This window comes from Opisthocomus hoazin, chromosome 7 (assembly GCF_030867145.1).
Source record: "Opisthocomus hoazin isolate bOpiHoa1 chromosome 7, bOpiHoa1.hap1, whole genome shotgun sequence".
Lineage (NCBI taxonomy): Eukaryota > Metazoa > Chordata > Aves > Opisthocomiformes > Opisthocomidae > Opisthocomus > Opisthocomus hoazin.
The window spans coordinates 55,153,596-55,423,863 of NC_134420.1; the positions used below are offsets into that span (position 1 = coordinate 55,153,596).

Sequence of the window (270,268 nt, forward strand, 5' to 3'; positions counted from 1 at the left end):
AGTGACGAGTACAGGGGCACGATCACCTCCCTACTCCTGCTGGCCACACTATTCCTGATACAAGCCATGATGTTGTTGGCCTTCTTGGCCACCTGGGCACACTGCTGGCTCATGTTCAGGTGGCTGTCAATCAACACCCTCAGGTCCTCTTCCACCAGGCAGCTTTCGAGCCACTCCTCCTCAAGCCTGTAGCATTGCATAGGGTTGTTGTGACCCAAGTGCAGGACCTGGCATTTAGCTGTGTTGAAACTCATACGGTTGGCCTTGGCCCATTGATCCAGTCTGTCCAGATCCCTCTGCAGAGCCTTCCTACCTTCCTGTAAGAGTGAAGATCATGTCAGAAATGAAGAGAAATCTGACTGCTTCCTAACACCACTTCTGAATCATCCATGCGGAACATCCATGTCACTACTGAATCTTCAAATTATTGCTATGAAAGCTATAGAATATAAAAAGGGAGACATAACTATGCTGCTATATAAAGCCACAGTTATTTCCACAACTTCAGTAGTGAGCACAGTTCTGGTCATCTCAAGAAGACTGTAGTCGTATTGAAAAAAACATAGCAAAAGGAGCAAGTGTCATTGAAGTTAGAATCCCTTCTATAGCATGGGACATAAGAGAAGCGAGTTGTAAACCTCTGGTTGCGAGACACCTAGAGTATGCTGAGGAAGCATCACTCTTCTACACCCCTGCTGCTGTATGGTTTATCATCACTATTGCCAACTCTCAGAGACTGGACATTGGAAGAGGTGGATCTTAGGTCAGTCCTGTACAAGAGTTACAATTTTCTGGCACGTAGCTTAAGTTTCAGGACTCTGCTTTTCATCTTTATGTGGTGAAATTCTGTCTCTGTCCCGACAGGGCTTTTGGGCTCTGTCATCTGCACTATTCTGTAATTGTCCCTGTAGGTCTGGCTTCAGGGCAGTATTAAAATCTCCAGTAAAGTGTGTTCATGTCACAAAGCTAACTATGAAAAAAACCAAACACCCCACCCCCACCCCAAAACATTTAATTAAATATATTAATTCAGATCAAGAGCCTCTCAGGAAAAAGAAAGCTTAAAACATGTTGCTAATATATCTGCTAGCTTGTCAGGTGGTGACCTGTCTTCTAAATGGGGACTTTGAAAATACTGGGGATCCTTCTTCAGAGCTGGCTCTTTGGGCATAGCATATCAGTTCTGGAATAGGGCTTCCCTCTTCTGATACAACGCTATCAAAAGTCAGAATTTCATGTAATTCCTCTTCTGAGGTCTTTTGTGACAAAGTGTCTGTGTCCAGCTTCCCCAGTGGAGTGTGTAAGTAAAACTTCAAATGAGTTGTTATTTGCACTCGTTTATGACTAGAATTTCATATTATTAGCTCTCAAGATTGCCCTTAGCCAGGAATAGGAGTACTTACAAATATATGACACTTACAAAATTAGTACAATATTTGACTATAACATGATTCCATAGCATCTGTTACATCTCAGTATGTCACTGAATATTTCACAATTATTTAACATCTATCACAGTTTCCTTCTCCAAGAAAGATGAAGTATTGTGAAGTTCTTTGCCTTCTAGCGTAAATGTTCTGCAGCTACGAGGGTTTTCTCAGTAGACCTATCTCAGGTCTTTTAACGCAGTAACTCATCTTGAGATGTGCCATTGTAGGTGTCTTGTTTATCACAGCTAGTTTGTAAGCCATCTTTATCTACATTCTTCAACACTTTCTTGCACTTCGTAAAGTCAAAGGTAAATGAAACAAAATATTCACCCTACCTATTAAATTTATTTAAATTAGAATGACTCGATCAGAATTATACATCTGAATGCAAACTTGACTGGAGTGCACACAGAAATACTCCTCCTTGGTGTCAGTGAGAGATTTCGTCTGACCAAGGCTGAGATTTTCACCATAGCACACCAAAGCAATTCTAAACACCAGACTCGCAGGCTAACTCTAAGTTAGCAAACACTTCACTGCAAAAGCAGTAGTTTAGTATTATGATGCCATTGGTGCAGAGTCACTGGGTGAAATGTTCTCATCGCACATTTTGTTCAAAGGTGCCTGAATAGAAGCTGTACCACAGACCTGTGGCTTGGTTGTCCACAGGATCCTCCACCCTCAGAAACCATGCCATCCTTTTGTCCGTCTTGTGCAGAAGACAGTAGCATGTCACTGCCCTGTCTCCTTACGGCCTCAAATTGAAAAGCAGCTTTATTTCTGTCGCTGCTCATTTCTGGCTGACACCATTGTGTGGGTTGCCAAACTCTGCCCCGACTCTAAGCTTGATCAACATCCAAAGGTCCCATTGCAGGGACTAATGAAGGCCTGGAGCCATGGAAACAAATCCAAGAGGACACTGTGGTGGCAGTGATGCTGCCTTTTCTTTCAAATGAAAAACTAGACATGGAGAATGGGATGCCTTGCTGCTGTGACTGTTTTCTGATGGTCAGCTGGACTGCTTGATATATGCCGGAGGGCTTGGAGAACTGCATGGTGGTGCAAGCTAGTCATCATTCTGACTCATGTCTCCATTAGGTATTGAAGCATGTTTCATGAGTGCCCAGAGTGGTCTTCTAGTTTACTTTCCTCCAAAACCAATCTTGGTTTGCACATATCATAACTACTCTGCAAACCGAACCAATACACAGAAAGTGGGGAAGATCAGGGGATTCACTTCAGAACCACACCGTGTTTTGAGCCAAAATGTTAATGCATGTGCAACCTCTCAACTCTTTTAAAATTCATCACTAATTTTTATTTCTTGCAAATAGGAGGCTCAGATACGGTTCCTTAAATTATGATTAAAAAACCCACTTGTTATTCCTGTTTCTTATGGACGATGGTGCAGAGTATTTTCTAAAGTTGTTATTGGCAAGCTCTACACAGTACGTTATACAAATAGGTCTGACTCCTTTTTATGTTTGGACAGCCCTCCCAAAGAAGAGTGTTATGGAATCAAAGCAGGGATACAGCGGTAACTCATCCTAATTTTAAGACTGTTTCATTGCCAGAGAAGCGTAAAGCTGGTATGTTATAGTAATGAGAGTCATGCCAAAGCTTTTCTTTGAACTGTGACATTTTGTGTGTCAGCTACTTACGGGGTTTGACTTGTCAGCCACCACCCACCCAGATGATTAAAGATAGAAGACACAGTAACACTGCCATAAACCTAATGTACTATCTTTACACTAAGCTTTATTTTGGGAACCTTGTAGGGACATACTGCATATTCTAGGTTGTACTGCATATATTTAATTTTTTGATTCTTCTGATGACTGAATAAATGGATGAAATACTCATTATGTGATACACTAGGAAAAGAAGTAAACAAAATATTTCAATTTCAATGAGGACAATTTTGATATTGAGCTTAATTGTCTCAATTCTTTTTCAGTCAAAGCTCTCCCAGATTTCAGTATACTACACTGTGCAGGCTACTAGGAATGTCATGTTGCCCAAAGACCATAGTTTAGCAACTGCTTATTCAGTCAATAAAATAACAGAATCATAGAATGGTTTGGGTTGGAAGGTATCTTTAAAGGTCGTCTGGTTCAACCCCCCTGCCATGGGCAGGGACATCTTTCACCAGATCATAGAATCATAGAATCATAGAGTGGTTTGGATTCGAAGGGACCTTAAAGATCACCTAGTTCCAACCTCCCTGCCATGGGCAGGGACACCTTCTACTATACTGGGCTGCTCAAAGCCCCATCCAGCCTGGCCTGGAATGCTGTCAAGGAGGGGCATCCACAGCTTCTTTGGGCAACTTGTCCAGTCTAAATCTGCCCTCTTCCAGTTTAAAACTGTTGCCCCTTGTCCTGTCACTAAAGACCTTGGTAAAAAGTCTAAATCATCCAAATCCTTTAAAAGGAAATTACAGATTACTAGATTTCAACACCTATAGTGAATTACAGAAGCCCAAGGAGAACATAACAAACATACTTTGATAATATTTGTGGTTATATAATCTTTGCTACAAAATGGCAGCAATAAGCTGCATACATAAAAGATCCATTTGCAAATAATTTAAACAAATGATTCCTCACCTGAAAACTTGATAAACTTAAATGCTCTTTTTATGAACATTTTTAATGAGGACATCCTGATTGTTAAGTAACTGAGGTGTCAGAAAACAACAAAAATTCTACAGAATAAGAAAGCCAATGTGCTCATTGTCCTGGTTTTCGTTATTACAGAACCGATTCTCTTTTAGTGAATCTTCCTTACAGCAAAGTTCTTCTAAGTAACTGCATTTTTCTGAAGTTGGCTGCATGTTTTACAGACACTGCCCACTCCAAGGCTGATAACACCTAATATTTATAGTTACACTGAGCTAACAGTAGGAAAAGAATGCAGGAAAAGGCCCCTGTTTATAATTATTACCATAGCAGCCAAGGTCACTGATAGACCTCTTAGGTCCCACAAGCGAGGATTCGGAAGGGGTCACACTTGCAGGGAGGGGTGGACCAAACAGGTGACCCGACATTGACCAACTAGGTATTGCATGCCATACACGTCACACTCAGTTTAAAGCTGAGGGATCATGAGAGTCTCGCTCTCTTCTTTCATGGCCGCCTTCTGAAGAGGATCCTGCTCGTTGTTCTCCCTGTGATCCTGATCCAGATTCTGATCTGTGCATTCCTGAGTCCAGTTCCAACTACTGCTGAGGCCAGCCCAGGACTTCCTGGTGCTGCCTGGCAGCTGCTGGCGGGATGTCAGTGCCCCAGTACCCAACTCCGGGAAACTCAGTATTGGCTTTGTACATTTTGCATTACTTCTCTTATTATTAATAGTATTAGTATTATTAGTGTTATTAGTAAATCTTTTTATACTAAATTTGTAAGTTTCTCTCCCTTTTCCTCCGTTTCCCTTCCTCTGGTGAGAGGACGGGGGTTAATAGAGAGTGTCTGTCACTCAGTTTATTGATGCCCTGCTTTGAACAGTGACATCAATAAACTTGGAAAAGATAGTATAACATTCTGGTAAGTAAATCCTGAATGTCCACCTCTGTGTAGTTCCACAGGGTACATGAATAATTATTTGTTAAAGCGCTATGGTTCTTTAGCTACTGCGACTCTTCTTTTCAGTGCTGGAGGTTCAGACACAGTTCAGTTCCCAGGGTTGTGCCAAACATGGTAGCCATCAAACAAAAGCAAACTTCTTATCTGGGCTCATATCATTTATACCATCGATGTCCTTCCACGCTTGGAAACGTTGCAGATAAGAATGTAACCTGCTAATGAGTGTATAGTCCCGTTTTCTGTCACTGTAGAGTTGACCTGAGTTGTCGGAGGTGCAGCTTGTAAGCTAAGGCTAATGGTAGCTCTGCTAATCCCTTCATGTTGACCTTTCACATTGAGCTGTTACATCAGCAGTAGAAAACATACATAGAGAAATTAAAAGCTGGGTAGCTATTGCTTTTATCATTTCCCAAACCATTGCTGAGAATAGGCCACCACCTAACCCACCTAATAAATGTCATTCCTAATTTTATCAATTTGTAGTGATAGCTGAACTGTTTCTGCAGTCTGCTAGCCAAAACCCAGATAAGCACTAGCTAGTAATTAATTTTTATTCAATTATTCAGAAGGAAGAGTGTCACCAGGGCCTACTCAGTTCCACTCATTGCGGTCATCTGCAGTTTCTTTCTGTCAGTCCCCATGGGAGAAGAAAGAAGAACACTTACGATCTTTTAATACAGTTCTATTGTTTTCTAAAAAAAATTCTAACGTGGTAAAATAATTTCATTGGTCTCTCCTGCAGTTTATGTTCACAGGAACTTTTCAAGTCCTTGAGAAAATGAGGATTGAGAGCATATGGAAATAAATGAGCGATAGAGCATTTTCCTCTCTAGAGTTCCTTACTATACATACAAGACATATACATTTCTTAAAATGAAAAGCATACAAAGACCCTGCTGTCCATTAGAATATTTAACAGAAGACTGTATTTGTACAATATAGCAGATGCATTGTCAGTTATTTAGACAACAAACCACAGCTGGACTAGAAATATAAACAAGAGGCCATAGACTTTTTAACTGCTCCTTATGAACTAAATAATTATTTTTTAAAGAAGTAAAATAATAATAATAAAATAATATACCACAATAAAGTAATATTGCGTGGATTCAGTGTTTAGGAAGCGTGCAGGGTCTGGGGACCATAACAACCGAAGTCTACTGACCAAAAGATACAATTTCAGTAATATCACAGCAAACCATGATACATATTTTCATTAATGTGTCTAGACCTGTAGTGACTATTCCTGTGGGATAATAACTCAGTTTCCTGCATCTCAGAAGAGGCTGTGATGATATTGCTAATTAACATCCATGGTGATGATTCTCTTATGAAAACATTCATCTATTGGGAAATGACATTTCTAAGGCAAAACCTCCGAACTATTAGTAAGTCTTGCCATCACCTTTGCAAGGTAACATCGATTTGCTCCCACTGATCAACACATAAAGCACGCTAATTGAGTTACAGCTCATTTCATCTAATGGATATGCGGTCCTTACACACGGAGTCAGATACATCTATTGACACATTCAGTGTCTCCAACTTCCTCCCATTGTTTATATACTACCTGCCCTGGAATTCAATAAAAGAAAGATTTCACTTTGCCTGTACCTAGTGAGATACATTACATGTATGTATATACATGTAATGGGAACAGAAAATATAGACACCATTTTATAGATGTTTCACCTGTAAGTTGTACTCTGGAGTGCCTCACTAAAATTTGAATGAAATCGGAGACTTTCTTGACTTAAGAGTAGAACTGATACTCCCTTCCTCTTACAGATCGTTATTATTTGTTATTTGTTATTTATTTACAGCAGTATGAAGTACTTGCTACAGTCTGTAAGCTTGAGGACGGGATTGCTTCTGGAGAGTTTGAAAAGAAATCTGTAATCCAAGCAACTTAACAACTGGCAGGGAGACAGAAACGAAGTGGTAGAGTGGACCACATGGTCAGAGACACTGCCCATAATGAAATCTCTATCATCTGTTACTATTAATAGGAGCACACAAAGGCAGTAGGAAGTAAGTGATCATAGACAAAATAAATTGAATAAGAAGGATTTATCTCACTATAGCACAGCTTGGATGGATGTATGTAAAGTTACAGCACGCAAGAACATCTCCCAGTTACTGGATAAGAGAGAGAGAGAAGGGAAGATAGCTTTGTAGACAATAACTGCCAAACATTTTCCCTCAACTCTTGGGAAATTCTCTGATCATGCTAAAATATATATATATGCAAATTCTTCCCTAAAAGTCAGCTGAAGGTTTGAATCCACAGAATTTTCAGCCTGCAAGACTGGGTCTATGATGTACACTTGAAAGATTTATTCTTATCTCCATTTCAAAAGTTGTTTTTTTTAAAAAAGCTAAGTATTTATGCCTGCTTTACTGCCCTACATACACAGTTTTTGAAAATTGTTCAGAATTAAATCATGTAGCTAAATAACCAATAAATGTTAAATTAAAAATAATGTGTAATATATAAAAAAGAACAGTATATGAAAGTGAAACAATAAAGGAAAGACAAATATAATACTGATTTTAAAAAAACAGGTATTATCTGCCATAAATTTAGTCTGTTTCTACACATGCGAGTTATTTTGGTCTGTCAAGAAAGGGCTGTTGAAAAAGTGAACAAATATATTTCACAGTAACTGTAAATCAGTGTTTCTCCTTTTTCATCTGTTAAGTCAAGAAGAAAAAGTACAAGGTTTCAGTTCCTAACTAGGGTGATTGGGAATCAATTGAGATTTAAAATATTTTAAGTATTCTACACACACGTACACATGTAAATTAATACACCCAACTTGTCAACAGCAAAGCTTCAAAGGCTGTTCTTCAGAGCTACATTTACAGTCAAAGTTCTTAAAGTGCTGGCTGAAATAAATGAAGTTTCATTGATTTTGAAATATCTTGAGATCTGAAGTTTTCACTTTGTCTTTTCAACAGAGAATATTCTTTAGGCAAAGTATGCTGATGATACTTCATCTTGTCCGTACTTTATTGCAGATTCAAACTCTTTGAAGCTGATGTGGCCATCAGAATCCTGATCAACTTCTCTGTAAGAGAAGAGATTTGGTATTTAAAACCCAACAGACATTATGTAAAACAGACATTAAACTTAGCTGTAGATATCCAACACCAGTATTGTTTTTGAAGAACTCAGGAGTCCTACCACTTGAATTCTATGCAAAGAATTAATGAGCTATAAAATGCTTTTTCTGTAGTACATCACATATGAAGATCTCAAAGCTTTTTAAAAAGAAGAACAAGTATCATTATGTCTATTCAACAGGAGATAAAAATTACAATGTGACTTGTGCAAATTTCACACTTTTAGCATACATTTAGTTCTTGCACCTCATCCCTAATTCCCCAAAGTCTATCACCTGTGGCAGAGATCTTCGAAGTTCCATAGCATGACATGCAACCCAAGACCTCTAGGTCTTAAGATATCGCAAACTTACACTTAAAATTTCCCAAATTCCCCCATGGCCTTCCACATGCTGCACACATCTTATTTTGAAACAAATATTCTGTTAACAGAAAACCTACTTCTTGTAGTTGTAAGAAAAAAAGGCTAATTTGTACATTAGTATATGCTAAAGTCGATATTCAAAATTTTTACTTCAGTCAAAAGAAGTCTCTAAGAAGTAAAAGCTGTTGATATTTATTCCCACAATATAAGCTGATAAAGTTGGCAATTCGATTAATACACAGGGCTAAGTTTTATTGAATACGCTTTGCAAAATTATTTCATGCAGTTATAAATGAGGCTGGCAAAATAATATTCTGTAAAGTATTTGTCTTAGTTGTGCCTAGCTTTCTTACTAGAAACATGACACATGCAAAAGTTAAAATTAAGTAATTAAAAACCCAGACTAATTCTTGCATCTCAGCATTCGCTCATCATCTAGGAAAGTATTCGATTGGTTTACACCAATGCACAGTCCAGAATTTTATTCATAATCTGGAATATAATTTATGATTATTAATGATAAAATTTGCAGATGACACAAAGATTGCTAGAATTGTAGTGCTGCAAACTTTGCCATCACAATTAGTGCTCAATGGTAGTATTCCTACCATCTTGCAGCATGCAAAATGCATCCTTTACATAGACAAAACTGAAAATTCCAAAATAATCCATGCTATTAGCAGAGACACATTTCATTATCCTTTGAATGCCCTGGAATTTTCAAAGAGATTCTATACTCTGAAGAAGTTGTGCAGTAATTCAGTTTTAAAAAAAGCCTTACACAAAGGGACAGGATGTCCTGTCTGACACTTACTCTGAACACTCTCTTGAGAAAAGCCTAGTAAAGGTAAGAGAAAATGATTTATTTGCAACAGCTTCAAATACAGAAACACACAGAGTTTACAGAGACTGACAAGAGAAAACAGAAAACTGCTTACATCTGCCTATCCTTACCTCAGTTGCGAGCAGCTTCTCTAGGTTATCCAGCTTTCAAGACATCAATGACTATCAAATAATTGGATTAAAGGAAAACTTCTTCTGAAAAATGTACATCTTTAAGTCTGTCTTCACAGAAGAGAATCTCGATTTGGAATATGAGCTTCCTCTTTCCCTGAAGAAGTGTTATATAGATTAAAATGTTATTATTCTCCCCTTCAATAAAAACTTATTAGTCTTGGTTGTTTTCAAGAATCCCTCAGACTGCCACCTTCCCAACTCTTTGGAACTTTTAACATCATTTGGTAAGATTCCTCTCATCTCTTGGCAATAAACAATATGTACTAGTGCTTAACTTTGCTATCAAAGAACTATTAACCTACTGGGAAGTATGCTTGGTCAAAGTTCAAGCCTCATGGTGGAATGATGAACTTTACATGGCCATAAACATATGAAATGACAGCCTGTCCTTACGGAAACATTTAAATGAAATTATTTTGTTCAGCTCATTGTTGGCTCTAGATTAAGACTAAATAAAACATGATGATATTCTATTGCTTCTCAGGTTAGGAAAAGTTTGAGATGGTGATCATCCAGTCATTTAGGGACAACAGGACAGCTGAGACCAGTCACTCAGTTTCTTGGTGAAAGGGATCCTTTCAAATACCACATTATAATACAAAGAAATGCAAAGTTATTCACCAGTGAGGATGAATGCAGGTCATAATTACAAAATGGAGATGCTGTCCTAGAAAAAAGTGACTGAAAAGGACTGAGGAGTCATAGAAAGTAATCGAATGAAGATTATCTCCTACTGCAATGCTTTACATAAGAGGGTGAATATGATCCTTGAATGTATAAGCAGGATAATATCTAAAACATATACAAGACTGATTTTATTTCAGAATACAGTTAGGAAAATTAGGAAGGAAATACTGTGTCTATTTTCTGGTGCCCACACTTCCAAAAGTATACTGAGGAACTAAAGAGAATTGAGAAAAGAACTACAGTAATTATACAAGTTATGGAAAACATGCCTTATAATGGGACGTTAAAATACTCTGTCCAAAATAAGATTGGATAACTGATCCAACCAAATCAAGACCATAAGTATCACTCTAGGAAAAATATTTTGGATACTAAATATTTTTTTTACAGCTTACAAGGAAAGACATGATGACAGGCACACATTGAAGGCAAAGCTAGAAAAATTTACAGCTTAAATAACGTGCATTTTCTTAAATGAGGCTGATGAGCTACTGAGGTAACTTGCCCAGGGATATGGGAAATGATGCTTCCTTGGTTTACCCTCCCTTGGTGTATTCTCTGTACGTTCATGAGTTTCCTAAACCACGCATGTAAGTCTGCATGTAATTATTTGTCATGTGTATTTATGGCATGGATTTGTCTAACAGCTTTTCAAACGGATGTGAAGCCCAGGACTTGAACACCTGCTCTATGACTAACTGCTGGCTCTTCTTTGTTTTGAACCTGCAAGTCATTTGATACTCCTTATAATTTAAGTGCCCTTCTCATTGAGTACATGTACCAAAGGGTGAATAAAAGGAATCTGTTTCGAAAGATAAACCACTGAAGGATTTTTAAATAAAAAGCCTACTTTAATGACAGTAATTATTATTATTATAACCTGTGCTATTCGCAAGTAAATTAGTTCATTCAAAGAAAATTTAAAGATTTAAATACCTGAAGGAATGTATAATAATCAAATAACAAAAGCTAATTTTTTTAATATTATGATGTATTCTCAGAATTTAATTCTGGAAAATCACTTCATGAATGTTTTAGAAGTTGGTGCTGAAAATCTGGCTAATCTGAAGTTAAAGGGAGTTCTCCATTCATTTTCATGGGGCAACGATTTCACCCAGAATATCTGTGTTATGGCGTAAATCACATCTTTAATTATAATCACTGCATGTGCCTGTTTGGAAGCTGCTCTTGAAAAATGGCCCTCAGCTTTATGTGGTATTTGTTCAACACCCTGAAAGCCACTGGATGACTCTTTGAATCAAGAATCACTTTCTGAGCAACCTTTCAGCAGAGATCAGCAAGATACGTTGGGTGATAAATAAACGACAAATAAACTGGTAAGTAGTTAGCTGTTGTAATCTGAAAAAACACTACATTTATTTATATGTTATGGATTTTTGAAACCTTGCCAAAAGTAATCTGAAAGCGAGAATGGCCTTGGAATGTTAAATTTTCATTTTCATCTAGCCGAAACAAATGATATATTCATCCTTGTGATTATGAAAATACTATGTCACAGCATATTGATCTTTATTTCACAGGTCACTATTCATTTAACGCTCTTAGTAAAGTATATATAGATATTTCAAGGTATGTAGTGCCTCAGGTAGATTGTCTGATCTTTCACTGAAAATTGAGTAATAATCAGCATCACAAGTTACTGACTGTGAGATAGAAGTTATTCTCTTACACAATTAGGTAATTGAAGACTCCCAAAATCACCTAAGTGTATTTTCATAGGAAACTGGATCAGATAAATGGTACTTTCCTTCTGACAGGAACATTTTAACCATAAATCTGAGTAGAGTAAATGAATAACCTAAAAGACTAATGTTTAATATAAGTTGCCTCTTGAAGTTTCATGTTTATTAATTCACTGAAATGAGTACTTATCAGAAAATCATCCACATGCAAATACAGCCTAGACTTTTATTTTATAAATAGCTGTATGTATTAATAAGTCACTTAAGCTTTTTCCCAACTAATGCCACAACAATTTACTTATGGTCAGATCTTATAGTTCCTGAGATAAAAACACAAATACAGAATTTGGCCATCGTATTTCTTCCTTTTGTATGGTAAAAGACAAGCCCTACTTTTTATAGTAGGTATACAAGCACTACCTCACATAAGCACTACCTCTTAAAGTAGCCACACAATTTGAAATATATTGTAACTATCTAATTATCATATTTTTTTTTCATTAATCCATTATATCTGTCCAAAATGTGCAAAAGTGTAGATCAAAGATTTTAAATTTACCCTGTATTTCTCTAGAGAATTCCGTATCTGTCCTAAGTGGTAAATCAGAGAATTAAGCAATCATTTATACTACTTTAGAAAAAAGAGTAGTGAATGCGCTGCAGAGCCAGCAGAGACTGCCATTGAGTTGGCTTTCAGCTGGTTAGCTTAGTAGGACAAGTCCCAAAAACCAAGTAAGAGCCAGGATAAATCAAACTCCACTCAGATCTCTGATATCACAGCCATATATCTGATCTATGCAAGTGAAGCATGTGGCTTAAAACTAGCTTAGTTTTCTCCACTATGTAAACATCCTTAGCGAACATTTATTATAGTACTAAAGACGGATGGTCCTCACTTTGACTTTGAAAGAACTGAAGCTAACCCTTGTGAAGGAAGTTTTCATTTAATCTGTTTTATGCAGACAGAAGTTTTCATAGAGGTCAGTGAGGAGAAAACACCAGATACATCACATAAATGACATACAGGAAGAGAAATACAACATATGTGATATACCACTGAGAACAAAAGCTTCAACGTTCATTCTCACAACAGTCCACATGAATAGGGGTTCACTTTGGTTACAGCTCAAAAAAAAAAAAAAAGAAAGTATTTCTTTAAAGGTGATAGAAATAGTTACTTGTCTTTCCAAGTAATTTAAAGAAGGTATTACTTTCAAAGTGGTAGAAATATTTACTTGTCTTTCCAAACAATTTATTATCTAATGTATGACTTAAAAACATTAATGATACATTTTAGTTTGGGTAAAACAGCGCTAACTGTTACCATAAATAAATACTTTCTGTTTACAAATAAACATAAAATTAGAAAGATGAAGAATTTTAATTACTTGTTTCCAAACAAATTTCCAGTTAACTGAGGTATTATGAGAAGCAACAGGTTACAGAGGCCCCTACTTTCCACACCCGGCTGCAATTTATCAAATGCCTACACATGGAGGCATAATACATGGCCTTTTATGATTGCTTTATAACAGCCATTTTCTCAGAGCAGATGAAGATGTTATGAGATATACCATATGTATAAGTAACTTTTTTCTGTAATAGTCTATGAAATAGTGTGACTTTCTTAATTGTTCACATTTTTAATTCCACACTTTAGAAACTTTTAGAAAGACTTGGGAATATTAGATATTAATCCTCCTGAATTGGAGATAAAAGCATGCCAGGCACACAAGGCTGGGTCTTCACATCATGATTTCTCTGCAATTTGCATTTCCCTTGTTCTGGGACATACCAAGAATAGCAGTGTTTTTTTCCCAATGTATTGTAGCCATACAAATGAGATTAAGCATTCATACACATTTCTATCATAACTCTCCAAAAATTGTATATATCAAGTTCCCTGCTATCTCATTATTTAGGTGTATACTGTGAATTAAAGAGAAGTTGTGCATTTTCTTTAAATTATTTCAGAGAAGCGCTAAGCAGTGCAGTTTCCTGCATTACCATGCCAGATTGTATCTGAACCATTTTTAAGTACTATGAGCCATTCAGCAGTATTGCCTTGCAACTCTCACAATACATTTCTTGTCTCATTAAATATTTCCTACATTTCAAATGCTGTACCTTACTTAGACACCAGGGGCCAGCAGGATTGCTGGCTATGAATGATTTAGGCCTGGACTCCTTTTTGCAAGTATTTCTGGACGTAGTTCTTTTATGATGAAATTCCTGGCATCATCCAGGTCTAACAACGTCTGCTTTACCTTCACTCTTCTGACATAGCTGGGACTATCCAAAGCCCATTTCCTCCTGAAATAACTTTTCTCACTGTATTATTTATGGAAATCTAATATGAATGTCATAGGGAGCCAGCCTACGCAGGAAACCCATGGTGATTTCATAAGGAGAAGTTACGTAAGAATCCCACTGCGTTTTTCACTAATACCAAATGATGTTAAATTTTGGACGAACTTGTATTTTCAACAGAGTAGAAGTACTGAAGAAACGTAACTGATCTCGTGATCCAGGGATCTTCCTTTAGTGCTCCTCCACTATTTCTAACATTATCTTTCCTCTGCCTCAGTCAGAAAATCTGGATTTGATTTCCAAGGGTACCATCTTTCCCATTAAAACCTTATCATCCGTTGTATGTGTCCCAGTGATAAATTTTTCCAGATTATGTTTGTCCACTGCCTGCAAATTCTATTTAATCCTATTACTGACATCCTCTTCTTCTTCCACGTTCCTTTGCTCTATACAGCCAATTGTTACAATGTTCTCCCGACCCTCCTTGAGGCACTGAGCTTCAAAGCGATACGGGTAAACAATGCTTGGCTCTCATCCTGTTGACCTTAATTTTGACATTCCTTTTGACTTAAACAATGTCTAAAGATTTATAGGGTAACATGTTACCTGCCTGCCATGAGTCAGACATGACTGCGTTACTGTCTTTTTCCTCAGACTAAATGTCAAGAACATGAGGCTTAGAAATTTTTTTTGTGTCTTCACTATCTGACTGAGAACTTCAATTCTGACTTCTTTCTTTGGGAATTACAACACCAACAATAATTTAAAAACCCTAAAAATAAAACCATTTACAAATACAGATCTGTTAAACATGTTTTCCTACTATTTGTTCACAGTTTTGTAAATTAATATTGGCTCCATAGGCAACTACCATAAGCTATAAAATTAAGTCATATTACCTTGAAAAATCTCTTTTTTGTTCTCCTATGCAAACTGCTTACGGAAACAGCAATGAAAAGAACAGAACATTTTCTCAGACTTTCCAAAGCATCAGCCTGTGAAACAAACAGATTCATACAAATATTCCATGTGATTGCAATATAATTCCAGAGAGTAAGCAGAAATATCACTTGAATATGCCTTAAACTATACAATGACCATACAGACCTGTGGGTCTACAACAGCTTGTATTTCACAGTTTTAATTGCTCTGAGTAACAAACTCACTACTTGACAACTATTCTGAAAAATACTACCACCAACAAATTACCTGAAAATAATTGCTAAAAACTGTAGAAATTGATCACATGTATATAATCTCAACAGTTTAAGAATAATATTTTCACATCCAGACTTTAATATTGATTGCATCTTTTACATCCAAATTTTATTGCAATTACTTTTCTTTGATATTTTTAAATAAACCATCAGTGAATAATTTAAATCAGAGCCAAGACTTTCACTGCATTTAGAACCAAAGTTGTCACACTGATTGAGCAGTGAGAGTAAAAATTATACTTCATGCAAGGAGTCCCTGCCGAGGACAAAATGACCCACCAATTGAAGATTCAATGATGACAGCTTCTTCAACAAGCTGCCTTCTCTTCTGATTAACCAGCTGGTTCTTTCTACTCATCCTGCTTGCTTCCTTGTTGATGGGATTCCTGCAGAGCCCCACAGCTGTTTTGTTACTAATGTGTATACTAATTTCACTTCTTTAAAAACCTAAGTGTTGACAAAAGCCATTCGGATCTTTAGCAAACACAGAAGAATCATGAAGATACCCCTGGTTTTGTTTCCTGAAACAGGACATGCTGTTGGAGTACTAGCAGTCAGAAGCTCCAGTTAGGTAGGAGCACTTAAGAAAGCATTTAAATTGTCATAGAATTATATTACTATTAATGTAGAAATGCACTTCACTTTACCTTCAATGCTCTTCAGTTTTCTAAAATTATTTTTAAAAGTAGAGAACAAATGAATTACTAACTGAGGGGAGAGCTGCGCCAACAATACACTACCTTGAGTTGTTTCTTCTCTAGGATAAATGCTGTGCTTTTTTTCTGAGTGTGCTGCCTGACTACTGCTCTCAATAACTGTAATACACTTCCTCCCTGATGCCCAATTTTCTACCTGCAATATTCCTTATCCATTGATGTATCCATTCCCTGATTTTCTTCTCTCTGAATAATGGGAATAGTCCTGAACACCCTAGTCCTGCCAAATTCTGACCCTTCTTACTTAACTGGTTCTGTTTTCTGAAGTCTTTGTCATTCGTGCCTTGGTTGATCCCATCAGGGTAGTAGTGGTACTCGGGCAGAGTAACTCCCCAGTTGATTTCTCTGAATGCTTCTCAGTGAGCAAACTGCCAAGACCCTCTTCCCTCAATCACTTCTGCCTTCTTTTTCTGCTGACCAGGAGAACTCCAAAGAGGAACTTCTGAGCCTCTACTTCTCTGAGTATGCTTCCTAGCTCAGCTTGAATTTTTTGGTGTACAGCTGCCCTCTGTAGCTTGTCTTCTCATGTCATCTCACTTTATTTCACTTAGGAGAAATAATTTACCCTTTGAATATAAATTACCCTTGCTTATGTCCATATTTTTAACTACTTGCTCTTAAGTTTTTGCCCCTTAGAAAACATTTACTGAAATCTACAAGAATCTCCAGGTTTTATAAGTGAATTAAGAAACACATTTCGGAGCTCAAGAAAGAACTGCCATTTGGAATCACTACCAAATGTTGTGTGTTTCTCATGGATTTATTTAATAAGCAGTTGTAGGAACAACATCATTACCAAATATTGTTATCCCTGACTTGGAATTAAGTAGAATTTATAACATATGTATGATAATAATATCTAAGAATATAATTATAGATACCACATAACATATAATATACATTATAATACTTAATAGGTAATATTTAATGTTTAATATAGAATATAGTCATTATATAATGATACTGTGTTATATAATATCATAATTATAAATAATATATAATTTATGGATTATTTAGAGAATAGTGCAACAGTATGTAATGTGGAAGACATGGTAGTTGGTTACAACAGTCTGAATTGTGCATTAAACTTGCCTGTTCAAACAAAATCTCTTTTCACAGAGTCAAAACTTGAATCCTAGCAAAAAGAAATGCGGATTATATCCCCAATGGGCGGTGTATCATAGAAAGATGATAATAAAGGGCTCTGGAACCGCAGTGGAAAAGCAACCTAGCCTGATCTTTTAAGGAGCAGTAAGACATAAAGAGTGAACCCATTTTTAGTTACACAAGTAAGAGAGAAGTGTTATTTATGCTGCAGATGCAAAATGCCATGGATAACATCAATACTGGAACACCGCATTCGACCCCGATGTCTGTTTTTTGAAAAGGATCCTTAGAACATTAGATGATGCAGAAACCTAACCTGCCAAAAAAGCTTTTGGAAACAGAAATTGACAAAAGGAATTCAGTTCCTCCGTTTCCATCAGATGCTGTTGACATGACCATAGTGTACCTCCATAGAGATGATACTTAATATCACAGGGCTAGTGAACACGAATCAGTGACAAAGGCTAAGAAGAGACAAAATGAACAATAAAAAAGAAATGTTTAGGAAACAATGAGTCAAATTATATAGCCTGTGATGTACAATTATTCAAGCTAGTATCTTTAAAAAATCTTAATCACTATACTTACATCAAAAGTTCAGATAATCCCTCATCTCTTCCTATTTTACCATGTGTAACTGCTTTAAAACTATCATCCTTGCTGAGGACTAGACACCTAATTTTATAGCTACTAATTCTGCCTTTAATTACCTGGTAAAAGTACTGAGGCTGACTCAGAGATTGACTATTTTCTCCATAGTATGAACTCATCAGATGAGGAAAAAAAAGAGTTTAAATATTAAGGTTTTATATATATCTAATGTATTTAATATTTTCATCCTTTTATCTCCTGTGAATGGATTTATTTGAAAATATGAAAAACCTTACTTCGTGATTAATATTTTAAACTATTTTTATCATTAATATTAATCTTCTGCCATTGCCTAAAAGTCCCAATTAGGCTTTAACAAGGAATATAAAACACAGAAGACAAAACCTGGAAAAAGTGAGCTTATACCCAAGAAAGAAGACATGAAAAAAACTAATCAAAGTAGACAAGTACTGATCCACCCAAGTGCTGTCTAAATTGGAACTTAGGTTAAAATGTCTTTAAAATGCAGGTGGCAAATGGCCACTCTGCCTTCCAGAGCTGCTGAATCTTTGAGATGGCTCATTAGACATCCCTGTGCTTAGCCAAGGTCCCTTGTGTGACGGTTGTTCACCCTTGCTCACCCAGGTTTGGTAGCAGCAGAGGAGAACGTGTACCCACCTAAAGCTCCAGTCTGAGCAGATGGTCACCTGCACTCTCCCCGTGATCCCAGGAGAAGTGCAAATAGTTAAATATCATTAAGCAACTGAAGTCAGTGTAACTAGACGGTGTTCAATTTTTGCCTCCTTCATATCTTAACACTTGTTATTCTAATACTGAAAAAGAAGAATACTATTACCTAGCTAACTTGTAGATTGCAGGAAAAACTGCACACACATACATATTTCATGGTTTTTCTTACTATTTAAAGCTGCACTCTCAGAGCTTGCAAGCTAGGTAGGGTCAGATCTGAAAAGTTTCAAATAAAATGCATACATTGGAAATAGAGAAATGTTAGTATTTCAATACTCATTCCTCCAAGTAATTCTTGAAACCATGTTCTAGCATGGACAAAGTAGATACTCTGTGACATAGGATGTTGTCTTTCTAAAAAGATTAGAAGTTGAGTAGTGAAGGTCATGAGCACACGAATAGGCTGAGAGGTGGCGAGCTGAGCTCGCCTGTTTGTCCAAAGCTGCAAATCCATGATGCAAACTTTGGAAGACATGGCAAATGTTCTTCTTGATGAACGATGCAATTTTCTCACACTCTTAAATGTTTATTTTTCTTGAACAGTCTGCTTGTTTCTCATGCTTTCAAATGCACATCTGCTCGCCTGTGTGCAGCTGCAATGGTGCAGTGAAGCTTATGCTTTGAGCTTCACAAGTTAAGGCAGCACCTTGATGTGGTAGCACTACATGCACACATCTGAATCCAATGTCACATTCAAAAGATATTCTTGATAGATCTTGATTATTATATTCTTGTTGCCTGCACTTTCAACTGCATACTGTCAATCACCTGTGATGATCTGGATGTATTGCAGGACATGGAACAGAAAGAGCATTACTCTCTCTGTCAGACAATCCACACTATGAACACCGTAGTCATCCTGGCCCCTTTTTTTTCAACCTCTCTACAGCATTTGACATAGCTAATGAACTCTGAACTGTATGTAAAAGAGGCTGACTGTTTTGAAACAGTTTATTTCAACAGAGCCATAACCAGAGAGGAGCAGTAGAAAAATGTACCTCTGATCTCTTTTTCTTCAACCTTATTTAAAATACAGACACAGGGACTGAAAGAACTGGAAAGGTGTCATGAACTCCAGCAAAAACCCTATCTAGGCATTGGAAAGCTCCATCCTTTTATCATCTTTTATTGCTTACAGTAACACAATGTCACCAAACTGCCTCAGTACTTGAGCTCAAGGATAAAAAGCAGAAGGTGGAAGCAGAAACTGAGAAAAAGATAAGTTATACTTAGCTGCAGAAAGAAACACTTTAAGGAGCTTGTGGCATAGTGAAGTACCTACAGGCTGATGTCACACAACCCCATTTAGGCAAGTCAATGTATAATTTAGAACTGATTCTGGACTTCTCTCTCTGACAATAACTCTGAAACAGGTACATGAATTCATCCTGTCTTTACTGTTGATGATGTGGCCTCTGTAATACATGCTTTTGTCACCTTTCAGCTGGACTACAGCAATGCGATATCCTGGGCATGAAGCCATTAGCCCTTAGGAAACTTAAAATAGTACAGAACACAGCAGCACATTTCCTCTGCAACACAGGGTACTATAAGCACATCAAATCTGCTTTCATCTTCTACACTAGCTCCTGTAAAATACTGACCTCAGTTTTATGTCTCTGTCATTATTTTTAAGGTGTCCAACAGTCTAGGAACAGAATACCTAAAGCATCAACTGAGAACCTGCAGCTCCGTCCCATTAAAGACAAAGCTTATTTTGTGCTGTAGATAGAGCTTTGACAAAGAACAGTCTAAAGCAGTTGAACAAATGCTCGAAACATCTAAAGCGTCATCACTTTCTATTGAGTACAAGATGTACTTTTTGGATCTTAATCCAAATAACTAGTTCTTTTGTAATAATAATACAGCAGTTTGAAACAAATTCACAAAAATCTAACAAGTTTTTGTTTGCTGTAATAGGAGACAATGAAGGAAAACAGAATCACACTTAAGTGCTACCCCTATTTGTTCTGGAAATTACTCAGCTACAAAGATAACAAGGTACATATACATATCTGAGTAGAACAGCATTTGCTGTTTCTTCCAAATGTAGTGGCACTGCATGTCTTACATGAACCAGGATATTCCATGCCAGTGGTGATTAATCTAATTGTCAAAAAAAATACATTGGAGCAATGTGTTTTAGAAAACCTTAGGAAAAACTCAAAATATTAAGAGGCAATGTAAGAATTTCCAAAACATTTAAAAAGTTTGAGGACTAAAGTATAATTTATTTTCAGTGAGACAGAACTGTAAATGCCTAGCAGACCCAGAAAGTAATGTGTTAGGCATTTTTAATAACTCCATTTAAATTTTATTAGACAGTAATATATTTAAGGTGATATAAAAAACTTAATTTCTCATGCCACATCTCGTGTGCAAAGATTAAATTAAAAAAAGGACTGAAAATCCAGAAACGCTCTATTCAGCAAAGGACAAACAGAAATGAAAATTTCTTCAGGGACATACTAATCTTAGTGTCTCTGTACAAATTACCAAAATGGATGCCATATAACATAGACTAAAATATTGGGTTTATCAACAAAAACTCTTCTGTAACCAATTCACTTTAGGAATACTAACAATTATATAATCATCATGTAATAAAAGCTGTTGAAAACTGATGATTATTCAAGTGAAAGGTCCTGCCTCCCATTAAGCCTTCTCTGAGGCATCAAGCTCCTATTCTCTACAACTAATTCAGGTACAGAAAAATTTCTCAATTTCTTAATTGTATTTATTAGTATTAATGTAAACAAGAGAGTTTGAAATCTTACCTCTAGCATATCAGTTCCTCTTTGACGGATTGATACTCTAAATGTTACTTCAGTCCTCAAGTAAGGGGACAGATACAAGGAACCATAACTACATTAACATTAGTGGAAAGAAATCAATCTGTCTTAAACACTGTGATACCAAAAAGGAGATAAAATAATTTCTATTCCAAATATGTAATCACTTCAACTGAGCTATCCAGTACCATCTGAAAGTTGATTATAAAATGACAGAAATGGGACAGAGATGATAATCACATAATCCTTAAATACAGCTATTCTGAAGAGCTTTTCACTTTGTGCTCAACAGTCTTCTAGCATGTTATGATCCAGCTAGAAGAGAAGTATAATGATGAGGAAAATTATGTTTCCAGTAACAGAGAATTTTCATGGTAACAGGAAGTCCTACAAAAGAGACAATCAAGGAAAACTGGCCACTTAAACAGGTGATGTCATAGATGAGTGTGTCGATGTAGTCTTTGACAGTGAGGAGGATTTGTAACTTCAGAACTCAAGTAGCAGAGTGACACTTCTTTGGCAATCCTAGATGCTGAGGATATACGCACATGGGAGTGGATGGGATGAGAGATAGCATGGTTCTGACTGTACATTCACTGATACATTCAAATGAAACCCTAGTTGTGATTCCCAAACTGCAGGTGCAGGCAGATGACATGTGAACACCCAAGCAGCTTCAATGTGGTCTTCAGGAGAAGGATGGTTGCTCAAGAGGGAGTCTCAAGGACCCCTTGGGACATTTGTTTAAGTACAACCTACCTGTCAACTTGCTGGAGTTCTTTGCTGCAAACAGACTGCAATGGAGTCCAAAATATGTCCCAAGAGCCACGTCTGGGATGTCCTGAGGTCTGCAGGAGCTGTTAGTGTTGTTCCCATGGAACATTAACACCACTTTCCTCAAGGGTGAGCAGCAGAACACCACTTCAGAAATAACTCACCCAAGAGAGTTCCCTTTCTACGATGTATTTAAAAGAGCATGAAAATGACTGTATAACTTTCCTATCAGCTGATTTTTGCTGAGATCACTTTTACACTTTCAATTTCAATTTTTAAATACTTTGGAGAAGCTTGTCTATTACTGTGAAATGTTTTAACCAGATGTTCCTTAGCGGCTGAGTAAACACAGAACATTATGTTGCGGTGTAAATCAAACTTGCACCCAGTCAAGAAAACTGGTTTGAAGGCGGAAAACAGTAAAAATACCGGTAAAGCAACTAGCAAAGCAACATTTCACTAAACTTGATTTGTAAGATCTGTTTTTAATATCTAGTCTAATTTCTTTTTATACGATTGTATGTGGTCTAGGGAGAACAGCATTTAACATGTTACACTTTTCAAACCACAACAGTTTCCTTAAAGAACAAAATAAAACAAAACCAACAGTAACAGTGAATAGGAACTAATACCAGTTATTGTGCTACATTTTATGGAGTGCTTAGTTTTAATATTCAGAGAAATTCAATAACCAGGAATGGAATCAATGTACCCTGTCAATATGTGAAACAAAATTTCTACCTTGTAATAGCTATCATATACTGAGGTAGCTAAAGTTTTCCATATTGTAAGATTTGAAAATATCACTTCAGCCATTGAAGACACAAAAAAGATACTTCAAAGTTTACTTTGTTCCATGCTGGCAAGATATTTCAGTACGTGTGAGGTCAACTTCGGTCCATTAGAAAATGTATTTGCTCAATGTTTGGGCAGCATGTAAAATTAAAATTTTAAAAAATTTATGTAAAGTCTAACTCACATAATGTTAAAGAATTTCTTCAGAAAATGATACTGAGTTTTCTTACTCACTCATTATATGCGGTCAGTTCAACTTCTTTAAAATTTCAATGCAAACCAACATTACCTCTTTCGTATCTACTTAAATATAAAACTGGTGTAATAAAAAAATAGCCTAGAAGACCTGCAGACTGTTAAAAGGACATATGTCCGGGAAAGCAGAAGATATCTGGGTAAATTTGATGTCCAGCATAAGCTGTTTAGGAAGAAAAAGAAAATACACTATTACTATAGCAAAATAACACAGTTTTACCATGCTTCCAGTAGAAAAATACAGGCACTATGGTTTCTATGACTAGCAATACATGAAAGGTAAACCCCTTATGAGATAAATAAGAATTACTGAAGCACGCAGTCAAACTTATATCTTTGATTATTACATTCTTCCTACCTAAACAACTTTCTGTAATTGCATACAGTAGGCCTTACACGTTGATTCCAATTTGATTCTTGCATTACCATACATTTCTGCCACATTTCCCCTCAGAGGTGCCTTTATTCCTGTAACGGATTAATGAGTTTGCATATACAATCGTGAAATGTGAAGTGATGCAAAAATGCAAGTTTCTAAGAGTATTTGTATTTTACTCTCTAAATCATAAATTTTCTTCCAGTAACAATGGGCCACATGATTTTATTTGTTTTGAGGCATAAATCTCAAGGAACAATGACTGGGAGGTAAATTCTGAAAATGGTATCAGGAAAGTACACGTTTCACTGATGTTATCTGCACTCTAGCAAGAGTATGTCACATGACAGACACCTTAAAATAAATACTTTGATTCAAAGATTTGATATTTTAGTGCTCTGTTTTCTCCCACATTTTTACTATGCAGCTTCATCTCAACTTGGGAACACAGCAAACAAATTTTTCTAGATATTAAGAAAGGACTTAGGAAATTGTATTAGGAAACTATTTTAAAAACAAATGAACCTGAAAAAAGTGTTTGTTACAATGAATCGGAAACCCCTTTTTGCTTCATTTTTTCTATTGACTAGGTATTACTGGGAAAAAAGCCAAGGTAAAAATAGCATTAACTCTGTGTCAAACATTTTTCACTTTGAGGTTTTCAGATATTTATGACTTCTGACTAATTCTTCTCATTTTTCTCCCTGTTTAGCAACTGGATTCACCATCTGTTTCAGTATAAAGCATCACATAAGGGTAGCATAGAGGTGGATAACATAAACTGCCTCAAAAGCTGCCTTGATAAAAACAGATGGAATCATATAAACATAATCTTTAAATGTGCAGTTGCTGAAGTTATAGCTTTTCGTTATAAAAGGGAACTTTTAGTATTTATTTAAAGAAAACAGGACCAGCACTCTAGACTACATCAGTAAAAGATATGTTACTACATACTTCAAATATTGAACTAAACTATCATTAAACCTGCATGCTTCATTAGGTGCGCTCCTATATAGCAGTACCGTATTCAACAAGAAGATCTGCATCAAAGCATAAAAATACAAACACATGCTAAAGGCAGGTTTAAGAAGAAAACAGTAGAGGTAAATATATCTCTTTTCAGATTTACAGAAATCATAAATTCAGAAGAAATCCTAGTTATTTACTAAACTTACCAAATATATATGTTTTACTGAATCCATTATTCTGCACTGGCCAAAGCATATTTTGATTAAACTGGCTTTATTTATGTTAAAAAAAGACTTTATAGATGTACTAAAGAAGAACAACCTGGTTTTAGCAATACCATATTAAAGTTCTTTCAAGATGCACAATATCAACATATGCTATGCCTCAGAAAGATAAGAAACACATTTATATTCAAAATTCTTAAAGGAAAGGAAGGCTATTTGCCAGTCTATGGAGCTAGAGTACTGTTTCTGCAATCCCCACGACTGGGAAGTGCATGCTTTCACTGTTGAAAGCAGAGGTCTGCGGACCAGGTGTATGTTACATCACAAATACAATACTCTATGCTAAGTTTCATTAAAAGCTATATTCCTTGCTGTCATAGGGGATGTCCACAGATCAACTGATTTTTAAAAAGCCCCAAAGACATGAGAAAATCAGAGAATTTACACTTAAATTCTTCCACCCACTGGTAAAATTCCTTTTTCTTTCAGGAATTGGTGCTATAGTTTTCTCTCTGCTATTGAGATATGCCTGCAATAGATAAGAATGGTAGTGGGAAAGAGTAAAAATGACAAGATTATGTTTTCTAAACAAGGATCTGATTAGACCAGAGAGTATGATTTTTCACTGGTACTTCACATTTTTTCAAAATTTATACATTCCTACAGCAGCCTATAGAAAGCTACTTCACATTTTATGGAAGAATGTTCTGGTACAACTGCACTCTCTAACACCGTAAGAGGATTTAATACAAAGCCTAATCCATTTGCACAGCATCTGAAATGAACTTTCTCTTTAACCTCATGTTTTCACATTAGAAATAAAGAATGTAAACACAAAAATTCCACACTAGATCAAATCACTGGTTTTATCTTGTACTCATCCTTTGACAGTTATCAATAGGAGATACTCCGGGAAAAAATATTAGTACTTGTCAATAGTCCTAAGTACTGAAATGGACATTCACAGAGGAATCTTCTTCCCAGTGCTTATTGATATGTAGCTGCCTTATACTCTAATTGTTCATATTTTCTCATCTAAATAAAAATCTACTTAACATAACTTTCTGTATTTTTATTCCTCATAGGAGTAAAAAAATTAAGCCTTTTCTGAATATTAGGATTTATGTAACCTGTTCTGTATTCATGCAAGCTTCATTGCATTTTTTTTTACACAGTGTTTGTACTTCTGTTACAATAGAACATAACTACTGGTTTGGAGTTCCTTGTCTTTTTTAACATCCTCTTTTTTGCTTCTTTCAATCATGCATGTTCTTACTCATCTCCTATCCAAGCTAACAGATCCCAGTCTTTCCAATTTCTTCTCACATGCAAATTTACCCTTATTTGTAATACTTCTTGCCCAGTTCTGGAATTTTTCCATTAAAAACAGAGCCCTTCTGAGTCAGGAGATAGAATTTATGTGGTCTAATTTGTCACCAAAAAGATCTGTCTAGTTGAAACTAGTTTCCTTGGTTTTGCCTAGATACAGGAGAGAGGGAGAGGCCCTTCCTGAGAGGAAGGCATCCCATCCTACCATGGGCATCTAAGACAGGTGGGATGAATCTTCCCCTGTAAATAATCCTTAAAATAAGATGAGGGATAAGATTATCAGTTTCCACTGAATCACACGGAGCAACGAAAAGAACAGAGTAACAGTAGTTTACACCAGTATATTACAAATGTTCCAATATTGCTTTGTTTCTTGTTGCTTTTACTTTCAAACACTACCCCTGTATGTTTTTGATATTACTGAATACAAGTGGAGATATTCATTGACAGGGCTATGACAGTATGCAGGTCATTTCCTTGAGTAGTTTCTGAGTTAATTTACAACTGAGAATGCATGTGACTATTTCAAACCATTCCTTTGGCTGTATATAACCCTAATTCTTAAGGTAATGGTGTTCATCTCCTCTAGGGCTACCAACTTATTCTGCATTGAAGGTTCCATTAGATATCTTCATAAACTCACACAGTATCAACCATCATAAATAATCAGACATTGTTGATTAGCCTTTATTCACCTCCTTTTAGTTAATAAATGTACAAAAAATGTGGGATTTAATCAGATGCCATCCCACCATTCAGGTCTCATGTTTGCAACTTACTCTATTTCATGCATGTACTTTTCTGGTTTTCAGACATAGACATAGTCCTAATCCTGAACGTGCCCAAATGTCTGATCAGCATGGAAGTCTGTGTGGAACAAAAAAGAAAAATGTCCACGGAGGTTCTGTAGTGTCTTTGCAGAAAGAAACATATTTTTCCCCACCCTAACCTCTTGGACAGTAAGCGTGTTTTCTCTCCTACTTCCACACCTGCCAAGGCTAGGTAAAAACCAATTTAAATTAAATACGTAAAAGCAGTGAAGTACACTACATTGCCTATACCCATAAGTCAGAAGGAAAGTAATGAGATCGCTTTATTATAGGAGTGTAGATTAAGTAAAAAGATCATGTGAAAAAGGAGACCTGCAATGGTGAATGTTTTAGGAAATTTAGTAAATCTTCCCCCACATGATGTTATTAATTTACATGTAAATTTACTTAAAATTACCTTTATTTATTAGAAATCAGTTTTCTCAATGACAAAAAAATCTCTGTGATCAGATGCAACTGTTTATTTTATGCTGAAATACTGCAGACAGACTGTCAACAGTTCTATAAACAAAACAGAAAAAACAAATGAAAGTAGAGTAGTAAGTAATGTCTATTTTTACTATTTAGATATAAATACTATATTCTTTCCCATGAAGGCTTGCAGTTGCTCTGTAAATAAGTTACATTTCTGTTTCTCAAAGGAAATCATATACAATTGAAAAGGCACTGCACAAACAGTGGAATGTGTCATTCCACTTAAAAAACTGATATATGAATTTAATAACCAGTCATAGACAGAATCATAAAAAAGAAGTATGGCTGGCAGTCAGATGGTCTAGTCTAGAACTGGAGGCCTGTGTTCAGTTACTGGTACTTCTATTTGTTCCACATGTGACACCAGCCAAGCCATTTCATCTACTGTGTGCGACAAATTTTCTGTTTACAACATGGAGAGAATGCAACCCTTCACTCCCTAAAAACCTTTCATTCTACACGGTAAAAGTGGCTGTAAGAAACTCAGATCCTAGTCTGAGGACATGAAAGTTCCTAAGAAATTTACCACACTTGTCACTAAGGTAATTTGTAGGCGTGGGTAACGGACCGTTGTAACGATGTGACCCCAATATGAGTATGATCGTACAGCTTTATTAGTCAGCAAAACAAGGTTTATATAGCAAAACTATTACAGCATCTGAATGGTTAAAACCCCAACCCATATATAGGCAAAACTACTGCAACTCGTTGTGATTGGTGCAGAGCTGCATCTCGAAGTGAAAACAGTACTGTGGCAGGAAACAGCAACGTGGCAGGAAGGAAGTGACAGTGTGGCAGGAAACGGTGACGTTCCCCCTGCTCCAGTGTCCCGAGCTCGTCGCTCTGCCTTCCCAGCAGGGTTCCGTGTCAGCCGCTCCCAAGGCTCACCTCCGGATCAGAACCTAGGTTGCTCAACGCACCAAACTATGTCCCCTCTCGTCCAGCCAGGACTCCACAGTAATTCATAGTTTTATCATGATATCCAAGACAAGAAGACCTTTTTCCCCTGTTTCCTCCAACACATAGATAAAATCACAGCTGCTCAGCAGTTTAACCACGACCCAACTACAGTTAAGGGGCTGGTTTTCCTCTTTTCATTCCCACTTGTGACTCTTTTTCTCTGTTTTCATTCTTTTTTGCTGTTTTTTCATTGCAGATACTGAAAAAAAGATTTGAAATAAGGAATCTCTATTTCGGTCCTGAAGACAACAAAACTAAGTCAACCTCCTCTCTCTTGGTAAGAGCTTTAAATCTTCTTCCCTTGTACTGAGGAAACTCAGCTTTGTAGTTCACAATGGATTTAAGTGTTGAAAAGCCATTACTGGAATTTGGGAAGCACTACCTCCAGCAGCTTTTACCAATTCTGTTAAAAGTCTTTATTTAATATGAACACTAAAACACCAAATTCAGCTACGTGTCGCAGAAAACTTTATTGCTGGATAGAAAGCATCAGACTGATCATCTTAAACCGCTTATCTGAGCACATGGATTGCTACAGCAAGGACTAACAGATGGGAATTGCAGTGAGTAACTTCATTAGTTCATGAACTAATGGCAAGCATCACTGTAGGACAAACCATGTGTTGCAAGACAGAATGCAGTCTTCTATTTATTTGCATATGTACACACACAGAAAAAGTGTGTTTTTGCATATGTCTGGCTCACCCTGTAATTCTGTGGATTCTAAAAAGATATTAATTGCAGTTTGAAGGGTGACTTGGCGCCTTGAAGAAAAAGTTCCTCTAATCCATCCCTGAAGTGGACCAAATATTACTAAGTTAATGTACTTCTTCCTACTAATACTATTTGTGTAGTCTTTTCGTTTTCAGAGGTGTTTTAGCCAGGTTTAGTCTCATTGAGGAAGATGAAGAATTGGAAAGGAGCACTATCTACAACAAGTATAAAGGAGATGTAGAGCCAGATGATGACTGCATAGAGCTGACATTAAGGACTGCCGTGTCCCATATTAGCCTAATCTTAGCACTAAAAATGAAAGAAAAACTAACTTCCTGAATTCCATAAGCAAGCTGTCTGTGATCACAGAAGAAGCTGCTCATCATTATTTTTGATGACAAAAGGAAAGATATCCAAAGAAGCAACTAAAGCAGCTTTCTTGTATTCTCATTTTTTTCCTCATTGTTAATCCATTGCTAAAAAAGTAGAAAATACAAACATGGCATAGCCAGACTGCTCATTCCTCTTACTATGGAAAGTAAGAGACATGTTATGAAGGGAATTTCATGTCTCTGAATAAAAATAGTTCCCCATGCATTTCCAAATGAGTAGATAGTTCTTTAATTTGGAATTCCAACATCCAGTTTCTGTAAAACAAAGAACCGTTTAGGCTCAGAATATCAGTTATGATAAAATCAATGTAATGATGTCACAGCTGAGATGATAGTTCAAGAACTGAAAAATTCATGGGAAAAGGTAATAACTTTCATTAGGCATCTGTATAAATCAGGCAAGATTTCAAGCATACAAATTCTTCAAATCTTGTTTCTTTTAAATGAACTGACTTTTTTAAATAGAAACTATACATTAAATTCAATATTGTAATTCAAATGGAAGAAAGATACAGGGAATTTTAACAAAACCAAGAATTTGTAAAAACAAAAATAGCATATGCTAGATTTTAGCACATTTGGAGGTCACCATTGAAAGTTCTTTTATGTATGACATCTAAACAGCTAAGGTACATATCGCTCTTAGCTACAGTGAAAAACAATGAGAAATAATGATCTGAATGTTAAAAAGATTGACTATATCTGACTTACTCAGCTCTTACAAGAGCTAGTGAAGATATTAATTCACAATTTCTATGAAGAAATTACATTTTAATTTGTCAATATCTGACAATAGTGGTGGGATTTTGAACAGGAAAGTGTTTGCTGACCATCATTCTTCAGAATCACAGAATTACAGAATCACAGAATCACAGAATCACAGAATGTTCGAGGTTGGAAGGCACCTCTGTGGGTCATCTAGTCCAACCCTCCTGCCAAAGCAGGGTCACCTACAGCAGGCTGCACAGTTTTCTGCGATACGTAGCTGAATTTGGTGTTTTAGTGTTCATATTAAATAAAGACTTTTAACAGAATTGGTAAAAGCTGCTGGAGGTAGGTCTTCAAAAGTAATTTTCTTCATTGCATGTGTCCAGCTCTATTCATTTGTGCAGAACACAGTGCATTTAGTGTTTTAGAAATTACACTTTGAATCATCACCAGTCCAATAGAAAACAATATTGAATTTAAGTGCTGAAATGTGTATAGCTGTCTATGAATTCTGGTGGATAATTATGCAAGACAAACATTACACATTTGTAGTAAGTGATATTTACCTTCCTTTCATCCAACAATTTTTGTTATAGAGGAGTGTCATGCTTTTAATTTGTAGCTCCTCACATTTTTACTATGCAAACCAATGAAGCAATAAATTTGCTTGTAATGAAGGAATATTTCTGCCTAGTGAAATTTTAATGATAGTGGCATAACAATACAGATTTAACATCATAACTGTGAAAGAGAATAAAACCAAATTCATGTACACTCTAACATATCCACAAAGAAGAAATAAGAGCTGCTTTCTATGGCATAGGTATCTATATATTCATTAAATGTTTTAATGAGCTGATTTAGATAAATGGATGAAAGGCAACGGCTTTGATCATAAAATACTGTTTTGCTCTTGGAAACCATCTCTTTCACTATAACCTTGAATTGTATAGTTAAGGAATATCACTTTATAATATTTTATACTGTTAAGTTATAACAGTATAATTTTATACTGTTTACTTCTCAAATATTTGTACAACATCAAAATATTGCATGACATAAAACATGTAAGAAACTAATTTTCAGTTTAGTAGACTTATTCATTAGAATGTTTTGTGACAAAGATTAGTTTAATTTACAAAAATCCACTCCTGGAATACATACTGTGTTGTGCAGCATTACCATTCCGTGAGAGAGCCTAAATGACATCTCTCACATCTCCTTGGATCTCAGCTGTACTAAGGTCTAATTTTTACCTCTCTGAAGAAATAAGTCTGGTTCTCTTGTCCATGAACCTCAACACTATCATTTAGGAATGCTTTAGTTTTTATGCGTATTAGGCCTGCTCAGGGCAGTGGAAAAAACTCTGATTTTTACATGAGCCTGAAGAAATAACAATAGAGAGTATATAATGTTAGTAAGGGACTTAAATATGCACTGAATTATTTCCATCACTCATAGACCTTAGCTCCTTGTATCTAAAGAATCTAAAGTTAACAGAAGGGCTAGCTACAAAAAGTAATATTTTCTTTGCACATACAGTTTTCACATTCCTTGTTCATAGATGAATAGCTGAAGATACAATTCCTATCCAAAACCTTTATGAACCTTGTAGAACCCTCCCCCCCCAGCGTTATATTTCAATCTGTCCAATGCTCAACTGCAAAACTTGCTATTTGGACAAGAGCTAGTAGGAATCACCAGACAAGATTCTGGTTGCATACAAAATGTTGCATATGAAATGAAATATTTTATCTGACGTGTCTTCTCACATGCCTATAACCATGGAGGCAAAGTCTACGATGGAAAGATGCAAATTTTATTATCTAATTCATTCAGCATGGAGTGATGCTTCTTGCATTATGTTTCTCATATGGTAAATTGAACTAAAAGTTAATTCTTTTGCCTGATGAACAAAGAAAATGGAATAAACCATAAATACAAGGAAAAGTTTAAAGTTGTAAAAAACTGTATCACTGAGATTATCAACGATTTGGCACAGTCCCAGATCATCCTAAGAATGGAACTATATGTGTACAAAGCCAACATATACAAAGCAAATGATTCCTAGAATAGCAGAAACTCACTAATCAAAAGATTTGCATAATAATCATCCATCTGTATGAAGCACCATATGGCAAACAAGTCTGTAATTTCACTAGATATGTTTTCTAGGAGAAACATGTTGCTTGTATTTTCAACTGAGTAAAAAAATCCCAAACCTAGTCATAAATAGCTGATACACCCGAGTGAGGGGAAACTTTTCATGTAAATATGAGGAAGGCATGGAAAACAGCGTGCTGCAATAATCACACATCTGAAAAATATATTTCATGTGTGTAACAGAATACGTAAAAACACAATTTCAAAAAGAAAAAAGCAGTGGCCTACTGCCAATTAGTTATGTGTTCAAATCTTTGTAAGATTTTTTAACATAAATAATTTCAAGTTACTAACACATCAAAAATTGAATTCCAGCTCTTGAGAGTTACATCTGCACAAATAAAATGAACACTAGAACTCTTGTATCTGTTTATGTAAATTTTGTGGATATTAATATTGACAACTTCTTCAGGAACAGAATCAAATTGTAGCACATCTATACAAGCCACTTACCAGTCTATCTATATTTAGATAGCTGTGCTTCACCAGAAGCATGAGTTCACTGATTTTATAGTAAAAAACAATTCTAGCAAAGCAATACCATCAATAAGGATTTTAGGAATGCTGTAGAATTGCATGTGCACTGGGAGGTTTCCTGGTTTTAACCATTGATGAGGCAACTTTTTAGGAAAATAATTTAAATAGACTACTGTAGTCATTACGATATATAAATTCATTGCTTGCCTTTTAAAAATTTGAGGCCATAGAGAAATGTCAACCCAAGGAAGAAACAGAATGCAGCAATAGCTGAATGGACCTGTTTTGTGGATATCTTGGTATCTTAAGAAAAAATGAGTAAGTCTCAGACTGCTACAAACTTTGGACAGTAATTATGTTTACTATTTACATATAATTCAAGATTTTGGATTAATGTGATAGGGTACATGAGGAAAGCATTAATCTGAAACCTACTGTGGTTTTCTGAAGCTGAAGAACTGAGCTGATTTATAGAACAACCCACCTACTATGTTGATCTTAATTTCTGCAGATGTTGCTTGGCATATGGAGGCAATTAAATATACTAAAATATTTTTAATATAATAATGGCTCAAGAAGCGTATCCATAAATATCCTTAAAAAAACAATATTTAAAATCTCCTAAGTATACGTGTGCTTAATTAAAAATGTGAACATTGTGCTACTTCAGTCATTTTCTTTAGTATTTTAATCTTATATTTGTTTGTGCTAAGGTGAAAGAGCACAAAATATAAAACACCTCAGTGCAATCACTTCTGAAAACATAATACAAGCTGAAAGAGAACATGAACACCTACCTACATTTCTTCACATGTAACAAATATTAGGTGATCATATCAAAATAGAATCTATTCCAGAAGCAAAGAATTCTCAAATTCCTGTGTACAATAATGCCATTTTTCTCAAAAACCTTAAAATATGCAACAAGGTATGGAATTTCTGTATTTTTTTCTATTCTTCATACTAGTAAGAACTTTGAATAATTGTATATTTTGGAGAACTCGTCTGACTTGGAAGAGACTTATAATTCGACAGAGGACTCCACCTTCAAATCACCAGAATGTGTCTGACAAGTTCTTTAAAATTCCTAAAATTTTTAAAACCAATGTTTAACCAGTGATAGCATTAGTCTAGTTCCCTACGAGCTAATGCCTCTGCCAAAAACCTACCACCAACCTCAATGGCAGTGTTAGCAAAGAAACTTGGAGTTGAAAGCCATGAAATCATAGGAATCAAGTGGTAAAAATGGCATGAAATGCAATGATTTTCTTACTGTTACAGTGGGCTTCTCCAGCTCACATTTGAAGCATAGGAAATGGGCAGTACAGAACAGCATACAGTGGTATATATGTACTTATAGTACATCATTCATTTAAAGCAAACATAATTTCATCTAATTTTAAATACAATCTCTGTCTGTTCATGTAAGTACGGTCTCATTGTATGTTCATGCAAAATCTTGACAATCTCAGATAAGGAAACGCCTTGGTTTGGATAATTTGAGATTATGGAATAATTCTGGAATATTTAATTTGATTGCAAAGAAACAAGAGCTGTGATTTATTTTTCCTTGATTTGTCCGACATAGTCCTACAATAAAATACTGCTCTGTTTAAACTATTATCCAGTAAGCATATGCGTATTACTAGAACCTAAGGAAAAGTATATTAGTGGCATGGTTTTCAAACACTGATGTTCTTTTGATCTTTAATAGCATGATGTTTTTAATTTTCAAAACCAGAGCACAGATTTTTAAGTTGTTATCGGGGCCTGCATACTCCATACAAGTTCTTCAGTTCTAACCATTTAAAGTGTTCAAATGCAATGTGTCTGGGGAACTTTAACATTCACAGTGTTTATTTTACAGAAAAAAAGCATAAATAGAAGATATTAATGGGCTTATGTGGACTAGAAATGTCACATACTAAAATTCAAGATCCTCGGTCATACCCAGCACATGTAAAAGAAACAGCTTCAGGCTCTATATTTTTCTTAGATATCTTGCAGCACTGTTATAACTGTTCACATATATTTTTTTGAAGAGAAGGGGTGGGTAAGATCATTAGTATTGGCTGGTAATCATAAAAAATACACATACAGGGCAGGTAGGGGCTTCTGTTTAACGAAAGTCTCTTTACTGATGGAGCCTTCCGAACTTCTACATAGTTGCACATATCTATCATGTTCATTTTAATGAGCTCTACACAAAGGTCACATTTTTGACCTCTGCAGCTCAAAGATCAAGTTATCACAGTTTTACTTCTTGTTAAAAAGCTCTGGAATCTATTCATATCATGGGATTATCTGACCAATTGTTTTAATGAAAACTGGGCAAATACTGAAGTATGAGTCAAAGTGATGTGTTGCCTACAGCCACAGTGTCCATAATTGATTCATCTTTAAATAATTACCATATCACCTATAACCCTGCCAAAGCATGTTTTAAGACTCAGGACTCCCTAGAGAGAACCGTGTTTTACTACTAATTGGTGTTGAGAAGAGAAGATGGAAGGAGAAGCAGGCTAGCTTTAACTCCACTTCTTCAGTGTTAGCATAACAAGCAGGTAATTATTTCTTTTTATGCTGGTCTTCAGTGTTTCTATGTTTGTTCAGTGCTCATCTACATGTAACTGGGTAGCAAGTCTAACTGCAGGCTAGTACCAGGTCTCCAATGACAAAACTGCAAACTTTGCCTAGTTTTAGCAGCTATGGTGCAGTAATTTCAGTTTGCACTTTGCTTTCTGAGAAGAGTTAATGAAGGTGAGGCACACACAGAACCTGAGGCAAAATACAAGAACTATGTAATTATTTCAGAAAGATGGCCATAACAATGCAGCAGCTCTGAATTTGTTTTCTTTTGCTAAAGTACATAGACCCATGCACATTCAGTAATAGAACTACGATACTGAATGTCTTCTTCAAAATATTAGAAAACGTAAGTTGAAATGGTTAGTAGAACAGTTGCAATATGAATGAGTGGGGGAAAAAAGACCTGTCCAAGGAAAGAAGAGTGACTTTGGGGTCACTGTACCTGCCTACACTCACAAACTTTGTGTTCAGTTTCTGTTTCACCTACAGATTTTGTGTTATCTTCTGTATGTCTCATTTCTGTGACTTGGTTTTTAATACATCAGATGAGAATTAAAACCCATATTTATTTCACTTCTCTTTTCCCTCAGCTCTGGCATAATTCCTTTCGAGAATATAGTAATGTGAAAAGCCTGGATGTATTGTCTGACAGTTCAGATTGTCTCTAAATGGCAGCTGTAAAAGGCACAATCTTTACAGTAACTTACAAAGCACTTTGTAACGGCTTAGAAAGCTCAGTTTTGAGCCAAACAAGACCACTAGACACTTCACAAACTCATTAACCAAACATCATTATTAAAACAGTAATTAAATTTCACTCCTTTTGTCCAAGCTAGATGAGATGTGAACTCTCAGTGGCAATTAGGCCTCCTTGTTGGTATGGGACCTTGACTTTAAAGCAGATGGTTAGTTTTGATCCAGATCTAGAAATGATGCATTCTGCATCTCACTGGACTGACTCACTAGCATCATTTACAGCGTTACTGGTAGTAGAGGTCTTGGCTATGTAAGCCTACACTGTCCTGTGAGCCTGCAACAGCAGCCTTACAAGTAGCCTGAAGACATTCGCTGAGAATGGTGAGCCATGCATATCGATGGGCTTAGTAGCTGGGTACCTTGTTACACATACCCATGCAGGCTGATTGAGGCTTATCATAGTGACTAATATGCTAATCACTATGACCACTATTGTTCCTAAAAGCAATACAAACAGAATGAGTTGTCTTCTGCTACAGGAACAGGCAATACAGCTATTGTCTATTGAGACAGTTTTCCTTAGATTAATAAAATTTAAAGTTAAAAGGAATCATTAGCAAAACTAGTGTGACTTCCAGTACTGCAATAACTCTTTTTTTTGTTGTTGTTAATTGGCTGCATTGAGTCAAATAACTTCTATGCAGTTAAAATTACCAATATTTGTTGTAAAATAACAGGTGGTTCACTATTTCTCTTCATAATTTGTTCCAATGGTCACTCTCTAACTGCCTTTTCACCATTGTTCTTTGCTATTTTGCCCATCTTAGTGTCATCAACATATTCTACCAGCACTAACAAATCACAAAAACATTTAATAAAATTAAGCCTTGTATTAATAACTGCAAAACCCATAAGGAAACACCTCAATTCAATGATAATTATCCAATGACTTTCTGAAATATATTCAGTCACTTCTTGGTCCATATAACACATGGATAACCATAGAATCATTAAGACTGGAAAAGACCCTTAAGGTCACTGAGTCCAACCATTAACCTAACACTGCCAAGTCCGCCACTAAACCATGTCCCTAAGCACCATATCTCCAGGTCGTGTAAATACCTCCAGGGATGGTGACTCCACCACTTCCCTGGGCAGCCCATTCCAATGCTTGACAACCCTTTCTTGGTGAAGAAATTTTTCCTAATACCCAATTGAAACCTCCCCTGATGCAACTGGAGGCCGTTTCCTCTTGTGCTGTCACTTGCCACTTGGGAGAAGAGCTCAACACCCACTTCATTACAATCTCCCTTCAGGTAGTTGTAGAAAGTGATAATACTATCTTTTAAATCAGAAAGTTGTGTAAATTACGTTGTACAAAATCATAAGAATGTTAAATCTACAAAATTATCTTTATCACCAAACCTTATATTTCAAAGAACGAAATCAAGCACTGTCCAAACTCTGCCTTGATGAGGGCATTCAGCAAAAACTGATAAAGAGTGTGTCACACCAATTTATTTGTACTGTTAAAGGGGACCCTACAAGGCACAGGGAACTCACATAGCTTAGAAAATCACTGCTAACAAAATTTCTCAAGCTTGTATGCATGAGCTGTATGTACATGTTGTAGTTTAACCTGGCAGCCAGCAACTAAGCACCAGAGAGTCGCTCACTCACTCCCCCCCTTGCCCCCCAGTGGGATGGGGAAGAGAAATGGATAAAAGGTAAAAATTGGATAAAGACAGTTTAATAGGACAACAAAGGAAATGCTAATACTATTACTACTACTACTACTACTAACCATAGTAATAATGATAATAATGAATATGAAAAACAAACCTATATACAATACAGTTTTTCTCACCACTTGATGACTGATTCGGAATTAGTTCCCGAGCAGTGATCGTAGAACCTGGAAATTGCGGATTTTGCAAATTTCATGAAACTCCTGAAACAAAACGAATTCCTGGAAATGTTTGAACTCCCAGACAAGTGAGGATTCAAACCCATAGAACAGCGAAAAGCTGATTCCTGCCTGCTGGCCAGTCCCCACTAATAAACTGAGCATGATGTCTATGGTATGGATTATTTCTATTGGCCGCCTTGGGCTAGCTGCCTGGCTGTGATCACTCTCAGGTCCTGCACATCTGCTCATTAGCTGAATATCAGAAACTGGAAAAGGTCCTTGAATTATAGCAACAATGGAAAACATTGGTGTTATCAACATGCTTCTCCTACTAAATCCAAAACACAGCAGCTATTGGGAGGAAAATTAACTCTATCCCAGCCAAAACCAGGACAGCACATTACAGTGAAAGCCATAGCTAACTCTCCCTAAGAAGCAGTAATTCTCAGAGACATTGGAATAAAAGACTATTTGATATAAAATCTTGAAAAATAGTAGATTCAAATATGACAGCATGACTTTCAACATAATACAATTTCCATAAAGATGATTACAGCAGACCTAGTAACTCTCTGGGACCTTAACATAATTTTAAAGTCTTTTTCAGTTGCCTGTTTTATTAGGAATGAAAACTATCAGACCATTTTGCTATTATATTTATGGAATATTACTAAACACATGCTTATAAAGACATTTTACCATTTCTACTGTACACTTGCAACTGCCAGCCTTCCACTTCTAAATAATACAGGCACAACATAATTTCAGAAAGTGGGAGAGGAAAATACTGTTTGGTGTTATGAGAAAAGCAAAAATCCTTTATTTCTTTCCAGAATCCATTCTGTGTCTAGAGGAGGCAGAAAAATACCTTTCAGTACTAATGAGAAAAGCGCAGTTGTGAGAAGAGCAACAATGTAGGCAAGAGAACAATATAAACAATAAAAAGACCAGAAATAGCACTGTAACTACATAGCATACCATTGATTTTGGGCTAACAAAGCAGATCAGTTAAAACCCGAAATAATTTGTGGCTGTGGATGACCTCTATACATGTACATAGCACAAATACATGGTAGAGTTCTTGATGATAATACTGATTAAACTGAAATCACCCTCAGGGAGTAATATAAAGTTGGGATCCCATTCAAAACCCAACACTTCACTGGCTAGTTTCCCACCCAACAGCAGAGGAATTGGTCGTCACATGGGTCCAGGAATAATTACAGCAGCAGATGCACACTCCTGAAGCGCTACAGTTCTACTTATGCTGTCTTTGCTCAGGACTTTTATTAGCTGCTATTATCACAAGATTGATTTGCACCCTCCAAGCACAGTACATGGTTGTGTCTGCTTTAACAAACACATTTTTAAGGAATCTCTTTCTTCTCAAGATAGATCTTCTATTTCTACAACAGGTAGCTTGCTACTTTAGGGAAGATTTTTACTAGGAAAAAAAAAAGATTACTAAGGAAGTAAAATGAAACAGAGTGTGAGGATTTGGAAAGTGTTTTAAGTCTACATACTTCTTATCCACTCCACAGTATTAACATCTCACAGAACTTTTATATTAAATCTAAGTCAAAGTTTCGGATATTTTATTGTGTACCTGGGAAAATGGAATCTCACATATGTTTCTTAACTCCCAGTTCACGGCAGTATTTATTAAACAACTGATTCTTGTGCGTACACTGAAGTACCAGTATAGCCGGTAAAGTCAATGGATTCCAGTCAGGTCTAAGTGTATCACTGACTTATCTACATAAAGGCCTATAACTGGAATATGTATTTGTAAAAGACTTAAAGAAAGACTGAAGAGCCAATATCAAAGGCCATATCCAACCTAGATATTCACTATGGTAGAACAGTTTTCTGCTTGCTATTTTCTCTAGCCAGCAATGTGAGAGTGAGGTGGCCAAGGCTTGGTTCCTCAGCCCAAGCAACTAGAAACCCACTTACAACTGATGAATTCTGGCACAAATCCAGATAAAGACTGAATTTATATTCAAGACTGATACAGAAAGGTTGGCTTTCTGACCTCAATAAATACTGTCACATCTGAAACCTTCTCCACTTTTTCCAACTGCACCAATTGGTCTGTACAAAATACTGCTTTACAACCCTCCCTCATCTATGCCAGTGTCGTCATTTGCCCATTCTGTTACTATATCCATGAAAGCTGAACGCCAGCTCCCAACTCAAAGACCTTTCATGGTCCTTAAACAATGTTCCTGCATAATGATTCATAAATAGAAAAATATCAATTTAACTGATGGGATAGTTACTTTGTCTTTCTTTCAGATACTAATCTAGCAGAGAAACTTTGTTTCAAGATGCAGTGTAACATTCCTATACATTCCAAAAACTGCAAACAAGCAACCAAGAGAAAAAACAAACCAAACCAAAAGAAGATATGTTTTTCATCTGAAGAACACTTAACAAATACCAGATACTTTACCATGTTTCATTTAGAGAAAATAGCATTAACAGACACTCAGAAACAAAAAAATTACATTTGTCTAATATGCCTTGACTATGCCTGTTACTCTTCATTTTCTGGTGAGTTCTGATGAAATCACCATGTTTTGCTTCTGTGAAATGGAAGAATGACACTATCTCTTCCACAAAGAGCTTTGTGATGTGCTCATGAGAAGTACTATACACGAGTTAGGTATTTATGAACTTTCCACTGCCAACACTGTCCAGAAGAACTATACCTTGTTCTGCCTTGTTTGATTAAAAAATGCTCTATCTTCAACCAATGTTTAAAGGCCTTCTGGCCAGCACAAGTGCAGCTATGACAAATATCATCTTAATTTCTATTCATACTATTTTTCTCTATGCACATCTCTATCCTTCTTTAGTTTCAGTTTTGCTGCTGGTTTTCTCAGAAAATATCCTCTCCAAAATCTGGGGGAAACAATAGCAGCAGCTTCACAGCCACCAAGTTAGAATTGGCAAAAGCAGACTGAAAAAAGCCTCTCAACTTTAAAAGAGGATTCTTTATAATTACATATACAGGATCATTTTCAGAATGAAACAGGATTTTCAGACTGACAGTATGACTTTCTCTTTACCTCAGCTTCCCGTTTGTAACGTGGTGGTTGTAAGAGTCAACTGTTTCCAAGAGATCTTGTGTGGTGTTGGTCTTGAGACACGAGAATCAACTGAAGACCTGTTTACTTCAGTTTCTGTTCCCTTCCAACAGTTATTCCTAGATCCTTCAGAGAAAGGGATTCGAAACTCTATTGTAGTAAACCATTAGACTGTTCACAGATAAATTTCCTTCTTAATCTAATCCATCTACAGCTGGTGACTGGCTGTCATGTAACTCTCAATGTAATTTAATTAAAAACTCAATGAAACTGTAATATACTGTCAATGTAACTGCAAATATCCTTATTATTCTCACAACTGTCTCAACTTCCTGAACACAGCTAAGCTTTAGCCTTAGGGTTATATTTCATGGAATATATTCTTTAGAAAACTATTCTCCGGCCTGGGCCAAAACAAATACCAGAAAACATATCCTCTCATAAAAATGAAATTCCTTCATTCAGTTCTCTTACTCCCCCTTTGCTTTACTACCCTCATCAGACGAAATACTGAAATGTAACATTTTACATCCATAATAGGAACTGGCACTATGAATCCTAATAGCTATGTGATTCCTAAACTAAAGAGTCCCCAACTTTGCAGTCGCCTCTCACGTGGAAGCCTGACCAGGTTTGTTCCTGTTTCCTTAAGTTCTTTTTAAAATGGAGAAAGCTAGGGTTCAAAGGCAGAACATACCTTTGATTCACACATTTCTATACCTGTTCATAGTATTTTTTTCTATCCCAGTCTTATTGGATATTATAATGCTCTTTGAAATTAATTTCCCGTTTCCAGTGCAGCTCAACACTAGCACTTCTCTTAATTTGATAAAAGATATCAGAAACACAGTAATTATTCATTCTAATTTGTATTAGCTTTATTGTTGAACACATCTCTTATCCATCACTGGGCAATTACCAGTCATTACTCCTAGCTTTACTGGGAGCCTCCAACTCCTCAAAACTTTCTCTATGTACTGCGGTATTTCTTACTCTTCTATTCTAATTCATCATTGTACAGAAATACATTTTAATTGATAGCTAATATCATTGAAATTTCCCCAAAAGGTTATTCTAAAAGGCCTTCAAAAATCTTGGAATCTTGACTTCAGTTAATATTTATGAAGTACTTTGGAACCATAATCTTTCTTGAGAATAGACACACCCAGCTTTCAATTCAATGTTACCACAGGTTCATTAAGGTTGGAAGTGACCTCTTCAGATCATCTAGTCCAACCCCTTTGCCAGTTAGGTTGTTGTCCTGGGTTCGGCCAGGACAGGGTTAATTTTCATCAGAATCCAGGAAGGGGCACAGCCCAGTGGGCTGACCCAAGCTCACCTGGCCAAACAGAGCCCGGTATTCCATACCATGTGCCGTCATGCTGGGTTCCGGTGGGGGGTGCGGGGCGGCGGGAACTCACTCGCGGCTCGGGAGGGCTCAGCGGCAGTGCGGTCAGGAGAGCTGTTCTGTTCTGCGGGCTCTGTTCTGCTGGTTTGTTCTGTGTATTCCCCTTTTCTGTATCATTGTTGTTGCTGTTCCCTTTGTTTGCCGTTCTGTTAAACTGCCCTTATCCCAACCCACCAGTTTCTGCCTGTTTTCTTTCTATTCTCCTCCGCACCCCGGCGGGGGGAGGGGCGGCCGCATGGTGCTTTTGTTGCCGGCTGCGGCCGAAACCAGAACAGTTGTCCAGGATCGTCTCAAGTTGGTCCTTGAATATCTCCACAGATGGAGACTCCACAGACTCTCTGGGCAACCCATTCGAGTGTTTGACCAGCCTTACAGTAAAAAAGGTGTGTTTTTGTCTTTCCACCAACATTTTAACAGCTTCTTCATTAAAGGCAAGTTGCATATTGAAAATAATTTTCTAATTAAAAAAAAAGCTCAAAAAATAAAAACTGAGATATACAAGCTAAGATCAATGTCAGCATTATCTTGGTACAGAATTCAACAGTTTTGGGATTGAAAGTATTTTGGAACTTCCTGGATCCAATTTTTCTGTTTTCTAAGCACTCTCATCCAGCTATTCCACAAGCCTGAGCCGTCTCCTCTGGGAGACTTATTGTTGCTGTGTTTGTATACGGAGTTCATTGTTTCAAGTGCTCTGCAAGTCAGATTAATTAAAGTATCCCTTTTGTTTATTTCACTGCTGCTGAATCAAGGCAGACCTACATCTTGTAAGAATATAAAAATCCTTTACACTTCTTTTAGAGCACATTCCATGCAAAGTAGTTGATTTTCCTCACAGGGACCAATTATAAAATATGAAGGAAAATGACACTTCACAGCATTGCACCTTTAAGAAGGCCAGCAGAAACAGTAACAGAGGAAAGATACTTATTACTTATTTTTGGTTTCTTGCAGAAGTTGATAATGATATACACATTCATAATATTTTTGCTAGAACACTGATACACATTGGAGAACTTCAGTAAGTTTGAAGTGTTTGTTTAAATCTGTTTCTTTTCTCTCTGTAAACTAGTTGCGAACTGTGACCAGAGAGTCTTAGATATTCTTCAGCTTGGTTTTCCATTCTCCACTCTTTTGCTTTCATGACTGAAAAAATGACCAATAGCCTTGCTGTCGCTGAACTGACAGGCATACAAACATGTGTTCCACGTGCAAAGAGGCAGCAGAGATATTTGCCGGTATTTACAAACAGGATTGCAGGAACTGCTCTTAATCACAGAATTGGAATCACCAACAGGTACACAAACAGTATCAAGACTGAAGAAGGAAAGTAAGCAGTATTACTACTAGTAAAGGATTTTCTCTTGTGTTTAGGTAATGTTGTTTTCTGGATAACAGGAATAATTTGGTTTTTTCATTGATGTTCTGGGGGCCTTCCTTTTTACACAGAGTACTTAAAGACCAGCGGGCAACTTAATTTGGCATAATATTACATAGTTTATCACTGATTTTAGTTAAAGTTGTTTTTTGTTTCGGTCTTAGTAACACAGCACGTGAAGTTATATCTAATAAAATCTAATAATAATATAACTATTCTACTTAAATAAACTTCTTCACACTTAAATCTGTGCTATCCAAACAGTCCTGAGACTTTCTTGTACATCGGTACTCTGGAAAACTGTATATATGGCTGTTCACTGTGACCCAGCCAAGTGGAAGACAGACAATGAGGCAAACACTGGAGTGAAGAAACCACTGGAACAGCCACCAGAAGCTATCAAGTAAACAAATTCCACTTGCAACCAGGGACAAAGATTTTAAAGGCCCTAGTTAACAATGGGATCGTCTTGCAAATTTAGACCTGACCATCTTTCTATTATGTACCTTCAAAGATAAACATTAACCCTCCTGTCTTTTGCTGTCACAAAGAAGCTTCTATCACCTAGCTGTTTTTTTATTTAAAGAAGGTTAGAGGACCATAGTCTATGACTCTGAAAGTGTCAATACTTACACTGGTCTTGCAATACCAGAGGATACGGTAACGTGAAAATGGCTTTACAGTTTGACTAATCACACCTGAAATAACTTTGCAGAGTTTGAATGCTATGGACTAAATTAGGCACAAGGGCATGCACTCAGCAATAACACTGAGCAGATGCTCATTAATTGAACAATTTAACTTGATGACTCTGAATGAAACAATGAAATGGGAATTCTCTCTTTAAAAAAGAAAAGAATGCAATATGTAGTCAGACAACTGAAGACCCTTACAAAATGCATAATATCCAAGTGGCTCAAATAAAACCATGCAGTAAATCCATCTTTGATTGCTTGATTCTTCAACTTTAATATTCTTTTAAAATAACCTTTGCAAGTATAAACTTTCCAGGTTTTCAAAAAAATCAAGTACAGGTATAATGGTATTCAAATAGCTTACGATTAGAGTAGGAATCTATCCTACAATCAGTTAAGCTAACAGAATATACATATATATGTGCATGTATATGTATATATATTAACTTTTATCCTTGTATGTGGAATTAGAGCACTGTAATGGTGTCACAAATTCCTGCTGAGTAAGGGAATACTGAATGTCAAGAGTCTTGGGATTCCAAATTATCCCATATCCAAATTTCCAATGTCTCCCCTGGAAACCTTCATGCTAATTCTAGATTTCAGCCCCTTGTTACAACATGTCTTTATTCAAGTCATCATTCAAATTATTATAGTCATACCAAATATAAAAAATTACATCTGAACAACAGACTAGAACTTAATTTATATTGATCTCTACTGTTCAGTAGCCTGTTTTTCAATAATTCTTACTGATAATGTACATTATGAGAATAAGTTTCATATAATAACAGTCATACATTACAATAATATTTTGCAGTCCTCCATTAAGGTATGATCACTGTATGAACAGTCAAACTTGTAAAAGCATTTACGATTATGATATTAATGTGCTCAGTGTGGCTGATGAGAAATGTCATCTTGCAATGAGTAAACTGAGGCACAAACAGCACAGCAATTTGCAGAAGAGTACGCAATGACCTTTGGCAGGTATATAAACCACAGATCCTCTCACTCCTCTTATAAGACAATAATTCTAACCACATTCATTGATCTGTGTATGTTAGACACCCTTAGCAGAACTTTCTAATTCATGGATCCAGAGAAAAAAGAAGCTTGATTTTTTTTTACAGGTTTTTATAAAAAAGTCTCCATAAATTTCAAACCGTATTTGAAGACTGTTACGTGAAAAACTGTACTATAGCAAATTTTGTCTAAGCATTAGAAGATGAAGTTTTAAAAGCAAGCACACGAACGCATTTTTTCCAGCAGTGATTCAGAGGCAGAAACGGCGGGCAAATTGGATTCTTGCTAAAAGAGAATGGTATTATTTCAAATGCTCATTTTCTAAGCAACTGAAAAATTAAAAATCTGTGTTAATTCTACTTTGCAAAATAAACTTTTATTACATTTTGCAGTGGTTGTTTACATTTTTCTTTACAGTCAATTCACATTTTTAAATTTATGTTTCCTTAGGGTAAGCTATATGATATTAAGGCATTATTACAGAGGAGGTTGCTGCCTATTTTTTTCCAGGTAGTGTTCCAGGGAAAAAGTCAGTGTACAAAGAATAAAAGCAGTTTCAATACTTATCTTAACACTCTTTAAATCTGTTTTTTCTCCATCTTTGCTTTTTTCATCTTTTTTGTATTCCTGGTTATTATACCATACCATGCTATGCACATGTCTCTTTCCTTTAATTATTTTTTGTACTTACTTGTTCATCCACACTTTTACCGCCTGTTGCTAAGCAACATGCATAACATTAGGACATACATTCATTTATCTTTGAACACATTCTAGTTCCTATTTGTTTCATTCTTCTCCAATACTTTATCCCATTCAATGTTGCTGATGATTTCCACATTTTTTCACATCTTGTTCAGAGTAACTTGCCTAAGAATATCTACAAAATTTTAAAACTAATTCCTAAACGGCCAATATAGTTTTACTACTCTATGTTGATACTCTTTTTTATTTTTATCTCTATTTAAAAAAAATGATACAGAAAATATTCTGTATGAAGAAATATATCTGTTAACTTGGCCAGAGGTATGAAGTCAAGAACAAAAGAGAGAGAAAGGCCTGCCAAAAACTGACCTGTGGGAAGGGCAAAAGGTGACATAAGTTAACATATAAGATGGACCTTGTTTCATAAATATGGCAGGGTCTTGGAGGCAGAGAAAAGTGTAAATTTGATGTAGTTAAGACACAGGAGCAAATGTAGGACTTCAGACACAGAATGTTTGGATAAATCAGCAATTAGGAAATGGAAGGCTTTGGTCCTGTATGCTTCTTGAAAGCTACACAGAATAGCAAACAGGTTAACTTCAGCAAGTTTTCTCTGAAAGATTTTTAAGACTTACTATACAGACATCACAGGTGTCTACTTTATAAGAGTTCATATTAACATTAAAAATTGAAAAAGCTTGGTTATAAACTATTATAGAACATGAAAAAAATTCAACTACTTGCCTTGCTTCAGTCTCTTGTAACTCTATTTGTTTTTGTTCTCTTACGTCCTTTCAGACCCATGGAATATTTTAATAAAATCTCTTCAAAAACCCAGACAGGCTTATGGCAGGGTAGAAAGAGGTTAATAATGTCCTAAGGAATTAGCCTTGCCAAATATCAGATACTGTCAGCATCAATCCAATTTTCACTTTTAGAAAAAAAGAATTACTTTGAGGAGCGGAAACAAGATGTTTAATGAGTAGAGAAATAATGAATCTAGCCTTCTACAGATTTGCTTCATCTACCTACCACAAAAACCTGATTCCTCCTTCTCACTTTACAACACTTCCAATTCGCTTCATGCTTCTTGCCCTTTTCCTTGTTTGCCTGAGTAAGAGGCAGCATATGCCACAACTGACTGAAGATTTATATATGTTTAGAAACTACACGTATGTAAGAAATGACTAAATATAGGCTTAGCAGATAACCTGATTCTATTTCTCAGAATGATTAAATGGTATGTTTTCTGCCTCAGCTAGAAAACAACACATGTTGCTAAAATTTTAAGTTCCAGAAATTTAGGATGGTTTAGATTTCTATTTGTCTCCAGTTTGGTTGAAACTGGCCAATATATTAAAAACAATTAAGGCAGAATAAATAGAAAGTGTGAATGCATAAGACTTACTTCCCTAGAAAACCAAAATGGTATAGGATGAAATAAAAAATAGAGGTAGTATTGATCAAAAGTCACCATACAGAATGAAAAGTCAAGGTGTCTCCATAGTCCAGGGTAGGCAGCATGTTGTAATTCAGTTCAGCTACCCATTCTGAAGTCTTTCTTCTACATATCAGCACATGTACAATGCCTTCAAAAGGCCTCTAACTTTGCACTGAACTCTACAATAAAGACTGACCTCTTAAGTCAAAACTATATTCCAGCACTGACAAAAGTATTCTGTACCCCTCTGTGAAAGGACACCAAACAGCACCATCAGCACGTGATGCACAAGACGCATGCTTCCTAGACATTATGTGATACGTCAGTCTTGAATCACTCTTTCGACACAGAAGAGAAAGCTTTATTCTTTGGCATGGAACTGTATCTTAATCTAGTTTTCCCATTAACTCCAAAAATCTTGCTCTATTTTATACATGTCTTCATCGGACTAAGAAACATTAAAAGGGATGAGGAGGAAGAGAGGAGAAATCAGCAATTCCATCAATGTAACAATTTTTACTGAGATTTTCTTTAATATATGATATCATTCATACACAAGCATCATCTAGGCTATGTCCATGTTTTACTGATTGCCCTCCTTTCCCCAAGTTTTCAAGGAACCATAATGTCAACAAACTCTAAATAAAGTATTCTACTTTCCCCATCTGACATGTTAGGCCTCTTGTACTTATTAAAAAAGCACAGATGCAAGAGGGGTTTTTTACTTAATTCTCTGCAAGCTGTTTAAATAGGAATCTCTTTGTTCACACTATTTTTCTTGCTTCACCTTAGCTTTTGCCAGCTTCTCTCTTCTGCTGTTTTTGAGGATGACATCTTGAACCAAAATAAATGTGTACTTTCCTTCATTGTTATTCCCTGCAAAGCAGGCCCTGCATATACTGGCCAACAAACTCTTCCTAGAGTATGAGGAACCATTGTCAGCCCCAGCCTCACCAAACATGCCAGCCAGATTAGAGACGCCATATCCCTCTGGTCACCAAAGATAAATTGCTGTTGTTCCTGCCTGTGGCTGGACATCTGCCACCGTGCAAGAGTTTCCTGAAATTTCAGAAGGTTAAACCAATTTAACTGGAATGGCCCTAAAGACTGTCAAGAATGCTTCACAATACAAAACTGATTCTCCATTAACACTGCAGTAGAAGGTAATTGTTCCTTTAACATGTTAAAGGCCTCCTGCTATGAAGACACCAGACTGTGAAAGAGTTCACATGAGACTACAAGACTGTATGTGGTATCTTATTCTACTGCAAGGTCATGCAGATTTTAAAATGAAACAACATTATATGCACTAAATAAGCAGTAAATATATATATGCACCTCTGTAGGCTTCATTATACACTCAATTCAGCAAGATAACATAATTTTACTTCACGACCGAAAAAATCATAATCATACTTCATAAGCAGATAAAAAAATTTTAATGAAATTTAATAGGATTGTCACCAGATTTCTTGACATTATTAATTGGGCTCTGGACTTAAATTAGCATTTGTTGCTACCAAAAACTATATTAACTGAAGAATAGAAAGAAGTTGTTTCCAACTTCCATGTAGGTACTTTGGTTCTCCATCCCTAAAAGTGAAAGTATGAAATAATATGAAAGATAAAAATGTCCAAACTTTTACAAGCCATTACTATGGAGAACAGTTAGCATGTAAGAACATTATTTTCCAAACCCATTAAATTCTAACTACTGATCTTGCTTGAAGGAAATCAATGATCTCTGAATAACAGTAATATTAGTCACTTGACTTCAGAAGATATAGTCGCTGTAATTCATACCATCCTCAGTCATCTTTAGACATATATGTGAGATATGACCACTGTTTACTTTATTCTAAATGAAGGACATCAACAAATGCAAAAGGAAATTCACCACCAAAAGGGGCTGTCTATGAAAATCTTCCAGTGTTGAAGAGTCGGAATTTTAAAAGTATGAAAAACGGAGAAATGAGTCTGTAAAACAGAATGGCTATGCTATATAGATATATGAAAATAAGCATAACACACATTTACTAAAATCAGTCTTTAGAAAGAACAACAATACTAAGATGAGGGCTGTAGAACAAATTAGTTAATTACAGTCTTTTTAATTAAATGCATCAGTGACTTCTTACTGACCTTTTTTACTAGGTGATTCCAGACAAGAATCCATTTGCAGTGTTTGTGAAGCACAATTTGTCAGCATGAAAAAGTTAGGCGGAAAAATTTATTAACCTTTCAACATAAGAAGCCAGGAGGAAAAGAGTAAATAGTTGATATAATTCTTCCAAACTAAACTTGACATGCCTTTAAAATTACACTAAAATGTTCCAATTTTTTTCAGAATTATTATTTTTCACTATATAGTTAATATAAGGAAATATTTATCAGGCCCTTAAATTGGAATAACACTCATGCTCAAAAAATCTGATCACAGCATATTACGTATATTTATGCATAAGCAGAAGACAATGCCACTATGTATTTGTATTCACTAACTTAGGTAAAGAATTCACACTACATTTGGCTTTGTAGTGCATATACCATATTAATGTTATTCACAGGAGAAAAACCCAGCAGATAAAGACCAATAGAGGGAAGAACAGAATTTGCTGCCAAGTCTGCAATTTAGATGTGTAAGACAAACAGCTTAGTATTTATTAGATGAAGCACGACACTGTCAGGTACAGCAGAAAAGACAAATCAAAACGATCTGTCAAGAAAACAAGGGTTGTTCATTTGCTTATTTCCTAAAATTATTTGATTCGAAAAGAGATTAACAGCACTAGAATTTTATAATCAGAGGACAAAGACACACACATAAAACACAGCAGACAGGCTGACAAGGAATATACTACAAAAAAAAAATCCTTAATACAAAAGTTACAAAAGGATCATTATTTTTGCTTTGCTAAAGGTACTTACCAGTGAAATTACAGAGATCATTGATCAATTTCTCAACAGTAAAACTGCATTCTAAGCATGGAATTCGGCTTACCTTCAGCAAAGGCTCATAACTAGCTTGGAAAACAAGACTTCAAGTCATGAGGGACTTGAAATAATTTCTTTACTGGTTTCTGCTGGCTATTTGGCAATATGGAGTGATTAGCTACCCTGATAGGAAGATCCGAATTTATTTCCCTGTGCTTTTTTGCGTGTAAGAAATATGACCTCTGCATGTGTCTGAGCAACCCCAGGAATGTACTCTACTGCTTGCAAAGTGAACACATATTCTGATGTCTTCTACTTCTGACAACAGGCTTTCAACAGGAAGTCAATCAAGTAATTGATTGAAACAGCATAACCCAGCAAACCAATTCTATCATAATTCCTATAAGATTCAAACGTTTAATCAAACTCTGTAAAGAAAGCACTTTAATTGGGATAAGAGACTCCACAGTGGGTAAAACCCACAATCCTATCTAGCTATGAAGTCTTGGTGATTTCTAGACTGTTAGCAGAAATTTGGAATTGGGGAAGGAAATGTGGGGGGGAATCTCTGCTTCAGAGCTAACCAACAGTCTGGACTCCAGCAATGTGCTTTAAAGCTCTTAAGCCTCTCGCTACTTCATTATTAACTTGGAGGAAAACATCCTGCAAGAGAAACAACCATGATCCAGACTGTTGAACAAATTTCTCAGACATTTAGTGTGTGTTAAACACATGTAAGGATTGGGAGTAGATTGAATACGCCTGCAATACTCATCCAGTATATACATGGCATGTCCCATGTCGAAATATAGGATTATGTCATGCCACGTAGTCGTAACAGAGGACATAGAGCATTGGTGGTAGACCAGATTTTGACAAAAGGCTCTTTTGCCCATCTTGTCTTGCTAATATATTTCTGGATCCATATATATGTAATAATGAAAAGAGGTCACATCAGGTTACTCAGATGTCATATCGCATGATGTTAGAATTGGAAACTTTAACCTTCAACAGCCTTGGCTAGGCTGTGAAAATACGTAAATAAAAATAATTTATTTAGAAGAGTCTATGTTCAATGCAGAGAATGCAATTACAGCTGTTATACAATTCTAGGATACAGAAGCTAAACAGGGACAGTTCCTGGTTGAAATGGAAATATGAGATTCATACAGGAAACTAATAGTTTGGATTATTGAAAAGTTTCTGGGCTCCCCAGTTCAAGAAGGATGAAGAGCTACTGGAGAGAGTCCAGCGGAGGGCTACAAGGATGGTGAGGGGACTGGAGCATCTCCACTACGAGGAGAGGTTGAGGGAACTGGGCTTGTTCAGCCTGAAGAAGAGAAGGCTGCGAGGGGACCTTATAAATGCTTCTAAATATCTGAAGGGTGGGTGTCAGGAGGATGGGGCCAAGCTCTTTTCAGTGGTGCCCAGTGACAGGACAAGGGGCAATGGGCACAAACTGAGGCACAGGAAGTTCCGTCTGAACATGAGGAAGAACTTCTTCCCTCTGAGGGTGACGGAGCACTGGAACAGGCTGCCCAGGGAGGTTGTGGAGTCTCCTTCTCTGGAGGTATTCAAGACCCACCTGGACAAGGTCCTGTGCAGCCTGCTGTAGGTGACCCTGCTTCGGCAGGAGGGTTGGACTAGATGACCCACAGAGGTCCCTTCCAACCCCTACCATTCTGTGATTCTGTGATTCTGTGATTCTGTGATTCTGTGATTCTTAAAAGTATGACATGGTTCCTAGGAAAAATCCAGGTGGGTCTTGAATATCTCCAGAGAAGGAGACTCCACAACCTCCCTGGGCAGCCTGTTCCAGTGCTCCGTCACCCTCAGAGGGAAGAAGTTCTTCCTCATGTTCAGACGGAACTTCCTGTGCCTCAGTTTGTGCCCATTGCCCCTTGTCCTGTCACTGGGCACCACTGAAAAGAGCTTGGCCCCATCCTCCTGACACCCACCCTTCAGATATTTGTAGGCATTTATAAGGTCCCCTCGCAGCCTTCTCTTCTTCAGGCTGAACAAGCCCAGCTCCCTCAACCTTTCCTCGTAGAAGAGATGCTCCAGTCCCCTCATCATCCTCGTAGCCCTCCGTTGGACTCTCTCCAGTAGCTCCTCATCTTTCTTGAAGTGGGGAACCCAGAACTGGACACAGTACTCCAGATGGGGCCTCAACAGGGCAGTGTAGAGGGGAAGGAGAACCTCCCTTGACCTACTGGCCACACTCCTCCTAATGCATCCCAGAATCCCATTAGCTTTCTTGGCAGCCAGGGCACACTGCAGGCTTTTCTACGGAAATATGGGAATAACAACAGCATATCTGACAAACAAACACTTTCCTCCCCCACTACCTGCCTATCGCAGTGGGCATCATCAGATGTTCCAAATCAAGAATAATTATGGAGCACTTTACTTACTAACAAGTTTTTTTCCTATTCCTATTTAATAACCAACATAGACAAAGAAAGAAAAGTAGGAAAAAATAGCTGTGAATTCAAAGGGATGGAGTGAAAGAATTAGAAATGATAGGACTTTAACAGTTTAGAAACCAAAGATCAATTGGGTGAGAAATTGCCATGAAACATCTTTTTTGCAAAGGAAAAGAGAATTTTGTGTGAATCGATCACTCTTCCTACAACTGCTACAGTACACAAACACAGGGTGAAGAAATCTGAAGCCAAAATTTCTGGTCACATCTGAGAGAAGGAAGTCTAGAGTGGGACAATTAAGGTGTTTTCACAGAAAGCTCTTTTCAAACAAAATAATAACACAAGGGGGTATGTTTCTCCAGAATATGTGGCAGGTAAGTACTGTGAGCACTCAAGGATGATATTAACAAAGGATCTGAAACGGCCAGCATTTTATTTGGAATATCTAAAAATTGTTCACAATGACAGGAAATGGAATCCTCTTGACTCCACTGAATCAGTGGATTGAATAGAGCTTTCTCTGTACCAGCTCCCTGGGAATTACACTGAAGTTCTGTGAGAAAGCCACGCATGCTCTTTTTCACATTTAAAATCACTGTATTTGTAAGAGGAAAAGCAAGGAAAGGCATATAGACCACAAATCCACAGAAAGAGTTCGTTAAAAGAACTGGTTAAGAAGTTAACAAAATCTGTTGATTCAAATTACCAACAATTCAACACTTTGAAATATTATCCAGAGCACATCAGTGAAGCACTCTCAATCACTCTTTTAGCTATATGCTTCCATCACCAAATAGCCACACTAGACAATCTTTGTTGAGAGAAAAAATCACCATTTACTGCTATCTTTTTGGCATGACACTTCTTACCTAGCACAGCCTCAGGCCTGATGCAGACTACTGACCCACAGAATGGTAGTAATCCAACTCTAACTGATGCAGATGAACCTTTTATTTTGGCATGCTGACTTCTTTTTTACCACTCCAGTTTGTGTTCTATGACAGGTGCATACATTCCTGAGTCTGAAGATCATTTTCCAAAAACATTAAGGATAGTCAGTTCCATATCTCTGTCTAACTGAGACATATGCCACAGAAACATAGCTCATTTACCCAAGATGAAAAGAAGAACTCAGGTTCTGGAATCTACTGCCTCTCATATGTATTATTATTTGTTCAGTTGTAACTCACGAGATCTTTGGGAAAGAAACACTATTTTGCTAAGTATTGAATATCGCCTAGTGCAATGTGTGACCCTCGTCCTTAGTTAAGTCTCTCAAGTGCTACTGAATATCCTGCAACTTCTGAGGTTCTGGTGCTGTAACAGAAGCATAGAATCATACAAAACTCTGGGTTGGAAGGGACCTCTGGAGATCACCTGGTCATGTCAAAAGTGGGGCCTTAGATTAGGTTACCCAGGACCTCGTCAACCCGAGCATTGAATATTTCCAGAAAGGGAGATCCCACCACTTCCATGGGTAACATATTCCAGAGTTAATTATGCTCAACAATAAAGATTTTTTTTCCTATATTCAGACAGAATTTTCCCAACAGAGCCTGTATACGTTGCCTCTTGTCATGGTACCTCCTTGTGCTGTGCTGGGGCCTTTCTTCTGATCATATGGACTTGTGTACTGAAGACTCATCTTCCACAGTAGATGTACCACAACACAAGGAGTGGTACATGCTCAAGGGTCTCTGTAATCTTATTTTTTCTAGGATTCCATGGTTAAAAGGGAATCTTCTCTTGTCATCAAACTTATTTTAAGAGAATTGGCACAATGAACAAAAAATTTGGAGGAAAAATTCAGTAGATAAATTTTGAAAATCCAGAAATCATCTTAGATTATTGAATCTTTCAGGATTTATTGCATTATGCTTTTCAAACTTCTGAGGGAAATATTACAACAAAAGAATACAATAGTTATAAATTGTATCAAATAAATAATTCTGTGAATAGTTGAGCTAACAATGTCTGATTTCCTGTAGATTTGCATTTTACTATTGACTGACTTCAGAGTTTATAATGAAATCTTTGTCTGAAGCTTCTCAGCAGTTGGGCCTTTATAAGGTCTTGCTTCCATGTAGACTCTGTGATGCCTGTTAAGATTCATTAACTCACATAACAGCCCCTTCCTCTGTTGGAGGCACTTACAGCATCTCTCTCTTCTTCTTTGTTCACTTACATTTATGAAATTTGCAGAAATTCAATTATTTATTTGATCTCAGCTCTTTGTGATATTTTGCTGGAACCAGTCTGTAAGTTCCAAAGGTATCAGTGAGAAGACACCGATTATCCTACAAGCCTTATAAGAATTCAGCTAAAAAAATCACAGAAATTCTTATAAAGCTAAAACATGAACACTTTTATAAACTTTGTCCAATTCAGGAAGATAAGAATTGCTGAGAGCACATATATCATTTAAATGATATTAATAATATTTTCATAGAATCATCGAATGGTTTGGGTTGGAAGGCACCTTACAGACCATTTAGTTCCAGCCCCCGTGCCATGGGCAGGAACACCTTTCGCTAGACCAGGTTGCTCAAAGCCCCATCCAGCCTGGCCTTGAATGCTGCCAGAGAGGGGCATCCACAGCTTCTCTGGGCAACCTGTGCCAGTGCCTCACCACCCTCATCGTAAAGAATTTCTTTCTTCTATCTAATCTAAACCTACCCTCTTTCAGTTTAAAGCCATTCCCCCTTGTCCTATCACTCCATGCCCTTGTAAATAGCCCCTCTCCAGCTTTCTTGTACGCCCATTTCAGGTACTGGAAGGCTGCTCTAAGGTCTGCCTGGAGCCTTCTCTTCTGCAGGCTGAACAGCCCCAATTCTCTCAGCCTTTCCTCACAGGAGAGGTGTTCCATCCCTCTGATCATCTTTGTGGCCTCCTCTGGACGCGCTCCAACAGGTCCATGCCTTTCCGGTGCTGAGGGCTCCAGAGCTGGACACAGGACTTCAGGTGGGTTCTCACCAGAGCAGAGCAGAAGGGCAGAATCCCCTCCCTTGACCTGCTGGCCACGCTGCTTTTGATGCAGCCCGGGATATGGTTTAATAACAAAAAATAAGGATTTCATCCCTAATTCAAACAAAATACTAAAGATGAAGTAAAGGGACACTGTGCAGCTATGTCATAAACAGTACATGCTGCCAATTAACTTGAAAGCATTTATTAAATCAAATAATAACTTCATTTGTCATGTTAAAAACAAGCGCTGTCATCAGGCATTTCTTTGAACCAGCTAGTAATTTAAGTTTTGTTAGGATGTAACATTACAATGCTCTCTTTTCAATTGTGTTGCAGTTCTGATGCTGATTAGTTTTCTCAAAATGCAGCAGGGATTTTACGAACAAAAAGAACAAAATCTAAAAAAATCTAAAACCAAAGAAAAATGGCTCACAATTTGACAGAAGATTGTTCTTTTATTATGCCATAGACTGGCTCATTTTTATTTTTGTCATTTTGTTACTCATAGTTTTTTCTGTTATAAAGGGACCCTAGACTCTGCAAACACTTCTTTGCTACTGCAAAGAGTTGTTGCTATTTATATTACCTACTATTCATGCTATTCAAACTGTATTATTCTCCTATATTCAATGTGTTTCTTGCATCAGTCTTTAATAATACTGATAGACCTTGGGTTGCTTGGTCTCCTGTGTCAGAGGACCACAAGTGTGGGAACAGCGACTTTCCATTTGTGGACACTTAAATTGTAATGGACCGGCTGTATCAGCTGAATGTTCACAAGTCCAAAGCACCTCATGGGTTTCATGCCAGAGTTCCAAAGGAGCTAGCGGATGTTGTGGCAGGACCCCTTTCTATCATCTACCAAAGGTCTTGGGAGTCTGGGGAGGTCTCTGCTGACTGGGAGCGTTATTCCAATCCTCAAAAAGGGCACGAGGGAAGATCCAGGGAACTATAGACCTGCTAGTCTAACCTCATTTCCTGTAAAAATTATGGAGAAGATTATACTGGGTACTAGTGAAAGGCATGTAAAGAATAATGCAATCATCAGTCAACACGGGTTCATAAAGGGAAAGTCCTGTTTAACTAATTTGATATCCTTCTACGATAAGGTCACCTGCCTAGTGAACGAAGGAAAGGCAGTGGATGTAGTTTCTCTGGATTTTAGAAAGGCTTTTGATACTGCCCCTCACAGCATCCTTCTGGACAAGTTGTCCAACTGTGGGATGAGCAAGTTTACAGTGAGCTGGGTGAAGAACGGGCTGAAAGTAAGAGCTCAAAGGATTGTAGTGAATTGGGCTACATCTGGCTGGCAACTGGTTACCAGAGGTGTTCCTCAGGGTTCAATTCTAGGGCCAGTTCTGTTCAATATATTTATCAACAATCTGGATGCAGGAGTTGAATGCATCATTAGCAAATTTGCTGATGATACCAAGCTGTTGACTCCCTTGAGGGACAGGAGGCCTTGCAGAGGGATATAGACAGAATAGAGCATTGGGCTATGATTAATGGGATGAAGTTTAACAAGTCCAAATACTGGATTCCACACCTAGTACGGAGTAAAGCCACACAGAAGTATAAATTGGGTGAGGAGTGGCTGGAGTGCTGCCCTGCAGAAAGAGAGCTGGGGATGCTGGCTGACAGCAGGCTCAGCAGGAGTCAGGAGGATGCCCTGGCAGCCAAGAGGGCAAATCCCATCCTGGGGTGCATCAAACACAGCATAACTGCCTGGCCAAAAGAGGTGATTGTCCTGCTGTATTCAGTGTTGGTGTGGCCTCACCTTGAGCACTGTGTGCAGTTCTGGGCCCCACAATTTAAGAATGATGTGAAGGTCCTTGAACGCATCCAGAGGAGGGCAATAAAGCTGGTACAAGCGCTGGAAGGAATGTCCTACGAGGAGCAGCTAAGGACTTTGGGCTTGTCTAGTTTGGAGAAAAGGACTCTGAGGGGCAACCTCACTGATCTCTACAGGTCCCTGAGGAGGGGATGTGGAGAGGGAGGTGCCGAGTTCTTCTCCCTGGTATCCAGTGATAGGACACACGGGAATGGTTCAAAGCTGCACCAGGGGAGGTTTAGCATGGACATTAGGAAGCATTTCTTTACCGAGAGCGTGGTCAAATCCTGGAATAGGCCTCCTGGAGAGGTGGTTGATGCCGCAAGCCTGTCAGTGTTTAAGAGGCATTTGAACAATGCCCTTAACAACATGCTTTAACTTTTGGTCAGCCTTGAACTGGTCAAGCGGCTGGACTAGATGCTTGTTGTAGGTCCCTTCCAATGGAAACAGTTTATACTGTTCTATTGATTAAAGTAAAAAATATAAAAAAATATCTGGTTTTCAGTTTATCAGCATACACTACAGATTACACTACAAATAAAAAATGCAGTTTATTTTGCTAAAAAACTTTTATTCTGAACACTGGAGAAATATCTACATTTAATAAAAAGTATGCTCTGAAAAAGCTTGAGGAACATTTGCTCCTTGAGGGCAGAGGTTCAGCTTTGGATGAAAATGAACAAGAATTGTTGTAATCTGATGGCTGTTTAATAGTTTATTTAAAATTAGTTTAGTGGGGTCAGTCTTTTTCCCCGTTTCCATCAGCCAATGCCATTAAAAATTAATCAGCATCTGTGTAGGTATTCTATGTAAAGAGATCACCACACTGAATAAATTTAAGCTACCGCCAAAAGAACTGATTCACATTTGAGGCATGTTGGCAGTTGAGGAGGAAAAAAAAAACCCCAAAAAACACCCCAAAAAAACACCCACTATCTGGGCTGTTATTGTTCCAGATGTTATTCACAATAAAAAGAATTTAATCTTTGATATTGTGAATTTTGTCTATTTTACAGCTGCCACATTCTAATATTTTTTATTGTATGTCACAGTTTTATCCTATCTGAAAGAAACTACCTTTAAAAGAGAGCCCTGTAGATATGACCAGCTATGCACTTGTTGTGACATTAACACATTTTAATAAGTTATAATACCATGGATGTATTCTGGTAACTGTTCACATGCATATCCCTACTCCACAGCTATGCAAAATAAATTGGATTCATGTGAACTAAGAATGGTTTATGTTAAAACAAGTTTACACTTCAAGGACCAATGAAAGAAGGCCAGCATGAACAGCGGGAATGATAACTAAAAGGCATGAACCAGTGACTTAAATTTGTTAACCTAAGTGCAAACAGTTGTTTGTACATATCCTCAAAAATACAAAATCAAAAATTTTTAATGCAAATATGAACTTAATTTAAATTACTAACTTTAAAAAATATTGTAAGGTTTATTACATGTAATATTTTTTCCCAAATTAGACAAACTCAGAAGGAATGAGCGTGTAAATGTGTGGCATACTGTATAACACCCGCGTGCTAGATTTTGTTCTCAAACCTGAAAAAATTCATATGTGTGTTTATGTCAATTGTTTTAGCAGTTCCTTTCTCTTTAAAGTGATACACTAAAAAGTTCAAAATTATAAACCAATTTTCTGGAGGATTGGGAAAATAGATAGACCTGTGTCGTAACTGCTAGAAAATATATGTAAAATTTTTTTTAGGATTATTTGGTTTCAGATTTATTTATAGTGAAAGCTCCATGCTATCACTAGATGTGAAATAGATGTAGAATGGCTCACTGCTCCATAGGAAGAGTATGCCCAGTTCCTGCAGGATTTAGCTAGTGATGTTTTTATCAGACAAGTGTTAGAATGAAATAATAATTTGAATTTACAAATCGGCTAGAATGGAATTAATTTTCTCCACAGTAGCACAAATGGTGTTGTGTTTTGGATCTGTGACTAGAACAGTGTTGATAACATACCAGTGTTTTGGCTACTGCTGAGCATTGTTTGCACAGCCTTCAGGCTTTCTTTTTCCCACTTTGCTCCCCTACTGAGTAGGCTGGAGGTGGGCAAGAAGTTACAAGGGGACGCAGATGGGACAGCTTACCCAATTCGACCAAAGGGACATTCCATACCATATGAAATTTGTTGTTCATGCTGTAAGAGACTTGTGATATCACCTATTGTTGCCATAAAAGAAAGGCTGAGAGAGTTGAGGCCATTCAGCCTAGAGAAGAGAAGGCTCCAGGGAGACCTTTTTGCAGCCTTGCGACATAGAAAGGGGGCTATAAGACAGATGCAGAGAGAATTTGCACCAAGGGGCAACAGTTTTAAAATGAAAGAGAGTAGATTTAGATTAAGACCATAGATTTAGATTGGCTATAAGGAAGACATTCTTTACTATGAGGGTGGTGAGGTACAGGAACAGGTTGCCCAGAGAAGCTGTAGCTGCCCCCTCCATGTAAGCGTTCAAGGCCAGGCTGGATGGGGCTTTGAGCAACCTGGTCTAGTGGAAGGTGTCCCTGCCCATGGCAGGGGGATTGGAACTGGGTGATCTTTAAAGGTCCCTTCCAACCCAAACCATTCTATGCCACCATGCTCAGCAACAAAAGCTTGGGGAAAGGACAAGAAAAGTGGGGATGTTTGTGGTTATGGTGTTTATATTCTTAAGTAACCGTTAGGTCTGTTGCTTTCCAGGAAGAAGCTAAACATCTGCCTGCGGATGAGAAGTAGTGAACAAATTCCATATTCTGCTTTGCTGCATGTGCAGCTTTGCTTCACTCATTGAAGCGTCCTTATCTCAACCCACGAGTTTTCTTGCTCTTGTTCTTCTGATTCTCTCTGCCATCCCACGGTAGGGGCAGTTAGTGAGTTACTGGGTGGCTGCTTAATTGCTGGCCAGGGTCAACCCACTACAAGTAGCAAATCATGTTATTAAGTAACTGGTTTACAAAATTGGTAACAGAGTTATAGATAGGAAGAACAACCCAAAACCCATTATTAATATTACCCAGAAGATACATCTATCATTAGGTACTAGCTCAGGATTCTCTACAAAACGTTGTCAACCATACTTGTTTTTTCACAGTGTCACCCCACTTAGGCAGAACACATAAAGGCTTAACTGCACAACACTTCCCTGTGTAATGCATCATCAAATAGGTACTGCCTTGAAAAAGAAGAACTTGCATTACCGTACAGCTTCTAAATATAAAAAAATCACTCGATTTGACTCTTGTCCCCCTGAACATCCTTAGTACATTTTTAGATTAATTTCGAGAATCTCTTTTTTTCCCCAGTTCCTCTCATTTCTTATTTCACAAGAGTGAAACACAGTGTGTATTATAAGATTGCTGTTGGATTTTTGTCCACCTCACAAATGCCAGCTAAAGACAGGTCAGAGAATCTGTTGGATTATTTTTACTTTTTGGGTTCCTGGAGTGAAATACTGGTTACAGAAAAACTGTCTTAATTCCAGTCCCTGATAGGAGATAGTAAATAAAGATTCTGAGCCAGGTCCTTCACACTTTGATGTTCAGTCTGGTTTACCATGTTATTTCACCAGTTTCAGGGCAATGGTATATTATTTGTGGGCATAGGACAAGGTTTTAACCGATAATATGAAAAAAAAGTACATACACTGATATGCATGGGTAGACAAAAAATGAATCTTTTCTATTAGAGATGGTTCTCAAGAGATAAGGAAAAAGACTTGTATAGGTGATGAAGTGTGCTAATATGAAAGGCTACGAGTCAGTTGCTCAAGAAACAAGAACAACAAAGGAATAAACTACTGCAGGCATCACCAGAGCTGGAATGACATTGTACTGTGTACTATGTTTCCATGGCAACTAGCCATAGGAAGATGAATGTCTCATATTCACTGTGCTCTGCAGTACATGTCTATAAATCAAACTTGCATAAAAGAGCATAAGATTTCTTCCACAGGGTGGCTCTGAAAACCAGGTTATTTTCTCATTACTAGATAATTACATGAAAGAAATACGAGACAATTAGGTCATTTTTTGTATGGAAAGTACCAATACATACAGAAGTACTAATATACCTCTAGTGTGTGATCCTATCAATCTAAAGGCACAGCAGCATAAAACACAGACCATGAATGCCCTCTTTTCTGCCTTAAGATCTAATTTATGCTTGCTAGCTTTTAAAAACTGTATGAGACTTTTCTGTCCACTTTTGGTTTGTAAGACATTTTTCATCATTTATAGGGTTCACTCACAGTCGCATGTGATTGGTTTTTAGCTTACTTACATTACTACTTCCATTATCATGGTCTAAGGATTTAGCATACAAATAACCTATTTTTTCTAAACAAATGGCACAGCTAAGACAAATATTTTCTCAGCAGCAGTAATTAATATTGTATAATTCAAATATGACATATTCACCGCAGAAAAGGAAAACAGTACTTGAAATATTTTTTAAGAATTTGAATCCCACTTTAAAAGACAACTTGTCCACCTACAGACAGCCATTTATCACAAATTATTATTGTAAAGGACTTGTCACATTTCATATCATGTCGCTACATGCAGAACAGCAGCACTATTATAATGAAATCCTTGAGTGTGCTACCCATGAGAAAGAGCCCCATCATGCAAGAACATATGATCACACCATTTACCTTAGCAGGTACTTTTGCTACTCCTATGTCAAGAATGTTCAGGTTTTATGGTATGATGACATTTTAATCAAGTGCACAGCAGGTGCATGATAAGCACTTGAGCATTTTGTACAATATAACTGCAATATTAGCTCAGAAACAATGAATGTTACACTACTGGCAAGAGTGTGGTCAGTTAATACAACCAAATACAAACTGAAAACTCACATTTTGCAAACTTTAGAAACAGCTAAATACAGTATGTTTGTAAGAAAATAATACCTCAGGAGAAAGAATGTCTACATTAAATATTAGTTTATCAGTATGAGATGAAATATATTTATGTTTGGTCCTATTCCCATGGAATTAAGAAAAAATCCCAACCAAACCACCAACATAATATACTTAGAAACACTGCTGAATTGTCTTCTTTCTTTCATAAAATACAGCGTTTAACACCACTCCGTCCTGAAGCTTTACTAACAACTTAAATAAATTCACTACACCTTTATCCATTTACAAAAGAATATAGAATGTTAAAGTAAAGCAGGGATATTAACTGTATGTTTCATAGCCCTGTATTCCAGTAAACACAGTACAGCCATGTCTAGTAATGGGCCACAAACTCTGCTGAGTTCGCAAGGTTTGAGGACTGAGGCTTGTCAGCCTTTGTCTGAATTTGCTTGACCTGCCTGCAGCTTTTGCTCCCTTTATCTGTAACAGCAGTTCTTTTAAGGACCAGGTGGTTATAGAATCATAGAATCATAGAATCATAGAAAGTTTTGGGTTGGAAGGGACCCCTAGAGGTCATCTAGTCCAACCCCCCCGCATTGAGTATGGATACCACTAACTAGATCAGGTTGCTCAGAGCCCTGTCCAACCTGGTCTTGAATGTTTCCAGGGATGGGGCCTCCACTACCTCTCTGGGCAACCCGTTCCAGTGTTTCACAACCCTCATTGTAAAGAATTTCTTCCTTATATCCAGCCTAAACCTACCCTGTTTTAGTTTAAAACCATTACCCCTCGTCCTGTCACTGCTGTCTCTACTAAAAAGATTGTCCCCATCTTTCCTATAGGCTCCCTTTAAGTACTGAAAGGCTGCAATCAGGTCTCCCCACAGCCTTCTCTTCTCCAGGCTAAACAAGCCCAACTCTCTCAGCCTGTCCTCATAGGAGAGGTGCTCCAGCCCTCGGATCATTTTTGTAGCCCTCCTTTGGACCCGCTCCAACAGTTCCATGTCCTTCTTGTGCTGAGGGCTCCAGAGCTGAACGCAGTACTCCAGGTGAGGTCTCACCAGAGCAGAGTAGAGGGGCAGAATCACCTCTCTCGACCTGCTGGCCACGCTTCTCTTGATGCAGCCCAGGACACGGTTGGCCCACATTGCCGGCTCATGTCCAGCCTTTCGTCTATCAGTACCCCCAAGTCCCTCTCAGCAGAGCTACTCTCGATCCTTTCATCTCCCAGCCTGTTCTGATACCAGGGATTACCCCGACCCAAGTGTAGGACCTTGCACTTGGCCTTGTTGAACCTCATGAGGTTCACACAGGCCCACCTCTCCAGCTTGTCCAGGTCCCTCTGGATGGCATCCCATCCTTCTGGTGTCTCGACCGTACCACTCAGCTTGGTGTCATCTGCAAACTTGCTGAGGGTACACTCGATGTCGCTGTCCATGTCATTGATGAATATATTGAACAGCACCGGTCCCAGTACGGACCCCTGAGGGACTCCACTCGTCACTGGTCTCCATCTGGACATTGAGCCGTTGACCACTACCCTTTGGCTGCGACCATCCAACCAATTCCTTATCCACCGAAGGGTCCACCCATCAAATCCATGGCTCTCCAATTTAGAGAGAAGGATGTTGTGGGGGACCGTGTCAAAGGCTTTACAAAAATCCAGATAGATGACAACCATAGGTTTTCCCTTGTCCACCCTTGTTGTTACACCATCATAGAAAGCCACTAGGTTGGTGAGGCAGGACTTGCCCTTGGTGAAGCCATGCTGGCTGTCTCAAATCACCTCCCGGGCCTCCATGTGCCTTAGCATATCTTCTAGGAGGATCTGTTCCATGATCTTCCCAGGCACAGAGGTGAGGCTGACACGTCGGTAGTTCCCAGGGTCTTCCTTTCTACCCTTTTTGAAAAGGGGCACAATGTTTCCCTCTTTCCAGTCACTGGGAACTTCCCCTGACTGCCATGACTTTTTAAATATCATGGAGAGTGGCTTGGCAACTACGTCAGCCAGTTCCCTCAGGACTCTGGGATGCATCTCATCATTATGCCTAGTTCCTTCTTATCTTTATACAGTATAAATATAGCTTTATATAGACAGTAGTAACAATAATTTCTTCTAGGTAAAATGAAATATTTATGACTTTAAGATAATTATGTAGAGAAATACAGACATGGCATGACAGCAGAGGCCTTCAGATGTAAAGACACAGCCTATAGAACAGAGGAGGCCAGGCATGGGATGTTAACATACAGGCCACAGCCTAATACTGAAGAACCAAGACTAAACAACTCACCAATGGTCGGTTAAAGAAATGTAGACACAGGAGCTGGACAAAGATGGTCTTATGGATGACAAAGCAATGAAGAAATATCTAAAACATGCAATATGTGCTATATATAGTAAATTTGGATGCATCGTGGGCTTGCAGATGAATGAAGGAAGAGGAAGGTGTAAACTGTGTTGGAAAACATGTAAAAATTACCCAAAGTGGATGCTAGAGTGAGAGAGAAGAAAACATCAATATGAATGTCATACTCTTCCTGGTGAAGAAATCAGGATAATGGCTATTCACCTTACCATGCCTCCCTTGAACCTGCCAACCTCAGGACCAAGAAGGACAGTGGAAGACTGACAATAACAAGAGAAATAGAGGTAGTTGTTAGCAGGTGTATAACATATTTAACTACATTGGGACCTTTTATAGCATAGTATCCTTTATTTCATTCTTCTTTTAACTATTAAACCTGTACTGATAATAATTCTTTGACTAGACTGCTAAAGTAGGCGTGGTGGTGGTGGGTTGACGGTTGGGCTTGATGATCTTCGAGGTCTTTTCCAAACATAATGACTCTATGATTCTATGATTCTACAAGATTTCCATATAGTAACAATAAATTTTGGCTTTATGTATCAGGTGTGTCTCCTTTCTAGCCGTAAAAAGATTTGAAGCATAACAGTTGTTGTACAGGTAGGTTAGAAAAATAATCCATTATTCTTTAGATTCTTACTATATTATATTAAACATTTTTGTACTATTTTAATATTAATAAAATACATGAATTCCAAATATAATAATTCCATTTTCAAGCCTGAAGTTTTTTAAAATCAATTCAATATGCATGGATGCCGCATTATGAGCATTTTGCAGACCTACAGATCAAGTCTACCTGGTCTGAAAGTTAAATTACTTCAGTGGGATCCTTCATTCTTAATGCAAATCAATTACTGACATTTTTCCGTCCTTGTGTTCTTCACCCGCCTGGACAAGGTCCTGTGCAGCCTGCTGTAGGTGATCCTGCTTCAGCAGGGGGGTTGGACTAGATGACCCACAGAGGTCCCTTCCAACCCCTACCATTCTGTGATTCTGTGATAGCTACAATACCCTTGCTTTCATTTTTATGTCTTAAGAATATGTTGAGAATTATACTCTATAGCAGAAAACAATTCCCTGCTCTGTACGGTAAGTAGAGAAGCTAAGTATTATTTATGTGCCTTTAGCTTTTTTTCCTACTTCACTTCCCTTTCCTTTTAGCCCTTGAGACACTAACCACAGACTTAGCTTATTCTGTAACATTTTACTTCCTTTAAAGTATAAGAAAATAATACACACAACCTCCCAAAGTAAAGGAACCCACCAGTACCTGACATGGTTTGGAGACAGCATTTCCACCAAAGTGAAAATTTTATAAATAAACATTAAAAACCCTTTTCATGTAACAATCTCACAGCACTCTGAAACATACCAATTAAGGGGTTTTTTTCCCTTGTCTCAATATGTCACTATGCTTTACTTTAGATTTGGAATGCTCTTTTGAGTTGTATCTTCTAGTCTTCCCCACTGATCGTATTGTGGTTAACACCACAGAGTGATCACAGTGTACAAACAGCATTCCTTCCAGATGAAATCAAACCGAAAGACGTACTCCAGGCACGCACCCAAAGCACTCCAACTTCCAATGATCATTCAGTCTGTTGACCAGACTAGAATTATAGAATTAGCCCACGTTAACTCCCTCAATGAATGCTATACAGACACTGGGTCCCCAGCATAGACTTCTTGCGCTACAGACCTAATCCCTATGTGCTGTTTTAATTGCTAATATAGATATAGTTTTAGAACTCACACTTGGTCAGAGTCATCCCAGCTGCAGATGCTAAACATCTTACACGTATATGAATTGTCAATTATTTTACTTAACACAAAAGTCATTTAAAAACTATGTTTAGTCTCAAAACTTAATTCTGATCTCTGTACTAAAAAGAGGGAAGAACAAGAAACATATTTACAAAGATGAAAATATATATGCTGTGTTTGTTTTAGCAACCCATTGTAATACAGATTTTGTGCCACAAATACTTTGAAGCTTCTGAAAAATATCTATGTCCAAAATATTTCCTCTGGTTTTCTTTTCATACAGTTTTAATCCAATTGTACAGCTCAGTTTAGGACAAAAGATTTAGCTCTGTTTCCCTACATGAAGTTCAACATACAAATCAGGAGTTAAAAGAAATATCCAAAGAAGGTGTGTACCTAAAAGAGGATTCAGAAGGACTCTAATTTCAAATTACAATTCTGCAGAATTCTTTGCAGATTTGGCCTGTTCAGTCCAAACAAAATCTGTATTACTTATTACTCTTGTGCAATTTCTTTCAAGAGTAGCCAAAGAAACATGTAAACTTGTTGAAAAAGTAATCTTTCTATGTTTCTCTTCAGGTTCCACAGCTCATTCATAAATATGCAACCACAAGTTTCAGTTGCTGGACTGTGGTAATGCTAGCATTAGAGCTACTCTTGATTGTAACCTGTCTTCTTTATCAGACACAGAATATACCATAACTTTTGGCTGAACTTCCCTTCATTTATAAACTCACCATGATTATAATTTAAATTCAAAATTGGGGAGTTTCATTGACTGAAAGATGGGCCAAAAATTTTCAGAACTATTTTACAATACGAAGCTAAGTCTGAATTTATTTGACAATTTTTCAAATGAAAAAGATAATGAAAAAACATATGTAAAAATGCAAAAGAAAACACGATGAACAGCAACTACATAGGCTTTTCTGACTGAAAAAGCACTAATATTCAACAAAAATGTTTTAATCACTGAACAGAAATATTGGACGTTAGACCCTTCACAGAAATCCTTAAAATAAAATATTTAAAAAGAATAATACCTCAAGCTATTCTACTTACATTTTCCTAGTAATTTCTCGACAATATGCCAAAAAGTAATAGCAAAATCATTTGGACATCAAGAAAAATATACCACTTAACTTTTCAAACCCTCTTAAAATAATTACTCTCCTCAAAATATATTCCATCTTTAGTATAAAACCACAAGAGCATCATCTAAGACATTAGACACTCTACACTTCTTTTGTTATTGTATGCCAGTGGCTTGAAAGATGTAAATACCAATACCTGTTCTGCTGTAATGCCTTGTACCATGACTTCAGACAACTGCAAAAAAAGAAAAGCAACCCAAAATCCAACACCACTTCTTAAAGATGGTGGTCAGCAAGCTATCTGATGCCATGTTTTCAAAAGTGAAGGACTTCTCTCAATGACTGAATTACTTCCAAACAAATCATTCACATCACAAAAAGGAAGTTTTAGACTCTGCAATGCAAACGTTATGGGTTTGCATGGCAAGGTTTTGGTAGCAGGGGGGCTATAGGGGTGGCTTCTGTGAGAAGCTACGAGAAGCTTCCCCCACATCTGACAAAGCCAGTGCCAGCTGGCTCTAAGACAGACCTGCCACTGGCCAAGGCCAAGCCAATCAGCAACGGTGGTAGTGCCTCTGTGACAACATACTTAAGAAAGGCGAGGAAAAAACTCTGGGGTGAAACGGCAAGGTAGAGAGAGGAGTGAGACTGTGCGAGAGAAACAACTCTGCAGACACCAAGGTCAGTGAAGCAGGAGGAGGGACAGTGATAGAGTAGATTTGGTGGGCACCTGGCATTTATCCAGGTCAAACAAAAACAGCTATGTTTTCCAAAGCAACTTTTTAAATAATGTTTACTGGCAACTGCAGAGGTAAGACAATTTTTTTATGATCTGCAAATTACTCTCAAAACTTTATCCTTTCACTTCTGAGCCAATCTTACCTTGCAAGAAATCTCATCACTACTGCCTCGCAATATGCTCTACAGTTTAACTGAATTTTTCAAGAGACAGCTCTTGAATGCACATTTCTTGATTACAGGAGGAAAATGTAAAACTAAATTATTTTAGACTTCCTAAGAAACAGTACAGGCAACAAACTACTTTCTGTATCTGGTAATATTTGTTTTAATTATAGTAATTATTTTTATTATTTCTATTTATAAAATTTATAGTAATTATTACATTATTTAAACATATTCTTCTATTTATATTTATTATTACAGGCACTGAAACAGTAATGTGCTGAAGCTTATATATTCAGCTGCATAAAGCTTATATATTCAGTTGCCTGATAGACTGTAATCATTTCAATTAACTGAAATATATACAACAAAAAGCCTGCTATCCAGGAATAAGGATTTCTCTGTTGATCCTACCTGAAGGCTTCAACTATGAATCTTTCAGATAACTCAGAATAAACAGAATTGAATGCTTTCTTGAAGTCTTCCAACGTAAAAAATCCTCTACCTTCTAAATGAAAATTAGGCAAGAGAAAAATAATACAAATGAAGGGTTTTTTTAAACTACTCAATACAATTATGTTTGCATGTGAGCTAATCAATTCACATTTCTGAAACTATTACACACTCTTTAAGCTACTGTATTTGCAAAATATTTTAGGATGGCTACATTCCGTAGATGAACCATCCAAGAAAGATTTTATACTGACAATTCTTTTTTTGCCACCGTGAACCCTGTTTCAAAGTACTGTGCCTACAACATCTACAACTCTCTTATTTAAGTTTTAATTTTAAAAGCAGACATTTTGCATTTAAAATTTCAGATTTGTAAAACTTTGAAAATATAAACTCTAAAATATGCAAAATTACATTTTAAATCTATCATTTTCATTGACATCTTAGTTGCTCTGAGCATTGTTTCAAAAGTTTTCTGTCATAAAAAATTTCTCCTTCAGTTTAATCCTGCTGCAGACTTCAGATCCTCAATACATTATATCAAAGTAATATCAACTGATCAGTCACTTAGGTTATGAATTCACTTCCAGTTCCAACTGGAAAATACAGCATCTCAAACAGGGCTATTGCAGATTGCGTGCAGCAGATAGCAAGACAAACAAAAGCACGGTGCTTAAACCAGTTAAGTCCTTTGAAATAACTCACTAAAAATAACACTTCAAAAGCTACTTCTAGTTCATGGCAAAAAGCTGAGTGGATGCTTATCTGATCATTCCAACAACTGACCTGCCATATGTTTCACTTGACCTCTTTTCAAGGACCGTAGTCCTATCTTAGGTCAGGAAGAAAAAGGCAAAGGATCTTCTGAATGTTCATTAGCTCAGAGGCCCCTCATGAAGTTTTCCTTTTTTCAGTTTGGTGATGCGAGCTCCCCTGCTGTCTAGGAGGAACGAAAAAGAATCACCACATCTACTTCTCAGTAAGAGTGAGAAAAAATCCTTGTTGCTTTGGTTTCCCTTCCTTGGTCTATCATGAGAAGTAAGAGAGATCTATAGCCATCACCAGAGACAGAAATCCATAAAATCTGTGGCATAAATAAGCGAGTGGAGATATATGAGTATGAGTAACAGAGAAATAATGAGAGGCAGTAACAGCAAGTAGGTAGGGTGAATGACTAGAGATTTCTTTTAACAGCTGAAGGAGCTCATAGTACAACAGACAATCCAGTGCTACCGTGTAGAATGCCACAGCCTACTGACCCTGACTTACTTATAGTAATATCATCATGATCGTTGTTACTCTAGTACTGTTTTACTTAACTTTGCAGCATCCAGGTCATCTCGCCTTGACTTCTTTTTATTTTCTTCAGATGTTCTGTTCTGCTTAATTGTTCTAGAATTACATTAATACTCCAAATATTTAGGAGAAAAAACTTAGCTTGCACATCAAGAGCTATAAATATTTGCCTTGTTTCATTTGTGTATAATCGTGCAGCACTTCTGAGATTTGAAAACTTTTCAAATAACAGACCTAGAAAAATGCAAAATATAAATAAATCTCCATGCAAAAAAAGTCAGTTTTATTTTTCTCCTTAAAAATATGAATGACTATGGTCTGAAAACTATGCATAATTTCAATCATATAAATAAACACAAAAAACCCTGAAATAATAGTCTTCAAAGTTAGATCATGATCATGCAAACATTTCAATATCATTTTTCTCACATTTTTTTCCATATTTGAGTACAACACTTCTATTTACTTCTAGTTTTTTCTTCTTGTTACCTGCCATCTTATGTTTCTTTGCACTGGAAAGAAAGGTGGACTTTTCTAAGTCAATAGCACTTGCATGCCACAGATAAAGATCCATGCTGCATAAACAATCTATCTGGCATCATTCCCAGCAGTGAGTGAACTCCGAAATTGTCTAGAACCTCAGATATACATTCCTATGAAATTCATAATAAAATTGAACATAAAACCGGATTGGTTATTCATCCTCTATACTACATGAAAGTCTTTACTTGTACATTTCTCTTGTCCTTCTAATGAACTGAAAGAAATCTAAATGCAAACCTAGCTTGTAAGTACTTAATTGACTATTTCTTCTAAAATCAAAGTAAAGGATAAAAATTAAGAAGCAAAAATCTGCCCCTCAAAACTTCCGGCCTCCCCACAAAACATGCAAAAATCTTCATATAAAAATTCTGCAGACACGTTTTTTTTTAAAAAAATCCCACTTCAGCTCAACATTTAAAGACACCCATATTCTTTTCTCACAATTTTCTAATACATGCTTTATGCTCAATTTAAACAATTTGATTTTCTTCAGAAGGCAACATGACTGCATCCTGTAGGAATTTATCAAATAGCATAACAAAAGCTCTACACTTCTCTTTCTTTTGATTCATTCATATCTTTTTCTTTCTGCAGCAGTTCAAAAGCACAGCTCCTTCAGCTCCACCTGCTGTCTCATTTCAAATCTTAAACTCCAAGCCTACGGATTTCCAGTGTTTCTTTACTTATTTCTTCTTGAAAAATCATATATTAAGAACTGTTACAGTCTCATTTTCCAGGATTACAAAGACTTTCTGCTTTCAACTGCTAGGTTCTGTACATGCACAATTTCTTTAATAACAGAGGTTGCCTAAACATAGTGAACTTGCCTGCGTGAACAGCTTTCCTTTCAATTGGATAACTATGGAAGTGAAATCATAAAAAGCAGTATTAGCTTTCCATCCATTCATTTTTCTCTTTCAGAGTAACATACGAGCCCAGAAAATTATAGTACACCATTTTCCTTTTATAGAATGACTCCTATAATAGAGTGCCGCCTATTCATTGATCTTGAAACTTGGCAATTTATGTGCTACTAGAACAGGCTGTAAAGCTATCTCAGCACACAAAATAGTCATCTTAAAAAATACATCCAAGCCAATTAGGTATTAACAAATCTATGATCTACCTTTATATGGCAGTTCACTATTTTTGGTTCAGGCATTCATATGTTGTTGTTCTCTTGAAAAAAATCTGAGTAAAATCTTTAATCTGTATTTGTGGCCTAACATGAAGATTTACAAGTAAGGGTGTGGTTTAATGAGCATGGGTTTTGGCATCAATGCTAGAATAAACAGAACCAGCCTCCGCAATGTCCTTCAAACGTATTGATACAAATACTTGTGGGGCCGTGCGGCGAAAGGGAGGAGGGAACTTATAGACAAAATCAACTACTTTTTTTGCCACTTCGTTTTTTATATGAATCATTTCTCCAATAAGACTTGCCACACGACCCCACAAACAGATGTATGGGCATAATTGATAAGGTCAAGGACAAGAAAAAAACAAACAGGACTATATAAATGGAAGGGTTGTTACAGAAAGAGATATTTATGGAACTGTGATGTCAGACTCCAGTATTTGCCCAAGTAAACAGTGGAACAGTATCAAAAACCTGACAGAACCTTTTCCACCACTTAACAAGTAGAACACTTAAAATTACTAATTATTTTTCTCTATCACTAATCTACACAATATTGCTATTAAGAAATGCCACTTTGAAAAACAAGAATACGTTCAAGCTAAATGTAACTTACAAGCACTAAAAATACTACAAAACTAAACGAAATCATACTATCCTCTGTAAGAGCCATAGTCAGCTCATTTATAGAATCATAGAATAGAATCATAGAACGATTTAGGTTAGAAAAGACTCTTAAGATCATTGAGTTCAACCTTTACCCTAACACTGCCAACCAAGTCCACCACTAAACCACGTCCCTAAGCACCACATCTCCAGGTCTTGTGAAAACCTCCAGGGATGGTGACTCAACCACTTCCCTGGGCAGCCTGTTCCAATGCTGCACAACCCTTTCAGTGAAGAAATCTTTCCTAATGTCCAATCTAAACCTTCCCTGATGCAACTTCAGGCCATTGCCTCTCATTAGTTGCTACTTGGAAGAATACACCAACACTCACCTCACTACAACCTCCTTTCAGGTAGTTGTAGAGAGCAGTAAGATCCCCCCTCAGCCTCCTTTTCTCCAGACTAAACAATCCCAGCTCCCTCAGCCACTCCTCGTAAAGACTTGTGCTCTAGACCCCTCACCAGTCTCGTTGCCCTTCTCTGGACACGCTCCAGCCCCTCAACGTCCTTCTTGTAGTGAGGGGCCCAAAACTGAACACAGTACTGGAGGTGTGGCCTCACCAGTGTACCAGATCGTACAGGGGCACATTCACCTCCCTACTCCTGCTGGCCACACTGTTCCTGATACAAGCCAGGATGCCGTTGGCCTTCTTGGCCACTTGGGCACACTGCTGGCTCAGGTTCAGTTGGCTGTCAACCAGCACCTCAAGATCCTTTTCCACGAGGCAGCTTTCCAGCCACTCCTCCCCAAGCCTGTAGCGTTGCATGGGGTTGCTGTGATCGAAGAGCAAGACCTGGCACTTGGCCTTGTTGAATCTCATAGAATTATGTACATTATCATTCATCTATATTGCGTTCTTGAAAACTTCCGAGAGTCTAAGCTTCAGATTTTTTAAATTTATAAAAAGGAGTAGAAATCATTAACAGACAGGTGTTTGCATATTACCTGAATTTCGTGGTCTCACAGAAGACATTACTGAATCCACCTCCAACTGGTATACAGAAGATATGCCACAGTGGTTTTCTACAGAAGTAATAAATCTGAACTCCTGTATGATTTCCATTTTCTGTCAATACTACGTGATTTCACTAAATACTGATCTCATAATAATACATACTACGCAACAGTATCATCTATGATACAACAGTATATCTATGGCATTTAAGTAAGAAAATATTATACTCTAATTAAAACAAAACCACCTCTTTTTCATCCTGTAAACTAAGCATATATGTTGTCCCAATAGAAGCGTAAACAATATCCAAATCTTAAACTCCTCATGCTTCAACAAACATGCTGAACTTTATACATATTGGAGTTCAACTACACACAAAGGAACCATAATATTCAAAATTAGCTTTTGCATCATCAGCTCCCAAATTTCTTGTTTCCTTTAAACAATGAAAGAACTTCCATTTCAATATTCAGATTGAAGACCATCTGTTTCTTGAAACCTAGTTTGATCAAAACTCATTTGGTAAATCCATCTAAAACAAAAACTTTTTATAATAAAAAGATAGAGAACAAAAAAATGATAAGAAAATGAAAAAAAAAAAAGAACTGTTTGCATCATCCAGCTTCTACAACAATCCTGAAACCAACCCACTAATCTTTTATGTACTATATCTCTCCTTTACTGTCTTTCAATAGGATCTTACCTCACAATTTTATCTGAGAGGAACACAGGACTGACACTTGCATGTTGATTAGCGTGTTACTAAGATTAACTAACACTCACTAATATTAGTGTGTTACCAAAATTCATTATACTACAGAAGCAAAAAGCTAAACGACATGACGAAAACAAACAAAAAAAAAACTTTTCAGAACTGAATTAGGAGGTGACCAAAAGAACACTGGAAAAGATCTTTGAACATTGTGAATAACAGAAAGGGAGTGTATATCCAAGAAAGCACAGAGGTCCACTTTGGGCTACATTTATACTGTTTTTTAGCATAACAAAGTGCTCATGAATCCAAACTCTCACATTTATGTTATTAGAACACAAGACTGCACATAGATACAGCAGCTGAGACAACTCACATGGGAGGAGACAACATGTCAGCAGTTTCTAGCGCATCCTAAGCATTCCCCATTCTGGAGAACAGACAAGCCAAACATGCCGTGACCAGTTAACCTAAAACTATATTTGGTCTACAACACTTTTCCAATAATACATATAGACCAGGGAGTCCTTCTGAGAAAGCTTTGAGAAGATGTGCCAGAAGAGCAGCTGGAAGTTGTAAGCAGCCCTGAGCTCAGACCGCCCTTCTGCACTCTGGATGTCAGGGTCCCCGGCTGCTGGCATCTTGTTCAGCAGCAGATGCCAACCTACCGGTGTCATGATATGAAGGTATGGGGTTGGGTCAGGGAAAACACTGGACATTTTGTGGGGCCTGGCCTTCTAGGCACAGTATAGAGAGTGTTTTTACTTGGACCTAAATGTAGCAGTACAAGGAATGAAATTTCAGCTGGGGAAACAACATATTTTCATGACTGCTATTCCTGCAGTACCCTTTTCATTCGAAACACTTAACACCTGAATGTGCAGTTAGCCAGCTGAATGGTTGTTGAAATATGAGAGCATTTTAGATCAGTTGAAATAATTTTGGGGAAAAGAGGACCACTGAACCAAAGTTTCAGAGAAAAAAAAAGTATAAGCCCCACAAACATGATTCCCACAATGCTACTAGTTCCCAGAAACGATGATTTTTATATGCTGCTATATCAAATATACATACAGTATCAGTGCAACAATTAGGATAATCTCTATTTTCATGTTTTCTCTAGTTACTTGTCTCAGAAGGCTTCATTTTAAACAGTAGCAAGTTCAGAATCTCTATGAATAACCACACAAAAATATATTTTATAACGTATGATATAGAATTGTTACGACAAATTATTTCAAAAAAGCAAGTGGAGTAGGAATGTGATTCAAATTCTTAGGGTCCACCTTCTCCGGTAAAGAGTTCGTCAATGACATCTAGTGGGTACAGCTGGAATTACTTTTAATTTGTAGAATAAATGAAAACATGACCAAAAAAAAAAAAAGATGCAGCAACAATTTACCAAAAATGCAGTTGCTTGTTTGCAGTCGATAATGCTAAGTAATTGCCATTAATACTGAAAAAATTTATTGTAGTAGGTAGTGTAGTTGAGGAAACAGTTTCACCTTAACTTAAGTAATGCATGTATACCATTCCCTATTTCTTGGGAAAGCTCTTGCAAGTGCTCTCCTTGCCAGGACTGTTCCTAGTGACTTCCAAAGACATACAAGGGCTGTTACGATAGTCTCTGATTTTAATCATTTTGACAACAAAGTAAAATGCATAATAACATGCTCAAGAACTGGATCCTAACAATCAACTTATAGGATTGAAAGTTCTGCTTATGGTTCCTACCTGGTGCACAGAGAAAGGTGTGTTTCTCAGAACTTGATTAATAACTACCCAGATGTTGAAAGGAACACTTACAAGGCCTAGTCATCAGCAAAAGCAAAAGGTGTGGCTGTGCCATAAACCATAGTTAATGCATGTTAGCTAAAGCCATAAAGTATCTGTCGGGTCTTTTAGTACTTCACAATGAGCAATCATTGGGTAAAGAGCAACAGTTGCTGGAATTGGCCCCATTAAAGGAACTAGCAAAACCACTACATGACAGAATCACTCCTGCAACAAACGTTTTAAATTAAGTCCTGTGCAGCTGCACAGACAAAATGGTCTACAACCAGGTGGTCACGGCACTGCCTAGAGACACAGCAAGTGTGACTTGGAACGTTATCAGGAAGAAATAACTAAACCTGCACCTCCTGTCTTCCCAGGAGTCCTCCACTTCTATTCTCTTTCCAAGAAGGAGCTATCAGTGACTTAGGCACAGAACCTGCTTGTTTGCATGCCTTAAGCATGTTTTGAGTACTCCTACTGGAAGAAACATTCAGGGAATCTAGAAGAACATTCAATTTTTACAGGAAGGTAAAAACAGCTAGAAGATAGATAAAAGGTATTTGAGCATTTTCAGACTCTGATTCAGCAGTTAAGACTCACTTTAGAAATCTAAATTATTTTTACATCTGAGTCTAACTCATTGACAATATGTTTACCCACAGATGAAATGTATCAGAGATGACTGTTAAGCCATAATTTCTATGCCAAATATACTTTATAGTATAGCTTGTATAGTATAGTCAAGCTTGTATCGACAGGCCATGAGAGACAAACTCAGACACCCATGTATTTATTTTGAAATCTTGCATGTGTGCTCTTCTTTTGAGATCACTTGTAGTACTAGAATAGAAACATAACTTCCAGAACTACATTAAGTCACATAATTTATCTTGTGTCTTCCTGTGAGTACGCAACACATAATTTCTCTTAATAAATCTTTCTTTTGTTAAGAGTTTTGTACAGCTACAGCTTTGTATCAGAGAACTCAAGACTAAAAAGTCCAACTGTTACTCGAAACCAAAAATAGCTATATTTCTGAGAATACATGTTTATTATTAGGACATGCAGTGTTTCACATGTACTGAAACCACTGAGTAAAGAAATGGAGTGTACCACTAATAAAAACAAAAAATTGATCAATAGAAAGCTAAGTCTCTTATTTCATACATCTTATACACATATGAAATACAATGCATTCTTCTGATCCTCACAGTCTACAGCAGAAAAGGTAGAGGCTTGATTATTTTCTTTTGAAATAAATATGTCCAGATAATTACTTTTAGAATCTATAGGTATTTGTTTACCAAATCAACAGTAATCCACTCCAATTAATGCAGACCAGTAAGTACAAAGAGTTCTCAATAGTGAGACATCTATACAAGCTGCATCTTCAAAATACAAATGAAAAAATACATGCCTTTGAGGGTTTATAACCAACTGACATTACTACAGCAACTTTAAAGTCCTCTCTGCTTAAATAGCCTTTGTTATCTTCATCAGATGCTTCAAAAATCTAGCAAAAGTGATTCGCATTAAAAAACAATACAACTGACCTAGTATTTTTTACTTTGAATAGCTGTTATGGGAAGAATTAAAATGGCACTTGCTGAATAAACCATGCTATTTAAAAAAAACTATTGAAGATTAGTTGCATCTCTGGCAGAGATGTTCATCTACTCTGTTACAGTAGCTGAAAATGTACTGGATCCATTTAATTTTAAATATTTCTCAAGTTAAAATAAAGTTTTCCTACTTCTAGATTTTATCTGCTCATTATGAAAAGGCTTTTCGCAAACTTAGAATATATGGTACAGACTTCTAGAAACAAAATTACATTAAATTTGCTTCTGCAAGATCTTGATTTTTTTTCTTGAAAAATGCCAGGCATCTTTAATTCTCAGCTAAGTCACTATATAGACAGGAGCTATGAGGAGACACTGGAATGCAAGCATAGTCAGAAGCCATCAAATTTTCTGAAGTACTTTTTGAAAACAAACACTGTTTCCAGAGTCTATACTTAGTCGAGAGATTATGCCCTTAACATACAAAACCGTTCAACTTTCCTAAGAGCTTTTCCCACAGCAGACCTTCAGCAAGGGTTGACAATAAACCGTTTAATCTCATAGTACCAAAGAGCGTACCCACAGGTTGCTTTGGGAAGAAGCATGACATGCAACTCTGCAGAAAAGTACGAATAAAATTGTACAAACAAGTTGAAATTTGACTCCTGTTTTTCTAGGTGTAGCTTGCTGGCTTTATCGCATGCTGATAGAAGACGCATACATTGCCCGTTAACTGCAGTCACAAGCTTGTAATAAATTCGAGTAATGAGAAAGAAACGCTGAGACAGTTCATGTTGGTAGGCAGAGCAAGCTTTGATGTAGTCCACGCTCTTACTTTAATTAATTTCACACCTGTTTTCCTCCCGCTCCCTTCTTGAAGTCATCATGCAGTTATCTCATTAGTGGGGCCCTTCAGACACAGTAATTAACACCGAGCTGAATGAATGATTATGCAAATACTGCACCTGCCCTAAACTAACGTTAAGGTCAAATAAAGCCTTATTAGATTAATTCAGGACACCAGGACGTGACTGTTTCGCCGCTTTTAGCGGCTTTGAGAGAGGCCAGAGCTGCCGCAGGACCTCCCGCCCCCGGCGGACCCCTCCAGCCGCCCCCGGACACTGAGGGGACAGACCCGCCGCCCCTCCAGCTCCCGGCCCGGCCCGCTGAGGCGCGGGAGGCCCCACGGCCCGCCCCGCGCTGCCTAGCAACCCGCGCGCCGCCACGCGCCGGGCCAGCGCAGCGCCGGCGTCGATTGGCTAAAGTCAGACGCGCGCCATTGGCTCGGGAGGCGGGGAGGGGCGGGGCTGCGCTGGGGGAACGCGGGCCTCGGCCTTCTCTTCATCTGGGGCTTCGGGCGCGCCGCCGGGGCGTTTGGGCCTGGAGGTAAGGCGCCATCCTCGCGAGGCGGGGCGGGCGCTGGCGGCTAGGGTAGCGGCGGGGCTTGCGAGGTCCCGGGGCGGGTGGTAAGCGGCCGCCCGGCTGCGGGGCGGGAGCGGCCGTTGGGGCCCTCAGCCTGCGGCGGCTGCGGGCATGGTGGCGGGTGCCGCGCGCTGCCGTTGGCCCCACCCCGCGGCAGTGGCTCCGCGGCCGCAGGCTCCGCCCTCCCGGCGGGGCGGTCCCGAAGCCGGCGGCGGCGCCCGGCGCTGCTGCCGCCCGCGACCGACGAGGGCGAAGGCGCGCCCGAGGGCCTCGCCGGGGCGCGGGGGGTGGCGGAGGGGGGCTGCGGTCCCTCAGAAGAGCGCGCGGAGCCCCCCGGGCGTTAGGGTCGGCACGAGAGCCGTCTGCGTGACGCCCGTTACCCGGCTCCTCTCACAGCATCGCAGAATGGTAGCGCCTCTGGGGATCATCCAGTCCAACCCCCCTGCCGAAGCAGGGTCACCTGCAGCAGGCTGCACAGGACCTTGTCCAGGCGGGTCTTGAACATCTCCAGAGAAGGAGACTCCACAACCTCCCTGGGCAGCCTGTTCCAGTGCTCCGTCACCCTCAGAGGGAAGAAGTTCTTCCTCATGTTCAGACGGAACTTCCTATGTTTCAGTTTGTGAAGCTCCCCTAGCCCCTGTTCCACGCCGGCGGCTTCCCATTTGGTGGTCGCTGCCATCCCGTGTGTTGCTTTGTTCCCCGGGCACAGAAACAGACCGTAAGCCTGCTGTGCTGTGGGATCTGCCCGAGTCAGAAGCTGCACGGACAGTCTGCCAAATATAAAAAGCAGAGCTCCTGTGTAGTAAGCTAATGGAAACTAGGAAGGAAAACAGACTTGAGCGTAGCAAAAATACACTTTTTTATTTTTGGTGTTTTGTTTTTTGATCCCTAGTACCATGCTTCAGGAAGGTGCACACGGAAAATGGACAGTATCTAGCAGTGATGAAAGCACTGAGGAGAATTCTGACAGTGAAAAACCATCTACATCTTCACTGTCGGATGCTGCACATGGCAGAACAAGTGGGCCACAATACCCATGCTCTGAAGCTAGGAAAGCTGCTCATAAGAGAAAAGCTTCTCCCCTGAAGCTCAGTGATAAAAAATTTTCTACAGAAATACCTCCAACAGAAAAACAGAGAACTAGCCAAGAAGGCTTAGGCTGGTGTCTTTCTAGTAGTGATGAAGAGGTTGAAGATCAGGAAAAGCATGACCAGGAAGAAACAGTGAAAGAAGAAAAATGTGATGCGGCCAAAGAACATCCTCCGAATCTTTGCAAAGATGAAGAACTCTCGGAGAATCAGAAGGCAGAGGAGTATAATGATGCACCCGGTGAAGCTCAGGATACCTGGGATTTGTTGAACGGAGGGAATCCTTTCAGGTTTTTTCTCACTAAAGTCAGAGGAATTGAAAAGAGCTATAATTCTGGAGCACTGCACATAAAAGGTGAATAAGTGGCTTCTACAGAAGTGGGCTTTTGAGAGACTTGTTTGCAAGAGAATGCTTGTTTTTAGATGCAGTTATTCCTTGGTGTAACTGAGGCTTCGTATTCTAAATGTGCAACTTGTAGGAATTGGTTCTGTTGTCTTTGCCTTCTTCTAGAAGTATAGTGTATAAAGTATGAATTTGCTGATACCGATTCTGTTGTAAGTTCTGAGTTACGCTGCACAAATCTAATGTTAGTTTAGCCAAGGCAAATCACATGGTGCTGCTTATTGGTGCTTTTTTGAGTTAATCTGGGGAAAACCACTTGCCTTTGTGGCTCGTAAAGGGATACTTTTCCTGGGTGTCTAACCATGCTCTGTGAGTATTTGTTTGCACCTGTCTTCATGCTGCTGAGTGGTTTGGACCTAGTAATCCACTATGAATTGATGCAGTACAGGTTAGTACTTCTGAAGTTCTGAGGCTGGGATTCATGGGCCCTTTTCAATTGGATTGAAAGTCAGTATAAGTCAAGATGAAGTTTTCAGTGTACAATACTGATGCTTCAGGAGTGCTGTATAGCTGTGGTTTGATGTGAGAGGGAACAGCTCTGTGCACCTGTAAACATCCCCTCATTCAGAAATGAAGTCTCATGCATCACAAGACAGAATCAGAAACTAGTATTAATAAGAGATTTAAGCACAGAAATACAGTAAAATGGGGCAAAAATATTTTGTAGGTCTTTGAAGGAGAACAAATGACTGAAGACCTATACAGTTAGGTTGTGACTCTTCCTCAACCTCATGTGCTCCCTATAAGTGTTGATTACTGATGGCAGCCTGGTGTCAGAGACCTCACTTGCTTTATTACTGTCTGTCTTTATCTGCTTTGTGAATTCGTTGTGGCTTTTGGCCTGTCCTCACTTATGACTAGTTGTCCTGCTAGGTGATTAGCAGAGCTAGTGGAGGGGCTGAGGTTTTTTCGTTTGTTTAACCTGCAAAACCAGATTTCTGTAGAGATAGGATATGAAATATTTAGTCCATCCTAGAGGGTATTTGTAGGATATAGTTTCAAGTTGCTGCTGTACTTCAGTTATTGAGGTTATAAATCCTCAGCTGAATTAGCTTTCTATGTCATCATGAATTAACTAAGGATATGTATATAATACAATCAGGCTGCAACAGTTGAGTCTTTAAGCATTAACTAAGCCCTTACTGCTTCTACCCTGCCGCAGTTCTTCAAGCTCTACAGATGAGAGAGCAGTTTGATGTCCCTTTCTCCTTATGATCTTGGTCTTTCTCTTGATGAGTTTTTAAAATTTGTTTTCTACTTGGAGAGGGTTAAAGTAACGGTTTCACAGGAGATGGGTGACTTGTATATTCAGAATAGTAAGCTTAATTGTGAATGTCTCTGTTACACCAAGTCTGTGAACAATCTGGCACTTGTGGTAGTTATCAAACTGTTCAAGATGTGAAATGTTTAACTGAACATTTTTTTTTTTACTCAATTATGCTTTAATGTTTTTAATAGATATTTTGTCTCCTCTTTTTGGGACTCTCGTGTCTTCTGCCCAGGTGAGTTTCCTATTTGCCGAATTGATTGCACTTGCTTATTTCACTTTAACCGTAAACTTGATAATCCATGTTTGTGCTGTGTAGCTGATATTACTAGGGAACTTTGTTGAAGCACAGAGGGAACTCTAAATGTTTCTAACACTCTAAATGTGTGACAATTTATTGAAATATAAAACTCATTCCATGTTCTGCTTAGCATTCGGGCAATTATAAGACTACTTTCTCTCTCCTGTTTTGGGGAAATGTGCAACTGAAAAACATATATTTATGTACATGTAAATGATTTTTTGAAAGAAAAAGCCTTGCAATCTACAGGTGATATTTTTGTTACTATGTAGAAGCTTTTGCTGTCATTTGTGGTACAAGCACATGGCAAAGAGGTGGCTCTTGAACCAAAGCTTTTACATTATGCGTATGCGTTTCTCTTTTTTCTGGATGTTAAATATTATGAACACAAATACATGCTTTTGAACAATTCAGGAATGAATTTAAACTATTAAGAGATGTGAAAGAAAGCACGTGAAATTCAGAAATACACCTGTCTTTAAAATGTGCTGTGTATGACGTAAGTGGTGTTGAGCAATGACTTTACATAGAAAGCTCTTTTTTGTAGTTGATTGTTCTGACAAACTCTTTTTCTTTTTAATGAATCTGTTTTCTTTTTCTTATCTACAAGTTTAACTACTGTATAGATGTGGGCTGGCTTGTGAGGCAGTATCCGCAGGAATTCAGGTATGTTTCATTTACAAAGATGAAATGATACAGTTTCCAAATCATTCTGTTCATGCAAGTTGTTGTTACAACTGAATGACAAACACTTGTTTGCAGTTGCTAATTATTGTTACCAATTGTGTATGTGTAGGCTCTTGGTTTTCCTTGTACACTTATGCTACGGTTGTAGATCTCTATTGATTTCTTGCCTCTTTTCAAGACTGTTAAATGGTTGGAGTTCAGTATGTCTGGTTTCTGATTTTTATTAACACTTAGGAGGTCCTGTTGTGGGCCACAATGACAATGCAGTAGATGAGCTATAAAGATGGAACAAGGAGCTTTTTGCTGTACAGTTTACTGAGCCAACAGCAAGGTAACATAAGAGAAAGGAGGGAATGTAGGAAGGGTGCAAGAAAACTATCCAAAAATGATCAGGATATTTGAAGTTGCTAGATATTGTCATGAAAGCAGTTCTTACGTTTGCTTGAAATTCCATTCTGATAATTGCAGCCTACTGCAGGTGAAGTGAGTGTATGACATAGTTTTTTCTCCCTTTTTTTGTGTTTTACTGGAAATGCAGTAAAACAGAGTGTTAGAAAATGAACGTGAAACTACTGCCAGCATAGACCTAGTCCTCTGCTTTTCCCTCTCATTCTTCCCATCTTCTCCATGAGGTAAAAATGATTAAATTGTCTTTGATCTGCATTGTGTATATCAATACTCTGGAGAGCTTATATCTGTCTGTTTCTAGCTATACAGAGAAGAGTTCCTTATAAGATCTTGTATTATTTGTTTCTATTTTGGTGTCTCATTTATTCCATGCTTCCAGTTGTCCTGTGTCCCGTTTCCACACACACCCCACACCCCCCCCCCCCTTAAAGTTTTATAGTGTCTTTCTCTTAGAAGTTATATTGTAGTTACTGTTTTTTTAGTTAGGTAGTAAGGCATATAGATTTTAGTGCCATTTTCCTGCTGGGCTATTAGGTTTAGGGATCAGAAGTCATAGCCACATGAAGGAGTGGTTTAGACTGATTACTGCTTCACTTGGTGTTTTAATAGCAATCTCCTTTTATTTAAGGAAGAAGCCGTTGTTGATAGTTCATGGTGAAAAGAGAGAATCCAAAGCTGAACTACTTGCACAAGCACGCCCTTATGAGAACATTAGCTTTTGTCAGGTAATTAACATTTGTATTGTGGTAACATGGTATCTATTTTGGTAGAAATTAACCTGTCTGTTGCACTCAAAAATCTTGTTATAGATGGAGATACACACCTTTTATGGAAAGTCAAGAATTTATTGTTAAGCTTTAAGGAATATACTTACCAGGACCATTGGAACATGGTAACTATGTTCCTGGTCTTCTGTGATTAACCCCCTCTCAAAGGGTTTGCCCAGAACAGCTGCCCTCAAAAATGTCGTGAGGCTCACAGAAGAGCTGCATGGCTTCTCTACTAGCATGTTACACTCAAATTCTTGTAATGGCTGAAAAGGAAGCACTTCTTGTTTGAAGTGCAGAACTTGAGTAGTGTCACTGTAGTCTGAAGTGTCGTGAAAGAGTTGTTGTTTGTCCAAGTATGTTTTACACAAGAAAATGCAGTTACAAATAGTCTCCATATACTGTTTAAGTTGCTATGAGCATGCTTCCTGGCATATGCCGTTTTCTCGCTGATGTTATGCTCGCTCTTTTGCTGTCCCTGAGTCATAAAGTTACTGGCTTCAGCCTGGGGGAGGGATGTGGTTATAGCAACTTGCCTTGCTCGGTGGACTATGTTATTGATCATGGGGATATCTTGCTCTTTGTTAGGAAGACGATGATCCTGGATTTTTCTTCCTTCTCAAGCAGTCCGGTAACTCTGAGCTTTCTAGAGACTGCTGCATTGATGCCAAACATAGTGAGTTCTCAAGGCCAGGATTTCTGGGCTGCTGTGTGTTATACTAATCAGGTGTTTGCACTGAGTTGTGGAGTGGCAGCAATTTTAGATGAAGATTTCAAATATGCTAATAATAAATTTATGCTTTTGCATGTAACGTTTCCTTTTCACGCACAACAAGAATTTGAATGTAACACATCCCATATGATAAACTTGTCGTTGTAGTCAATAGTCAGTAGCAGGGGAAAATGGCATGTTTGATGTTTTTCCTGCTTGGGTATACTGCTTCAGATTCTTCTGGTAGTCTACGTGCATTTGATTATGTTAGTACCCCAAAGTGAAATGTAACTATTTTAATCTTCTCCTCCACGCCTGTATTAACTAGACACAGTGTTGGAGCCATCACTGGCTTGAAGTATTTTCTTAACATATTGTAACTCATGTTTCATTCTCCCCCTCGAAATTCTGCTGTAAATACTCTTTAATAAGAGCAGAGCACTGATAAAAAGGCATTTCTGTCTGGCTTCTTTTCTTTGCAATGTTAGTCATTAAGCTGATTGTAGTAGTGATGGTATACTTCAGAATCACAGAGTGGTTGAGGTTGGACGGGACCTCTGGAAGTCCAACTCTCCTGCTCAAGCAGGGTCACTTAGAGCTGGTTGTCCATGACAATGTCTGGATAGCTTTTAAATATCTCCAAAGAGGGAGACTCCACAACCTCTCTGAGCAACCCATGCCAGTGCTCAGTCACCCTCACAGTAAAAAAAGTGTTTCCTGATATTTGGAGGGAACCTCCTGTGTTTCAGTTTGTGCCCATTGCCTCTGGTCCTGTCACTGGGCACCACTGAATGGAGCCTGGCTCCTTCTTGTTTGCAGCCTCCCTTCAGGTGTTTGTACACAGTGATCGGATCCTCTCTGAGCCTTCTCTTCTCTAGGCTGAACAGTCCCAGCTCTCTCAGCCTTTTGTCATAGTCCAGATGCTCCAGCCCCTTAATCATCTTAGTGGCCCTTCATTGGACTCTCCCCAGTACGTCTGTATCTCTCCTGTATGGGGGAGCTCAGAACTGGATCCAGTACTGCAGGTGTGGCCTCACCAGTGCTGAGTAGAGGGGAAGGATCACCTCCTTCAGCCTGCTGGGAACACTCCTGCCAACGCAGCCCAGGACACTGTTAGGCATTTTTGCTGCAAGGGCAATTGCTGGCTCCTGTTCAGCTCTGACTGTTTCTGAAAATACAGCTGATAAGACAGCAGCAATTCTGCTGGAGTGGTTCCAGCAAAGAGTTGCATTGCTGTTTGAAGTCTAACTTCAAGAAACTAGAGATTACATTTAAAGATGCTGAGGGGAACAGTAGTGTATTTTGTGATCTCTCCACCAGAGAGCAGTGAAATGAAACAAAATGAAGCAGCACCTCTCCTTCTTTAACATTCTTGCATCTATCAATGCGAAGTAGGAACTTTTAATGATCAACTCTTTAATTTTTATAGGCGAAACTGGATATTGCGTTTGGAACTCACCATACGTAAGTAACGGCTATGAAGCAGAAAGCTCTACTTCTAAAGGGACCACAGAGTTGGTACATGCAGTTAGCGTAATTGGACTAGTAACTAGTGTCTTAAAGTATTTATGGGATAGGAAGACAGATTATTACTGTTTGTAGAAACAATTCTGAAGGTCTAATGTATATTGATGAAATTTAAAAGTGGTATGTTTCATGTTCTATGTGCATGTTTAATTTATCTGCAAGTTATTTTAAAGCCGTAAACCTGTGTTTCATAGAAATCGTTGAGTCTTAAAGAAAAATTTCCTTAACTGTTTTGTGTTTATAGATGGTAGGATTGTTCTAGTTTAGGGAAACAAATAAGCTATTAGGTAGATATGACATGTGCAAGTTAGACAATTGAAGTCAGTGAACTGCAGGTCTTGGCTTTTAACTCATGCCCTAATAACAAAACTGTAGTGCAGACTTGATCAATCATTAGCAGATCAGACACAACACTGATTTACTGCTCAGTTTTTGCAGTTAATGTGGATGATCTGGAAATAATTACTGAATTTGGGGATCTTTTCAAAGAAAAACTTTAATTTGATATTATAGAAGTGTCGCAAGGGACATTTTGTAGATTGCAAGCTACAGATAAGAACAGACTTTCTCATGTCTCGTAGTGAAGATCTTTGGTTTCAGGGCACTGCAATATTTTTTTAATCAGTTAATCCTTTTGTATAAATTGTTTTATAAAACATGACATTACATTAAAATGGTGATCTGAAATGCCTACTTAAGGTACATCGGTGTTTCTGATAGAAAGCATACTGACCTCCTCATGGCCTGTTTGCAGAAAATATGCAAATAAAGGAAAGAAATCAGCATTTTAGAAATGCATCTTGCTTCTCTCTCAGATTTAGTGAGGGACATAGAAGGAATTGAGGTGGTTTTTTCAAATTATTAATTTTTAAAGCTTTAGCTTCTTTTCACTTATGCAGTTTAAGCAGCAGTTCTCATTCTCTGTATGCTCAGCTTTACTCTTTTTTCTTCCACCACACTTTGGGATAAGTAAGTGATAGCGATGTTTAATGCTGTACTTCTTACTTAACCCTGTGTTTTAAAGGGTTGTTCGGTGTAGTGTATCTCTGAATGCATGTTCCACTGCAAATGGAACACCAGTGGGTAGCAGACCAGTAAATTGGACCTTGGTGGATAATGAAACAGTTTTGTTCCAAGAGAAACTTGATAGATTTCACCTAATCAAATACAAAGAGTTAAATTCATGTCATTCCTGTTGTATGATGTAAACCTTAAATTATATGCCAGTGATTTTTTTTTGAGGTAGTAGTGTTTTTGTCAGTTATCTCTTATATATGCCTTAATCTTGCACTTTATTTTGCTGTAAAATACTTATTTTACTGTCAACTCAATTTGTGCTTAGATCAAGGCATAACAGAGATGTGGGGTACTATTTATAGTTGGGGGTCTTGCATTTGCATAAACTATGCAGTAAGCACAGGAAAACATGCACAGGTACTTGAACGTTAGTTTGCTGAACTCTTGATGTTAAAAGCAGAAATTACTGAATAAATCATTGTCTAAATCTGAGCTTGATATGATTTGCATAGCATTATATTGCTATGGGACAGCAATGAAAATAAACGTGGCTTTCCTTTCATTGTTGAGCATTGGTTTCTATGGAAACCATATCATCCTTCATGGTCACATGGATATGCTGTCTTTACACAGCTGTTGAAAACTTGTATATGAAAATTTGAGCACTTCTGTTACGAAAAATCAGACGTTTACTTTTTAACTCAGTTACTAGTTCTAAAACTAATTTACGCTGTAGCTTGAGTTTAGATTTAAGGTAGATAAATAGCTTTTTTGCCATCCCAATTAGTTGCCTGCATATCTTCTTGTCAATTTAAGAGAAAATAACTAGGTTTTAATAAATTCAGCTACAAGCAAAGGCCTTCTAGTGTTCCTTAATTCTTTTTTTAACTATCTGCAAAGGAGCAAGTTTTTCTGAAGAACATAGCAAATTTAGAAAGTGTTCTGCAAGTATTTATTTCTGCTTTGGGAAATCAGTTGCCTGAGATGTTACGCTGTACTCTGCAGTTTTTCATATGATGCTGCTGACAGAATATGTGGGGATAGTCTAATGAATGCCATGCAAATTTGGCATGCACACGGATTGAAGTCTGAAGTATACTGAAGTATGCAGTATAAATCTTTTAAAAATAATTGTCTTAGTAGCATTTTAATAAATTGTTAATTTATCTCCCACTCTCAGTGTAATTCAAACAGATGTGTTATGCTTTTTTTTTTTAAAGGAAAATGATGTTGTTGTTATATGAAGAAGGTCTACGAGTTGTGATACATACATCCAATCTCATTGCTGAAGATTGGCATCAGAAAACTCAGGGGTAAGCAACAATCTCTAGCAGGTGTATGTTTACTTTAATACTTTCTGTAGGTATCTGCTGCTGTTGGAGACAGGATACTCTAGGTCAGATGATCCAGTGCTACAAATCTTACGCTCCCAAGATAGAGCTATCCTGGAAAAAAATCAAACCTAGAATGATGGTAGCTGTCTAACCCTGAACTCTACTTGCTTTCTACTGTAAATGAGATTGTCCTGAGCTGGCTGTTACTTTAAACTCAGTGTAACTGATTTAAGGTAATTTATTTTGCCATGCTGTTTCTTTATGAAAAAACTACCTAGCTACAAAGTACTTTATACAAATCTGAAGCAGCTATTTTAAATTTATCTTAATGCTGCAATAATAATGTGAATGTGCAGATGTTCTGTTTCTGCTGTGACTGTATGTAGAATGTAACCTGATAAGTGCTGGATACCATTGGTTCCTTAATACAGTATGTGACCCAGTATCTACCCAGTATCCTTTTATTTGAAGCATTTCTCTTCCTGTTTGTGTGGGGTTTTTTTTTTTTTGATAGAAGTTTTTAAACTTAACCGCCAGCTTGGGACATAGTTTTGTTTAGAGCACAGAAAATAGGACTAAGTGACATGTTAATATAAGGCCCCTCAACCTCTTGTTTTCTTGGCTATTTTTATGGGAGCATTTTTTAGTTAGTTCTCTACAATAACTGAGTATAATATTTCTTCATCAAACTAATTAGAAATGGCTTTTCAGAAGTTACTGTCACCTTGACATCCATTTTGCTGCCATTAAATAAGGCAGTGTTTTGAGGCTTTTCACTTGTCTGAGGCAAGCTCTCAAACGGTTTTTGACGGACAGAAATTTAAATTTTCTACTTAGGGACAGCTTTAGTATCTTTTGGCAGTTAGCTTTTCAGAAAGCCAAAAAGGCATGAGAATATCCATTTGGGATACTTAGTAAGTTGTTGTACCTGTCAAACATGAAAAACATTTTTCTTTTTAGATTTTGCACACTGTAGTAATATGCAGTATCACCAATGTGATGGTTCACTGGCATGTCTGTTTCATAGGCTTCTGAGTTTACAAAGGATAATATCAACGTGTTGTAAAGTTAATAATGCAGAACCTTTGGTTTCCATGGCTACAATAATGTGTGATTAGAAAGAAATGCTAGATAAGTCTGAGCCTGGCCTGTTTAACAGATGAAAGCTGTAAATGTATGCATGGATAAGTGTGTTGAGACTGCTGTTCTAATTTGAAAGTATTAGTTTCATGGTATTGAGTAGAAGACTTGACAATGCTGCAATTATAAAGACAAGTCATTTTATAGTTAGTATCACAATAAATCTGTCTAGTATTCATTTAGGACCTTCGGATGTGCTTTAATCACTTACTACAACCATGTGTTGATGTGTGGTGTCCTTGTTCTTCTGGCTTTCTTTTTAGAATATGGTTAAGCCCTTTATATCCGAGGCTACCTCAGGGCACAACTGGTTCTGCTGGTGAATCTGAAACTAATTTTAAATCTGACCTAGTAAGTTACTTGATGGCTTACAATTCTCCTGCACTCAAGGAATGGATAGATCTGATTCAAGAACATGATTTGTCAGAGACAAGGTATTAGTTATCTTGTGTTTATAGTAATTTGCATGCTTTATTGAAAAAGAATTATATGTCTCTGTTAGGATCTGTTAGACCATGGATTTGTTTTGTAAGCTTACCTTGTTTCAGACTTAAGTATTCTAATGTGAGTCTGACTTAAGGCAGTTTTTTTTAATCTATCATATGCAAGATTATGTTGAGTTGACCAACTTTTAGTTTTATAAACGTATATTTTTAAGGAATGATAAAGGTGCATCAGCAGTAACTTGACAGAAGGTAGCCATAAGTAATACGGACTCAGAATTTCACTGAAGTCAGTCTGGCTTAAATATGTGCTCCAATAAAATTACCAGTGGAAAAAAAATGAGTTGTACTTGGTTTTTCATGTAAGAGGGATCATATAAGCAAAGGTTATTGTAATGGGGCTTTTATTAAGAATAGGCTTCTGTACTTTAGGGAAAAGTTCAATCCATATACGTAGAATTTTGCCCATTACAGGCATGTATCATGTCTGGTGGGCGATGTTATGTTAAGCAATAATATACTTTGTCCTGGAAAAGTCTTCTCTAATATCACGTTGCTCGTAGTACTTTAAATAGTTCAGGATACTTAATTCTGATAGATACATCCTGCTTTCCACTGAAATACAGTATTTATATCAGAAAGTGTAAATCTCCTTGGCTGCTTAATAGCAGTTTTATAAGCTGGCAAAAATTTGTTGAAAGAAAAACTGAAAAAGGTCATAAACTGTCGTGGAAATAGAGACTGAAGCCTTGTCTAGTTTAATGTATAAAAAAAGTACTTTTTTCTTTACATGGAGTCTTAAAAGATTGTGGGGGGGGTGGAGTATGTACCTTGAAGTCAGATAAAAACAGCAGCTCAGGCTGTTATTTCATTCACTTGATCATCTGCATGAGCTTGGACAGGTTGGCTGAGCCCTAGGCTGATGCGATTTTACACGTGGGTAGGGAAGAGTCAATTGTTATGATAAAGATCAGTTCGTATGTAGGAGACATTCATTCTTGGATAAAGCTAGGCAGGAGATGCAGTAAGGAACAGCTTCTTAAGTCATCTGTTTGTTGTGACTCTGGGCAGGTCTTGTCTCTGTTTTCAGGGCAAAGTCAAATAGGTTACTAAACAATTATTAGGAAGACAGTTAAAAAAAAAAAAACAACTACTTTGCATCTGAGCTATTAGGTGCCCAAGTGAGATCTCGTACCTGAATCTGCTGATTATCGTGTAGTAATACATTGACTTTACTCAAAATTACATGCCCAATTCTGTGCCAAACAAGCTATTTGCATTTATTGCTAACATCATTTATCTTCTGTATTTTTGTAGGCAGAAACAGAAGCAGTTCCTGTCTAGGCTATAGAACAGCCTGGTGGTGCATGACAGCCGTATAGGATACTAATAATAAATCATACAGCTGAAAATCCTCTTTTCTTTTTATTGTAAATCTTAGTGAAAGTTTGACTGTTTCTAGTTGCACTTCTATGTTCAACTTTGCAAATAGATTTTACTTAAATACCTTAATACTTTACAAACTGAAACATTCCAGAGCTGCAAATGACCTGGTGTTGTTTTTTTATTTCTGTAGAGTGTATCTGCTCGGTTCTACCCCTGGAAGATATCAAGGTAGTGATAAAGAAAAGTGGGGTCATCTTAGGCTCAGAAAGGTACTAAAACTACAACCTTTTTTGTTAACAATCTGGTTAATATAATCTGTAAATATAATTTTGGAGACCATTCTTTAGTTAAATTTTTCCAGCTACGATCAGCAATCTTTTAGTACATTGTTACACTTTAAGTTAGCAATAGCATAAGCTTGCAATTTAGGACAGCATAGACTTTGCACATAATATTCCTGGGCATTATTACCATGGTCAGCTTGTGGTCTGAATTGTCATGTACTTAGATATCTGAGGAGGCACCATTGCTCGGTGATTTCCTGTATGCTGTTGGTGTTTCTAACAAGTGTGACACTATCAAAATCCAGTCTTCTGTGGCTGGGAACCAAATACAGCCTTTTTCAAGGGCACTCCCTGAGGAAAGATGTGATGATACAGACTTTCCTGCACATAGTGAACAAGCTTTATTTTATTTACTTAAATGTTAAGGGCTATTACAGTTTCTTTTCCCTAATGACCTGACAAAAACCCACCAAATTAAAAACCAGTTTGCACATAGCTGATGTCATCAATTCAGCCAGGTTTTTAGTTTTGGTCTACTATATTTCTAAGATCTTGATTTTTTTTTTATGATTATTATTTTTTTAATCAACTGAATAAATAGTAACATGGGATGTGTTTTTTTTTTTTTAACCCCACACTCTTGCATTATTGTAGATAAGATGGTAAATCTACATACAAGATTGCGTAGCTCAAGTTTGTAGGGCCCCTTCTTTTTCGGTATTTATTTAAAATCAAGTAAGATATTTCATGTCATCAGTTAAATGCCTCATTACTGGGGAATTTTCAACCTGCATCTTCTGCCAAGGTGGCATTATTTCAAACTCCATCGTGAATTTCACATGGAATTCTAATGCTGTCCGTGGCAAACTTCAGTGATGTACAAAATATCTATCACATTGCTTTTCAGCACTTTTCAAAGGTTAATCTTTTAGACCTCCCCTTGCTCATAAAGAGCTTACCTTTTCTGATACATGTTGTCTGCATGCTGTTTTGCGTAGTAAGACCCTGAATGAAAACCAAATACAACAAAAAAAGCCTGTAAAGTATAAAGATGGTTAAAAAGTGATTAAAAAGATTAATTTTTTAGTGACAATGCAGGTAGACCTGGTGACACTACACTGATGACTCAGACCATTTAGTTGTGTGTCTTTTCTAGAGCGGAAGAAAGGTTGCCACTACGTACAATTTAATATGTGCCTGTATCTGTTTTTAATGTGACTTTAAATTCCATTCACAGCTAAAGAATTCCTCTAAAAGGATTATTTCAGTTATTTCAATTTTCTTTTCAATTGTTCTTTTTTCGTCTCTCGTTCTGCACTTCTATTGTAGCTGGGGCTTTAGGATACGAGAGGAATTTTATGGCCAACAACCACCAAATATAAAAAGATCTAGAGGATATGAGAGGAATTTTATGGCCAACAACCACCAAATATAAAAAGATCTAGAGGATATGAGAGGAATTTTATGGCCAACAACCACCAAATATAAAAAGATTTAGTTGTTTCATTTATTATGACTTCTGAAGTTAATGTTTCTTGTTTTTAGGAAGAGCTGCTAATGTTCTTTTTACCATTATTTAATGGTTGGCTTTGTTGCTTTTGGATAAAATTTGTGAGATTTGATCTTCTCTTGAAGGAACAGTGGGTTTATTTGGAGAGCCCAATGACTTTTTTATTGCAAAGTTAAATAGATACTATGAATGTTCAATCTCTTTTGTTGTCAGAAGTGAGTTATAGAGGGTTTATTATATCAGAAGCAGTATCAAACCCCTAATTATGGTTTCCTTTGCCTGTTTAAATAGAACCATGTTTTAATTTCCTTCACTAGCTTTTGAAAGAGCATGCTTCATCAATATCATCACGGGAATGCTGGCCTGTTGTTGGGCAGTTCTCAAGCATTGGCTCAATGGGAGCTGATGGGTCCAAATGGCTGTGCTCAGAGTTCCAGGAGAGCCTGGTGGCTGCAGGCAGTAGTGTGACAACTCTCCTTAAATGTGATGTTCCAATTCATTTGGTATGTCTTCTAGATGCTGGTGACCTTTATTTAACACTTATTTGTTGTTTAAATCTTACTCATTGGTTTGTTTTTAACTTTTGGAAGACTTTAATGTAGTTTTCATCCTGAAATCATCAGGATGCTACTTAGTGGCACTTACTTGTGTATGGTGTACCATAAAAATGTACTATAATTTCCATCTGCATGACACTGGAGTATATATAATCTAATCAAAATCATATTCTATAGCTTGCCTTCCATCAGGTTTTGTAGATGCATCTGTTTCTGCTACTGAGATATAACTGAACCCTGAGTGATTAATATCTAAAACAAATTGTTTTCTAACCTGGATATTTTGTTCAGGTTATTAGCACAGTTAAGAGGAGGGGCAGAAACAAGGTTGTGGCAGGAACTTCTTAAATCAAGAACAAAATGTTGTCAAACTGTGCACTTACTGTGTGCTAATTGGCCCTGCATACTCATTTGAGAGAAGAGTCTAAAATCTCAAAGTAATTTTAAGAGTGAGCTTTGACCACTGTGGAAATGTTTGAGTCTTGCTAGTAAATTTTGGTAAGCTCTGCAAGACAGGTAAAAACATCTTTGTTACTGGCACACAATTAGTTTTAAGGTGCAGTGTAATTTTAATCATTCTGAAAAATGAGGCTTTTAATGTTTTTGTTAAAGTAGTTTTCTACAAGGTGACTTTTGTTTGAAAATTGACAGCTTTTATGTATTTAGAGTTGCACTACTAAAGTTACTTTTTTCTTCCCCCTCCATGAAGGTTTATCCTACTGTGAACAACGTGAGGCAAAGTCTGGAAGGCTATCCTGGTAAGCAGATGACCCCCCCTATTTATTAGCTTTTTGTGGCCATAATGTCCTGCAAAATCACTTCAGTGGTGGGTGTTGAATGAACCTGAAGTTGTCATCTTGCTGAGAACTTCGTAGAATAGATGGCAGTAGAATATTTTTATGACTGTTACTGGAGCTCTGACTCCAGCTCTCCCATAGTAATTGAGTAGAAAAAAGGTTTGTGTGCATTGGTATATAATGTTTAAGTCTGTATAGCCATGTTCATGCACCACTATGTAAGAAAAAACAGCTCTTGCCCACTGTTCTAACTCCAGTCATACTTTGATTTTCGCAGAAAATTCAGGTTTGAGTATGCCAAGTTTTCCTTGTGCATTCTTTGCAGTGTCAACTTGCACATCAGATACAATGGAGAATAAGATATTTCGCTACTCATTAGTCATTTTTTTAATATTGCAATATGTGATTGTTCTGTTCAGTCTTCCCATGTTTGTGTTCTTGAAGTCAGTATATTTGTATAAGAAGCATAGCCCCAGCCAGCCTGAAAGAGGAAGAGGTGCTGTAGTGTTCTGATGCAGTGAAGCTCATGTTTCCCAAAAGCAAGCACTTAAGTGGGTTACACCCATGCATGCTAAGGGAGCTGGCTGATGTCAATGCGAGACTGTTGTTGATTAGTCTTCAAAAGGTCAAGGCAGTTGGAAGAGGTTCATGAGGACTGAGAGAATTCTCTTCTGCCTTCAGGAAGGGTAATAAAGAGGATCTGGGGATCTATAGGCCTGTCAGCCTCACCTTGATCCCTGGGAAGGTGATGGAAGAAAGAATCCTGGAAACCATTTCCAAAACTATCATACAGTGCTTTGGGTTTGAAGGGACCTTGAGAGGTCATCTAGCCCAACGCCCCTGCAGTGAGCAGGAGTATCTTCAACTAGACCAGGTTGCTCAGAGCCCCATCCAACCTGGCCTTGAATGTTTCCAGGGGTGGGGCCTCCACTGCCTCTCTGGGCAATCTGTGCCAGCGTTTCACCACCCGTATGGTAAAAAAGTTCTTCCTTACATCTACTCTAAATCTACCCTCCCTTAGTTTAAAGCCATTACTCCTTGTCGTATCACAACAAGCCCTGCTGAAAATATTTTCCCCATCTTTGCTGTAGGCCCCCTTCAGGTACTGCAAGTCTGCTCTAAAGTCTCCCTGCAGCCTTCTCCAGGCTGAACAGTCCCAACTCTCTCAGCCTCTCCTCAAAGGAGAGGTGTTCCATCCCTCTGATCATTTTTGTGGCCGCCTCTGGACCCGCTCCAACAGGTCCATGTCTCTCCTGTGCTGAGGGCTCCGGAGCTGGACACAGGACTCCATGTGGGCTCTCACCAGCGCAGAGTAGAGGGGCAGAATCATCTCCCTCAATCTGCTGGCTATGCTTCTCTTCATGGAGCTCAGGACATGGATTGCCTTCTGGCCTGCAAGTGCACGTTGTTTGTTCATGTCTAGCTTTTCATCCATCAGTACCCCCAAGTCCTTCTCGGCAGGGCTGCTCTCAATCCCCTCATCCCCAAGCCTGTATTGATGGTGGGGGTTGCCCCAACCCAGATGCAGGACCTTGCACTTGGCCTTGTTGAACCTCATGAGGTTTGCACAGGCCCACTTCTTGAGCTTGTCCAGGTCCCTCTGGATGGCATCCCATCCTTCTGGTGTATCAACTGTACCACTCAGCTTGGTGTTGTCTGCAAACCTGCTGAGGGTGTACTTGGTATTGCTAAGTCATTGATGAAAATGTTAAACAGCACTGGGTCCAGTACTGGTCCCAGAACAGATCCCTGACAAACACCACTTCTCACCATTTGAATGACATTGAGCCATTGACAACTACCCTCTGGCTGTGACCTTCCAACCAATTCCTTAGCCACCAAACAGTCCACCCATCAAATCCATACTTCTGACAACATCCTTCTCTCTAAATTTAAGATGTTATGATAGACAAGAAGATGATCTGGAGTAGTCAGCATGGATTTATAAAGGAGAAATTATGCTTAATTAATCTGATATCCTTCTACAGTGAGATGACTGGCTTGATGAATGAGAGGAGTGTGCTGGATGTTGCTTATCTTAATTTTAATAAGGCTTTTGATGCTATCTCCTAAATCATCATTACAGACAATGTGATTAAGTACGGGCTGGATGAGTTGACAGTGAGGCGGATTGGAAACCAGCTGAACTGCCAGACCTCAATGGGTGTGATCAGTGGCATGAAGGCTAGCTGGAGGTCAGCCACTAGTGGTGGTGTGTGCCAAGCATTGATACTGGTGCCATATGTCTAATATCTTCACTAATGACCTGGATGGTGGAGCAGAGTGCAAATGTTACAAACTCAGGAGTGGCTGATGTATCGGATGATGGTGCTGCCCTTCAGAGGGACTGTACAGGCTGGAGAATGGGCTGATAAGAACCTTACAGTTCGATGGAGGGCAATGCAAAGTACTGTGCTGGGGCAAGAATAATGCCAGGTACGCACTGGGGGTTGACTTAGTGAAAGCAGCTTTGCAGAAAAAGACCTGGGAGTGCTGGTGGTCACTAAGCTGAAGGTGTGCCAGCAATGCACCCTTGTGGCAAGAAGGCCAACAGCATTGTGGGCTTCATTAGGAAGCACGTGGCCAACAGGCTGAGGGAGGTGACCTGTCCCCTCTATTTAGCACTGGTGAGACCACATCTGGTGTGCTGTGTCCTGTTCTTGGCTTCTCGGTACAAGACAGACATGGACATGCTAAACCAAGTCCAGCAAAAGGCCATGAAGACAAATAAGGGATTGGAGCATCTGTCCTATGAGGAGAGGCCGAGAAAGCTGGATAATTCTTCAACCTGGAGAAAACTTTCCTGGGAGATATTACCAATGTGTAGAAATACCTGATAGGAGAATGCAAAGTAGAGGCAGATTCTTCACATGGTGACCAGTGAAAGAACAAGAGGCAATGGGTATAAACTGAGATATAGGACATTCTAGCATCCCCTTACAGCAAAAATGTTTTCTGATGTTTAAGTGGAACAGGTTGCTCGGAGAGGTTGTAGAGTCTCTGTTCTTGGAAATACTCAAAACGTGACAGGGCACTGTACTGAACAACATGCTCTGTTCAGCCCTACTTTGGGCAGGAAGTTATGCCAGATCTCCAGAGGGTGCTTCCAACTTTGATTCGGTGATTCCTTGACATAGCTGAATTTGTAAGTGTGGTCCTCTTCCAAGCCTGCTCCTGTGTAGCATGGAGTAGCTGTTGAGCTCTTCTAACAATTGGTGGAATTTGAACACAGGGCTAGCAGGAATGCTTTCAGCTCTGTATCCTTCCTCTGAATTGGGGTAGTGTATGGACATATGTAGAAACTGCAGCCAGTGAGTTCTCACAAGTAAATTAGGGTGTTTTGAAATACATCTGGTTGTCTACAGCATCTGTTTAACAAAGTTGATACTCTTGAAAGTCAGAGATGTAATCTACACAATGACTCCTTCCTGCCATTTTTTTTCATATGGTGAAATAACTTGGTGAATTACATAATTCCATGCAAACGTACAGCTCTGTGGACTCCTGCAGTCAGCGCATCCCTGAGAGTAGTAAAGCTTTGGTAACGGGTCATTATGGTGTCTTCTAGGACAGGTTGAATGCAGTAGGTTTTGTATCGTGTTTTTAATACACAACACTAATATAACTCAGTATGCCATGACTAATTCTTCTTTCTTAAATTCATTTCAAGAAGTCACAATGTGCATTAGCCAAAGATCAAATCAATACAAATACAGTTTCATCAGAGGAGTTCTTGCTCTTTAAAATAATGTTGTTTGGTTGTTTGTTTTTTCTTTTTTTTTTCTGAAAGCTGCTTGTTTTATTCCTTCTAGCTTGTATGGGTTATGATTCTAATCTGTTGATATCAAGTGGTATCATAACAAAAATTTAGCCATAAACTTCTGTCTTCTAAGAGGACTTCATTCTATAGCCTGTGTACCATTTCTCTTCTTCCTGGTGTAAATCTGTTACATACTGTTTAGGAACTTGCTAAATTTTAAGAAGAAAAAGAAAACCTAAAACCCAATGTACCATTTTATACTACCAAAGCATTTACACATTTTCTAAAAATCGGTCACGAGGATAGTGCAGACAACTTATTCCCCAAGATGCTTGCTGCTTTTAGAATGTCTTTCAAAATACAAATGTACATGTTCTATTTTTTTCATTAAGCTGGTGGCTCGCTTCCGTATAGTATACAGACAGCACAGAAACAGCTGTGGTTGCATTCCTATTTTCAGTAAGTAGAACTCAATTCTTTGGCTTTTTTTTGTCTTAGATTGTATGTTTAAACTTACGGTGCTGTAATGTTTGAGTGTTAAAAGCAAATTAAGGTGGTCAGAAGCATGATATTCTTGAACTTCTTAAAATAAAAGCCTCTAGTTCCTTATCTGCTGGTCTTATCTCCAAAACACAGTCAAAAAGTGCTATTTACCTCTAAAAATGATATAGGATATTGTTGTTAATGGAGGACCCTACCAGATTTTGGATTCTGTAAATGTCTACTTAAGCTTTCCTTCTCTGAACTGGAATAATGTTACTCTGCTTTCTTCCTTTCTTTTATGGTTGTATTTCACTTTCCCGCTTGTGCCTTGCTATTAATGGGATTTCAACTGAGCCACAGCGGGGTTAGGAAGGTTTTTTTTGAGTGCAGCAGTCCTACTGCAAAAATTCTCAATCCTTGATGGTAATATCATCTTTTGTTAAAGGTGTCTGACATTTTCCATTAAGAACTTCTATTTTCACTTGCTACTAATGTTGCCAGATTGTGACAGTCTAACGCATTCCATGCCAGATGTCTCCCTCAGGCTGAATCCTTAAAAACTTAAGCATGTCTTGAGAACAATGGGAAAAGTTGTTTTGCATGGGGCGGGGGGAGGGAATCTGGTAACCTCTTACAAGACCACAGCTCCCTGTCCCTTTCACCAGAAATTTTTAACTCTTCCGGGTGGAAGTTGCACTGGTAAGAGACTTTATCCATATCTAAGTAAGAGTTTGTAAAGTTGTGTATATACTCAGAGGGCTGAGAATATAATTGGTAGTTGCGTCCTCCTTTCTGGAGTGAACGTGATTGCTGCTGTGAGCCTTGCTGATCACTGTCTGAGGAATGGCACTGGAACAGAAAGCATGTGAGGCTTTGTCTTTCCTGCCTTTGAAATGGGCCCTCTGAGCACATTCAGCAAAGGAAGAAAGCTACAAACACCTTCAAGACTTCGAGATTGTTCAGTCATGATTCAAAAAGTGAGGACATAAAACTGGAGGTGTTTGTGCAGCCTTAATTCAGATTTCCATGAGCATATACCTCATGAGAAACTTATAGGAAGAAAAATGTAATTACTTTTTTGGTTAGTCTCTTATTTAGTGCACATAGCGTTACCTGATAATGAGACCATTCATTATTTTATTCCTGTTTAATGAGAAAGCACTCACGTACCTGTCTCATTGGGCATATTAGGGTCCTGCTCTGGCAACAAAAGGGCTGTTTTAAATTCATCTGTCGAATTGGTTGCAGATGACAAGTGGCCCTGCATAATTGCTGTGTAGTGACTACCCAGGTGCAAATTTTTACCCTGCAGTAATACAAGGTGCTAACCCTTGAGGAGAGCCTGCATGTAAGCTGTTACCATAGAGCAGATGACATACAGCAGCTTCCTATCTGTGGTAACCTGAGACACAGAAAACAGTAGGTCCTGTGTCAATAAAGTTTAATATGAGCTATTTTCAAGACTTGCCATAATGCAAAGCTTTCGGCAGTAGAAGGTTTAGAGCAATTTGTCTTTACCTCACTGGAAAATAATACGAAACTAGCAAGAAACTAGGGATCCCACCAGAGTTAAAAGAAGCTAAATACTTTATACTTAGGGTAAAGGAGAAGGAGTAGCTTGTTTTTACAAGTAGGGAGAGATTAATGGAGTTGGAAAACGGTGTCCTATAATCTCACCCAGAGAGTCAGAACCTCTGCCCCAGACATACAACTTTTGTAAAGTCTGTGGGCTGCTTTTCTATCTCTTCTGCTAGTTGAGTGTATTTAACTAACCTGTAATGCAGATCTGAATTTTAATTTCTCAAGTTTCCTGAAGTAATTTCTCAAAAGAATAAGATGATTAAAATTAATATTGATTTCACTCTTCTGATCATAGCAAGTGATTACTAGACTGCTTGGTTAGATTAGCTACTGTGTAAATGGTGCAATTTGCTCAATTTTCTCTCTGGTAGGGTTGCTGTTTTTTCCTTTCAGTATTGCTCATTGATAAGGAGAGATTTGCAATGCTTAATGATTTCTGTTAATTGCTGCTTTTGAAACAATTGGTCATCTTTAGCAATACATTAAAATACAAAGTTTTATGCTTATTTTAGTAGATTGACTTTTAATACCATGTGCCTTATGTTTGTGAAGTTACCTTGTCAAATGTTTCTTTTCAAAGCATTGAAGAAATCGGTTTGACAAGAGCTTGTTTGACTTGCTGTTGACAAGTCTATAATCATAGCTGTATTAGAGCTTTATGTGTGCTTTAAGCCTGTAGAGTTTTGAAGAATAACCATCTTTCTTCTCAGTTCAAAGAACTGCAGTGTTGTTTCCCAAAATTCATAAAAGATGAGAGATATGGAGCATTTACACAGAGGACGTACTATTCTCTTATGGTTGAGACTAATGGTGTGAGTTGTTTTAACTATGCTCGAGCCTTGTTGGCAGTATCTTGAGATGGAAAGCCCATGCGCTACTTGAAGTAAGAACTAAATGATGAAAGACGTGATGGTGTAGAAAATGAGTTATTCCTGGCTCAATGCAGACATAGTTAACTGTTAAGTAGATTAATTTTCAGGATGTTACAATTATCTGACTTCCCGGTCTTAGGAGCTCCACCTGTAAAGGGGCCTGTGTTTGCTTCTTTACCTCATTTGTGCCAGAATTATCGGGCATTGGTGGCGATTGATACTTGTTCTGTGTCTTCCAGCTAAATGCACTGTGGTTGCAGTGTAGTCTCCTTTTCAAACTCAAAAAATTCATTGCAGAGTAAAACAAATACTTATCAAACATTAAAAAAATAGTTTTGAAATTTTGCAAGTGGTTAAGTACATGTAAAAGCAACAACTTATAAGCATTCAGATCCGTAGTGCAGTGCAAGTGAGTGCAAAGTATTTTCTATATTGCAAAAGATACATTGTTCACGGGAGAGAACATTTTTGCATTCTCCTTTCCCAAAAAGACAAATTACATGAAGCTCAAAAATAGCTATTGGAAAAATGGAGGGGTAGGAGAGGCAAAAGCTGTTGTGTTTTAAGATTTGGAAAATAGATTACATCTTTAATTCAGTGCATCTAATCATCCCGTTGGAGGCTGTGTAATTAAAAAGAAAAAAGAAAAGCTGCTGACTGAAATGCCACAGAAGACTGAGGGAGGGAAGAAGTAGCTGCAAGTTACTAGTAAAAATATGAGGATTAGTGGTCTATGGTCAGTTAAGATGTATTAGTGATGAAGAGTTCAAGTCCTAGGAGTGTAAAATAATAAAAAAAGACTAGCAAAAAGGCTTTCATGTTTTACTGTTCAAATTCTGATAATACCTACTCATATAACTCCTTTTTCTCACCCCACACCTGAGTTTTTAGTTTACATGGTACTATGACCTCTAACTGTCAAAAAAATTACTTCAAGCTGTGGTTTTGCTCCATGAAATTTCTCAAAGCTGGTTTCATTTAACATACCATATTTCTCTTCAAGGAGATAGTCAGAAGGACTCCCTGGGAAATGGTCCTCAGGGACAGGGGAACAGAACAGAGCTGGCAGGTCTTTAAGGTTGTATTCCAGAGAGCACAAGAGCTCTCAATCCCCAAGTGTAAGAAGTCGGGCAGAGAGGGGAAGAGACCGGCAAGGCTGAGACAAGAGATGCTGGTCGAACTAAGAAAGAAGAGGGAACTGCACAGGCAGTGGAAGCAGGGACTGGCTTCCTGGGAAGAGTACAGGGAAGCTGCCCGGTTGTGTAGGGATGGGGTCAGGAAGGCCGAGGCACAGCTGGAGCTGAACTTGGCAAGGAATGCCAAAAATAACAAGAAGGGCTTCTACAGGTATGTCAGCCGGAAAAAGATGGTCAAAGAAAGCGTACCCTCGCTCATGAGCGAGACCGGCAAACTGGTAACAGCAGATGAGGAGAAAGCTGAGGTACTCAACTTTTTTGCCTCAGTCTTCACTGGCAACCTCTCTCCTCGCCCCTCCCGAGTCGATGAATGGCATGAAGGAGACCAGGAGGGTAAAATCCCTCCAGCTGTAAGTGAAGACCAGGTTCGGGACCTCCTGAAGAACCTAAACGTATGCAAGTCCATGGGACCTGATGAGATGCATCCCAGAGTCCTGAGGGAACTGGCTGACGTAGTTGCCAAGCCACTCTCCATGATATTTAAAAAGTCATGGCAGTCAGGGGAAGTTCCCAGTGACTGGAAAGAGGGAAACATCATGCCCCTTTTCAAAAAGGGTAGAAAGGAAGACCCTGGGAACTACCGACGTGTGAGCGTCAGCTCTGTGCCTGGGAAGATCATGGAACAGATCCTCCTAGAAGATATGCTAAGGCACATGGAGGCCAGGGAGGTGATTCGAGACAGCCAGCATGGCTTCACCAAGGGCAAGTCCTGCCTCACCAACCTAGTGGCTTTCTATGATGGTGTAACAACAAGGGTGGACAAGGGAAAACCTATGGACGTCATCTATCTGGATTTTTGTAAAGCCTTTGACACGGTCCCCCACAACATCCTTCTCTCTAAATTGGAGAGCCATGGATTTGATGGGTGGACCCTTCGGTGGATAAGGAATTGGTTGGATGGTCGCAGCCAAAGGGTAGTGGTCAACGGCTCAATGTCCAGATGGAGACCAATGACGAGTGGAGTCCCTCAGGGGTCCGTACTGGGACCGGTGCTGTTCAATATATTCATCAATGACATGGACAGCGACATCGAGTGTACCCTCAGCAAGTTTGCAGATGACACCAAGCTGAGTGGTACGGTCGAGACACCAGAAGGATGGGATGCCATCCAGAGGGACCTGGACAAGCTGGAGAGGTGGGCCTGTGTGAACCTCATGAGGTTCAACAAGGCCAAGTGCAAGGTCCTACACCTGGGTCGGGGTAATCCCTGGTATCAATACAGGCTGGGGGATGAAAGGATCGAGAGCAGCCCTGCTGAGAGGGACTTGGGGGTACTGATAGACGAAAGGCTGGACATGAGCCGGCAATGTGCACTGGCAGCCCAGAAGGCCAACCGTGTCCTGGGCTGCATCAAGAGAAGCGTGGCCAGCAGGTCGAGAGAGGTGATTCTGCCCCTCTACTCTGCTCTGGTGAGACCTCACCTGGAGTACTGCGTTCAGCTCTGGAGCCCTCAGCACAAGAAGGACATGGAACTGTTGGAGCGGGTCCAAAGGAGGGCTACAAAAATGATCCGAGGGCTGGAGCACCTCTCCTATGAGGACAGGCTGAGAGAGTTGGGCTTGTTTAGCCTGGAGAAGAGAAGGCTGTGGGGAGACCTGATTGCAGCCTTTCAGTACTTAAAGGGAGCCTATAGGAAAGATGGGGACAATCTTTTTAGTAGAGACAGCAGTGACAGGACGAGGGGTAATGGTTTTAAACTAAAACAGGGTAGGTTTAGGCTGGATATAAGGAAGAAATTCTTTACAATGAGGGTTGTGAAACACTGGAACGGGTTGCCCAGAGAGGTAGTGGAGGCCCCATCCCTGGAAACATTCAAGACCAGGTTGGACAGGGCTCTGAGCAACCTGATCTAGTTAGTTGTGTCCCTGCTCGCTGTGGGGGGGTTGGACTAGATGACCTCTGGAGGTCCTTTCTGACCCAAAGCTTTCTATGATTCTATGATTCTATGATTTACCTCTGATGAGACTGAATATACCTGAAGTCAACTGCAACATGAAATCAGTCCTGTGTACGTCCTCTGCCAGCTGCATTCTGATGAAAAGTTTACAGCTTAAAATGTGTTGAGCCAACTTGACTAGAAGTAGCCTGAAATTGTTATAATGATATATGGTCTCATCCTTGCTGTGCAAAGCAACTACACTTGGTTTTTTACTTTAGGCTTTTTGTGATCTGTTTTGGCTTTTTCTAAAATATGTCAGGTGAAGTTGAATTCTAGCTGTATTAAGAATAGATTAAATGAGGTACTGTACCTATCTGAAACCCCTTCCAGTTCTTTTGGTTTATGTTTCCATTATGCAGTCTGGAGATATGCGACTTTTAGGCTGAAGGGAAAACATCTCTTAAGTACTTCTTTGCTAATAATACTTTAATTACTTAACAAACAAACAAAAAAAAATCACAGAACAACCAAACCTGATCGAAGAACACAATCGCTTTCTTTCCCCTTTTTGTCCTTACATATTTATACTGAATTAAAGAAAATACAGCCAAAATGTATGCTCCCCTTTCTGATTTTAACTTTCTGGAATACCAGTTTCAATCACTTCTAATTGCAGATAATTTCAGTTACATTACCATATAATGTGAATGCAAGAGAAGCGGTAGTCTTGTTAAAACACAGTGCTTAATTGTGTCTGTCAAAGATGGTAAGGAAGCAAAAAAGCAGTAGGCTTAAATAGTATATTCAAATTATTGCAGTTAGTAGTGGGGGGAGAAGTTTGTTCTCAACTAAGGCAGTAAGATAAAGCTAAAAAAACCCTGTATTCAATTTCCAGTTCTGCTATTTTTCTTGGGTTTCATTTCTACAGTGTTACTGGAGTGGTCTAAAAATTTTTGTGCCTTAAATTTAATGTTTGCCCAAAATGTCAGTTACTAGATAAAAGCCTCTAACAAGAACTGTTGAGTTATGGTATAGCCTTACAGTCTGTGTGTGCATAGAGTTCTGTGGGGGAACAGAAGTTTAGTTAGCTGTGTCTGTATCCTGTATCTTTTAGTCTGTTCTTCAAAAACAGACTTCAGTGTGGCTTGCATCAAAATATAAAGATTTCTAGTTTGCTTCAAGCATGCATACAGTGTTTCAGCTCTTTCCCTTTAGGAATACAGAACCAGTTCTCAGAAATGGTTTCCTTTCATTCATGGAAGGATAGGGTTGTTGAAATAAGTAGGTCTTGACCCCTGAACTGCAAAGCCTCTTGATATAACTCTTGTGAAAGTTAGTCCTGAAAGTCAACTTAGGTAAATAATTCCAGCCCTTCCACTTCAATCTTCTTAGGCTTTGAAATGAACATAGTTCACTTAAGAGGTTTTTTGGAGCTGATCGATTCCTCTTGATTTTCCTTTTAGAAGAGAATGCTAAATTAGGGAAATAAGATTGTGGCAACTCAAACCAGAGCCTATTATATTCCAAACTGAGGAAAGAAAAGTCTCTGGGTTGAGGAAGGTGTATTTGGAAGCCTTCTTCCTGATGTTGAGTGAGGACTAGCAGCTGTGAGTGGAAAGTGCTTCTAAATACCATGATTACATACCTTCAGTTATGTGTATATATATTTACTGCTTGCTTACAGTCTAGTTATGTAACATTGATGCTGAATTACCACAGCAATGGTTTGTTGTTTTAAACTAGCTTTTATATATGTGTGTATATATACACATAGATAAGACATTTACTCTTTCAAGCCCCCAAATTTCTCAGTGGCTTAGGGGCACAGAAAAGGGAAGATGAAGGGTAGTGTCAACAGTCTGTCAGTTGCTCGCTGCCTCTACTTCATGCATAATAAATTGTAATGAGCTTGGGGAATTCTGTGAGGTTTAGTTTGGTGCCAAGCTCCTTTGCTTAAAGGCATAACCGTCAATAGTCTTCAAAGAAGAAATACTGGCTGGAAGCTTAGGCTTAGTTTCCTGAGTGCTAGCTGGAGTGGAGGGACGGAAAAAACTTGTTAGGAGAGCCTGATTCACTGAAGAGAATATCTGTCTGGTTTGTAAAGAAAAAAAAAAATCTAGTCCTTTTGGCTTCTAATAAGATTGGATGTCAGGATTAAAAATTCAGTTAAAGTTTTTTTTTTTTCTGCCTTTCTGTAGTGGGGGGGATGGGGAAGTATTAAATGTTGCAAGTGTAGGATAGTATTAGTGTAGTATAGTGAGTATGTTTTAGACCTCAAAATAAAACTGTATATGAAAAGAATTCCTTTTCTTTTTCTAGCAAATGGTCAGCAGAAGTCTCGGGTCGAAGTCATGCCATACCTCACATTAAGACATATATGAGACCCTCTCCTGACTTCCAGAAGATTGCATGGTTCTTAGTTACAAGGTAAACAACTAATATGCCTGTCACTTTAAAAAAAATAAGTCATGTATAAAGTTCTTGTCAGTTGCAGGCCCAGGTGAGGTACTGCCATAATCCTCATACTACTGTAAGTAGTGATATGAATTTTTGTCGATATTTAATGTTTCTTCTGACATTGCCCATTTAGGGGCTGCAAGTTGAAATGATTATGTTAGAAACTGTTGGCAATTGCACCAAAATCTTGTCTGAGCTGTAACTGCCGATTTCAGGGCTCAGCATCAACTGAAGTGTTAAGTATTTTTAAACCTTGGGTTGAGTTTCTTTAACACATGCTGTATGTGAATGTGCTGGTTTGTACAAAATAGATATGGGTTAAGCCAAAATTTATCCTTCCACTGCCTTACTGCAAAACATGTAGATACCTAATATTTAGAATCTCACCTTTTGTCAGATTGAGTTGTTCAGCAGTCTAGCTTGAAATCTAGCTCTGTGTTTCTATTGTTTGGTTTTTAAGGAAGCCAAAAGAAGGAGCAAGAAATTTCTTGATGTGAGGGCAGAATGTCTTATTCTGAATGAAAAATACAGATACGTTTCAGTTTTTGCCAAAACTGTTTTTTGTGCAGCCTGTATGCTATAGATCATGATCTTTCTATCCTTGCTCTTCAATACTCAGTTACTTTAATCTTTTTTCCTCTTTATATTCTGGCTTTTTAAATTTAATCACTCATACTGTTGCCTGCAATAGTAATAGTGACTAAGGTGCTTGTTAAAGGATTTAAGTCATTCAGATCTGATGCTGAGTCCATCTAATATGGAAATTCATGGTTGCTTTTGGTTTTTTCTCATGTTTATTCTATTCCACCATATGCTACTATGACAAAGCATCCAGTAGGGCTGTCAGTTAAAACATAATGTGAAGCTTTGTGTTTTGGTGTACAGGTAGATTTTGACAACAGAATTGCATTTATTTTTTGACTACGAACTTGATCTACTTCTTAGCAGATGCGTATAAAGGATCAACTACAGCATGCTGCTGAACAGCACATTAAAACAAAAATGCCTCTTCAATAAATACTTGTTTTCATAAATATATCAAAGAACAAAATGCCAGGAGCCAAAGATATTGTTTAACACTTGTAAAAATGCTCTGTAATAAACGTATTATTATGTAACTAGTCATAATTGATCTAGCCTTTAATCTTCCTAAGTCATCACGTTGAAACTATGTACCAGTACAAAGTTCCTTTCTGAAATGTGCAGAGAAGATTCAAAAGGCTGAATTTGTCTTGTAGATTTGTATGACACAAGTAGGCTTGTATAATTATCCACGTGTTGTATGAATACCCTTCTATATATTGTCTCTGCTACTCCCACTGTGCTGTAAAAATAGCAATAAAGAATAACACCCAAATCACTTCTTATGAAAAGACTGTTCTAATTGAAATAAGGTTTCCTGCTAGAAGTACGTTGCTACAGCTGGGGTACTTAAGCGTTTTCTGCTGTGAAGATTATGCCTCACTGAAATGCTTTGTTTCTCTTTGCAGTGCCAATCTATCTAAAGCAGCTTGGGGAGCTCTGGAGAAAAATGGTACTCAACTGATGATCCGTTCTTACGAACTTGGAGTCCTTTTCTTGCCTTCAGCATTTGTAAGTTCATAGTTCAAGTACAAATCCTGGCATAAACTGAGAATCCGCAAATATTCATGAATACAAATGTGAATGCATTATCTGCTTACTAGGTTCTGTGTTTCCAGCTTTCTAACCTAATAGCAAGTGGAGTTCACGCTACACTAGGTATTCTTTAAAATAGAAATGATCTGTCTTCCTACACAGCAAGTACGATTTTGATATTGATGTGACTTTTGTTGTGTTACTGAAAGACAGTAACATTTTAAAATTGTAACATACACTAAATGCTGCTGGAAAGGCTGATCAAATATCTTCTTTTGTGCTTCTTAAAACAAGGCCGTGAGTGCATATTCACACTGAAGTGATGTGTATGGGTTGCAACTTGAAAAATAATTCCTGGTGTTGCACTGATTTCTGTTCTTGCTTTCTCACTCAAATGCATTTGCTAAGCCGTGTGACTGTCTTCTCAAACTTTCTGCTTTAAGAACAAGTTCTCAAATGCAGCTTCTAAAGTCCCTGACACAAATCTAAGAACATCTTCATAAAAGCTGAAGGATTGTATCTTCTAAGCCGATGTGACAGGAGCCTCAGTATGTAGAAGACAAGCTTGACCCAGAATGACTACCGTTCTAGCTTGTGGAGTGGGGGACTGGGAGATGTAAAATGTTTTCATGGTAACTAAGGTCCATCTACCTTGTAGTCCAGTCTTGGTGCGGTTGTAGCAGATACCATGGGGATTAGCATAATAAACAGTATGTGTGTGATATCTCTTTAGTATGTGTGTGATATCTCTTTAGTATGTGTTCCCTATGCTTTATTTTAAAGGCTTTCCAGGATGAAAATTGTATCCAGACCATGACGGTTAGTAGCCAGAACTCGGCTAATTGTCTGAACACATCAAGTTCCTTATTGAACTACCCTTGCTGGTTTTTAACCTCCTACAGAATCCGGTGGTAGTGAGTTCCGTGACTTAATTGTGCATTGTATTTGAGAAAAAGCTTCCCTTTTTTTGTTTAGATTCTTTTTTGTCTTATTTAAATCTACTGCCTGATAGTGGGGAGATGGGAGTTTCATGTTCCCAGTGTTGATTCCTCCATCTCTCTAGTGAACCTGTTAATACCAAAATGTTATCAACAGCAGTTAGTCTCTGATCAGAAACTATTCAGACTCCCTGTATGAAATTTCTTTTCCAGAGAAAAAAATTCAGAGTTCCTCTGAAAAAGCATTCTTATGCTAAAAGTCTTTAGAAATATTTTTCTGGTGAAGAATACATCTCTTTCTTGGATAATGTTTACGGATATTCACATAACGTTTCATCATTTCTCTTGGTTAGTAATGTACTCCCAAATGAATATTTACTAATATTATGGCATTGTAAAAATGTTTACCTACCATAACTGTATAATTGTAGTCTTCTAAAATTGCAGTATTAAGATCGATGGTTTCTGGCTGTAGCTAAAGAACTCTTGTATCTCACTCTTGACAGTTATTAAGGAGTTTACGTAGTGGTGTGGTCTCTGATGTTGTGAACATTAGAGACAATCTCAGACATCATTTTTCAGCATGGTTTATGTGAAAGAAAGCTTTTAGAGGAAATGTGGTGATGAGAGACCAAAACAAGAAAAATACTACAACTTCCTGTAGTAGGTTTTGATATCACTGCAATCTTTAAAAAAAGTCATACATCACTTGTGTAAACAACTATTAATAATGGAACAATGAAGCACTGAGCAAAAAAATTGTACAAAAAGATTTGACTTTTAACAGCAGCTGACCTCGAGGGATAAAATAATGTTCTAAGAAGTTGGCTAGATGCTGCTAAGCAAATAATTTACATATGATATTATGGTGCTGGTATGATTGTACTTAGTGGATGAAATTTTTTGTATGAACATAACTGATCACCAGATTGTGCAGTCATTTTATGTAATTTGAATATTTCTGTTCTGACTTGTGCTTTTCCATGCATTACTAGTTTTGGAAAACATACTTAAAGTGGGTAGAAAATCAGGAATAATTGAGTTAGCCTTTTTGCAAGGAGTGACCATACCTGTTTCAGATCTGAGCAATCTGCAAAATTTTCACTTTAAAAAAAGAACAAAACAACAATAAAAACCCCACCCCCAAAAACCCTCTATGAGAACGTTTGGCTTGCATTCCATCCTGAATCTTGCATTCCACACGGGATTTCTTATATGTGGAGCAGGGGAGAGGAAGCACCAGAACATTTTTCAGAGGGCCAAAACTTATTTTAAAACATCTCAAATTTTCTTCCCCACACCTAAAATTGCAAGTCTTAATGCCTTTGACCTCTTTCTTTAAGTTTTTCTATAACTCAGTTTAATTCTAAAATTGGACTTCATTTTGATGAATGGAATTATTGGTTCAGGAGCATTTATTGGAAATACAGAAGGTTCTGAAGCACTTGAACATTAGAAAATTTCAGTGTTCTGAAGTTAAAACTTTACCTTCTTTGCAAACTAGTTAGACCTTTCTGCTATTAATGACTTTTTCATCATTCTGGATGTTTGTTTACACCAAAATTATCAATGTTTTTGTTACTTCTCACAGTCTCATCTTAACAGTTGGACTAAAATCCACTTAGCTATTTCAAAGATTGAGAATTGTTAAAAATGGAATTGTATTTTTACTCTTGTGCTATATCAAAATAACCAGAATTTAAATACAGTGTCTAAGCTAAGTTTATTGATGATTAAAAACACATTGGATACTTATTAAGCATCTGCTCCAGCCGTTAGCAGGAGCCTGCAGGCCTGTTTGCACAAGAAAACTTACAGATTCTGCTGTAAATCCAATATGAGTACTAGAAATGACAACTGTGAAGAACGGTTTTGGTAAATACTCTCGGGTAAACAGTTCTTAATGAAGCTCAAGCCTTGTGGTCATCAGGGTGAGAGGCAAAAAAGTTGTTTGTTGGCTCTGCTCTGAGAAAAAGGTTTAACAAACACTGCAAAAATTCTCTCCCTGCTTTGCCAACCCTGTTTAGGGACCAGAGATAATTCTGCTTGTGTGAGTGGGGGGGACTGCACTGCTTTGAATCTAAAGGGCTTTTCAGCAGTTTCTGCTGAATGCTACATTCATATGCACACTCTAAATTTGTTTATGAAACAAACCCCAGGAAATGGTTTTAAATGTGTAAGAGTCCTTGACTTCTGGTATTCTGTTTTTTCCTTTTGATCAGCCTATTGGAAAAGGCAGTCACAGGGTGTTCCTCTTCCAGTCCCCAAAATGTTCAGGAAAAGATCAAATTCACCTGTTGCTATATAGCTCTGTTATTTTGACATTAGTTGAAGCAGCAAGCAGTGTGAAAACTGCCTGCAGTGCAGAAGAGTCACTGCTGAAAATTTGACCATTAAGTAAGGGAATGAAGAATGTTTATTTTGTTTTTAATATTTGTAGTAGCAAAATGGAGGTAGTATTAATATACTTCATACACTGGGAGCAAGAACTGTAATCTTGTATGGTATGCCTGCAAAGTAATATCGGATTAATTAAAGAAGTAGGATTTGTCTGCTGCCAATCTACTCCACTGCTCCCTACTCTGACTGTTGTGACTGCCCCCTAGAAAAAGATTTCAGGCTTTGACTATAGTAACAGTGTTACTGTGCTGCCTTATCTAACACTTGTATAACTGTCAACTGCACAGCAATAATGAAGTTCTCGTTTTCATCTTGGGAGTGTCCACCTTCTCACTTAATAAGAAAAAATTGTAATGAACAATACAGTTTCTGTGCTGCTTTGATTTCTTAAAGTTGAAAATAAACACAACCTTATATAGCCAGTGTCAAATGCAAAAGGCTAGGGGCCAGCATTTTCAAAACTGGACTTTCATTTGTACCCCTAACATGGTTGTAGAAGTATAAGTAAGTTGCATTGCTGGGGTGGGGTGTGGAGTGGGGTTGTTTGGGAACCCAGTGGCTTTTCAGAGGATGCAGAAACATAGATATCGGGAAGATGAGTCACTGCCAGCAAGTGAATAAGTACTGCTGAAAACAAACTTAGCTGCAGTCATCAAGGATTTGAACGGCTGATGTTTTTTATTGCAGTGTAAATTTATCCTTATGATGCATACACAACACAATGTTATATCTGAAAACCAAAAATAGCTTAATGCACACAAGATGTTTCTTTCTGAGAATTGCTAGTTGATGGTTATAGCAGTAAAGTTCAGTACAAATTGTCAAAACTGTCCAAGAACTGGAGCTAATACAGAGCCATGGTGAGTGTCATGTTATGATTACTGTGCTAGCAGTGTCCGCATTAGTTTAAGGCTTCCTCGGGCATATCTGTACAACTTACCGTCATTACAGTGAACGTGCCTTTCATTAATTAAATGCACTTGTCATGTTTTAGTAGACACCAATGCTTTTGGCAAAGTTTTTTTCTTTATGCAGATTTAGGAGTCAGCATTTCAAAATAGTTCCAAATATCTTTAAATGAGATTTAATCTAGCATCCATAACTTCAGATGACTTGCTCTAAGGCTGTATTTCAGTCTAATGATACTCTGCAGTAGATTTTCTAGTGATAGGATGTGACCCTTGGGATCCAAATCTGTCAAAGATCATTCGTTTCAAAGGTGTTATTAACAGTTAGAGATGAGAATTTTATCTGTTGGGCCATCCTTTGTCATCAAAATCTATGGAAATTTTGTAACTATATTCAGTAAAAAAGGAGCCTTCAACAGGAATGGAAGTAGTTATTTACTCACTGGAGTAAATTAATTCAATTTCTTGGCATACAGCGGATCAAACCGACAAAAATTACTCATACAAACCTGGCCAAGTTCTTGATCTCACTGAGTAGCTGTAGGGCAAGTTCAGCTTTGCAGAAAGAATGCTTACAATCTTTCGTATTGTTGCAGTCATTTTTGTTTGATGTTCAAGGCCTCTCTTCCTTAAACCTACAACTGCTGCAGGATCAGGCCCTCAGCCTAGGAAGAATGACACATTGTGAAGCTTTGCTGCAACTTGAGATCACATTCTGGTGACAAGTAGGTTGCTGTGCCTGTCTGACTTGATAAATCTATTGGAGAATTAACCCCCTGAATCTGGCTTATCTCAAACATGTCAAAGCAATAGTTTACCTTAACATGTGGAACTATGTCATCAGTTGGCCCTACCATGATTGTAGCCTGTCCATGTCTGTCTTCACTCCCTTGCTTGTACTGGCACTGGTGCTCAGTGGATTCCTTGTGTTTTAAACCAACTCAGATTGGCCAAAACCAAACTGCGTGAGTTTTCAAAGTGTTGTACCATGAACCAGCTCAACATGGTCAGGTGAGTGCTAAGGCAAGGAAGAAGTAGGAAGGACAAGTTCAAGGGGACAGAGAGCAGGGAGGTGAGTGGGCCTCATTTGGCCTGGGTTTGGAACCAGAGCCTGTGGAGAAAGCTGGTCAGTGAAGTTTTGGATGAGAATAGGTGTAAATGGCTAGGACCTGGCTGAGGAAGATTCACTGTGCGCTGTGAAGGGTAGAGCCAAGCCCCCAGATATTTTGGTTACTCTGAAGTACCCACTGTTGGGGGAGTGGAAGGCTTTACTTTGGCATATCATAGGCCCATCTCAAAACTCTCAGCAGCCAAAAGCAGATGCTTATGGAAAAGTATAATGGGCAGGCTTGTGTGTTTCTCCCTGAAGATTTCTTGACTTGGAGACTATAGCCTGTTCTGTGAATGCCTCATCTTCTCTTAAATACCTATAAGCTGCTAGCATTCACAACCTGCTCTGGCTGAGTTCCACAACTTAGCAAGGCCACGTGAAGCACAGTGTTCTGAAAAAGTTTCATTTGATGGCTTTCTCTTGCACTGAAAAAGACACGATAACCATGTGATCCCTATTCACCTTGTCTGTCCCACTCTTTCTGTAGAGCTTTGTCAGTTTCTAGACTGAAGAGTCTTTAGCCTGCTCAGTTGCTTCTAGGGTGGAGATGGTTTGATCGTTCTTACTGCTTTTATCCATATTTTTTTTATTTCCTTCTGTCTCATTGGGGTTGGGAGGGAGTTTCCTCACTCATTGAGTCTCTTTGGCCTGCTGTATTATTTAGTCATATGTAATAAGTTAGCCTTGGATTATTTTTCATTCAGAATTGACAGAAAAGTGTACACATGAGAAACAGAATTCTAATATATTGCACATGATGATAAAGTTTAGTTTGATTTTGTTGAATAGCACAGTTAAAATGTATGCGATATAGACGCTTTGTGTAAGTACAATGCTTTCTCTACAGCCCTTACAACACTTTCTTGTCTTATGTAAATTATAGAAAGCCTGCAAATATGTGCTCCTATGCAGGTGGCTGTACTAGAAGAGATAGTCTTAAGTTTGAGTTTCAGACCTCTCAGAACACAGCTTAATTGAAGCACATATAAAACTTGCAAGAATATGTATGTAATATTTAATACCTATTTTGGAAGAGGATAGTTCTTTTCCTCATAGTTAATGAAGTACTGATACTTAATTGTGAAGACTGGCAACCAGAAAAAAACCAAGTCACCTGTCAGTAGTCACATGATACAGTGTATATGGGAGCGAAGTGGGTCGAGGGGCTGCAGCTGTCTACTGGGAAGTGTCTGTTGAGACACCTGATAACAAGGAGGTGGTCAGAGACACAAATATTAATACTTGTCTTATGTACAAGTTGTAATGCTTAGCTTGTGAATCTCTTACGTATATGTCCTCAAGTTAACTCTGCATAGAATAAGTGCCTCTGATAACTTAGGCTGGTGTTCAGAGCTTTTGTTGTTCAGTGTGGTTTTAACATACTAGGTGGCAGAGTAGTCTTAGATGAAGATAATGGAGAACTAAGAGCAGACTAATATTTTTAGAAACGAATTTTTTTATGTTTTTGCAATTAAAAATATACAGGATACAAACTAGATGCAGTGCTTTGAAACATGACGGAGCATTCCTAGGCCTCAAGCTACTCAGTGTAGTCTCGCTGTTGGAATGCCAATTTAATAATGCCAATTTCTAGTAGTTCTGTTTCTTCCAGTTGTTTCATGCAGTTTGAGCACCAAGTTAATGGTATTTTTTCTGGCAGAAGACTTAAAATCATAGAATCATTTAGGTTGGAAAAGGCCTTTAAGAGTCCAACTGTTAAAACATTTCTGGCAGCGGTGGGATTCAAACCCACGCCCCCAAAGAGGCTGGAGCCTTAATCCAGCACCTTAGACCGCTCGGCCACACTACCCTGGTGGATATACATGGTATGCACTTAATAGTCCTGATCTTAAAAACTCCATTACCTCTGCAGTTTCTGCCTTCTGTTTTCTGCTGAACACAGATTTGGAAGTGGGTTGTTCCCCGCTGGTCATCTGTTGACTACTAGTTTTTGTCTGGTTTGTACAATGCTTCCAGAACTTATGCTTTGAGGTTGGGTTTTGGCCTGCTGTTCTAAGGCAGACTCTCAGAAATATGTTGAATGGTTGTTGTCAACATAGCAGCAGCTGTCATCATTTACAGTTTTAATGTTCAGGGAAAAATCAGCTGATGCTGACATTAGATCATAAGCTTCTTTTGATTAAAAAATGTTATTAAAAAAGATTGTGTCCTGTGTTTGAACTGCATTTCCCTTTCTATCTCCATTTCTATTTTTCACCTCCTACATCTTCAGTCTCACTCCTGTTCAGCTTGCTCTTTCAGCTGCTGGGGATGCCTTTCCAGAGGCTGAAATAAATTACATCCTTAATGTGTAAAACATGTTGAGACAACCCTGTCTCTTAACAGTATGAAGTTCTGGAAAGCATGCTGCACAAGAATTACTTTGACAAATCCTGGAACTGTCTAATGGAAAGCTTTTTAAATAATTCTTCCTCACAGCTTCCATTTCTGATAAGGTTGTAAGTTAAACTGAGCTTAACTATAAAATGGTATAAAAGTTTGTGGAATACTGACTGGCTAGTATCATATTCTTCAACACACCTTTTAGAAGATTTGAGGAATATAGTAGCTGCTGTTAAACTAAGAACTTACTCATGGTTGCCTACCTAATGCTATCAGATGATACAATTATATCTAGATAATCACAGACAGCTAACAATAGTATTTGAGATTCTGAAATGCTGTATTTGATGGTGAATACTTACTGGTAATGAGTAAAATACTCTTTTATAGCTGGCTTTCAGGATGGGTGTATGAGCTGAGCCTAGATTAGAAAGCAGCAAGCCTGTATATGTGTGTGATCATCAGAAGTGAGCTGCTTAAATTTTTACTGAGTTCAAACAACTGAACCAAGCACCTGCGGTCACAGCTCAACTTAGACCAGAACCAAAGTAAAGTAGGTTAAGCTCTTTGTAATATTTAACTTCTAAAGTAATGTAGTACCACTTTCTTTGATTTCTTTAGTTTCAGATGAAGTCTTCATCCTGTATGAAATAGGGTGGGGATGGGGAAGTAAATACAATGTAGGTAAACCATGATTTTATATGTGAATTTTAGGCTGTTAAACCTTGCTTTTAGTGCTCACAGAACTGCTACAAGGTTTTCAAACTCCAGGGTTAAAGACATACAAAGACATGTTTTCCAAGCTAAGGAACTTTGGGTTTAGATACCTGAGTTTGTCACTGTGGGCTTCTTAAAAAGAAAAAAAAAAAAAAAAAAAAAAATCTGATACAGTTGAGTAAAGCTCTGTTTTGAAAAAATGCACTTCAGTGTTGAGGAAGGATTTCATTGTGTATCCTCCTGGCCAGAGGAGCATGGTCACTGTAAAGTTTGCGTGCATCCTGAATTTTTCATTGCCCAGACTAGTGAGTTTTTAAATAGTTTTGCTAAAGAGCAGTCTTTTTTTCTGTTTACTGGCATGGGAAAGGGTAGTCCTGTAATCATCCAGTGGAATAATCAGCTGTCTTCTGTAGGAGTTGCTTCAGTAGTATCAAAATACTGTAGTAATATCAGTGTTAATCCCCACTCAAGGAAGGACAGCAATTCTTACCTCTGTCTTGTGTGATGTTTTTTTTATAGTCTGCAGTTTGCCTTGTGTTTGGGGCAAAAAGAGGCTGGAAAGCAGAATTTTAAAAGCTGTTCTATTTTCTTTTCCCATTCGTCCTCTTACTGCCTACTTTTACAATATGATGCTAAGGCACTGACAGAACCCACAACAGCATCTAAAGTTTTGTAAGTACAAAAAAAAAATGCTTTTCCAACTGTAACCGATGGCCTTGCTGGACTTGTCAAATGCAAGACAAAAGACAAACTTGGACTGAGGCGTCTCGCGACTGAGGTGTCAAGAGCTGAAGAGCTAACAAAGGAAGTAACTAACTGTTGCTTATCTTATCAGACAGAAGTAAGGGGGGATAGCCCATCACTGTAAACCCAGTGATCTGTGGGGTGCCGCAGAGGCTGCGCAGCAAGAGATTGCTTCAGAGATTGCTTTGGACAAAGCACAGATGGCCCCCGAATGCACATACCAAGATGCCCGCTCCGAAGGCGTGTCACACTGCTGAGTCCCGCTTCTCATGACAGGACATTCCATGTCAAGAGCCAATCGATACACAATAATTGACTTGGTCCCACCTCACAAAAAGATTTCCAAATGTATAAAAATTGGCACTTGAAAACTCTCTTTGGGAGGAGGAGCCAAGCGAGAACTTCACCTGATGGATGGGTTGACGGGCCTGAACCTCTCTTCCCCCCCACCCCCCCCCCCACCCCAAGAAGGGACGCCTTTTTGGTAAGAGTTGCGCCTCTGACTGTCAGACGTATCCCCGGGAACACATTGTTAACTAAAGTGCTAAACTATTACTTTGAGCTCAATTTTTGTAGACAGTGCATTTATCAATGGCAATTCTGAATCTGTGATACCTGTTGCTTGAATAAATTACCTATTGCTTCAACTTTGCGAAACTGTTTCAGTGAAAGCCCTTGGAAGGGCTCTGGCAGGCTAGTTGAATCTGAGAAGTGGCTACGCACTTAACCCTTTAGACATAAACCATTGACCAAGTCTGGGACTAGGAGTTGATCCAGCCGCACCTAGACTCTCCTCTGAGAGAGAGTTTAGAAAGCAAGGGGGTCTGCTCTGAACCCTGTGACTCAACAGGAGGGCTCTCCTTTTGCTGCTTATCGGATTCCCCTTACCCCCCTTTTAATGTGACACCAACTGAGAAATATGTCTTGGCATTTCAAAATGTATTGCTGTGAGCAGCAGTCAAAGAACAAAATATAGCTGCAGAGGGAAAAATTCTGAAAGAAGAGAATATTGCTGAGGAAAATTTACAGGGCAGGCAGAATTTTTTTAGGCAAGATGCTGCTGGTTTTGTTTTTGGAAATATCAATGAGAATGTCAACATCTAGGAAAAGCTAAAAACAGACAAAATGTGTGACTTATTTAAATTTCTGTGTGATCTTCTGTGTGATCTTCTGTGTGAAGATAGACATATGAGAGTTATTTTTAAAAGCATGTGAATTTCCTCAGAGACCCTTGTTAAAGAATGTATTCCATAACCTAGACTCTCATTCGAGGATGTTTTGAGGAAAGCTCAGTGTCTTTTCTTAGATTAGCATTTCCCGAATAGAAGATATTTACACATTAAATTCTGACAGACAAATAAAACAATTCTGGGATCAGCTGATGGAGTCCAGCGGGGCTGGAGGACAGCATCAGAGAGGAAGTAATGCTCTCGGAGGAGAGGAAAATATAACTGATGATTACTAAGGCAAAGGAAAGCAAAGGTGTAGAACAAGAGAAGGAAGCAAAATGCCTGAAAAGAAACACACTGAAGTAATAACAGGGCACAGAGAGTAGAAGAAATGAAACAGAAACATTACTGGCATGAAAAAAAGATAACAGGAAGGAAAATGGGATTAAAAACATCCTGCAAGTGATGCTTTTTTCTTTCATGTTTTGTGAAAAGCACCCTCTGTTATGTATTTCAGAGGGGAATACATGTTGCATAGTTCTTGATACTTGAATTAAACTGAGATTACTATGTGTGTACGTAGGGACCTAAGTAGGTGGTGTTCTACCCTATGTGCTTGGATAACAATGGTTATACAAATTTCAAACTCAGATGGTGCCAGGCAACAGCTGTGTAACTCTGGTGCTCTTGATCAGGCACACATATGAAGTTCATCGTAGAAGAACAAACTCATGATATGGCAGAGAAGCCTCCTCTGCCATTCCACGTTTCTTTCGTAGCTGCGTGTAGAAGACAAGAGAAAAGCTCCCAGGTGCTCAGGGCAATCAAACCTCATACAAGCCATTTTAGTTTGCGATTTAAATGTCACCTTATGAGAAGTATGTAGGACTGCACACTACCCAGACCCTCCACCAACTGAAACCTGACGACTGTGAGTTGTGAAAAAAGCTCTTACCACCACAACTTACACAGTTTCTGTTCTTTTGTAAGCTGTGGCATCCCTGTCATATTTCATGTTCTTTCCACTACAGACAGAAGTACGGTTATTTGTGTTTTTATGTGAGATTTCTATCAATCCCTGAGTGATTCAAGTTCATTGCAAGTAAAACTGTACAACTGGATTGTTACCTTTTTTCTAAGCAATTCTGAATTTTGTATTTTACTGTTCAGTTAGTTTCAAACCCTTAGATATTTATGAGCTTTTAAAAATCATCTATCTTTGCATTGGTTTGTTTTGAAGATATTGCGTGTTACTTAAAGGCTAAGCTCTACAAAAGGCTGTAGCTTGGTTTTAATGAAGTTTTATCAAAATTCCACTGACTTTATAAGAAGGTGAAGTTTAAAATGGATTTTCATTTGCACAGTCCTTTAGCGTGGACCTTGTTTGTTTGTTTGTTTCCTCTGTTCATTCATTTAAAAGGCAGTGGCTTTTACCTAGTCTCTGAAATAATACTCTGTTTCTTGCAGCATAACTGATAGTTTCCTGTTACTTTTGGTCATGAGACAAAAGAAGCATCTGTATTCTAAAGGAGTTTCTTGAACTAACTTGATAGAACTGCTGTAATACAGCTTGACGTTCTCTTTGGCAGCTCTCCCTTTTCTCTCTTACTGTGCTGCTTGAATATCAAAGAGAAAGGTGTAAGGCTGCTTTGTATCCCATGCTTTATGTGGTCATGTGAATGTTGCTTCTTCCAACTTACAATGCTAAGATTTGATGAAGTAAAACTCCAGTAAAGAACTTGCACTATTGTAAAAGTGCTGTAAACAGGTGTCACTATCGATTCAGCCAGCACATGTGTTTGAATAAAGTGGGATTATTTAATGATAATTAAGAAGCTTGCTTGTACTATCATAAAACAGTAATGCAGTAAAACTTGGACCAGTGGGTCCTACAGCTTGGATAAAATATAAGTTAATATTAGAACATGACCCAACAATGTGCACTCACAGCCCAGAAGGCCAGCTGCATCCTGGGCTGCATCAACAGAAGCACTGGCCAGCAGGTTGAGGGAGGGGATTCTGCCCCTCTGCTCTGCTCTGGTGAGACCCCACCTGGAATCCTGTGTCCAGCTCTGGAGCCCTCAGCACAGGAAAGACATGGACCTGTTGGAGCGGATCCAGAGGATGGCCACAAAAATGGTCAGAGGGATGGAGCACCTCTCTTCTGAGGACAGGCTGAGAGGGTTGGGGCTCTTCAGCCTGCAGAAGGGAAGGCTCCGGGAAGACCTTAGAGCAGCCTTTTGGTACTCAGAGGGGGCTTGTAAGAAAGATGGGGACAAACTTTCTAGTAGGACCTGTTGCAACAGGACAAGGGGTAATGGTTTTAAACTAAAAGAGGCTAGATCTAGACTAGATAAAAGGAAGAATTTTTTTACAGTGAGGCTGGTGAAACATTGGCACGGGTTGCCCAGAGAGGTGGTAAATGCCCCATCCCTGGAAACATTCAAGGCCAGGTTGAATGGCACTCTGAGCACCCTGATCTAGTGGTAGATGAAATCCACTGTCATTCTAATGTGAGTGTAGTCTTTGAAACTTTTATGTAAGCAGTTTCAAATCTTCATTAATTTTTTTAGCAACACTATTACATGGATGGTGTTACCCAAGATACATGAAAAGCGTAGGTTTGAAGACTTGTTTCTGTATTGCAAGTGGAATTTTAATTCAGTTTGTGAGACACAGTGAACGTCTAGCTAATATGGTCAGGATGAAACTGAACAGCAAAACCAAAAATTTTAAAGCCTTTCCCTTGTAGTTAAATATTTAACACCGAAGTTGTTAATATTTTGTTTAATAATTAAAATTTTATTCTAATGTCCATAAGCATTTATGCAAAAGAAGCAATATTATGTTGTATTGAGATATGCTGCCCATATGGTACTAGCAAAGACATTAGGCAATTTGGATAGAACTGCTCACACAAGCAAGGCCACAAGCGCCTTTACTTAGTGAACACAGAAACAGATTGGTACATGTGTAAAGAACTGAGAAGGCAGAGTATATCCAGTGTGGACCCACCTGCTGGGCCAAGCCAATGAATGTAAAAGAAAGAAGAGCCTGAAATAGTAGTAAAAGAAGCTGAGTTCTTAAGACAAGAAGGTGCTTTAGGAAGTATCAAAGCTTGGTAATGGAGGCAAAACTCTTTGTTTATTAAAATAACTCTTATTGAGAAAGAATCGGTTGCCAATTAGGTTTGCCTTTTTCCTCAAAAACTAAGTCTTTCTTCTGTGTGTTTCCCTTCTTTCATAGGGATTGGACAAAGGTTACTTTCATGTGAGAGAGAAAATGCTTTCAGAAAGTAATGATTCAGCAACATATTTTCCTGTACCTTATGACCTGCCACCAGAACAGTATGGAAGCAAAGGTAAGGTGTGACTTCAGAAGAAACGCAGGTGTATTATATATGGAGCAAACTAATTTGAGCAACTCTGAGTCATTTGAACACTGTTGAGTTCCAAAGCTTTATTTTGACATTTTTGTGGCATGACAGCATTTGAGATTATCTCAGTCCCACATTCTGCTTGCAAATTCAAGGAAAGCAGCTATAGTGTCTTTTGGTTCTAATTTTTTCTTTATTGTTCTTTAAGTTTTGGATCAACAACCTAAATACTATTTTTTCATTCCTCTTCTGGGATTCTAGTATGCTTTAGGGCAATAGATACTCTTTATGGAATCAAAATGGTTTTCTGCAGAATTACTGGGGGAAGGAGTGTTGAAAGAGGAATGTCTGGAAGAGAGCAGATGTAAGGAAAAAAACAACCTCTGGAAGCGGGGTGTGAAAGAAATATCACACAGCAAATGTGAAAGAACTGCTGCAAATCAGAAGAAATAAGAGTTGCTTTTGGTCCATTCTATATTTCATAGTTTCAGCTTCCATTTTCTTGAAGATCCATGTTGGAGTCCTCCTTGGAGGGGTTGAGGGGATATATTTTGTAACACTTGAAGAGATTTACACAATCTCAACTTTCTCAGCTGCTGAGACTCTCTCTAGAACATGTAAATTAGAAGGTGATAAGTAAGTGCTGCTATGGGGTGGTGATGGCTCGAAAACCTAAAAATACATTCAGGATAATGATGTTGGTGCATAACCTGCAATGTTGTTATGCAGGGAAGAGTAAATTTTTGTTTTTATTCTTAAAACTAATGTGAAAAGATTGTAACTAACTTCTCTTTTTTTGAGAAGCCATGTAAACACCAGCCATGAAGTTTACTTTGTTGGCCTGACCTCTGATCTTTTCCCCCATAAGCTCTCAACCCGTTCATCACTGTTTTTCAAATACAGCTCTGTGCAGTCAATCACCTTTTTTATTTTTTTTTTTTTTTTTTTAGATAGAGGGCAACCCCCCCTCTTTTCTTCTTTGCCTGTCCCTTCTAAACAGTGTAGAGGCATCGATTGCAGTGCTCCAGTCATGTGATGCATTCCACCAAGTTTCAGCGATACCGATTAGATCAGCTTTCTAGCTGCACAGTGGCTTCCAGCTCCTGTTTATCCATGTTGTGTGCCTTGGTATAGAGGCACTTCAGCTGGGCTGTTGACGTGTCACCTTTTTAGAGGAACAAGCTCTAATTCCCTTGCAGCATTTCACAGGTGTGTTCCTATTGGTTCCTAATGCATCAGCAGCCCCTGGCTCTTGTCTGTTGCTTAGAACTCCATCCCCTTCCATCACTGAGTCTAGATTAAAGCCCTACTTACAATTCTGGCCAGCATGCTGGCAAAGAGGCTCTTGCCCCACTTGGTCAGGTGAATCCCATCAGCTCCCAACAAACCTGGCTTCTCACAGGTAGGTAGATCCATGATCACAGAAGCCAAAACCTTGAGCACGGCACCAGCTACACAGCCAGGCATTCATCTGTTCAGTGTGATGCATGTTACTTTTATAACTTGTAAAGATGATTTTTCTGCTTTAAGAGCTTACTACTTACCTAAAAGAATTCTTAAATGGTATTTCAGTTTTCCCAGAGAAAAAATACTGGCTCAAGGTAGAAATTATAATAAAATCTATTATATTGTTTTATTTAGTATAAAACACACTGTTCATTTAAGTGCTGTTAATGTTGTTTCAGGGAGCAGTGGTAGGGGTTGTGCCTGGGTTACTAGCTAAAGAGGAAGAGTATACTACAACTAACTGTTATGCTCTGGGACATGTATGGACTGTCTGCTTGTTGACTAATGCTCAAACTGATGTTTTTTGGAAGGTTTTTCTAAAAGGTCATACTTCAATTTTTGGAAATTTTAAAACAAAGATTAAAAATTAGAATCCATGTGTATTCTCAAATGTGTTACGTATACTATCTTCCTTGTGCAAAAATGTAGTCGTGTAATTAATATTGCTGTTGTTTTAATTGCTGCATTTAACCTACTGTGTCAGTGAGTTTTCTGTATATTTTGACTAAATGGAAATATTTTTTTCCAAACAACTTTTTTCACTCTTTGCGTGGAAAGCTTATTTCTGTAGAGAACTTGTTTGTCTGTAGTTCAGCTTTGGGGTCTCACCTTTCTCCCGTGATATGAACAAATGTCAGAATTCAAATTGTCTAGGCTTCCACAGTGGAAGCAAAGTCAACTGCCTGGGCCTTTTCACATCCCTTTCCTGAATATTCTGTTTCAGTTCCACAGCCTCTTGGTGGAAAAGATATTTAAAGAATTCCCATGTTATGGGATGGACTCATAAAATAATCTGTCCGTAACAATATGGTTATCAACTCCCAACATCTCTGGAGAGTGATATGAGTAGATTTATTTTAATGAAGTCTTGAGAAGCAGAGATGCAAGTAATTATCCTTTCCCTAAAGAAACCATATTGACTGATCCCTATAATTGACGTAGAAAAGGCTCTGGGGGATTTTCCACAAACTCAGATTCTCTAACTGTGGGAAAACAAAGTACATATCACTTCCATATAATCAGAAAAATCCTATTAGGGCAGGAGGGAGGAGAAGGGGGCAGAATAGTGGACAGATGGTCAGGAGCAGGGCAATACATTTGCCATGTAAATTCTAAGTAGAAGATAGGTATACCAAAATACATTGTTTTTTCCTGTACTTCTGCAAATTCGAATCTTGGATCAGACCTACTTAATGCTACCGAATTATATTATTGTTTAATGTAACAAAGTGGAAGAAAAACAGTTCCTTGGTTTGTGGAAATAATTTAATATCAGAGATTCTTTGTCATTCTGTCACAATGGCTTTTTGTCATATTAATTGGTGTTTATCAGATGGGACTGGACGTCCAGTGTGAAAACTGTTACAGTGAAGTAAATGCATCTTAAAAAGCAATAAAATACATCTCAGGACATACAATGATAAACTCATCAGTAAATGACGTAAATAATCTGTCTGGTTTCAGCTACAGTAACCGAAACAATCATGAGGTTGATTCAGTCTTTTACAGTCCATTAAATTCAATAATAATGAAATAATTTGGTCCCTGTCCTACTTTTGTCTCACCCCATGTAACAGGGAGGAAAAAAATAGAGAAGACTTGTCCACCTTTACCTAGTTTGCCTCGTTAGTCAGTGTGTTTCATTCTAAAACTCAAGTTTAGACATAACAGAAATAGGATCTCTTGGAGAAACAGTCATGAAGATTTTCTTCCTCCTCTTCTTCCAAAGATTTCTAAAGAGCATAAATTGAGATCATTGTGAGACAGATAACTTCTTGGGTTTGCACTGGTTGTCTTTCCCAGAGAGATGGATTAGCCTTCACTGAAAGATAATCATAGGCTAAGCTGTAGTCACTGAAGAATATATTGATGTGCTTCAAGATGTCACTGTAGGAAGATTACGATATATCACCTCTGTGACACATAATGTATTTTAAATTTTCCTATTGCTTTCATTTAGTTTTCAGCTGTATTTCAGACTTGCACAGAGACACATTTTACAATACATGGACAGGTAAACTCTGTCTGCTTGTGCCAGAGTCATTTGATCTTTCTGAAGGGAACAAAGAATAAAATTTAACTGAGTCTCAAGCCATAGCTGGTAGCAGCATAGTTACTTCAATTTGAGATGAGGAGTTTGTAAGATTTCTTCTGTGAGAGAAATTGTACCAGAAATACTTTCATGTCAAGTGGCTCATTTGAAGTACATAGGATGCTTTAAAAGAAACAAAAAACAAAACCAAAACAAAAACCCTCAAAGAAATAAAAGCCACCAACAAACCACACTATAATGCTTGAAAAAAATATTTTTGGACCTAAAAATTGTCCTAAAGTAGTGATTATGTGATTAACTAGCTCAATGAATCAGTGAATCTATGGTTTGCCTGTATTGTAAACCATATTGTTGTTGTATTATAGTAAGCTTCAGTATTTTGGGCTACTTCATCTGCTTTTTCTCCTGGTGAGTTGCACTTAACATTCTAGTTACATATAAGTGTGATTAAATTTCTACTTTATTTGCCTTGTTTTCTGCTTTTTTCGGGAGACCTCAGCAGGTGAGACATTTCTATGCATTATTATTCTGCCAGATTTCAGATTGATTAATCTCATGCACTTGTTACAAAAGCATAGCAGTATTGAAAAGGGAATGAGCTAAAAATAATATTTATCATCAGTTCTTTGAGTTGTGACTGGTTTACAAGGCAGGAATTTATATAAGCGTTTTCTGAGCTCTTAGTTCAAAATGCTCTGGAACTACTTAAACCCTCTGGAAGAGAACCCCATAAAGCAGTGGGGTAAGTAATTTCTGATAAACAAGTTATTTCTCATTCAGTTGTCTCTTTACCGTATGTATTTAAATCGAGGAAAGAAACTGGCTGTTCAGTTGACTAATAGTATACAGAAAATATATGTATATACAAGAAAATAAGACAGGTTCCAGCTCAGTTCAAATTAATCTAAAGTTAAAGTGAAACTACATATTACTCTCTCTATATATCAATTATTTGAATTACATCAGTCTTTTGTTATTTTCTTCTCTGTTGAACACTTCTTTCCTAAGCCATTATAACAACTTGGTAAAATGTATTAAAATGTATTTCATTATTTTCCAGTGGGAAAATGTATTTTACCCTTGGTAACTGGTGGCTAAAGCTGTCGAATCTCATGCTATGAAGAATGACGGGCAAATGAGATGGAAATTTGCTTTAATGCAAGTTGAAGCATTGTGGAGAAATGAACAGTCCACTTAATTCATTATTTCTCTAGCTGAAGTTTTCAAACTCTGACAGCTGTGATTTCATTTTGTTAAGGATGCACAAAAGGATCTGTAACATGTCTCATAGGAATAGCTCTTGCCCTTGTGAAGGGCCCTGCTCAATGTTCAATATTCCTTTGACACTTGCATGAAAGAGCAAATTGACCTGCTGCTTATAACTTCAGATACTCAGTGCTTGATATTTTGTCTCGTTTTCAATGAGTGGGAATTGGAATCATGGTGAAATCACATTTGGTAAATATTCGTAATGATTTCGGGAAACTAGTAACACTCCATCTCGTTTATTACATGTAAACTGCTGTTGTGTTGGATAAAACCGAGAACAACAACATGGCATATTTGCCTCCAGCTCTGGTAGGTTTAGTTATTTGTGTTTTTCCTATTATTTAAAGACTTGGGATAATTCTCGTTTATCCTGCCTTGTGCTAGTGAGAGTGTCTAAAAGAAGAGATCAGTGTTTTCAGTGTTTTGTCCAGCTGAGCTAGAGGAATCCTTCATTACTCTGAGCTCCCTTGCAGGGACCTGCTGTACCCTCAGGAGGTCAGATAAGTTTGGGGAAAATGTCACTGTGTGTGGTCTCTGCCTTTCTCCCACCTTTGTTTTTGTCCAAAGTTCTAGAATTCGTCACTTTCTCTGTCAAGTAATTAAAAGAAGACTTCTGTGGAAGTCATTGACATTTTTCAATAACCTCCTTTTTTCTAATTAATACGGTGTAGCTACATAGAACCTGTGTACTTTCTGGAGTTTGAAAGAACTCAACTGGCAGCATCCTGTGTGAATTTTTAGAGAACTTCAAGACCTCACAGAATGCTGAATACGGTACAAACTCTAAGAGAATACCCTGTCTTCTGAGAAGATGACAACTTGAAGCTACTCCTATTCCTAGTGATACTAATACATTGAATAGAAAATATTTCACTTATTTAACACTCAGCAGTGGTAAATATAAATCTGCGTACGTTTAGAAGTTTAGTTTTCAGTTTTTTCAAGCAGCAGTATACATTGTCATTGTAGTTCATATACTGGGGTTGGGTGGTGGGGAGCAGGGGTTGGAACCCATCTCAGTGTGTGTTGGCATCTATTTCCTTCCTAGGTGGAACCAAAAGCATTATTATTACACTGGTAAACCTGCAATTTGAGATTGAAGTTCTCTTAAGACAGCTTGACATCAGACGCTTCCTCAGATGGCCTCCCAGAGCCCAAGTGTAACATTTGAGTACACAGAGAAAACTGGTTGTCTTCAAGATCTTATAATAACCGTGAAGAAATTAACACTTTTTATGAGAGGAAACTTGAGTTACAGAGTCACCATTTAGTCTGACCACTTCTGTGTATTGTTTTGATAGGGTTACAGACTTGAAGACCAGAAGGAGCCACCAGGTTGTCTGATCTGATTTGCCACATGTTACTAGCCAATTTCTTTGAGCTCAAAGCTTGTGTTTGGCAAAGAGGGATCTTCCAAAATATGCTTCAGATCATTAGCTGAGAGCATCATCATGAGATGGCAAATTGATCAGATGGTCAATATTTTGCTTCAATAGTTGGTCAACCCAAGAATTTTAAAAAGCACTTTATTTTGGTTATTTTTTTTCAGGATAGAGGTATGATGCACAGTCTAGTTGTTGAACTTACATGTGATTTGATCCATTTTGTGCAGGACTTGTAGTTTAAGTCTGAGAAAATGTAGTGATATGTCATCCGAACAGATCAGAGTTAAGGCTGCACAGAGAACTTTTACTTGGGCGTTTTTCCTTTAGACTGTTTCTTCCTAGGTGCTTTAAATCATCAGTACAGAACAGTTTTATTATGCATTATATACATAACTTGCATCTTTCTCTTGCTGCAGGGAGTAACATGCACATTCTACATCTGGCAGTTTTAAAATAAAGATAATTCCTACTCAGAAGTGACAAAGGACTTTATTAATTTTTAGCAGATAACATTTGTTATGTGCAACATGTACATCATTAACTCTTTGCAAATTGCTGTTTTGAGCAATTGTGATTGTTCACCTCTAACAGTCAGCTGAGCAGCAGAAGGCTGTTTGTGGGCAGCAGATGCATCTTCAGGGCAAAACATTTAAAGAATTAAAAAAAAAAATTATCTAGTAGCTGATAGTACTACTTAATATCTTGACAGATAAACTAGATAGATACAACAATCTCCTGAACTCCTCTGTTGTTAACCGACAGATTCAGGCTGTCGTAACAAAAAAGACTATGACAAAGCTGAATGTATTGATGATATTGAGGTAAAAGAAACCTGTAGACCAGCAATATAATTTGAGAGTTTCTTGGAAGGAAAAAAGAAGATGATCCAGTCTGGGAAATATGCACACAACAGCCAATCTTACTTAGCGAGATATCTTTATAAATAAAATTTCTTTGTGCCTTTAACAATATTCAGATTTTTATTTCCCTCTAGAATCTTTCAGATGAGTACTGCTATTTTGTTGTATAAAATTATCTTCTCACTGAGCTCTGTTGTCACATCTCAGTTGCAATATTGCTATTATCTCTCTTACCAATACAAGTTGACCTGATCCTCTCATGAAAGCACAGCATTTCATTTAGAGTGCTTGAGGACTGATTCCCCTATCACTTTTGTTTCACTCTATTGAGAAGTTTCTTACAACAGACTTACATTAAACAAAAGGATACAGCTCCAGGGTTTTTTTGTACCATTGCATGGGAAGAGGTACAAGCTGCTTGCTGTAGTTGAGGAATATCACTTAATTTGTGATTTAGATATCGCACAGTTTACTGACTTGAGGAAATAATCTGCTGTATGGAAGGAACTTGAAACTTTAATATAAGTACATCAAGGGATTTTTTTTTTTAAACAACTTGGGAAAGGCCTCGGGAAAGTGCAAAGGACTTTTTTTGTTCTCATCCCATCAACACTTCGAGAAAGAGAGCAAATCTTGCTTTTAAACTGCAGTACTAGATTTTGTTTTGTTTTTCTTTTATTCCCTAATGAGTGGTCATTGTCCTGGCCTTCGGGAATTGTTACTTTGTTGCAAATACTCTTATAGATCCTATATCTGTACCTCGTCTGCCTTTCCCCCTTCTTGAAATCTTTGAGGTATGATTTTTGCTTTGAGAGGAACAAGATGAGTTCCTTTTTAAATGCCATGCTTGTCCAAAGAGAGAGGAGAAAAGAGACTGAAGTATAGGGTGCACCTTCTGCAAATGCTGAAGGGAGAACTTTACAGCCTCGTGCAGCGGGGATTAAGTTTGCCACATTAGAATGTATCTGTAGAATGACTTGAAGAACTCCGGTTATTTGTGACTAACCTTTCTAGATATGTGAGCACTTACTACTTCAAAGCAACACTTTTCAGTTGGAAGACTCATGAAATATTGTGAAAGATGATGTAAGAATCCACTCTCTGCATTTAGAAATCAACCAGGATTAGCTCTCATCCAGATCTCCACTCACAGGGCAGAAGACTTGTATTTTAAACTGCAGGAAGAGGATCACAAAGATGCTGTAATTGTATTTTATAATTTACTATTCAATTGCATGTTCCTGTAATTCACAGACTTCTCTGGTTTTGGCTGTACATACTGTACTGCCATCTGTCATACTTAGGAGAACATGAAGTTTTAAGATGGCTTGCAGGCCTGTTTCTGACCTACACAATATAGTGCATTTGTAAAATACTATTGTTAAAATTTGCGAAACAACCTTGTTGTACCATTGTCAGCTCGTGATTTAATATTCTGTAACATCATCTCAAAATGTGGGGGATTCTTTGAGTGATTAATTGGATGTACTTGAAAAAACTTGTCTTGTTCTCCAAGGCCTCTCTATCTTTCAATGAAATGTGAGAAGTCTACTCAGTTGTGCGAGAATTTTCAAAAGTCTGCCTGAGTATAACTGAAATAGCACTTTGCGATTTCAGATAATCTTAAAGTAGCAGGAGGGTAGGAATGGCCCTGTTCATTTTACAGTGTGCAAACTCTAGTGCTTGGGTTCTGCTGCTTGCAAGTGAGGCAAGAAGGAAGCGGTGGTACCGAGTCTCTAGGTAACACTAATTCCAATAAGGTGCAGTTGAGACAAAATTAGGGTATCGGAAATGAAGAACTGAACTGGAAAGGTGTGGAAGGTAGATATATTGAGCATACTTTAAAAATATGTACAGTGAAGCTATAAATAGGGAACAGTTAACCTTTTTTTTTTCCCCAGAAGACCAAAGGATTTAACTTTCAGAAGTTTGGCAATCGTTTTAGTGTGCAACAGTAAGCTGCTACAGTCATGCAGTATTTGTACACTGTCATTGTCTTGCTGCTATAGCTCCTATTAAAAGTGATAAATAATTTTAAATGGGATCTGACATTTTAAAAATAACTGAATTATAGTGTGTTTCAGCAATAGTTTTGCACGTGGCTTATTAAAATAGCATCAGGTGTTTTATAAAATCAGCAGCATCCCATTAATAGGACAAAGTTCTAAGTACATTAGTAGCTACCTTAAGAAATTTTTAATAAGATAACCACATAAAAAAAAATTCAGTATTGAAGCCTCTCAGAGTGCTTTAAGGGGTGACTGAAGATATTTCTGTAAATCTGAGTCTTCCCCTGCCTGTATGTTTTGCTGAATTAAACAGTAACTGCAGATGGTGGTGAAGATGGATAGGTCCAAGCTGCATAATATACTCCAAGTGACAGATTCCAGTGCTTGAGTGGACTGGATTTATTCTGATGTCATAGACAAGAGGTCAATGATCAAATCTGAATGAACGCTTAAAATCCTCAATGCTTTTTCCAACATTTGCTTCATTCTGTACCAATTCTTATAACCATTAAAGTTTGCTATGCAGTAAGGTATTCACCTAATATACAAAAGGTACACATAGCTCTCAAGCAGGAGACTGATAAAAGCAGCTTAGGGAAATAATGGTGCTACTTTTTCTCTTTTTAAGAGGTCACTCAAATTCTGTGTATCCTGCAGATGACCCAGAAACCTAGAGACGTTTTTTGGCAGTGCACTGTGAGTTAAGTGCTATAGTTTCTTCTGGTTTCTGATGCCTTGTATTTTTTTGTGCTTGGATGTCACCTATTCACTGTAACCAAAATCTAACCAACTACTTCTTCCACCTAGAAGCTATATCATTATTTTAAACCAGGAGAAGACATGGATGTTTGCTTTTGTTGTCCTCTTCTAATAACTTAATGTGAAAGATGGCGTTTGTTGCATGGGCTTTCTTTTTCTGGTGATCACATTCCTGTGATTGTAACATCCCTATCAGTCTTCATAACTCTAAAAGTAATCTTTTTTCAAGTCAGGCAGATTCAGTTCTGTTGTAATTTGAAGCATTTTCCTACTACCCTCTTACTACTGTAAACAGACCCTTTTGTAAACCATTTGCATAACTGGAATACGTTTCACTGCAACATACAGAACTACAGTTCTAGAATTAAATACACTCTGTAGCAAATAATAAGGAGTATTTGGTAGGAATGCTCTCCCTGCCCCATGTTTAAATGGCATGGTACAGTGTACTGTTGTGTAATTTACACATACCTTCATTACTACTTCTGTCATTTCTTACTTTCCTCTTCTTGCTGCAGTAATTCACACTTCATATATTGAGAGCTGGCATTGGATCCTGTAAACTTTAAATTAGACGACAGTAATCATAATAGCTTATCTAAAATTTCAATTGACAAGTGCATAGCAAATCTTTTAGCAAGTATACATAGTGTATCATGTAGATGAGTAGCTTGTTATTTGATAAATGAACTACTCCCATCATCCTCAGTACAATTCAGTTTAATCTATGCATTGTACAGATTAATGTAGATTGTTGTATAGATTATTTTGTAGGTGGAGAAAAGAAGCAGGCTGGAGTTACACAAGCTTCTTGTTTGAGAAAAATGCCTGAAAGGATTGAAGGAGTTTTCTCTGTATTTTAGTAGGAGTAGCCTGAGAGAAGTAGAATAATAGCTTGGCTTTGCAGGCCAGCTGCTTTTCTGCAATGTGTATCTGGTAGGAGGAAGAGCCTAGAGCATGTTGCAGAGCTAGCAACTGGCTCCTGCTGCGTTGCCTTTGCTCCTTCCCAAGAGAGGGAATGGCTTCTGCATTCTGTGAACTGGAGGGAGGGAACTGCCTGCTGCAGACCTGTTGCTCGTCTAAAGATACGATGTTTGAAGTAGTGAGGTGTGAACTTGAACATTTCAGAGGTCAAGGCAGCGTCATTCTTAGATACTGAATTCTTACTGTCTGTGTGAAAAATACTAGTATGTTACAGCACTTACTTATAATTCTGTTGGGTTAAGAGATATGCAGCACAGAACTTGCTGCCTATGGGCCAGACTGAATTTGGTTGCATTACTGTCCTTGTATACTGTCTGAAATACAATTCTTTTACAGCTGGTGGGGAGTACGTTGAGTTATAATAGTTATATTTAAAATAATATTTGGGGGGAAAGAAAGCCTTTTGAAAACTCTAAATCTTATCGTTTAAAAAAAAGCTGAATAAAAATTTCCTGTAAACTGAAATTGCACATGGGGTTATGGGAAAAACAGTGGGAATTTTGAGCTTTCTCTAAAGGGCGGAGAGGAACAGGATCAAAATTTTACATTTAATAACGGAATTTGTCATGGGCATGTTTTTGTTTTGGTTTACAGATCAACCGTGGATTTGGAATATTCCTTACACTGACGCCCCTGATACACATGGAAATATGTGGGTTCCATCATGAATGTTACCAGTATTCTGTGACATTTCACTTACTGACACTGAGCCTGCCACACTACTTGCAAGACCGCTTATTTCTGGTTTTTAAGCTATAGTGTCTGCTATAATGGCTAATTTGTAGTTAAAAGAAACATTAAAATGTTGATAATGGGGGGACTGTTGGTGCATCCATAACTGTATTATTATAAATGAACCTACATTTTTAAATAATTTTTTATATGCATTTTCTTTACTGTGGTTCCTAATATACTTTTCAAGATTAAAACAAGTGTAGACTGTTCTTGGAGATTGTTTCTTCATTTTTAGCTGTAACGAATTTAAAATCTACTGTTCTGCGAGACTGTCAGTTGGCCCCAGCAGCTGGAATAAAAATTGTGTGTGAAATTTAAATAAAAATAAAGTCAATCTTGTTTATACATCCTTTGTTCCATCTTCCTGAAGTGTGTACATTTCAAATTGGATTGAAACTTTGCTTTGCAATTATAACTTCTCATGTAAGCTCTAATATTTGCTGCTTTGTCGTCTTGAAGTATTTGACTTCCTGTCAGTTATTTCCTAATCATCTTTCTTTTCCCCCCCCTCTTGCAGACACCCAAGTACTGTCCAAAACGCTGAATTGAAGTGGATGGGCTTGGGTGCTGAAGAGTAGTCTTGAATAGTGCTGTGGGATGAATGAACAACTGGTCCTGCAGCCTGGAAATCTTGTAACACAGTGTGGTGCGTCACTCAGAATCCCTTCTGGATCCCAGATAATCTGGCTGGGTAGCTGTCCAGGTCTATGTCATTCATTTTGCAGTGTCTTTCCCCAAGATGGTTTGGAGTGTGCTGGGAGTGCAGTAGCTCCTGATGTCTATCTAATGTCTATACCCGTTTCATTCAAAAATTACCATACAAAAGGTGTGCATTTAGGAAATTGTCATGGCATCTGGTTAGCAAGGAGAAGTTTTCTTTCATTTTGCTATGCCATCACAGACCAATCCACAGAGAAACTCTATGGTTAAGTACTGCTTCTTTTCGATCTTTCATATCCTTTCCCTGTTGTTCTGCCCTCTCTAGTTACATTCAACTTCTCTGGTGCAGTTGTCAGATGGTATTTCAAATGAAAAAGGTTATGGCTTTGAGTTACTGTTTGGGAAATTACTGTACAGTCTTCTTATTCAAAGGGTAAGTGGAGCTAGCTGGTGGAATAGCTTTGCCTATAACACAGAGGAATTTTACACTCACTTTTTGCTCATTTCTTAGCTTGTGTTGGCAATTTAGAGGCCCAGTAATCATTATTATTGCTTTATCCAGTTTTGAGAACTTTGCAAATAATGTGAGCCAAGTACAGGTCGGAGTGCTGCTGGGATGTCCACAGAACAGACAGCGAGATTGTTTTCTGCTTTCACCTTCCCTCGATTCTGTATGCGGAATCTTTACTGTTTATGCTACGTGCAGAAACTGATTCTGTCCCTAATGAGTCTGAAAAGACAGGGATCTGGGAAGGTAACATGAAAATGGGGCGGTGTGCTCTGAAAACTGAGATAACAAATTCATAGCCATTGTTACACTTTCTTTTTAACAGAGTATTATCATTCTTTTCATTCTGTGAGAACTGGAGAAGTTCTGAAGATGTCTTCATATGAGGAAAGCTTTAAGAGTTCTAGAAGGCTGGCTAACAATTAATAGACATTCATCCTTAATTTATGAAGAATGTGATTTATTAATGTTACACATATGAGTATTTCTATTTTTGTCATAGAGTGGTTTGACCAGCTCTGAGGCATTCCTGGTTAAATTCTAGCTGGAATTTTTTGGTTTCCAGGAACTTGGCACGATTTAACTTCAGCTCTGCAGGGCTCAGATTAATGCAGTGTCAGGAGATCCTTCTAAAGTTCGTCGGTGGCAACAAGTAAACCAAATGATCGGTTCTGCCAGGAAAATGCAGGAACTTTTTCCGACGCGGAGCTGTGACCCAGAGCAGCTTGGGCTGTGGTACAGGCGTGCAAGCGAGGCACTGCTGTGTGGCCGAGGCGGAGGAAAGGCTGGAGGCTGGGGCTTTGGTTTGCCGGGCAGGATGGGGTGTGAGGTGAACTAATGGTTCAAATAAAGGTTGAGTTTGGTTGAAACAGGTACACGTGTAGTTCTGGTTTAACTTTTTAAACAATGCTCTTCCAGAATGGCAGAGAAAATCTGTTTTGAAGAAACTGTCCGAAGAGAACTAAAACCCCAGGGTAGCAGCAGTCTTTTGCAGTGAGTCCTATGCAACCCAAACACAGCTGGGCTGCATGGCAGGTTGGAGCTGGACGGAAGGCGCTTGACAAAACCCTTGGCCAGCAAATGCTGTTTAATTGCAATTTTCTAGATGTGCAGCCCCTCAGGTGCCAGGAGAGACTCAAGAACACTTCTTAACTGTCCAAGTAAAACTTTAAAAATTTTTTTTTGTGCAGAATATTTTGAAATTCCATTTTTTGTACCACCCTGATCACATTTTGTTCATGTCAGGGCCCTAACATTTGGAAAGTGGAGCTATGAATAAAGGTAAGGAGAAAACAGACAAATTAGTCCAACCCACAGCAGAAGTGTTTGACATATGTAACTGAATTTGACACTGGGATCTTTGGTTGAAGTGATATTTAGGTATGAGACCCATGTGCTGCTTTATTTTTAAAAGGTAGTTTGGATTTAAAAAAAAAATAAAAAGGCAATAGCATTGTCTGTAGAAGTGCATTGTCTGTAGAAGTAATTGTTATTCAGCACATCTTTTTTACTCAGCAAATTGCTGATTAATTTCTGTTGCTACTGCTGAGAATGAACCTGTTCTCATGCCCCTTCAAAATCAAGTGTTTTCTGTTACAATGGAGTAAGAATTTATTGTTAATGCATGTCAGTACACGCTGGTGCAAACAATGTGCGTATGTTTCTGCAGTGCTGCTAATTAGGTTGTAAAGAAGGACATAGTGCATCTTTCTGTGCCTAAATGGCTAAAGCAATTTGATCAAGCCCTGGCCAATTTGGTGGCTAATGCAATTGGTTATGTTTTGTAAAAGCTGAACTGACTCCTACCGCCCGGCTGAGCAAAGTCCCGTACTGCTGTTATAAACCATCCATCAGAGAGGTCGCAGCGTGGGAGGACAGCACACTCTGCAAGGCTGCCGTACACCCTGCGGAAGGAGAGATCGAGGTCGACGACTGGAAACTTGGTTTCACAGTGGCACTTCAATACTGGACTTCACTGGTGCAGCCATTAACATAATGGTATAATACCAGTTTACTCCTGCCTGGGACAAGAAAGGAAACTTAGTGGTTGCTTGTGATTCTGAAAAGGTTAAATCTGCTGTCAAGCGCAGCGTAACATGATGCAGTTTCTGACTGGCGTTCACGTAGTAAAGCAATGATCAAATTCTGGTTTGTTCCAGACTGTGATACAATGATCTATCTGGAGTCTTCACCACAGGTGAGGTTAAAGCCAGCATCACAGAAGGTGGAAAGGCGTAATAGGTGCCACACATTCTGTTCCACGCTAGGTGTGCAAACATGCAGTCATGTTATAGCTGTCTCGTTTGGTGGCTTTCCTAAATGTGCTAATGTGCTTTTTTCTGCAATTAGTGATACATTAATTCCTTGTACCTTCTTCTGCTAAGGCTCTCTATGGTTTTGATATTCCAGCCTGTCTTCCAGTAAACAAATATGAACGCAGTGACAGAAGTAACGGCACAAAAAATGCCAAGTAAATGAAAATTAATAAAGAGATATGTGATAACCAAGAACTGAATATTGAAATCAGTAAATTAATATAATATATAGATATTCACTGTGACATACTCTGGCTACCCAGTGTGTGCATTTGAAAAAGCTAGAATGGAGATGTAATGTTCTTTATGATGCTAGATGCTGCCTAATCCCACAGATATTTCTACTGATGTCAGTGAAGTTGCTGACATTTCACAGCTGTGGAATTAATCACTGTGACCCAGGATGTCAGAACGTTAGCCGAACACTGACAGTAGTCACACCATTCCCTCTCTGACATCTGGGTTTCTTTTAATCTGTGCAACAGTAACTGGCATCGTGAAGGGCAAAAGAAAGAAACACAGCAGAGTACTGGAGGCTGAAAAGAGCTGTGTAAGTTCGGAGAAAGAAGTTTCTATGTTAATCTACAGTCTTTATATCCTTGGCTTTTTTTTCTTTTTTGTAATATACTAGCTTTTCTGCTTCTCCTTTTATCAAAATTTTGTCACTACTTGCACTAATTCCCAGTTACTGCTTTCTAAATGTTGCTGCAGTGTTTTCAAGGTATTGTGACCCCGTTGTGCTAATCAGAGCAAGAAGTTCATCCTTCAGTTGAAAGTATTTTCCATTGCTTAGAATGGAGGAATGTGAGGGGGCTCCTGGATTCTCCTACTTTTTTTCTGACTCTGTTCTGACTTTACAAAGGTTCTTTCATGTGTCTCCATTTCTCCCGTAACAGGCAAATCACTGCCGTACACAGTTCTGGTACCAAGAAGCATGAACAAACAAGAAACTTTGCTCTGGGTTGTGGTTGTTTGTTATGCAGTTTGGAAAACTAAGCTATCAACCGATGGTGTTGTTCTTGTGTGTTGAAATGCTGGAAGATGAACAGCATGCAAATGTGAAGTGGCTTCCAAAAGTGGCAGTTGTTCTTGAAGACAGCTCTTGAGGGGTCCTTTGTAATGGCTTTTAAGCCCTGTCTATCTCTGCCTCCCTTTCCCAATTGTAAAATTTAATTTGCAAATATCTTTTTTAAAAAATGCCCTTATAGGGTATTCCTTAAGTATAAATGAAATACTGTCTTCCCCAAGAAGACTGGAATATGATTATCAGCCACACTTCAGTGACTGATGTGAAAGAGATGGGAAAAGTTTTCACAATTCTCATTCCTGAAAATCTCTTATACAGCCAGGTTCAGTCACCTTTACTGCTATCTGTCTTCTGCTTTGAGAGAGATGAGGACACTAGATAAAGGCCAGAAGCAACATTCTAGCTGAGCATGAGCCAGCAGTGTGCCCAGGTGGCCCAGAAGACCAACAGCATCCTGGCTTGTATCAGGAACAGTGTGGCCAGCAGGAGTAGGGAAGTGATTGTGCCCCTGTACTCGGCACTGGTGAGGCTGCACCTCCAGTACTGTGTTCAGTTTTGGGCCCCTCACTACAGGAAGGACATTGAGGTGCTGGAGGGGGCTGATGAAGGGTCTAGAGAACAAGTCTTATGAGGAGTGGCTGAGGGAGCTGGGGCTGTTTAGTCTGGAGAAAATGAGGCTGAGGGGAGACCCTCTCGCTCTCTACAGCTACCTGAAAGGAGGTTGTAGTGAGGCGGGTGTTGGTCTCTTCTCCCAGGTAACTAGCGATAGGACGAGAGGCAATGGCCTCAAGTTGCATCAGGGGAGGTTTAGATTGGATATTAGGAATAATTTCTTTTCTGAAAGAGTGGTCAGGCATTGGAACAGGCTGCCTAGGGAGGTGGTTGAGTCACCATCCCTGGAGGTGTTTAAAATACAAGTAGATGCAGAACTTAGGGACATGGTTTAGTGGTGGTCTTGGCAGTGTTAGGTTAAAGGTTGGACTCCATGATCATAAGCGCTTTTTCCAGCCTAAATGATTCTATGATTCTACGGTTCCTTACTTCACATTCAGTAGGAGTCCCTCAGAGATACAATCTCTTGAAACACTTGGCAAAGCAACAGGGACGTTGAAAAATTTAGCCCACCTCAGATGCTCCAAGTGTCATATGTTCATGAAGTTTTGGGAATTTTTTTTAAATCAGTTTGTTAACATCAAGGTAATTAAGTTCTGGAAGAAGTTTTGTTCAGCATCAAAGGTAATAGAAGGCTGGTTTCTTTGCTCCTCTAGTAAGATGTTTCATTATGTATAAAATTTGCTTGGGACTAAACTGCAGCTCTCCCCTAGCTTCTCCAGTGATAAGCAGTGCGTTTTAGTCAAGTGTACCAGCTTATTACTTCCAAAGGAGATGTTTAATTAAAAAGTACTGACACTGTCAATGAGACAGAGTAACTAAATCTCTACATGAGTCTTCCAAGTAATTTGCTGATGCATTAGTAATAGCTCTGTTCTGACTGCACATTTGTTGGCAATCATTACTACAGTGCTCAGTGACAGTAGCTTTCTTGACTACAGGGTTATTGTTTAACATTATCAACAGAACTAGTAAATACATTGATTTTTTCCTATTGTTTACAATCATGCTAAGCCTCACCACCACCAATCTTTTTGTCACTAAAAGCCCACACACATAGGCACAAGGAAGCTGCACGCTCGTGGCGCTGAGGGGCAAGGCAAACCTAGCAGGTCTCCTGATAACCATGCCACAAGTGACTGTATTGGGGTTAATGGCAAGGCATTCAGCGTTCGGCCTCACCAGACGTTGACTTCGATTTGGGGTTAATTTCAATGTCAGCAGCATGTTTAATCATTTTTTTTACCTAAAACTGACAGATAACTTTTTCTCTTTCCTTATGCCAGTGAACATGTTGCACTTCTTTATTCAGGCTTGCTTAAATGCTCTGAGCGGGTGACTGCATCATTGCACGTGTTCTCCACACGCTCAAGTTTTTCCAGCTATCTACCCAAGAGCAATGGGAATAGTGACCTTTTTTATGTGGAAGTATTCTTTAGAATAAGTACCTTAGTTAAAACAGGGGAAGTAACAGCAGAAAATGAACTTAAAACAACAAAAGGTGCCACACCTGTGAGATTTGTCAGCCATCTTCTCATTTTCTACTTCAGGACTCCAGTCAATATCAAGTCACACTTGCTCTGTCCCTTAATACGGAGCATATCCTTAAAAAGCCACTTTCTCTAAGAGGTTAAATCACTGCATGTCCTTTATAGCACTTTAGTTTGGTGAAGACTGGGTTTGATAAATTATGGGAACTTGCAATTTTTGATGTCCAGTGACAGCAGTATACTTCATTGTCTTTCAAAACCGTGCCAGATATTCTTACCTGCATTAATGTAATGATCCCTCTACACCGAAGACCAACACAAAAATAACTATTCCTCACTAACAAAATAACACGTAAATAATAGGAGGAACTCAGTAGCCTTGAATAATTTTCCTTGGATAATTCTTTGGGGAAAGTGATTGTTCTCCACATTCCTTTGGGCAATCACGTTGATGTCACAGCTGCAAGCAGCTAAAGGCTCTTATTCCTGCCGTGCTAATCCAAGCTACCCAAGAACAACTTCGATAGATGGAGACTTCGGTGCAGACTGTGGGTGCTTCTGCTGCCTCGGCTGCCTGGGAGATCACTGGTTTTGATCCATCTTCTTTCTGGCTGGCAAGGACTGGCAAAGCAGGGAAACAGCATTTTTTTTCCTCTCTAATAGGCACTATCAATAATTTCAAAGATACACCAGCATTTTTTATGGAAGCATATGGTCACCTGTAGGACTTGGCACAGAGTCTGGTTAGTTTGACTGGCAACTCCTCTTCCTCTTTTTTCTGTCTGTTTAATGTCTTCCAGCGTTGCTGCTAATTTTAATTGCCATATGTCAGTCTATGGTGAAGACTAACGAAGAGGGAATAAAATCCTGCAACACGATGTGTTCCGTATCACCTATGAATAACAGCAGGAAAAAAAAACAAGAGGAAGCACGAGTGTTTCAATGAGACTTTCAATGAGTCTCTTCAGTGGTGCCCAGCGACAGGACAAGGGGCAATGGGCACAAAATGAAGCACAGGAAGTTCCGTCTGAACATGAGGAAGAACTTCTTCCCTCTGAGGGTGATGGAGCACTGGAACAGGCTGCCCAGGGAGGTTGTGGAGTCTCCTTCTCTGCAGATATTCAAGACTCGCCTGGACAAGGTCCTGTGCAGCCTGCTGTAGGTGACCCTGCTTCGGCAGGGGGGTTGGACTAGATGACCCACAGAGGTCCCTTCCAACTCCTACCATTCTGTGATTCTGTGAGTCCCATTCATCCTTGTCTGTCAGTTTACTGTGCAAGGTGGGAAACGGACTCGGCTTCTCTCTGTGCCGTGTGGATTTTGTCGCCATGCAGCTCCTCTCTGGAACGCCGGCGCTGAACAGCCCCCAGCCCACCCCTAGGGCTCAGACCAGCACCCCGGACACAAACACGCACCCCTCGGGCGCTCTTACCCGAAGCACAGGATTATCTGCTGCTGAGGGAGATTTGTAATTACGGAGATCTTGCTGTTAGCCCCCATCTCATTTTAACTGCCACATAATTAATAGAAAATGGGGGGGGGGGGGAACAAAGTAAATGTCGTAGTCATACGTCATTAACCTGCTTTCTGAAACAAAATCTGTGCAGGCTGTCCTGCAGTGGGCAGAGTGTTTATATCCCGATATGTTTCACGGAGCTGAATTCTCGCCCCCGGTCATTTTAAAGCAGAATTCAGCCCTGCAGTGATTGCCCGACATTGCCAAGTTTGGCTTTGTTCAGTAACAACGCTTTTTCCAGAAGGTTTGGACCGAGAGCTCTTTGACCCCGAGACCCGCGCCTACCCGGACCCCACCGCGGCCGGGGGGCGGCCCCCGCCCCCCCGCGCCCTCCCGCACCGCGCCGGGGGCCGGGGCCGGTAGCCGGGCCTGCCGGGAACCGGGTGCCCTCTTTTGGCAAAAGGCAGAAAATTTTGGCGTACCGGCACCTGCCGACACTCGCTCCAGGTCTCGGTCCGAGGCTCCGTCCCGCCCGGGAAGGCGGCGGGCGCCGGGGCGGGGGGGAGTTGCCCTCAGGGGCCATGGCGTCCCGCCCCGCCGCGCCCTGCCCGCAGCACCGGGGAGACCCCTCGGGGGCGGCGGCCGCGGCTCGGCGGAGGGGAGCTGCCCTCAGGGGCGATGCGCGGGCAGGCCGGGGTCGGGGCGGGGGTGCCCCGCGGCGGCGGGGGTGGGCGGCGGGGGGAGCTGCCGCCGGTCCCGCCTGGCCCCCCCGGCGGGCAGGAGGCGCCTGGCCGTGCCTGTCCCCGCGCCCCGCTCCGACGTGCTCGGGGCGGGGGAAGGAAGGGGATATGAAACCGGCGGGGCCGGGCGCCCGGCGGCGGGGCTGCGGGGCGCTGCGGGCCGGGCCGGGCGGTTCCCTCGCCCTCAGGATGCGCCGCAGCCCGGAGCCCGTCGGCCGCGGGGCCGCGGCGGGGCAGCGCCCTGTCCCGGGGGCGGAGGTGCCCGCCGGCCGCTCGCCGCCGCGGGCCCCGCGGCGCCCTGAGCTCCGCGGCCGCGGCCCCGCGCTCGCCTGGCGGGCGGCGCCGTGATGCCCGGCGGCGGCGGCGGCGGCGGGAGGGCCCCGACGTAGCGTGTCGGCGCGGCAGCCCGGTCCCGCGGGGCGGAGGATGGCGTGCGGCGGCGGCGGCTGCTGCTCCATCGCGGGTCGCCTGAACGCGGACAACGCGCGGTTCCTGCTGCTGGCGGTGCTGATCGTGCTGTACATGCTGTGCGGCGCCGCCGTCTTCTCGGCCATCGAGCTGCCCACGGAGCGGGAGGCCAAGGAGCGCTGGGAGCAGCGGCTGGAGAACTTCACCCGGCGCCACAACCTCAGCCGCGCCGAGCTCCGCCGCTTCCTCCGAGAGTACGAGGAGGCCAGCGGGGCCGGCATCCGCGTCGATGACATCCGGCCCCGGTGGGACTTCACCGGCGCTTTCTACTTCGTGGGCACCGTCGTTTCCACCATCGGTGAGCGGCGGCGGAGGGGCGGGCGGTGAGGGCGGCCGGGGGCGCGCAGCCCCCCTCTCCTCTCCGGCTCCCCGGGCTTACGGCGGGCGTCGTGCCGGGGCCGGGCACGGCCCTTTCGCCCCGCTGCCCCGTGCGTTACCCCCCCCCGTCTCCGAATCCTGGGAAATCCTGCTGTCGCGGGTCCGGAGGTAGGTGGCTTCGTAGGCTGTGAGCTCGGAAGGGACCTTCCTGAGCTTCTAGCCTGGCCTGGACGAGAACCGTGAAACAGGTTTCGTAGTGTCCGGCTGCAGAGTGTGCGCCTTGGGGAGGCTGGGCTTCAAACCGCCCGGGTTGCTGCTCTGCTGGCTTGCTGAGGCGGAATCAACAAGTGGGTGGGCACCGCTCGTTTCGTTGGTGAATAAACCCCGGGTTTATTCAGGTTGAGGGAGCCTTCAGGGGAAGGTGACATCGAATGGAAGTGCCGGGGGGGCTGACAGGGGTACAGTGCGATGAAAAGGGGCAGCCCCAGGGACAGACATGAGCATCCCGGGGAGCTGGTGGGTGGCAACAGCAAGGCTTCCTTCGGGCGGCCCCGGAGAGACGGAGCTGGCTTTCGTTAGAGGCGGGCAGTCTTGTGTGCATTTACCACTGTGGCAAATGGGGTCACCAAATCTTGGTAACGCTGTCTGGAGTTCACATCAGTCTTCCTCCATGTGCGAAACACACACTGGGGAATGATTATTTAATTAGCAACAGCAGTTCTTCAGGACCTCTCCGTTAACACTCGTTCCTCAAAGCAGAGTTCAGAGGTGCCTCGCTTTATGTGGGATGTGCGAGAGCTTGTGCTGTCCTGCAGGCTGTAGAATACCTGACGCTTTCCAGTGGTTCTGCTGAACCTGTCCCTAATACGGAGTTTCTTAGGTCCAGAGCTGTTTGTGACAGATGTCATGAAGCTGGTTTTATAGTTCCTTAGGGCATCAAGATTTGGGTGTTTTGTGTCCTTGGACCGTAAGTCTGTAAGACCCAAGGACTATGCCTGAATGTTCTGCTGAACTGATAAAGTGACTTACAGCATTGTTAAGCCCATTTTTGCAAACTGCCATAGTTTGTTTGTCATAGTAGCATCTCCCTTAAGGTGTGCTTCTTTATGATCAAAATACAGTGTTGACGCTAACCTTTGCTGCAGCCGTAAAATTGTAGTAAAGAGAGCTGGGACCAGACTTCCAAAGTCCACCTGGTTCACCCCAGTTCCTATCTATGTGACTTTTTTTTTCCTGAAAGACATTTTTTTCAAGCTGCCATTCTGAACCTGTACTGTTGGAGATCCCACAACTTCCACCAGGAATCCAGCCTTGTGGAATGTTACCCTCACCAGGAAAAAAGGTTTTCCTGATGCCTACCTTACTGCAGTTCAGTGACTTGCATTGTTTTTGTCTTACTATCCCTCATACCCGGAGCCCAAAGACTGTTGGTACGCGTCCCTTCACTCTTCTCTCAATTCAGAAAGCCACAGTGTTGTAACCCGCCCTTTGTAGTGATACAGTTATTTCTCACACGTATTAACTGATGCCAGTAGTTCTTAACATTAATAGAACCCTTTTCCTTCAGATCAAGTACGGTCTGTAGACTTCAGTGATTTGCACCCTGTCCCCTCTTTTGACTTGGTGTTGCTCTTTCTCAGTCTTGTCAGTGGTGTCACTTTCTCTGTGTGTTTTATCAATTGCATCATTATTTCTCAATCCTGCCAGTGGTGTTGCACTCCTTCAATCACAGCAATGGCATCACTCTTTCTTAATCTTCCCAGTAGCATTGCTGTTCTGTGAGAGTGATCTTGTGTTTCAGCCCTTTGTCTTAGCTTGTGCTGCAGGCTAGGCTCTCCGGACACTCACGAGACTGTTGTGCTTTGGCCAGATTCCCTCAGCCGTGCCACGCAGGAGCGCTGTCCTGCAGGCTCTGCAACCACATGTTTGCTTTTATCAGTCCTATCGGGCTCCTAACAATAGAATGCGTTTACACCTCTCGGATCAATTTTTTTTCTCTCTTCTTGGCCCTTTCTGAATGGTCCACATCTTCTTTCATGCCCCAGTACGGTGCCCCCAGATTAAAGTATTACTCTAGCTGCGACCTTGGTAGTGCTGAGGAAAGCAGAAGGATTATTTCATGAGTTTTTCAGCCTATAGTTATGGTGGCTCTATACATTTTTTCAGTTCTAAATAAAATTTGGTGCCTTCAGTTAAAAGTACTTTTTTCAGGAATAGATGCTTTTATGGCATATTTCTAATATCAGCTAAGCTTCCACACTCGGTACTATGTGCTGGCATAGAAGCTTTTGATTTAGCAGGTAGATTGTTGTAAAAGCAGTCATCTTTTATTTCTCTTGTAAACTTTATATCATATTATTTTTTTCTCTATTGCATAGTGAAAATTGTTTTGCTAGTCTACCAGAGTAAATTTATTTTTTCTGCAGTAACTAAGGTGACCCTAACCACTTTGATATACTGCTAAAGCATCACTCAAACATTACCTGTAACATCAGTGGCTTCCCATATGTTAGCTAGAAAGAAATACCGTCATGTATTTTTGGCTTTGAGAGGAAAGAAGAGAGTTTTGCAATATCTAAGGGAATAATACTATCTTTTTAATTAAGATTCACATAAAATTTTTGTCACGTAGATATTGGAGCATGGTATCAGCACATTGAGTCAAAAGGTGAAAACTAAATATAGCCAGCTTATTTTCATTTGTCAAGAAAAAACAAAGCTACACAGAACCAAACTAATAAAGAATAAATAACTTTTCTCAGTTGAGTAATTTGGAATCTGTTTCATAAAAAGGTTTATTCCTATTAGCCCTCAGCCTGTACCTCCTAGTTTTGATGTGTCTTTTGCTTAGTGTGATCCAGCACTAAGGTTACCTATACAGTAGGTGGAAACATTAGAAATGTAAGAAGGTAGCCACAAATACCTGCCCAACTGGGAGACTGCCTGGACTAGTCAGGAGGTGATGCTGAGGAAGAAGATGGGGTCGAAGCCTCTCCATCCCATGAAGACAGGTGCCTAACTCTAACCCACAGGGAGGACCAGACCCCACATGTGTGTAGTGGGCTCCTCCACAAGCCCACTCTGGTTTCTGATCAGCCCTTCATCAGGTCATGTAGTGTCCCTTTTGCCTAGAAATGGGGTGGTAGTAGCACTGTTTCGGGATGTGAGACATCAGAGCAACTTATCTCTCAGCAAGGACCTGAAGCAACATCCCCATGTCTCAGCAGAGTGCCCTGACTACCGGTCTGGGGAGTAACTTTGAGCCGGGACTCTCAGTGTTTTCTGTTGAAATTCTTCCACTTCCCATAGACTGATAAAGTATTCTGCAGACCAGAAAGCAAAACAAGATCTAAGTCCCAATTTGCTCTTCCGTGAATGTTTATGCGGTTTATACAGGGAGGTGTGCAGCATTTGGTAGGCTCTGGGTGCTCAGCAACATTAGGCTGTAAGGTCGCATCATTGTCAGGCGCTCTGATGTCTAAGCACCTCTGCGGTGTCCAGGGACAGTAGTGCCTCCAAGAGGTAGGGAGCTGCTGGCCAAGTGTTTGAAGATCTACGTCTTGGATCACTGCTTATCTTTCGTGACACACACCTGGGCACCCTCAATTCCATTGAAAATAGGTGAACACCACTACCCTTGAGCAATACAGAGGGTTAGCGTACTGGCGTATTCGCAGCATCTAGATCCTCCTCCACTCTTTGAAACCACTGAAAAAAACTTTTATTGTCTTTAGTTGCATCAGTTGAAGAGTTTGTCAGTGCATCAAGACACCCTTATCTCATGTACAGTTGTTTTTCTTTGAATAACTCAAGAAAATTGACATTTCAAGAAAACTGAAACCCCCACCCCAGCCCGTATTATGACCTTGATTAAAAGCTCCGTATTTTAACTGTAAATAGAATCAAATGTATTTTGTCATAAAAGCATAGCCTGAAGCAACTCCTCAAATGGAGGTGTGATATGACTCCACTTTTCACGGGCTGGTGGGGGTTGGAGGGGATCTCTGGAGATCATCTAGTCTGACCCCTGTGCTCTGAGCAGGGTCAGCTACCGCTGAGCTGCTCAGGGCCATGTCCTGTCAGGGTTTGGGTGTGTCCATGGATGGAGACTACATAAGCGCTCAGGGCAACCTGTGCCTGTGTTTGACCACCCTCACGGTAAAAGAGGGGTTTTTTCTCCTGTTCAAATGAAATTTCCTGTATTTCAATTTGTGCCCATTGCCTCTTGTCTTTGCTGTGGGAACTGTCTGTAAGCAGTGAGGCAAAGGAGGAAATTATATCATCTTCACAAAGTGAGGTACATTTTCTGGAGAAATTGTCAAAATTTTTGTCCTTGCTCTCTGCAAGAAGCTGCAGCATGTTGGGCTGGAGGTGTAAAGTCTTGGTGCAAGGTGAGAAAAGAGACCTGTCCACCCAAGAGAGAAAATTTCCTGGAGCGCAGATTTTTGCTGTAGGGAGTGATAAGCAACCACACAGCATATTGTACAGAAGGGGTAGAAGGAGTCACAGCATCTTCTTTATGTGGCCTCGAGAAGGTTGCTGATGGGAACATCGTTTGCTACTGGGGAAATCTGCCTGGGGTGAGACAGCGGCACTGCCCAGATTACAGCAGTCTGTCGTGGAGTGAGGGAGGGAGCACTGCTCAATGTCAGACAAAGTGCCTGGTTCCTCACCTGTGCAAGTGCAGTACCTGCTGCTGAGTGGAGTTACAGCTGTGCCAGAAAAATGTGTGGGGAGCGGATAATGCCCAGTAAATCACCAAGGTCATTAAAACCAGAGAGCAGGGCTACTGCTTGTAGCCTTGAGATCACCCTGTCTTTGCCGTATGTAGTGTGAACAAAGGGTGGCAACTGCACCGAGTGCTCCACCTGGGGCCAAGGGCCAAGCTGACTCCTGGGGTCACAGAGACCAAAGGATGCGCGGTTACCTAACCGTACCGTGCCTGAACTATTTGAACTTGCACAGCACAAGGTGCATTGTTCTCCCAGCTAACATTTTTCTTCTTTAAAGATTGTTTATGCTGCAAGCAGCCCTAACAATTCAAAACGAGCTGCTTTAGCCACTGAGCCGTAACCAGGGCTCTGTAATCCTGGGTGGGACAAGGAGATAAGCTCACAGGAGCTAGTGTTTTCCTGTTCATAGATTCATTCAGTTTCTGTGTTTTTCTGACTTTTCTCTTTCTTGTTGGTGAGCCAACACTTCAAGAAAGTTGTGCATATGCGGCAAGTGTGTCCTACCATTTAGACGAAAGCAATGCAAGTCAGTGCTTTTAGTCATGCTCCTAGCTGTGCCCCTCATTCTTTAATAAAGCATGTCATCTCTCTGCTTCACTTTATCCAGCGCAACAGTGAGAACAGAACTATTCTTTGACTCAGAGAGCCTAAGCTCATTTTTATGCCCATAAAGTGCATTGTCGTTCTTGTCCCTGAATGTCAGTTGCCTGATCGTGAACTTCAGAAGACACCATCAGACCCTGAATCCTGTCCCAAATGCAACACCCTACACACTTTATTTTAAATAGATCCCTGTTTTCCTTAAAAACAGTGGCATACAGCTGTTGAATAAAAGCATAGTGATTAAAGTTCTACCACAAGAAGCAGACTGTGGGTTTTGCTTCCCTGCTTTGACCACAGCTCTCACACTCTGGCTATTCTTGATGAAGGCTATGTTTAGTGGAGAGTGATGTATACATACTTTTCAGTTTTAAGGATCCTTTACTGATCCCAAGCTGCTTTTCACCAAGGCTGCTCTCAGTGATGGATCCATTCCTATGAAGAACTCCTTGTTCGGCAAGGGGACTGTTTTGGATACTCTGCTGAGGAGCCTGCCTTCTTCCCTGGTGCCACGTACAGAACCAGAACATGCAAGGACTAGCTTACATTCCTGGAGTCACTAAGCCTCGGAGTCCTTTCCTGGATATAAAGTACTTCTTGTCGTCTTGCCATACACATCAGCAGAAGCACAAAGATTGCACCAGGCTGTTTAGATTCTCCTTCAGATGATAAACAATTAGAAATAAAACGTTTAGGTCCAACAAGCTGTATTGAAGGTAACATACTGATGGTTTCCCTGCTTTCTTCTGTTGTACAGTGACCAGAAGGATAGGAATACCCCGAATATCAATGCAGGTCATGACAGCTAGAGTTAGTGTGACACCCATTCTCGACTTCCCCTTGAATCTACCACATCCTGCAGTCTCTGACTTGAGAAGCATATTCCACGTGTACCCTGAAAACGTGGAATACAGATTACTGAATGTCCTGTCTGCTGTCCTTTCCAATTTGGCGTACTTGAAAAATGATAATTAGTTTCCACGATGACAAAATATTCAAAGATCTCATAGTTTCAGTGCAGAAAACTAGGGATTCTGATGAGCATAAGTTGTACAAGAGATAGCTTCATAAAAATGTCATTGCAGTAATTAATGTAATTAACTACATCAGCAGCAAAAGGAAGGCTAGGGACAATGTGGGGCCGCTGCCGAATGAGGCGGGTGTCCTGGTGACGGAGGATGCAGAGAAAGCAGAGCTACTGAATGCCTTCTTTGCTTCAGTCTTCAGCGCCAAGGCAGGCCCTCAGGAATCCCAGGCCCCGGAGGTAAGAGAGGAAGCCTACAGAGAGGATGAATTTCCCTTGGTTGAGGAGGACTGTGTGAGGGATTGCTTAAGCGTTCTGGACGTCCACAAATCCATGGGCCCCGATGGAATGCACCCACGAGTGCTGAGGGAGCTGGCGGATGTCATTGCTGAGCCACTCTCCATCATCTTTGAGAGGTCCTGGAGGACAGGAGAGGTGCCCGAGGACTGGAGAAAGGCCAATGTCACTCCAATCTTCAAAAAGGGCAAGAAGGAGGACCCAGGGAACTACAGGCCGGTCAGCCTCACCTCCATCCCAGGAAAGGTGATGGAGCAGCTTATCCTGGAGGTCATCATCAAGCAAGTGGAGGAAAATAAGGTTATCAGGAGTAGTCAGCATGGATTCACCAAGGGGAAATCATGCCTGACCAATCTGATAGCTTTCTACGATGACATGACTGGCTGGGTAGATGAAGGGAGAGCCGTGGATGTTGTCTACCTTGACTTCAGCAAGGCTTTCGACACAGTCTCCCATAATATCCTCCTAGGGAAGCTCAGGAAGTATGGGCTGGATGAGTGGTCGGTGAAGTGGACAGAGAACTGGCTGAATGGCAGAACTCAGAGGGTTGTCGTCAGCGGCGTTGAGTCTAGTTGGAGGCTGGTGACAAGTGGTGTCCCTCAGGGGTTAGTACTGGGCCCAGTCTTGTTCAACTTCTTCATCAACGACCTGGATGAAGAGTTAGAATGTACCCTTCAGCAAGTTTGCTGACGACACCAAACTGGGAGGTGTGGTAGATACACCAGAAGGCTGTGCTGCCATTCAGCGTGACCTGGACAGGCTGGAAAGTTGGGCAGAGAAGAACCTGATGAGGTTCAACAAAGGCAAATGCAGGGTCCTGCACCTGGGGAGGAACAACCCCATGCATCAGTACAGGCTTGGGGTGGACCTGCTGGAGAGCAGCTCTGTGGAGAGGGACCTGGGTGTCCTGGTGGACAACAGGTTAACCATGAGCCAGCAGTGTGCCCTGGCTGCCAAGAAGGCCAATGGCATCCTGGGGTGCATTAGGAGGAATGTGGCCAGCAGGTCGAGAGAGGTTCTCCTTCCCCTCTACACTGCCCTAGTGAGGCCTCATCTGGAGTACTCTGTCCGGTTCTGCGCTCCCCAGTTGAAGAAAGATGAAGAGCTACTGGAGAGAGTCCAGCGGAGGACTACAAGGATGGTGAGGGGACTGGAACATCTCTCCTACGAGGAGAGGCTGAGAGAGCTGGGCTTGTTCAGCCTGAAGAAGAGAAGGCTGCGAGGGGACCTAATATATACTTACAAATATCTGAAGGGTGAGTGTCAGGAGGATGGGGCCGAAGTCTTTTCAGTGGTGCCCAGTGACAGGACAAGGGGCAATGGGCACAAACTGAGGCACAGGAAGTTCCATCTGAACATGCAGAAGAATTTCTTCCCTCTGAGGGTGATGGAGCACTGGAACAGGCTGCCCAGGGAGGTTGTGGAGTCTCCTTCTCTGGAGATATTCAAGACCCGCCTGGACAAGGTCCTGTGCAGCCTGCTGTAGGTGGCCCTGCTTCGGCAGGAGGGTTGGACTAGATGACTGGCAGAGGTCCCTTCCAACCCCTACCATTCTGTGATTCTGTGAATGTATTGACAACTCTATGGTGATTATTTAAAAGTGAAAAGTGCGTCTGGCTGAGTAAGCAACACTGAGCAAGGAGATGAAATTTAGGAAGGAAGATTTTGGTTTGAAATATTTCACAGATACACAAGAAGCACAATGAAAAAAAAATGTTACACCGATTGCTTTGGAGGCTGTTTTTTCAGAAAGTATTGAAACAATCCTGCTGGCCTTTGTTGTGTAAATAGAACAGAACAGGGTTGGTTTTTTTTTTTCCAAATAATGTAGCATTGACATTAAGAGAACTACAAAGAGGATTTTAATTAAAGCTAAAAAATATCTCGCTCAGTAGATGTCTTAAAAGCAGAGCTACAGAAGAGGAACAACAAGACTTGCCCTGTGCCAACAAGAGGAAACAGCAGCCAGAAACGAAATTAGAGGCAGCAAGGAACGAGGACATGCAGGGAGCTGACAGAGTGGAAAAAAAAAAAAAAGGAAGAATATTTCCTCTTTCATTTTGATACTTTGAGAAGAAAGTTTTGTCTAAGGTATATAAAAAAGTCTTTCATTAATTATAGGTCATCTTTAAAAATACACTGTAGTACTCCTGCATTGATAGCCCTGAGAGCCCAGAAGATGCGTATGCTCTGAGGGTGAGGATGGAACTGGTTGCCTTCTCTTGGGCTTGGGCGGGTGCTTCAGGAAAGGCATCTCTGGAGAGAAAGACTCTTCACTTTTCATTCCCATCCTTCACCTCTCCCCCCTCCCCTTGTTCTGTGTTTGCCAATAAGGGGTGCTTAGGCTGATGCTTTAGGGAAGTTGCAGATAAACTGAGGCCATTTACTTGCTTTACAGAGACTATCGAGTAGGTGTCAACTTAACTTTTAATTGCTACCAGCCTAGGATGGCATCTGTTAATAAAACTAGAACATTCCCCAACTTTGAAAGACTTACCTGCTGAAGTCAACTGTTCACTATAACTTTTACTGAAAGCTTCCTGTAATATAGGACAGATCTGCATAAAGCAAAGATGTAGGAAAAAAATGTGAAAAGGAGAACGGTGATTATAATGACAGGATGGCCACCAGTCTCTGCTATATGCAGGATGAAGTAGAAATCTTCAAATAAAGCAAACCATGTAATAGAAAGCAAGTATGAAATTGAATCAACCTGGAAATCGTCTTACAAGCAAGATCTAAAAAAAGGTACAGGAGTGATAGCTTAGCATGTTCTCTCTTGGACACTGACTCAAACACAAGATTAAACCACATAGTTGTAACCCCCAAGGTTAGGGGAAAAGCCAGTTCAGTTCTTGTGTGTAAATTTTATTACTCTTTATTAGTGCCAGAGTCTTCAACTGATCATCAAGTCATCCAGTTTTACAGAAGGTACATAAAATAGGTCAGATGAATTAATGTGTCCTAATGTGTCTGTTCCTCTTCACTGACAAAGGTAGATATTTATACTACTGGTGTTGAAATTTAGGTGAAATAAATTGCACCCTAGAAATCTGAAGATGGGCACCCAGGCACTAGCAGAACCATCTCAGCACACCACTGTTGGCAACACTGACTATAACTTCTCTGCCACAGGTTCTCTCTCTGTTAATCGACATCAGTAAGTAGTTAAAAGCATTTTGAAGTCTGTAGAGGAAATAATTTTATAAGTCAAACTCTCTCAAGAAGATTTGGATTAGGTTTTTTTGTGAGTACCTGGCAAGATTCTCCAGGGCATGACTGGATCATGGTAGGAGATTTATCTGTTTACAAGTGTATGTGCTGGGAGATAAGCATGATGACTCTAGCAAGATTTTGAAACATAAAAGCAACTTAAGAGGAAACCTTTCTGGATTTGACTCTAGCCTAGTTTCAGTGGAAGTGTAGAAGTCAACTTCTGTGACCACAGAGTGGCACAGTTCATTATTCTTTAGAGGAGGAAAAACAGGGAATTTCAAGAGCAAAACTTTTAATAAACTCAGAGATCTGCAGCCTACAATCTCAGAGGAATCAAAACTAAAGAAAAAATTAGTTAAGGCAGGCTAGCAGTTTCTTGGACAAAAGCTATGAATGATCCAAATGTAGGAGGAGGACAGGAATGGTAATAAAAGACCAGCATGTCTAAATTTGCAGTTAGTTATTGATTTCAGTCACAAGAAGGAAGCATATACAAAATGAGATCAGTGAAGACAAACAAAAGGAATAAAATGGAAATACGGGATCAGAATAAGAAGTCCAGCCTCTCAAAACACGAGGTTATTAGCAAGGGGTATCAAGGGTGATGTGAACTCATTTGTCAGCACAATCCTGATGAGAATGACTAAGAAAAATATTGGTCTGCTGTAGAGAAAAGAGGACGAGCTCTCTACAAATGGTTCCAAGAAGGCTGAAATGTTTAATGCCTTTTTCTGCATCAGTCTCCTGAAAAGGTCAACTCTGAAATGATGTGTGGTACAATTAACACTTGCGATAAAGAGGAAAGTAAAAGAACATGTTTAAAAAACGTGTAGATGTAGCACTTCAGGATATGGTTTAGTAGGAATGGTGATGTTGGGTGGATGGTTGGACTTGATGATCTTAGAGGTCTTTTCCAACCTATGATTCTATGATTCTATATTAGAATCCCTATATCTGTCAGATCTTTTCAAATCATTTAAGCCAACTCAACTTCATTATAGAATATTCAAATAAATGACTAAATCAATAAGGAGCCCTTTGGCAACTCATGGAATGGGTGAAATTCCAGACAACTTACAATGGCAAACATTTTGCCAGTTTTTAATAAAAAGGGTGTTCACAGGAAAGAATTAAAAAAGATTTGATAAGCATTTGATAAGCAACCTGAGGAAATGTGGTTGTGATGAATTAGCAATGGGACCAGCTGGAAGTTGTGTTCATTGACTAGTTTTGACTGGATCACTGTCAGAATAGAAGAATGTCTCCAATGGAGCTCTGCAGGGGCCTGCCACCTATCTCTGATCCAGAACTGTTGCTATGCCTTTGTAAATTTTTCTTTTTTAGAAATCACATTGAAATGCATGAGGAAGATTGCAGTGTAATATCTCCGCTACATGCCATACTGGGAAGCACTGTCTGGAATACAGTTTTCAAGTTTGGGCTGCTTCACTTCTAGAAACAGGGTCTAGAAGGAAGTGATTGGTATGATCAGACATCTGGAAAACAGAGTTTATGCAAAAATTCGATGAAATCAAGGAACTTGCACAGATGAAAAAGGGAATTAGTGAGGGAGAACATAATATATGAAAATACGATGCAGGAAGGATTGAACACTCTGTTCTCTAAGTGCATGGCAGCTAGAACATAGGTTAAAGGGCTTAAATTGCAACAAAGAAGATTCAGGTTATGCATTAGAAAATGTTTCCTAACACTAAGGAAAGTGAAGCAGTTGTACAGTCTGCCTAGGAATGCTGTAGAGACTTCATCACCAGGGTCCTTTACCCCCAGGTCAACCAGACACCCTGTAACAATGATCCTGGAATCTTCAGTTCCATCATAGGGCAGTGAATGGACGAGATGACCTTTCTATGCCTATGCCAGAGCGTTTTTTCCCAGGTTCTATGATAGTATGTATGCATTATCCCTGTTATCCTCAAAAAAAAAAGGATTCTAAATAGAGAATCTTGTTCTTTGGCAATTTTTCACTTGTATTTTTAGAATGCAGATAGAAAGAATTTTTTTGGCAAATTTACATGGAATTTCGTAGATTTTTTTTCTTTAAATGAGCTGAAAATAAACAGATCTTTTCTTTGAAGAACTTGGTCCTGTAAGGAGCAAAGTACTTTCCTGGAAGTCTCTATTTCAGCAGGTGTAATTCCTTGTACCTCCTTCTGCTAGTGTTACATATACTGGCATGACTTGGAGATGAAGAGCAAGAGGAAAGTACTGTTATCCATATTCAACAGATGTAGAATTAAGGCAATGAAATTCCATTTAAACCGAGCAGTGGATATTCTCCACTGTGCCCTCCACTGCTCCCTTCATCTCACACTTGAGAAACGAGACCCTTGCTCGCTTTGGGGCTCTACACGTGCATTGTTTTCCTGCAGAAACCAGGGGATGGGGAGAAACAAAGGGAGGAAGAAGGGTGTCTGAGCATGCCCAGACCTTGCTTTCAGCTAGGGTGGGCCAAGGCTGAGGCCACTGCTGTGGGATCCCACTTCCCAAACACAGACAGATAAGTTGTCTTAGATATCTGGAATTGTTGGAAGGCCTAAATGATTTGAATGGCCAAATCCTATATTCAGGAGAGATTTAACACAATTAAACTTTCTACAAGTCCATATACTCCCAAGCCAAGGCATTTTTTGCACAAAACACTGCTGAAAATGGAACATAGTCCTTCAGGTGGGTGAGCAGCAGGGACCTTTGTAGGAGGTCTCTGCATCCACAGGACGTGTGGTGGGTTGGCTAGGTGGATATAGGAAGGGACAGTGCAGGCAGCGCCGGACTGCCCGGCCTCCATCCTCCTGCTGCTTACACTGTGGCCCTGTGTGGAAAGGTGAGGAGGTGAGGAAACACTCCGTGCTTGTGGCTGCTTTTGCAGCTCCCTGGCAAAGACTGAGCACGCAAATACTGGGCCAAGGAAAGCTTCAGTAGATGTTGGCTTTCTCCAGATGGGCTGACCGGAGAATGGGTCCATTCTCCAGACAGGCCAGTCTCCAGCCTGCTCACCTTGTGGAAAGATCTCCCTGCTATAATTGTACTACTTCTGTCTAAAATACTTACTTCTAAGGCATCTATAATTTTCCAAGCCAGACGTTTCCTGAGGAGCATGCTGCAGGCCGAGCTGGAGATTAATTCTACATATTGGAGCACACAGCAAATGAGGGTTTTCTGACTGGGGCGGTGGCACATGCAGTACTAAGTTTTTCTATTTCCTGGAGAGAAAATGACTTTTTTAATTGAAAGCAAAAGCCTAATCAGGGCTGAGAACATTAGACATGCTATGAAGTGGGACAAGTTGGACAGAGAAAAGAAAAACACTAATTTAAACAAATTACTTGCTAGTTATGGGAGAAGTCTTAATTTGTCCAGTGGACGAATGCTAGGAATAAAGAGGGTGTAGGCATATCGAATAGTGGACTGTTAAAAAAAAAAAAAGATACTATATTGGCTTAAGTGATTAAAAACCAGTCAGTTAATTATCTATATCATAGTTATTAATATAAAATAATTATTTTGACTTGGACTAGCCCCCATATAGAAAGAGTGGGAAAGTTGTGCTAATTAAATCATAAATGCTGGGGGAAGGGTTGCAAACTTAAATCCAAATATTAGCTGACTGTCTTAACTGAATTTTAGAATAGTTTAGTCAAGATATAAGACACTGAAAATAAAGGCTTTGATTACTGTTTATGTTTACTTGTACGGATAGTACTGTTTATTCAGTGGAATTATTTCAGCAGTTAAAGTGAAGCATTTGTTCAGGTGATTCATGCACCAACAGTCAATATAGAAAAGCTTTTTCAGCACAGTTACACATGCTTCAAAATAGAATTGTTTCAATATTAAAAATTAAAAAATGACTTTTCTATATGAATAGTATTCTTTGAAATATTATAATGTAATTTAGATTTCCAGGAAAAATATTTAGGATTATAACATTTGTATTTTTTTAGCATTCATGTGGCTTAAGTGTTCTATTGATTTCACACTGCCATCCTTGAAAGAAGAATATAACTTGTGGAAGTGTTCCATTTTGCTTGACTTGTGAAAGTTCAGTATAGCAGAAGGTGCCTTTGATTGCAAGTATAGCCCAGGCTTCTTGTAACCTCAGATCAATTTTGAGTTTGAAGTGGTTTTGTTCTCACAGTAAGAATGTTAATAAGACCCTAAATGTGATTTTATTGACACAGAAGAAATGACTATTTTAAGTGTGACATTTTTGTAATAGAAAGCAGTTCTGCTGAAAATCTGGTAGTCTTCAGTTATTAGAAAACTAAACAACTGGAAAGTATGTATTACTTCAGTGTAAAACTGTAACATTGTAAAAAAGCAAAACAAGTAACAGAACATTGAACGTAAATGTACTAAAGATGCAGGCTAAAAAAAGTTTTCTATTTTAAGCAAGTATTTTCATCCATTTGTACTTTTGTCTTTTGCAGTAATTAGTCAGAACTTCACAGCTACAGCTGTCCAACCTTCTTGCTAAAATAGGCTGTTCCTTGTGTACATCTGTACTTGTGATTCTCTTATTCATGCCAGCAGTGGAGGTGTAGCCTGTACAGACAGCTGAGCTTTGCTGATTCTGTCTGGTACAGGAGAATACTTACCAAACAGGCATGATGTTGAATTCCGTGTCCTTAAGCACACACATAGAGTTACTTATATAGTCAAGCTCAAAAATCTTAAAGCTAGTTAGAGCAAAACCAGCATGTTCCATGAGTTGCTCTGAAAATAAGGAAATGTTATAGTTCAGTTGGAAGCACAAAACTGATTTTAGGGTACAACCTTCTATTTAAATGCAGCTTTTCTTTCATATTGCAGATTGATTCCTTTTTTTTATTCCTTCCTTTTGTGTGCTTCCTGCATCAGATCTCTTTTCCATTCCTTGTATGCTGTGCACTGGCGCTGTGGTGCTGTTTGTTGTAAGAAAAATTATATTTTGTGATGGCTGGTTTATCTCTTTTTCTAAGTAGGAGTTAATTTTGTTATACAGACTGCCCTTCTTCCTTTCATCTTTTATGTGTAATACTTTTTAAATAAGAATTTTCATCTGCCCAAAGAACTAAAGTCTGCATTGTCCATCTCAGGCTGCAGTATTCCTAGTTCATTGAGTAAGCCAGTGCAAGCTTGGTTTGTGGCTTACTGAGAAAGTTCTTAAGTCTGTCCTACATGCTCCAGGGAGCAGAACTGGCCATTCCTGCCTCTGAAGTGCTACTTCACCACAAATTCAAACATCCTTGTCCTGAAAGAGACGCTGCCTGCCAGATGAGCTGTAAGCCAATGCACTGCATCATTAGAACTGTCCTGACACCCTCTGTAAGAGTAAGACTTTAGCCTTGCCCTTGTTTTAATTTGGATGCTCCTGGTACAGGTACATGAAAGAAATCCTTCCCATGTTTTCAGCTGGACACTGTATTCTGCCTGTCTGATACCTCATGGGTTTTTGTTTGCTATTACATTACAGCCTAGTTTCTTGGCAGGACTGCTATAGTTTGATGCTGGTGACAAGACACCCCTATATAATCTCAAAAAAATTATTTTGGAAGGAAATGTGTTTCAGAAGTTGTTAGTATTGAAGTACTGCAAAGAAATAAAACATTTATTCTTGAGCACCCTCACTTACTCTCGAGGGCCATTAGTGATAATTTCAAGGTTCTCCACATTTGTTACTTCCAGTTTCTTTTTCTGGAGTCCAAAAGAGCAGAGGAATAGGAGGTAGCATCTAACAGGCTTGTCATAACTAGTTACTAAATATTTTGTAATTTATGCAGCAAGACCTGGCTTGCTGCTTTGCAAATTGTCCTGTAATAAGGAGAAATACTCCTGTTAGCGATGTTTTTTCTCTGTCGCTCCCCCAGAATGAATTATCTCCTGCTTCAAGAACTGATCCAGGAGGGCACTGGAAAAACAAATTAACTGGATGAGGTTTTATTGCAAAAACTTTGGAACTGTTTTCCTGATGTGTTTAAAGTTGAGCATATAAATAACAAGGCGGGTGAGTTTGCAATCAGTTTTAAAGCCATCTTTTGCCATGTACTTCTATGCAGATTGTAAAGTGTTTTGCTACTCAAATCAAGGACAAAATACTGGTTTTTGAAGTAACATTTTATTTAGTCTACAAGTCTATGTCAGATCTTAGGCTGTTGCTCTGAAGGGTAGATAATTTTAAGATTAATTTTGTGTCTTACAAGCATTCAACAGGCTAAATTCAATGTTTTATACAACCTGTCTGCAGAGCCTTCTCACTCTAAAGAAAACATTGGCATGCCTCAGAATACCTGCAGAACATCTGCTTTATTTACTAGCTGATTTTACAGTCATGTTTCAGAGCAGACTTGCACTTTAAAAATCAGATTTTGCTCCCATTGAATAAAAACCATCAAATGTCATCCATTAGTGTTAGTTTATGTATTTGCTCTTCCTAAAGTTCTTTCCCATTACCCCTGAGGCTCATTAACCTAAATACCCCATCAGAAAAGATGTAAATCCTACTTTTATTCTTCTGTCTGTGCTCAAAGGAAGAGCAGCAATCAGCTGGGTATCACCACTCTTTTTAAAGCAGACGCCTGGGCAGCAAGCAGGCAGAAATGAGGAGATGGTGACCAGTAGAAGCGATCAAGACAACTGCAGAGAAAAAGGACCTCCCCATAAAGGGTCAGTGGGCAGGCAAGCATTGGGGGTGAGGATCACAGGCTTAGAGTCACCTGCTGAGCTTCAGCAGCAGCACAGGTACTTGCTGCCCCTTGCTCAAACTGAAGCGATTCAACTGTCCTTTAGTGCCCCTGAATGTTATCCAGGCTCAATGCCTTTGTCCCTCATTCACAGATATTCCAGATGTGTTGACGACATAGGTCTGGCTAAAGAATGTGTTGAATACAGACACTCTGCTTTCAACAGTGAAGCTACGCTCCAAAATCTTTTGGCTCGCATGTTCCCGAACTGCCTGCTTCAGTGAGTCCTAAGATAGATTTCATCCCTTACACATGACAAATACGGCATCACACAGGTGCTTGTTCCTACAACATTTCATTTCTTCGTTAAGGACTGAGAGCTTGAGGCTCTGTTAATAACTGCCATATCTGTAGTTCCTGAAGAGGAAAGACCTTTAACATAATGAAAGGATCCATTCATTAGTGGTGTCTGTCCATTTATTTCACACAGGGAATGCCTGTTTTTCTTCTCACCACTTCAGTCAAAAGCATTTTAATCTCACATGGAGTGGGTACAGCTGATATTTTATTTTACCTGTGGCAAAGGCTTAAAATTTGCACGATCTCATCCAGATCAAGAGCATGGAAGTTAAAACTTGATCTGTATGTATGGATAAGAATGGGACCCGTCCTATGACCATTGCAAGAATTTCCTGAACAAGGAACTAACATGAATCAGGAGCTTAGAGTAAAAATGATCTCTCATTATATATCGCTGCCCTCTGTCTCAGCTTCAGTCCTGCTCAGATCCTTCTCCTGCACTGTCCCAGCGTGCTGGGAACCTTCCCAAGGATTAAAAAATTATGCATATTTCTGCACAATCCTTGCTGCAGAGATCTAGATCACACCACTACAGCTGTGCCATGAGTGCCACTGACACGACCTACCTTGGTGGCAGAAAACTGCCCTGCAGGATGAGTCACAGTGATCCGAGACAGTCAGGTTGGTGTTTAAGCAGCCGCCAAAGCTGACTAAGGAAAGGTCAGAACAAGCGTGTTAAGTGTCAGTGATTTTGCGTGCTTTTGGGGTATCCTTTCCCAGAATGCCTTGTGCAATCCTAGCTGGAATTCAAACTGCTCTGATTTGAGGGGTCCCTGGGGTGATCCTGCTGCCACTCACAGCCCACTCCCCCTATGGAAAAACTCCATTTTTCAGGAGAAAATTCCCTTGCAGTAGAGCAATCTCTCTGACTATCTGCAATGTAACTCTGTCTGTACCAGGTTAAATCAAGTGCTGGCTAGAATAAGTGACTTAAAGTAACATTTTTTCGTCTATGTGGGTTTTTTTTTTCTTAGGGCAATGCATTATATCAGCAGCACTTTCAATTGCAAAGAGATCATTTTTTCCATGACAGAACATGTTGCACAAGAAGGAAGTAATAGGGAGTAGCCCAAATTTAGCATGAAAATGAGCAGCTCAGAAGCCTACAAAAATATCAGCTCAGTTTCTGATGTGTTTATTTGCTGCTAGAGTTGTGAGATACAACAGTCTCATACCTAGAGTTGCCTCCCCAGCAGATTAAAGGGGGAGCATTGGCAAGTGTTTGCAATCCTGACAAAATCATGTCAACTTCTGACATAATGAGTAATAAAAAAAAAAAGCGTGAAATGCATCTAAGTATTAGTTTGAGATATCTTAGAGTTGACAGTGAATCAGCACCTGATCAGCATAGAGAAAAATCAAAGCAAGAAATGTGGGTGAGAAGAAGTGCTGCTCTGAGTTCTACAAGCACTTCCCAGCACTTGCTCCTAGTGCAGGCCAGCGGTCTGAGGTAGAGCTGTGTCTGCAGCGAAGAGGCTGCGGGGTCAAAAGCCCACTTTTGCCTTGCTGTGATATTAAAAAGGTCGAGTGACTAAGCTGTACATTAAAATAGCTGTGGAAGAAAGGAATAAATGTAAAGGACTATGAATTTACAGGAAAACAATACCTATTCACAGCTGAGGAGACTTGTCTGCTTGGGCTGAAACATTAAAATCACATCATTTATTTACCTTTCATCTTAAATAGCATCTTGGTTGCAAATGCAGTCTCCTTTTCTCCCCCCATGCTGTTTTGACTGTTCTCCTATCTATTAACTGGAGCTGTGCCCGAATTACATAACTGGAAAAACTGAACCCTCGTGCCTTGCTTGATGCCTGTAATTTGTGAGAAGGAAGATGCTCTCAGCAAAGCAGTGTGTAGAAGACTTCATCTAATACTGCCTGCGGTAAGAGTCTTCTGTTACCAGGGATGTGAGATCTGTCTTACGGGACCACAGTATCCAGCCCACTGTTCCTGAGCTACTGGGGGATTATGCCTGTTGTCCTGAGGAAGGACTTGTTTTCTGCAAAAATATTTTCTTCCTCATTCTTCTGTTCTGTTCTGCAAGTCTTATTTTCTGTGTAATGCCTAATGGGCCCTGGCCCTATATTCTGCTGTAATGCCGAAATCACAGAGTGCAGATAACCAGCTGCAAAGAGGTGGATATTAAAGGGGCAATCTAATCCTGACTTCATCTGAATTTCAGCTTCTGGCCAGGAATAATGTAAATCCAAACATTGGGTCCTCATTTTATCTGCCCTTTAATGGTAAATTAGGCCATAGGATGTCTGTGACTTCATTTCTGCAGTGCTATTGCATAATTTAGAATTACAGACCAAGTTATAAAATGAGAATGTGTTTCTTAGCAGAATTGGTTACAAAACAGACACTCAACTTTATTAAGAAAGAAACTAGCTGGCAATTGGTAATCGGCCCACTAAACGCTTGAACTCTGGAACTGTCCCAGGAGACAGCGTTAGTGCTCGAGCAGAGTGCCTGAGGACAGTTTGGAAGAGCAGCGTGTTCAAAGGAGTTAGGGGAACAAGGTGACCTGGTGCAGCTAGTTAATGGTCGAGATGCCGTTTGCACAGAGACTCCAAAAGTTTTTACAGGTCATATATAAAAAGTTATCTGCAGGAATACTTCTTTCCTCTCATTTTATAAAGCCACATGGAGCAGCCAGATATATAATATCAGGGATTCTGCATGCTACCGGGTGCACCAAGGACTCCACTTGATGAGTCTAAAAAGGAGAATGGTTTCTGGAAAGTTTCTGGCATTGGGACAGTTAGAGAACTTTTCCCGGAATGAGAGTAGATTCTCCCATTGCCAAAGGGAGCACTGTGCATCCAAGAGCCACCAGCACAGCTGGTCTGTCGTGAACCTCTGGGTCTGTTTTGGGGTTATGAGTTACTTGTCACTGGACCCACAGAGCAGGGCTGTCTCTCAGCCACACACAAGGAAAATGGGGCTCTTTTAGAGACCCCTTCCTTAGACCTTGGTTCCTTAGACCACTAAGGAAGATGGCTTCTCAATTGTCAGAATCCTGTTTCTGTTTTCGCAAAAATATGTCAAAACCAAGATGTTTCTGTGAACCTCTTGGGTCTGATGCTTTGTTGTTTCCCTGTGAAAAAATGTTTGGTTAGAGAATTCCTAGTTAATTCCACTGCACAGAAACAATTAGGATATGTCATTTTCTTTCTTTGTTCCCTTATTGTTGTTCATTTTTTAAAAGATATTCTATTTTTAAAATTAGAAACGAATCAAGCATCTGGCAACATGGGCTTTTCTTCATGTCAAGTAACTATTATGGGACTTGGTAAGAAGTCAGTTTGTTCTGCCTGGTGAAGTTCATCTGTGGTAGCCAACAGAATTTTACTTGAATCCAGAGAAAGCAAACAAAATTTTTTGTTCCACAGAGGATGTCAGAAACCGCTGCCTTAACCACAGAGCCAAATTCAAATTCTCCTTGGCAAGAAACTCAACTGCTCTGATGAACACGAGCAGAAGAAAGTGAAGTGGGTCTTCCCAACCATTTCTGAGGCTTGTGCTCTTGCAGGGCTCTGACTCAGAGAACAGATAATTCAAATCAGTCATAAAATATGGATTTAGCCCTGCAGAGAGGTGTGTAGCTCCCTTTCATGACTTTGATGAGGCTTTGTCCATAGGAAAACAACAGAATCCTAATATCTTTTAAGTCTTTTGTAGACTTTGCTTGGAAGAAGCATCCTGAGAGACATGAGTTATGCAGACATTTGAGCTCTTCACATTTAATTGCCACTTAATTAAAATGTTAAAATGGAACAACTACTGGTTAATGCTCTAAGCAGCAGTAAGGCAGAAAGGCAGAAAATTTTAGGGTTACAATGTTGTGTTAGCACGCGAGAAAGGAAGATTAAGTGGATATGACAAACTTTAACAATATGCTTTGTGTTAGATATAAATATAATTGGTTGTCATTACTTCATTAATTAGGAGGTGATCAAAAAACCTACAGATAAAGAGAAGCAAAATCCTCAATTACAACAAATACAACTTTTAAGTACTTAGAATAACAGCCATTTCAAAAGAATGGGCAACAACTTTTGAACTACATGACTACTGATTTTCTAGCAATATGTACTGTCTTTAGCACCTGCACTTTCATCCAAAAAAGTAAATCTATGCAAGATGCCAAAAAACTAAGCAATGTAAAAGAATAAGATGCTCAGCAGAGTAGATGCATAATTAAATACTGCACAATTAGCGCTATAAGATGGGTTAGACCATGAAATACCATGAAGTGGTTAGGTTTTGTTTTCAAAAATCATTAATTCAGTTTTTGTTGCAGCGGGATCTAGGACTCGACCATATGATCCATAACAGTCAACTTTATTAGTAAAGAATCTAGATTATATAGACAGAACTTAATTGTCATTAGTCACTATACATAAACAGTGCAACACTCAGCTATGATTGGTTACTATACATAAAAACATCTATCAACAAAACACCCCGGTTACATAATCAACACTCAAACTATGATTGGTCAGTATTCATAGAACGACTGTTTACCTGCAGCTGGCCTGAGAACGATTGTCTTTCCCACAGCCAGCCTGAGAAAGGTCTGTTTTCCCGCAACTGGCCTGAGAGAGGTTTGTTTTCCCACAACCGGCCTGAGAAAGGCCTTGAGGCCTGTGCTGCTTGAAGCCTGTACTACTACAAACCGATCAAGTCCATATTCAGAGTGTCTGGGTTACTCACAATATGTCCCTGTTTCTCCAGAAACCCTACAAGTTTTAGTCAAATAGAAGCAGTAGCAGTAGGGTTTTTAATTTCAAAAGTTTGTTTCTAAAATGGAAAACGTAGTGTTTACAGCTACTCCATTCAGAGAAGTATAGCCCTCTCAGCCTCTCTGGGTCTTGTTTTTTGTTTCAGGACTCAGTAAAGCTGTGGGGTCTGATGACAGCAGGAGTCCAACAGACACTGCGGTGAATGGTTTTGTTCGGGTGCTTTTCCACTTTATATAAAATTGCCTTCAACAGCCACAGACTTCATGCCTGATCTTTCTTTTCCCCCCCCCTTCTTCCCTTATTCGTCCCTGACCATTACCTTGTCGCTGATGACAACACAGGCATGACTGAGGCTTTCAGGCATTGGATGGGATCTTGTCTTTTCTGAAGAGTGCTCTTCTAGGACAGAGCTCTGGAGAAGCCCCTGGGGGCCTTTACCTGAGCCAGCTGTCTGGTGTGATAAGCTAAGGGGCTGACAGGGGCGGCTTTTCCAGGAGAAGATTCTTCTGAAGAATCTCATTTTCCTAGGGCAGGATGAAAGATGACACCTTAACAGCATTCGTAAGTGGTGACAATCAGTGTCAGGACTTTGCTATACAGGTAAAATAAAAAAGTAGAGGTGACACGGTCATTATCTTCCCTGACAGCAGCTCTATGTCCACGCTCCATTTCTCCTCCTGTTATAGTTGGTCAAGTTGGATGGGGCTCTGAGCAACCTGGTCTACTTAAAGATGTCCCTGCTCACTGCAGGGGGGGTTGGGCTAGATGACCTCTAAAGGTCCCTTCCAACTCAAAGTGTTCTATGATTTTATGATTCTATAGTTGGTGCCATGGCCTGGGTTCCCTAACAAGGCACAGAAGAGGCCCTGTCCCAGCCTTGTGTTCAAATTGGTGGATTAGATACTGTTCCAGCGAATGAGAGCACTGCTTGAAACCTCCCTGTGGCCAAGTAGGACTGGGAGTGAAGCTTCTCTTTTCTCAGGTGATTGATTATTTCAGTCATTGCCCACTATATGCAATAAAACTAGGCACCACCACTAGTGATTTTGAACAGAATTCATAATTGCCAGTGCCTAGTAAAGCCAACACATGTAAGTCAAGAACTGCAAAGAGAGTTTAGACATCTCTTTGCATGACTTCTGAAACAAAAGGTTTGGATAGTCAAGATGAGTTGCTGTAGAGTATTCATGGCAACTCGCATTTAAGTGCTTTGAGTACTTTGAGGAGGAACAACCAGGCTCTACGAATTTTGTAAGTCAGGTATCTGCGAAGGGGAGAGAGTCTGAATAGCGCTCTTGAATTTGTGTGTTGAAAATATGCCTAAAAGAGATGGTGCTGTAGGCAGGTGTCTCACATACAATCCAGGTATATGCTGATGCTTAATCTTATACATCCTCAGTAGTCATCCTGAAGTAACAGAACTACTACTTAGAATCATAGAATCATAGAATGCTTTGGGTTGGAAAGGACCTTTAGAGGTCATCTAGTCCAACCCCTCCGCAATTAACAGGGACATCTTGAACTAGATTGGGTTGCTCAGAGCCTCATCCAACCTGGCCTTGAATGTTTCCAGGGATGGGGCATCTACCACCTCTGTGGGCAACCTGTTCCAATGTTTCACCAGCCTCACTGTAAAAAATTTCTTCCTTATATCTAGTCTAAATCAACCCTCTTTTATCCTAAAACCATTACCCCTTGTTCTATTGCAACAGACCCTGATAAAAAGCCTGTCCTCATCTTTCTTATAAGCCCCCTTTAAGTACTGAAAGGCCGCTATAAGGTCTCCCCAAAGCCTTCTCTCCTCCATGCTGAACAGTCCCAACTCTCTCAGCCTCTCCTCGCAGGAGAGGTGTTTCATCATTCTGATCATTTTTGTGGCCCTCCTCTGGACCCGCTCCAACAGGTCCATGTCTTTCCTGTGCTGAGGGCTCCAGAGCTGGACGCCGGACACCAGGTGGGTTCTCACCAGAGCAGAGTAGAGGGACAGAATCATCTCCCTCAACCTGCTGGCCATGCTTCTCTTCATGGAACTCAGGACATGGATGGCCTTCTGGGCTGCAAGTGCAAATTGTTTGCTCATGTCTAGCTTTTCATCCATCAGTACCCTCAAGTCCTTCTCGGCAGGGCTGCTCTCAATCCTCTCATCCCCCAGCCTGTATTGATGGTGGGGGTTGACCCGACCCAGATGCAAGACCTTGCACTTAGCCTTGTTGAACCTCATGAGGTTTGCACAGGCCCACTTCTTGAGCTTGTCCAGGTCCCTCTGGATGGCATCCCAACCTTCTGGTATGTGGACTGCACCACTCAGCTTGGTGTCATCTGCAAACTTGCTGAGGGTGCACTCGATCTCGCTGTCTATGTCATTGATGAAAATGTTAAACAGCACCAGGCAAGTGTATTCTGGGCAAGTAATACCTATAAACTGGTCTCTGCAGAATTGAGTTTTAAATTTTTCTCCTGCAATTACACATAAAACATATGATTAATATAGTTGAAATTTCTTTTTTCCTTTCTTTCCCATTTATGTCTTCATAGGACAGTGATGTATAGCTTGTTTTCTTGTACTGGTATTTCTTACAGCAAGGTGAAACAGAAGAGCAAGTGAAGTCTTCTGTAAAACAACAAATAATTCTCGGACAAAAGGGTAGCTATTTTTTAGATGAATTAAATCACGTTTAGTTTTTAAATCAATTAGATTTCAAGTTTTTAGTATCCATTTAATTTTACATTTTAAATTTTCTTTTTAAGGTACTATGACAAAAATATGTAGTCTTGAAGCCCTGATGTGTGAGGTCAAAGAATAAACCCAAAACTTGCTGCTGAATAAATCCTCCTGCTATTGGTCTGAGGACTGCAGAATCTGCCAAAACTTCTCATAACAGCACCATGGGAACCTCTGGAAACATCAAAAGGTTCAGTAATTACTGTCAAAACATGCACAGATTAGCAATAAAAAACAACAGCCCTGCAGCATTTTATAGATTATTATCTCCTCTGAAACTTTCTGGATGGTAACTGATACCAGTTTAGTTTCACAAAATTAAGAGCATTTTGTTGGGAAAACAATCTTTGTCCCCTTTGACATAATATAATGAACCATGGCAATAACAGTTTCATGGTCATTAGTCAACAGTATGCACGAAGTGTGAAGCCTAATCTGCATGGCTTTTTGCCCTGAAGTCACAAGATGCCGCACTGCTGAGGGCTGCCTTGACATGCCACCAGGAGCCTGACTGCCAGGGCTGTTGTGCTTACGAACCGTGCTAATCTGCAAGTGCAGGGCTGTGCTGCTAGCTTAGACTTGGGTAGAAATTGCTCTTTTCAATGCAACAGAATCACAGAATCACAGAATCACAGAATAGTAGGGGTTGGAAGGGACCTCTGTGGGTCATCTAGTCCAACCCCCCTGCCGAAGCAGGGTCACCTACAGTACGCTGCACAGGATCTTGTCCAGGCGGGTCTTGAATATCTCCAGAGAAGGAGACTCCACAACCTCCCTGGGCAGCCTGTTCCAGTGCTCCGTCACCCTCAGAGGGAAGAAGTTCTTCCTCATGTTCAGACAGAACTTCCTGTGCCTCAGTTTGTGCCCATTGCCCCTTGTCCTGTCACTGGGCACCACTGAAAAGAGCTTGGCCCCATCCTCCTGACACCCACCCTTCAGATATTTGTAGGCATTTATAAAGTCCCCTCGCAGCCTTCTCTTCTTCAGGCTGAACAAGCCCAGTTCCCTCAACCTCTCCTCGTAGTGGAGATGCTCCAGTCCCCTCACCATCCTTGTAGCCCTCCGCTGGACTCTCTCCAGTAGCTCTTCATCTTTCTTGAACTGGGGAGCCCAGAACTGGACACAGTACTCCAGATGAGGCCTCACCAGGGCAGTGTAGAGGGGAAGGAGAACCTCCCTTGTCCTGCTGGCCACACTCTTCTTGATGCACCCCAGGATCCCATTGGCTTTCTTGGCAGCCAGGGCACACTGCTGGCTCATGGTTAACCTGTCGTCCACCAGGACACCCAGGTCCCTCTCCACAGAGCTGCTCTCCAGCAGGTCCACCCCAAGCCTGTACTGGTGCATGAGGTTGTTCCTCCCCAGGTGCAGGACCCTGCACTTGCCCTTGTTGAACTTCATCAGGTTCCTCTCTGCCCAGCTTTTCAGTCTATCCAGGTCACGCTGAATGGCAGCACAGCCTTCTGGTGTATCTACCACACCTCCCAGTTTGGTGTCGTCAGCAAACTTGTTGAGGGTACATTCTAACTCTTCATCCAGGTCGTTGATGAAGAAGTTAAACAAGACTGGGCCCAGTACTAACCCCTGAGGGACACCACTTGTCACCAGCCTCCAACTAGACTCAGCGCCGCTGATGACAACCCTCTGAGTTCTGCCATTCAGCCAGTTCTCTATCCACTTCACCGACCACTCATCCAGCCCACACTTCCTCAGCTTCCCTAGGAGGATATCATGGGAGACTGTGTCGAAAGCCTTGCTGAAGTCAAGGTAGATAACATCCACAGCTCTCCCTTCGTCTACCCAGCCAGTCATGTCATCGTAGAAAGCTATCAGATTGGTCAGGCATGATTTCCCCTTGGTGAATCCATGCTGACTACTCCTGATAACCTTCTTTTCTTCCACTTGCTTGATGATGGCCTCCAGGATAAGCTGCTCCATCACCTTTCCTGGGATGGAGGTGAGGCTGACCAGCCTGTAGTTCCCTGGGTCCTCCTTCTTGCCCTTTTAGAAGATTGGAGTGACATTGGCCTTTCTCCAGTCCTCGGGCACCTCTCCTGTCCTCCAGGACCTCTCAAAGATGATGGAGAGTGGCTCAGCAATGACATCCGCCAGCTCCCTCAGCACTCGTGGGTGCATTCCATCGGGGCCCATGGATTTGTGGACATCCAGATCACTTATAGCGATCCCTCACACAGTCCTCCTCAACCAAGGGAAAGTCGTCCTCTTTGTAGGCTTCTTCTCTTACCTCCGGGGCCTGGGATTCCTGAGGGCCAGTCTTAGCACTGAAGACTGAAGCAAAGAAGGCATTCATTAGCTCTGCCTTCTCCGCATCCTCCGTCACCAGGACACCCGCCTCATTCAGCAGCGGCCCCACGTTGTCCCTAGCCTTCCTTTTGCTGCTGATGTAGTTGAAGAAGCCCTTCTTGTTGTTTTTGACATCCCTTGCCAGCTTCAATTCCAGGTGGGCCTTGGCCTTCCTCGTCATATCCCTGCATGCTCTCACTACGTTTCTGTACTCTTCCCAAGTGACCTGTCCCTCTTTCCACATTCCATGCACCTTTCTCTTCTGCCTGATCTCCGCTAGAAGCTCCTTGTTTAACCATGCAGGTCTCCTGCCTCCTTTGCTAAATTTCTTTCTCAGGGGGATGCATTGCTCCTGTGCATGGAAGAAGTGTTGTTTAAAAAGCGACCAGCACTCATGGACCCCCCTGCCTTCGAGAGCCCTGGCCCACGGGATTCCTCCCAGTAGCTCCTTGAAGAGGGCAAAGTCAGCCCTCCTGAGGTCCAGGGTTTTGATCCTGCTTATCGCCCTGCTTCCTCCACGCAGGATCCTGAACTCGACCATTTCATGGTCACTGCAGCTGAGTCCACCTCCAACCTTCACGTCCTCCACCAGTCCCTCCTTGTTTGTTAACACGAGGTCCAGCAGCGCGCCTTTCCTTGTTGGTTCCTCCACCACTTGCATCAGAAAGTTATCATCGATGCTCTGTAGGAACCTCCTGGATTGCGCCTGCCTAGCTGTATGGTCTTCCCAGCTGATGTCAGGGTGGTTGAAGTCCCCCATGAGAACCAGGGCCTGTGACTGTGAGGCTGCTTGCAGCTGCCTGTAGAAGGCCTCATCAATTTCCTCCTCCTGGTCAGGTGGCCTGTAGTACACACCCACTGTAATGTCACCCTTATGAGCCTGTCCCTTAATTCTAACCCACAAGCTTTCAACTCCTTCTTCACTTGCCCCCAGGCCAAGCTCAATGCATTCCAGTTGCTCCCTCACATATAGAGCAACTCCCCCACCTCTCCTTGTTGGTCTGTCTTTCCTAAAGAGTCTGTAGCCATCTATGACAGCATGCCAGTCATGCGAGTTGTCCCACCACGTTTCTGTGATGGCGACCAAGTCGTAGCCGTCCTGCTGTATAATGGCTTCCAGCTCCTCCTGTTTATTGCCCATACTACGTGCATTGGTGTAAACACACTTGAGCTGGGCTGTCAATCTCACCCCTGGCCTTGGCACTCCAAGCCTAGGCTCATCCCTAGTGAGCTGGGCAATATCCCCTTCCCCCTTCGAATCTAGTTTAAAGCCCTCTCAATGAGCCCCGCCAGCTCGTGGCCAAGAATTCTTTTCCCCCTTTGTGATAGCTGAGCTCCACTTGTCGCCAGCAGGCCCGGTGCTGTGTACACCTCCCCATGATCAAAGAAGCCAAAATTTGACCGATGGCACCAGTCCCCGAGCCACCTGTTAACCAGGTGAGTTTTCCTGCCCCTTTCAGTGCTGTCCCCTGCCACTGATGGGATGGAGGAAAACACCACCTGCGCCCCTGATCCCTCAACCAGTCGCCCCAGTGCCCTGAAGTCCCTTTTGATGGCCTTGGGACTTCTCTCTGCTATCTCGTCCCCGCCAACCTGCATTACCAAGAGGGGGTAGTAATCAGAAGGCCGCACCAGACCAGGGAGTTTCTTCGCAACATCCCTAACCCGGGCCCCAGGGAGGCAGCAGACTTCCCTGTGGGATGGGTCCGGTCGGCAGATCGGGCCCTCTGTTCCCCTCAGAAGGGAATCACCTATGACAATGACCCTCCTTTTTTTCTTAGTTGAGGCAGTTGTAATACGTGGGGCTGTCTGACTCGTTCTAGGCAACCCCCTGGATGGAGCCTCACCTTCACCCACATCCTCTGTGGCCAGTCCCTCACATTCCAGAGCCCCATATCTGTTGCTTAAGGGCAACTGGGTAGGTGAGGGAGGCCGGGGGGAAATTTGCTTGCCACCCCGAGCAGGGACCCGTTTCCAGTCCCCCCCATCTCTTAGGCCCCCTCTTTCTGCTCGGTGGCAAGAGGGTAGGGGGTTCTCTGCTTTCTGTGGAGCCGCTTCCTGCTGCCGCTGCCTCAGGGAGGGCAGGGTGCGGCTCCACCAGTCGATCTCCCTCTCACACTCCCGGATGCTCCTCAGCCTCTCCACTTCCTCCTTCAGCTGTGCCACCAGGCCGAGCAGGTCATTCACCTGCTCGCACCGAACACAGCCGTTGTCTCTGCTGTCCTCCGGTACGAGCGCCAGGCTCAGGCACTCCCTGCAGCCAGAGACCTGGACACCCGCGTTCTTGCGTGGGGCCTCCGTCTGGGTCCCCACACTCCTTCGAGCAACACCTTTACCACGGGTGGTAACCATGGCTAGAGTATCTCCTGGAAGAGCGATTCCCACTACTTGAGTTGCCAGAAGGGGCGGCTGTACCCTGCCAGTCGCCTTCCCCGCTCGCCCTGCCCGCGCGAACTGCTGCGCAAACTGCTGCGCCGCTCCCGGGCTGCTGCGCCGCTCCCGGGCTGCTGCGCCGCTCCCGGGCTGCTGCGCCGCTCCCGGGCTGCTGCGCCGCTCCCGGGCTGCTGCGCCGCTCCCGGGCTGCTGCGCCGCTCCCGGGCTGCTGCGCCGCTCCCGGGCTGCTGCGCCGCTCCCGGGCTGCTGCGCCACCTCTGTTTGCAGCCTCTGTTCTCCCGCGCTCCCTGGGGGCTGCTCTTATCCCTGAGGGGGTTTGGGCGCTGTCACACTCGACTCCGCCCCCGCTGAGTCAGAGCTGCTGCTCGTTGGCACTTCCCGCTTTCCCGCTGAGGGGGGGGGCTGGGGTCTCCTCTCTCTCTCGGCGCTTTTTGCCGCCTCGCCGCTGCGGTTTTGCCACCGGAGAAAGGGTCCCTCGGCGCGAGCCTCTGCTCCAGAACCCTTCACCTTCAGTAGCTTCGCCGAAATGGCACTTTTAGAAATGAAGGTTTCACAGAATCACAGAATGGTAGGGGTTGGAAGGGACCTCTATGGGTCATCTAGTCCAGTAGCTCTTCATCTTTCTTGAACTGGGGAGCCCAGAACTGGACACAGTACTCCAGATGAGGTCTCACCAGGGCAGTGTAGAGGGGAAGGAGAACCTCCCTCGTCCTGCTGGCCCCACTCTTCTTGATGCACCCCAGGATGCCATTGGCCTTCTTGGCAGCCAGGGCACACTGCTGGCTAATGGTTAACCTGTCGTCCACCAGGACACTCAGGTCCCTCTCTGCAGAGCTGCTCTCCAGCCGGTCAGCCCTGAGCCTGTACTGATGCATGGGGTTGTTCCTCCCCAGGTGCAGGACCCTGCATTTGCCCTTGTTGAACCTCATCAGGTTCCTCTCTGCCAACTTAAGTTGTTAAGTTTCTAGACTTACAGAATGCTTCCTTTAAAATTACAGAGCTGGGCTGTCCAGGTTATTGGGACACCTCTACGTGAATATCTTACCTGATGCACACCATGCCACAGAAGACCTGCATCTAAGTTTACGCACTTACACACAAGCGAGTGAAATAGTAAACAGAAATGAACCAGACTCGCAAAGTTTTCCTCAAATTTATCAGTGTTTGATTTGGAATTTTCATCTTTTCACACCTGTAGAAACCATATATAATTTAGCTGACTTCTGTGTATAGTAGGCAATTGAAATGCATCCAATTACTCTTGTAGTGAACACCAAAATTTGTGTAGCTAATCAAAAAGTCATAGAGGAGACCAGTGATGACTGCGAGGTCGAAGTAGAAGGAATGAGTTTAGGGATGGTTTTGAAGATGGTTCTATCTGTCCCTGGTGCACTCACACAGCTGGTAGTAACCTCAGGAAACAAAGCTGAGGGTATAACAGGTTTCACCTGAACTGTGAGTGTGCAACATCCCAACTGGCATAAAAGTTTGCGAAGATGTATTGAAACTTTATTAAATAGATTCTATCAATTACATCTATTTTTTTTAATTTACATTTTTTACTTTAACTCAGTTTCCTTTAATTTGTTCCTTTTATTCCCTGAGCCAACCCGTTCTACAGTAACCATGAAGTGTTTTCTGATCACTGTAATTTCACAAATGTCAGCACATGCTATGTCTTATCAATAGCTAAATGGCTAAATGCTGGGAAATGTGTACATGCTGATTGCTGTCAAACAAAAAACTGAAATCTTTTGTGAAAATGAGTAAGACAAAGCTTTACTTTCAGCTTTCAAACACTATTATCTGACATCATTATTGTTACCTCCGCTGTTTTTTCTGCTGAGGAATTCCATTTCTCCTCATTTCTATGGGACTGTGAAAAAATTTGCTGGGTAAAAATGGAACAGCCATGGTTTTCCCCCTATAAAATCCCCTGAATCATCTTTGACTCTTGCACACTGCTCATGATCACATTTAATGAAAATCAGGAGCATGATGGATCTTCCTCAGCAGCCTAAGACAAGAGTTACTGGCGAAAGCAGCCTTTGAGTTAGTTCAGGCAAATTCTGCAGGGGGGATTTTCACTCTTCCATCCCCTACTATAGCGCTGGAGCTCGTAAATTGTCAGAGCTCTCAGCACCCAGTAGGGAAAATCCAGGACAAATAATCAGCCTTGAAATGCAAAGAATGGAAACCATGCACTGATTCACTCAAGTATTTATAACTTTAAAATATGGAACCATCTTTTAGAACCAACATATACTGTCAGCTAGAAAGAATAGTGTCACAGGCATAGGCAAGAAAGCCTGCTGTCCTGATAATGGTTGTTAGTTGCTAGGAAAACATCACTGCTAATGCCATCCTGTACCCGTGGTAATGTGAGTTTATGAAGCAGAGTTTGCAGCTCTCATATTCTTCTGGTTTCCATATTGAAATGCAAATCATCCTAAGACTTCTGTCCTCACTTCAGAAGCCATATAGCAATGCAAGTAGTAGCTCTGCCATTAGAAAAAAACTGATGAGTGCACATTTTACAATGCTAATGTTCTTGTTTAGCACATTGAGATATGAAACTTGCTGTTAATGATGGTTTTAGTTCCTCACTGATAGAGGCAGTGCCACTGATTATTGCTGGGAACTAAATGTGCTTTGAGCCACAGGTCTACTGTCTTAGATTAGAGCCTGATGGTAATTATCTAAGCCCAGAAAGTCCTGAATTTGGAAAGTCAGCAATACTTTTATTTCTTGGTAGTCAATTCGTAAGGGAATGAAGTAAGGAAAAGGAAGTTATATCACAGTTTACAGGATTACTTATTTTTTCTTTATTCCAAACTCTATGTTACTGGTTACTATGTTCCTTGAGAAGTGGTGCTTTGTTCTTAAAAGTGAATGCGTGATCTAGAAGGAAAAAAATATCTTTAAGAAATTGATAATTTCATGTTTTCATGATGATGCATCCAGTTGTGTTAGTTGTAGTGATTCGTATTTAATCCTGGAATATCTTAAAATTTGATCAGTGCTTTGGAATGTGCCAAAAAATCAGCAAGCTACGCTTGCCAGGTAGTGCTCAAACATATAACCTTGACTGAGATCTTTATGATACTGCAAACAGTGTCATCTTGCAAAGGTGCCTCCCTTGACAAAGTATTTTAAGTAGGAAATTAGAATAAAATTGTCCTTTGGGGATATATGGACTTGGTTTTCTCAATGCAAGAGACTAGACCCTGAAATTAGTTTTCACACTTGGACAGAGGTGGCAGACAAGATGTTGCTGTCAATTTGTTACAGATGGTCTTGAACATTAAAACTGAAGTGGAGTACTGCTGAGATCTGAGTTTCAAATACTTCAGAGTTCCTATTTATATGAAGTCAGGGATGATCTGCAAGATTAGTGCTTAGTTAGCTCTGAAGTGATGTTTTCCTGCAGATCGTTCTGTCTTTCCAAATTGAATCTAGTACTATGGTGATATTTGGGGCTTCGCCTCCTCAGAGTGAAAGGGATCTGTGCCTCGGCAGATGGGAATGTGGGGGTATGGTTAGGACTGCAGGACTTCCCCACGCTTTTTAAATGCTGTGGGATCTTTACATCCCACCTCCACAGCAACTGTGCATGAATAGAAGAAACACTGGCTTGATGTTTCAGCATTGAAGAGAAGCATTTGTTGCCTTTTGGCCTTACTTAAGTACTGCTCATCTTTCCTTGCAGAAATAATTTGAAATAGAAACAGAAGTAGAGGCAGATTGACTTCACTGGAAGCCCAGAGATTTCTTTGCAAAGAACTGAGGCCCGTGTATACCTGCATCACACAGGAAGGTTGTGCTAGTGCCGCTCAAAACTAAGATTTTTCTGATGTCTTTCTCTTCCTATATGTCATCTGAACAGCACAATTAAATCCTGCAACAGAAACTTGTACTCACTGTCACAGATATCGCACTGCACCGTACTTTGCATCGCTACCTCATTTAAAGCTTGCCAGATTATGTCCTCATTAGTAAGGGTATATGTATGTGGTGTTATTTCAATAGGAAGTTGTTGTTAACTGTATTGCATAAAAAGGAGAGCCTGTCACATGGTTCTAGCTCAGAAATCGCTGTCTTTGCTACTATATAATGTCAGCTGGCCATACCACAGAGCTCTTGCATGCTGCACCATACAACCTGTCCCCACCTATGTGAGCCGGAAAAGGAAAGAAAATTGAGGTTGTTCCATGCAATAATATCGTTGAAAAGGGCTAGGTTTAGCTTATATTTTGTGGGCTGACATGCAGCTGAATAAATCTGAGTTTATTAGCAAAACAATCCTTCAATTACAAATTATGACAGAGCCAAAATATTGAGTAATTATATCCTGTTAATACCACCAAAACAGAATTTTCAATGCAAAATTTGACTAGCATGGGATTCCAAAGGGTTAAACAAACTCAGGAGAGGGAAGTACAAAGTCCACAGTCAGTGGGAGGCAAAGATGAGTATGCAAAAGAAGATGCCATAGAAACTTAAGCAGACATAACAGGATGTTTTGGTAGCAGTGAAAAACAAGAATCATTCTCAGATTGTTGTTTGTTGTTGGATTTTTTTTTGCCTTGTATCTCCACTAAAAATGAAAGCAGTAGTTGTCTTTATGGTCTTGATATGGCCCGGCATCACCGCAGTGGCCACTTGCCAGTCTAGGTCCAGCCCTGCGTATATATGTGTGTGTATGTATAAGAGATATATAAGATATTTGTACATAAATATGTATATATAGTGTTTATGAAGTATTTGTGAGGGTGAACACATTGGTGTTATATACACATCCTTCACGTTGCTTTGCAACATGCATAAATGCTGTTGAGCCTCTAGGCATTTACTGCAGTAGGAATAATGATCTGCTGGCGTTGGCTTTCTCTGCTTGCCTAAGAAGCTCTCTAACAAAAAGATACTATTTCTGATATTCTGCCAGGGTAAAAAGTAATCAGGAGAAAAATGCTTACGAGGCTGTCGTCACACATCTTCCCATGCAGCGATGAAGCATTTTGCTTCACTGTATACCCTTAAATGACAGGTAGGCAAACAAAATAGGGCATTTGAAGGTTTGTGACTAACCAATATTTATTACCTCTTGTGACAGCTTTGCTGCTTGCTTAGTATGAAATAACTACTCATTCAGTTGGAACCTAAAGATGATAGAAAGACAATAAGAGAACGTGAAGTTACCCACTGAAAATGAGCAGGTAGAAGTTTAGAAGAACACCGAGAACCTGTGGGAAGAATATTTTGTGGTTGCTTTCCTGGAAAAGGAAGGATGGAGTTTGTCTGAACGAATTGGCAGGGAACAGCTGGGCATAGTTTGTGGAAGAAATCATTAGCTAATTAAGAGAGGTACAATAAGCAGCTTAGGTAAATACATAATGGGAGGTATAAAGAAAGAAAATACCAAAATATTAGTAACCGCTTCAAAGACAGATTTGAAGTGGACCAGTGACTGCTGTAGTGACAGACAGACAGCTGTGGAGTTACTGTTATCCAAGCACTGAAATGCAGCAAGCAGTTTACAGATCAGGCAGTAACTTCACTGAAAAGGAAGATACTAGAAACGATTATGCAATATCTTGGCAAGTTAAATTGTGAAAAATACAAGTGGACTTCAATTGACTAACTTCTATTTATGGAAATATGATGTTCTTAATTAAATTATGGTAATTTCATAAAATAAACCATTAAGCACCTAGTTCAAGAGATGTTCTAGATTATGCTGTGCAATGCCATGCTATGCTATACTATATAATCATTCATAGTGTATAACCTGTATTCAAGACTGTACGCTTTTATATATTTGATAATTTTGTGTCATGGTTTAACCTCAGCTGGCTACTGAGGACTACACAGCTGCTCGCTCACCTCCTCCCCCCAACATGGGATGAGGAGGAGAATGGGAAAAAAAGTAAGAGAGAAATCATGAGATAAAGACAGTTTAATAGGAAAGCAAAGGAAGAGGAGATGATAATAACAACAGCAACAATAATAACAATTTAAAAAATATAAACAAGTGATGGACAGTGCAATTACTGACCACTCGCTGACCGATACCCAGCCCGTCCCCGAGCAGTGATCGCTGCACCCCAGCCAACTCCCCCAGCTCACACACCGAGCACGACATCATACGGTATGGGATACCCCTTTGGCCAGCTGGGGTCAGCTGTCCCCGCTGTGTCCCCTCCCAGCTCCCCATGCACCTGGCAGGCCAGGCCAGCCTGAGAAGCTGAAAAGTTCTTGACTGCAGCAACAACTAAAAACATCAGTATGTTATCAACAGTATTTTCATCCCAAATCCAAAACACAGCACTACACCGACTACCAGGAAGAAAATTGACTCTATCCCATCCAAAACCAGGACATTTTGCCAGATACGGATTATTTAATTTTTAAAAAAAAGCTCAAATTTTTATTGTCAGTTTGGAATAAAAAGAAACAAATTAAGTAAAAAATACATTTTCCAATTAACACACAAAATATTAAAAAAATGATCCAATAAAATAAAAATCGCCAAATTTTCAGGAACATTTTTTTAATTGATTGAAAAGATATGTGGAGTAAACTGGAGCATGTTCATTGATTCAAATGGCTTGGTTACAGCTATTGAAAAGATACAGCTGTTTATTACTGATATTAGATGGTTTTGGAGGAAAATGTTCCATTGGAGTAATTGTAAAATATCCTTTTAAAAAATAAGTTTCTTCTATAGAAAAAAATTGCTGAATTTTTTTATGAACAATGGATCTCGGGTAGGAAGAAGAAAGAACAGGTCTGAGAATCAGACAGGTGAGGTGGACATGCTAGATGGTAATTCATCTAGTTAAACATTTTTTGGGTTTTTTTTTGTTTGCTTTCCGTGAATAATTGTATTTTGCGTCTCTGATTTTTTTTTTTTCCTGTGGAAATTCCTCCCTGATCACACTTCAGTATTTTTAACTTTAGATAATTCTGATTTTAGACCATTTCAAGAAAAACAGGTTCCCAAGGTATATTGCTGGTTCTTAGTCCGCTGTAATTATAGAGTCAGGGGAAAGGGCAGCCAGAAGTTTGGATCCCTCCACCTGCAGGGACTGCAGTTACAGCCGGCATCTTTCCTCTGCAAACTGGACTTTTTATTTCTTCCTCTCTTTTTATAATATGAAATACATTTCAGGTTAAATACATGTGTATATGCTGATATACTGACAGTGAATGGAAAAGAAAGAAAATAACTTTCTTTGCTATAAGCTGAGAAAAATAGGAAGGAAATGAGGGGCAAACACATGAGAGCCAGTGTGTGAAGGATGGCCTGTGTGAATTCATTTCTTTCCATGACAAGGTAATGGGGCTTTTCATTGGGAAAAAAGAGGTGGCATCATTTTACCGTAAATTTTGTTACTGTCTCATATGGCTGTTCATGCACATCCTGCGTAAACGTGGTGTAGATTAAACTGCTGTAAAGTGGGTATAAACTGGTTGCAAAACTCTGTTTGGACAGAAGTCATCACTGTGAGTGTGTGTACATATGTCGGGTGGTGCTCCTAAGGCAGGGTAATCTGGTCCCAGCGCAATTCGGTATTTTTGCTGGAATTCTTTCTATGGAAAAGGACATAATTTTCATGTCGAACTCATAGCTGTCATAATGGTGAGAGGGGTGCAAGCCTTTCGAATAGCAGGATGAGAACTCAGATTGGAGGGAAGATCTGCAAGAATGGGGTGAAATCTAATACATGGGAATGCAAAACCCTGCACTGGGGTTGTATGCAAGTACAAAAGCTGGACAACAGGTCGCGTAGAAATTCTTCAATAACTACAGCTGGGCGTTACAGAGGATCACAAACTGAACATGAGAAAACAGTACTAAGCTGGGGAAAAAAAAGGAAGGTCTCCCTCTGTGGCGTATAAGCAAGAATGTCACTTGTACAGTGTGGAAAGCAACCACTGCCGTCTGTTCGCACCCCATTTGCAATGACTGGCATGCCCCTCAGTTCTGGGCACTGAACCTCATGAGGGAAGCCGAACTGAGGTGGAGAGAGTCCGGAGGAGATGGCTGTGTATGATCAGAGCCTTAAAACATCATCTGTTAGCAAAACCTGAAGATTTATGATTGTGCTGAAGAAAGAAATAGGAAGGAAAATGGGAGAAGAATGTTCCACTGCATGGAAGGCACCTGCGAAGGCAGAGGGAGCAGCCTGCTCGCTGTCTGGTGTGCAGGGCGAGTTGTGTTAGGTGGACTGAGAAAGATTCAGGCTAGATGTTAGCAGAGATGTATTTCAGTGCCTTCTGGATCTCACTAAGCAATTAGATGACCTTACTTTGCCTTGCTCTGGGTGGAGTAATAGATGAGATGACCTTTCGGTTTATTCATATTTAAATTGCAGTAGTGTATAGAGTTCTCAGACCCACTTCTGGGTTGCTTTGTCCAATTGTGTGGTAAAATGCAACCCCCATCTCTGGTGATTTATGTGCTGTGAAAATATTTTCTCTTCTTCATCAGTATTTCTATTTAAACAAATACCTTCTTGTTCTTGGGTTAGAAAACATAAGCACGAATGCTTCACTTTCTTTACACCATTAAGTATCTTTTTAAAATTTTTGTCGTAGTATATCTTCCCTTCATATCTAACAGTCAGAGCCTTTTCAATCTCTCTTCATTCAGCAGTTTTCCCATGCTTTTCATTGGTATTATTATTACCCAAACCCTCTTTCTCCTCCGGTGGTATGGAGTGGGGCTTTGCAGTGCTGCACTCTCTGACCCCCAACTCCAGCAGTTTACATAAGTCTTAATTTTAATTATACATATAGTACCTTAGTCTGTATCCTATTTCAGATGAATCTTATCCCCTGTTCTTTACGGTCTAGCATTTTGATTGTAGCTCAGCTCTACGTCTTTTTAATGGTATGGTAAACCAGCATCTCTTTTTATTGTGGTAGGCAGTGTCCTTTCTTGCCATTCCTCCAGAGGCATGTATTTGACTAGTGTTAGACAGGTTTGTATTAGACTAATTTAGTTCATTAGTCATTCTTTCTTAATTTTACTTTATGCCTCTTCTGTGTATTTTCCTACTTTTTTCCACAGTCTTATGATGTTCTATGATTCTTTAAGGGGAGTCTTTACTGAACTACTCCCTCAGCAAAATTCAAGGGCCAGTTGTGATCTCCCTGTCCAAGGATGAAACCAGGAGGAGAGCCAGTGAGTGCACACAGTTTTAGACAGGACCAGATCCTGATGCTCTGTTCAAGCTGTCGTGAAAGCCTCAGAGCTGTGGCCGACATGTAAGAAAATGGGCTGGCAATGTTTTTTCACAAGGAAAAAGCCAGAGGTGGATGTAGAAGTGATTTGCATATGAAAAGGGTGTTTAAGTATCTCTGGGACAGTTTATTCTTACAGAATTGAGAGGATAACAGCACAAGGACTTACAGCACTGCAAAATCCTACCTTAAGTAACGGGAATGCTTTCACACTTGCCATAGTAACAGCAGAATTGCTAGTGGTAAAATTAACTTAGCCTCTGTATGCTTTGTATTATTGCTATTTTAGCACTTGGTATGCCTTTTAACTTAGCCCATGGCCAGGATATGTCATGAAAACAGAACGGCTACAGTCTATTAATGCAGCTCTTGATAGTGGCTGTACCGCATACGTGTGAATGGTGGTTTAAAATCAATGCTTGGAAATGAAGTTATAATTCAGAACCTGTCTTCATCAGAGAAAAACTAAAAAAATGCCATTTAATCTAAAACACAGGACACCTTGAGGGATAAATTCAATGCTGACTGCATTTTATCACTGAGGCTGTGTTTGGATTTTGGAGAGTCACGACAAGCTTTAACAGGGATCTACATACAGACTTTTCTCCTAGGTGCTCGTTAGAGCTGCCCTGAGTTAACTCTGCTAATAGATCATTGTTCAGAACATGAACATCAGTGGAAATTGAGTTGTAGAGCAAATTATGGTATTCGCCTGCAGACAGCAGGAGTTTCCTAATAAATATTTTCACGTTATTGTTGTAGGTATGAATATATCACACATTTCAGTAATTTTGAAAGAACTGTGAGAAATGTAAGTAACTTTTACAGACTTTCAAATTTAAATACTCCCTTTTCTAAGAAAGTATTCCAGCAAGTATTTTCTTTAAAAAATAACCCAACAGCTCCCTTCCCTTCCTGAGTCACGAAGACGAAAAGTGGTAACTGCATGTCCTCATGATAAATGCTTTAGTGGCAAGGAAAATACTATTGTTTTTTGCAAGTCAGGTTGTGTATTTCCATTGTACTTCTAGAAACCAGAAAACTCAGTTGTTGCTTAGTCAATTCCTTGAGTTTTGTGGAGATGATGAGGAACTAGAGGAAAGATGTCCTTCTTGCTCTGCAGCTGTCTTCAGTCAGGAGCTCACCCTAGAGCACCTCTTACCCTCCGTTATTGTGGTAGCAGGGTAGCACCACCTCTCGTACTGCCTCTCTAGCACCGAGCCTCTCTAGAAGACCCCCAAGCCGATGCCTCCTGAAGCCTGCTCGAGCCCATTTGGGTATCAGTGGCTGCACAGGGTTTGGCAGTGGAGCAAACTGGTTGCCCGCTCCTATCCTTGTCCACAGCCAGGTAGAGGAGAGGCTGGCAGTGCCGGAGGGTGGGTGCTGAGCTAGGGCAGCTCCTCACCTGAACCAGTCCCACCACATACCTGGCCCAAGTGGAGGAGGCTTTTGGGACTCTGAAGTGCTTACTCACAACTTCATCTGGGTAAGCACACATAGCTTTTTGGACCTTTTTGATTTTTTTTTTTGCTATTTTGAGCAAAATTTTTACAGAATAAAGAGACTGCAGGGGAGAACCACACAAGTTTCCAGCAGGTTGAGTTGTGGGTAGATGAGAGAGGATTAAAAAAGGCAAATATTAATCGCATGGTAAGAGGCAGTTAAGTAGTAGCCTGTAAATATTTGATAGTACAGGATAAACTGGTGACAATCTATAAATATTTTAAAATGTAAACATATGGGAGGAGTGGATTTACTTAGCATGAAAAGCAGTATGATTAATAGTAATTGGCTAAAATTAAGCAAGAAAAAGTTTAAGGTGAATATCAGGGGGAAATAATTAAAAATTTTATTAACCATTATCTGTCAGACTGTGGTTTTAAATCAGAGTGATCTAGAGATGCTTGCTGTTAAATGTTCTAGCTACTTTGATCTCTTGAGTTGTGTTCAAGGCAATTAAAAGTCTTGTGAATCTTTTCTTATTATTTCCTTTCAAGTTTGCAATTGTGCCAAGCTGGGCCTGGAATGGACTACAACTGCAGATGCTGAGGGAACTAACATGCTCAGTCACAAGTAGAAGAGGCACCTATGAAATGTCTCTTCTACTAAGACGTGGTTCTTGCGCAGGACAATATTTTTTAATATGCTATGAGTCAATGAGGAATGTTTTATTAGAAGTTGTGCAGAGCCTACTACACGATATGTTTTAGCCAGTTTAGTAAATTCAGTGGGATAGAGGTCTCAGTTTAATAAGGACCCCACTTTAAATTCTAGAATACCATGTAACTTTATTTCAATGGAGAAGCTATGCCCAACAAGTAACTTTCAGAATACTAAATATTTTCAGATTTTTTCTATGTAACATACAAGTAAGGAAGCTGAAATATTATGTAGCTTATTACACAGCTAAGCTATTAAAACGGTTTGGGGGTTTTGATGGTTTTTCCCCCTAATTTTCATCATCCCTATCAGATAATATTTATTTTGTTTGCTAGATACTGAGTCATTTGTGCAAAGTTTTACATCTGTTGTTTACAGCACATTTGTACGTCACTGAATTTGCTATCTTGGTGTCTGACTCATTGTGTTTTCCCAGTGTAAACAGATTTTTTGTAATGGAGTTACAAAGGCACAAGAAAGGAGTAACATAGCACTAGACCAAGCTCCTTGGCTGGTGTAAAATTTTCCTATGTGAATATATGTGCATGGTTAATGAGAATATACACAAAGAAGAGATGATTTTTCAAAGGGTTTTTTTTTATAAGCTGTGTAAATAGCTATGCTTTGGGGTCTAATCTGCTTTCTAACTGACAGTCAGAAGGAAACTTTGTGACCAATTTGTCTGATAGTCGGCAGCAGACCTTCCCTTTCTGAAGACTAGTTATCTGGTTCTTCTCAGAGGTGGGATACACTGTGTTGGGCACGCAGACACCATAATGCTGTAGCTATATTCCTCGGGAAACCAAATGGTTGCACAAGAGTCATGAAACGAATGCAGTTTTAAAAACATGCTCTTGCCTTTATTTAATGCCATTTACAATCATTTCCAGCTTGTGACCCAATGCTGGGCTCCTACACTAAGCACATTGCCTTGTCCTGTGTAACGGGCAGGATATTTGAACAGCGGTGCCTGGGTCTCTTTCACAACCGCAGGTGTGATGAGGGGCTGCTGACATGGGGGACAGCACGTGAGGGCAAGGGCAACCACTGAAACCGGCCTCCAAACCTGGATGGCTGGAAATCTTAACTGTGCTGCAGGGTTAACGCGCTGCCTCATCAGGGAGGCTGGAAATGCAGGAATACCACAGTGTATAAGCCAGAAAGATGTGCGCCCGTTGGTGTTCCTGGCCTTTTGCAGTTCATCCTTTCTGCCACAGCAACACTGTACTGGAACTTTCGCAGTGGAGGTGCTGACTGGCATTAAATGTAGAGTAACTTGTCCATGGGAAGTCAGTTAGAGGCCAGCCGTGCACTACCAGGAGATGCCTTATGCCAAGGTGATTGATGTCTTAGATGATACAAGTTGCAGAGTCTTTTTGTTGCATTTAGTACTGTAATAAGTTTTCCTGGTAAGCATTCAGTTTATACTCATGGGGCAGCTGCTTAGTCAAGGAATTAGTGCTGTAAGTTGTTTAGAGAAATGAGAGTCAAAAACTTTTAGAATGGCTTTGAGGTTTTGCCACTAACTGACAGACAGGCTTTGCCTCTTCTGTGCCTCAGTTTGAACATCTGCCAGATAAGGCAAAAATTCTTAGTTATCTAATACAACTGCAGCGAGATTCAGTTTAATCACATACATAATGGAATGTAATAGCTGAGTTTGAGTTATGAAAAGTACAGATAAAAACCAGTGTTAAAGCCTTGTTAATTGTCATTTTCATTAGCTACTTCAGTTTTCAAGGTGATGCTTTGCCATTGATTTCAGCCAGGCTGAGTTTTGACTCCAAGTTCAGGGTCTGCTTGTACATTTAACCCCCCAAAATGGTTTCTTTATCTTACCCTGTAGAGGTTTACAATTACAGAGAAACATTTTGCAAATTCTCTGCCTGTTGATTCGCCTGGTTTGAGAGTAAGTAATGTCAGGGCACTGATAGTCATTTGTTATGACAGGCTGTCTTTGATATCCTGCTTCTTTGCTTGGGTTTTTTCACTTTATCTAATTTTTTTAATAGGACACCTGAGTCGTATTAGTAAACTCTTCTCCAGGTTTCTGTCCCTGAGTTAAGTCTGTGCTTTATCTTTCTTGCTTCAAACTACATACAAAGAATAGGGAGAGAAGATAAAGTTCTAGGAAAGAGTCATGGGAGCAGCAGAGTATGACGAGACTTGTTTTCGAAGGAAAGTCTTGAGTTCATTCGAATTTATGAAAAAGGAGGGGGTGTGATGCTTTTGTGACCACATGAGGAACAGAAAACTGATTTTAGACATAGCCACTCTAGCAGATTGGTTTGTATGGTTTGGCCAGCTCAGGCTTCCAATGTTTTATTTTAGCTGTTGGAGGTAAGGCAGCATTTACAGTTAGGGATTCTTTCATTCAGAATTTATGAAGAAGGATTTCTTTGCCTGCTGAAGATTTTGTTATCTGCCCATGTCAAGAAGAATTGCCAGCAAGAATATTGATATAACTGAACATAAACAACTATGTATTATTTTTCTTATTCTAAATAATTTTATTGCTTTAAACATAATCTTCTGTCTTATATAACACGTTCCTTTCAGACATGAACAATTTTTCCTTTTTTTATTTGCCATGTTTTATGAATTTCATGTGATACATGGAAAAAAAAAAGTGGCTCCTCCCATATTTCTCTGCATTCTGGGCATTGAAATACATGCGAACACTCTCTGTGGAAGGTATTTGTCTCCAGGGACAGTCTAAATCATAGAAAGAAAGCTAATTTAATGTTTTCATCTAGCCTTTAATTACTATTCCATATGCTGATGAACACATTATTGTGGCAGGCATGCTGATTATTTAATGGAAATATTTTTAAATCGTAAGTTTTCTGTAGAGTTTGCAGGCAAAATATTATGGCATTCTATATTGATGGCTGAGAATCTGCCCAGATATAAAAGCAGAACTCATACCTGTTTTAACTAAGTGCAAAATAACTGAAAAACCCCTCAGAAGGACCACAGATGGCGATTACTGAAATGCTTTGTTGTTGTTTTTCTCACTTTCAGTAATCTATGTGTATTAACATTGAAGAAGAAATACTTGACTTTTGAGTTGGTTTTGATTTGAATTGTAGAGACAAAATTTATCTCTGGGAGAGCCAGTAGTGATTTTATCAGGATCAACTTAATCCATTAAAAAAGAAAAAAAGCACATAGCATCAGATTTCTGTATAACTGAAAGAAAATTTCAGACTGATGCGTTGTAACTAAAAGTGCACTAAAAAATCTTCAGTGGGACTGAATAGCCATCCATTGGTTTATTCATTTGTCTTTCAAAGATGTACCCATGCACTTCAGTTTGTCATAGCTTCAAGCCAGTAATTTCCCACCACAGGATAAACTAACTGAATGTGTAAGTTTTTGAAAGCAGTGACAATATTTTCAGTCATTCACCTTTTGGAGAGAAACTCAAGGGAAAGTCTCTGTGATTGAGACTCAGACATTGCACACTTACTTCTTAACTGCATGTGCCACCAACAACTGTTTTTCAAAGAGTTGAAGTTCCTGTTTCCTGTCACCACTTCACTTTTTTCAAGGCATAAGCCCCACACCATCTGTGCACATTTCATTGCAAGGCTCTAATTTCTATCTGTCAAGCTAAAAGGAAGCATCTTTTCATAGCAGTTCAGTATTGCTCATTGACATTCAGTGGGATTCATCCTGGAAGGCAGGAAAAAACCTTGTCAGAAAATGAGAAGTTTTAGAGTGTGGAATAAGACTCAAACGTGTCCATCGCCCATGGAGACATGCTTACCTTTCCATGAAGAGCAAATATGGCAGTTCCTGTATCTTATTACTTTAAATTGGCAAGACTCAGCTTCTATTAATGGATTTGTTCACTTGTTCTACAGTGGAGAATGTTAGAAATTACTTCTTAATTATTGGTGTCAACAACTGCGTCTTATCCAGTGTGGTAAAACACAGTGCTTCATCTGTGGCTGCGCATGTGCTGTACATCTGCTTTGAAGTGAAATCTTGTCCTGCTCTGTATTTCCTATGTAAAGCTATAATTCTCTCTTGCAATGTTCCAGTTAGTTTACGTGCACATAAATAGCAGGGAAGAGAAGCTTGAAATCTTAAGAAAGCAAGATTGTTCATTTCTAGCAGACTGTGCCTGTATCAAATGGGAGAAGAGAAAGAACAGGGACTTGAAAGCTGGATGTTGTCTTTGGGTAGAATCACACCTAGTTACGTCTCGGGTTTTTCCATGAGGTGCCAGCAGACCTCTTACTGTACCTATTTAATGATGCTAGAAAATGGTTGGAGACCTGATGATGTGACAGTGCCTGATATGATTTGGTTCAGTTTATCAAAGTTGGGCTTGGATAAAATCATCCTTCATTGAAAAAAATGGCAGTGACATATAAACTGGCAATGACTATTTCACTAAGACTTCTTCATAGAACTTGCTTCTGTCCTCTGGGAAATAGAAGACTAAAATAAATGATATCAAATTAAAAAGCTGCTTGCAAATTTCAGGATAAGTTCTTGTATATCTTTGCAATTGATTTCTTGCCTTAAAAACAAATGTCATATTACATGTGAAACTCAAAGCAGCGCACAAATAACATTTGGCTGAATGAGATTCCAGGAGACTTCAGTCTCATTTGGGTTTGTGTTTAAAAGTGAGTAATTTTCCATATTTGAATAAAAGGTTGATTTGGCTGAATCGCCTTCATATAAAACAGAGGTGGATGGAGTCACATCTGGACAAGTGTGTCCCAAAGGAGCCTGGCTGTGTAATGTCCTGGTTCAGCCCTCTCCTCCTGAACTGGCCGGACCTCCGTCAGCAAAGTGCCTAAGAAAATGTAAAACAGGCAAGCAAGGTAATACTTTATCTTGGATCTGGGAACAGAAAGGCAATAGCAACAGGATGGGATCCTACAAGGTCCTACACCTGGGTCGGGGTAATCCCTGGTATCAATACAGGCTGGGGGATGAAAGGATCGAGAGCAGCCCTGCTGAGAGGGACTTGGGGGTACTGATAGACGAAAGGCTGGACATGAGCCGGCAATGTGCGCTGGCAGCCCAGAGGGCCAACCGTGTCCTGGGCTGCATCAAGAGAAGCGTGGCCAGCAGGTCAAGAGAGGTGATTCTGCCCCTCTACTCTGCTCTGGTGAGACCTCACCTGGAGTACTGCGTTCAGCTCTGGAGCCCTCAGCACAAGAAGGACATGGAACTGTTGGAGCGGGTCCAAAGGAGGGCTACAAAAATGATCCGAGGGCTGGAGCACCTCTCCTATGAGGACAAGCTGAGAGAGTTGGGCTTGTTCAGCCTGGAGAAGAGAAGGCTGTGGGGAGACCTGATTGCAGCCTTTCAGTACTTAAAGGGAGCCTATAGGAAAGATGGGGACAATCTTTTTAGTAGAGACAGCAGTGACAGGACGAGGGGTAATGGTTTTAAACTAAAACAGGGTAGGTTTAGGCTGGATATAAGGAAGAAATTCTTTACAATGAGGGTGGTGAAACACTGGAACGGGTTGCCCAGAGAGGTAGTGGAGGCCCCATCCCTGGAAACATTCAAGACCAGGTTGGACAGGGCTTTGAGCAACCTGATCTAGTTAGTTGTGTCCCTGCTCGCTGTGGGGGGGTTGGACTAGATGACCTCTAGGGGTCCCTTCCAACCCAAAACTTTCTATGATTCTATGATTCTATGGATACCTAATTAAGAAAAATCAGTAACTTGGTTGTCCAGGTGGCTTCTGAGATGGAAGCAGCAGTGTTATACTCCTGGCCCCCCTGCGCCAGTATCCGAGGGCAGGGCGGCAGGGCAAGGCGGACTGAAGGACACAGAGGAAAAACAGTTCTTTCACAGCCTTCCAGCAGTAGAACTGACATACCTGATACCTGGCTTTCACGGTGCTTTCTGGCTTGGTGTTATACAGTCCTGGGTAGGTTATCAAAACTGAGGCATGGTGGTATGCATGGAGTCGTCCTTCTTAGAATCCCAGATGTAATTGCAAAGCAACTGGAGGTGAAAGTCAGCTTTAAACTCAGATGCATAATAGCTATTTCTGCTACCTTCTGTGTTAATGGAAAGAACTAATGTCTTTCTTCAATGGAGGGTTGCACAGGAGGTTACCTGCTCTTTTCCTGGACAACTAAACTGTTGATTAAACTGGCTTGTGTAAGTACGTGCCTGTCAGACACGCCGCAAGTGCCTTAAGAGAAACTAAATGTTAATTTCCCTGATGATTCCAGGAAAAAAAAAATGTGCCCAGCTAGATGTGAGGAAGGTAGTAAATTGATCATGGTGGACAACTCCCCCGCAGCAGATGTCAGCTCCTCCTCTTTCATGAGAGGAGAGAAGACAACAGAGGACCATGTGGGCCTGGCTGCTTTGCTGAGTCTCTGCACCTCTCCATCTGCTCCCCGTCCTCAGAGGAACAGGCATCTCTGTGCCCTCAGTTTGGGAAGCATGAAAACTTACATCTGCTGCCAGGAGGGATATCTTTTAGGCCATTGGTGTGTTGGCTGTGGTTTTTTGCAATTGCTAGCAGACTGCCTGAGTTGCCATTACATCAGCATTTATACCCACTCTTGAGAGCTGTTCCTGCTGGGCTGTTGTTTCTGCTCCATCCCCCTGGCTTTCTCTGCCTCTAGCCTACGTTCTCCTATAGACAGTTGCCCATAGCAACACCCATTTCAAAAGGCCCCCAGTGCTCTCTGGTCCTCCAGAGGGGAGCTCTGCCAGCGCCAGCAGCACTGGAAGAGCTCAGCTCTCTCAGCTTCCCCTGGTGAGCAGGAACTGAAAGAAACATACCTTCAGAAAACAACAGTTTCCAGGAATGAGAGGACAGCGTATCCAAAACCAAAAGCATTTACTGAATCCCTTCCTCGCTAGGAGCTGGTCTAGTGGAAACACCATATCCCGAATGCTGCGCATTGTCCTGGATAAGCAGCCCTGCACCCCGGAGCCCCGAACCCCTTCCACACCCAACACCCAGGACCACCTCCTCTCTCCCACCTGCCTGCTCCTTGTGGGGCTGTGCAATTAGCTGGATCAAGGAACTTGTCTGGTTAAAAATGCTCTGACAGAAGGGCTATTTTAACCTCTCCTCTGGATCAGTGACTGGCCACAAACAATTGCACTGGCACGACAAGAAAGCCAACGCCAGTGTTAAGTGGGCAAGAGCTGCTTCTGCTGCCATTGCCACTGAGATAAATGCTTGTTGAATTTCAGTGTAAACTGAGAAATCTACTTTTTTTTCTTTTTTTTTTTGTCAGCATAGCTGACAATTTCTGCTTTTATGCTGGCAATGCTGGTGTAACTGTAGCAACAGGACTCAGACAGAACTTGGTCGGTGGGGCCCACCTGCCCTGGAGTCCCGCAATCAAATTTGCTATCACCTGAAAGTATGGAGGATTTGGTAAAAGATGTCCAATACTGATACAGATCCAACATCTGTCATGTCTGTGTTCCTGGAGACCCAGGTCCCAGTCTTTTTCAGCCGTAATGCTGGGATGTTTCATCTCAGATCTAAGCTCTCTACACCAGGTCACTTAAGCTTATACCAAGCTCCTTCTGCATGCTCTTCCTTTCCTGCTTCCCCAACATATGTCACCACCTGCCCGCTGGGTGAAACCATGCATCTGTAGCTTTGAACCCATCAGATTACACAAATTCCATTCACTGAAATAGCAAAACTGCAGCAGCATTTAGCAAGGCTTGACACAGTGAGGTCTCTGAGCAAGAACTGCTGCAGTTGGTATGTCACAACTCAGAATAGTGGTGAAGCTCAAAATTGGGCATTGAAGCCTCAAGATCCTCAAGTCTGCATCTCAGCAGTGTTAATAATGCCTTAATTTTCAAATTGGTGTGCGTGACACTGAATTTCTCTTAATAGGTAATGATTTCCTGAAGATGTTTATTATTTCTGTTCTCACAGCTCTGGCTTCTTATGTCCGAATACAAATTAGAAAAGAATTGTAAGTGGCAAACGTCTAATAAACATGGTGAAATAGAAGTATATTATAGATTTTCAAACTGAAACTTTATTTCTATTTGTTATGGAAAGCATGTGTTTTAGAGACACTTGGAAAATACATAGTAGGTGTGTAAACCCTGGAGGAGAAGCTTGTGGAAATGGTAGTGGGAACCTAGATTTTCCTTAGCTGGTGCAGTGGGTAGAAAAGCTCAAATACTCCTAGATACCTTCCTACTCAAAGCAGTCAAGCCATAATTTTTAAAATCAGTTCAGCCTGCAGAATTGTTTGTATGCCTAGTCCAGCTCTCAGGGGATCAGTGCAGGCAATGCCTCACTCCAAAAAGAGCATTGCTGCAACAAAGGGTTGTGTAAAATGGGGAGTTCAGAAGTTTTAAAATTATGTACTAGCATCTCACAAGCCAAAACAGTAAAGGGTGTTTCATTGTAAAGCCATCTATGCTCTACCAGTTGGTATTGTTACATTGTGGAACACCTGATCCTTGAGCAGGCTGCTTTAGCATTTACCTACTCGTCATTTCCTCAGAACTGCTCACATCGTTATGATTATGCTGAATTACTGCCCTCACACTGCTGAGTTTAAAAACAGTCACTTCAACCTATTTAATGTAGAACTAATTAGAGGATGCCATAATAGACTCACAGTTTACTAATCTGAGTAGAAAAAGTGAAGCAATATTTATTTGTAATATAAGAAATATAATTAAACAGTCTCCTTAAAAGGATGAACTCAGATTTTTATCATTTGCTTTTTATGGGGATACATAAAAGGTGGCATTTTTTTTTAATTTGCATTTTGTCATGTACCGAACTAGGAGAATACCATAGGCATCGATGCTTTCAATAAACCTGCAGTGAGCAAAGTCCCTGAAAAAAGCTGTTACCGTTCCGCATGCTGAATGGGCTGCAAAGCAAATGGTGTCTTTGCCTGAATCATCAGAGATCTCCTCAAACTCAGTTGTTTCAAGGTAAAAATAGCAAAGTCTTTCACTGAAATTGTGAACGTTCTGTGGAGAGACAAGAATGCAAGAACTGCACATCCTCTTCCTCACAAGCTCCAAGGCCTCAGCTGTGGCAAGAGATGTAGGAGGTCATCTACACAGCACTGTGTATTTTCGTAATTGAGTTGTGAACAAAAATTGAAGTGGGAGTAGTCCTGATTATTCTGTGTTGAGAGGAAGTATGTACCTTAATAATGTATGGAGACACTACAGTGATTTGCAATTCAAACTATACATTTTTAGCATATAAACTTGTACTCAAATTTAAATTGAGAAATAGTAAAGTAATCCTGATTTGCTAAAATCCCTTAATAATTCTACGAAAACAGATTTGTTCTCACGTCAAAACTTGTTGGGAGGAAGTACCAAAAATTTAATCATATGCATGATGTCAGTCAGCCCAGCCTCCCTCATCTCAGTGTTGTTTTTCATTGTGTCAGTAAGTATATCATGTTTGATCTCTATGAAATGCTGGAAGCTGATTAATTAGATGCTTCTAAAATATTTTCATAGTAGTTATTTTCTAAGATATATGCGTTATTAAGTAATGAAGCAAGGTAAAAAAGGTTTACTAGCTTGATTTAATGCTTTTGCAAAGGAACACAATGGAAATGTGACATCTAACTCAAAACTAAAGGAGAAGGAAGGAAGAGGATGGAATGAGCCTTCCTACCAAATTTTCAGCAGAGTTGGAGTACATGCACATCCAGACTGAGCAAACAGGAAAGCAAGACTCTTCACAAGAAATTCCCAACAAGGCCAGACCAATGCTCCCTTTTGTCCAGTGCTGTGTTCCAGCAGGAGGTTCCAGCAGGAGGTGATGCCATTTGGGGATGTAAGCCTGCTCAAAGTCACAGGTCCTTGTACTCCCTCAGCACCCACAATCATTGGATATCATAGAAGCATAGGATGGTACTGACACCTGAGGAACGCCACTCATCATTGGTCTGCACTTGGACATTGAGCCATTGACTACAACTCTTTGAGTGCGACCATCCAATCCATTCCTTATCCACCGAGTGGTCCGTCCATCAAATCCATGTGTCTCCAATTTAGAGACAAGGGTGTCATGTGGGACACTATCAAATGCTTTCCTCGAGTATCAGTGGATGCTAGAAGGTATGTGCTGACCCACTCCAATTCCTCTCTGCTCATATAACCTTTGAGTATCAATTTGTTCAATTCTTTTTTGAGTTTGCTCATACTGTCTGCCTCTGTTGTCTCCTTTGGAGGCAAATTCTAGACATTCAAAACCCTTTAAGTATAAAAGAACTTTCTTTAAGTTTTAAAGTAGTTTCTTACCTGTTTCATTGAATTATGTGCTAGTTCAAATATTTCAGAATCTGGTCAATACCATACCTCAATTCAGCTTTTCTGCTGCCTGGATTTTGCAACCCTTAATCATATGCATTCTCAGCACATTCCCCTGTAAATAGAGGAGTTCTCTCCTCACATAAAAGCTACTCCATTCCCTTAATCACTTCAGTCATCCTTCTTTGTACCTTCTTTAACTCCAGTATCTCCTTTCTGAGATGCAGAGACTAGAAGCTAATGCAGTTCAAGATGTCTACACCAAGAGTCTTAAACAGCAGCCAAATGATGCCCTTGTTTCTGTTTTCGGCACACTTTTTCTGGCTTGCTTTTTTGGAGTGCTGCTGCACATTGAGCCAACAGTTTCTGAGAAACATCAATGGTAACTCGAAGATCTTCCCATGGTGAGATGGCCAGGTCTGAGTTCAGCATTGTGTAGGCATGGTTTAGGTTATTTTTCCCTCGTTATGTTTCCCTACACTTTTACACTGAAGTTCATCTGCTACTTTTCTGCAAACTCACTCTGTTTTGTGAAGTCCTTCCTTGCTCTTAGTGTAGCATTTCATTACCCAAACAAACTTAGTGTCATCTGCAAACCTGGGGACCTCCCTTCTGCTGGTCATTGATGAAGACACTAAATAAAACTGGTCCCAATACCAATTCCTGAGGAACTGGCACATTCAGAAGGTCTCTTGTCTATATGAATATGCAGAATCTCTCTTCTACATTTTTGCTGACAGTGACATAGTGATTAAATAATAAAGAACTAATCCAGCTTCACTTTGAAGGTTCAGATGGACTCATTGGTATCTAGTAAAGGAGGAAGGTAGGAAGAAAAGAAAGTTTGGTTGTGAAGTAACTCTTAGAGTAGAATGTTTACGAGGCTGTGTCCATAGTTCTGACACCGAAAGTGAAACTCTGAGTTAGAGTCTGAATAGAGACATTTTCAAGTAGATATTTGATGATTTGATGATTTTTTTTTGTAATATTGTTTCCAGTCCTATAATCAGGTGTGCAACTTTATATTTTGTTAAAACAATTGTGATTTATTCCTTTCCCTGTTCTTGGCTTGCGCTAAAATGCATGGAGACACCTGGCAAGCTGCTCTTCATGAAAGCTATCTAGTTGGTGTGCAGGTGTATCTGGTGACACCTTATATTCAAGACATGGTCAGAGGATGTCAGGAGCCTGACACTTTTCACATAGTGCTGTAAAGGTCAGTTTAAATGTGGGTAACACGAAGGGCCAGATTCATATAGAGGAGCCTCCGCTGACAGCACCCACTCACCAGCAAAACCCATGGAATTTGATTACTGGGTGCTGACAGCGTGCGGGAGAAGTGTACCAGTTTGCCTGCAGCAGCCACTCCGTAAATCCTTTTGAGCATCATGAGGAGGGTCTCCCCGTCTGTGTCTGCTCTGAGAGCACGTGCAGGCAGAGGAGGAAGGAGCCGCAGCTGTGCGATTGCAGCGCTCGCTGCTTCGGCTGTGAGGTGCTAAGTGGCGGTGCTGGGGCAGGGAGTGCTGGAAAGCAGATGGAATGGGATGCCATGCGTCCTAACGCCAGCCTTGCTCCTCCCAGCGTGGAAGGAAATCCCAGAACATGATTTATACAAGGTCCGTATGTGCTGCTTCCACCCCGGTGCTCTGCACAAGGGAGCGATGTCAAGAGGACTGAATCCAAATCTCAAACTTCGCATAACAGGCAGACATCGCCAGCTGGGTTTTTACATGGAAGCGGCAAAGGCTGTCATGTTCTGTGCTAGACGCAGCCCTGCTGCAGGGCGTTGGCCACGGGTAGAGTACAGCCGGCGACTGAAGCGCTGTGGGGACCTCGGCAGAGGACTGCCTCGCCTGTGCATCACAGAAATGCTCAGGCCAGTGCAGGTTACAGCATCTGTAGGCACACACGGCAAAACTAAGAATCTAGAGAAGTTTTGGGGGAGGGAACACAATTACCTGCAGTCTTTTCAATACCTGGGGTTTTATGCATCTCTTTCTTAGGCTTTGTCACCTAAATTTTTCGTGAAGCATGCTTTAGGTGCTGATGTACCATTTTTGCTTTCTGTCTTTGGTAAGTATTTAATAATTTACTTTAAAATCAATACATCCTCTTGTCTTCTGCCAATAGTTCTTTGACATACATCCAACTGATAGGTGCTCTTCACAGCACAGGAGTTTTTATTTCAGCGAATAAATTCCCAGCTGTCTTTATTTCCAGAGAATGTTAATGAAAAGGTTATATGCTTTTTTTTTTTTTAACCAAGAAAAATCAGCGATTATTTTAGTCACTTTTTACATGACCTCCTTTACATTTACATCAAATTTCTGTGCTTGCACCCAACTTCCTGAGCATTGTGCTTTAGCTTCCTGAGTTTCAGTTTGAAACCTTTTTGATCTCTCTAGCATGTTTCTAGGAGAGGACTGATTTTTTCCACATCGTGGGTCTCACTGTTCAGCTGCCATGGCTCCCAGGACTGAAGCAGCACCCAGCAGCTCCAGCCCCAGGGAGCTCTGACATGTGGCTTGCCTCTCCAGGACCACACAGTGACGCATATCCCACATAAACTCTTCAAATATTCAGAATTAACCACGGCTTTCTCTGAAAAGCAGAAGAAATGTTGAAACCGAGATGAAGTGCCTGTTTGCTAAGGTGAATTGGACCACTATCTTTCCAGTATCCCCCACCTTTTAATTTAGACTTCTTTCCTCATCACGGCTTCTCCTCTAGAGGAACATGTCTCCTTCTGCTCCCCAGAAAGTCCCATTCTCTGGGGACTTGAAGACCTTTCTTCTACTGACAGCCGTTGGCTTTTTCTCTTTAAAACAGTTCTGTTTTTTCCTTTGCAGGACCTACCATCACACATTGTCCCTTTCCTGAGAAGGAAAGGAGTTGAACTGACTATTTTCTGGCTTTAGACTCTTCTTGGCATCTTCATCAGCTACCCAGAATTTGGTTATTGAAGTCAAGTTATTTTTTGTTTTCTGCTGTTTGTTTATTCCAGAGAGGAGGTTGGTATGTGTCAGCCCTAAGCTGACTTGCTACATATTGAGACAGACAATTTTATACAACTGCAAACTTATCTTTGAACTTACTTACCTTGATTTACACAGAGTCCTCAAATCATCATTGGATGTCATGTAGCTTTTTCATTCATTCCTCAGAATCAGCTGTTGGGCTTTAAGAAGCTGAATGATCTTGGGCAAGGTTATACAAACCTAGGGAAAGACAAGAGGAGCACACAACATCAGTATATATGGTTCTCAGTCTACACTATTCCTTTGCTTTCTGTAGTTTGTTTCTGAGATATGATATCTGGTCTCATCAAAAAAATCAATGGCAAAACTTGACTTCCTAAGAAGTCAGTAGCAATTTCCAGGAATTTTACATAAATAGGAGCAGGCAAAACCCCAGTTTCTAGACAAGATAAAATGCTGGCAAAAGGAACCATTATTTCTTTTAGCATTTATGGTTCTATCCACTAAGATATTTTTACTATAGATAGGTAGGTCGCAGTGACTCCAGAGCTGTGGATTAAATTTTACCTCCCTCTTACTGCTGCAAAACCAATATAATTCCATTTATCTTAATAGATTTATGTCTAATTTGTAGAATATTGTTTGTATCAAGGCCAAAATCTGATTGTCCAGTGAATTTCTCTGATATGTGGTACAAAGGGTACAGAAATCTGGCTAGAACTACTGTGTAATTATTGCTTGGTCAACTGGATTTCCCTGCCTACTGGAAATAAAAGTAATGAGAAGCTAAATTCAAGCATTTAACATGATTTTAAGAAACATATTTTCAGCCTCAAGTGATTAGATCCATTTTGATTAACTTCCTCTGACTTTTGTCCTGCTGAAATGGAAGGGTGTTGCTTGCAAGGATGGAAAGGAGATGGCAAGGGTAATTTATATAGAAGTGCTTTAGTAGCGAATAGGCTGCCAATGTGAAAGGAACTACTGATAATTCAGAATTCTCCTTGTTGTTCAGAGTAACACAGAGCAAATATTTGCTAATGCCAAAGCTTCTTATTGAATTGAAATATTTAACTATCTTCTCTTGCTGCTAATTAGTTTTTGGGGAAGGGTTTGCACGTGTATATAGTCGTATTGACTCATGCTCTGTCTTTGTATTTAATTCGTTTGTCTTTCCTGTGACATTGACATTTCTAGTAAGTTAAATCTGGGAACCATGTACCTATCACATTATGTTCTTCATCTAGAATATAAGAACTCTTTGGGTGTGACACCTTATGCGCCGTGATAAGAAACAAGGTAGGAATGCCAAGTGTGTTGTTCTGTCTTTATACAGTCTGTTAGGCAGGAATAAGGATTAGGTCTGGTTTACAAGAGATGAGGAAATGCATTTTTGTAAGTTGTGGAAAAAAACATAAACATTTTGCAGTTGGCTAACTTTTCCTTCCTTGCGTTGCAAGAGAAGGCAGCAATGGGCTGTGCAGGCTGGGGCTGTACTCAAAAGCAGCAGTTTTCAAACAGAAGGACAAATTATCCTTCCCGGGAGCTGGAATGCGGTGTGGAAACGTGGGTGTCCAGAAAGCAGGTCCTAAAATCAATTCATCACTTTACCTCCATTGATTGGTGATGGCTACCCAGACAGCAAGGGGAAAGACCACGCTTGGTCTGAACTCTTTTTTGGAGAAATGTTTTGGTGAATCCAAGTAGTGATTTGAACCAAGGAACAAATCTGCACGGGCAAATAGGTAAACAAACAGCAAAAGGGGCTAAAAGCAAAAGGCAGCATGCAGCTGGGAGAGCAATTGATCAGCTACATGAAAAGCAGAAGATGTGATTTATTGTTGTTTCTTCTCTTCATTCTCAATAGCTAGATGATGACTTTTAAAGCCTTTCAGAAACTACACACTAGCAGTCCTGCAGAGGTCAATATATTGTTCACACTCCATCGCTGGTCATGCTTGACAAGGGTGTTTAAAAGGACACTCAGAGTATGAAATAAATGATACAAAAATTATCTCAAACACTATATTACCATAGTTTGGAAGGGAGTTGCTTTTATCAAATAGCTGTATAACACTACCTGTTATCACCATATTAAATAATTTTTGTTTGCATTTTTTAGTATTTTTATAATCTGTGTAACCAATGTGTCTTCACTAGTCAACAACATTTCAAAACCAGATATTTTATACAGAAGCATTTTTAAAGGTGCTTTCTGTACAAAATATCATTTTATCATTCCTCAGATGAAGTGGGAATTTTGAAGTAGTGAATGATGTATTTTACAAGCAGTCAGAAAGCACTTACTAAAACAATAGACAGATAACAACTTGGTTTCCAAGCCAGGAGGCTTCCACTGCAGCCACTGGCACAAAAGGAAAGTGTTTCAGACAAGGAGATTCAGTGATAGGCAGCTATGGTGGCAGGTCACCAAACGCAGTTTTAAATTTTGAGTGAAATTTTAGACATTTTCTCTAAGTAACTCAGTCCTTTAGGCCAGAAAGACAAAAAAGTTGCTGAAGAACCCAAGTTCTTCAAAGCCTTTTAAGAACAAGACACATATACCAAAAAAATTAAACACAGAGGGGCATTTTTAATAACTTGTGAAGCAATTCATTAAAAGGTTTTGCTTCATCAATCACAGAAACAAAATGAAGCATAACATAGAATCATAGAATCATAGGTTGGAAAAGACCTTAAAGATCATCAAGTCCAACCATCAATCCAACACCACCACGTCTACTAAACCATGTCCTGAAGTGCCACATCTACGTGTTTTTTGGACACCTCCAGGGATGGTGACTCAACCACTTCCCTGCGCAGCCTATTCCAATGCCTGACCACTCTTTCAGAAAAGAAATTTTTCTTAATATCCAATCTAAACCTCCCCTGATGCAACTTCAGGCCATTGCCTCGCGTCCTGTCACTAGTTACCTGGGAGAAGAGACCAACACCTGCCTCACTATAACCCCCTTTCAGGTAGTTGTAGAGAGCAATAAGATCCCCCCTCAGCCTCCTCCACACTAAACAGCCCCAGCTCCCTCAGCCGCTCCTCATAAGACTTGTTCTCTGGATCCCTCACCAGACTCATTGCCCTTCTCTGGACATGTTCCAGCACCTCAATGCCCTTCTTGCAGTGAGGGGCCCAAAACTGAACACAGTAGTCAAGGTGCAGCCTCACCAGTGCCGAGTACAGGGGCGCAATCACTTCCCTACTCCTGCTGGCTACACTGTTCCTCATACAAGCCAGGATGCCGTTGGCCTGCTTGGCCACCTGGGCACACTGCTGGCTCATGTTCAGCCAGCTGTCGACCCACACCCCAAGATCCTTTTCTGCCAAGCAGCTTTCCAGCCACTCCTCCCCAAGCCTGTAGCGTTGCATGGGGTTGTTGTGACCAAAGTGCAGGACCCGGCACTTGGCCTTGTTGAAACTCGTACAGTTGGCCTCGGCCCATTGATCCAGTCTGTCTAGATCCCTCTGCAGAGCCTTCCTGCCCTCGAGCAGATTGACACTCCCACCCAACTTGGTGTCATCTGCAAACTTACTGAGGGAGCACTCAATCCCCTCATCCAGATCATTGATAAAGATGTTAAACAAGACTGGACCCAAAACTGAGTCCTGGGGAACACCACTCGTGACTTGCTGCCAGCTGAATTTAACTCCATTCACCACCATCTAGGACATGGAAGCATTTTCTGATCCACAGCAGCATTTGCTAAGAAGCATTTTGCTGGAGTATGAAGACTTTTAGCACAAAATTTGTCAGCTGCCTGTCGCTTATGTACTGACATTTCCCTACACATTTTCTGAGAGCATGGAAAGAGTCTAAGAGGACACTTTGCCCTGTCTGTAACCCATTTTCAAAGGCAGATCATTTGAGTCTTCTTCCTATAATCAATCAAAGGCGTCTTTGAAAAAGTTGTGGACAGATGTTTACTGCTGAACTGTTCATCATGAACGATATCTTAACCAAGAGATTAAGACCTGAATGCAGGTATAATGATTATAAAACAGATCTTGTTTCTGACTGAAGAATTACTTAGCCCCAAAAATGACAAGGATTAAAATGTTCCAGCTGAGAAAAAAAATGCTTCTTAATTAATTACTTTGGATGATCCAGTAGATACAACAGTTGTGGGGAAGCCTTTCAACTCTGCATTATGATATTTATGAAAGAAAATCCAGAGATCATAAGGTTAGACTTCAGTCCTGTGGTGCTTCTTATACAGTGGATTATTAGCGAATAGTTTAGTATTATCCATTGATTTTATTCATTGGGATTATCCAATGTCTTCAGTAAAAATGAATACAGATTGAAACTGGTTGTTTTTGTACATAATCAAGTAACAACCAGTTACAGAGGATTTTTTTTTGTATCCTACTGCATTGCCTTCCCACCTAAAGACTAAATAATAAATACATTACCAGACTGCATGCAAATTCTTATGGCAAACTGCGTTGCATCTGTAAGTAAACATGACCCTGACACGATCATCATTCAGAAAAGACCAGAACAGACACATCTCAGTTTGCTTTAGCAAAGCTGCTGCAGTGCACTAGGATTTTAAAACCCAGAGACTCCAGATCCTAAAAGTGGAGACCTGTTGCAAAGTAGAGGCTGGACACATCCTCCACCCGTGCTGCCTGGAACCAGTGCGTTTGGTGGGAATATTCAATGCCTCCTTTCCATGTTATAGCTCTTTCGAGAGTGGCAACCATGTAAAGACCAGCATCTCCAAAATACCCAAGGATATAGTGTGTCACTTAGCTCAATCTTTTTTGACCAACATGAAGGATCTGGGCTGAGAGAATGCTGACACCGCAGATTTTCTGAATTCTTTAACCTGTCATATCTGCCATTAAGGAAAGTCCAAGAGGATGCCTGGACAAAAGAGGGAACTTCCTGGATAAAAGAAAACCCTTCAGCACCCAGGTGGTTTTGCCCTGTGACTATAAAGGATGTGCCAGTTCCAAACTGGAACTGGCAGACCATCATCAAGTACTAGTAGCTAATTTCCCTCCTAACATTACAGAGGCTGATCAGGAATGCTGTTTGACATCTTTGTTCCTAGGAGTTGCATAAATTATATAGTTTTAAATGGAATATTGCCACTACTTTTCTGAAATTTTCTGGGGCCACTACCACTCATGCAAAGACTGATGCTTACCTTCAGCATCAGTACTTCACCTAACAATTTTCTGTTTGTTTATTTTACAAATGTATCTGGTGGCACAAAACAGCAGAAATGGACAATAGGGAACAGAATTTAAGAAGCAAGTAAAACTCATTGCCAGAGTGAAAAAATAGAGTTTTTGAGTTACCTGAGAAACAACTAGGTCTTTTTCAAGCCAAGTTTACTAAATTCCAGAAAGTGGAAATTAGCAGGACTTTCAGTAAGTTCATCTGTTCAGTCAGTGAAGATCTAACCAAAGATGGTAAACTACAGGCTGCACCCACACCAGGATTTGGGAAGGAGGTGAAGGTGTTGCTAGGCCTTCCTCACTGATAAATACTGCATGGGTCATACGCTAATGGCATGCAGATGTTCAAGCAGCTGGACAAGTTTCCAGCAGTACAATTCTTGAGGTCGGTCTCTAAGCTAGGTTTTTGAGAGTTACATCTTCAGTAGAAAGTGTGCTAAAACATCTTCAGCTTTAAACATTGTGCTGTCAGTTTTGAGTCTTGTAAGTGGATGTTGAAAAGATCCTGATATTCAAAACTGCAATATGAGGTCAGAAGATACAAGGAAGAGAACATGAATCTTCATGAACATGAAGAAAAGGCTCCAGGCAGACGTCATTGCAGGCTTCCAGGGGGAGGCCTGCAGGAAAGCTGGAGAGGGAATTTTTACAAGTGCATGGAGTGATAGGACAAGGGGTAATGGCTTTAAACTAAAAGAGGGTAGATTTAGGTTAGATATAAGGAAGGAATTCTTTACTGTGAGGGTGATGAGGCACGGGCACAGGTTGCCCAGAGAAGCTGTGGATGCCCCTCCCTGGCAGTGTTCAAGGCCAGGTTGGACGGGGCTTTGAACAACCTGGTCTAGTGGAAGGTGTCCCTGCCCACGGCAGGGGGGTTGGAACCAGGTGATCTTTAAGGTCATTTCCAGCTGAAACCATTCTATGATTCTATGAATCAGCTATAACATGCATGTGAAACAGCTGCCTTTGCTAGCCAATGGTTATCTGCAGGTTTTCAGATCTTCTGTCTGATGACACCTTACCATTGCTGTTACACAGGCGATTAACAGATCTTACACAAAAGAAAATATCTTTGGGGTGGCAGGATGTCCTAATGTTCTTGAACTCATCTGTCAGTGCACCTTCACAGAGATGGATGGGGTTTAGTTTGCTGTTTACTCATCAGGACATCTTCATCCCTCCTTCCCTGAGCTGTATATACTGTTCCAGAATTGTGATTAGATGTTCAAATAAGAGTGAATTTTATGTTATGTTTTGCATTGGATATTTAGAACACCTGTTACTCATGGACAGCATTGCATGCTTTTTTTCTTACCTCAGCCAGAAGGATTTATTATTTGGATATACTTAAAGCTTGTTATTCTGGTGCTTCTGTTAAAGAGGTCTTTTAGTGATGCATTTTGTAAAAGATAAATCATAAAGCCATAAGCACGTCAAGATTATCTAAAAACATGCTTTAGCAAGCCTAGACATGCATCTGGTAAAGAATGTCATTGTCACTGATTTTCAGGTGTTGCCAGAGATCCTGGCAGACAGAAACACTCAGCACGCAGCAAAATATGGTGTCACTAGGTCAGCCGTAGTTTTCATTAAAGTATTGGCACCCCAGGAGCTATAACAGCCTCGATGAAGCTGAGTGCATTGGAATAATTACTAACCAATTTTTGGTCTACAACTCCCTTTTGTTATTTCACAAAATATTTTTGTACTGCACCAGCTAATTTGGTTGTTCAGTATTTTAATGTTAGTACAGATGTGAAACATAATATATGCCTAACAACAGCCTGGTCTAGTTTGGGGTTTTTGGGGGTTTTTTTCTTATTTTGCACTTGTGGGAGTTCGGCAGTTGTAGGTTGCCTCTTCTGTTGCAACAGGGTTGATTTTTGTCTGTCTACATCATTCTGCATCATATGTGTTGAGAATTTTTTGAAAACAACAACATAAAAGCTTAATCTTTTCCCATTCATTTAAAACTGTCTTTTGGAGAATGTCACTTATTTCTCTACCTGTTAAGAAAGTTGCTGTGACTTTGAAACCATTAATTTCTTCAGCTCCTGGCTGGGTGAAAAAAACCCACATTTTTTTTTTCTCTGTAGTTCACAAGCCTTGTTTTCAGAAGAAAATGAGCCTCTAATGGAAGTCTGATAAACTCCTTCTCTTCAACTACTTCACTGACAGGCTTTTTATTTTGAAAGAGATTCCTTTGTGACACAGGCTTTTGCACCTATTCTTCAGCATGTGCATTATATGCTGTATCAAAGCACTGTTTCCTTTTCATGTATGGCAAACTGGTTTGGACATGGCTTCCAGGAAGCCGTTGTAGGGAGGCAAAAGACTGCACAAGGTCATTTTAGCATAGAAAGGACTTGATTAATGGCCTCAAAACTTGCAGATTTATTTTCACACAGTTAGCCACTGGACTGGTCACTTACAGTTCTGAGAAATCATATTATTTAGTTATATACTTCTTTTCCAAAGTAAAATGTGTTGTTCAGCTGGGGAATAAGCACTGTGAATGATGAGGGTTGAAGCATTTAAACCTGTTACTAGCACAGGTGACATCTTCAAAACTTCTATAAAGAGCCAGGAGTTTACTTTGTTGTTTTTTCAAGAGTTATAAAGGGAACCAAGTATATTGTGTATGGAGTTATTCGTGCATTTCTTCTTCCCCTGGCAGAATACATCATGAATTAAATAGGTGACACTTCAGTTCCTGGGGTAAACATATGTAGTAAGATCTTTCTAAGCTTCACCATTTTCATATGCAGAATGTGAAAAATAATTTTCATTAAACGTAGCTATTTAACTGATCAGCATTAACAGTATCAAGTAAACCATGACATATCTGTGAAAAAGGTATTTACAAAGCAAGGTATTGTACACAAGCTGCCAACAACCAAATCTCTCTGCTTTCAGGCTTAAGAGCTTCTTAAAGGCTGGGAAAAGCTATCTTCCAAAATAATGTGAAATCTCTAGAATGATTCTCGTGATAAATTTCTCTTTGTACTTTTAAAAATATCTTTCCTTCATTTAACACCAATGTTTGAATGATGAGCCTTTCTTAAGTGACTGTTTCTTAGCGCAAAGGCCAGGGCATAGCCCTTGGTGAGATTGTTCAGATTTTAAGAAAGTGAGTTCATATGTTGCACTCCAAAGCCCATGTAATCTCTTTAAAGTTCAGCGAGGCATTTCCTCCTGAAGTTTTCTCTCTTACATTTGTCAGCCTTATCGTTTCAACTCAATGGTTGTCATCTGTTCAGGTAATTGTACAGAGAGGAGCTCACTTCTCCAGGAGGCTCACACATATCGAGCTCTGGTAGGAGTCTCCTTTGTTGGGCCAGGTAGCTGCAGATACCTGTGGGCAGATGTGAGAGCCCCTCTGAAACAGCTAACACAGTGTTTGCTCACAAACAAAAGCTGTTAATTCAGTTGACTAACTTGCAAAGACAAACCTCGTAAAGCAGAGAGAAACCAAATAAAGAGTTTCTGTGGGTCAGAAACAGTTTCACAATTTCTGAAATTATTCACTTCAATTTTATCTTTGCATGTATGAATGTCTCTCTTTCCAGACATCATTGAAGTATGATTTTATTTCCACAAATCTATAAATATCTGACTGGAAAGCCTGGCATCCCTTTTATCCTCCAGATGAATCCCCATCTGACTGGACAGCTGCTGTGCGTGGGAGACCCTGCTCTGAGCAGGGGGCTGGACTGGCCCGTCGCCAGAGGCCCCTTCCAACCTCAGCCATCCTCTCACTTTGGGATGTCCTTAACTTGTCCAGTTATATCACAGAACGCCCAGCTTTGTAGCTTTTGACCCCTCTTCAATATCTTGTTATAATCTTATTCAATTCTTCCCTTCTCTGCATGCTTGTCGTTTAATTGTTTGCGCGGGTTTAATTGTTTGCTGATGCGGAGATTTTGAGTATGCCTGAGCACAGAGAGCAGGATTGGTCATCCTCCAAATAGTTTAGAAGAGAATCAGTCCTTGCAGTAGGTATTGTGTTGGGTTATGTTTAACGTTTGCACAATACTTTGACTGCAAGCCAAAGTTGCTATGGAGGACTTGGAGTAGTGCAGTGTGAACCTCCCTCTCCTATTTTACATACAAGTCCTTTCACATATAAATGTCTGGACCTGTAAAATCATATGAATAGGCTGGATCACTGGACTTAGGCTTGTTTTACAGACATATGCCACTAGACCTGTCACTAAAAGACACCACCTCTGGCGTCACAGGAAGGGACACGGGCATTACATTTAGGATATCCATGAGCCAGGGGCTTAGCAAGTCTTTGCCTTTTGAGAAAGCCAGACATTTTGAAAACAAAGCTATACGCCTTGTCGTGCAGATAGAAGCCAGCACACTGTTTCAGCAATGACTTACTCTTTTCTTCAAGCCAAAACTCACTGTGCTCTCTATTGCTGTCACATTTCTTTGATTTTTTTTTCCTTCTCTATGATGTCCTAAACTTACATTTACATTTTTGCATCTGATGGCAATAATACTTCTTTGTAGGTGATGTATTCTTTGGCATAGCCTGACATGACTCAGGTTGAGCAACCTGATCTAGTGAAAGATGTGCATGCCCCTGTCAGGGGGATTGGATGAGATGATATTTAAAGGTCCCTTCACACCCAAACCATTCTGTGATTCTATGATTACCTCACAAACTTAGGTTTTATTCCTAAGTGCCCATCTATCAGCTCCCCCCAGGCATAAGTTTTTGCTTTCAAAATGTCAAAAAGGGTGAGAAATAGCCTTTGCCCTCTTCATAACTCCTGGCTTTTGAGACATAGATTAATGGATAAGAAATTTGTAGTTGATGAAGCAGGTGATCAAGTTCGCCATCATATGCTCATCGCAAGCACTCACAGAATTGTCAGTTCTCCAGTGATATTCACTGAAATCTCTGATGTTTGCCATCAGCATTGTCTACCAGTTTTTGTGATTTTAATCACAATATTAATATCTGCTTCCTCTTTTATGCAGAATATTTCAAAAACCTTACTACATACTATACCAACAGCCTTTTCTATATGGTGTGAGCTCATGGTCCTTGCTTTGCATTTGCAGTCCCTGCAGCACCTTTTTGGGAACCATGAAGTTTTTGTCTTTATTCTTAACTTTTTGGGGCTGTCAGTCAGTCTCCAAGGAACTAAAGCAGTGTTTGTGCTGTCTTTTATGCTATGCTCCTTTGATCTGTCCTTCAGTTTGATGTATCCAAGCATCAGGCTAACCTAATTTTCTGGGAGAAGTTTTCTGTTCCTTGGAGGTAGCAACGTGGAGGCCCTTGGCACGTGGTGATTCTGGTAGCGATGGCTCCCAACCTTCCTCTCTGCTATCAGGATGAGGCTTGAAATTGGTTAGGAAAATGTAATTGCACACAAACACACATGAACATGTACTATTTCTTCATGTTACCACAAATTAGTTTTCCTTCTCTGTGTCTGGCTTCCTTCCAGCTGGTAATGCTGGAGATTCTTTATCTTTACTTGTTTGAGCTGAACACTCATAGCTGAGGTCTTTCTGCTTTAGTTGAACCACAAGTGACACTGTTGCATGAAAGTGCTCTGATTGTGTTGGTATTTAAATCAAAGGAAGAGCTTTAATTGTACAAAATCCCCTTCACTAAAATGCCACTAACAGTGTTTCCCCAGGCTCATGTTACCAAAAGCATACAGGCACCACATTTTCTCATGTTATTTTCCACTGGGGGAAACCAAAAAACCTGCCTTACTTCCCATAGTTTTACCCCTAAATGAGAAGAAACACTAGAGCTTTACTCCAGAGGAAAGCTGTGTATGCCAAGAATACAATTCACAATAAGAACATTTAAACTAACCTTTGCAAACTCTTAAAATGCAGGCAGATTTTTTTAAAGCAAAATTTTAGAGTAGATGAACCTATAGCTTAATTAGTACACAACATTATGTTCCTATTCCTTAATAGCTGAAGTTACTAAGTTTACACAGACTGACTGACTGAAAAGAAACCCTTGAAACAGTGTTAATTACATTCACAATTCAGATGAAGTATTATCCTGCCAAGATGAACTGTGGCTTGAAGTTACTGCTTATTGTTAGTAAGGTAGACTGCTCCACAGAAAAAAAGATTTATATACATGCATATGTATTCATCATATATACACATGCTTATCTGAAACAGATAGAATTATATATGATTTTCAGTTTTGCATTTATATGAATCCATTCATGTTCTCTTAAGCTCCTTCAACTGTAAGGAAATGAGACAAAGAAATATTTCTTAATCCCTGTTTCAGTCACACTTCAAGAGCTTTAGGTGTGGTTTTGATTCCTCAACACACCACAGACACTTCATATATACAGTGTATACAGTATATACCTGTCTTCTGAACATACTCTTCTTGGATCACTAAGAGAAGGCCAATATTTAAAAGCATTTTTTCCTATAAATATGTCTTTATTGGGACTTCTTTTGGTACTAAATCTTAACTGAACATATATCTCAAATCAGACTGTTATTGCATTTCTGGATGACCTTAAATACAAAAACATATACCTTTGGCTTTCAAAGTTAAAATATTTCTGTTGTGAATAAAATTTTGATTTCTTTTTATTTTATGGTTTTTTTTAACAGGAATGGAACTGGTGATACTGCTATATTTTACTGTATTATATAAACTGGTTCCTCAGCCATGGCAGTTTTTAGCTATGGAAAGGAACGATTTGTTCTACCATATTCCCTTATTGTTCCTTTGATAAATTTGTGTAGAGCTTGGAGTTTAGGATATTGCGGCTATTATAATTTTAAGCAAAACCAATTAATGTTGAATAATCTGCTGACCCACGGGGGGGGGTCTAACACTGCTGTAGTTTGAACTTGAGTCACACCTATTGACCACAGCTTTGCCAACCTCTGCAAGGTGTGTTGGCGTCCACCCCGGGCAGAGGACTTCTGTGATGCGTCGGGTTAGTGGCAGGGTCAGATGAGTCCCCTGGGTTTGGTGCCATCGGGCTGGACGAACAGGCGCACCCTCCCCTCAAGGCATAGGCTGGGCATCCCTCCAGCACACAGCAATTCGATTTTTTTTAATTTATTTACTTCAAACAAGAGAAACACTACTGTTTTAGCATCCTTCTTTTATTAGGGCATCAAATAGAACTGTGTTTTTTTATTATAAAACACAGGGCTTTTTCTTCTCCAGAAAAAAATAGCAAAAAGCTGATTCCCAGTAGGCACAGACAGTGGCTTTAGGGCTGCAGCCTCTGCCAGAGGCCTGAGTCGGGGCAGCAGGAGCGCTAACAGCTTCACTTGCTCAACTGCAGTTGATGCTGCTTGTCCACAGAACTAACACTCGTCATTAATGCGGTGCCCATACCAAGGTATCAGCTGCTCAGCACACTTTGGCACAGGGTTTCAGGTCATCTTGGGGCCACGCACATGCAGGTTTGCACCCAACGAGGGCTCCAAGCCCCCCGACGCTGGGCTTGGTGTCACCATCAGGGCCAGTCTCATCTTTGGAGAAGGGGGGGGAGCTGGTGTCTGCAGTGCGTTTGCAGACAGCTGCAGGGCCTGAAGTCTTACGTAGTATAGATGTAACCGAGCACTCGAGTGCTCTTACAGCCCCAGCACAGTTACTGGTATTGTTTTGCCTTTTAGAGCCTGCCAAACTGTTGATGGCTGGCTTTGGTGGGTGGTCAGACTGGACCAGATGCAGTGTTGCACCCATATTTAGGGCTTGAGTACCTTTTGATATCATATATTAAAATTAATATTTAATTAAGTATTAAATACAAATGTGTTAATAAAATTTAGGTTATTTAGGCAAAGATAAATGTTTCTATGATTTAAGAATAAATGAAAACTGCACAAAACTTTAAATGACTGCTCGACAAGTTACAAAAATGTTTGAAAATAATAAGGTGTTTTCAAAACCGAACCCTGTTCTATCCCTGTAGTAACACAAAAGGTGTCTAGGGATGATGGAAAGGCACCAGGCATAGCACCTCAGGCTTCAAAAACTACATAACAATTCTAAAGGGAAACCAGAAAGTAAGTGTAAAATATTTATGTGTTGAATTTATGATAGCACAGGTGCTGTAACAAGGCTGTATACATTTCTTACACAAGACCTCGAACGAACCTTAAATAAAATATAACCTTAATTATAGAAAGCAGAATGGCAGGGTTCCCATAAATTTTCTTATACAAAAAACTTACAGTAATGAAAGTTACTGAGGCTTTCTCTCATGAAGAGTTATGTATTTTTTAAGGCCTACGCAGACTTTGTAACATATGTATCAATAGACCCATAAAGATGTTGTCTGTTAAAATTGAATTTTTATTATATTTTTCATCCAGTGTTGTCCCTTTGGCATTTTTTATTTAAGCCTTTTAGATTTCTTAACATTGAGAGTTTTTCTTAAGCTAGGTTTCTGTTCAAGGTAGAACATGCAGTTTATCTACCTGAAATGAGAGAAGGGCAGTAACAGCTATCCAGCTCTCCAGGCTAGTTTTAACAGTGACTCACTGTGACCTGAACTTTGCTGTGTTATATACAGACACTGCCTCACATACACTAGCACAAAACCAGCTTTGCTTACACTCTCCAAAACCAAATCTGTGAAAGCCCCAAGATTTTACCATTTCTACCCTCCAAGTCCCATTCACACACTCACATGACACTAACCTACATCTGTGTTACAAGACTGGGTTCTCAGCAGGCTTTTCGCAAAGGAAAGTTATGCACGATCTCTCACCCAAGTCTTTTATATCCCCACAGTGGTGTGGACTGAGCAGGGGACTCGTGCCGTCCTCGAAGCAGCATCTCCCTCCTGTTCTTCAGCCTCAGTGAAACAGTGGCGAGAGTGCTGTCTGCCAGGTTTGAGAAATCTCAAAAAAAATTTAGAAAGGGAAAAAAAATCTCAGTATATATCAGAAAATGTAGATTGTACTTGGGTAACTGTATTTATTGTTTCATCAAAACATCTTATATCATTAGTTTCAACATCAATATTGCCCTTTAGGAATGGACTTCACCCTGCTGGGAGTTCTGCAGTAGGTTACATCTCTCTCAGCCTGCCTGAGCACGACGGTGTGGGTGTGGGTGGGTGCAGAAGGAGGCAGCAGCAACGGCACTCAAGGCCGGGTCCCAGGTCACCAAGCAGCTGGTCACTCGGCGTGGCAGTATATCTGCAGATATGACTCAGCTCTAATAGCCCTGGAGACATTTCCAGCTTTTACAGCTCCACAGCATGCTCAGGATGGCCTGGGCGGGAGCTGCAGAGCTCATGTGGGCAGGTGGACCTGAAAACAGAAGAGCGTATGGCACAAAGGACCGCTGTTATAGCCGTACATCCCCTGCCTTCTGGGAGGCTGAGCCCTGCTCCACCACGTAGCCATCTGCACGAGAAAATAGCATTGCCAGTGAACTAAATGCTACCATATACCAGGCTGTCCCCGGTAAAATATTATTTTGTTAAAGAATTGTTGCAATAAAGGAGAGTTTCAGGATGCAGCTAACTCATTCTCCCCTCGTAGTCAGAGAGAGGGTCAAGATGTTAAAATCAATGGTTCTGACAATGTGTGTGGACGTAAGTATGTCTCACCGGACAGCCACACAGTTCAGATGCCAGGCTTCCACTGATGGGAGATCACAGAGCAGGGGGTGTGCAAGTGTGTGTGTGATTTTCTGCATACGCTTAGCAAAATGAACCACACTAGACATTTTTTTTCATATCAGACCTCGAACACGAGTCCAAGTTTACTGCTGTCAGGTAGCTGTGACAGCACTGTGCCTGCTTCCACGGACCTCTCCTCTCACACAGTGGAAGTCTTCACAGAAATGTGTCTTTTTCTTCTCCTCCTGGGAAGGACTTATTGTCCCCATTCCTTTCCAGAACAGCACTCTGTCATAAGCTTGATGGCATAGTGTGTCTTAAGGGGGGTGATGTAACATCATTTGAGACTGCTTTAGCTCTTTCTACAAGAGTTCCTGCAGGTGACAATTACTCCAGCAGATGTGGAGCTTTCCTAGAACTACTTCTTGTGCTCTGATAGCACCAGAATAGGCTATCATGGCAGAAGTGAATTTTGCCAAATTATTAGTGTCTGCGTGCTGTAGGAACAGTGCACAGTACAGGACATTATCTCAGTAAAGTGTTTGAAGTACAGCTGCTCTTTAGAGTCATTTCTTCTTCCTGTCTTTTTCAAATCATGCACAAAGTGTCCTCACATAGAGAGCTCAGTGCAGAATGTGTCCGAGGGAAGGAGGGTCAGCATCTTTACAGGTATCTCAGACTTGCTATGTTTCTTTTTCCTAATTACTATTTTTCTTGTGATCTTTCCACTGCCGTTTAGTCTTGGTCTTCTTTAGCTTGGTTTACACTTGTCACAATCCTCAATCATTTTGCAGTGACTGTTCCACTGGTGAAATACATCATGTCCCCAGTGAGTCATGACCAAAGTAGAACTGATAAAGAAAGACAAGGAAAGAAGTTAATCAAATAAACAGAAAATGCAATAGGAATATAGCCACACCATCACAGACAAAGAGCTCTGATCGTAGGCTAAACTGGAAAGCTGTTTCGCAATGCTATTTGTATTTCTAGCATCACAATGATTCATTATTGTTGCTATATTGTTACCCCCTCTTTCTACCCACTTCCTCTTTGTGGGAAAGGCAGGAGCAGCAAACTACACACATTCAAAAAGGAAATGAAACCTCTCAGGAAAGAGATATTTTGCAGAACAACAGAAAGATCCAATCTCATGATTCAAAATTAACTGTAAAATCTGTAGGTCTGGTCCTTGTCTTCCTACACATATGTGATATTCAGTGCCCCAGGCTTCATTCATGAGGGATTAGGGTTGATGAACTGTTTCTCACAGTCTTTCATGGCGTCAAATGTACCAGGAAATGAAAACTGAAGGTTTAATTAATGTAACCGGTGAATGTCAGGACATCCAGAATTAAAACACATGCCGAACCATGTACCACCAGCCAGAGGGAGAGAAGTGTGAGTAATGAACCAGAGGAAACACTTACAGTAACTGGCAGCACTGGAGTAGTTTACAAGAGAAAAGATGAAATGACCTAATATTGGCCTGGAGTAGGCAGCTGGATTTCCTGAGGCTGTGTGCTGTGTGTGGGACATGCCAGGATGTGGGTGGCACGAGTCCCCTGGGCTGTGTCTGGGGAACAGGATGTGATGGGCTGGGGGGACCCCGGCAGAGCCAGAACCGCTGGGTGGGACAGCTGCACAGCTTTGTCCCAGGGCTCTGGCTTTTGCAGGCTGGTGCTTGTTTTAATTCAGCTTTTCTTGACTTTCAGAGGCTGATACATCAGAGTACCGAGGAAAGAAATCAGAGAAACTAGATGTTTTTTTGTAGAGTTGATTAATTGCAGACAGTTGTAGGATTGATTAATCATAGAAAATTGTAGAGTTGATTAATTATAGAAAGTTGATGCCTGTTTCCCCTTGTTAGATTTCAATATAAACATGCTACTGTTAGATTGAGATCAATATTTGCTTAATGTTAGTCAATATTTCTCTTCCGTCGGAGGATTCTGCTTTAGGATGACATCCTGTTGGACCTCAGTCCTTCTTAGCAAACTGAGTATCGATAAGAATTACAGCTGCTTCCTTTGCTTTGCTCATACTCAGTACTTCCTTCAGGAAATCATGAAGCATGACTATGTTATACTATCAATGTGTTTACACTTTTTAAGTGTTCTTTTGTATAGGTAACCTATATCCCTTTGGAATATACATACAATATAACTTGAACATACAGCTGGATTTTAGAGCACTTTGCAGTACCAATCTGCCAGATAGAAGTTTTGCTGCCAAGACAAAATTGTTTTGTGTAGGACGTGTGCAGTGCTTTAGAAAACTTTTACTGACTCTCCTTGGAGTTTAAATTCCTTCCAACTTCTGAAAATGTAGCTGTGCTACATGCAAATTCAGAATTAGTATGAATATTCAGCAAACAAATCTGAATCCTTGCTTAAGCAGCATGTGGAAGAAACCACACAATACCTGGGGGAGAATTGAAACTACAAGGGATGTAGTTGCTCAGTTCAGCTGAATATTAGGAAAGATAATACCAGGTTGTAGTAATCAATGGATCATAGGACACAGGCAAGTCAGTATCATACTGATTTCAGAATAGAAATCTGAAATTTTTACTACGGAGGCCTTCTTCATTGCTGGGCTGGTAAAGTTAGGGTTTGTCATGCATGTTTATCAATACTGATAATGTAGTGCCATATCCACAGACGTGTCTAACAAATCAGTTGAAACACTTTTCAGTACCTTAAAAACATGCAATATTCTGAACTCAAAATGATCTGATTCCCACTTGATTAACTATAATATTGATTCTGCTTGAAATAACTATTTTTCAAGAAATGTCACCTAAGTTGTCAAATAAAGTTCACTAAATTTCATCAGCATACTCTCATACCATAAAAAATTACCACTAACATTTTTTTCCCTGAAGTTGTTTCCTGTTTTTATTCCTTTGTCACAAGAAGCAATCTTGTATTTTCAAATAATCTCAAAGTGTCAGCCACTGCTTAAATTTCCTCTTTTATATGAGTTCATAATTTCATTCTGTATTTGCTTCCCAGTCTGCCGGTTTAACTGCTTGCTCTTTCACTGTTACGCTGCATGGATCAGACTGCTGCTCTGACTGCTCACTAAGTCATTCCCCTTCTGTATATTTGACGGTTGGTTTCTCCTCTACTTCTCCTGTTTGAGTAATCTCTTTCAAAGTGCTAGGACTGAAGTTTTTCATGCAAGACTTATAAAAGAACTCCAACACAAAACTGCTGCTTAACTAAGTGTGGTTTGTAGCCTAAAATCAGTTTTTGGTGCACGGAGAAGAAATGATAGCAAATACAAGACAATTTGTAGAAAAAGTGGCAAAAGTGTTCCTGGAAACCGTAGGCCAGTAAGTCTGTCTTCCATAGAGGCATATTAGGAAAGTGTAAACAAGGATATAATTATTTGAGATGTTTAAAAAGCTGATACAGCTTTTGCAGGGGGAAGCCATGTCACACAAAAATAACAGTGTACCCGGACATTCAAAAATCTTTTTCACAAATGTCCTCATCAAAGCCTCTAAAGTAATGAAACTCTAATGGGATGAAAAGCCGAGTTCTGTCATTGGTAAGTAACTGTTTAAAAAGAATGGAAGAAAAGTCTAGGTATCGATATTCAGTTTTCAAAATGGAAGCACATTAACAAGAGGATCTCTGAGGCTCTTTGCTGACACCTGCACATTTCAACAGTCACAAACAATGTCAGAAAAGAGGTAAATAAATAGATAACAACTTTTCCTTAGGACAGACAAGTATTCAGGATAGTCAACTATAATCCTGACTGTAATGAACTGGAGAAGAATCTCGCATTAGTGAATAACTAAGTAAAAAAAACAGATGAAATTCAGTGGTGACAAATGCAAAGTAACACACATGGATAAAGATAGATGTAATTACAGCCAGACATTGAAGAGCTCCAAGACAGCCATCATTTGTTGAGCAATGGAGCTAAGACCCTCTGTGGATAGGTTGCTGAAAATATCAGTTCAGTGGTCAATAGCAATTAAAAAGGCAAACAGGAATTCCTATGAGAAAGAGAGCACAACACAGCAGTATGCCCTGCATCAATTCAAAGTACTTTTGCATTACAAATACTGGATATAGGTCTGGTCCTGCTCCTTTATCTTTGAAAGACTCTGTTAACGTAGAAAAGAAACAGGAAAGGTAACAGGGCTGGGTAGAAGTATGTCTTAGCAGACTGAAAACTAGAGACTAAATGTTACAGACCACCTCAGACTGTGGAAGAAATGAGAAAGAAGGAGATAATAGAAGTCTGTAAAATCAGAAGGGGGGAGATGAAGGCACAATCTGCGTGGAGAGTGATGGTCACTACAGCTAACTGCAAAAAGTGGGAAGCCTAAAAAGGAATTGTCAGGCAGCAGGTTACACAAAGACTTCTTTTCCACAAAGCGTAATTAAATTGGGGAACTTACTTCCTCAGGTTTGGTGGAGACCAACAGTATAAATTATTTGAAAAATGATTTGACAAGATTGATGATCGAATTGTTAAAAGTGATTTCCTCAAAGCCTCTAAACCACTGATTTCTACAGCTGGGAGGATATCCAAGGGAAAGATCACTCTGTTCATGTTTTCTTCCCTGGTCACACATTCTTATGGCTTTCACTGTCAAAGATGTCTGACCCAGTATGGAGATTCTGCGTCCTTGCACCTTGGTCCTGCTCACCCGAAGTCTCTAATCCCAGGGCAGCTGACACACCTCAGCTGGCACGTACAATGTGGATGACCACCTCCTGCAGTAGCTGGAAAGCAAAAATATGACAATTCCTTCTAAACCCATCATTTTTGCTGCAAGAAAAGCCAAGCAACTAGGAAGGCTTAATTACACATTACAGTATGTATTTGTTAGATTGATTTGACAATGATGACACTAAGAGCTAGGTTTTCTGATAAACATGACTCGCAGCTATGAAAGATATGGAGGTCCAGTTTGTGAATAAACCTGATGCTGTAATTACAGTGGAGTAATACTTGTGACACTCTTGGCTATCTCAAGAAGACAGCAAAAATGAACCGGTAATTCTTTTCTCTAGTCTGCAGGAATCAATGAAGTTATAAGGACTCTGCCTTTGGTTAACGTTTTAAGGGACTGGAAATGAAAAGTCTGCTGTTTGTAAGGCTGTACTCTCTGTTACGAAGAGAGGGAAGCTCAGGGGCCTGTACAGGTCACAGGCATGGGAATGCGGGATGCTGGCCCAGTGCTGGGGGACCCCAACAGGAAACAGGGGAAGCGCGGTTCTCCTGGGGCCCTGCAGGGACTGGAGGAAGACACCAGGCAGAGCAAAAGGTGTCCTACCATTCTGCCAAGACTTCAAACTGACATATTTCAGCTGCAAAATTAAATATTTTGGATTAAAAATGCCTCAATCAAGCATGTCAATAGTAATTCAGAAGCCCTGTGACCTGTTCTTCTCTGGTTCAGCTTGCCAGGTAGACAGCATCTCATGTCGCACGTCAGAGAAGCCCTCAGCTGCTATGGAGAGACCTGCCAGGCATTTTTTCACATTACATTTTTGCAAAAAAGTTTAAATGCTGCAATATTTCAGTTTTTAAATGCTGTAGTGGCACCCCAGACTCCATTTTCCTTTTCTATAATGGAAGAAAGAAAATGTGTTTTACTATCAAAGTAGGGAATGAATGATTTTTAGTCCCTTGCCATGTAGAGTATCTGAGGCAGAAGAGAGGGGATAAATACTGCTTTTGCTAGTGTCTCATCAATCTCCCGGAAAATACATGGTGAGGCACTAATGGTGTGTCTTGGTGGGGGAACGCAGGTGCACTTTGCAGATGCCAGGTCCAGTTGTATGTCCCAGGTTTCATGTGGGGATGTCACTCGGCTCTGCACCAGCCTTTGCTCACATCTCTCCATGCTAAAGAACCACCGCAAGTCCTGACCAGGTCCAGGATGGAGAGGGGGCATATCGAGATACGTCCATACCTCCAGGACTTATGGAGATACCTGTCTCCAGGACAGACATTGCTGTGCTAGACATTATCTTTGCTTTCAGAGAAAACATCTCATAGCTCCTCTGATGCTCAAGTAAAGTGTATGACCCCAGCACACAGATGACAGGCTTATTTTGGTGTCCTTAAGGGAGTTTTAGTGTGAGATCTTTCACTGAGCTCATGAAAGAATTGACTTCTCTGTAGATCTGCTGTGTTTGCACAGCACAAGATCATCAGTAATTTTACTAAAACAAGAGCAAATCCTATTGCCATACCTATTTGTCGATGAACGAACCGCACTTTTCCTTACAAAAATCTGGGGAAAATAAAGGGGCAGATCTCACCAAGCATAACGATTTACTTCCAGCTAGTGTTTGCAGGGCTGTTGTATGAAAAAAGGTTTTTGAAAGAATTCATTTTTTAGTACCAATGAATGAGCAGTGCATTTCTAGTTTGGTGGCCAACAGGAAAAACAGGAAAAAACCTTAACCTGAAGTTGAGTAGGAAGAGAATTTTTTTTTTTTTAGGTCTTTCGGAAGGATAAAATATAATGGAATTTTAATAGGTTTGATTTGATCATTAGTGAAATGTGTACTATTTAAAACTCTGAAACTTTTAAAAATATGAAAGATTTTTACTTCCAACTGATTTTTTTTAACCAAAAGATGATTAATGTTTTGAAATGAAAAGTTTTATCGCAAAAATGCCCAAAGAGAATGTTTAATTCCATTTCAACTGTTTCAGCCTTTTACAATTTTGCCATCCTGGTTTCTCAGCTGAAACAATTCACCAAATTTACTTGGATTTGTAAATATTTCTAACACTCCAAGAGTCCATTTGGAGAAAAATATGCTTGCTGTCAAACAAGTCCTAGGCTATAATACAGCATCCCAAATTAATCCCGAGGGTAACAGTGTGATGGTCAAAGTTAACCAGGCATAGCATGGCCCAATACATGGAAATACAAGGCATTTCAAGAGCTGAAACTATTTCTGGAACAAAAGACTTCTAGCTCAGTTTTGACAAATGATCTTTGAAGAAAAAACTTGTTAAATGAATACCTTTATACTGCTTTTAGGTTTTCCGTTTTAGTGCTTCTTTGGAAATGTTAGTACTGATTGCTACGTATTGAGGTTTGTAAACAGAAAAATGAGCAAAAAAATTACATTTACTCCAGAAGGTCATAACAGTGCCCCTGCTGAAAAGGAGGAGCTGACAAAGTGCAGAGTCACGGTCAGAGCCTCACTACTTCTCTGGGTCAATGTTCTGCATCTTTTGGTATTTATAGTTCACCAGGCATTTCCCATCATGCCTGCTCAGGTACCTTTGTAAAGCCTTTGCTCGTGGGTTTTTACCCACGCAGAACCGAGCTCAGAGACAAAATCCAGTCGACTAAACAAACGCACCCGAGGAGCTCAGGCTCTGGCTGTGATGCCAGCGGCAAGATCCCGAGAGGGGCCTGTGGGAAGCAGCCCAAAGTTGTAATACCATGCTGGAAGAGTGACCTCGACTGCATGCTCTTGCCAGGGCATTTGCTTTATGCTGTGGGGGATGCATGCTAGTCCCTGATGCTCTTCACCCTGTGCCAGAGGCTCCCCACCTTTCCGTCTCTGCCCAGCCCGCAGCTGCTTCTGTTCTTCAGCAAGCAGGATGGGCCAGGGATGCAGCAGCCTCCACCTTCCTCCCTGCCGGCTGCTTGGGGCAGATCCCACCAGCTGCAGAGAGGTTCCTCTCGTCCATCGGTCTTTACGTGTCTGTCCACAGGGTGGAGGTCATGACTTGCACATAAGCCAGACTGCAGAGAAAATAAGCATCAAAACTAGGATTACAGGGGGATCAGGTCATAGAGGAGCAGGGGAAGGTAGAAAGCAAGTGGATATATTTGTGTGCCACGGGGAACAATGGCAAGAAGTTCTTGTCACGAAGAATGTTTTGTCCGTGTGGTTTGTCACTTGTGCTGTTCCCAACTTCACAGAGCTGCAGTCCAGCTCTCTCTAGCACAGAAATTCGACGAGGAGGCCTGAGCCTTGTATAGATCCTCTGGATGCTCTGGTTTGGCTGTGGATGCAGGCGAAGACGCAGTGACACTCGAGAGCCCACACTTGGGGCTGTTGTCCAGAGGGGGTCATGCCGGAGGGGTGAAGGTGAGGGCTGTCGCTTAACTGTGTGGGGCAGGGGCTGTGTTTGAGAGGAATCTGTGCTGGTAGCAGGTTTCCAGTGAAGGGAAGGTGAGTGTAGCTCAGCACCATTGGAAACAGGGTCTCTTCACATTGCAGTTGTCTGTCTTCCAAGCACAAGCGTATCACACTGAATATGATTTCCTTTATTTCCCAGAGCCTAATGTCTTTATTTCATAACTAACATCTCACAATTACAAAGAGAGGAAAACAAATAGCTGTGCTTCTTGTCCAACATGATTTTTCTCTCCTCTTAGCAAGATTGTTTTGGCTTAATTGATCAGTTGTGTAGTCTCTTATTAATCCTAATAAAACAGCAGCAAAGTTATTTATCATGATTTATCCAATTTGCTCAACAATGTTCTGGATGTGCTTTTTGTTCTTTAGTAATATCTTATTAAAGTGAGAGTGTCTTATCAATAGTTCTAACCAAAACAAATTTACTGTTTGCAGGCCTTAGGAAGGAAGGGATCTGAGAGGAGACTGAAGCACCTCTGACCTGAGAAGTCCCACAACAGGGAATGAGACCAGAGGAGACTTCCATTGACTCACATACAGACTTGAGTTGTGGAGTGGGACACAGAGAAATAGGAAAACTTCAGCAATCCTGATCTAAAAAAAGGGCTAATAACAGGTTACAGACACCAGGGTCAGATGCAGGGCAGCTCTAACGCCTGCTGGGGAACCCCGTGAGGGGCTACTGACCCTGTGTCAGGGGCTGCCTCCTCTGGTGTGCGCTCCCAGTCTGGGCTGCTCCGGCCGGGTTGCCCTGGCCGGGTGATGGGTGCTGGCTAAGTGAAGTTCAGAAAAATTTCACCTTGGGTTACAAAGATCTGGTGGGGACGGACTCCTGCAAGGCAAGAGCCACCCCTGGGTCAGACCCATGGTGCAGAACAGCATCAGAGAGAAGGAAGCAGGTGCGATAACCCTGAAGCCTGGAAGTGATCCAAGGCACAAAGAGGGATGGAGCGAGCCTAGCAACCAGACCAAAATTCAGACCTCTGCTAGACTCTCTTTTCTTTGCAGTGTGTTTTCTTCTGTGTTTTATTTCATTCTGGTGCTGGAGGAAGTGCTGGCATGAGTTTCCTTCCCCTTACTGCTGGGACATGGTCAAGCACAAGTGGGTAACACCTAGGAGGAGTGTCCTCACTTTTTTTCCAGAGCTGAGCTGTACCACAGGGATTTGCTGCCAGTTCATTGATCTGGCCTGTCACAAAACTCCTGACAAAATAACTACAGGTTTATTTTATTTTATTCAGCTGTTCTGTTTTGTCTTCCAGGGTTTGGCATGACCACCCCAGCCACTGTTGGAGGCAAAATTTTTCTGATCTTTTACGGCCTTATAGGATGTGCAGGGACTATTTTGTTCTTTAACCTGTTCCTGGAGCGCTTGATCACCGTCATAGCCTACGTCATGAAGTCCTGCCACGAAAGACAGCTGAAGAGGAAAGGGGTCCTCCCTCACAACGGCCGGCGGGGCTCGGGGACCTCTGAGGTGGACAGCCTGGCGGGCTGGAAGCCCTCCGTGTACTACGTCATGCTGATTTTATGTGTAGCATCACTCATCATTTCTTGCTGTGCCTCTGCAATGTACACACCAATCGAAGGGTGGAGTTACTTTGACTCACTTTATTTCTGCTTCGTGGCCTTCAGCACCATTGGTTTCGGTGATCTGGTCAGTAGCCAGAACATAAAGTATGAGAGCCAAGGCCTTTACCGCTTTGGCAATTTTGTCTTCATACTCATGGGGGTGTGCTGCATCTATTCTTTATTTAATGTGATCTCTATTGTCATCAAACAATCCATAAACTGGATATTAAAGAAGCTGGACTGCGGGTGCTGCCACAGATGCCAAAGAAAATTATTTCGTTCACGGAGGAACGTGGTAATGCCGGGAAATGTGCGCAGCCGGAGAAACATCTCCATCGAGACTGATGTTGTCAATGACAGCGACACAGACGGACGCCGGCTGTCAGGCGAGATGATCTCCATGAAAGACTTCCTGGCCTCCAATAAAGTCTCACTGGCCATCATGCAGAAGCAGCTGTCGGAAACTGCTAATGGCTATCCGAGGCAAATGAGCTCTAATTCAAAGCAAAATGGATTTTCTGGTGGGGTTGGAGCCCTAGCAATTATGAATAACAGACTGGCAGAGACAAGTGTGGATAGGTAAAACAATAACAGTAATAACAGTGAGACAGTGTGAACCATTTGAACAAGTATGGAAACAACGTGAATCAGGTGGAAATAGTTAGGGAGAGAGTGTCGCCAGAAGGTGGGAAGGCTGTGAATGGCATATCTCCTGCTGGAAGACCTCTGATGCTTTTTGGGGGCTGTCACTTAGTGTCTTTGCTCTTTGAATTGCACCAGTCTCAGCCTTCCTTCTTCCCCTTCCTTCTGTTCCGCAAGCAGGTCACTGCAGGAGAAATTTAATTTAGCCTTCAGATCAATTTTCCATGTCCTGTTCTCCTCCATTTGTGTGAAATACAGATTTCAGGATAAGAAATCTCTGTTACAGGAAGAAACCAAGTGTGTCTTCTGAACACATTCTTAATTCAAAGATTGTTCTGGGCTTTCTGTCTTACTCCCATCATACCTGTTTTCTGAAAGTACCTTATCTGAGACCAAAAGAGGAATTAGCCTTTCTCTGTTATATTACAGATCTAATTTAATGGAATAAAAAAACACAAACCATTTTATTTTATATATCACTTCTTAAAATATATTCCTATTGTGCAACAGCTAGGCTTGAAAAGCCATCTTTTGCTGCCATTAAGATTTGTGTACGTCTGGAGTAATTCAAAGAAAGTTGGTAGGACTATTGTGGAGATATTGTGATGTGAATAAGAAGAGAATTTGGCCTTTAGAATCTAATTTAGTCTTCCCTTGAAAAGGATACTGTCAAAAGTGATAGAATAAAAATTTATCCTACTTTTGTTTCCTTCTCTCCTTTTGCAAAATGTGTTCTTTTTTCTAGGCTACTTTTTCTCCTATAATTTAATCACTGTGGCTTTCTGTTTCAAAAATGTCAAATTAAATTGAAAACTGCCGTACTGATGAATTGTATGAATTATTCTACAATAACAGTCAGAGACTTTTCCAAATTTCTGTTCGTATTTTGCTCAATTGTGACTGAAGCAATTGAGTGTCAGCATTATGTCACGCAACTAGTAACTGAGTTTACACAACAGGCTTTAGTACACAATTAGATTGGCATGCCATCATTCAGTATATTGTTATAAGTGACTGTGATCACAAAATCACTTTGGCAGTGTCCTTGTACCTTTCATGTAACTCTGTCATTCTTCACCTGTTTTTCTGGCTTTCAGTGATGATAATGACAGGGTCTTGATTAGGGAAATAGAAAATGTTGAACTCCTCATTTATCTCAATGAAATGCTCCGAGTCTTCATTACGACTAGAAAGGAGACACCAGTGAGAAGAATAATAACAGTGAGAAGAATATGAAAGCAGGAAAATAAGTGATCTTTAATGACAGTGAAATCATCCTTTGTATTAGGTAACTGGAGAAATAAGGGATTAAATTAACATAAAGTCTAGCAAGAATTTAAGGAAGATTGGGCTGAATTCCTTATTCTCCATTAACCATGCAATGCATTAAAGCTAAATAGTATATTAGAGTGTAAATAAGCAAAATTGGCCACAGAGGACCTGATTCAATTCCCCCTGAAAAGAATAGTACCTTCATCAGGATTAAGTGTTTTCTCAGAGCTGGAAAACCTTGCAGAATACTGCAATTTTAGGAAATTTAAAACACCATTATGCAGTTCTTAATTTGTCTCATTCAGAACAACGCAGATAGCCTCTTCAGTTTAATTTTTATTAGGAATTAATATCATATCTTTTTTCTTCGTTGTAGCCAAAAGTTCTTTTATTTAGGTTCATAATACTGTAGAATGACATTTAAATACTCATTTTAAGTAATATTTGAATTTGAAAACAAAAACATACGTCTTGGAATCCTTTCATATAATGAAGTAAACCCAGATATTAAACAAATGTACTTAACTAGTGAAAAGAATTGCAACCTCTTTTGACATATTACAGCTAAAATGCCCTGATTAAAAGTAAAATCCTGCTGTGCCTAGTTAAAAGTAGAGCTTCAAGCTGAAGCCATTAGTCCAACTTCTGGTATCCCTTCATATTTGCATCCGTGTAAAATCTGAGTTGGCTCCCAAACCCTAACTTTGGTGAGAAAAGCAGTCTGACATTTTTTTTTGGGGGGGGGGTTATGAATTAGCAAAAATTGCCACTGAGTTATTTTAGATAATATTATAGTACCCAAGATCCATGACATTGTTACACTTTTTTTTTCTCCCAAGACCTTCTTTGTTTCAACCTCACTGAATAAAAATGCTTCAATATAAAAAGAGAAAACTATTGCTCTGAAGCCTTCTTTCCAAGTTCATTCAGCAGTGTCTCTGACTACTGCCTGTAACTCTAAGATCTTATTGTTACAGAAGTATTCCTCATGCTCCCAACTAGCAGAAATATTTTAGGACTTAACCCATTGCTTAAACAGGGCGCTCATCCTGGGCAGAAGAGCCACAGTCTTGAAAAGACTAAGGTTGGAAAAAACCTCTAAGATCATCAGGTCCAGCCGTCACCCCAACACCACCATGCCTACTAAATCATGTCCCGAAGCGCCACATCTACACATTTTTTTAACACCTCCAGGGATGGTGACTCAACCACTTCCCTGCGCAGCCTGCTCCAATGCTTGACTACTCTTTCAGTAAAGAAATTTTTCCTAATACCCAATCTAAACCTCCCCTGATGCAACCTGAGGTCATTGCCTCTTGTCCTATCACTAGTTACTTGGGAGAAGAGATCAACACCTGCCCTACTACAACCTCCATTCAGGTAGTTGTAGAGAGCAATAAGGTCCCCCCTCAGCCTCCTCTTCTCCAGACTAAACAGCCCCAGCTCCCTCAGCTGCTCCTCATAAGACTTGTTCTCTAGACCATTCACCAGCCTCATTGCTCTTCTTGATGGCAGAAGCCATTCATTAAGATGGTCTTCAGGTGGTTTCAGCTGCTCCCAAGACATGAGGCAGTTACATTGCTCCTTTCCATTCTTTGTGACACCAAGCATCCCATCACCACAGAGGAATCTTTATCAGCTGTTTTCAATAGATCTGAAAACATCTGTGGTTATGAAAGCAAGGGACTAATATGTAGTCTTGATCACATAGACTGGGCGAGGCTGTATGAGATCTTTGGTGTACACTAGCTCTACCTTTGTTGATCAGACCTGACCTTCTGCTCTCTCAAGCCCTGGCTTCCTCATGGCCCGAGCCTGCCAGTTGCAAGGCTTTCTGAGGTGGTTTTGTCATCCGATTTCATGTAAAATCAGAAAGTAAAGGGTGGAATAAGTGCACTGGTTTTGTCTAATCATCTCTGTTCAGGTGTGAATTGACATTCCAGAGACAAAGGACCAGTACGTTCTGTGACAGTGTCATCTTGGATCATGATGTCCTCAAAAGACCTCTGACCTTGTCATTGAGTTTCCCCTCTAGAAGCCATGCTGAATGTTGAATGAGGTAGCTTCACCTAGGAGACCCATAGAATTCTTAGAGAATATTTGGGGATAAACAAGAAGACTTTTCAGGTCAGAAAGGGAGATTTCTGACTCCAGTCCAATGGTAGTACTACAGTTGTTTTCTCTAAAGGCATTGGACAGAGAAATCCCAAAAAACTCAGTTCATAATGTAGCATCTGGTTATTAAAGTCAAAAAATACGTGGTGATATAAGCATACGTGTGCCAAAAAAGCCGAATTTAGCATAGGAGTGACAAATGCTCATCCTGTGTGAAAAATAAGTTACAATAAAAATACAAACAACATTGCATTTCTTGCATTGCTTTTTAAAGTAGTCATGAGGAGTAAAAGGAAATAACATCAAATAGGCAAGGATCTATTTTCAAAGCTGTGTAATATCTTAATTTTAGTGCCATATTGCTTAGCACTAGAATTTCAGTCCATGAGACAGAAACCTGCTTTCAAAATTACGGAGTTTCCCCACTGCCTGCTATGAATTTTCATGGTGGCTAATGAGAAATGTGTGTGGGCTTTTTAGTGCAAAAATGGTTTTGGGAAAATCTTAGATGTACTGAGGCGCTGAATCTGCACTCAACAGGTCAGAAGTACCATTAAAATCAGTGGGTTAAACAGCAAGTTGAAGCCCGACAGACTGAAACTGAAAGTCCTTAATGGACTGATTTCCTGCAAGCTGGACTTATAGTTCTGCCACACCTTAATAATATCATTAGTGTACAATATAATTATTGCACATTGAAAGGAAATATCTAATGTTAACCAAAATACAATCATATAAGTAAATGTAGCTCTTAAGTTTTTCTGCCTAGTCTTAGGTTTTGTAAAATTTATGTATCATCAGATGCTTTGCTGGATATGTAGGTGTCAAAGGAGCTACATTCTTTTATCTCTGCAAAGGACATGGCCCTCTGTTTACAAAGATACGAATAGGCTTTTCAAAAGCATCTAATTTCTCCTGAAAGTCAATTCATTTCCCACCGCACATTGACTTTCAGTAGGAGACAGGTACCTAATTCCCTCAGGCAATGTCAGAAGCCTAGTTGTGGTTTTGAATCTAAGCTGACCTGACAGTGTCCCTGAAAAGTTCAAACACTTGGAGCAAGGTTGCAGTGCTGCAGCACAGTAATAGCTGAATTCATTTATTTAAAAGCCTTTTATGGTAAAAGCTTCACATCAATCAAATGGCACAAGCAATGTTTACAGTTAGTTTGATTTAATCTTGGCCTCTGCCAGTTTTAATTATATTTGACACATTTATAAATTGAATAACAAAGAGAAGGTTGGGCTGGGCATGAAAACCAAACAAACTCCATTTCTCAGACTGAGTTAATCAAGAGAAAGAGGTCAAGTTGGGGAGGAAGCTTTCTGATTAACATTATATTTGAATAAAGTTCCTCTGGAGGTGGAGGGTATTAAGTTTTTTGGATGACTCCTTCTCCAACAGCTGCGGAAGCAGAGCCATTTGCTATGACACTCCGATGTCCCCACTCTGTGAGCCTTGGCTGAAAGAAGGGTCAGCATTTCATTCAGTACAGTTTGCATCATTTGTTGTTTTGAGTTGTTACTAATATTTGGCTAATACCACAATATCTTGGACCCTTCAAGAAATAGTAAAGTTCTTTTGTCCAATTTCATGTACAAGCTTAGAAGAATCACCACGTATTGTCTTTCCCCTGGGCAGAAAATACTACCAAACAGACAAGTACGATCTTTCTATTTGAGAACTTTCACAGTAGTATTTTGCTTAATCTGGGCAATGGAAATACAGTCCCTCCCCTCTCCCTTATTTTGCAAACATCTCTTGGCAACAATGCCTACATAGTACTCTGTGCTGACTGCTGAAAAGATCACATTTCACTAGGAAAATTACAGCCTTTGCTCATCAAGGTGGACTAACACAGTTCTATTCTTTACCAAATTCAAGAGAAACACAGTGTGAACACAAAGAATGACACTTCTCGTCCAAGTAGTCAGAAGCTTTTTGATATGGCCCATGTTTATAGAGCTGTTTCACATCAAACCAGAGAAAAACCCCATCACTGCAGATTTTCAAAAGCATTAGTAAATGTAAAAACAACCTTGTGGAATAGATACAGAGACTTATATTTTGGTTTTCTACAGTTCCACTCTAATATTTGCCTACAGTTTTCATGATTTGACATCATTTGCAGTAATACAATAAAGAATATAAATTTGAAAATATTTTGAGAAGCATACCAGTGGGATTTGTTTAAAATGAAATGTCCTTTTCCTCAGGCTGTGTAGCTTTTTATAAAGAGAAAGTTGAATTAAAATTAGAACTAATGGGGTCTCTTTTCAAGCAAGTGTGCCAATTTCTGGATTCTAAACAGATTTCCTATTAGGTGTCCATGCAGAAGCTCCCAGAGAGAGGCAAGATGGCATAGTTTTCAAACTTCATCTTTTGAAATGTCTTTCAAAGCTATTCTCCCTTTTGAAGAAATAGAACACTGTCAATGTTTTCTGTTCATGGTCTTCTCTGAAAAAAACAACCTTGCTTTTTGATATCTTTAGAAGAAAAAGATGCACGTGAAGAAAAATGAAAATAACCTCATATAACCTTAACATGTACTGCTTGGAGCTGCTAAAATGCTCCTCTTTTTACTTACTCAAAGTTTGGGTCAGAGTTTAATTTCTCCAGCTCACCAAAGAGGTTCAGTCTTCTTAGTGAACAGCCACAGTTCAAGAGCTTTAAAGTATTTGTTCATCTGTTCTAAATGCTGGGAATGAGCTGATGGTATGAATAGTGAGTGCTGTGCTAAGTCTGTTAGAGTTAAAAAGGCTGGAATCACCATTGTTCACATCTCTGCAATGGTCAGGGGATGCTCTGTGACCAGTAGAGACCCTATGGCTGCAGTAGCAGCAATTGCTAGCTGTGAACCTCTGGGTGTCACCTTGTCTGCATCTAGCGTACAGGGCCAGAAGTAAACAGAGATAATGCTGTCCAGAACCACCAGTTCCGAAATTCACAGAATAATTTACTCTGGAAGAGGCCTGTGGATGCCGTCTAGTCTCCAAACCCTTTTCCAAAACAGGTCCAGCTAGTTCCTGCCCATCTCAGTGCAAATGTCTGTGCTTTGCTGCGTGATGCTGCTTCTGCGTGTAGCACTGTTCACAGTGTGCTGAAAGTGCCCTTCTCTCATGAAATGTTGACCACCGCCCCACACCAAGAAGTCACAGCCCTTCCTCTGCAGCTATTGCATTTGAGCAAATACGTAGCTCTAAGTTAAACAGATTTCTTTGTAAATAGTATCTAGGCAGCTGCTTTTCTCAGCCTAATACACAGCAGATGGGTATCTTGATCCCTCTGTATCGTTATTGTTGGCAGTCTTATTAGAGACGGCAAGGGCTGAAAAGGTCAGTCAGTCTGTCAGCCCTAGGCTCCTAGGCAGAGGAACCCTTGGCAAGCAACCCATAGCATCTTGGCTCTGCACATTGGATTTGGCTGCGTTCTCAGCTCAGGAACTGATTCTGCTCCACTGAAATCAATGGAGACTTTGCTACTGGGCTCTTTATCTGCCATATTTCACAGGAATTAATTTCACTTTACAAAGTAATTCAAAGAAATATTGACTATCCTTTTGCTTTGCTTTTACCGCTAGCTGTGCAATTGCTAATTTTACTCATGCAGTACTGTGTTCTGCACCATCTTATTACCCAGGGACCTTTATTTGGTCTACAAAATACTAATCTCCTTACAAGCAAGACTTATTCAAAGTTGAAAGTATCCAGATTATTATCTCTAAGAATTGTTTGGTAGTCAGCCATTTCCTCAGCTGGAAAACTCTGGCAAACCTCACATTTTCCCTGAAACTTCCTGCGGTTCTCCAAGGGCAAGTTTTGGTCTGTGCTGACTGCCTGTGTCAGCTTGTTCTTTCCCTCACCTTTATTCCCTCAGTCCATATCTGCAAGGTCCTCTTCCCTCCTTTTTTCCTTTCCATTCATCTTTGTCTCACTTCACCAAATCCTTCTCCTAGCCAAATATACCATGGGGTTTGCCTGTGTTGAATATTGCACTTGAAAGTGGACTCACTGTCCAAAAAGGATTCTTGTAAAATAAACACCTCTTTATTCAGTATGGATTCAGAGCCATACCTCATCCATTAAATGTCATGATAAAGATGTGGTTTTATTATTTTTCATTTGTACTTCCACTGAGAGTACCAAGACAGTTTTTAGGAAGTTGGAATTAAAGTATCACATACAGGTACTTGGATGGAGAGCAGCAGAAGTGTCTTTGACTGCTTGAGAGCTGGAAGGGGTATTCTGCCACTTTTTGTACATCCACTTGGTCTGCAATTTTCATGGACATTTATGTTCTCTATGGGTGCCTTCAGTAAAGGCTAATGAGTTCATTAAGCTTCACGGTATCAATATTTGTTGCTTTTGGCTTACTATATTTTTAGTAAATGAATGCATTGCTCTGTGAGCACGGTAGCAATCAGTAACACTGTAGACTTCCCCATGTATTAGGGCAACAATAGTCTTGACTTCAGTTTTCTTCCTTTGATAAGGACTAATCTTCATGGCTGCTATAAAAAACAACGATGGCATAGATGATAAAGATTTTTATCTCATCAGCTTCTTAGCCATGATTTGACTGGCATTTGAGTAGAATTTCTCCCATCAGTACCAGAGGCAATAATAGGACCTTCTTAAAGCATTTTTGCTTGATGCCTTATGGGACAAAGTGCATGGAATCGGACTGTACATATGTGTCTGTGTGCCTCTGCTCTGTTATAAACATTGGCCAGTTTCAAACAAAATTGCCACAGGGAGAGGTCTCACACAGAATCGACTTCCTACACCTTTTGATAAATGTTAGCACCCCACCTGAGAAAAAGTCTGAGAGGCAGGCTTGCAAACTGTTAGGTGCAAGAACAGCCACACAAAGCAGGGCAAGAGGAAAAGAAAGTGAGGCACTAAGAGAGAATGGTGTTCCAAGTGTCCCCTCAGCTGAGAAGGTGTCAAACAGAGCCTACACCTCCCCAGACTCGCAGCACAGATCCAAAGGCAAAAGAGCTTCGTGTGGTCCAGTGAAGACAGACGTGCATTTGCCTCGTAATGTATCTAGCTGTTAGTAAAAGTAGCCGTCCTTGACTGAGAAATTGTTTCATATCAGCAGTTAAATTTTCTGACCTTCTTTCTAGAAATTCCTGAAATGCCAGGTCCTGAAAAGCATCAAAAAAAGTGTGGTGATATTTCAGAATTGCTAAAAAAAAAATCCCTTTGATCCGCCAAGATTTAGATTTTTTAATTTATAGCCATATCAGCTTCTTTTGCTAGCTGTCCTGAGCTCTGTTACTTTCTTTGGATGCTGAAGGCTTAAAGGCCCTGTGCTTAAACAACCAAAACTATAGAAAAATGGTCACTGTATTTGCAAAAGATTTGGTCCTTGTTTGACACCAAGTAACAGGTCTGTGCAATTTGAGGAATTAGTATCCGCAGACCACAGTCTATGGCGATAAGAAAAGGGAGAACTTTGTCATTTTCTTAATGAATTTCCAGTGTTACAGATTCCGTAGTTGTCCCAGGCAACCTATTGCAGAGCATCAATAACTTCACTTTTAAATGTTTTTCCAAATGTTTAATTTCACTCTCCCTTGTTACAGCTGAGGAAAATTGTTTGCATTCTAGCTGTGCTGAATACAGGCGCAGAACATTCTCTTCCTTTTCCACAGGAAGGTATTTTTTAAAATATCTCCTCTCAGCCTTTGCTCCTCTAGACTAGAAAAATCCTTTTCTATATGTGATGTTTTCTAAAGTTCCTCTATTGTGCTCCAGACTGTCTGGTTGATCCACTTTTTTTTAAAAAAGGTACTCAAATACTCTGTTCAGTTTTGGGCTCCTCAGTACAAGAAGGACATTGAGGTGCTGGAGCGTGTCCAAACAAGAGCAGCGAAGCTGGTGAAGGATCTGGAGAACAAGTCCTGTGAGGAGTAGCTGAGGGAACTGGGGTTGATTAGTCTGGAGGAAAGGAAGCTGAGGGGAGACTTATCACTCTCTACAACTATCTGAAAGGAGGTTGTAGTGAGGTGGAAATTGGTCTCTTCTCCCAGGTAACAAGTGATAGGATGAGAGGAAATGGCCTGAAGTAGCTCCAGGAGAGGTTCAGATTGGATATTAGGATAAATTTCTTCACCAAAAGGGTTATCAAACATTGGAACAAGCTGCCCAGAGAAGTGGTGGAGTCACCATCCCTGGAGGTTTCAAAAGAGGTGTAGATGTGGTGCTTAGGGGCATGGTTTAGTGGTGGATTTGGCAGTATTAGGTTTATTGGTGGACTCGATTATCTGAAGGGTCTTTTCCAACCTAAATTATTCTATGATTCTATACAACATCCTTTTCATTTAGGTTCTAGGCTGATATTTGCTATTTTAAAACACTGTTGATTCATGTTCATGTTGTCATGTGTTATTAGTGTCCAATTCTTTTTTGCAAAGCTGTTACCTAAACTGTAGTGCCTCCCTGTATCGTTGTTGAATTACTTCTATTTTTTCAGATCCCTGTCCCATATCCATTTTGCTTTGAATCCTAGTCCTTCAACATCTTTGCCACTCCTGGCTACCTGAGGTCATCTTCAGACTTAAATATTGTGTTCTCTATTCCATCATCCCAGTTACTAATAAAAATATTGACCCAGGGCAAGTCTTGCAGAATATAGTAGATACCTTCTTCTAGTCTGAAACTAAACTATCGCTCTGTACATACTGTTATCTGAATACAGTTTCCCAATCAATTTTGCACTCATCTTGTGTTAGTTTCATTAAGTGTAAATGACAGTAAGCTGCATTGCAAGACTTTTGTTCCAGGTCGTGAGATATGAGCCAGAAAATATTTAGCTTTCAGATACGAGTGAATCTGCACAACTGATTAGTAGGGTAAAAAGTAGTTATTTTTTATTAATTTAAAATCAAACAAAAGGAAATCTTGATTTACTGAGCCACAAAACTCCACTCTGCCCTTCTACAGTTACGTCTTCTAAAATAATTGTGTTCCCAGAGCTACAGAAGTGGGTGAATCTACATGAAAGATTACCTTGAAAAATTCAATCTGAAAAATACAAAAGTACTTTGGCAATATATGGTAGGATTTGCTTTGGGTTTTTTTCCTCCACACCAGGAGGAATCTGTTCCAATGATTAAAACCATTTTTAAAAAGTCAAACAAGAGCATGAAATATTTTTCTGTAAATATAATTTCAATTTTAATTTAAGTTTGTACACCAAATCCTATTTTAGGTGAGATTACACTAGACATATGTAACCTGATTGGCTAAAAGTATTGAAACACAAAATAACTTTTTTTTGCATGTGTGATGAAAAGGTTTTTTGAGAACAATTTTCCCTTGATGTATCGGGCTGTTGATTATCTTTTTGAAACATTGATCTCCAAGAGGACAGGAAAAATAGAGCCATGTGACCACCAGATCATAGAAACTTCCTTGCTTCGATCCCCAAACAAACCTTGTGAATTTGTAATGAATATGCCGAATGTGAGCGAGTTCATTATTTATTCATCTAAGACATCTTGGCTCCTGGTCCACTAGGCAAATGCTTTTCTAACGGAAAAAAACCCAACATGTAACATGTACTTTGCCTTCCCATCAGATACCCATCCTAGGTAAATATTCCTTGCAGGGAACTTGGCCTGTGCTAAGGCTTGCTGGAGGGAAATCATGCTGCTCCCTCTCATAATCCTGGAGAGTTACACATTAGATATACAAAATCTGCTTTGTAGGAAGTAGGTCAACACAGTGAAGCCATCACTCTCTTGATTTTTATGAACTTTGAATGGGCTCATGGGAGGAGCTCTATCATGGCTGTTTGGCAACAGTGATAACTGCAATAAGCAGTTTCCAGCACAGAACAGCACAGACCTAAATGGGGCCTCTGGAAGCAAATACAAGTTAATAATACTAGAAATCAACAGAGACAATGTAGAACAGGGCCAAAGAGAGTAAAGTGATGAGAACTCACTAAACACACTCCTCATTTTTGAGTACCATTAGGATTTGACACTAGGTGTCGATGAGGACTAGATATAGGTTGAGACTTTTTGAAGGGAAGCACCGTTCTCCTCTAAGATGCATAGTAAAGTGGGAAATTTTTAGGTCTGCTTTTTCAAGAGGTTGCTCCTAAGTGTGTAAGCGAAAGAGCCTGCTGCATGCAGCATCTGGTAATCGTATTGCCATGGTGAGCTGCAGCAGGGGAATATGTGGTAATCAAAGCATGTTTCTGTTATTATTACAGGAAAGGAGTATTCTTCCAAAGGGAAGAGAAGGACTTAAGTATCTTAAACTTAACCGGGTTATTCCCAAATGAGAAAGTTTCTAAAAGACTTAGATGACTTAGGTGACTGAGCCTCAAATTAGAGTTATTTTCAGCCAGGTTCCATAGGCCACTTTAAAACAGCGGCTAAGTTTCCAACAGCAGTCAGGTTTGACGATCCCCTTGTACCGCAGCTCCACAGAAGGTGGGCAATGCGGTCCTGTCACCCCAAATGCCTCCTTCAACACAATCACGGCCACCACATACTTCCCACTCTGCACACTGAACTGGGGCCCCTCTGCGCCTGGGGGCTGCCAGGTTTGCAGTAGCAAGGCATTTCCCTGTACTTGCGGTTTGTGATCATGGTTATCCAGCTCCGCTTTTCCTGGGGAGGGGGCTGGCCACCACGCCCCAGGGCACCCACCCGCAGCCCTGTGTTCGGCGGCAGAAAAGGTTGTGCCTCTGGCTGCCTGCATGGCCTCCGAGGGAGGTTTCGCTGCCCAGCCTGCAGTCTGGGCGCCAGGACCCCCTGCACGCTTCTGCAGCAGATGCTTACAGGGATGGGTAGTTTTGGGAGAGCTGTAGGATGAAATTGTAAGATTCTGCTCAGACATTCTTTTACTTTAAAAGCCCGTCTACTAACATAGCTAGCAAAAATCATCATAAACAAGTTTTCCTGTGAGCAGTGGAACTAACAATGCCTGTTTGCATACATATGTCTGATGTCCCTTATACTTGTTCCTTGTAATGACTGTAACATCCATGTATTCCCTATATGACCAGCAAAGCATTCCAGCCCCTTTATTTCTGTTCCCAAAGACACCCTAATCCAACACGCTGCTGGATATCCAATATCAAATATTCAGATAGTGTCAGCTCCTTCCTGTAACCATAGTGAGCCCTACTATGATATCCTAATTATTTTCCACATTTTTAATACCCCTGTCTCCAGCATTGCACCCTGCCCCCTGGCCAGGGCATGCTAAGCTGGCGGTGGCTGGGCAGGCTGCTAACAGGCCAGGTAACAGCTTGCCCTGCCCTTCCCTCAGGCACACTTCTCTCCTAGGCACTTATCTTCACAAAATTTGTAGAAATGTAATATCTTTCATAATTCTACCCCTGAATCAAAGCAAGAGATTCAAGTGCTCTCAGAAAGTCCAAACAGTTGTGTTCCCAGCTCATTACGAACAAAAATTGTGAGCAGGAGGCTGTAACCATGACAAACCTCTAATATTAAACAGGTATTGTGATGGGGGGGAAGGAATCTGCGCCTGACTCAGTCCAGCTGCCAGCACAAATCCTCTAATAACTAATCAAAATCAGAGTATTCCAGGAAAGAAGATCAGAATATTTCATGGTCAGTGGAAAACCTGAACAAAGAATAATATTTCACATTCATAGAACTAGAGATAACTCTGAGGCACTCCAGAAACACTGTGTTATTAGCAGATGTAATACCACAAACCACTTGAGTATATTCTATTTTAAAGTGAAAACATTAAACTGCATGAGATGGGTTCTGAATGATATTTATAGAGGTAAGTAAAAAGCTATTGCCTGTATCTCCAGAGACAGCTGAATGGTGACATCTGCTCAAGGTGCAAACAAACTGAAAAAGAAGTAGCATGTTAAACTGTATTAAGAAGATGTGTTATTGTGCTAGATAGATCATACACATGTCCTCATCCTGGTTATTATTGTAATAGCTTGACAAAAAGACAATTACAAAAGCTGAAAAACAAAGCCCAAGGAAAAGCAATTTAAAAAATTCAGCTCAGGGGTCCCTAAATGCTTATTTCCAAGGCACACACATAGGAAAATAAAAAGTCAGGACTATTTGCAGATCTGAGTCATGAAAGAAGTGTGAGCCTTGCTTACACTGTGACTGGGAAGAAGAGGACACAGGGTACGCCTGAGAAAAGCCAGTCCTTCAGCATGAGCTCTGCCAGGTGCTCAGGAGGGCAGCTATTCCCTCCTGTGCAGGTACAACAGGAGCAAGGCTCATGCATGTCACCTGAGGCCCAGGGTGCCCAGCAGAACCACCACTCACAGAGTAAATGGAACAGAACAGATAAATATTGGAACCCATTTTGTTACTTCTATTGAAAGAATTAAAAAGGATTGACTTGGAATAAAATGCCAAAAAAAAGGCAAATAAAAGGGAATAAAGCGCACTTTTAAGATTGTGTTTAGTTAAAGCAGAAGAATAATCATGTAAAAATGCAGTAGAATCTTAAAAAATGCATGTCTACATAAATAATGATCATACTGTCTGACATGAAATAATGCTTCTGAATTGTTTTTCTTCCAGGCAGATAATGTTAAGAAAAAATTGCCCTCTCCTGCAAAACATACATTTTTAAAATAATGCATGTGAAGGTTTTCTCTTTAGCAGTTGGCATTAAGGACTTGGAACCAGACCAATAAGCCTCTACAGTTCTCTTAAACACTGTTTCCCATGTTACTAAACTGCTCGGGAAGTACATGAGCAAAGCAATTTTACTTTAGAAATCTATCTGTGCTAAAAACAATATAGAACCTGCAACAGAATATTTATTGACAAGACAAAATGCATGTTTATATACTGCAACCAGAACACACATTTAAAGATTTTCTCCTCCTCTGAAAAGTGTTCAGGAAAGCAGCAGGTTTGTTACAAACAGGTGCAAACTCCCAAGTTTCTGTCTAGCTTTAGTAAATGCTGTGAACTGCTTAAGGGCGAAGCAGTCACATGAACATATTTTTCAGGTGGGGTTAAGCTGAGAGATTTATACTGGAGAAGGATTTGGTCTTTGGCACAGCGGGACCCAAATATTAGGCCAGCTCCTTCCCATTAAGGTAACTTACTGCTCTCTCCATGCCTTCTGGAGTGCTCGCACTTCTGATTCTTGCAGCAGTTAGGCATTACAATACCAGTAGGCATACAGTGTAGACATACATTTACGTTAAAAGACCTGTAAGGAAATGGATACTAGTGTGGCTAATAGATGTATGATGTATGAATCTTTTAGACTGCATTTTAAGTGTTGTATTCCATCATCATATTCTACTTTAACAGCTATTTGCTTTTTGCAGAGATTGGGAATTGGTACATAAGCCTAGCATCAGGGATTAGGCTAATGTTCCATGAAGATGGGCAACTGTGATAATGTATTATTCAAAACTCACCTCTTATCAGATTCAAGTAATTCAAAGTGATTTTCCCACTATTTCTTGAATTACCTATTCATTTGATGACACTTTCTCTTTGAGGGATATTGAGTTATCAGCCAGCTATTAGAAAGATTGGAGCAGCGTGCTGAAAGCAGTAAGGAAGCATAAAACCTGACCCTATAAAGGCACTATTGTCACCGAGTTTGGCTCCCGCAAACAAGGAGCTATGAGAGTATTGATAGCATACAATCCATTTATTTTTGTGCCCAGAAATGGTTTGTAAATTATTTAAAATTAAGATACTGATATTTTTCTACTCAATAAAAGATAGCAATGATATCATATACGCATAGACAAATTTTTTTCACGTAATGCTGACCAAAACTATTTGCTTAGCACTACAAACCAGCAGACATTAGAAAACCAGTTGTTTTTTTTTTCCAAATGCCATTTCAGAGTGCGTGTAAGGGCGGGACGGGCAGCACTGCAACAAGGCACAGAAACGTATGGCTGGTGGTATGGGGTGCAGCTGGGGTTTGGCACTTTGCAACACAGAAGCAAAGTGTTTGCCCAGGTCAAACAGCTGCTGTACAAGTGAGATTTCAAGCCTTTCAAGCGAGACGGCTTTTTGTTGCTCCTGCCATATGACGGGGAGCAGCCTGGCCACCACTGCAGCTCCCAAAGCAGAGGGCTGCTCTCAGCCCCACACGCGGGCCCTGCTCCCCCTGCTCAGAGCTGCTGGGTGTTTTGGGGAGGCACTGGGCGATCCCTTGACACCCAGTGGGATGAAGGCCAGCTGTGAGCTGGGGGGGGAGCAGGGTGCCATGGCCTCTGCCCTGCAGGGCTGCGCTCAGCGGGGAGGGCTAGGGCGAAAACCAAGCTTCGAGGCACTGTGATAGACCGCTGCCTGAGACCTGCCGAGGGTGGGTGGGTCTGGATGAGACCCTGCTGAGGGTGCGGCCCAGGGGTGGCCAGGCAGGGCCATGGGGATGATGAGAAGCCAAGGCCGGGCCAGGACAGGGCCCATGGCAGGGCCGGGCAGGGCTGTGGGGAGCTGGATCCCTGCTGCAGTGTCACTGGGACAGGGGCTGACAGGGGGCCCTGGGTCCTGGGCAGGGTGGGAGAGGCCAGTCAGGGCCAGTGAGGCCCTCAGTGCCCTGACTCAGGTGGGGTTTCCCTGGTGAGGGCGAGAGCTCTGGCTCAGATGGCCGGGGCTGCCCCTAGGCATGGGTCTTCCAGCTGGCAGAGCTGAGAAACAGACATTTTAGGCAGGAGCTGCTCAAGGGGAGGCGAGAGCACGATGAGGTTGGTGGTTTGCTTCAGCTCAGTTTCGGTTCCCCAAAGAAGCCTCACCAATGATGGCCCCAGACACCACCAGCTGTTGGCTCTGCATGGTACGGCACAACGTGGCTGCTCCCTCGCCACGCTGCGAGGTCCCGCCATGCCCTGTGACAGGAGAGACGATCAGTGCTCACTGCCAAACGAAGTGCCAGTCAGTTAAATCCTCTCTAATTTAATTTGCCTGTCACAGACTCAGGCCATTTTGTGTGAGAGTGTCTCTAACCCTGTCTATTAGTTTATTAGCAGAGCTTGTCAAAATGCTCTCATCCTTCGGTCAAACAGCTAAATGAGACATTTGTCCCTTCTAATGTGATGTATCAAATCCATCCATACGGCTCCCACGCATGCTGTTTGCTGAAAGGCAGATGTTTCTGTTAATTGGAACTCAGTCATGACAATTAATAAGTTTTTTATGTCTTCAGTTCTATTTTTTCAGAAGTTATTTGTTGTGGCTGAGTTTGTGCTCCTGACAAACACCGTATCAATGGTGATCGGGGGGAGAAAGCAGTTCCCACACAGGAAATAAATGATCTGCATTGTTCTCAAAGCATAACCTGGGGTCTGTGTTTTACAGATTCCTGAAGGCCTCTCCTCCTGCTTTGCTCAGTTTAAGATAACAAATGCTGCAGCAAGATGCGTTGACTTTGTGTAAGTGGAGGACAAATATTCAGGTTGAAATCCCTGTTGGAAAAATATGATCAGACCTGAGTTTTGTTCTGCTGAAAAGCAGACTCCTATATTCCAGGTTAGTGTCTCAGTCATGAGGTCATGGATTGCTTTCAGTAGGGTATATCCGTCTTAGAAAAATGTTACTTCAGGCCTGGAAAATTCTCCAATTAGTAAGTGACAAAAAAATTGAAATTATTAGGACGATTAGCCAAACTGGTGGGAAAAAGATTAAGGGTCCTTCCAGGCACTTGTTCATTTGAAAACTAACCTTTGTGATACTGCTGGGATCATTCTTGAAGCTGAGTTTACATGGGCTCTCCCTAGCATGTCCCATAGTTCATGTTGCCCTTTCCTCCACACCAGGATTTGCTAGAGGCTTGTTGGAGAGCAGCTCAGATCACCCCTTCACTTGTGCCACCAATTCCTTTTGAAGGAAACCTGAAGGTAAGTGCAGGTCTCAAGCCCAGTCTCTGGATATGCCACTGATGCATGGCCAGGGAAAGCTGGGGGACCAGAGCTGCAGCATAGGTCAGGGGAGATCTTTCCTGTAGCCTCAGCTCAGCATGTTTCACACTTCTGACGTCTTTATCTTCCTAGCACAATTATACAGACAAAAGGCAATAACTAATGTCACAGTGGGGACATTACTCCACTGCCTTTTTTTTTTTTTTTTTTAACCAAGAGAGAGTTTGTTCTGAGGCATAAAATTCTAGTGATCTATTTTGGTGAATAGCTGGGATGGTGAAGGAGTCTGTTGTGCTAGATAAAAAAAAAAAAAGCACACCATTTTCATCTCGGCTGAGGCGCACTGTCCATGGCACGAGGGACTGACGGTGGATCAGGCCTGATAAGTACTTACCAAGCTGACACAGGACAAATGCATGAAAATGTGAGTGTGAATCTGGTTGTTCTTTATTCATTGGCTGTCAGTACCTTTGAACTTAATATTATTTTCATTTCCTCTCTCTGTTCCTCATTTCCAGTGCAATCAATACCAACCAACAAGGACTCTGTTAGGAATGTGTTGTGCTTTACTTTGAGCAGCAGGCTTGTTTGATGTTAATAGCTTTGAGTACATGATGCCAGCTTGTTATTACCCAACATTACCCTTCCTTCATTATCAATGCCAACAAGACTAGAGGAGCTTCTGTGAAGCTAGAGGTATTGAAGATTCATGTTCTGCCCCTTCGCTCTTTTTGGTATGTTCAAATCCTGAGTTTAGGATCCTGCCTTCCAGACACCGAATCTTCATCAATTCTGGTGACGATTAGAGTTGGAACTGAAAGCCTATCCAAAAGATTAGATCTTCAGACAAGGCTAGTGCACTAGCATGGTAATGGAAGATGACAGAAGAGGCTATGCAATGTTTTTTGTACTCTTCATCTGTCTGCATTCCAACTTGTTTCCTTTAGTGAGTAACCACTTTTTCTGGGGTTTTTTTTGGTCTTTGAGTTCTAGGAGTCTCAGTCTTCAGATGAAATAACCACAAGTTCTGCCATTTTTTCCAAATAAAATGTTACTTCTGACATTTATTGCATAACTGGTTTCTCTTAGTGCTTAGTAGCATAGTCCTAATGAAGTAGTGAGGCAGATTTTGGATGCGGGTTTTTTCAGTTTGTATGTTTTCTGCTTTGTCTGGTTACTCTAATCATGTCTGAAAGCTTTATTCTTACTCTAAGGGTTGGCCAAGTAGATTAAACTAACTTTTGACAATGCATTTGTGTTTACTCATACTGAAAGCAGCAGAATTGTGCTTCATGTCAAGTTTCATGGGCCTTTCTGCTAAACTTGTCCTCTTTTTCACTTTTAAGACTCCCACAATTTGCTGATTACTTGCTGTTACTCCGTGATTGACTCAGAGGTTTTCATTGCATGCCAGTACCACTGTGGTAATTTAAAACCACTTGTTGCTGATGAAAATTAATGTAAGTGGTCTCTTTTACCTCTCTTGACCATTATTTTTGAGCTGAATGTCAGAAGCTGTGCTCAGAGGAAGTCTGCATATGCATATTGATAGAAATCTGTGGACACTCGTGGAAATTTGCTACTTAGTACACTGGCAGTTTCCTCTGCATTTATGGCCCTCTGTTTTCCCCCTGCATATAGCACATGTTGCACCCTTATGAATCATTTATCTGATATACAGGAGCAAAATGAGTTTCGAATATCTTCCTGTACTGCAGTCTTCTGCTTCTAAATGAAAACGTTTGATTGAAAAGGAGATGATTGAAGGTTCCATTTCTCTCTGATTGTTACACCAGGGTTCTTGAAGCCTGTTTAAATGGAATTTGTGATGGACAGATGACCTCAAAAAGAACAAGGAAACACTTTTCTCCTTTCCATTCTTCATTTGCAGAAAATATAGAATACTTCATTCTGTCTTCTCCAGGAACAGCTACAGTAAAAAATTATATTGAGTCACGTGATGTTACCTCAACTTTTGCCTTAGACAAAAGTTTAGTATTTTTCTTTGGAACTACTAATTTTACAGGTGACAGGTTTTTTTGCAAGCCTGTAAGTGCACAGTTCAAAACCATGGAAGTTTTTTCTTGCTCTCCAAGAGAAAATAACTGTAAAAGTAACAACATTGAGGAGATCTGGAGTATGTTCAGATAAGCAGCTTCAGGCATGACTGCAGCAGGGAAAACAGTAGAGTAAAGGTCTGGCAGCCTGGGTTTTATTGTGAGCTGAGAACGAGAGCACAAGGTGCCTAGGGATTCTGCCCATGCAATTGCTCTATGTATAGGCAATCTGCTAATGTGTTTAAGGGTTGTGCTTTCATTGCCACTGTTGTCCAGATAGCTAATTTAAAAACAAGCAGCGGATTTATTTGCACATGCTACTGTCATACCTAGAGTAAAAACGTCAGATTGTTCCTAGATGTTAAAATTGCTTGAATTTAAGCAAGGGGTTTTTCTAAGAATCCTGCAGAAAAGAGTCCATCTCAGCTTATTTGGATTATCTCCTCCAAGACTTCTCTTTTATTTTGCAAATGTTTCCCTTATCTATGTGCTTTTCCTTGGACAGTAGCCAAAAATTCAGAGAATGATAACACTAAATAGATTAAATGGCAGCACTTCGTAAGTGTATGCTTTGTTTCATATTGTATCTGTAGCAGCCTAGGAAATGAGGCTGAACTGAAATCCCCAGTGCAAGATCATAGCCCAGACAGTGCAAGAGAGATGATTGAGATACATCCCAGAGACATATTCAGTTAAATTTCCTTTGAAAACTGCCTGATTTATCTCTTGCATGTATATGTGTGTTTTATATTAGCTCTAAACAAATCTTAATATGTTCACCTTGCATAATCCTTTTTCATGTGTTCACTTTTTTTACTGCTGTGTATCTTTCCTCCCAACTTTCAGAGTTGTTTGCCTCTTAATGACTTGGTAGTAGACAAGTTTTATGGTAAAAATACTTCAAATTACTTACTCTACCATTGAACATCCTGGAGATAGAAGTAACAGAGTGTCTACAGTAGGAAAAGGGATGACAATTTCAGTTAACTGTAAGCCTTTTAACAAACCCACGTCCACCTAACACTTTGTGGCTATCACCATGCAGCATGTCATGATCATCTGCAATTTCTCAGTGACTGTTGACAAAAATCTGATCATCCTACTTTAAAAGCACTTACCTTTTGTTGAAACAATAGGACTTAACTTTACTCTAGCTTTAGCAATGTAGCACAACAAGTGACTTTTCTCCAGCTTTAGCAAAGTAGTACCAAGTCAAGCAATTCCATTTGCAGCAGAAGTGTAAGAGCAAGCCAAATACACTTTCCAACATTAAAAGAATACCAGTATATAGCCATTAAGTATATAATCAGACACTTCTACTTGCACTATTATCCCCAAAGCACCACTGCCTTAAGCACACATTTTGTTAAAATAGCTTTGATCTATAATAGCTCTAATACTCTGAGAATATGACACAGAGCTGCAAGCTAATTTATAGATATTCTGCTTCTTGACAAGTTGTTTTAGACACCTTGCTAGCACTTGCTTTAATAAAGCATCACAGTGCGGATAGTTCCCTGGTGTATTTAAAACAGTCCTCTTTTGTTGTCACTAGTGATTATCTTGATGTATCTCTTCTGAGAACGCTGGCTTCCAGTCCACTTTATCTCACTCTTCTCAGGGAGGAGAATTGGATTTAACCATGCACAGTAATAGGTTACATCCATACGTGGACAAAGTGTATTAAGTGTTTTGCATTTACATCGTACTTATGGGTGTTTCACTGGAGTGGCCAGTGTTCATATTCGGTAGGCAATTATTCAAGCCAACAAACTGATCTATCTGAGAGAAGTTAGCTCAAACTCCAGTTCTAGCAGACGTACTGAACATGGGCTATGGGTAGGGACACTAGACAAGGTTCTGGGTGTTGGGTTGTGGGGAGGGGAGAGGAAAATCCTTCTAAGACATTAAAGGTAAAGGTTATGTCTGCAAGGATCAGAACTCAAAACAGCCAAGTAGCTCTGTGCTAGTCATTACACTAGTGCACATGTCGTGGCAAAGACAGGGACTGGTTAAACATTCTTCGGCCTTGCCAGGCCATCTGTTCTGAAGTGAAAGAAGTGAAATTCAAAACTGTGTTTATTAATGAAGTTTTTTGAAGCCAATGAGTTATAGAAATTTTTTCCCCCGCGCAGCTTGCACTGTCTTTGCTTATCAAATTAAGACCCTGCAATTTCCGTTTACCAAGTATAGCAGCTACATCTCTTCCTGAAAAGACTCAGAAATCTCATCAATCTCAAGTGGCTCAACTTAATATTTTCTTGGCAAAAATGATCTGGTTCTAGAGAAAAGGACACAGTGGTGCTCTGAACCTTCAGAGAGCAGCTTGGCTCTGACAATTACAAAACGGGGCCCATCCGGGGAGGGAGGTAATTCCATTTCTTACTAAATCATTCATTTGTGTTCTCTGCTCCTCAAATAAACATTTCAGAGGGAAACTGTTGCTTCTCTCTTCCTCTTGCTTATGAATGTCCCACTAAGTTACTGAAAACTTCCATAAAGAGGCAGCTGAAGTATGGCGGTGAGTGCTACACTGCCTATAATTAACAGACTACTTGGAACTGCAAGTTTGAAAATCTATCTTACTGAAGAACAATATTTCTTCTCTGATGTCACTTGGAGACACTTTTTCTGTTAACTGCAGTGAAACAGCATCAGCTGTCTGCTTCAGCTCCGTTTTGCTCCAATGGATAGATGTGCCATCCCCTTCTCTCCTTCAGGTGCTCTACACTTATGCCAACATTTTGTGATGGACGTGGAAACACTTCTGCAATGTTTGGGCTTAATGAGACATTTTGGAGCTACGGACTTTGCAGAACTAAACAAACCTCACCCCGGTCTTGCTGACTACAGACTAAATCTGCAACAGCCCTTTAGTCCAGCTCTGTTCTCACCATGTAACATCCAGTCCTTTCTGTATCCCTCCCTGTATGGGCTAGGAAGTCACTATGCCAGACTTACGTGTGATCCCATCTGCAAGGTGTGTTACACTGCCCTCGTCTGTCACATGCAGCCTTCAGCCCCACCATCTTCACTGCCCATTTGGGCACTTCTGCAGCTGTGTTTGTGCTCTCCTCACACAGATCCATCTGGGTGGGAACGCTTTTCCTGAGCCTGCCTCAGCTCAGAGCCAGCTCCTGGTATCATGGTGATCTATTGCTTGGTACTTCACTTTTTTCCTTCATTATCTTCTCAGGTAATGGGAGTTTAACAGAACAGTACATTGACAAGACAAAAATACCCATTTTAATTGTCTCAGTGATAAAATTCAGATATTGGCCAAATGGCCACAACTGAGCAATAAAAAACCCTCCCCTCTTATGGCTAGCCTGAACAGTGATCTTATAGTTCCTATGACTGCAGTATATGTGTAGCTTGAAAGAAATCTAGCTTCAAGTTGCACCTATACTCAAGTGTCCAGGTTGGTTTCTTCCTTCTCCCCAGGAGTATCTTTCTGACAGTCCAGTTGTCATATATAGACATTTATTTGCACAGGAACAGGGTCTGAAAACATGGTATTTCCCCTGCTATGTTACCTAAGAGGTCAAGTTATTGCACTGTGACTGTTTAAATATTCTATAGAAATGCTGATACGTAATGCAGCTGCAATAAAATAGAGGGAGAAAAAGACCTACCCTAGAGTAGCCTGTCATCTGGTAATTAGATTATGCTCCAACAGATGGGAGATCTCAGGCCTTAGATTCTTCAGAACCAGTGCTTCATTCTGAATTGTTCCTCAGGTAGTTATTGAAAGGTGAAAAAAGCTGATTCACATTTTGTCTGTGCTTTGTCTTTTCTTTCATTTGCTGCTGGACATGATGCTCAAAGGGCTGAAGTTCACTGATTCTGAGGTCAGCTACCAATTCTGTCATTGCAGTCACTGTAGTGACTCCCTTCCCCCTCAGACCAGTGAGTTTGAATAAGAATTTCAGAATAAATGTTGTCTCATGCCCTAGATGCAGGAGTTAATACAAAAGTTTTCTGGCAGGCTTGTGCATTTAGTGCTGGTACCTGTCATAGCTTTCTTCTGTTTTTACTCAATTAAGCTGTGTAAAGGCATCCTGGCCTTGATGGTCCCTTCGAAATACAACATACATGTGTCTGGCTCCAAAATCTGTTGTGTCGTCAGTCTCTCTTAAAACAATGCCTTTCAGAATCAGTATTTTAAAGAATGTCAAGACTTGTGTAGGGAAAATGTTATCACAATGTAATAACTGTCTTTTCTTTTGCTGTACCTAAATTCCAAATTCCAGTGCTTTTAAGGGTGGAAATACTTGCTGATAATTTCCTTTTTTTTCCCTGAAGTGCAGTTAAAATATATCTATTATAAGTGTAATGCAGTTGAAGTTAAGAAGTGGTAGGGAGCATCCTAAGGCAAAAACTTCAAAAATCATAAATCTTCCAACTCCTTGTCTCATTCCACACACCCACCCCCAAAAAAATCCCAGAATAAACAACTAGGACTTTGATTTATCTTTATCGGGAGAGAAGAACATAATGCTGGATCAGATGAATGGTGTATTCAAATCCATGTCTAGCAGCAGCCAGTGCAAGATGCCTTAGAGAAGACTGCTTGAATTATATTAATAGATAACTATGAAATAATCTGCTTCTCTGGGAAACTTCTCTTTAATGTCTTTGTCATATATGTAGTTTATGTCCAGAAACAGTATAGTTTATATTGCTTAGCAGTCATGTCTAATATTGAATGGTCCTGTTTAGATGGATGTTACTGTCTTACTTTGTTTTGTGTAAAAGAAATGATGCATTGGAGTTTCATGGGTTCAGTGTAACATTTTAAATGTCTATACAAAGTACATAAGGGAAAAGCAGTGGAGAATCAGGCAAGTGCTATTAAAACTGTGATGATTCTGTGGAAAATGTTCCTGATCAAAGCTGTCCAAGACCTTAAGCACTGAACCATTTCTACCATCTTCATTCTCATCATACGATATTCTATCTGGCCCAGAAAACTCTCACTGATTTGCCTGTTTCCCCATCCTTCCAAATTTACAGGGAAAACACATTTTTCATTTCTAATAAATTATTTTCTATTACACCTACGTAAACACCTATATACTTTCACAAAGTTGGTCGCAAAGTACTAATTTTTCTTATAAGACAAGAAGACATATGATACTACTTCAATAAGGTAATAGCAGCAACAGTAAAAATAACAAAGATATTTTGTTGTCTTCTGATAAAGCATCCCTTATATGAAAAACTACCTAAGTTTTATGAACTCTGACTAAATTCTTTATCATTTCATTTTAAGGTGTCTGATGGTACTGTGGATTTCAGTTATTGCTTTCTGATTTCTCATAGTATAATAGATGCACATCCTTCATACAAATGATAGTTTTATTGCTTTGAAACAGTCATTTCTGCAGGTTCTTATTCTGCCCCAGCTCAGCTCATTTAGAGGTGCTAGCAGGCCTAAAATTAATAGTATGGTGAGCATGAAACCATTAGATTCAAGTGTAAGGGGAAGGAGAAATATACTGATTTACGTAATCTTGCAAGTGGCTAGGGAAAGCTGGAACTTGATTTTGATGTTTATACACTCCCCTCTGGTTGGTTCCGTGGTGACAGTTGCCACCACATCATTTGAGAGGGGAAAGAAGCATCCTCCTCTATGGCTGTGAACAGGGCCTTCAGTGCACTGATGAGCTGCCCAGGGTCACACGCAATCTCAGACTATTGGGACTTGAACCTGCAAAATATTAATCTTAAAAACTGTTCTTTGCATTATAAAGCTGGATGGCAAAGCCATACGTTGAGTAACAGTAGGACATTGCTCCACACATAGGGAAAGGGTACAAGTGGCCCTTTCAGAGGGATGTGAAGGTGTCTATTGCTCCTGGAGGAAACCATATATAACCTGCTACAGAACAAAAGCCAAGGTCTTTTTGTCCTCCCCCGTGTTACCCTGGAGTAGTGAAAAAAACAAAATAGGGAGCTTCTGAGCACTCTCAAGAAGTACAGAAATGTGTACCCACATACACAATCTACAGGTAATTTAGTGGCTGAAAGGCTGACACTGTAGTGTGAGACACTCCAAGGCAGCACAGTATTGCTTTGGAAATTGTGTCTGGCACAGGAATTTGAAATGTTGGTGTGCTCCAGTCAGTCTGCCATCAGTACATGGCTTCAAGCAAGTATTCTCAGCTTCAGCTCTTATTCTAAAAAGTTCTTGGTAAAAATACTTGTAGTTCAATACTGCATTATTTGTTCTGTTCTATAAAAATTTTCTTATATTACTGCCCTAACTACACACACAATTCCAGGTTTGGAATGGGTAATGAAATTGGCAGGTGACTAATATGAAGTTGAACAAGGAGAATTTAAGCTCATGTGACAGTTCCTGGGAAAGACATACTGTTATATATTTCCCCTGAGCCCCAGCAACTCTACAGTCATTGCTTACCGCTTCAGCTTTCCAGTCTTAACATGTGGTAAGAGGGAGGTTTTGGCACTCGTTTATTAAAATTTAATCCCATGTTTGCAGTATGTCATAGTTTACTGTAGGCAAAATGATGAGTGAGGAGTGTTAATGAGCGTCATTAGCGTTACAGGCTGTTACTCTGGACTTCTACTCCTTAATTTTAGACCAGGGGTTTCCAAACTGTCTTTGCCATGTACCATCACAAACAGGAGCTCTGTGGTGTAGGGCAAGCTAATGTATCACTGTGAAGTGTTCTGCACACTATTAATAATACATGCACAGCACCTTGTGCAGTATAAACTTGGCACTCCACAATTGTACTAGAATACTCTTAGATAATCTCATCTAATTTAAAGATATGTGGCTAGGTTCCAAACTGTTAAGTTTAAGGAATTTAGTTACGAAAAATATTAGCTATATTTTTGAAGAGGGAGGAAAATTAGGTTGAAAATTTATTCCATTTAATCAGTAAGTTGCTGTGAGGCTTTGCAATCATTGATCTGTCCTAGTCATTCATTTAATTACTATAATCACTTCTGACATCTGATGCACATATTTTCTTGAATTCAAAGAAAAGTATACAATAATGGTCTTAGAATCCTTTCTGCAATACAGGTCTGTTCTGTTTGAGCAACAGCTACCTTTACTCTCCACGAAACAGCCTCATGATGCCATTTCCAGAGAACTTGGGGTGAGGGAGACACAGTCTGGACCCTCTCAGTGATTCTGCCCTCAGCTCCTTGCTGCTTCTGCCGTGCACTATTCAGAAACATCCCATGATACAGAATCATAGAATCATAGAATCATAGAATCATAGAATGGTAAGGGTTGGAAGGGACCTTAAAGATCATCTGGTTCCAACCCCCCTGCCATGAGCAGGGGCATCTTCCACTAGACCAGGTTGCTCAGAGCTCCATCCAACTTGGCCTTAAACACTTCCAGAGAGGGGCATCCACAGCTTCTCTGGGCAACATGTTCCAGTGTTTCACCACCCTCATGGTGAAGAATTTCCTCCTAATATCTAATCTAAATCTGCCCTCTTTTAGTTTACAGACATTCCCCCTTGTCCTCTCACTACACACCCTTGTGAAAAGTCCCTCTCCATCCTTCCTGTAGGCCCCCTTTAGTTACTGGAAGGCTGCTATAAGGTCACCCCAGAGCCTTCTCCAGGCTGAACAGCCCCAGATCTCTCAGCCTGTCCTTGTAGGAGAGGTACTCCAGCCCTCTGATCATCTTCATAGCCCTCCTCTGGACCCACTCCAACACATCCATGTCCTTCTTATGCTGGGGACTCCAAAGCTGGACGCAGTGCTCCAGGTGGGGTATCACAAGAGCTGAGTAAAGGGGCAGAATCCCCTCCCTCGACCTGCTGGCCACGCTTCTCTTGAAGCTGCAAGCGCACATTGTAGAGCTTATCCCAGAAAAGGGAGTATTAACTCTGATCTCTTCACTGGTGAAAATGTAGAATTTTACCAAGCCTCTTTTCCTGCATTTTGACAGTGAAGCATGTCTCTGACACAGTTTTCAGTCTGTTCTGATCCACGTTTAAGCAATCTCATTTGGGCCACATTTCCCTAGATTACTTATGAAAATATTGTGGAAAAATGGCATCAGAACTTTGCAAAGATGTATGGTCTATACCTCTTCTCCCTTAGCTAGAAGGTCCCTTCTTGTAGAAAGCAATTACACTGATTTACCATAATTTGGTTTTGACATACCCCTGTAGGTATGCTTTATCCTCTTGGAGCTGGGGAGTGGGCCTGCTCTTTGTTTACTTTTTCAAGTAGTTACAGACAGTTTGGATATTTATTTGCAGACATAGGACTCTGACCCGAGCTATTGAACTATTCCAAAACTCACCTAAAACAAAAGAAATGTAGCCTGATGCATCTGAATAAGGAGAAAAAATCATGATCAGATAACGTAGAATTTCTACCAGTTTTGTGCTTGGCTTAGCAGCTTCAGTAGGTATTCAGTTAGGTATTTTTAAATGGAATTTGCATTAGACATTCTCCTCTAAAAGATACTCCAAGGCACAAGAAGTGGGAAGATTTTCTTAGAATTTATGATGTGATGCCCCATATGTGATTTTTTGTAATTTGTCTCAAGAAAATTAGAATAATAATAGGACAAAGTTATGTTCTCTTCTCCAAGTTCTTCACAGGCTGCCTTATAAAAAAAGTTGCAAGTTACAATAAGAGTGTTATTTTCTCTGAACGGAGTATTAGCCCAGATTTTCCTATTAACAAGTAAACCAGACAGGCTAGGTGAGATGAAGATTACATTAGTAAAAACATTAACAAACCAAGCCAAAATGGGACTGACCACTTTTACATACCAAAGTAGGTGTGTTTTATAAACAGCTTACAGTGAGGAATGTGAAAGTTGAATCTTCTGTTAACACTTTAGATCTCTGCCAGTGAGATACCTTACTACAGAGCTTAGAAAGACTGTCTTAAAGTGAGTACTGTTAAGATTAGTTGGAAAATTAGTTAAATCTCTGTGCTCTGCGTGGTTATGAGAAACTCTTTGGATTTTGGGGGGCTCAATTTTAGGGTCAGTGCTCTTTAATGTTTTTATAAATGATCCGGACACAGGATTCGAATGTACATGAAGTAAGTTTGCCGATGATACTAAACTAGGAGGAGCTGTGGACTTCCTCGAGGGTAGAGAGGCCTTACAGAGCGATCTGGATGGACTAGCGAGCTGGGCAATCACCAACCGTATGAAATTTAACAAGAGCAAGCACCAGATTCTGCACCTGGGACAGGGTAATCCTGCTTATACATACAAACGGGGGGATGAGAAGCTGGAGAGCAGCCCCGCAGAAAGAGATCTGGGGTTTTGGGTTGATGGCAAGTTGATTATGAGTGTGCCCTGGGAGCCAAAAGGGCCAACCGTGCCCTGGAGTGCATCCAGCACAGCACGGCCAGACAGTCAAGGGAGCTGATTGTCCTGCTGTACTGCACTGGTGTGGCCCCACCTCGAGTACAGTGTGCAGTTTTGGGCACCTCAATATAAGGACATCAAACTATTAGAGTCTGTCCGGAGGAGGGCAAACAAGATGGTGAAAGGCCTCGAGAGCAAGACTGATGCAGGCGGCTGAGGTCAGTTGGCTTGTTCAGCTTGGAGAAGAAAAGGCTGAATGGTGATCTCATGGCAGCCTACACCTTCCTTGAGGGGGGCAGTGGAGGGGAAGGTGCTGATCCCGTCTTGCTGGTGACCAGTGATAGGACATGAGGAAATGGAATGAAGCTGTGTCAGGGGAAGTTCAGATTGGACATTAGGAAAAGGTTCTTCACTGAGACAGTGATCTGTCACTGGAACAGGCTCCCCAGGGAAGTGGTTATGGCTCCAAGCCTGTCGGAGTTCAAGAAGCATCTGGACAATGCTCTTAGTCATATGGTTTAGTTTTAGGTAGTCCTGCAAGGAGCAGGGAGTTGAACTGGATGATCCTTATGAGCCCCTTGCAACCTGAGACATTCTATGATTCTATGGTTTTCTTTGTGTGTAAAGGGAGCTGGCTCCTGCTTCAGAGCAAGGTCTCTCCTCTCCTAACTCCAGGCAGGCAGCTGTCCCTCCCACGCCCGCTTTACTGTATTTTCCTTAGGATTTGTACTTCTGGTTTGGGAAGAGAAAAGAGTTTTGGAAAAAAACAGTCAAGGAGAACCATGATGTGGAAAACAGTGTTACACTGAGCACTGCCCATCTCTGTCCTGTAGGCAGAGAAGTTCTGAACCATTCAGACAAACATCCCAGCCTTTAGGAGATACTGAAAGCTGTCCCTAGTCTCACTTCATGAGCTAGTGTTTGGCTTGTGACCACCTCCAAGAGGTGGAGAGGCCTCCTCCAGATCTGCCAGGTAAGGCAAATCTGTTCCTCTGCTCCATGGCTTCAGGAGGGATCCTTCCTCAATCTGCTGCAGCCAGCCCCTGCTGCACAAACACTGTCCTGACAGCAGACAACCCATGGAGGAGTTAGGGCAAGAAGTATCCTGGCCAGGGCCATGCAATACGTGAGTTGCAGCAAGCAGCGCCTGGTTCTCCTGGCTCATGGACCACTGCCCTGTCTTCTCCGACACTGCCAGAAACCTTCTGGATGTCTTGGGCAAATTGTGAATCAGAAAGACATAGATGGAAAAGACTTTCAGAGAGCCCTGGGGCAACCTCTGTCCAGCTGCAAATGATGCTTACAATGATTTCCTTTTGAGCCTACTAAATGAACTATTCACCCTGCTATGTGTGAATAAACAGGATGGGTGGCTTTTACACTAGGAAGTATTTGGATCTGATTTGAGAAGCTGTGAATTTAAGGCAGGCAAGTAGGCAGGTCCCAAGGCAGAAAATCACTTTAGTTGTTTGCTGGATAGTTATTCAATAAAATTATTTTTCCCTGTGGTAATTTTAATATCCTTGAGATAGGACTTAAAAAAAAAAAAAGAAAAATTATACTGCTACCCTAGGGATAACTGGTGAAAGAACCAAATTTCAGAAAGAGCACAGCCTTCCCCTGCAGCCCAATTATACCAGCCCTTCCTGGGAGGGGGGCAGAAAATGGATTTTCACTTTTTGTTAGCTATAGTCAGGCTTCTATGGGAGCTGTACGCCTGGATGTAGCTGTGATTGAAAAGGATTTTGAATAAAACACTGTATAATGTTGTAGAAAAGAAAAAATGGGGTTTTCCCTCCACAACTGAAGGTATTAGGAATATAATTTATCCAAAATCAGGGTTACTTTCTGCTTTATTTCATCATTCTGCACAAATTTAATATTACTTATGCTTCAAATAGTAATTTAAACAGTTTAAAGCATCTTATTCCTATGTATTTTTAATACAATGACAAAATAAATAAAAATGTGCAGGAAAGAAGTCGGAGTGTGTGACAAGCAAGTGCCAAAAGGTACCAAGGAGGCTGTTGTGGGCCCGATCCTGTAAAACATTTATGCAGGCGTTTATACAACTGAGCAGCTGTTTACATCAATAGTCACTTGTGCTATAAAGTTTATGCAGCTCTTAGGACCCAGATCCTACTCTTCAGTCATCGCATTGACTTTTTGTCTTCTATGACATGGAGGCTGAAACAGCGTGTGTTGCCCTGTGAGCAGGGGACAGCCTCATGCCTGGATGCTTGTGAGTATTTGGGCATGCAGGGATGCGAATAGCAGCTTGCAAATTCCCCTCAGCATCTACAGCCCTAACATCTATTTGTCAGCCCTGTCTTAAAAGTTAGATTTGGTGGCGTCAGGAAGCTGAGCAGGAGGAGCCCCAAGTTCAGATCATGGCCCCATGCAGGACTGACACTCCAGCGTAGACATCACAGCAGCTGGCGAGGAAAGCAGGAACCACCAGAAACACCAGGCAGTGCCTCGGGTGTTTCGCAGTTTTGATGTTGATGTTCCTGTATGCTTTACAGCTTAAGTCAAGTACACTCTCATAGCACATAGAAAAACTTCAGGGAGACTGCCTTAAGCATTGTCCAAAAAGGATGGCTCTACCTTTTCCCAAACACGTGGTGGTCCCAAACATGTGGTGGTTTGACATTGTAATGCTCTTAGCTTGTTGGATGAAGGTTGTGGAAGCGGCATGGGTCGGAGAGCACTCAGTGTACTACCAATTTGCAGGCTTGATGGGGCTGGATGCCATTCAGACCTTGGTTGTTGTCCACATGCCCACAGGCTGTGTGTTTACTGGGTCTGTTGTATATGTCCTCGAGAGCTGGGTAGTAACAGACCATTCATTTTGAGAATCTAAACTTTTTATATAGTTGTCTAAAACTAAAATTAACTGTACATTGTGGATCTACCCTGAAGTCCCTAATTTGATTTTGCAGTTCTTTTTAATGGTTCTGAGGCTTTCTAAGGATAACTTTAAAAAAAATCCTAATTTTGGAAAATCTCAGTCACTCATTGTATCTGACAAAGTTTGTAACTACTAAAACAACTTGCTCACACACAATGTGTCATAAATCTTGTCTGCTGTTCATGCATTTCACAGTCTAGTGAAATGATTCTGCCTCTCAGCAACACTGTTTGGAGAGCAGACTGCCATCGGAACAACTAGAAATCAGCCCCAGGATCTCCCACAACCTCCTCGCTGATTTAGGGTCTCTGAGGCTGTAAGGAACGCGCCATGCATGCTCCCAGCCACGCTGCTTCATTACAAGATGCCTCACACTCAGTCTTGATTCATAATCTTGATACCATGGATGAAGAAAATGACACGCACAGACACCTCTGCCTCTGCTCCATTCTCACTGACGTCAAGGGCTATCAGTGGCACTAGAGACAGTACATAGCCTTCGTGATATTACCAATCAACACTGGCAGGCCCTTTCGCATCAGGGATCAGCTAGTTTAGACATTATCTCTTTGTAACGCATAAAATCACTAAGACTGGCTGAGACATTTGTGCTGTCAACACAGAGGACTAAACCTCCCAATATCAGCAGCTGGAACCTGTCATCTGAAAGATGAATCACCCCCTTTAAAATCTGGCCCAGTCTCTCAGGATTTGGGGCTTGTCAGTCTGTCGATTTTTAAGCCAGTGATGAGGTGCTCAGATGCCTTGGCAATGGGCAACCTGCCACACAAGCAGCTGAAGCAGCTAAATCAATGGTGTGTCAAAGACTCTCAATAAAAATGAAGCATAATGGCTTAAATCAAATTTAACATCCAAATACTTCCTGCAAACTGGGGCAACTGAAGCTTGACATAGAAACAGGAATGACTTTGTCAGATATGGGATATATCAGGTTCCGAAACAACGCAGACTGGATTGTAGGAAGCTAATTAGGTGATGCAGGTAAAAGCTACGTGTGCTTGGCAAGAAGCAAGTCTTCCCCTTCTGAGCCTCCAAAATGCCTTGTTTTGTGCAGGCATTGTGTTCTATGGCAATTTGAAAAAGGGGAAGTCTTGTCCTCAGACAAATACACAAAAATGCCCTATACTGGAGACAGCAGTGACCCCATTCCTTCAGCGAGGTGCTTTGACCAGTACCTCTAACAGCTACAGGTCCCTCAGTCTGCCATACGTGGACCTCCGCTTGCCTACTCAGGCCCTTCCCTGCAGCAGCCCTTCTGCTGCTCTGACAGTGCTCTGCAGGACACAGCTTCCTCATTGGGAGACAGCAAAATCTGGGTTTGCTTTGCCTCGTACTCTTTCCTCACTGTCCTGAGAGGTGAAAGAGTGAGAGCAGCAGCATCCTAAGCACTGTCTTCTGCTGTGGTCTTTGTGTGGAGGCGTGAGCAGGGTGACCTGCACCAAAAGGCACAGTGCAGGGAAGCAAAAATGCTTCTCTCTTCCAGATTCTTCCCAGCACGGCCGGTTCCTCAGAGAAGCCTATGTGTGCCACAGGCTCTGTGTCACAAGCAAGTGCCACAGTCACTTTTGGCTCACCTGAGGAAGACGTCTCCTAAAACATACCATGAGAACAAAAGGGAGGCTTATGGTCCAAAATGTACACGAACTGCTCTGTTGTGTGAGATGGGGAGTGGAGGCACTCTGGGACACAGGGACAGATTTTGTACAGTGAAGAAAAGCGCAGGGAGGGAGGCAGCAGGAGCAGGAGCTGAATTGCACAGGTCAGAGGCTGTAGCACTGGTGAAGGCTGTGAGAGCAGCAGCTCCTCAGGTGGCTTCAGGTGAGAGGCCATGGTGCAGCGCTGTGTTCTGTTTGGGTGGAAAAGTTACTTGATGCAAAAAGCAAGCATGCTTGGGCTTATGAGCAATGGCAGAACAAGGCTTGCAGCATGTATGGTAGGAGAAGGGACACTTTGAGAGAGCTCATTATATGCGGGTAGCTTTGATCAGGATGATGCGGTGGGAAGATGAGACTCTAGCCACTGTTTAAATATAGAATAATTACAGAACATACCCGGTGATATAATGGCTGTTGCATTGATCCAAACCACTGGGCCTGTCTGGGCAATTACTTCCTACAACACCAATAATACTGGATGTTCTTTAAACAGAAATGTTTGATTTTTCTCTAACAAATACACAAATGAGTCACCTGTTGGGTCTCATTTTATAAGCCTTAGAACTGTCTTCTCAGGGTCTATATTTGGGCATATTCATGACTGAGTCAAGATTTTATTGCCACTGACAGAGTTAATCTTCAATTGTAAAAACAAGTGTTGCCCAACAAGATGTCTCTAATCAGGCCAATATCCTTGGAATTGACATCTTGTGTAGTCAAAACATATTTATCCCATTAACTCTCTCTGTACCTCCACCTTCCACAGGGGGGGAAGCAGAGAGGTGCGTGGCCAGTGACAGTGGGTGGCTGTCTCACCATAACCACACACTCCAGCTTGTGCAGAGAGTGGTTGGTTGGTTGGTTGGTTGCCTGTGCAGGAAAGGAAAACACCTGTACTCGCTTTCCAGTCGCTGTTGCTCGTTGCAAAAGTTTGCTGTAACTGAGGGATTCTTGACCCTCCACAATACGAGCAACATTCGGAAGCAAAAATTCCTGCCATCTGTTCAAGAGTGAGCTGTATGCAGCAAACGAATTCAAACAAACACAGAAATGATAACACTAAATACCAGAATATATCACAGCATTGCAACATCTTAAGATCACAGCTAATATTTCCTTTAGCAATTTAAAGCTGCCATGGTTTGTTTGAAAAGCAAGAATAATATCGAATAATACCATAATTTAATTCCCATTTGGTCACCAGAGAGTATGATGATGATTAATTACAGGTTTGCTGACTGACAATGGCCCTTATAAGTCCCTTGAAGTACACTGACTCTTTCTGAGTCTACAGCTTGCTCTGAGCTGTGAATAGACTTCTAGTGAAGCTTGTGGTGCTTGAGGTATAAAAGCATATGAGCGTTTATATTCCCATCATGAAATGAATAAATCAGTATAGACATCTTGGCTATGTGGCACTTTTCATGGTTCTTTTTTGTGAGTTTTTTGAGTTCTGTCCTCAGTGAAGGTGCAACAGCGTGTTACATTTTTTGTGGTCATCTGAGTTCAGACAAGCACAGGAGATAAACTCTCCTAGTTCAATGGGTTAGCTGTTGAATATCCTTCTTTACTGAGCAACTGGGAGAGACTGAAGGAAGTATTCTTGTGATAAGACCCACTGTCATGGTCTGTGGTGTTAACAGCAGATCCATATACCACAAAATAATACTGCAGCCCTGGAGTGACCAACACATCCATGCAACTGCATTTTTATTAAATTAGCCAGAGCACAGAATAAGGAGTTTACACCAGCTTCATGACTTCATGGAGATGAAAATAAAATGTTGGCAAGCCTGCCAGTGCAAATACTTTGAAGAAACTTCAGCTGCTTGAGTGAATTCTTACCAGATCAGTAATTTGCTTCATGCTTGATTCTGCATTATGAGACAATAGATCCAGCTCTAGAGATCCTCCAGCCACAGCCAGTCGAAGTGCAAGCTGTCTCAGGACACAGCTCCACAAGACCACTCAGACCGGAACAGCGGCTTGCTGTCTGAGGAACGGAGGGCTCTTGCCCATTCTCCGAGCATTGGGGAAAATAAACATCTATGCACTAGAGCAGCAGAAATCCCAGCTGGCCCCCACCAGAAGGTCCTGTGGGAGCCAGAGCCTTGGTGAAGGACGGAGGAGCAGGGAAGGTGCAAACCCACACCCTTAGATGTATCTTCTGATCTCAGCTCACTTTCAGTCCAGATGAATCTCAAGTCCTATGGGTGCTTTAGATGATAATTTCTAGATGTGCAGACCCAAATCAGGGCTCAGACTACTTGTTCTCTCTCATTTTCCCTTGGACTTTGGAAAAATCAGACCTTGGCACTCAAGCTGCACTGCATTTCGCACTTAGGGGCCTTTGGTTGGGAACTTCCAGCACACCTGCCCACATGAACACAGCAATGCACCCAAGGCTTGGGAAATGGGTAGGCTGGGCTCCAAACCGAGACGTGAAATCTGTGGCTTGGAGCGCCACTCTACTGCTTTTCTGTATGTGATTAGTACTCCATGCACTGTGGTGCATCTGGTGTGGAATTATGAAGCCTGGACTTTGCCTGGATGATGTCAGTTCAGGGTAGGGATTTGGAAAGGTTACTTTAGCTCTCGGTAGTTAATTTTTCCCACCTATAAAATGTTTTGCAGTAGCTTACTTCCGTAGGATGCATTGAGACCTACAGAAGAAAAGCACTGGTAATAAACAGCATTTATGCACTGCAGTTGTGCATTGAGTGCTTTTGATTTACCTTTATGGACCTGAAAGTAATTACAAATTGTCTTCTCAAATGAGTATAAATGTCGAGATAGTATATTAACTTCTACTCCATTCCAGTGTGTTCTTGTGCTTCTGCCTGATGATTTGAAGACTTTGAGACTCTGAAGACTAATAAATACAAAAGCTTAAAAGAGCAGGAAATGCAGTCTCTGCTGGGAGAAACCGTGGTAATACAGACTACATGATTCAACAGCAGAGTGTATTTCACTAGGGAATCAATGTGCTTAATTGTTGATACATCAGAAGCCCAAACTCTTCTCGTAGCTGTTACTTTAATGTTGTTAGTTTTGAAAGTCCTTGGACAAACCAAAAGCCCTGCAGAAGGGCTGTTCTCTGGCACAGTGGTTCATCAGACGAGGGGAGTTAAGTCACACCAATGAAGCCAAGACCTGCAAAAGGCTCACAGTGGAGTCCAAATGACAAGACTTTTTTTCCAAATTTGCAGCTGTCGTACGATTCTGTTGAGAGATTTGCAAAACAAGAATCTCAGCAAGCTGTGGAAGCACGTGGTGTCCCTGCAGGATTTGGCTCAAGAAACACTATGTTAAATGAGTACTTTCTGCATCTGACTGTGATCTTCCAAGCACAAGTACACCGCATGGGAGCAACAAGCTCCCAGGCAAAGCACACAGTGATCCTTGGAGCTGACAATTTCACAGGAAAGGTCAAGCTGAGATCCATAGGGATGAAGTCACTGACTGGTCCATGTCTTGATACAGGTTAAATGTTTAAAAAGGCCTTCCTGCCAGTGGGTCGTCTGCTTTTATAACCACAATAAGTCATATCACTAATAAATAAGTGAAGGGGGAAAAAGTACCGTTCCCTTTAATGACAGAACATTTACCTGTGGTCTGAAGAACTGGAAGCATCTTATCAAACACGAGCTGATTTCATAATGCTATACTGATACAGTACCTCCTGGCGAGGTTGAGTGAGGAATTCCCTGAGAAAAAAAAAAGAAATTTATGTTACCAACAGAAAAAAAAAACAACCACAAACAAAGTAAAAATCATTTTTCTCATCCTCTCAGAAGAGAACTTTTAATGTCTGTCCTCTTTGATCCAAAGGAGAGAGTTGTAGGGTTGGGTAGGAGATCTGGCAGTCTGTTCCCAGGTTTGCTCCCATGACATGAGCATCACAGTTGTTCCTTCACGGCTCAGCCGATGCAGAGCAGGTAGATTACCAGGGATGTATGCTGCGGTACGAACATGCAGCCACGTGGCTCTCCACTCCAGCTGCCAAGCCTGCAGGGACTGCAAGTTCATTCAAACCCTGCTGTTGAAGAACCAATTCCCTAACGCTTCCATGTTGTAAACTCACATGACACCTTGCTTTGCAGTAACTTGTCCATACTGTAGAAAAGGAATTTGGGGATTAATTTGGTTATAGCATTTTAGTATACTAACTGCAAGTACTGGAGTTAGTCCCAAGGATAATAATTGTTAACAAAACCATGAACTAATTTGAGTGGCATCCTTTGAGTCTTTTACGGGTTGCCACACTCAAATGTAGGTTTTGAATCGTGTTTTATACCTTTTGGCACAGATGAGTTTTCACATGCTTTGCTAGTCCGCAGCAGATCTCCTGCACCCTGAAATACGCAGCAGCGGTTGCTGTGGTACACCTCACTTGGATAAAATGGTGCTGTTGGAAGGTACACACAAAGAAGCTTTTAATGGCTCTCCCTTCTTCCTTTGAAGAGAAGCTAGCAAAGAAACAAATATTTTTCTGAAAAAAATGTGATAAGACTGTCAGCCTTAAAGTAGGACTGAGCCACTACAGCACTACAGGGCTCCACTAGCTCCCACTGGAGCGTACAGGAGAGCGAGCATGCAGCCCTGTGGGGTTGGAAAGGGAGGCAGCAATACCAGCTAGTGTGTACCTTCAGGTTGGCATGGATTTCAGCTCAATTATCTGCAGTACGATTTAAGCATGCTCCCCATGATCTGGGGCCAAGACCCTCAGAAACATAAATCAGATGAAAACGCTGCTGCTGAGTCTACCAGCAGGGAGCATCTATGTAATACTTGAAAGACAAGTAGCTTTGCTGGAGGTGTGCCGCAGTTCTCCTTTGTGGTGTGTGCTGGCAGGGGCAGATACGCTGCTTCCGTACAGCTGAGTTCTGTCAGGTCCTTCCCTGACACAGCAATGCATCATTCATTTGCTGAAACACATGCTGAGTCCTGGTGAACTCCTAGCCCATAAGCATGGGCTTCAATGCTCTGTTAAACTGGGACCAAAATGTTGTCATTTAAATACAAAATGCTTTCTTCTCCTGCTGGTTATTGAAATGATTGAGCCTCAAGTGATACATGCAACACAGTGATGCTGAGATGATATATAATGATCAGACCTTACGGGAATTCTGTACTGTAAAACTAATTGAGTGGTTTGCCACCCTGGTAAGTGGACAAATTAAAAATCTGATTTTTAATTCAGGAAATAATGGGATTAATTAAATAGTCATTTAAAATCAAAGATTCCTTGAGTAATAAGGAACTGAACAGAGACCCATAATTACAGCAGAAGAGAGGGGGAAAAGCTGACTGGCAGTCACATTATCATCTATTGTTGCAAAATTTACTTGAATGGTACAGTGAAAAAATGCACTGAGGAAAGAGTGATGGCAGTGAGCCATAGTGCAAAGCCAGATGTTACCTACTTGATTTCCTCTGAAAATGGTCTGAATCATGTGGTTTGATTCCAACTGCCCAACTCTGGAAGATGACCAAAGGCTAATATCTCTTTTGCATTTAATTTGGGATGTTTCCTGCCCTGTACCAATGTCACTACTGATCTGCTCATGTACATGGCACTAAAAGCACGGCCACGATTGCTAAGTGGGGTATGAACAGGACTTTGATCTAGCGAAGTAGAAGTGTATGCATAATCTGCAGACCATACACACTAGGATTTTGGGTAACTTTTATGAGAGGCTGGTTTTAGCTGTTCTCACCCTGCCATTTCCTCTATATGTACAGATTTGTTTATGCTTTTGGGGGTAGGCAGAAAAAGAGCAGGTCTGTTTGACATCCAAGCCATACCAGTGTTAACAGCACGTGTTTAAAATGCTACAGGCACTGCCACATTTGGAGGAAGGGTCGCTGTGAGGTCCCAAGTCCAATCAGGTATGCTCCAAAGCCACTGGCAGAAAAAAATGCCTGGAGCAGCATCTAAATGCCCCACAACATAAGCCAAGTGCTCAGCCAAAATGCATCTGCTTATGGGCCCACCTTGAGGACATAACGATGGAATGGACTCCAGGCACCTCCAGCACTGGCAACAGCCGTGTCGAGAGTTTAGCATCTCTGACTTCCTGTACTGTCATGCTGTGCCGTTTGCTGGGCACGTGAATCTTTTGTGGATCTAACTTATCCATGCTAGCAAGTCTTGCCCCGTGGAGGAGCGCTGAGAGAAAAACTGGGACCAGAGGGTCAGTGTTAGCTAGATACCCTTCAGTGGGGAGAAGAGTCAAACCTTACTCTACTGTGAGATCCTGTGTGGGGCCAGAGAGTGAGACCCTGACCCTGTTAAGGAGGAAGAGGAACATTTCTCTCTGCTTCCAGTTTTCCCCTGTGCGTTAGTCCAATGTAGACTGTGTATGGGAGTGGAAAAGGAAAAATCATACTTGACTCTCTGACCAGAGAATCCAAACAACAATTTACTAACCTATTCATTTGAAAAATTCTGAAATTTTAGGAGAGAAGCTGTTTTGCTGGGAAGGTTATTTTATCAAGCCCTTATCATGACAATAAGGGTTCTGTAATGGCATGACATTGGAAGAAAAGAGAAATCACAAAGGAGACAATTGGGAGCCAGAGATGCATGTGCCTGTTGAGCCGTGCTAGCAGGGAAGCCAGTCACTCCGCCTTTGCTCAGCTCTCCCAGGGGATTTATGTAAATATCAATCCCATGTTCACTTTTGCAATGTACAAAATAACCACAGTTCTGTGATTAGGCTCACAGCATCTGTAGCCTTGCTCTCCTTCCCATGAGGCCACTGCAATGTAAAATGTGTCTCTCTCTCCTCCCACTGGTGTAAGACTTTTATTTCAGCAGAAGTCACACATTCAGCTCCATTAAACATAATGGCACCAGATTGACATGAATGCTCTTTTTAGTTATCTGAGTGTATTTGCCTTTGAGCAGGGAAACCCTGTCTCTAATAGCCTCCATTCTCCACATTGTGGCAATGGATGGCACCATTAGCTACCAATTGCAAAGTAGCTACACTCTGGGGGGGTGGTTGCACCCTGCTGATACTTTTTTGGCATTCTTATCCGGACCCCATCTCCAGAACTCCGGACCAGTATGCACAATTTCTTCCAATGTTTAAGAAAGAGATCTACAAACTTGGTAAAATTATAAAAACCAGAACTGTCTTTCTAGCAGTCGTCACCTATTCTTCGAGCTGTTTATTCTTGTAAAAACAAAGCAATAAATATCAACACCATAGCATGTTGTGAGAAGTAACAGATGTTGCAGAGCAGCTGGGGACCTGGGGTGCAGGATTTTCACAGTATGGCTGTCCCAGTTTTCTGAGGCAGCTCAGTCTTTTCCTAGATGTTTCAAAACCAAATGCTATCCCCAGCTGGCATCATGAGCAGTAGCGGCACATATGCCTGCTAGGATGTACTTGTGGTGACTTCTCAGAGTGATTTCTAGAGGTATGAAAAAGACATAAGGTGGTTCACTGCAGTTAACCCCAAAGCACTCTCACGTCTCTCACAGGCAGGCAGATGCACCGACATCTTGTACTACAAAATCCTGGAAGCTGCTCTCCTGTGGCACGCTCCTGCCACGATTGAGAGATGGGACACCTGCTTGATACAAGCAGAATGTACGTTTTATTGCTGTTATACACATATATTTATACAGATCAAAAGACAGCGTGTTCTAAACTGATTGGTTAAGTTTCAAACTAGGCACTCATTAACTGGTTAACACAAACGCTGGGGAGACACACATTCTTTAAGCTTATCACAACAGATACATTCCTTAAGTTTATTTTAACTAGGGCAATACTCCCTCCTCCAGGAAGACTCGACACTATCTCGTTTCTTCCCAGGGCTTGTGGCCAACGAGTCCAGCACATCCTCCTTTATTAATTGCGCCACACTGGGGGCCCTGCTGAGACCTACACGCTCCTCCTTTCATGCCTCACTCCATGCTGAAGGCTTGGAGGTTGCTGCTATGTGAATGAGTTACCCCTTCAGCTTGCATCTCTAGCTCTGAGTTTGCACCTTGGTGCTAGGACAGTACCAGCAGCTGCTGCAAAGTCAGGGGTCAACAAAATATAAAAGCCCTTGTATTACCAGAGTTGTGCATTCCATCCTAATGAGCAGAAGACAACCAGCTTCTACAGGGAGGGAGAGAGGTGGCTGCCCTGACACCAGCTGTGGGAAAAAGTGTGTTCCCTGGGAAGCTCAGGCTCATCTCTGTGAGGCTGACGTATAAAGCAGAAAGGCAACTGAAAAGTTGGGAGTGTCGGCACTGTCACTGTTGTGCTTCATCATTGCCTTAGTTTCCTCTGGGTGGGCATTTGTATGGACACTTCTGCTTGTGACAGGCTCTCAGTGTTTCACACACGTGCCTGCTAGCACAGCCCCTGCTGTGACAGGCGTCAGCTGCCTGGGCGACGGGTGCCCCTGTGGTTTGCTTGCAGTGCTGGGGAGCGTGGTGGCTGATGCTCATCTGCCCATCATTTCGTCTTTCCACGGACCAGTTCCCTCCTGACAGACTTCAGATTCACTCCATGCTGCATCTTAGACATGCTTCATGCACTCTAGATGAATCAATATGAATAATGTATTGTTAAGTGCGACAAAGGGCCTCAGAGCGTCTTTGACATTTGTTTTAATTTTAATTTTCTCTTTTTTGAAAAAGAACGACTGTAGTTTCCATGTCACCTCTTGGGCAAATTTAGAGCAGAGTGTAACATGTGGCCACTTGTGCTGGGAGCTTAGGCCTGCTAAAATACGATAAATTGGCAGGGCACTAATTAGCAACACAGCCCTTTTCTCTCATTTGTGGACATGGTTTCTGGATGTGGCTTTGTGTGAGAAGCCAAATCAAATGCAAGTAAATAATGTTGAATTTGCAGTCAGATGTGTTTGGGGAAGAAGCTGTTTGACAGTTTCTAACCAGAGGCACAAAGATGGCAACAGGCACAGTAACAAAACCATCCACACAGTTTACAGGGAGAAAACAGTCACTGAAATTCCTTGTCCCCAAGTGACAAAAGCAAGAATCTGTAGATTAAAACCCAAACTGAAGAGCAGATGGGCTGCCATCAGTTTCTAGATCACCTTGGCATGTTCACCCAATAAAGCCCCACTGCTGCAGGGACCTCAGGCTGTGGTGACTCTCTCTGTACCTCCTGTGCCTTTTTGCCATGGAATGTTACAGTCCTGTGAACTTATGGTAGTGCGTACGAAAGAGGTTACACTTGTCACAGGATGTGGGGAAATATTTCAGGCCAGAGCCATGGCATGGAGGGGATGCTCTGGAGAACACAGTGGATTAAACATCTATTGTGTGGCTGCCTCAGATCATAGCGACTGGGTTTCATGACCCAAGCAGCGCCTTCCAGTTTTTGAACTTGTTGCAATATGTTATGTGCTTGGTAGCCCTTTGATTCTGATGCACAAGCTAAAGTTTTGCTTGACTCTAGAATTAACACTATTGAGGACAGAGGTAGACAAGCCCTGGCCATGCCCTGACTCAGGACAGACCGGTGCTGTGGCTGCCAGCCCAGGAGACATGAACGTGGCTCTGCTCTGAGCAGACTGGTGAGTTAAGGGAGCACATGCTTCACTCACCAGTGCCAGCAGGGGAAAGGATTAGGTTGCTTCAGCCCATTCTTCTCCCCCTCATAAGCCTGTATCGTACGGGCAGGTGTTGTTTTCCTTCATTTTTCCTGTGTTAGTATAAGATTTTTGTAGGAAACCAAGCCATCAAGCACATTCTGTGAATGCACTTCTTTGTCTCCTGTCCCAGAAGTTGCCTTCTGCACCTCAGAAACAGCATGCAAACTGGAGACCTCCTGAGGCAAGGTTTGGTCATTCCTGGGCATCCCTTCACTAAAGAGCTGCTACCTGAACACAGGTCCCTCGTGGTCTTCCTAAAACAAAGTTGTCAGTGGAACAAAGGCTTCTTCATTGCATAATGCTACACTTTCTGTGGCTAGCAATGAGCTTTTATTCCTCATGGAGCATAGAAGAATAGATACAAGTGTCTTTGTGGTAGCAGTATATGCCCATTTCAACATTTTCCTGTATACAAACCAGCCTCTGTATTACAATGCACTAAAAGCTAAGAAAAATCCACTCATAGAAGATGCCTTAATGAAGCTATGCCAGATCAGGTCAGATCAAAGGCAAGTTGTGCTTCCAACAGTAGTCAGTAGCAGAAGTCCAGGGGACTTCATGCAACAGCATCTCCATACAGCCTTTCAGCCTCCACAGGTTTTTCTGCTTAAGGCTTTCCCACACAGATTGTGAGGGAACAGAAACCACAAAGAGACACCTTGTGTCCCTATAATTTGGAAAAGTAGCAAAGAAAAGGAGTTCAACAGTGTAACTTGGAGGAAGAGTGAGCAGAGGATAGGAGAGTGTCAAATCATTATCTGCTGGCTGGAAGATCAACATCAGTCCTGCAAATCCTCCCATAGTTCCCAAACATTGTGTCATCCTGCAGTCAGGAGAAACACCAGTATTGATGCTAAATGAATCCAGTTTCAAACCTGACTTGGTATTTTCCTTCTCTGAGGAGGCTGCTAATGAAGGTACTCACTGTGCTGGTGCTTGCCAGGTGGCACCAGGTTGGTTGCAGTGAAAGCAGGGCTGCATACCAGAAAGGAGTATTCTAGCACCTTGTAAGATAGGGTCACCAGTGTTTGCATGCACCTGCACTCCCAGCTGCAGAGAAGTGTGTAGGCAATCCAGGCAAGTAGATTAATGAGCTTTGCTTAACAAACTGCCTCAAGTGAATTCCTGAAGCAATTTACGTGTTAAGTTTATAGCAGTAAGGATGTAAATATTCAGACTAGCTCTTTATAAGGAATAAAATAGCAGGGGATTTGTAACAAAGAGGAAATATGACTTGGTAATTAGACAGGAAATTAATAACTGAGCTAGAGGCAGAGTTCAGACAATTAACTGAAATAGGCTTTCAGGAGGATTTTTCTATTAAGGCTAATTGCAACAATAGCTGTTCAATAACATAATCCTCAAGCAGCATGAAATACTTCTGTTTCCATGCACCTATGTTTAGCTAAAAGAATTTACAGGCCTCTAACAGACTTCCACTTTTTTAGTGAGAAACCTTCCAATATTTTTATTAGTGCTGCTTCTGGACTTTCATCTGAGCTCTTAGCCCTGGCCACTGCTTATTGCAGGCAGACTCTTACAGTCAGCCCTGGTGTAAACTTTCAGCAAGTTGAATTAGTCTAATGACCAACCAGTTCTTACTGTTTTATCATTGCCTTGCAAGCTCTCCATTTTGCTCCTGGAGCAATCATCAATAATTGTGGGTTTTGTCAGCATCATTGACTTTAGTGGTGTATCAAGGATACTGAACACTTTCCTTTGAACTCCCAGCCCCTGCATTACTGTGATCCAGGAGCATCTCTGCTTTCTTTTATAAAAGAAAGTACTCTCTCACAGTCACAAAGAAAAGCCTGAACACAAGGTTCTTGTGCGCTCTGTAAGGTTATAAAGCTGAGGGCAGAGGGGCCATTAAAATGTGTGGCTAAAAATTGTGAAAAAGATCATAATTCTCATTTTGGTTCTTACAGGGTGACTTTGGGATTTGGGGCTGGCAGTGCTGTGAATGTTACACACAAGTATGGCAGCCAGCAGTTGTTAGCATGGGGTTGGATTGTCAGCAGCCTCCACTGAAAAATCATCAGGAGTAGACAGCAGAAAACTCTGAGAAGAGCCTCTTACAAGGGATTTATCATCCTTGAGGGGGAGAGTGTTTGGACTCCACTAACCAGCAGGAATAGAAGATACCCAGCGCTATGAACATGCAGACTCTCAAGCAAATGGTGCTGGCTGCCTCCCCAGGGGCTGCACTGCCTTCAGCCAAAACCTTTGCCTGCTTGGCGTGGACATTGGTGACTTCTGACACCGCAATCCCAACCTGGCTGCCACCCTGAGCAGCCCATGCATCAGCCTCCCACAGCTTGTCCAGTAACCGTGTGAGGTGCCCTGCTCCAGACTCATGTGACACCTCGCCTAGCAGTGATCCAGCTCTGCTACCTTCCCTGCAGTCTCTGGATCGCTCATCAAACCTGACTCCCATTCCACACTGCATGAGTAGTCTATAGAACAACCTGACAGGAACAACAGGCATTGACCTATTCAGGGGAACAAAAAGAGGTGAAATGATAGTTTTCTTGGAACTGCTATTTCAGGATGTCTTGTGGCCTTTTTGTTTGACAAGCTTAATAAATAATGCTTGTGTGTACAGGAAATCTGGTTAGCCTCCATGAGAGGACTTCTCAATTGTTAATCTCATTTCTGCCAGAGACTAAAATCTGGCTACCATGATTATTGTTGGCCTGTTGATCTAATATTCGTAATCACATCCGTAATTACATAGCCAATCACTTTTTAACTGGCAGTAGGATCTCTGAAAAAATATCTGTTTGGGCTAGTAAATCTACATGCTCTAGAGAGTCCTGCTTCTAGTTTGCCTTACTTATGATATTGAACAATTTTCAGACTTATGATGAAGTCCACACAAGGCGTAATTGGCAGTGCTGCCATTCACTGTACAAATGCATCATTTGTGTAACAATTTTTTGGATATAATTTATCCTGTTGTGATATAACCAATAACCCAGTCATGAGGTGAAAGACAGATTAGCTGCTTCTCTGTTGTGCAATCAGTTTGTCGATGATATGGTTTGCCTTTACCCAAGCCCTGGCACAGGGATTTTGCGTTTGTTGGGATGGTCACTTCCAAGGACTCAAGTGTTGCTCTAGAGGAATGATGCTTATGTTAGGGGAAAAAAGGCAAATAGTGTCTTATTATCAAGAAGATATAATGAAGAGACAAACAAATGTTATTTATCACCCATATTGTAGAGAAGAAAACCACTTCATCTCCCTATGAAGTCCCACATTCAGAGCAGAGTGGAGGCGGAGTAACAGTGGAAATCAAAAACAACAGGAGAAGGCTCTTGCCTAGCTTCTAGGGAAACAATGATAGTTTCCATTTAATTGCCGTAACACCAGCTTGGAAGTGCTTCTAATTTATGAAGCAGTAACTATGCTCCAGTCTGAAAAGCCGAAAGCCTGGATTTATTACGAAAATGTCCTGAAGTCCTTACTAATACTCTGAAACTTCAAAGCTTAAACTGGACAGAAGAATGAAGTATGAAACAGGTTGACAGTGCTGCTACGGAACAAATAGCAAATTTGGTAGATTCTCCTTGATGTTTTCTGTAACCCTTTCTGTAACCCTGACCCACAGAAGCCAGCAAGCCTCTTCCCTCTGCAGAGCTGCTGCATGGCCAGGGCCAACTCCAAACAGCTGGGCAGGTACTCTTCAGCCTGGCTACAGCCCCACGCCTGTGGGCCCAGCAGGCCAGCTGTGAGATAGAAGGATGGAAGGAGAGTGCCTTGAGAGAAACTTATGAGTTTTGTGTAAACAAAATAACACCACTCCTTGAAAGCTCCATTTTTGATAATTCTTCCTTTGTCCACTTTTGCATCACATGAGAACCTGAAGTGATGTTTGTGGGCAGTCTGAGCTTGGGCACCACACATGCAACATGAGGAGAGATCTGCATGTTCAGAGGGCACTTCCCGAGAAGACTTCACAGCTCTTACGTAAATAGCTGTACTCAGAGTCAGTAATAATTGTTTTCAGGGAATTTACAGAGCCATAGTAATTGCCCAGAACAACGATATAGTACCAACAAATGGTTTCCGACAGCCACCTAACACAGAAAAGAGGGGAGAACTCTGGGACTGTGTAACATAAACCATGCAGTGTTCCCAGCTGTTGGAGGCTGAACTATATTTTATTGCAACAGTGCTATATTCAGTCTCATTAAATGTGCTCAAGAGATCCATTTTCAAATATTATTCACACTGTATGACCAATTCTTCATTTACAAAAAGAGCATCCTGAGCTAAAAAGACCACGATGTGAGTAATTCCTGCTGACAGGGAAGTCCCAAGAAAGCAGGCTTCAGCAGAAGGAAACGACGTGCCACATACTGCTGGGAAGCAGAAAGTCCCTGCCCCGTACCCAGAGCCATGCACAGCCAGGGCGGGACGTTCCCCAGATGTGTGTGGCCAAACATTTGGTTCACTGTCCATTTAAATGTCTTTATTCCTATACTCTGTTTTGAAGAATACTCCACTGACTCATCTCTGGGCAGCTTTTTCTGTGCAGTAACATTAAGTTCTGCTTCTTTCTGTCATCCCGCTATTCCTATTTACATACTGCCTGTCACTTCTTCGTGGTTATATTCTTCTGTTCTTCTGTTCTCCCCAAGCCTTGCCATGTATATACCCTGACATACATTTAGATACTGC

General features: G+C 40.5%; 3 protein-coding genes and 1 non-coding gene across 4 annotated transcripts; 2 read left to right on the forward strand and 2 right to left on the reverse strand.

The window, feature by feature from the left end:
* Positions 1–7,985: 7,985 nt before the first annotated feature.
* Positions 7,986–77,984, reverse strand: EFCAB11 (EF-hand calcium binding domain 11). Its single transcript, XM_075427327.1, has 5 exons — positions 77,895–77,984; positions 73,980–74,025; positions 70,824–70,920; positions 69,352–69,438; positions 7,986–8,085 (listed from the first exon to the last, which is right to left on the reverse strand). Exons 1-5 carry the CDS (start codon positions 77,919–77,921, stop codon positions 7,986–7,988), a joined length of 357 nt encoding a protein of 118 aa, XP_075283442.1. The 5' UTR covers positions 77,922–77,984.
* Positions 77,985–79,355: 1,371 nt separating this feature from the next.
* TDP1 (tyrosyl-DNA phosphodiesterase 1) lies at positions 79,356–134,523 on the forward strand. The gene is made up of 16 exons (XM_075426783.1): positions 79,356–79,425; positions 80,354–80,904; positions 82,411–82,454; positions 83,131–83,186; positions 84,244–84,340; positions 86,524–86,558; positions 88,859–88,951; positions 90,376–90,546; positions 92,132–92,210; positions 94,053–94,238; positions 95,002–95,050; positions 99,242–99,308; positions 107,180–107,287; positions 108,808–108,910; positions 122,511–122,625; positions 134,060–134,523. Exons 2-16 carry the CDS (start codon positions 80,358–80,360, stop codon positions 134,131–134,133), a joined length of 1,824 nt encoding a protein of 607 aa, XP_075282898.1. The 5' UTR covers positions 79,356–79,425; positions 80,354–80,357; the 3' UTR covers positions 134,134–134,523.
* Positions 116,020–116,101, reverse strand: TRNAL-AAG (transfer RNA leucine (anticodon AAG)). The gene has a single exon. It is a non-coding gene; the product is annotated as a tRNA-Leu (tRNA).
* An 8,868-nt stretch (positions 134,524–143,391) lies between the features above and the next one.
* On the forward strand, positions 143,392–224,844 carry KCNK13 (potassium two pore domain channel subfamily K member 13). Its single transcript, XM_075427317.1, has 2 exons — positions 143,392–143,774; positions 221,758–224,844. The coding sequence occupies exons 1-2, from the start codon at positions 143,435–143,437 to the stop codon at positions 222,648–222,650; spliced, it is 1,233 nt and encodes a 410-aa protein (XP_075283432.1). The 5' UTR covers positions 143,392–143,434; the 3' UTR covers positions 222,651–224,844.
* Positions 224,845–270,268: the final 45,424 nt, after the last annotated feature.

Excerpts from the sequence above, each read along its gene's own strand:
- EFCAB11 (XM_075427327.1), bottom strand. The coding sequence starts at position 77,921 with ATGTCAGTTGGTTATAAACCCTCAAAG. Across the intron at positions 74,026-77,894 it reads TTGGTTATAAACCCTCAAAG|TTGGAGGTGGATTCAGTAAT; the intron begins GCATGTATTTTT and ends TCTGTATACCAG. Across the intron at positions 70,921-73,979 it reads TGTGAGACCACGAAATTCAG|GTCTGTTATTTGAAAAGTTT; the intron begins GTAATATGCAAA and ends GCATTTTTCTAG.
- TDP1 (XM_075426783.1), top strand. The coding sequence starts at position 80,358 with ATGCTTCAGGAAGGTGCACACGGAAAATGGACAGTATCTAGCAGTGAT. Across the intron at positions 80,905-82,410 it reads TGGAGCACTGCACATAAAAG|ATATTTTGTCTCCTCTTTTT; the intron begins GTGAATAAGTGG and ends TGTTTTTAATAG. Across the intron at positions 88,952-90,375 it reads TGGCATCAGAAAACTCAGGG|AATATGGTTAAGCCCTTTAT; the intron begins GTAAGCAACAAT and ends CTTTCTTTTTAG.
- KCNK13 (XM_075427317.1), top strand. The coding sequence starts at position 143,435 with ATGGCGTGCGGCGGCGGCGGCTGCTGCTCCATCGCGGGTCGCCTGAAC. Across the intron at positions 143,775-221,757 it reads CACCGTCGTTTCCACCATCG|GGTTTGGCATGACCACCCCA; the intron begins GTGAGCGGCGGC and ends TTTGTCTTCCAG.